General features: G+C 37.5%; 8 protein-coding genes across 19 annotated transcripts in view; 3 read left to right on the top strand and 5 right to left on the bottom strand.

The window, feature by feature from the left end:
* Positions 1-74,971, top strand: part of LOC106053057 (tripartite motif-containing protein 45-like) — an 81,971-nt gene extending 7,000 nt beyond the window's left edge. The window contains exons 1-9 of one of the 8 annotated variants that reach the window (XR_008774014.1): positions 16,887-17,125; positions 18,755-18,918; positions 53,677-53,855; positions 57,085-57,176; positions 57,539-57,796; positions 61,853-61,993; positions 63,467-63,607; positions 64,882-67,108; positions 72,209-74,971. Coding sequence is in view for 2 of the 8 variants with exons in the window: in XM_056005923.1 (XP_055861898.1) it covers positions 53,677-53,855; positions 57,085-57,176; positions 57,539-57,796; positions 61,853-61,993; positions 63,467-63,607; positions 64,882-65,777; positions 72,209-72,296 (1,795 nt within the window). In the remaining 6 variants the exon portion in view is untranslated. Of the gene's footprint in view, positions 1-16,886; positions 17,126-18,651; positions 18,919-39,874; positions 39,960-41,806; positions 41,936-46,125; positions 46,399-53,676; positions 53,856-57,084; positions 57,177-57,538; positions 57,797-61,852; positions 61,994-63,466; positions 63,608-64,881; positions 67,109-68,446; positions 68,506-72,208 lie in introns of those variants that run through there. The other 7 variants (XR_008774013.1, XM_056005924.1, XR_008774017.1 and 4 more) reach the window with 7 other exon arrangements.
* Positions 74,972-78,157: 3,186 nt separating this feature from the next.
* LOC106070356 (uncharacterized) lies at positions 78,158-101,306 on the top strand. The gene is made up of 10 exons (XM_056007202.1): positions 78,158-78,655; positions 87,684-87,822; positions 90,421-90,563; positions 93,662-93,761; positions 94,677-94,801; positions 94,920-95,010; positions 95,560-95,711; positions 96,430-96,532; positions 97,633-97,784; positions 98,802-101,306. Exons 1-10 carry the CDS (start codon positions 78,598-78,600, stop codon positions 98,864-98,866), a joined length of 1,128 nt encoding a protein of 375 aa, XP_055863177.1. The 5' UTR covers positions 78,158-78,597; the 3' UTR covers positions 98,867-101,306.
* A 582-nt stretch (positions 101,307-101,888) lies between these two features.
* LOC106070359 (uncharacterized) lies at positions 101,889-109,164 on the bottom strand. Of its 2 annotated transcripts, none has more exons than XM_056006956.1 (4): positions 109,030-109,164; positions 106,075-106,292; positions 105,195-105,298; positions 101,889-103,623 (listed from the first exon to the last, which is right to left on the bottom strand). In XM_056006956.1, exons 1-4 carry the CDS (start codon positions 109,065-109,067, stop codon positions 103,267-103,269), a joined length of 717 nt encoding a protein of 238 aa, XP_055862931.1. In that variant the 5' UTR covers positions 109,068-109,164; the 3' UTR covers positions 101,889-103,266. The 2 variants fall into 2 exon arrangements, with proteins under 2 accessions (XP_055862931.1, XP_013085699.2); XM_013230245.2 differs by lacking the exon at positions 109,030-109,164 and adding an exon at positions 107,209-107,649.
* Positions 109,165-112,476: 3,312 nt separating this feature from the next.
* Positions 112,477-133,725, bottom strand: LOC106077820 (uncharacterized). The gene is made up of 13 exons (XM_056007287.1): positions 133,639-133,725; positions 130,481-130,641; positions 126,309-126,447; positions 125,607-125,716; positions 123,915-123,980; positions 122,781-122,846; positions 122,303-122,386; positions 120,600-120,700; positions 119,950-120,085; positions 118,883-119,028; positions 116,710-116,816; positions 113,454-113,613; positions 112,477-112,684 (listed from the first exon to the last, which is right to left on the bottom strand). Exons 2-13 carry the CDS (start codon positions 130,613-130,615, stop codon positions 112,636-112,638), a joined length of 1,299 nt encoding a protein of 432 aa, XP_055863262.1. The 5' UTR covers positions 130,616-130,641; positions 133,639-133,725; the 3' UTR covers positions 112,477-112,635.
* A 9,351-nt stretch (positions 133,726-143,076) lies between these two features.
* Positions 143,077-262,433, top strand: LOC106076948 (protein retinal degeneration B-like). Of its 4 annotated transcripts, none has more exons than XM_056005590.1 (22): positions 143,077-143,450; positions 186,277-187,203; positions 220,882-221,014; positions 221,722-221,925; positions 225,789-226,037; positions 227,513-227,989; positions 238,012-238,077; positions 238,952-239,080; positions 241,219-241,356; positions 241,504-241,678; positions 242,739-242,952; positions 243,953-244,487; positions 244,945-245,109; positions 246,207-246,374; positions 247,230-247,378; positions 247,979-248,104; positions 248,734-248,850; positions 249,415-249,563; positions 251,289-251,438; positions 253,462-253,645; positions 255,024-255,152; positions 255,960-262,433. In XM_056005590.1, exons 2-22 carry the CDS (start codon positions 187,126-187,128, stop codon positions 256,278-256,280), a joined length of 4,056 nt encoding a protein of 1,351 aa, XP_055861565.1. In that variant the 5' UTR covers positions 143,077-143,450; positions 186,277-187,125; the 3' UTR covers positions 256,281-262,433. The 4 variants fall into 4 exon arrangements, with proteins under 4 accessions (XP_055861565.1, XP_055861562.1, XP_055861564.1 ...); XM_056005587.1 differs by having other exon boundaries at positions 238,949-239,080; XM_056005589.1 differs by lacking the exon at positions 143,077-143,450 and adding an exon at positions 179,793-180,002 and having other exon boundaries at positions 238,949-239,080.
* Positions 168,420-169,601, bottom strand: LOC129922114 (EF-hand calcium-binding domain-containing protein 5-like). Its single transcript, XM_056006721.1, has one exon. It carries the CDS (start codon positions 169,599-169,601, stop codon positions 168,420-168,422), a length of 1,182 nt encoding a protein of 393 aa, XP_055862696.1.
* Positions 262,434-264,101: 1,668 nt separating the features above from the next.
* Positions 264,102-279,934, bottom strand: LOC106077225 (uncharacterized). Its single transcript, XM_013237994.2, has 5 exons — positions 279,159-279,934; positions 271,922-272,180; positions 267,488-267,609; positions 266,365-266,491; positions 264,102-264,305 (listed from the first exon to the last, which is right to left on the bottom strand). The coding sequence occupies exons 1-5, from the start codon at positions 279,205-279,207 to the stop codon at positions 264,164-264,166; spliced, it is 699 nt and encodes a 232-aa protein (XP_013093448.2). The 5' UTR covers positions 279,208-279,934; the 3' UTR covers positions 264,102-264,163.
* Positions 279,935-280,321: 387 nt separating this feature from the next.
* On the bottom strand, positions 280,322-284,178 carry LOC106065047 (uncharacterized). The gene is made up of 2 exons (XM_056005215.1): positions 284,156-284,178; positions 280,322-283,040 (listed from the first exon to the last, which is right to left on the bottom strand). Exon 2 carries the CDS (start codon positions 283,029-283,031, stop codon positions 281,634-281,636), a length of 1,398 nt encoding a protein of 465 aa, XP_055861190.1. The 5' UTR covers positions 283,032-283,040; positions 284,156-284,178; the 3' UTR covers positions 280,322-281,633.
* Positions 284,179-288,358: the final 4,180 nt, after the last annotated feature.

Raw genomic sequence — 288,358 nt, 5'->3', positions numbered from 1 at the left:
ATGTCCGATGTAGATACAGTTTGTCGAGCTAAATTACCATATATCTTTCATTAAATCTTTCAAGTATATGAAGTTTTATGTATTATTTTTTTATGATAAATTCTACCATAATTTTTTTTTTCTTTTTGTAGCCTGGGCCAGGAGCATGACCTATATCAAAATACACTAACACTTAACATCACGTTTATTCATAACAAACGAATATTCACATTTGACTAGAGTAACACCTTTAGTAAAATCACTAAATTTAGAAAGCCTTCAGGACAGAAGACTCAAAAGTAAAGTAGGAATTATGCACTGAACCATAATCTTCAAATACAAAAACAAAATTTAATAAAATACTCTGAAAGACCCAAAGATAGAGACACATTCCTCGTCCCATATGCTAGGACAAATTTGTACAAAAGCTCCTTCTTCCCTAGTGCTATTAGAGCATGGAATGGGTTGCCTGAGCTAGCCAGGAAAACCAGTGACTTAGCAGAATTGAAGTCATTGGTTAATATGCATGACTGAATGCATGACGCGTAGGACGTAATCATCTTCTTTTTCGAAGTAACGTCTGTATCATAATAAGATAAGATAAGACGTAAAATGGAGAAATTATTTCGTGTTTGGTTTGAATTGACTTTTAAAGGCCCACAACTCCAGTCTTCTCAATCAGCAGACGTTTGTCAAGTGTGAATCTATAATATATTTACATAGACAAGACTGACTGATTCATTCATTCCCCACTTATCACTAATTCTCTTATTTGGGGATGGACGAAAAAGAAAAAAAATATATATTAAGCCTGTTATGACTGACCTTGTGCCTAAAACAACTAAAGCATCTTTCACAATCGTAACGATAGCGGTTAGTTTGCCCCAAAACGTAATTTTTTTTTTGGCACTTTTGGTCTAGAAAACAGAGTTTTCTTATTCATTTGTTTCGCAAATTTTCAACCTCTTAAACAAAAGATTGGAGCTTGAAAGAGTGCATTTTTTTACTTTATTTTCAGTTCAAGATCAGGGGCGGACCCAGTGTTAAAACCGGCCCTGGCATTACCATATAATCTGGCCCTCAAATTGCGTGCCTTGTGTTAAAAGGCCTTCAATCGTACCTGTCCTTCTAATCTGTAAATTTTATGTATTGAAAAGTAAAACTGAGCCCATGCACGTGTGAACTTAGATAACTCGCAGACTAGCAAACTATATGTTATCTCAGTGCGTACTGGCCGAACTTTAATTAGCTTGAATTATTATTTAATGAACCGAATATATTATTAACTTAAATTGATAAGTCTCTAAGAACTGAGAAGGCCTCACGTTGTTAGTTAATCGCGTAGTAGATTCCAAGTATGTTGAAGCTCGTCCGCAAGCAAGGTTTCTGATAAAATCTCTTAAATTATTACGGTGAGCACGGTATTCTGATATAGACTTTAAAATTATTACGGTGAGCACGGTATTCTGATATAGACTTTAAAATTATTACGGTGAGCACGGTATTCTGATATAGACATTAAAATTATTACGGTGAGCACGGTATAGTGATATAGACTTTAAAATTATTACGGTGAGCACGGTATTCTGATATAGACATTAAAATTATTACGGTGAGCACGGTATTCTGATATAGACTTTAAAATTATTACGGTGAGCACGGTATTCTGATATTGACTTTAAAATTATTACGGTGAGCACGGTATTCTGATATAGACTTTAAAATTATTACGGTGAGCACGGTATTCTGATATAGACTTTAAAATTATTACGGTGAGCACGGTATAGTGATATAGACTTTAAAATTATTACGGTGAGCACGGTATTCTGATATAGACATTAAAATTATTACGTGAGCACGGTATTCTGATATAGACTTTAAAATTATTACGGTGAGCACGGTATTCTGATATTGACTTTAAAATTATTACGGTGAGCACGGTATTCTGATATAGACTTTAAAATGTAGTCGGGGGAGGGGGAGTAAAAATTTCCCCCTCCCCCAAAAAAATTCTGGCTACGCCCATGATGTTGCATGTATTCCATATATAAGACTTATATATTTATTAGGTACAGTATCTCATGTCATGATGTCGAATGTCAAAATGCAGGGGCCTCTAATGAAACCAAGGCCTCCCGGGGTCCACAACTCCCTTGCTGTTCTCATGAAATCTATCATCATGGTGTTAAAGTTCCTTTTCTATAAAAATACTTAGATTCGCGATAACCACTCTAAGCATGTCATTAGCAGACGCATTCATATGTTTGAGTACGATTAGGCAAACACTCGTCATTCAATACCCTCTCCAAGGTGAGCACCCAACACATAAACAAAGGGTAGGAGTGTGCTACTTAGTTTTTTATTTGACCTTCGTTTCCCCCCCCCTTCCTCCCCCCCCCCCTCACCTAGCACACACAGTAGCACAATCTGCTTCTTTCACCCTCTGGCTCACACTGTTGCTTTTCCAGGTCTTTCCAGGTAGGGCAGCACTGACCTATATATCTCGTTGAATGTCAGGAAGTAGGTGCGTTACCGTCATTCATCTCATGCAGACCATATGCCTAGAAATATATAGGTATGTGATGCAGACAAACTGAAATGCATTGTGGGTATACACAAATAAATGGAAAGGAGTGGTTCTGCTGACCGAACCACAAAACAAACAACCTTTGGAAACTTTATTTTTGTGTGGCTTGGGACCTTTTTTTTCGACATCTACTCGACAATATATTTGCAAGAAGCAATCTAATTTTTTTTAAAAAATATTGCTCTATTTCCAACTTATATATATATAGTTCGTTCATCGTGGTCCGAAGGATGACCACTTTTGACATACGGGGAGCTATGGGCTTTGCACTGGGGTTCCATCTTATATAATTAACTAAACATTCTACTTTTTTTTTTTTTTTTTTGCTGATTGAAAAAAAGAAAAGTGGTCAGTATGGAGACTGAACCTATGACATTCGTCTAATTAGCACAATGCTCTAACAACTTAGCAAACCAGCTATGCATACAAACATATATAGATGTATATATAAATAACATAACATCTAAATAAATCAAAAATAAAAAAGGCTTCAATTAAAAAATCTTTCCACATAAGGTAAAAAAAATATTTTTTAATCAATTCAGTAATTAATGGAGTTATTGTTTCTGAACTGTTTAATAAAATGTGATGTCTGACAGCAAGAGTTTATGTGAACAATTTCAGCCCGATAAGAGAATAAAAACATGTCCAAAAAAGTCATTGAAAAATTTTCATTATTGTCATGTTCACATTCCTGGTCAGCAGCTGTTCTTAGCAGGATATCAACAGAGTGGCTGGTCCATTCTTTTACAAGGTTTAGTCAATTTAGTATTGGACGACTCATTCTTGGCGCACCTCCCACAGTACCTTGAATGATGACTCTTGAGAGTGAGTCATACGTGACACAAAAACTATAAATAGATAGCTTTTTGGTGCATCCGTTGTAAAAAATAAAGAACTGAAAATGCCATAGACACCAAAAAATGAGACTAGCTTACAAACCATTGATCGAATTTTCAATAAATTCACCGAAAATTTAATAATTTATTTAAAAAAATTGCATTAAAAAAATATGTGGACCTGCAGTAAACTCCCAGGGTAGTGCTCTTTAGCTGTGTGTGCGGATTATTGGAGCGAATGGGAGAGGAGTGCAATATCCTGATCCATGGGCACAAAGCCAGAAAATACATTAGAAGCCCACAGAGAAACAAAAATTGTATAGGTTAGATTAAATGACGTAGATAGTCACGTGACGTTATGAAGGCATTTTTTTTTCTCCTTTTTATTTCGTTTCGTTTTTAAGGCTACCGGTAGTTTAACTTTTACTAAACTTTGGTACTACATCAGATGAAGCAGAAGTCGACGGCAAGGTGACATTCACGTGGAAGACGTCTGCTGGCATCGAACCTGTAGCTTCATCGAATGTGCAAGCTCAGGGCTACTTACAGAATCGCACTTCTGCACCGCCCCCCCCCCCTCTAACAAACGTGATAGAAGCTTGTGCCCAGACATCGAGATGACATCACTTTTAAAACAAGTGATGCACAACTTACTAGAGTTTTTTTTTATTTTATTTTTAAAATTTGCTATTATATGGCGCAAGAGTTATGGTTATAGCATGCTCAACGCGATTTAGTCCAATCTCTTTTATGTACCAGCGTGTTAAGGGGGCTTCTGTTCTGGCGATAGGCACTCAGCAAAACCAATTTTGCTAGAGCTGGGGTTCGAACTCGATTCCCTTTGTTAAAGGTCCAAGCTGTGATAGCCAAGCGATATTTTTTAGGGGCGCGACACATTTAATGTGGCCTGTAACGTTATGTTATCTGACATAATGGTACGGTAGCTTAGAAACATTTAGCAGTCAAGCCTTTATTATATTAGCGTCTTCAAAAAGGTTTAGTATTTTGTGCATAAGATAACGTAACTTAAGTATTTTTTTGCAAAGCTTATATCTAATTAGTCTTTCTGTCTGTCTGGGTGGATTTTTTTACACGTTTTTTTCTCACACTTCCCTTATCATGTTTAGCTTTTTTTTTGCAACTATTCATTAACAAAAACAACACAGGAAACTATCAAATAATTAACCAATAAGTTGTAACTATTAAATTTATTTAAAAAAAAAAAAAAAAAAGAAAAGAGATTTAGACACCATGAAGTATTTACATTTACAATTTGCATAATTATTCATTGTCGAAGACAGCACATCTACTAATGAAGATAATGAACCAGTTAGTGTCAAGAAAGAAATTAATTTGTATTTATAAAAGGGGAGATAAACCTTGCAATAGTGAAAAATAGGGCAGCGGTTGGACGGTCCTCTCCCTTTACTCAATTTAAGCTTTTAAAAATATTTTGCTCGTTCCCAGGTCAGCTTCCAGCGCTACATGTTCACTTTACTCATTAAAGGAGCAAAACCTAATTAAAGGCCTTATTAAGCTAGAACAAAAGTTCGACTGATAAAAGATAAATATATATATATAGAACAACAAACTAAATCAATGTTGTAAACACATTGTCACAACGTGACAAGAACATAAATAAGTATCAACGAGATCCATACAGGTACAGGGGTTCTCAACCTGTGGGTCGCGACCCCCTTGGAGGTCGATTGACGATTTGCCAGGGGTCGCCTACGACCATCGAAAATATGGATTGTTTTGTCTATTTTTCTATTGCCGTATATGTGTGTGTGTGGGGGGGGGGGTCGCGGCAGAGTGGGGAATCGTAAAAAGGGGTCGCCGAGCATAAAAGGTTGAGAACCGCTGATACAGGAGGTCATCCCCCGCCTACACGCATCTATTTGAATATAACCGTCTACCCCAAGCCTCTGCCTGGGAACGAAATATATCAATCTTGTATTGTTGTTATCAAACTCAGAATTAAGCAACCATAACTCTTCTCCACCAAATCTTAAGTTGTAATAAAATATTTTAAAGGTATTTTCCCTTTGTTCTATTCCAGAAAAAATATTTAAGTTAAAAGTCTCAACGAGTATTTTTTCTTTTTAAAACAGGCTGTACATGATAAGATAATGTTCAAAGCATAAAGCTCATCTTGCGTGTTCTCAGTGGCGTACCTAGGGTTCTTGTTGCCTAAGGCGGCAATCTCAAAACATCGATAATTTTTTTTACAAAGCAACGTATATTTCTGACTTCAGTGTTTCTCAAATCTTTACTAGTGACATTTGAAAACAATATAAGTTCGCATCCATCCGTGCCTCCAATCAACCAGCTCAGAGACGGCTTTTGGGGTGGCAAACGCCATAGGCCTGATGGGGCCCCCCAAGCCTGATGGGACCCCCGCTATAAAGAAAATCTTTTGTCACTGTCAGCCTAGCGTACAAAAATCGGGGCCCTTTATGACACTCGCTCAGGGCGTCGCTCACTGCTAAGGCCGCCTCTGACCAGCTGGTAGGTCCGGAGATACGCCTGCTCCGACGCCTAGACATTTCCAGCATTTTGAGTTACAGTCATGCTTTATTCTTGAGTCTACATCACACAATTCACCATTGAAACGGATTTCAATGGCCGGTCTGTGAAGAACATTAGAAGCACATGTAGATAATGTTTGCTATGTCAAAGGCTTTAACTATGTACAATCTTTCCTTGCTAAACATACAATAGATTTTTTTTGTATTCTCAACCAGTTCTTGTTCATTAAACAAAATAACTCAGCCGTAATACTCGTTCATCGCCAATAGTTATTGATCAAATTTAGAATGGTGAAATGTCGCGCATATTTAACACATTTAGAATGGGATTGAGGGGTAAAGCGCCTGACTTCTGAGCCGTGGTAACTGGTTCGAATCTAAGTGAAGAATATGATTTTTAATTTCGGGATTTCTAGGGCCCGGTTTTAATGGGTACCTGACTTAAGTTGGGAATAGTAATTGCGGTAGGTCGTTGTGCTGGCAACATGACACTCTCGCTAACCATTGGCCATGGGGACAGATGACCTTTACATCATCTGCACTATCGCAAGGTCTGAAAAGGGAACTTTACTTTTTTTTTTCAACACATTTACCGAGAGGATAAAAAATGGCAGTTATGAATCATGTGACCTATATTTTCTGATTAAAATCAAGAGCTCCTATAGTCCTGACTTTTGAAGAGCAAAGGCTTCAGAAGAAACTGTGACAACACAATGCAGGAGAAACTAAATCCGGGAATTCTATGGTTGCGAAGGCAATATATATATATCATGGGCGTAGCCAGGATTTTTTTTCGGGGAGGGTTTTGGGGGGGGGGTCCCCCCGCGAAAAAAAAAATATATATGTGTGTGTGTGTGTACATAATTAATCTTTATTACATTCTGACCCTTTCGGAAGACGCTTATTGTTTATTGTAGACTCCCCGCCATTGCTAGCAAGGGGGTCTGGGGGAGTTCGCAGTGCATTATCTTGCTATTAAAAAGTTTTATTTCAAAAACCTAATGTGCTATTCTTACTGACTTACCTAATGTGCTATTCTTACTGACTTAGACACCCTCGTGCCGTTCGGCGCATTTTCCGGCAAGCTGTTTCCGCAACTCTTATTTTGCGTAATTCATTTTGTCGGAAAACATGTCCCGCAAAACCTCATGCGACGCTCTGTCACAACCTTACTAAGGATTCGACTCCCAGTTCGGCATATGATTTCTTTGATTAGACCCAATCTCTATGACTGACTCCTAAAATCTGTCTTAGCCATCTTTGTTGAGACACATTTAATGATTTTCAATTTCGGCAGAAGACTATTCACATTTAATTAATGGAGCCCAAGCCACTGGTAGAAATTTGTAACCTTTCTTGACTAAGCTCTTGGAATTACATGCCTGTATTTCGATTTAGATTTTATATGGAAAAGGAACGTTTTTTCGTCAAATCATCTGTTGAGGGGTTTTAAACTAAAAAATCTCTGGGGTTTTTTTTGTTTTGTTTTTAATTCAAAACCCCATTTAGCTACGATCATAGAATTTGGTGACTGTAGTTTGCTTTAAAATAATATCAAAGAGAGAGGTTTTCAACTCTAAACGCTCTGTAGGGGAATTTTAAACTCAAAACCATCTGGAGGGGTTTTAAACGTTAAAGAAAAATCATCTGGAGGAGGGGGATTTAAACTCAAAACCCCTTTGGCTACGCTCATAGATTTTATAGTGTGTAATTTACTTTTTTTTTTTTATTGAAAACTCAAAGGCCCCTGGTAGAGGGATTTGTATCTCAAAACCCCCTGATAGGGGATTTAAAATCTCAAAGCCCCCTGGTAGGGGGATTTAAACTCAAAACCCCCTGGTAGAGGGTTTTTAACTCAAAACTGCCTCGGCTGTGCTGTGGTAAGTGATGATTTAGTATTAAAATCTCACCTAAAATAAACAAAATGAAAGCAAAAATCAGTCACTTAATTCCGTGGGGGGGGGGGGAATTTCATTTCGGGGGGGGTTTGAACCCCAAGAACCCCCCCCTGGCTACGCCCATGATATATATATATATATATAATAAGAATAATAATCTTTTTTATCCGTAAGGCAATTTGTCTTACAATTTGTGCATTACACCAAACAAAAAAAACAGTATAATTCACACCAGACTCACTCATAATTTGCACGTGAAGAGTTGGTTTTTTTTTAATGATTTGATTGCCAGGGGAACAAAAGAGTGTTTGTGTCTGTTTGTCTTTGCTGTTGGTGTCTTGTATCTCTTTTGTGATGGTAAAATCACAAAATCCTGACCCAAAGGTTGATTTTTTATTTCTAAAATCTTTTTATATTTCTAGAATATATCTTTACCCTCCCAAATCAAGAAGTTACTCAAATCGGGTGATTATTTCTTGTACTATCCGGCCCAAGGAAATATACCATCTCATCCTTAGTTCTTTTTATGTGTGTCGGTACAGAACCTCCATCATATTTGTCATGTATCTTTCTCTTGTGGCAAATAATTCTTTACTCGTCTCCACCTCTGAGCCTTTCGCAAAACTAAATACATATTTTAGCGACGTCTCCCCCTTCCAGGGACTAGACTTTGCAAAGTCTTGAATGCCGTCATTTGAATTGCGAAGTCCTGAAGTGACAATCTTTGTTTTTGTATGCCAGCTTGCACGACGTTTATTTAGTAGCAATATTTTCACCAGCTCTAAGAAATTGATTTTATTTTGTTATTCCCCAATTCTTTTTTATTTTTTCCACTCCTTTGAGATGCCCACACGTGAAGGGGCGTCACTTGTAAGTTGCTCGAGAGTTTAACGTAGTATTGACGGGTCATGGTCTTTTTACAAAGGGATCGCGGCTCACAAAATTAATTCATTCTGGGGGTGGGGGGAATGTTGAGGCCCCTCACCACCTGATGCCCAGTGCAGCTCGCAACACCCGCCCATTACGCCTACGCCTCTGTACGTTCTTACTGATCTACATTTTTTTCGTGACAAGCAATTAGTTACAATATTATTAAAATGTAATCCATTGATAGACACTTAGTTTGTATTTCCAATCATACAGAGACACACTATTATAGACGCATTTTCAACGTGACCAGTGACGCTTGGGATTAGTTGGGCTGGAGCAGCGGTTCTCAACCTTTTAAGCTCGGCGACCCCTTTTTACAATCCCCCACTCTGCCGCGACCCCCCCCCCCCATACACAAATACAGAATTGTAGGGTAGACAATAACAATTCATATTTTCGATGGTCTTAGGCGACCCCTGGCAAATGGTCAATCGACCCCCAAAGGGGTCGCCACCCACAGGTTGATAACCCCTGGGCTGGAGGCTTCTTAGAGACAGAAAATCAGTTGGTGATAGGATTCTATAGGGTTAGGACGTATTTTATAGACAGAGACATCGACTGTGGCCTTTTGTCGATTTAACACTATTCAAACTGTTCAACGGAGTTTCAGACTCGTCTCGTAACTGTTAAAACCGGTGGTGCTTGTTTTGCTTGTGTGTAAATTGCACTGGAATACACCCGAACAAGAAACTCATACACTTGCAGAGTAATCTGTCGTAATCTGACAGTCCTCAACAATTGACTACAAGACAGACAGGCATCCATCACACCATACAAATATCTTTCATTATTAATGCTGCTACAATGCGTCAATGTTCAATAGTAGACCCCGATTGGTTAATATGTTTAGAGGTAAAGGGTTTATTTCATTTTGTTATTAGATAAATTGCTAAACTCAATGGGAACCAAGGGATGGAAATGATCAGGATCATATCTGTCTGTCTGTCTGTCTGTCTATCTATCTATCTGTCTTACAATATTTCTATAAAAAAATCCTGACAAACCACCGTATCGCTAGTATGTACTGCTCGTGTTCTAATTTACTTTACACATTTGGAATTAAATCAAAGATTTTTTTTTTTACTTTAACAGAACTTTTTACTTTCGTTGAGATACAAAAATATATAGGTCACATCAACGATTTTTTTCCCATGGATAAACACTACTCTAGCGCTTCTACTACTTCTGTAACCACCTGTTCTCGATAACAGCTCTCATTTTGTTCGCGGTCAAGGTAGTATAAATGTTTATCTTAGCAACGTCCATGATATCCAAGACTTTAAGGAGTAACGAGATATTTTTTTTTCTGTAAGGGAACTAACCTCTATATCTTAACCTTCTAGTAGTAGAGTAGTCCGTGTTATCGCCCGTGCTCATAGTGAAGTAGATTTAACATGGCCATGTCAGAGGTCAGAAGGCGTGGTAAAGAGAAACATATATTATTTGTACAAAGCGTACATAAACTCACTCTGTCTGTCTGGTACAGATCTTGCACACGTTATTTCTCCCATTTTCCGGCCTCGGATCAAGGTGCACAATTTTTCTCTGTCGGTGACAACATGTGATTCAATTTTAAAAAATACCAATGAGTTAGTTAATTAGTGGTAATTAATTACTTTTTTTTATAAAGAAAAGGAAATAACTCTGGCAGTATTTAGAAATATGACAATAACTGTGCGGTTCTTTCCCTTGTATACGTTTTTTTTTTTAAATTATTTTTTATTTTGCTTATTAAAAAAAAAAAACTTTCAGAAGTAAGCGGCGAAAAAAAAAATTTAAAAAAATGGGTTGGAGTGGAAAGTTGGGGTGTAAAGTAGGACGTTACGATTGGTAAGAGACACTAGAATTCACGGGCCTAAAGTATGTTAGGGAAGAGTCAAAATGTTGGACCGTTTCAATGGAAGTGAAATGAAAACGAAAAAAAAAACGGGAGGGGATACAGATCAAAATATATAACTTGGGAAGAAATCGACGAGCGTAGCTGGTGTTTAACTCTTTCTCTCCTAATTAACGATACCATCGTTGATTTGACCATACTAAATTAAATTAATTTCTGGTTTTAGAGACTATAATTTGTGTTCTATAAAAGAACATGTACTCTCCTAAAATTCTCTACCAAAAGTAACGTTTCCAAATTACAAACAAAAATGTTATTGAGGTTTAATCATGACAGGGTAGAATGTACAAATGTGAGAAATGAACAATTCTGTCAGAACGTGGACAAAATAATGAAGAAGATAAAAGAGTTCATGCCGGTACAATATAAATGGATTTAAAATAAACATTTGGCCTCTTTGAGTTGCTCGTTTGATTGCGAATCGTCGAGATAGCAGGATTTGCAGACGACGAGAATACAATTTTAAAGCAGCGTTTCTCAAACTGAGAGGCTCTACCTCCTATAGGGGGCGCGACATCCTGAACAAAGTGTGTGTGTGAGTGTGTGTGTGTGTGTGTAAGTGAGTGTGTGTGTGTGTGTAAGTGAGTGTGTGAGAGAGAGAGAGTGTGTGTGTGTGTGTGAGTAAGAGTGTGTGTGTGTGAGTGAGTGAGAGTGTGTGAGTGAGTGTGTGTGTATGAGTGAGTGTGTGTGTGTGTGTGTGTTGGGTAAGGAAGCCGGTAAAATAAAATTGTATTGTAGTTATCATTCTATTTTTAACTATTAGTCAAATAAAATAATACTATTCACAATGTTTCCAAAATTTCAATAGTAATTCAATAGACGCCTTTTTTTAAAAAAAAAAAGCTTTTTATCAATCCCATTTGTCGTCTGGTAAAAAGTTGGAACACATTATTTATTCAACACACATTTTCGGTCAAGTATCAAGTTGAAACTTTGCATAATAATTAACTGGCACAGACAAGACACGAATCAATAAAAAAAAATTAACCAGTTAGTCAATTAATTATTGGTAATTAATTATTTTGTTTGATATCAAATAAGGGAAATAACTTAAACATAACTTATGCAGTATTAAGAGATATAGTTGTAAGTGTGGAGTTTTCCTCTTAGATAAGCTTTGATTATACCTTTCAAAATGTCTACCGTTTTTGTGAGAGGCGTCAGCAACAGAATCAATTTTTTGAAGAAGACATTTTAAAACGTCTCCGCTTATGTAATTCGACTTATGTCGAAATGATCGAAATTCTCCCGCCTCTCGTATATAGCTATGTAGGAAAAAGGTAGCGGAAGGATGTCTTACATAACAGGAAGTTGATCTTACAATGATCAGACGTAGCTGAAGTATTTCCCTCGCTAAATAGTATAGAGCAGCGGTTCTCAACTTTTTAAACTCTTCAATCCATATTTTCGATGGTCTTAGGCGACCCCTGGCAAATGGTCAATCGAACCACAAGAGGGTCGCGATCCACAGGTTGAGAACTCCTGGTATAGAGTATAGAGAAAGTATAGTATAGACAAAGCTTGCAAGGTGTCCCAACGGTCCAGCAGACCAAGGGATAGGTAAAAGGTAAAGTTAATTGTATATGCCAGTTCTGTTTCCTTCTTTAGTAAACTTCATTTGATCTGCGACTTTTTTTTTTTTACTAGAATGAATAGTGCGTTCTAAATAAAATAAATTATAGCTTTTATATAGCGCTATTTTCATGCTTATAGCATGCTAAGAGCGTTATGGTCTAATCTCATTTGTGGACCAGTTTGGGGGAGGGGGTATCTGGGAGAAGGTTTTCCGTGCTGCCCTTAGGCGCTCAGTAAACACAACTCTGCCCGAGTCGGGTGTCGAACCTCGTGTCCCCTTCATAGGTAGCCAAGCCAAGCCAAGTTCAAGCGCACTAAGCCTCTCGACCACGCATCCCGCATAGACGCCAGGAGAATGCATTTCTCAGCCTTGATTGCAAGAAAACACTTTAAGATCGGCTCTTTCCCCTTTTTACACATACAATTTTTTTTTGACATGCGCATTTCTTACTACAAGCATAAGGCGTTGTAGACGCCAGTAGAAAGAATTTCTGCAGCTCAGAACGCAGGAAAATACTTGGGGCAGGGACTTTACCAGACCTTTTAGCTGGATGAAGACTAACCCCCCTGTCTCTGCAATACTATCTCCAGAAGGAACCTTTTTGAGTATATAAAACACAATTTACAAATTATCTATAATACACTATTTCGGAAAAAAATGCTAAAGATTAAACCTACTAGTATAAATGAAGGTTCATGACATTTATTTAGATTCCAAATATATTGTAAATATATATGCAAAATAAACAGACAGAGTTAAAATAAAAGTTTTAAAATAAAAACAAAAGAAACTCAATATTTACAGCAATATCTCTCAATATTGTACGATTTCTTTAATTAACAATTTTTTTTTTCATCATTGATTCATGTTGTCATCGTCAGTGAAAATTTTCAACTTGATCCGAGACTATGAAGAGGGAAAAATTTGTACCAGACAGACATACAGACAGAGTGAATTGATAAAAGAGTTGTAAAAAAAAAATTCGGAAAATTTTCTTATAATAATATCTTTTCATCGCGTTCCTAAAAATCTTTCAAGACCTCATCGCGGGAGGCTATAGGGCTTCCCTAGGCCCCCTAGCTTGCTAACGGGAGCGCTAACGACATTTTATTTCGCCACCAATAAATGTTTGAGAAACACTGCTTTAAAATAAACCTCCGGCAGACGATAACTGCATGCGAGTTCAATGTCACAAAAGATGTAGGTCAAAGGTCACCAAAGCTCCTGCTATCGTTTCTTTCAAAGAGAAAGCTTTACATATTCCTTACAAGTATCATTAACCGAAGCCCTATTCGAGTGACAGAAGTGGTGTCTTTTTTGTCAGTCCACTCTGCATATCCAGTCTATTGAAGAATCAGAGACATAATGCCAAATGGAGAACCCTTGACAGAAAAAAAAAGGGTGATAACTGCCAACTAAATTCCATTCAACTTTTTGGCCAGACGTCAACGTGGGAGTGACGCTTGTAAATATTTCACAGGTAATGGTAAATATTTCTAATTGAAACATGTGCAAGTCTTAGTCACACAGATAATGTCTTGCAAGACAAAGTGAAGACATTCTCGGTTGTTTCTTTTTAAAGATGTCGTCATCAACAAGATCAACAACCAACCAGTCACGTGATGTGGTGAGACTGATTAGCGCTGGATTTAAAGAATCTGAAGCCTTATGCAATCTGGAAGAATAAAAATAACTTAAACTGAGACGTGTGCAGGGCTATAGCTTAGGGCCCCCACTTGCTTGGGGCCCCCAAAAATGGTTTCAGGAATATTTTCAATCATTTTGAAGAAAGAGCAAGCCAAAAATTTCCTAATGTTGATTATATGGGGTCCCATATCACAGACAGCATAGGACTTTATCGAATCGTATCTTTAAAATTTTATTTATAGCCTAGAAGAGTTTTAACACGCAGTTAAACAGCTTTCTTTTTCAGGGTGTTCTGAATCTTTTTTTGATTTGTTTGTTTGGCATATTTCGGAAGTTCTTTGAGGATCGATTATTACAGTCTAGCCCAAACCTCACTAGGGATGGAACGGGATAGAATTGGAAAGAGACACAGAGTTCAAACCCAGAACCATCTAGACGACAGTCCAAAGCGCATACCACGTGCGTGGCAAGGGAGCCATACTTTACTAAACAGGGTTAATCAAAGTGTGGCCAACTTGATCTAGTTGGTGGCTTCGATTGAAGATGTAATAGTGACATGAAAATCCTGTTCTTCTGCTGTAAAAAAAAAATGTTACTTCTAAAATGGAAGCACTAAATTTTTCATGGTACAAAATGGTACATTAAATACAGCGAAACAATGGTCAAGACTGACCAGGGCACCAACCAACTTAGTATGTGCGCGAATTTGCATATCCACTTTTTTTCTTCTATTTTTAACATTAAAGCATTGTTTAGATACTAATTTTAGGTCAATGTCAAAAAAAAGTTATTTTGAAAAGGAAAACATGCAACCTAAACTTATAAGGTTCTGGTTTAAACTGCCGACCAGCTGCCAATTGTTAGAATCCTTCCAGTCCTATGGTATAGTTAGTATAAAGGTCTATTGTACTAGTTGTAGTCAGGACATGATTTGGACTAGATGAGGCCCTACTCCCATTGTATTATGAAGTGTCTGTATGTGTGTGTTTGTATGTTTCCTAGATTATGAAGAAAGGGAGTATTTATTGTTAGTTGTTGAGAGGGAACATTCATTTAAGGTCAGTCCTATAGAATGATGCAAGTTAAGTGGCACTGTGGTAAGCTGCGATCAGTACGCCAGACGACCCAACGCTGTCAGAGTGTAAAGACGTGTTTTTAGAGTTAGATTTTGCTCAAAATACAATTTTACATTACTACTAAAGTCTACCTCATTTATTTCATCTATCTCAACTTCATTTTGTCTATATTGTAATAAAAGTTATATAGTACTACGTACGCAAAGAAGTTATTTAAGTGATTTAAAGTTTTAAAAGTTAAAATCTAATTCGCTTATAGCGGTCGGTTTAGTTGTCTACAAGCAGTATGGTGCTATAAACCAACGGCCCTCTACAACATTTAACAAGACCATTTTTTTTTGCCTTTGCTCTTGTCCCAAAATTGTTGAAATATCATTGGAACCATTTTTTCTGGAGGGGGGGGGGTCCACTAAACTAGTGCTTATTTCCTCTATAGGTAAATCCTTGTTGATGTCCAAGAGCTGAGCCGAAGGCTCTTCGAGTTCTAAGTTTGAAAAAAACCCTGTTTGGACGCCAAACAGTAAAAAAAAAAAAAAAACCTGTGAGAACGTAGTTCTGTTTGAGAGAGACCCGAGTCAATGCCTATGTAAAACATTGCTGTTTCCAATGCCTTTGGCCCCCGACGCATGCTTGGCTGCACATGGCCGAAGGCCGAGGGCACCGGGAGCCTCCGCCATTTTCCTTCGTTGTACCAAGCTAGCTGTGCGGGACCCGCCATTTATGTAACGGTCCCTTTGAGGAACAGCGCCTGGATGTGGGACGTGTTCGTGGGGACTTTTTTACAACCCCGCCCGTGCAATGGGTGGACTCTCGTCTACCCGTGGGCATCCCCACGGGAGTCTTGTGTTGCTACCCATTTTGCCTAGCCACTTCCTCTATTGGCCGTTTTCACGCGAGGGCCACGATGAGGCAGGGCAACGTGCTCGCGATAGGTAAATCCAACTCTGGCTGTCCGTCAAAATATCATTACACCCGTTTAGATCTAAATGAGGGAGGTAATACTGAAGGGTAAATGATTGTTGGTGTGTTTGATTGTGAGTAGGTGATAATTAAAATATAAAATAATTTGAAAAAAAAGGCTTATAACTTATAAAAGGCTGACTGCAGAGCTAGAGAGGAGGATCCTAGCAATGGAATTGAGTTGCTACAGAAGGGTCGTTGGTATCACGTTCAAACACCGCATCACAAACCAAGAGATTAGAGACAGGGTTACTGCAGCGATCGGACCCGATGATGACCTGCTAACTATAGCGAAAAAACGCAAGCTCAAAATCTATGGCCATATTACAAGATCTTCGGGGCTCGCAAAGACCTTCCTTTAGGGAATAGTACCAGGAAAAAGAAGAAGAGGCAGACAGAAAAAGCGATGGGAAGACAACATAAAAAAATGGACGGGCCTGCCATTGAAAGAGATTCTAAACAGGGCAAAGGAAAGGGAGGAATGGAGAAAGACGGTCGACGAGTCTTGCTTGTTGCCCCAACGGTCCAACAGACTAAGGGATAGGTAAAGGTAATATATATATTTTCTGCCAATAATTTTGATTAAGTACACTGATGATGTGTGCTGTTGAAAAATGTAACTATATTATAATTTTTTGATTATCCAATTGGTTGTCTGATGGTCTGCTAGCTAGAGTGTCATCTCTTCAAAACTTTTGGGTTTAAAAAAAAAAAAACACACACCTACGTTTATATCTAGTCTTAGGCCTACTGGCACCAACAAGGGGGGTGGGAGTTAATCAAGCGTCTCTACTGATAGCACCTGAATCACAGACAGCCCCACCCATTACCCCCCCCCACACACACACACATTTTTTTTTACTTCTTCCGACTGGAAGCCTTCGCTCAGCGCGTTTACCGCACTAACGGCGAATTTATTATTCGCTTCTCTCCCCTTATATATTTTTTTCTTGACTTCTCTCCCTTGTCTAACCTCGACACGTCTGCTCACTCATTCACTACTCCGAAGGGAGAGGAAGGCTAAGAGAGGGAGTGGGACGCCAGAAAGACCCGGAAGGGATAAAACGGACCGCGTTGTGTTTGCGATTCTTATGTTTTCTGTGTCCGTTGGTTTCGAAGATCCTCCGTAGTTTTGGACAAAGCCTTGTTCACGTGGATTATGTTCAGTTCTGACACAGTTTTCACGGTGGGAGCAGATTCATCAGGTATTGACCTTCAAATACACGTGCTGACTGGCCGGCAGTCTCGTTTAAAACATTTATTTCAGTCTTAAACTAGTTTTTGTTTCGTTCATGTATGCCTAGTACACATTTTCATTCATTAGAATAATTATAATTACTCAGTTGGATGAAACTTTTCGATAAAGTTATTTGCATAGCCAACTTAAGAATGATGACGTATTGATTATAACTTAATTAACTATAAAACAGTAAGCAGCTCTTTCAGACCAACATCTATGTGTCTATTGGTACCGATCAATACTTTTCATTCGTAAGGCGTTCTTACAATATAGATTTACGTTTGTCGTTTGGTAATATAAATTTAAATTATAAATGATTCTTATAATCTGACAATGTCGTGTAGGTAGGCCCATGTGGTCACTTAAATAATTAATTGTACTTATGTAAAAAATAATATAGGTCTGCATTAGAACCTAAGAAACCACCATCTTTTTAAAATCATAACTTCTAGTTATTTACTTATACTTTTTTTCATTATCGGTTCATTTCCCAGTATTCTTTAGAACTGTGATAATCCATATCACCGAAACTTCTTAGTGACTAGAAGAGATAGTAGAGATATTTCGTTTCTTGGATATCTTGATCTATATTTAGAGCTTTTAACTTCGGTGACCTCATCCGTGGCTGCCAGATCTGTTAGAATGTTTATATTTACACGACCAGGCGATGGGCGAAGGAAGGTACAGTGTACTTTGAAAACCAAAATATTTGAAGTTTTGTATTTATAGCTTACCGGTTGCACCGGAAGATACAAGGGGCATAACTCTATGGGTAGAAGTTTCAAACGACACCGGGAAACTCCGAAAGATTGCAAAAAGATATAAATTATCTTTCAACACAGATGCATACATCTAGGCAGAGAGTGTTTTTGTTTTTAAAGGCAGCTTGAGCTTTATGCAAGACATCTAGCTAAGCTTTTGGCAGCCCATATCGATCTAGATTATCAGATACCAAAGTTCATATTGAGAAATCTCACAGTCATCAGTTTTATTTTATTTTAATAATTAGCACTCCTCGGGGCTTTCAAATTTAAAAAAAATGCTTGTTTTATTTGTATTTTAGGATTTCATTTTCTAGCAGCGAAAAATGTATCGGTTATAATTAATAATTTTAACATGAGAACCCAATTAGATAAGAAAAAAGTTCCTTGTTTTTAAAATGGAATTGATTCAATTCTCTAATGGCACATAATTATTAAGGTAGTCAAAAAGCTTACTTAGTGAGTTAACTCTTTTCTCCCTAATTATGGAATTATTCGTATCGCTCATTTTGTATTTCACTTTCCAGGATTAAAATTCAATACCTTTTTTTGTTTGATATCAGAAAATGTTACACTTGGTATCGAACTATAGGGGAATGCATGCTCTTGTTACAGAACACAAATTTACGTTTAGAAATCCAAAAATCAATTTAGTTTAATGGGGTCAAATCAACGTTGGGATCGTCTATTAGGAGAGAAAGAGTTAAAAGTATTCTGTATCTGCTGACAGGGACAAGAAGATAAGAAAAGTTGTCAGCAAATAATTGGCTAGTCTAGAACTTTCGTCACAAGTGTTACACATTTTTAAAACGTTTCTTTCAAAACTTCTGAAGGTAAAGAGTTAACAATATCACGTGACACTATTAGTTTGTGAATTTGTTCCATTCAAAGACTAAAGAGAAGTGAAGAACTAAAAACAAAACAACTACGTGTAAAGATTGATTCGCCTCTCAGTTATGGATGACGCAGATCTGATCGCTAAAATTGGCAGGAAAAGGTTGGTGGAATATAGTCTTTTGTTTCGTTTCTTTTGTTTGTTTTGAAGTTGAGTTTTTAATTTTAAATTATCGTCTGCTACATATAAAAAGTCTTGGTGTTCAAAAAACGATCGTAAGGTTGGTCTTTAATTTCTGAGTGTGCGTGCAAGTTTTTGCGTTTATGAATGTATGTGTGTATGGGAGTCAAGGCATGCGTGCAAGTGTGTGTGTGTGTGTGTGTAAAAGTGTATGTGTGCATGGAAGTGTACATGTATTTGTGTTATAATATAAGCGATGATGGCGCCAAAACAGTAACAACTAGAGAACTATTCGAACTTCGAGTGAGAAGCCAGCATGTCACTTCCTGAGAGAGGTGAACAAATAATCTCCCCAACCCACATAAAAATATTCATGTCAGAAATATTTCACTTAAATAATAAGAAATTAGAACGCAACAAGCAAAATATAAAACCTAAAAACATACTTCTTTTAAAACAAAGCTTTTATAAGGGAAAGAACCGCATAATTACTGCCACATATATCAATATTGAACAAAATATATGTTTCTATTTGAAACTAAATTAATTATTTACTACTAGTTAATTAACCAATTGGTTGTTGTTGTTTGTTTTGCTGATTTAGGTGTTAATGAATTAATTGTGGAAAGTTGATCCGAGAATGGGAAGTGGGAGAAATACAGAGTACACGTTTTGTACCAGACATAGTGAGATGAATAAGCTTTATAACCAGAAAACACACGACATAGAGAAGTAGTGTCATGAAAGAAAGTCTACTCACACTTAACTAGAGCAATGCATTGGATCAATACATCAAACTTAGAGACTGGACTCTCCAGGACAGAAAGTAAAGTAATAATAATGCACAGAAGACTAAACCATAATATGAACCATAATTTACAGATACAGATCAAATAACCTAATTTTTAAAAATACAACCTTCGCAGAAACCGAAGGCCCATTTCATATGCTAGTCCTCCTCCTTCCCTAGAAGCGATTCAAGCATGGAATAGGTTGCCTGAATCAGCCATGAAAACCAATGACATGCATGACTAGATGGATTAGGGTAGGACGTTATAAAATTCTTGAAGTAACGTCTGTAATTTATAAGATAAGGTTATATTCCTCCATAAGCCTACGGATCTATATGACGGAATACGCTTTCTTAGTTGAAGAGTTTGGACCTACTAAACTAAAAATCCTGGCCAGAAGTAATGGCACACCTCTTCAGTGTTACAAGTGTGTCAGACCAGCGCATCTGTCTAGCATGCCGTGGGAACCCAACGTAGATCTCAAATTTGGAATAGAATCTACCTGTATAGCTTATGGCTGCTCCATTCTCTGGAGTGAACTTCTAAACTTACCTTTGCTGCTTTTCACTTGGTGAGTTTATTGAGCGTCTTGTTAAAGTGGAAAAACATGTTGGACGAGGAAACAACGTCAGCCGCTTTGAATTCTTAATATTCATTCAAACTCATTCCGTTTTTATCAAGCTAGGCAAGCGCGGTGGCAGAGTGGTGGTGGTGGTGGCTGAGTGATGGTGGCTAGTTATGGTTTACTTTAACAACTTATACACCTAGAATTAGCGCAGGTCCTATGAAAGTGTGGGAACACTGCGGACGCAAAGGTTGCTGTGTCCCAAGGCATAGGCATAGGTTGCTGTGGCCCAAGGCATAGGCATAGGTTGCTGTGGCCCAAGGCATAGGCATAGGCTGCTGTGGCCCAAGGCATAGGCATAGGTTGCTGTGGCCCAAGGCATAGGCATAGGCTGCTGTGGCCCAAGGCATAGGCATAGGTTGCTGTGGCCCAAGGCCGGCGTATGCTACTCCGCCGGTCGACTAGTATATTGAAATACACGCTACTGATTCAGCCTCCATTCTATAAGAAAAACAATTTATGATCATATTTCATGAATAAATCTGAAATCACACTACTATGATGACACTTCCCTAATGCCAGATAACAATACCTTGCGTTCATTTAGAAATGTGGGAAGTAAAAAGTAATTAGTGTAAAAATTAATGGATAAAGGTAGTAGGCGTTACTGTAGCCAAATAAGATCCATTCGTGGTAACATATTTTTTTTTTTTAATATTTGAAAACATCTTTATCTTTTTCTCAAGTTCAACATCAAGATTGATGGCTCTTCCATTTAGAAGAGCGTAGGCCTAAAACAATGGTTCTCAAACTTTTAATAATGGATTTTCCTCTAAGCCCCAAAATAAAGATTTTTAAAAATTGACGCCTGTCCCCCTCCCCCCCCCCCCCTTATCCAGCTAGTTTATATAATACTCCTCTCTTTTTGTGTGTGTGGATCGGGGGGAGGCGATACAATAAATGGAGGATGATGACGTTATTCTAATACTCAACGTAGTTTTCTGTCTCTGAAACTTTGTAGAAACTGAATAGGCTAAATATGAATGAATAGATCGGTTTATATACAAAATAAATGGGTGAATATGACATTAACTAATTAATTCTACTAGTCTCCTTAGTGTTCTGTCACTAAACCATTGTAGAAACAGAATAAATCTGAAATATAGATCTGTTTATATAAAAAAGAAAACACTCAAGATCGCTGGATATTCGAATTCATGTCTATTATCTCAAACGGAAGACGCATCCCTGCTGCACTGACCATTACAAAAACAAACCTGAAGTTGGAGCTCACTTTCGTAAAAAGATACTTTTAAGTGGACGGGAGTAATCAGTGTTTAAAAACAGCTTCTGGTGGTTGCGTGTTTCATACATTGTTTAATCGGATCTTTCAAACAATGGTTACTAAGTGGTGGGGTAGAATATGCAAAAACAACAAAACAAAACTGTCTTTACCTTTTAAGTATTGAATTAAATTTTAAAAAGGGTACTTAATTTTACCCATAATGTACAGAAGTTATCAGTCTCTGTAGCGTTAGTTTTGTTTGTTTTTTCAGTCTGTAAGGTATTAGGTCTATTATGTCTATAAATACTGTAATGTATGTGTAATATACTAAGTCAATTCATAACCTTAGAAACAAGGCTTTATTTCAATAAAACACGACTGATACACACAATAACACAGTACAGACTGGTCACGATTCACAGACTACGATAATGCGAACACGATTACAAATACTAGCACGATTACAAGCACGGGTAACACACAAGTTCATTTAACGATCACTCCAGTATGCGAATTAGGTCCTGATTTACCAGGAGCTCCTGGAAATTTCCTGAAATTGCAAAATAGACGAAAAAGTCCTGGAAATATCCGGAAATTATTATAATCTTTTTGAAAACTCATACAAATATCCTGAAATATATAGACAAAAACTGTCATTTTGGGGTGTCATTCAATATGGACAACGCCTATCCGCGATTAAAAAAAACGGCATTACGCAATACCCGTATTTGTGGAATCTAGCGGAAGAAGCTTCTCGTGCCTCAAACTAATGAAGAATTACTTGAGGTCAACAATTCTCAAAGAGAGATTGAAACATTTGGTAATTCTTGCTATTGATCTATGTAGGAAACAGAATTCTTATGATATGCTGTATGACTTTGCTACACGCAAGGCTCGTAAAGTAATTCTGTAGGTAGTAAAGAATGAATAAAATGCAAAGCTGAATATATTTTCTAATACAAACTCTTAATTTTCACTTATTATCCGTATCCCTACCCAAACTCGGCCCCGCGAAATCAGCTTCGCAATGGGCCCCACAACGGTTAAGTGCGGCCTTGCTATTTAGTGACGGGTGAATTCAGAGCAGATTACTTGCTTTCTTTCCATGACTTCTTGGTCACAATGGTTAAGTCCGGCCCTGCTATTTAGTGACTGGTGAATACTACTTGTTCTCTCCCCCCCCCCTCTTTGTTTTTCGCCTCTAAAATTACGTGGTCCGTCCGACTTGCAGAAATAAAAGAGTGATCTTTCCTTTACTTCTTGTCCAAACTCTTGAGCCATGAAGAGAATTATATATATAGATAGATATAAAGAAATGACCATTTTTTTAAAAAAATCAATCTCATTTTAATACAATTATTCAATTTTGTTAATGTCCTGACCTTAATGTATGGTGTACTTGCATATTATTGGCCTAACAACGAGTCGAAATATTGGCTGAAAACTGGATAAAAAAAACCCTGATGCATACATCGAGTTTTTTTTTCTAATTATAAAAACCAAAAGAATTACAATGATATATAAGCGTATATTCAAAGTCAATCAAATCTTTTCAGTTTTATGCTAAATCTTTCGATAGCAATGGCGAATCTTACATTTGTATCACAAACAGATGTAAGTGCAAACATTTTAAAAACTCAAGAAGTATTTAAGAGTCTTCAATTGATCTGTAGTTACGAGCATTTTCATTATTTGTATCCAGAATGAACTATTTTGAAACTCAGGCCAGAAGACTGAAAAAAAAAGCTTATCTAAGGGAAAGAACTCCGCACTTACAACTATAACTCTCAATAATATAGAAGTCATTTCCCTTATTCGATAATTTAAAAAAAAATATCTAGATCTCACATCATCTAGAATTCTAGATCAACGCTTTAAAGTATTTTTAACTTCGCATGAATAGCAAGATTATGGCAGTGGCGTAATATTTTATCTTTAATTTTAAAAAAGTTAGGGCATTCATTTGGGACCCCCGTAATGTGGGGGCCCGGGCTGACTCTCGAATTTGTACCCCCTACCGCCACCCTAGCAACTGCAATGTATCCATTGATAGTTGTGCTTGATTGAAGCTAACCAACGTGAGAGCACAGAAGGACTATTTTACTCTAAACATTTAGACTGAAATATAGATCTAACATTAAAAAGCAATGGTAACATTAAACTTATTAGTTGTCACCTTTCCTGGCCATATGACACCCTTGGTAACCGTCAGCCAGCCCTATCGAAAAGTCTCTAAGGAGAATTTTAAATTTACAAAAGAAAAAAAAAAATAATAATAAGTCTTGTCTTCGAGTCCGAAGGTTAATGAGGAATACAGTATTTCCCGTGGCCGCACAGTCCCAGCTGTGACCTACATATTTTGCCACTCCCAGGGCAAGAATAACCGTTGTCCGCAGGTGGTCGATTTAGATTTTCTTTTCGTCGTCTACGTTTGTCCTCGGCAGCAGATTTTCTTTTGGTCTCAAATGTGTATACCCTCGACCTTCGTGAGTGACCTCCAGCTGTCTCGTTCCGACGCCGCATGCAGCCAGGTGCTTTCTATGTCAGTCAAAGAAAGTTGACGCCTAAGCGTAGGCCAAATATCAGGAATATGTGAATTTTATATTAAAGATCACAGGTTGTTTTTTTTTTTTTTGGGGGGGGGGGGGGAGGGGTGAGAATCAGTTCATATACGCTAACTGACTGCGCGGTGGCTGAGTGGTTAAGCGCTTGGCTTTCGAACCTGGTGTCCTGGGTTCGAATCTTTGGTGAAGACTTGGATTTTGAACTTTGGTATTTTTAGAGTGCCCCTGAGTTCACCCATTTAATGGGTACCTGACTTTAGTTGGAGAAAGTAAAGGAGGTTGTTAGTTGTGCTGGCCACATGACACCCTGCTCGTAAACCGTTGGCCAAAGAAACAGATGACCTTAACATCTTCTGCCCTATAGACCGCATGGTCTGAAAGGGGGGACTTTACTTTTTATTTAACGAACTAGTTTTTTCCATATAATAATAATAATATTTGTGCATTACACCAAACAAAAAACATTGTAACTATAAGATTGTATAATAAAATGAGCGAATGAAATTCATCTCGGTCTTTCTAAATGTTTCTGATCTAGATCTAGTCTTTGTTTAGAGCATCTAGTAAAATTTCTCAAATCAAATTCTTATGTAATTTACATATGTATATGTCTGTGTCTGCCGAGGACAGAGCAGACGGCAAAAAAGAAAATCTAAAAAGACCACCGGTGGACAATGGTTATTCTCGCTGTATTTGTGGCAAAATATGTAGGTCACAGCTGGGGCTGCGTAGCCACTGGAAATACTGCATTCCTCATTATTCTGTGGACTCGAAAACAAGCCTTATTGTGTCTGTACGTAACAAATCCTAAACCTTTTTCTAGTTGTGATTGAGAAGATGCTGATATCGATGTGCCTGGCACATGTGGCAGCCGAAAGGTCATCGATAGACCTAAAGGTCCTGAAGATGTCTTTTAAAGCATCTACTCAAGAAGGCGACGCCTTCATTCGCACGTGCGGTTCTCGCTCTCTGACGTGCCGGAAGTCACGTGATTTACTCGTTATCAAGTTTTGAGAACCCATGTTTGGGCCACCTCCCCCCCCCCCCCAAAAAAAAAATAGATCCAGGGATATTCTCAATCATTTTGAAGAAAAAAGAAAGGAAAAATGCCTTATGTTGGTTACAAGGAGCCCCAATATCTCAAAAAGCTTAGGGCCTTATCAAGTCTAAGTCCGGCACTGGGCCTAAGTCTTGCGTTGGTACCATTATTGAGCTGAGTGAACAGCTGACGTAACAACTTATAGAGTAGAAATATCAAGTGTAATTTGTTTCCTTTTTTGTGTTGATAGAACATATAGAGTTGACATATTGTAATTCGGTTCCTTTGTTTTGTTTTGTTGATAGAACACATAGAGCTGACATATTATAATTTGGATCCATTGTTTTGTTTTGTTGATACAACATATAGAGCTGACATATTGTAATTTGGTTCCTTTGTTTTGTTTTGTTGATACAACATATAGAGCTGACATATTATAATTTGGTTCCTTTGTTTTGTTTTGTTGATACAACATATAGAGCTGACATATTATAATTTGGTTCCTTTGTTTTGTTTTGTTGATACAACATATAGAGCTGACATATTATAATTTGGTTCCTTTGTTTTGTTGATACAACATATAGAGCTGACATATTGTAATTTGGTTCCTTTGTTTTGTTGATACAACATATAGAGCTGACATATTTAAATTTGGTTCCTTTGTTTTGTTTTGTTGATACAACATATAGAGCTGACATATTATAATTTGGTTCCTTTGTTGTTGTTTTTTTTGTTGATACAACATATAGAGCTGACATATTGTAATTTGGTTCCTTTGTTTTGTTTTGTTGATACAACATATAGAGCTGACATATTGTAATTTGGTTCCTTTGTTTTGTTGATACAACATATAGAGCTGACATATTATAATTTGGTTCCTTTGTTTTGTTGATACAACATATAGAGCTGACATATTATAATTTGGTTCCTTTGTTTTGTTGATACAACATATAGAGCTGACATATTTAAATTTGGTTCCTTTGTTTTGTTTTGTTGATACAACATATAGAGCTGACATATTGTAATTTGGTTCCTTTGTTTTGTTTTGTTGATACAACATATAGAGCTGACATATTATAATTTGGTTCCTTTGTTGTTGTTTTTTTTGTTGATACAACATATAGAGCTGACATATTGTAATTTGGTTCCTTTGTTTTGTTTTGTTGATACAACATATAGAGCTGACATATTGTAATTTGGTTCCTTTGTTTTGTTGATACAACATATAGAGCTGACATATTATAATTTGGTTCCTTTGTTTTGTTGATACAACATATAGAGCTGACATATTATAATTTGGTTCCTTTGTTTTGTTGATACAACATATAGAGCTGACATATTATAATTTGGTTCCTTTGTTTTGTTTTGTTGATACAACATATAGAGCTGACATATTGTAATTTGGTTCCTTTGTTTTGTTTTGTTGATACAACATATAGAGCTGACATATTGTAATTTGGTTCCTTTGTTTTGTTTTGTTGATACAACATATAGAGCTGACATATTATAATTTGGTTCCTTTGTTTTGTTGATACAACATATAGAGCTGACATATTATAATTTAGTTCCTTTTGTTTTGTTGATACAACATATAGAGCTGACATATTATAATTTGGTTCCTTTGTTTTGTTGATACAACATATAGAGCTGACATATTATAATTTTGGTTCCTTTGTTTTGTTGATACAACATATAGAGCTGACATATTGTAATTTGGTTCCTTTGTTTTGTTTTGTTGATACAACATATAGAGCTGACATATTGTAATTTGGTTCCTTTTTTGTGTTTTGTTGATACAACATATAGAGCTGACATATTATAATTTGGTTCCTTTGTTTTGTTGATACAACATATAGAGCTGACATATTATAATTTAGTTCCTTTTGTTTTGTTGATACAACATATAGAGCTGACATATTATAATTTGGTTCCTTTGTTTTGTTGATACAACATATAGAGCTGACATATTATAATTTGGTTCCTTTGTTTTGTTGATACAACATATAGAGCTGACATATTATAATTTGGTTCCTTTGTTTTGTTGATACAACATATAGAGCTGACATATTATAATTTGGTTCCTTTGTTTTGTTTTGTTGATACAACATATAGAGCTGACATATTATAATTTGGTTCCTTTGTTTTGTTTTGTTGATACAACATATAGAGCTGACATATTATAATTTGGTTCCCATGTTTTGTTTTGTTGATACAACATATAGAGCTGACATATTATAATTTGGTTCCTTTGTTTTGTTGATACAACATATAGAGCTGACATATTATAATTTAGTTCCTTTTGTTTTGTTGATACAACATATAGAGCTGACATATTATAATTTTGGTTCCTTTGTTTTGTTGATACAACATATAAAGCTGTCATATTGTAATTTGGTTATCGCATGGACTGCAAATACGACACATGTACCTATCGCCTGCCTAGGTGGACCACTTCGGGGGCCGATTTTGAGCTTGTCTTTCCACACAATTTGTCTTTGTAACCTTCTTTAAAATTGATTCATGTCTTGTCTATGTCAACGAAAACTTGTACAAAGTTTCAACTTGATCCGAGAATGGGAAGTGGGAGCAGTATCGTGTACATACGTTGTACCAGACAGACAGACAGACAGACAGAGTGACTTGATATAAGCTTTGTGCTAAAACATCAACAACTAAACAAAGAAAATAGAAACTACTCGATGCGACAACCCTAGTGTCAGAAGACAGGACATGGACTAGATGTATCAGACTGAACGCGTCGGAGGTCATGTGACAGACAGAGGCACACTCGCAGACAAGTTCAAAGCTGCTACTGACGTCACAGACCTGCACTGATTACTCACCGCATACCTTTAGAGAATTATAACAGAAAAGGCGGGAATGGTTCAAAATGTAGGTCACGTGATAGTTTCCTTTCAACCCCCCCCCCCCCCCCGCTTTTGCCGTCTGCTTACATCAGTTGGCGCTCATTTCCTCCTTATCGCCAAGGGGAGGGGGAGGAGGAAGGGGAGGGGGTAAATGAGACTTATGTTGTAAGTTAATAATGGTGAGCTTGTGGGGGGGGGGGGGGCAAGGAATCAGGAGAGTGGGGTGGGGGGGAGCAGTGGGAGTGCTTAAGTCTGCACACAATGGCTGCAAATTTTGTAATCTACGGCCTGATCTTTTGAAACAAGGTGTAGCTTTGTTATAGGGCGCAGGGCGCGAGAGGGCGAATGTTATTTTACAAAGCCTTGAAGTAGGTTAAAGTTATATTTGATGAAGCCCTAGAGTCAGGGGGGGCAGGTTGAAATGTCAGGCTATGCCTTCCAGTTGAGATTCAAGATTGTGTTCCCAGGTAGATTCTGGACTAGCAGCACAGGCCTACTTTATGAGCCCCAATTATGAAGAAAAACATTCTCATATATATCAGGGATGCCCATGGTAAGGCCTGCGGGCCGTATTCGGTCCTAAACGCGTTGCTATCCAGCTCTTCGCAATTCTGCCAACAGTGGAGGCAACACTCTTTTTTTTTATATAGGTTGAAAATTTATGTGGCCTCGTTGTCGAAAAGGGATGGACATCACTGCTCTATATCAACAGAAACGCTTTATATAACTGACCTATATGCATGTTATTCAAAGAAAAACACTCCATTAAGCTTTTGACCACGTCATAATGGTTCCATTACTGTCTGCAGCTCGTCTTGACGCTAAACATAACTTGTCTGATAGAAGAGTGATACATCACACATGCGCACACACCCATGCTTCTGGAGCTGACCTTTTCCTTATGTTGGCTGGAGTCCTAATTTGAAATTTAGGAAATTTTTCTTCTTCGTTTTGTGGTTGCATTAAACACAGACCGATGTTCATACACCCTAAGAACAGAATGCACTATGAGGATTTGAACAAAGTAGCGTTTGATAAAGTAGATGTCACAATTTATAATTCTTCAACGCTTCCATTCAGTAAAGACCAAGCCTTTTACTTCATTCTAGAATCATTCTTGAAACTTAAAGGGAGAGTCGGTTTGATGAGAGCTTGGTTTTTTAAGCAGTACAAGACAAGATTTAGACTTGAAAAGGCCCTAAGCTATTTTGAGATATGGGTCTCTTTATAATTTCAGATACTATATGATTTCGTATAGCTAGAGGATTAAAATGGGATATGATTTGGTAGTAGATAGATACTGGAATAATAACATCTCGAACTTATAACCATGATTATTCATTAATGATAACAAACTCGGACAGTTTTTATGCCCCCCCCCCCCCAGATTGGGGGCACCCTAAACTATAGTTTATAAATCAGTCTTGCACTGATGTATGTCCAACTATTCAGTAATAACAAAATGTTTTACTAAGGCCTATAAACGATGCGGTGAGAGCTGGATAAATTAAAAGTCGCTAGTTGATAGTTTAACCTCGTAGCTGTCCTCTACTTAACAGAAACAGATTTCCGCCTAATTTCAACTCTCAGATAAATCTAGAAACATAAAAATAATTTTTTATATATAAATAAAGGTAAACAAAATCCAACATTGCACCTTCTACCCGTGACGTAGTTCCATAATCTCCAGTGCACCGACCTATATTTAAAAAAAAAGATTGCATTGTATGTAGGTTATCTTGTAACACGTGCATCTCAAAGAGGGGAGTGAAGCTCTTCAGAAAAAGAAACAGAAAATCTTTTATCTTCTCACCGTTTCTAAATGAATTCATTCAAACTACAATATTTGTCTCGCTTCTTAACATTTCTGAAAGTGAAGGATTGCAATTATTTTTTTTTTTTTACAAATTTATCTTTAAGCCAAGGCGTATCCATAAGTTAATCTAGTCATGCACGCTAATTAGAGACTTTGAAGTCCTATTCAGGCAACTCATTCCATGTTCTAATGGTTCTTGTAAAGTAGGAACACTTATACGAATTTGTCCTAGCATATGGAATAAGAAATGTGCCTTTTTCTTTGTGTTTTATTTTTGTTTTTAATTGGGTTGTGCTTTGTAGGTGTAAGTTATGGTTCAGTTTTTTATGCAGGGTCGGATTTCGGGGAGGGCACAAGGGAGCTACTGCCTCGGGATCTGTGGTAATTGTTACGTTTCATTTTCAAACATTATTTTTTTCCGATTTGACAGACAGTACTTTAAATTTTACAGTTGGCAACAGTTGGTTAAGAAGTATTCGCTTATGTGCGTCACTATTGTGCAGCATGAAAGACATACTCCAATTTGTTTCCAATTGATGTAAATCTAATTCGCTTTGTAAAATTTCAATATCTTGTGTTATTTAAAATTTGTCGTATATATTATACAATCATCTGCACATAATCCGACTTTAGTTCCTGAACTAATACACTTTGGTAGGTTATTTACTACAAAGCTTAGATCAACTCACTCTGTCTGTCTGTCTGTCTGGTAAAAAGTTTGAACATGTTTTTTCTCCCATTTCGCATTCTCGGATCAAGTTAAAACTTCGCATTGAACCTGACAAGACATGAAACAATAAAACAATTAACCGATTAGTTAATTAATTGTACTTGATTAATTATTTTGTTTGATATTGAAATAATGGTAATAAATACTACTTAATGAGAGATGTGGATGTATATATGGATTTAATCCCATAATTACGTTTTAAAACGTTTTTCTCAGATTTCCCATTCTCGGATCAGGTTGAAATTTTGCATAATCATTCATAGTAGATGTCAATATTCGAATCGATACAAATTTAACCAAATAGTTTATCATTTAGGACTAATTATTTAATTTTGTTTTATATATAGCAGAAAAGGAGTTAAAACATGTAATTTTCATATAAATGGCAGTAATTAGCGGTTCTTTCCCTTAGATAGCTTTTGTTTTAAAATGTATTCTTTTTTCTATTGTTTATGTAGTTTAGAAACAGTAGAGTGCCCAAGATTGTTCCTTGAGGTCAACCTGAGTTCACATGTATAGGTGTTGATTTGGAGCCATTTATTATTATAGTTTGACTCTAACCAATCAGAAACTCCTGAATCCATTGGTGTAATGACTCTATATTTTAAAATATTTTAATTTATGGGCAAGCTATGATGTTGAACTATGTCCAATGTCAGAGAAGTCTAATGAAATGCCATCTTATTTCTCAAAAGTTTTTTATTTAATGCAGAAATTCCTAACCTAAATTAGTTTATATACGCATATTATTTAAATATACTATTCTTTTGCTTACTAATTGCAAGAAATCAAAATATATATAATGAAATATACCCGTAGTTCTAATACATGTAACATGCCATATTATATGAATACCTTTCCGATCGTCTGATTGATGGGCCACTAAGGGAGAAAGAAATGATTGAAAGATGCTGACACATGGGTTGCCCTGGGTTAGCCCTTGCACAGGTAACATGAACATGAAATTTGAAAAAAAAAAAAAGTATAACATGAACATTTTTTTTTGGCCTGTCTTTTTTATGATGTAATTTCTATTTCCGGTTGTGCTCTACAAAGGCCGAAACAATTCTATTTTTAACTTAAAGGCAAATGACTGCAGAATTTTTTTTTCACTGGTTCACTAGCAGAGCCTGGGAGGGGGGTTGGAGGTACATTTGCATAGAAGTATGCTAAGAAATAAATAGTTATTTACATTACATCATACTTCCTACTGACGAGTATTTTAAAATATTCTTTTGTTGTCTCCCCCCTCCGCAATATTTTTTTTCATAATCTAAGTAAATAAATAAAAACATGCATTTAAAAAGACTGGCCCTAAATAAGTGTGTGTGGTTAAATGAGCGCGACTAAGTGTGTGTGGGTAAATGAGCGTGACTAAGTGTATGCGGGGGGGGGGGGTGAATGTATGTGAGTGTATGGTGTGTGCAGGAATGAGTGTACTGCTCACTTGGCTTCGATCCCTGACAGATTGGTCCTGAAGTGGCTCCTGTCCTACTTTTAAAAGTTCTTAAATTACCCGCATACCTTCAATAGTGCACCAGTTACTCATGCTGAAATGGCTGCCACGACCTTTAACCTCCGTTTCTTAACACCCCCCCCCTAATGTTTATCATTGAAGAAAAAAAAATGTTTATCTGCCTATATTTATCTACAAATCTTTTTTTTTTGTCTCTGCTATTATAAAAAATCAGTACAGGGTCACATCAGATGGAGTTGTTACTGTTTACTTTTATCTCACTAGCCTAACCTCGAGTTTGTATTATTATATTATATTATATTATAATATTTTATTCCTTTTTATTTTGAATTCAAGTTTTGAATGCACATACAGGCTAGTTATGCATTTAGGGTTAGAGAGTCCGTAAAGTGCACTAGATTACGTCATCAATGACCCCAACACACTTCCGGTTCATTTGTTTGAAAGGAAAGTTTAGGTACATGGAACAATTTTCTTTGTTTAGTTTTGTGTAGCCATTAGACACCATATAGTCTGAAAGAAAAAAAAATATGAAAACCAGTTTGAACTGGACTAGATTCGTTCCTCCCACTTTGATCTATTCGACGTCTGCCAGATTAAATTTGTCACAATATACAATTTAAAAGGTATAGTACTGACGTCATCACGTCAAAGAAATTTAATAAATATGTTTCTGAAACTGTTCGTTTGCAACATGGGAATGAAACAAATAAAAAAACATGCACTGTGGAAATGAAATAAAAAACAGACACCTGCCAATTGAAACTGTAAGCAGAACTCTCCCTGCTAGTTCACATTTTTGTTCTCCCTAAATCAGCGGTGCCGAACCTACGACCCGCGGGTCATATCTTACCCCTTGAAGCGTCTGCCGGCAATACATAATGGAGGCGCAGGGGAAGAGTAATTTTAGTTCGATGATCTTTTGCAGACATACGGCATGTGACCTTCGTGTTAGGAAGCTCATTAACTTTCTTATAATAAGTCAAAAAGGTTGTGCACCATTGTCATATATCGGAAATACAGTTTAATATGTGCAGATTACTTATTAAATTAGACCGCGATACATAAAGTTGCGCATGTTAATTTTACATATAGTACAACATATTTAGTAACACTAATTTTTATTTTGATTTTCAAAAAATATATTTTCATTATATTATCTGGATGGTAGTATGCGTCCATTGTATAGGGCCAGTATTGGCCTACTTTTAATATTTTAAAGTCTATGTCGAGGTTTGAAATGGTAGATAACCGCGATAAATACATTGTATCAAAGATTAATTTTATTATCTCCCTTTTAAATTTTTTTCCCTGGCAAGGGAATGAGCAAGGATACACTGTTATTAGTGTTAAAACTTTAAGAAATGTTTCACTTTCTGTTCGCCACCCAAGTTAAGATGTAGGCCTCTTTTTTTAGTTCAGTGAAAGGACAATATTATTATAAACTTTTTTAAATACCAAAATACAAAGAATTGAAACCATCCAAAATTATAGATAATTAAGAAATAATTAGTCTTAATCGTAACGTAGTAACATAATCATTAGACTGGCAGGCCATACTGATCTTAATTTGTATCATCTAACGATTTTGTTCATACAACCACATACACAGTTGAGTTACATTCACATGTATACACATTGTTACATAGAGAATAAATCATTTGGAATTTTTTTTTAAAGTGTTTTTCTGCTCAATAAAAAGGAATATATTGTTTATTTTTGTATATCAATCTAAGTACAGATTTTATTTGATTCCGAAAATTAAAGATGAGTGCTGTTTTTCACAAACCCAGTTGTGACCTGCATATTTGCCACATCTGACGTAGTCCTCCGGGGGTCTATTTAAGTTTTCTTTTTGTCTTATGAGCTTGTCTTCGGGAAGGGCTTTTTTTTTTGGGGGGGGGGGGGGGCAGGGGGGGATCTCCAATCTGCGTCCAGCGGCCTTCGTGACAGTATTGACATTATTAGAGCTTTATTTTGACATCTTGATTAAGTTTTAGAATGCAAATCTATCTTATTATAGACAGATAGACATAATGCATTTATGCTAAGAATAGATAGCCATAATGCAGTTATGTCTAGAATAGAAAGATATAATGCAGTTATGTCTAGGATAGAAAGATATAATGCAGGTATGTCTAGAATAGAAAGATATGCAGGACATACCTAGAATAGAAAGATATAATGCAGTTATGTCTAGAATAGAAAGATATACAGTTATGTCTAGAATAGAAAGATATAATGCAGTTATGTCTAGAATAGAAAGATATACAGTTATGTCTAGAATAGAAAGATATACAGTTATGTCTAGAATAGAAAGACATAATGCAGTTATGTCTAGGATAGATAGTTATAATTAGTAAAGGTTGCAACAGACATTGATCCGTTTTAACGCTTAGAACAGTCGAGATGAAGTTATACTTAAAGGACAACCCCGCGACAACCTTCAAATGCTTTCACGTGCGTCATCCCATGGGTGTGTCATTGGGCCTGGTTCCAACCCTAACAACGGATCTATCAAGGCCCATAATAACCTGCAGCTACCTGTAGCTTGTCTGTTGCCAGAGTCAACTGTTTACCTGGTGGTATCCCCGCCACAAGTGTTTCTACAGGGGATGTAAATTTGTTACACAAACTTCAAGCTTGTGACTTAAGTAAAAAAAATATTCAAGGAATTCAATATTCAGGGACAATATTCACATATTCACATATATTCACATATTCACATATATTCACACATTCACATATATTCACAAATTCACACATTCACATATATTCACATATTCACATATATTCACATATTCACATATATTCACATATATTCACATATATTCACATATATTCACATATATTCACATATATTCACATATATTCATATATGTTGAGTTTGACCGTTGTATTGATCGCGAGAACAACAACAAAAACTTTTTAAAGTATATGTGTATCATAAGTAGACTTATATACAGCTGTGGTGGCCCCAGTAACATTGTGAAATAACCGTAAATATGCACGTAACAGCACGTTTAATGTGACCAAAATTTGTATTGGGACATCTGACTGATCTTCTTCCAGTGCTAAGCCTGCCATCTAACACCTCCACACCTAAACACCTGTCGTAATAGACCGGAAGTTCTTCCATGATGAGCGCCTTCATTAGGCTAAGAGAAGAGTAGAGGATGGAGGTAGGAGTGTTGACGTCTGTCTAAAAATAGATGACTGTTAGGGTGTTAAAGCAATCTCATGCCGCCCGGCAGAAGTGGCCGCCTCGGTCTGGAACATGACGGTTTGCCAGAGATGTTCTACTGGCTGTATAGGACAAGAAAACCAAAGTGTCACCGAGAATCTCAACAAGTTTGAAGCTCTCAAACTTTCAATGTTTCAGTAGAAAACAGTTCGATTCAGAATCAATTAAAAAGCTTAAATTATTGAATTATTGCATTTATATTGAATCAACTTCACCTTAGTATGTTGGACCATTGGGGCATCACATAAGATCTGTTGACCGTCCTTCTCCATCATCTCTGTCTTTTGCTTTTCAAAGAATCTCTTTCAATGACAGGCTCGTCCATTCTTTTATGTCACTTTCTGTCTGCCTCTTCTTCTTTTTCCTGGTACTGTTCCTTGAAGGATGGTCTATGCGAGCCCTGAAGACCTTGTGATATGGTAATACAGTTTTAGTTTGCGTATTATGACAGTGGTCCAATCGCTGTAGTATCCCTGTCTCTAATCTCTTCGTTTGTGATGTACATCTCAATTCCATAGCTAGGATCTTTCTGAAACATCTCAATTCCATGGCTAGGATCTTTCTGAAACATCTCAATTCCATAGCTAGGATCTTTCTGAAACATCTCAATTCCATGGCTAGGATCTTTCTGAAACATCTCAATTCCATAGCTAGGATCTTTCTGAAACATCTCAATTCCTTGGCTAGAATCTTTCTGAAACATCTCAATTCCATGGCTAGGATCTTTCTGAAACATCTCAATTCCATGGCTAGGATCTTTCTGAAACATCTCCATTCCATGGCTAGGATCTTTCTGAAACATCTCCATTCCATGGCTAGGATCTTTCTGAAACATCTCCATTCCATGGCTAGGATCTTTCTGAAACATCTCCATTCCATGGCTAGGATCTTTCTGAAGCATCTCAATTCCATGGCTAGGATTTTTCTGAAACATCTCAATTCCAATGCTAGGATCTTTCTGAAACATCTCAATTCCATAGCTAGGATCTTTCTGAAACATCTCAATTCCATGGCTAGAATCTTTCTGAAACATCTCAATTCCATGGCTGGGATCTTTCTGAAACATCTCAATTCCATGGCTAGGATCTTTCTGAAACATCTCCATTCCATGGCTAGGATCTTTCTGAAACATCTCCATTCCATGGCTAGGATCTTTCTGAAACATCTCCATTCCATGGCTAGGATCTTTCTGAAACATCTCCATTCCATGGCTAGGATCTTTCTGAAGCATCTCAATTCCATGGCTAGGATTTTTCTGAAACATCTCAATTCCAATGCTAGGATCTTTCTGAAACATCTCAATTCCATAGCTAGGATCTTTCTGAAGCATCTCAATTCCATGGCTAGGATCTTTCTGAAACATCTCAATTTCATGGCTAAGATCTTTCTGAAACATCTCCATTCCATGGCTAGGATCTTTCTGAAACATCTCCATTCCATGGCTAGGATCTTTCTGAAACATCTCCATTCCATGGCTAGGATCTTTCTGAAACATCTCCATTCCACGGCTAGGATCTTTCTGAAACATCTCCATTCCATGGCTAGGATCTTTCTGAAACATCTCCATTCCATGGCTAGGATCTTTCTGAAACATCTCAATTCCATGGCTAGGATCTTTCTGAAACATCTCCATTCCATGGCTAGGATCTTTCTGAAGCATCTCAATTCCATGGCTAGGATTTTTCTGAAACATCTCAATTCCAATGCTAGGATCTTTCTGAAACATCTTAATTCCATAGCTAGGATCTTTCTGAAGCATCTCAATTCCATGGCTAGGATCTTTCTGAAACATCTCAATTTCATGGCTAAGATCTTTCTGAAACATCTCCATTCCATGGCTAGGATCTTTCTGAAACATCTCCATTCCATGGCTAGGATCTTTCTGAAACATCTCCATTCCATGGCTAGGATCTTTCTGAAACATCTCCATTCCATGGCTAGGATCTTTCTGAAACATCTCAATTTCATGGCTAAGATCTTTTTGAAACATCTCCATTCCATGGCTAGGATCTTTCTGAAACATCTCCATTCCATAGCGAGGATCCTCCTATCTAGTTGTGTTGTAAGCGTTTTATATTCGCCAGCTTGTAAGAATGTGGCCATGACCAAGGTGCTCATCAGTCTGATTAGAGTGTCGATGGCTATGCCTTTGTCTTTCATGATTGTTTTGAGTTTTGCATGTGCTCTTGTGGACTGTGCAATTTAGGCCAGTAGTTCAGGTTTGGTTACTTCGTCTGAGACAATGGTCCGAGGTGCTTGGAACTACTGACACCAGTCAGCGCTTCTAACATCCAATATGATGTGTCTTTTAAAACCCTGTTGGCTATTGGTCATAATTTGTGTTTTATTAGCGGCCCCCGAAAGGGGAAAAGACGCTATTAGTTTTGTGCGAAATTTCTGTCCGTCTGTCTATCTGTCCGTCCGTCCCGTTTAGATCTCGTAAACTAGAAAAGATATTGAAAATCCGACATCACAATATTTTAGACCATTCAAAGTTCTGATGCAACGGCTACTTTTTTTTTTCTGAAAGCGAAAAATCTAATTTTTAAAATCAGTTATGCAAGCAGTTTTTTAAAGAGAAAAAGCTAATTAGTATGCATTATAAGTTAGACCTAAATTAAAAAGAATAGTAATCTTGTAAATGTCATTTTCGTTAACTTTTTTTTTTTATTGCGAATAATTTTTTTTTTTTTTTGAGCATTCGAATAAGAGATTGAGCCTTTTCAAAAAATTACATCAATTATAAGACTTCAGTTAGGCCAGGAGAGGCGCGGTAGCTGAGCGGTAAAGCGCTTGACTTCCGAACCGGGGGCCCCGGGTTCGAATCCTGGTGAAGACTGGGATTTTCTACTTCGGAATCCTTAGGCGCCTCTGAGTCCACCCAGCTCCAATGGGTACCTGATATTAGTTAGGGAAAAGTAAAGGCGGTTGGTTGTTGTGCTGGCTACATGACACCCTCGTTAACAGTAGGCCACAAAAAAAGATGAACTTTACATCATCTGCCCTATAGACCACAAGGACTAAAAGGGGAACTAGTTAGGCCAGGTTCACATCTAACTTTGCATTCACTTGCACCTATCCTTTGATCAGCTGTACCGTTGGGGCACTACACAAGATCTATCAACCTTCTTTCTCCATTCTTATCTCTCATTTGTCTTTGATATAATTTCATTTGGATGTTCTTTCTGAAAATATTGAAGCCTGCCTGGGTGGACCACTTCGGGGGCCGATTTTGAGTTTGTGTTTCCACACAAACTGTCTTTGTAATCTTGTTTTCGGTATTGTTTTGCTCGCCATATGCTGTGGAAGTCTTGTCTGTGCGCATCACCAAGTCAGCTAGCTCTTCTTTTGCCCCTGCCAAACCACCTATGTCGTATTATGTTGAATACCAACGTTTTAGTGTATTAACAGTAAAGTTACACTTGACACTAATACACTAATCACAACATTAGAAAGATTGATAGAGATTGATTTACTTTCAAAAATTGGCTCAAATGATTTTCCTAGAAATTGAACAGTTGATATATATCGCTGAGAAAAGAATTACTAGCGCGTTGGCCACACGGGGAAAACTCTAGTTTCATAGTTATAATTTTTCAAAGTAAAAAATAAATAACTGTAAATTTAGCTAGAAACTATGTCTAGGTCTAGAGCCAACATGGCATAGTCAGCCGTATTAGCGTAATTATGCGATAACAGTAAATTTAAATTTGCATCAATTTTAATTAAGTCTATAAGCGTTGCTTATACTTTTACCTATATCTAATATAGATGACATCTACATTCTAGATCTAGAAGTTCTAAATCAGAAATTTAGTTCTATTGTTAGACCTAGATGTCAATGTAATATATATACCTAAATAATTGCATAACTATATATCTAGTGATTACCGATTCAGAAAATGGGTTCGTTCAACTTTATGGCAATCATTCAGCCTAAGGCACCACGGGCTCGATACTCGAATTTTTAAAATTATTTTTTAAATTATTATATTATATTTGTGATTTAATGATGGAGGAGTAGTCTTTAAAAAAATATATTTTAAAATGTTTTTAACATGTTTCCTCCTATTCTGAAGATAATTCTATCCTAGCTTTAACCTCCCGTGGCCCTTTTTTTTAACGCTGCATACATAAAGGAATGCCATCGCCAGGTTTGAAGTAGGGGAAGCAACTAAACAAAAATAAACAAACCCTCTACTTGCGTGTTGACTTTTCCTTGTTATCTCCCTTGTTTTATGCCGTAAAAGACTAAGTAATGGATTGAAGTCATCTGGAGGAATGTCTTTTGTCTCATGCGATCTGTACCTTACGGTAGCATTCTGAGTAACCGCTTGCACAATTCGAGGCTTCAGACAGAGATGTCAAGGTCAGCAGAGTGACGTCATTATCTTCCCGATGGACACAAGACTTCTTTCAGCGATGGTGGAATGTTTGTCTTAATATTTACAGGCCATGGTTTAGCCTGCAAGCTATCTGCTGTTTAACTTTTAGTCTGGCCTTAGACTTTTTTTTTTTAAAAAAAGGGGGGGGGAGTAAAATTAGTTTGGAGACGAGAGTACACAGTAAACACATTTTGTGTGTGCAGTATAGCCAGAGTTAAACTGCTTTATAATGTGTTATGATTCAGCCAACCAGAACTAAGGTATTCACCATTTATCTATGTATTATTTTCTTAAAATATAAATTGATAGATAGTCAAATTGATTTCTTGTTGAAAATACAAATAGATTTAAAAAGAATAGATATAATGTAAAGAGTTATGCCTAGTTGTTAAAATATTCTTTTTATGTTGTGTATCTTATCTCGCTTATCTTATCTCATAATTTAAAAAAAAGAAATTAATTGCTTGTCAAGAAGATAGGATCTTTCTAGAACTATGTTATTATCAATTTATTCATCTGATACATCTTATTTTGTTTTTGAAATTGACATAAGACATACTTTGTGCGAGTTTTGTTTTTCTTGCTTGATTTCTCCGCTACCCTGTAGATAAAATGAGACTGCTAATTTTGTAATTTGAATTATGAATACGATAGCCCGGAGTTCAAATCACCTTTGCTTTCATCCTTAATTTTTTAGTTCTTATATTTATTTAGCTCTATTTTCTTTAACTCTTTCTCTCCGTAATTATTTACCACATTCTGGTGGAATCAACGCTGGTATCGTCAGTTAGGAGAGAAAGAGTTAATGTACAACACGTCTGTACTTCGAATATCCATTTCAGTTTTATGTTCTTTAATTTAAGTGTTTACCTACTTCTTATAATGCTAGAGTTTAAAGTTCTTTACTGTTATGCTTTTTGTTCTTACTTTTATTGATGTAGATCTTTAGACAATCTTTTTTTTTTACAAAGCTCATATCAACTCACTCTCTCTGTCAGTCAGTCTGTCCGTCTGTCTGTTAAAAGTGTGTGCACGCTATTTCTCCCACACCCATTCTCGGATCAAGTTGAAACCTCGCACAATTATTCCTTGGCATAGACAAAAGTAACCAATTGGTCAATTAATTATTTTGTTTGATACAAACAAGGGAAACCAATTATTCAGTATTCACAGATGTGGCTATATTTGTTGGGTTTAGTCCCCTTAAATAATTGTTAACGCTATTCCTCCCTCGCGCATTCTCCGATCAAGTTGATACTTTTAATAACTAGTCTACCTAACAAAACATGAATCACTAAAAAAAATCTAATTTGTAAATATTAATTATTGGCATTAATCATTTTGTTTGATATCGAATAAGAGAAATAACGTATACGTTATTGGTAGATATAGTTTTAAGGGCTTAATTCTTCCCCTTTGGATAAGCTTTTTTTGTGTGTTTTTTAAAGGATTCTGTTCTATTTTGCGTGTTAATTTTTTTATTCTAACATCTACTTTCGTTTTTACTTTACCTTAGTGTTCCCAAGATTTTAGTTCTTATATCGTCTTAATATTTTTTTTAGTTCTTATATTGTCTTAATATTTCTTTAGTTCTTATATTGTCTTAATAATTTTTTTAGTTCTTATATTGTCTTAGTATTTCTTTAGTTCTTATGTCGTCTTAAGTGTTTAGTTTTTACAATCTACTTAGGTGTTCAGTCCACAAATCTAGTAAACTCTCGGCGCAGCTCACTATATAAGGTCGAATGTCTAAAGTGTAGGCTAAGGCTTATTAAGAATTAATTAAATAGATCTATTTTGTTAAGCTTATTTACAGCGCCCCAATTAGAAGATTCCTTTAATCTTTATGATAGAGGCGCCCTTTAGAAAGATAAAGGACGAGTAGGGATTCTGTGCCGATCTCTCTCACCTACAGCAATCTTTCTTACGGCACGGACTTCATGAAGTCACAAAGGTCAAAAGTGCACACATAGTCACACTTGGCTCTAGGACGAACACACACACGCACATACCTATACCCACAAAACTGCAGTGTGTATGTGTGTATACCATCCAGCAGTGTTCTGCTCTGTGTTCATGTGTCGAAGTGAATGTGTGTTAACAAAAAGACTGTTTCTGAGCATGTGTATGAGTGTGTGTGTGTGTAAGTACTACGTAGATGCGCGCAGGTGAGCACACTCATACATTGTGTATTCAGCATTGTGAGTAACTAGAGATGTTGGACTTACTCACGTTGGTATGTAGCTAAAGATAACAATGCAGTCATAAGTCATATGCTTATATCACGCCCGTGTATCTATCCAATGCAGTCATAATCATAGTTTTATATCACGCCCGTGTATCTATCCAATGCAGTCATAGTCATAGTTTTAGATCACGTCCGTGTATCTATCCAATGCAGTCATAGTCATAGTTTTATATCACGTCCGTGTATCTATCCAATGCAGTCATAGTCATAGTTTTAGATCACGTCCGTGTATCTATCCAATGCAGTCATAGTCATAGTTTTATATCACGTCCGTGTATCTATCCAATGCAGTCATAGTCATAGTTTTAGATCACGTCCGTGTATCTATCCAATGCAGTCATAGTCATAGTTTTAGATCACGTCCGTGTATCTATCCAATGCAGTCATAGTCATAGTTTTAGATCACGTCCGTGTATCTATCCAATGCAGTCATAGTCATAGTTTTAGATCACGTCCGTGTATCTATCCAATGCAGTCATAGTCATAGTTTTAGATCACGTCCGTGTATCTATCCAATGCAGTCATAGTCATAGTTTTAGATCACGTCCGTGTATCTATCCAATGCAGTCATAGTCATAGTTTTATATCACGTTCGAGTACTTATTCAATGCAGTCATAAGTCAAATGCTAATATCACGTCCGGGTATCTACAGTCATAAATCATATGCTTATATCACGTCCGTTTATCTATTCTATTCAGTCATAAGTCATATGCTTATATCACGTCCGTGTATCTATTCTATTCAGTCATAAGTCATATGCTTATATCACGTCCGTGTATCTATTCTATTCAGTCATAAATCATATGCTTATATCACGTCCGTGTATCTATTCTATTCAGTCATAAGTCATATGCTTATATCACGTCCGTGTATCTATTCTATTCAGTCATAAGTCATATGCTTATATCACGTCCGTGTATCTATTCTATTCTGTCATAAGTCATATGCTTATATCACGTCCGTGTATCTATTCTATTCAGTCATAAGTCATATGCCTATATCACGTCCGGGTATCTATTCTATTCAGTCATAAGTCATATGCTTATATCACGTCCGTGTATCTATTCTATTCAGTCATAAGTCATGGATTTTTATAACGTCTTTATATAACGTCTATTACATTTGTCATTCTGTATCTCATGTTATTTGAAGAGAGGACACTAAAGTCTGTTATTACACAGAAGACTGTAGCAGTGTCCAGATTGGGAAGTCTGTGTCATTTGTATTAAATCTAAAAACATTACCACATGATTCTGGCGCTCATAAGGATTGGTTCAACAGAACTTTCATGGAATTCTTTTCTGTTTTTTACGTTCTATTTTCGATTACTTTCTCCCTCTCTCTCTCTTTCTCTTAACTTTTTTTCTCTTAAATATTTTCTCTCATATTTTTATTTTGTTGACATGTACACTTTTTAAAGAAAGACAAAGTTAGTCACTCAAATGCAAGATTACGGACACTGGAGCAGTGATTAGTGAGCAGTAGTGATGTTACTAATATTTGTGAATCACAACCACGGTTATAATACAATATATCATGCCTTATTGTTGTACATTTTAAATAAGGAAATCGAGTGCAATAAATACATATACTTCCCTACGTTGGATCGAGATTACTTAATAGAAATTTAAACTCGTGTGCTATTTTTTCGGTGTTGTTTAAAAAAAAATGAGTTTAAAAATCATATTTTTTATGAATCAGATTTATGAGCTGAAATTTATGCGCTTTGACGAAGTCAAATCCCCAAAAATATTTGTGTAAATAATCTCCCCTACTATTTAAGTACCGATTAGATATTTTTATATTTTGTAAAAATAATTGGATGTTTAATATCAAGTGATTGGTTTTATTTCGCTTGTAAGGAAAAGTTCTTTTAAAATAATAATAATAAATACGATTAAAAGTGTACGCTTCAAGCAATGGACTAGCTCTCTTCCCGTACAAATGCGACACGGAAGCAACTTAAACATAGAGAAACATGTCCTGAAACTCAATTTGCAACATCACCAGAAAATTTCTCAGTGGACACTTAAAAGGTCAAGATCTACATGAATTATGTTTCTCTCTAGCGAAGCTCGACCATAGCAGTGCCAGAGGATGAATATTAGTTCCTTTCAAACATATTAATAATAATGAGACTAATTAAAATATGGGAACCTAAGCTTGGATGTTAAGCGGTTACGGAACTTATCTAAAATAACAATCTACCCCGTTGGAATAACGACAACTGACCTCACAGACACCTTGGAGGCCATTAACATCCCTAAGAAGATGCTCGTTGTCTGTCAGAGGACGGAATTCTTGCAGACCTACATCATCACCACCTAATTCCTCAGTGAACGCTGCTCAAGGGTCTACAATAGATTTTGTTTCTAACGAAGCTCAATCATGGGCAATGCCGGAATATTAGTTCGTTAATTAACATAATTACACTAATAATAAAACTCATCTCTCTCTCTCTCTAACGTTCTCTCTGTATATTTAGCACCCTCTCTCGCGCTCTCTCTCTCTCTCTCACACACACACACACACACAAACACATACACAGCTTTTATATTCTTAATACATCGGGTTGCGATCGTTTTGGTTTTAATAACCGGCTGGTCCGATTAAACGGATTTGCAAGTATTTGTTTCTCATTGAACTCACCTCTCTATCATCTCTATAAATAGTTTTTTTTCCAAAGTCTTATTCATTGACATCGTCTGAGCTAAAAATTGTAGGTGTCAACGTTCTCTGGGCTTTGTTTAAACTGATTATTGACTGATTATTGCCTGATTATTGACTGATTATTGACTGATTATTGACTGATTACTGACTTGTTATTGACTGGTTATTGCCTGATTATTGACTGATTATTGACTGATTACTGACTTGTTATTGACTGGTTATTGACTGATTATTGACTGATTATTGACTGATTATTGACTGATTACTGACTGGTTATTGACTGATTATTGACTGATTATTGACTGATTGTTGACTGATTACTGACTATCAGGTACTGATTATAAAAGCTCCACTCCTGCAGTAGATCTATATATATATGTTTAGTCAGTGGCGTAGCATCCATGGTGTGAAAGGGGTTCAATGAACCGGGGCCCATGATGAATAGGGGGCCCACACAGTTACTTCAAAAAAACTGAAAACAAAAGTTATTGACTGTAAGAATTCAAATGTATCAATGCTTATTTAATTTACTCAGTGTTATTATAGATCTAACAGAGATACAGCAACAACAACAACTAAACAACAACGATATAACAAATGAATGTAAACGCGATGATTACCACTGAGATCGATTTCTGCTTGAGATTGATTTCTGCATCGAACGGCGCGGGAGGGCCTAAGTTTAAGTTTAAGTCTAAGAAGTGCATTGAATTACTTCTAGAAAGTAGTACCGACAAAAGAATGTTTTGTTTTGCTTTTATATGTACTGGTGCTTACTTGATGTCTAGATTTGTTGTTATTTTACTCAGTATAGGAGAGGGTGGCCCACAATCATATTCTTAAACCCGGGCCCACAGGTACCTTGCCTCGCCACTGTGTTTAGTCTGTGGTAGTGTTCAAATGGATCAGAGCATCACCACCACCAAAAACAACAACAACAACAATACAGTCGCGTTAGAACTTCTCCCCTGCTCACCTTAATCACTGAAACAGACAGCAGACGTCGTGAGTCAGAACGAGGCTATCCCAATTCAGAGCTTACTTTTACCTGCAACAAAAACAAAACACACACACACACCGTTAGACTACACGCTTACACACATTCAAGCACACAAAACAACAACATAATACAGAAAAAAATAGCAACAACAAAAAATGTTAAAGGGAGAGAACTTGTACATTATAAATAAAGCAGAAGTGAGTACGTCTTAGGCGCAGATAGGTTTTTGTCAAGTTTTTCTTCTTCAAATTTTCTTGGTTTTCCCTAAAAAAACAACAAAAAAACATAAGAATGGGAAGCTATTCTTGTTTGTAGCAGTTGTAGATTGCAAAATGTAAAGAGTCTTTGTACTTGGGATAACTTCCCCTTTCTTTCACGCACTTAACCCTTTCTTTTTTTCCTATTACTCTCTCTCTCTCTCTCTCTCTCTCTCTCTCTCTCTCTCTCTCTCTCTCTCTCTCTCGGTCCTGAATTTCCGAAAATATATATCTCGTCTTGCTCTTTTTTTTTTTTTTTTTTTGGCATGTACAACTTCTGAAGGGGAGACAACGTTTCGATCTCATAGAAGCAGGACGTCCTGCCACTCTAAAGAGTGGATAGTGGATTCTGTTGGTGGAGGGATTAAGAGAACAATCCACCAGTGAATTTAGAACGGAATTGTTACTTTGTTTACGCCAGGTTGTGGTTTTTTTCTTTTTCTTCTAGAGGCCAGCCACAAATTGGCTGGCTTCAGTAGCTCTAGGCAATATGGCGGAATTAACAGAGTCGATGGCGGAAATGTAAGTTATATCATATACATATTTGTGTGTGTGTGTATAGAGATTTCTACTATCACTATAAGATTTACGTATACGCTACAGAAAGCTATAGTTTGGGGCATCCACTTTCTAGTGCCCCACACCGAAAAAATATTCCAAGTTTGCTTCAATGACAATGAAGTTTAAGAGGTTTTATTTCACTTTCTATACACTTCTAAATTGTTTATCAGTTAAGCACTGAAGATTAATACCTGGACTTAAAAAGGGCTTAATATCTTAAATAGCTTAACTTATAGGGCCTTATATAAAGTCTCAATCCGCCCCCACTGTTCACTATATTTAAGTTTTTTTTTCCAAATGAGTTCAACTATATTATCTAATATTGGCAGTAAGTTGTATTAGACAATTAAATATTTGACATACATTTGCGTCAAATTCTTTTGAGAATTTTTGTGTGTGATTTGTTATTGTGTCCATTTACATTCTGATGTACGGATTTGACATTATGATTTGGTCTTGAAAACGTCTGTCAATTTATTTTTTAAATAAATATTTTCTTTTCAAGAACTAAAAAAAGAGTGGTTTTGTTACTGCTGTCCCTAAGAAGGTAAAATCTTGTCTCCTCACCTGGTTGTCTAGAGTTCGATTCTGAAATTTTTCTTTCGCTACAATATTGCCGAAAATTAATTGGTGTACAAAATAAAGTACCCTTTTCAGACCTTGCGATTTATAAGGCAGATGACAGAAAGGTAAACTGTTTCTGTGACCCACGGTGTCATGTGGCCAGCACAACGACCAACCGCCTTTACTTTTCCCCCAACTAATGTCAGGTACCCAATAGAGCTAGGTGGACTCAAATGCACCTCAAAGATCCCGAATTCAAAATCACAGTCTTTACAAGGCTCGAACCCGGGACCCCCCGGTTAGGTGTATGCTTAGCTTGAAAGTAATGACATTTGAATTTTTAAACAAGCAAGAGAATTAGACAATAATACAAACAGTGTAATACCCATAGCATAAAATTCATGTGTCTATGATCTACTTTGAGATGCTAGAAGAATATTAGGTATCACCTACAAAGACCGCATTGCAAATGAACAGATTTGAAACAGGATCACAACGGCTATGGGGTCCCACGATGACCTGTTAACTACTTCCGAAAAACGCAATCTAAAACGTTAAGGCCTTATCACAAATTCCTCAAGGCTCGAAAATACTTTCCCTTCATGGAACAGTACCAGGAAAAAGAAGGAGAGGCAGTCAGAAAAAGCGATGGGAAGACAACATACAAGAATGGACGGGCCTGTCATTGAAAAAGATTCTATCAAAGGCAAAAGACAGAGAGCAATGGAGAAAGACGGTCGACAGATCATGGGTGGTGCCCCAACGGCTCAACAGACTAACGTATTAGTGAAGGGAATGGTCTACTTTAGATATTTTATCGATTTAATGAACTTTTGTCTGCTTATGTTAGTGAGCCAGTTTCGGTAGATAGACTAATCTTTGATCTTCTGGAATCAGTTCTTTGTTTCGGTAGATAGACTAATCTTTGATCTTCTTGGAATCGTCTATTCTCATGGCATACGCGCTGCAAACATCCTTACTTTTAGAAAGAAAACCTACAAATGCCCCAAATGATCTAATTGTTTTCTCTGACCGTTTGACGTTGGATCACTTAATATTGGCGGAGCACTTAAAATAGTTTTAGGTGATCAAGCGCTATTTTTAACTCTGGTATTTTGACCTGGGTGCTGATCATTTTTTTTTTTTTTGTTATTGGAAGAAGATGTGTACTTACAGATTACCTGGAGCCTTCTAAATATTAGAAGAGAGATATATCCACAGATTACCTGGACTCTTTCTAAATATCAGACGCAGTATCACCTTGTTTCGGTTGCCTCTGTCCAAGAGTGTGTTTGTCTTTGTGTTTGTTGGTTAATTGTTGTGTTGTGTTGGCTAGTCTAATTGCAGACATCTGTAGCTCAACGCGTATTGTTTAGTATTTTGTTAAGCGTAGTACTTAGAGGAGGTCTGTCTCTCGTTCTGTTATTCATCTATTTAACTATCAGTTTTCAAAAAAACAAAATTGTTTCTCAGTTGGATATGATATCGGTTGTGGGAGATTTATTTAACTAGCTGTGTTATCGGTTTAAATAATCCATCAAGTTAGTTACTGCTGGTACCAGCTTAAATAGATTCACCACATTTAATTGGGATTAAGCATAATCATCTTATTAGTTAGCTCTTATCCGTTTAAATAGATTCATCTACAATCATTAAATCGTATTTACGAATTCATTTAACAACCAAGGATGTCTGTCTGGTCATGTGGCATGCGCTCTGGACTGCCGTTTCGATAATCCGGGGTTCGAACCCTGTCCGCTGCCATCTCCGCCGTCTTGCGGAAGGCCTGTGCTAGTATGTAATCTTCAATTCCGAGCAAACATTCTTCTGCCTGGTCTCAGTAACTGAAAGAATATTGTGCCACTCTGGAGGTCAATGCGCCAAACAGCTGAGTTTGTCTACTCAAGCCTAATTACAATTTTAAAGTATTCTGCGCACCGGAAAAGCAATATTTAATTTCCATTAAAATACCGTCTTTGCCTCTACTAGCCTCCCTTTTCATTCTCCACTCTTTTTCTTAGTTAAAGTGAATGCTTAAAAAAATTGCATGTTGGGATTTTATTTTTAAAAACAATGCCTTTCTTTATTTTTATCTTGCATTGTACAACTGACATTTACCTGGCTATTTGTAAAATTTCATCTGCTTGTGATATTCGTGTATAACACTCGATGGACAGGCAAACACACACACACACACACAAAATGTTGTTTTTTTTATTTTTGTGTGCATTTATTTATTTATAGTGTTTGAAACAGTAATATGTGCAGTATTTTTAGCCGTCCCCCGAAAGTGAAAAGGTACTATTAGTTATGTGTGGTCTGTCCGTCCGTCCGTCTGTCACGTTTAGATCTCAAAAAGATTTTAAAAAATTGAAAAGAAAGCATATTTAAAAAGAAACTAGATATCTACTTACACAAACAAAAAACAGTAGAGGCTATATTGCATAAGGGATGGGCCTTTTCTGTATTTTTAAACATGTGTGCAAACGGTCCGATAAAATGAAAACTGAACATCTCATCCTATAAGTCTATGAAGTTCTTTAAGAAATAAATCATTTCATTCTAGCGTCCTAGACTTACCCATGTGTTAAACGCTTTGATCTCAAGAGATTTAGTTTTAATTTTTATGCTCAGTTCAGTTCAAGCCTCAAACTCATTTTTTTTTTCTAAACCGATGTTCTTTTAAAGACAACTTTTTATTATATGAATGGAACAAAAATGCAATGAAGTATTTAGACGTTTAAGATTCTTACGTATCTACTCACCGGTTAATTGCGTTTCCGTGTATTTGCAGAGTGGGCCAGGTGTTTCCTATGGCAGACATGTATGACGTGAATTTAAAGGGGATGTAATTCTGAGGGCAAGAGCCTCGCGAAGGAGTTATGCTCTCCCTTATGAGATAATGGCAAAGGTGTTTTTTTTTTGGCGTGTATAATTTAGCTGCTTGGAGGAGGAGGGAGGTGGACAAGGGAGTAGCCTCTCGAGCAGGCCTCCAAGCTTCACCAAACCAGACTAATTATCTTCTAGTTCCCAGGTCTTAAGTTCTTCTTTATTGCAGGCGAGTGGTATTTATTTCTAACATGTGCAGCAGCGAAGTGGCAGTAGTCCATGGTAATTATAGAAATCACGTGATCCAATAGTCAACCACCGAGCCCTAGACTGCACACTGTGTCTACGTAACGCGCATTTTTTCACTCCATATTCAGGACTATGAATGCACAATGAAAGGCATTCTTCAGGGGGTCAACACAAGAGATTTAAAGATACTCCCAAGAGGTCCCTTAACGAATCGACACCCATGACTGGAAAACAAAACTAGCTCATGATGATGCCGTGATCACTCCACATGGCATGGAGCTAAAGTTTCAAGTTGGTACAAGTTTGGGTGTGGGAGAAATAACGTGTGTAATTATGTAAGGGACAAACCGCACATATTTAGCCATATCTCTTTCCCATTATGGTACAAAACAATTATGACCAGTTATTAATAGACTAACTGGCTCATTCTTTTAATTGATTTATATTTTGTTAGTTTCAATAAAAAAATTGTGTAAAGTTTAACTTGATCCGAGAGTGGGTGTCAAAATTTGTGCCAGACGGAGTGAGTTGATATAAGCTTTTTAATAAAAACAGATCGGCCCAAAACACTTAAAAGGAAAAGCAGAAAATAGTACAATAGACCCAGCAAACTCATGCCTTGTGTTCGGTGATTCAAAGTGAAGATTGAACTTTATAGTCAACTTAAAGTTCATATGAAATAAGATTGTGCTTATCTTTGAGTTTAAAGGAAATGAGATTGTGCTTATCTTTGAGCTTAAAGGAAATGATATTGTGCTTATCTTTGAGCTTAAAGGAAATGATACTGTGCTTATCTTTGAGCTTAAAGGAAATGAGATTGTGCTTATCTTTGAGCTTAAAGGAAATGAGATTGTGCTTATCTTTGAGATTAAAGGAAATGAGATTGTGCTTAATTTGAGTTTAAAGGAAATAAGTTTCTGCTTATCTTTGAGTTTAAAGGAAATAAGATTGTGCTTGTCTTCGACCACGAAGCAGGTGCTTCTATCGTTACCTGTATATCGTGTGTGTGGGGCTGATGAAAGTATGACCTCCTCATTGTTTGCACGTGGTTTCAGTACAAAAAGTGGAATCCCCATTAAAGTCTAAATATAAATCTTGTCATGGACAATTGGTTTTGTTTCTGAGTTGGTCTGTTTTCTTGGTAGAAAACTAAAATGGAAACACTTTGACAAGTTCCATGTTCAACTCAGTCATACGGTTATAGATCATCTCAGAGCTGTCATGAAATGAGCTATTTCAACCTGTCCTGTTGTTTCCTGTGTCTGGGAGTGGAGTTGAGCTAAACTTGCTACGTTCTGTTCTAAGTGGGGTTAGAGAACGTTAGGCTTACATACAAGAGGCTTCATCATTGTACGTTAGGCTTACATACAAGAGTCTTCATTATTGTACGTTAGGCTTACATACAAGAGGCTTCATTATTGTACGTTAGGCTGACATACAAGAGTCTTCATTATTGTACGTTAGGCTTACATACAAGAGGCTTCATCATTGTACGTTAGGCTGACATACAAGAGGCTTCATCATTGTATTCGGCTGACATACAAGAGGCTTCATCATTGTACGTTAGGCTGACATACAAGAGTCTTCATTATTGTACGTTAGGCTGACATACAAGAGGCTTCATCATTGTACGTTAGGCTTACATACAAGAGGCTTCATCATTGTACGTTAGGCTTACATACAAGAGGCTTCATCATTGTACGTTAGGCTGACATACAAGAGGCTTCATTATTGTACGTTAGGCTGACATACAAGAGTCTTCATCATTGTACGTTAGGCTGACATACAAGAGGCTTCATTATTGTACGTTAGGCTGACATACAAGAGGCTTCATCATTGTACGTTAGGCTGACATACAAGAGGCTTCATCATTGTACGTTAGGCTTACATACAAGAGGCTTCATCATTGTACGTTAGGCTTACATACAAGAGGCTTCATCATTGTACGTTAGGCTGACATACAAGAGGCTTCATTATTGTACGTTAGGCTGACATACAAGAGTCTTCATCATTGTACGTTAGGCTGACATACAAGAGGCTTCATTATTGTACGTTAGGCTGACATACAAGAGGCTTCATCATTGTACGTTAGGCTGACATACAAGAGGCTTCATCATTGTACGTTAGGCTGACATACAAGAGGCTTTATCATTGTACGTTAGGCTGACATACAAGAGGCTTCATCATTGTACGTTAGGCTGACATACAAGAGGCTTCATCATTGTACGTTAGGCTGACATACAAGAGGCTTCATCATTGTACGTTAGGCTGACATACAAGAGGCTTCATCATTGTACGTTAGGCTGACATACAAGAGGCTTCATCATTGTACGTTAGGCTGACATACAAGAGGCTTCATCATTGTACGTTAAGCTGACATACAAGAGGCTTCATCATTGTGTCTGTTTCTGTCTTTATGTGCGCTACCAAAAAAAGAGAGAGAAAAAGAAAGAGATCGAGGGAGAAAGAGAGAGAGAGAGAGAGACTGAGAGAGAGACCGAGAAAGAAAGAAAGAGAGCTACCGAGAGAGAGAGAGAGCGATCAAGAGAGAGACCGAGAGAAAAAGAAAGAGAGATACCGAGAGAGAGAGACTGAGAGAGAGACCGAGAAAGAAAGAAAGAGAGCTACCGAGAGAGAGAGAGACTGAGTGAGAGACCGAGAAAAAAAGAAAGAGAGCTACCGAAAGAGAGAGAGAGCGATCAAGAGAGAGACCGAGAGAAAAAGAAAGAGAGATACCGAGAGAGAGATCAAGAGAGAGACCGAGAGAGAAAGAAAGAGAGATACCGAGAGAGAGAGAGAGAAAGAGAGAGAAAGAGAGCTACCTAGAGAGAGAGAGAGAGAGATCAAGAGAGAGACCGAGAGAAAAAGAAAGAGAGATACCGAGAGAGAGAGAGAGAAAGAGAGAGAAAGAGAGCTACCTAGAGAGAGAGAGAGAGATCAAGAGAGAGACCGAGAGAAAAAGAAAGAGAGATTCCGAGAGAGAGAGAGACCGAGAGAGAAAGAAAGAGAGCTACCGAGAGAGAGAGAGATCAAGAGAGAGAGACCCAGAGAAAAAGAAAGAGACGTACCGAGAGAGAGAGACCGAGAGAGAGAAAGAAAGATACCGATAGAGAGAGATCTAGAGAGATACATGGAAAAGAGAGAGAGAGAGAGAGAGAGAGAGAGAGAGAGAAGGATATACATGAAAATGAGAAACAGAACAAAGTATATATAGTTTAAAATAGATCAAGTTCTGTAACTCTCTGAAACAAGAAACATCAAAGGAATACAGGATTGCGATTTCAAATGCCATGAAGTTGTTTTCCTTTTTCACCTAATTTAGTTTTCTTAATTGCTATATTCGTTCTCATTTTAGAATTCACTTTATTATTTTTTAAAACATTTTCCTTTTAATTTCTTTACTTTTCACTCTATATCTGTCAGCTTATGACATGACTACAAATTATTATTTTGTCAAACATAAATTTTTCCAAGAGCAGACCACCAATCAATGACCAAGCAATATCGTTCTGATTTGAATTCTCTCCCCCTTGCATAAATGGAATAAAGATCTTCTACTAATAAAAACAATTTATGAATGTATTCCTTTCATTTCAGGTACCGCCGTCGCCTGGAAAGAGATCGCTACTTTACGCAAGCCATTGACCCGTCCAGTCTTTCGTCCCCAAGCCCTCCCCCAACCAGTGTGTGCAGTAACATGTCCACCACAGCAGCAGGCAACAAACTCGCCCAGGAGATTCACGACGAGTTTCTGACCTGTAAAATCTGTCTGGAAGGTAAGTCTCTCTAATACAACGCCTTCCTCTGTCCTACGTGCCTTACGACATCAGTTGCTTTTGAGTCAGTTTTATATAGGTCTGTGTATTTTAAGACATCAGTTGCTTTTGAGTCAGTTTTATATAGGTCTGTGTATTTTAAGACATCAGTTGCTTTTGAGTCAGTTTTATATAGGTCTGTGTATTTTAAGACATCAGTTGCTTTTGAGTCAGTTTTATATAGGTCTGTGTATTTTAAGACATCAGTTGCGTTTGAGTCGGTTTTATATAGGTCTGTGTATTTTAAGACATCAGTTGCGTTTGAGTCGGTTTTATATAGGTCTGTGTATTTTAAGACATCAGTTGCTTTTGAGTCAGTTTTATATAGGTCTGTGTATTTTAAGACATCAGTTGCGTTTGAGTCGGTTTTATATAGGTCTGTGTATTTTAAGACATCAGTTGCGTTTGAGTCGGTTTTATATAGGTCTGTGTATTTTAAGACATCAGTTGCGTTTGAGTCGGTTTTATATAGGTCTGTGTATTTTAAGACATCAGTTGCTTTTGAGTCAGTTTTATATAGGTCTGTGTATTTTAAGACATCAGTTGCTTTTGAGTCAGTTTTATATAGGTCTGTGTATTTTAAGACATCAGTTGCTTTTGAGTCAGTTTTATATAGGTCTGTGTATTTTAAGACATCAGTTGCTTTTGAGTCAGTTTTATATAGGTCTGTGTATTTTAAGACATCAGTTGCGTTTGAGTCGGTTTTATATAGGTCTGTGTATTTTAAGACATCAGTTGCGTTTGAGTCGGTTTTATATAGGTCTGTGTATTTTAAGACATCAGTTGCTTTTGAGTCAGTTTTATATAGGTCTGTGTATTTTAAGACATCAGTTGCGTTTGAGTCGGTTTTATATAGGTCTGTGTATTTTAAGACATCAGTTGCTTTTGAGTCAGTTTTATATAGGTCTGTGTATTTTACGATATCAGATGCGTTTGAGTCAGTTTTGTTTATGTGACAGTACATGTTATGACATCAGTTGCTTTTGAGTCAGTTTTGCTTATGTGACAGTGCATGTTGCGACATCAGTTGATTTTGAGTCAGTTTTGCTTATGTGACAGTGCATGTTGCGACATCAGTTGATTTTGAGTCAGTTTTGCTTATGTGACAGTGCATGTTACGACATCAGTTGATTTTGAGTCAGTTTTATATAGGTCTGTGTATTTTACGATATCAGTTGCGTTTGAGTCACTTTTATGTGTCAGTGTTTGATATCTTTTTTTAGTCAGTACCAAAGAATTATACAAAGCTTATATTAACTCCCTTTCTCTGTCTGGTAAAAAGTTTGTACACGTTATTTCTCCCACACCCAATTTCGGATTAAGCTGAAATTTTGCACAATTTTTGATAATAATAATTGTGGAAACACAAACTCAAAATCGGCCCCCGAGGCCCATCTGCCTTGAAGTTAGTGATGCCGTCTGACTTCGACAGATTACTCTGGAGATGTCTGGGTTTCTTGTGCGGGTGTATTAAATGCGACTAACAACTAGGACGGAAAAAGACTCACACAAAGTTTACAAGTGAAGAAGCCAAGTCCAAAACTGTTAAACAATTCAGATGATGGTTTTAATACAGCAAAAATAAACCATAAGAAATTAAAAGAGGACTTTCTTGGCAAATATAGGCAAAGAGTTAATAAAATCCTCAACACCAAACTGTCTGGCAGTAATCTCTGCAATAAACAGCTGGGCCGTCCCAGTGCTCCTTTACACGTTCGGTGTGATCAAATGGACTGACACCAAACTACATGACACTGACAGACTCACTAGAAAATTACTAACCAAGTTTCGATGCCTACACCCCAAGTCCTCCACCATAAGGTTATACCTGCCCAGGAAGGATGGGGGTCGTGGATTGCAGAACATCTTCAAATTGTGTAAGATGCAAGTTTTAAAAATACGATCAAAACTGCTCGCCTCCAGCAACAAATTAGTTTCCTTCCTACGTAAATACGACTCCGATGCAACCCCTCTGAACCTACACAATGCTGATGTCAATGTCGGTTTGGACGACGTAGGGCATGAGATTCGCCAATGGGAAGAAAAAACACTCCACGGAAAATTTCCGGCTTCATTACATGGGGACAACATCGACAAGGCTGCTTCCTTAACATGGCTCAAAGCAGGTCATCTCTACCCTGAAACAGAAGGCTTTGTTACAGCAATACAGGACAGAGTAATCAGGACAAAAAATTACGAGAAGCATATCCTGAAACTCAATGTTGTCGACAAATGCCGAAAATGTGGAAATGTGGGCGAGTCTATTGAACACATTATGGCAGGATGTCCAGCCCTATCGGAATCAGCCTACCTAGGTCGCCATAACCAAGTTGCAAAGTTAATACACCAACACCTGGCTTTGACGTACAAATTGATCGGTAAGGACACTCCCCCTTATTATAAATACTCTCCGCAAGAGGTTCTCGAGTCTACTGAACATCTGCTGTACTGGGATAGGCCTATTCTGACCGACAAAACGGTAGATTTCAATCGCCCGGATCTGCTGTTCATCGATAAAAAAGAAAAAACCGCTACCATTATCGATATCGCCGTACCACTGTCTCATAATTTAAGAAAAACTGAGATAGAAAAACAAAGAAAATATGGGAACCTAGGCTTGGAGATTAAGCGTCTATGGAAATTGTCCAAAATAACAATATACCCCATTGTTATATCAACCGAGGGGATAATAACAACTGACCTCACAGACACCTTCAAGGCACCTTGACATTCCTAGGAACATCTTTGTTGCCTGTCAGAGGGCGGTACTGCTGCAGACCTGCCACATCACCAGAAAATTCCTCAGTGGAAACTGTTAAAGAAACTACGATGAATTTTGTTTCTCTTTAGCGAAACTCGACCCTGGCACCGCCAGAGAATGACTACTCGTTCATTTCTAACATAATAATAATAATAATATAAACAATCCGTACAAAGGCATTGTGTTCTGTTATTACAGAGGAATAGATTAATCTAGACTAATTAACACAATAACGAATTGTCATAAGCTTCATCTTTAGTAAGAGTAGACATTAAAAGTTATCATTTTATGACGTCAAATCCTGACTAGTAGTTTGCACAAAACAGCAAGAAATAATGACGTAATATTAACATCTTAGCACACATTGTCTATGATATAAAAACTGTTGATGCACATGTGCTAAACTAACACTTTTATCTGAATGTCCAGGGTTCAAGTCTCCCAAATGCCTGGATTGTTTGCACACTTTCTGTGAGCAATGTATTGACAACCATGTCCTCAATGAGTGCTCCTACAAAAAGGTAAGAAGTCTGCATGGACAGTTTGAATAGTTCTACGCGAGAAAAAATATTCCCACACCATTAGTTAACCTTAATTAAAATAACTGACTATAGCAATAACTGATCTTATTACAATAGATAGTCTCAAAATAATAGGATATGCATGTAACAAAAATAAGTATAAACCAATAAAAATGGTAATCTAATAAATATTTCTAAAAAATATTATTTTTGTTAAAAATCATTTTTGGTCTGTAATTCATAGCAATATTTATGTGTCTGTTGCCTAATTTAAACATATTCAAACATATTTTATTCTTATCATAAATTAAAATTTCAATACGATTTTTTTATAAACTATGACTATCTTGACCATTGTCCAGTACTCGGACTACAGAGAGTTCACGTGTCCACTCTGCCGCAAGAGAACTCAGCTCCCCATCGGAGGCGTGAAAAAGCTGCCGGACAACTTCCTGGTGTCCAGTTTGGGCGAGGTGGTGGCCCGACAGAAGCCCAGCAAGTTTCCCTTCTGTGACATCTGCAAGCTTGTCAACCGGAAGCACCGCGAGGCGACCAGTAAATGTCTGGATTGTAACAAGTTGCTGTGTAAGCAGTGCGTAGACATGCACAAGGAAACCAAGGTATACACACCTGTCGCTTTAGTACTTAGTTAGATACACACCTGCCACAGTAATACTAAGTTATATTACACACCTGTCCCTATGTTATAAAAGTCATGCACACACCTGTCCCTGTGTTACAAAGTCATACACACACCTGCCATTACTAAGTTACACATACACCTGTTACTGTGTTACTGTTATATCCACACTTGTCCAGGGTTGGCCATAGCAATTGCGGGGCCCTACGGGAAACGGATTTCGCGGGGCCCAGTCCGGGTAGGGATAAAGATAATAAGTGAAAATTTTTATATTAGAAAATTAATTCGTCTTTGCATTTTATTCATTTTTTACTAAGTGCTGTATCACGATCTAGTTAACTTTACGAGCCTTGCCTTTAGCGAAGTCATACAGTATATCATCAAATTTCTGTTTCCTACATAGATCAAACTCAATAGCAATAGCAATTATTGCCAAATTATTCAATCTTTCTTCGAGAATTGTTGACCTCAAGTAATTGAATGACACCCCAATATGACATCTTTGTCTATCTTTCAGATTTTTTTGATTTCAGGAGATTTCCATGAGCCCGTGGAAAATCAGGAGGCCGCGGGAACCCTTTAATATAAGTTATAATGGTCGTTTACACACCTGTCACTGTGTCCACATGCTGGACATGTGTGCATGTTATGAAATGTGTGTGTGTGTGTCAAATGATGTAAGACTAGACCTCATTCACCAATCATAAACAAACAACATTTAACCATGTGATAATATTGATAAAACAATGGGAAAAACTGTCACATGACAGCCTGTGTGTAATACGTAATTTGTATAGAAGAGATAGAGAATCACGTGGCTAAATGGTGTTTGTCTACGTTTGGTGATTGAGGTCTATTCCAATGACACGGATGGTATTTCTAGAAGGATGGACTCCAGCTCAAGAAAGATGAGAGGCGAGAGCAAAGCAGGTCTGAATGAGTTGACAGAGAATTCAAATTCCTTTAACATCCTGTGATTAATTTGTAGTTTGTATATTTTCACCTTCGCTTGTCTTAGTCTGTTGGGTCGTTGGGGCACAACACATGATCAGTCGGCCCTCTCTCTCTCCATTCCTGTCTTTTGCCAGGATTACAGTCTTATCTTATCTTATATAATACAGACGTTACTTCAAAAAAGAAGATGATTACGTCCTACGCGTCTCTTTCATGTACACGCCCTTCCATTCATTCAGGTTGTCTCCCCTCTGTCTTTCTTGTCTGTCTGTCACTGTGCTAATCTAGAAAGCCTGGAGATATTTGAAACTAAAATTGAGTTTATTTGTTAATAAAAGAGGATTTCAATTAAGGTGTTTGTTAATATATGGCTTGGGTCTAGATTCTAGAGCTATATCTTAACATCTCATTCGTCCACAAGACATTGCTTAATGATTTCTTTTATCAACAAACTTTGCTATAGCAGGCATTAAAATATCACTTTTATTAGACCTGTACATGTTTACAGACCCTGGCTTTTGTTGTGATATCCTATCAGAGAAACAGGGAGGATGTATCACGTGACTCATTGCATAGCCTGCGTCATGGCGTTACTCTTTCTGGTACTTCTCTTTACTACAAAAAAAAACTATCTTTTGTCTCTCTCTCTCTCTCTCTCTCTCTCTCTCTCTCTCTCTAATTAATGCCTATAGGTAAATATCCATGAATGTTTCTAAAACCTTAATGAGGCAGGTCGCCAGATTTACCTATATGCGACGTTTGCTACGAAGAATCAGACATACAACTAGTGGAAAGGAACAAACTTGTTTACACATTGTCTCAAAGATTGTAGAATTGCAAAAGATTCCAAAAGGTCACGTTATGATGGTTTAGTTCTAACAATGTCACTCTGTAATACCTGGTGGCTGGAGGAGAGCCTCCCACGTTCTCTTGGGAGTACTGTCAGATACGGAGTAGGATTTTGTTTTCTTCACATCCTCCCTTTCTCACTTCTCCCACATTCTCCACACTTTCTCACTTCTCCCACATTCTCCACACTTTAACACTTCAATCTCCCACATTCTCCACACTTTCTCACTTCTCCCACATTCTCCACACTTTCTCACTTCTCCCACATTCTCCACACTTTCTCACTTCAATCTCCCACATTCTCCACACTTTCTCACTTCAACCTCCCACATTCTCCACACTTTCTCACTTCAATCTCCCACATTCTCCACACTTTCTCACTTCAATCTCCCACATTCTCCACACTTTCTCACTTCAATCTCCCACATTCTCCACACTTTCTCACTTCAATCTCCCACATTCTCCACACTTTCTCACTTCAATCTCCCACATTCTCCACACTTTCTCACTTCAATCTCCCACATTCTCCACACTTTCTCACTTCAATCTCCCACATTCTCCACACTTTCTCACTTCAATCTCCCACATTCTCCACACTTTTTCACTTCTCCCACATTCTCCACACTTTCTCACTTCTCCCACATTCTCCACACTCTCACTTCTCCCACATTCTCCACACTTTCTCACTTCTCCCACATTCTCCACGCTTTCTAACTTCTTCCACATTCTCCACACTTTCTCACTTCTCCCACATTCTCCACACTTTCTAACTTCTTCCACATTCTCCACACTTTCTCACTTCAATCTCCCACATTCTCCACACTTTCTCACTTCAATCTCCCACATTCTCCACACTTTCTCACTTCAATCTCCCACATTCTCCACACTTTTTCACTTCTCCCACATTCTCCACACTTTCTCACTTCTCCCACATTCTCCACACTCTCACTTCTCCCACATTCTCCACACTTTCTCACTTCTCCCACATTCTCCACACTTTCTAACTTCTTCCACATTCTCCACACTTTCTCACTTCTATCTCCCACATTCTCCATTTTCTACCTTCTACTTCCCACACTCTCCCTCACGTTTTCAGTTCCTCCTCCCTTACTTTCCACACTTCCTCTTTGCTAACGCACTTCCACCTCCCACACTATTACACACTCACAATGTCCCCTCCTTCACTCTCCTCCATTGACCTCTCACACGCTCCCATTTTATTTCTCAACACAAACTTGTGCTGTACCTGGCCTTTAATTGAAGCCATTGCTCTGATTGTCTGACACGCCAGACCAAATCATATTCCAATAGAGATCTATTTAATCTCTCTACTGGCTGCCTAATATCTAGTCGATAAAACAATACAGGTGAGGGAGATCTGGTTTCCAGGTGGGAAAGGGGTGGTGGAGGTGTATGTTTACATGGATTTCTTTTTATTTTTTTATAGATTAAATTAATTTCATTTCCTCCCATTCCCATCTCTCTTTCTCTCCCTCTTTCTCTTTTTCTCTCTTTCTCTTTTTCTCTTTTTCTTTTTCTCTCTTTCTCTTTTTCTCTCTAACTCTTTCTCTTTCGTTTTCTCTCTTTCTCTCCTCTTTCTCTTTTTCTCTTTCTTTCTCTCCCTCTTTCTCTTTTTCTCTCTAGCTCTTTCTCTTTCGTTTTCTCTCTTTCTCCTCTTTTTCTTTTTCTCAATTTCTCTCTCTTTCTCTTTTCTCTCTCCCTCTTTCTCTTTTTGTCTTTCTTTCTCTCCCTCTTTCTCGTTTTTTCTCTTTCTGTTTTTCTATCTTTCTCTCTCTCTTTCTCTTTTTCTCTCTTTCTCTCTCTTTCTCTTTTTCTCTTTTTCTCTCTTTCTCTCCTCTTGCTCTTTTTCTCTCTGTCTCTTTTTCGCTCTTTCTCTCTTTCTCTTTTCTCTCCCTCTTTCTCTTTTTCTCTCTTTCTCTTTTTCTCTCTTTCTCTTTTTCTCTCTTTCTCTTTCTCTAACAATACGTCATCTATTACGTTTGGTATTGTGTAGCTGGGCAGATAGTTAGTGAATGGATAGATCTAGACCAGTAATTCCCAAAATTGTCTATGTAGACCCCAGGGGCCTATAACGACTTCCAAGAGGTCTACGAGACAAAAACATTTAGGAACCACTGATCTAGACCTTCTTTATGCTAGCATGACTTCCGAGTTGGAAGACATTGTTTTTGGTTGATTGTTCTCTTATACAAGTGTCTTGTCTTCTCCCCAGGTCACCCAGAACCACAGTTTGTTTGACGTGGAGATTGAGAAGGACATTGAATGCAAGGAACACCAGGACGAGGTGGTCAGGTTCTACTGTGAGCCGTGCCAGACCTGTATATGTGTACTGTGTACATTCAACGAGCACAAGGTTAGCACGCCTAAAGTGTAGCTCAAGATGTAGCTCTAATGTTGTAGGCATATTAAAACACGGCACTCTATAACAGGGGTTCTCAACCTGTGGGTCGCGACCCCTTTGGGGGTCGATTGACGATTTGCCAGGGGTCGCCTTAGACCATCGAAAATATGGATTGTTATTGTCTATTCTACTATTGATGTGTGAGTGGGGGTCGCGGCAGAGTGGGGGATTATAATAAGGGGTCGCCGAGCAAAAAAAGGTTGAGAACCGCTGCTCTATAAAGTCATATCTATTTAGTTTGGCTTTAATACATTCATCGAGTTAACACACACAAAAACACAACACACTAACATGTGGTGAACACATTGTCATCACGTGTTACAAGTGTGCGTAAACGCAAGGACAGCAATGGATACAAAATCGCATTCATCTCAATTCTCAAGTAATACGGGACAGTGCAAGTCCGAGATAGTTCTAATAGAAGGTAGGAACAGGAACAAGAAAAATAGAGAGAAAAAAACTTAAAAAAAGAATAACGCTTATCTAAGGGGAAAAAATGCACAATCACTGCAATATTTCTCAATCCTGCAAGTTTTCACTCTCTCTTTCAATATAAAACTAAATTAATTGATTACCACTAATTGATTAACTAATTGTTTAATTTATATTGATTCATGTATTGTCGTCGACTAATTGGACACAATTTCTTCTGGGGCCGATAATAGAAAAGTGAAAAAAAAAAAAGGGTGTAATCGAATCCTCCCAAACATTCAGAGGGACAGAATGAGTACATATAAGCTTTGTAGGATAATATCTAAACTTGCAATAATGTAAGATAGACCTATACTAAAGTAACATAAGCTATGGCAGCATTTGGTAGTATCTAGTTAAGATACCAATATGGTAGAGAACACTAATCTATTTTAGTTTAGTTAGAGTTGTACATTTTGTAGACCTATGTCAAGCTGTACTAGTGTAAAGTAGTACTGACAGGATGATAATGGTTAAAGAAAATATCAGTAACGCTTGGCTACCTAGCACGGTACTATAGCATCAAAGTAACGATAGACCTCAAGTGTTTGATTTTTATATCGAAGACACAAAGTAACGATTGGCTACCTAGCACCAAACTAAAGATAGCATTTAATCATTTGATTCTCATATCAAAGAAACACAAGTAGCACTTGGCTACCTAGCACCAAACTAATGATCGCCTTTTATTATTTGATTTTAATATCGAAAACACAACAGTAGCACTTGGCTACCTAGCACCAAACTAATGATTGCCTTTTATTATTTGATTCTCATATCGAAGACACACCTCACACCAGTGGCACTTGGCTACCTAGCACCAAGCTAAAAACAGAATTTCCTTTATCTATCATCTTTGACACACAAAGCCTAACGCAACACCCAATCTATCGCGGTGTTCATTCTTTTATTGTTATGTATATTACAATGTGGCATATTGCTCCTGTGTCCCAGGACCATGAGATTTCCCAGTTCAATGACGCGGTCAACAAATACAAAGAAAACATTCAGGACCTGCTGGGCAGCTGCAAGAGCAAGATTGACATATATGACAGGCAGTTGGCATTGTTGAATAAATGTGAAGGTGTCATCAAGGTAGACTATCTATTTTGCTACTACATTGGAAACATTAATTACTTATATCTGTTCTTTCTTGTATGTTTTTTTTTATGTACATAAAATAACTGTCTACTACGGAAAGACAGGAGGAGTTATCTAGATTTTCTAGATCTTCATAGAAGTCACTTAAAAATTCTAATATTTTTTTAATGAAAGGAAACATTTTTCTATCAGCAATTATGAAGCAGAAGTTAAAAATAGAATCTAGAAAGAATGTTAATTAACAAAGGAAATACCAGGCTTTATTCAGGCGAGCAAGGGAGGGAAGCGATGACTATTAACTTAGAAAAGGGAGATGACTGTTGCATGAGAAAATAAAATGGAGAAATCAGCGAAGCTTAAACTTTCAATAAAGATTTCACTTGAAGATTATATTGTATTTAAACATCTAATGTAATCCTACATCTTCCTGACATTTTAACGAGGTACCATGTTACTTAATTACTTTGACGTTTAAAACTATTTGCTTTAATAGTATATCTGGACATCGCGGCTCCATCTATTCCTGGGTCGTCCCCAGTAGTTCTAAAATATGTGATTCCGGTATGCATAATATGACTTGTTGTTCATAACCATAGCAACACTGTTTGTCAGAATATCGAACGCACGTGATCTGTTTAGTTCAGTAAATTTATTGGAAAACATTTCTTTTTAAAAACGTGCAAGGAACTGTTTAGCAAATATTATCTTATCTTATTATACAGACGTTGCTTCAAAAAAGAAGATTATTACGTCCTACGCGTCATGCATCTAGACATGAATTTTAACCAATGTTTTAAATTCTGCCAATTCAAAGGTTTTCCTAGCTGGCCCAGGCAACCCATTTCATTCTCTAATACCACTAGGGAAGAAGGTGCATTTGTCCTATGGAATAAGGAATATGCTTTTTATCTTTGTATCTTTCCAAGTATTTTATTAGTTTTTTTCTTTGTATTTGAGGATTATAGTTCAGTGCTTTATGTATAATTGCTAGTTTACTTTACAATGTTCTGTTCTGAAGGCTTTCTAAATTTAGTCATTATACTAAAGGTGTTACTCTAGCTAAGTATTGGAAAACATTTCTTGTGACTTAAGTATTCATGTACTGCAACAACAAGTCATCCCTAAAAAATTCAAGGAACTGTTTAGCTAAGTATTAGAAAATATTTTTTCTGATAAAAGCATTTCTATACTAGATACTGCCAACATATCTCTCCCCTCAACAAGGGAACTCTGTTTCAGAAAAAAATTGTTTTTTTTTTCTCTTGCAGTCAGCAGAGCAGAAGATCCATGATGCTGCCATTCAGTTCATCGCTGAGATCAGGAACAAAGAGAAAGCACTCATCGATGAGCTGCACGACTTCTATGGAGCCGAGCTCATGACCTACGTGACCCGGAAGAACGAGATGCAGAACAACCTCGACGGCCTGAAGAGCACATGCAGCCTGACGGAGCTGGTGCTGAAGGGCAAGGACATCGAGCTGCTGCTTCTGAAGAAGCAGGTCCAGGAGAAACTCTCGGCCATGGCGAATGTGGAGCTGAAAGACTTGCCTCGCACTGTGGGCAAGCAGGTCTGCTTCGTGTCTGGAAGCTTGGATCTGGGCAGGCTGGAAGACCCTGATGCCCCGATCGACAAGAAGAAAGAGTTGCAGAGGGAGAGAGACGCCCTGGAAGACAGTCACCGCTTAACGCTGCCTAATATGCTGTTTGGGCAAAAAGGCATTGAGAGGGACATTATCAAAGAAGTCATAAAGTCGACACCAAAGAGGACCACTGACACCCAGACCGACCCAATGCAAGATAAAGCTTCAACAAAGAGCCTGGTCAACAGATGCATACAGACAGAGTACCCGGAGAGATACGACAGAGAAGACTCCTCTGCCAGCAGCAGCAACCGAGGGTCCTTGGAGACTCGCGGGACAGGAACTGACGTCATATTCACTAACGAGAAAGCCGTCAACACCCCGACCAGAAGTCTTCACTCCATGTCCACTCAGATTCAGGGCGCAGGGGCGTCCAAGGAGATCTCCCCTTCCACCTTCGCGGACGGGAGCACCGACACGGACTCTGCCGTACTCCGGAGGCAGCGTCGTCGCCGAGAGAGGAAAGCAGTGGAGGTTTCGGTGCGGCCGACGACGTCTTACCGCTCGACGGCCCCAGCTGAAGGGTACGCTCTTCCTGTTTTGACCTATAGCAGTAGCATCGACGACAATACCGACACCAAGGGGGGCGACGCGGTGACCGAAGTGGTGGCGAACATTTCCTTGCCAGTGGTGGCGCCTAGCGTCACCATAAACAGCGATGCTGTGGTGACCACTTCGCTCATCAGTCGAGAGCCGATGACGTTTGAGGCTTTTGTGACCCAAAGACAAAGACAGCATCAGGCTAATGTTTAACACACCTTGGTTCAACAATAAATGTTAAACTGACAAACTAACGACATTTTTAATGACATTTCGGTTTCGTCTTTCGACACTATATGAAGTAAATAATGAGTTATATACATGCTTACCATGACTTTTGAGATAAAAGAAATGAGGTCATAATATTCACGTAACTGTTTGATGGTGTCGATGGGTAGTGCGTTAATTTTTTATTTTAATCATCAACATTTGCATATAAATTCCAGAGTTTTTTTTTTAAATCTTAAATAGCCAGTTTTGACAGTATGACAGTGTCAAGACTGTAATAACAGTAATATTATATTGACTATTAACCGAAATAAATACAAGTATTTTACCATAAGGACCATATGACATTTCAATGTTACATTTACTGAGATATTGATTTATTTCCATTATCAAATACATAAACAAACACACTAATATACGAAACAAATGCCAACTGCAATATTTATGAATTTTGCACAAAATAAGTCCGAGTCCAGTTATATCCTAATGTAATGCCAATATCTTATCTTATATATCAACATTGACTTCTATAAATTAATAAATATTAACAAACTTTGCCAGTTGATTGATTTCCATTTTAATTCAAAACCAGCAAAGACCACAGCAAGATATTTTTAAATACTCGAATGATATATTTCAAACTGGTATATTTAAAAGTTGAATTCACAAAGAAATGTAATGATTTAGGCTTTTTTTTTTTTTGATGATTAGGCCTCTGGTTATTTTTCATTCGAATTAGTCTTACAGTTGGCATTAGCCTTTCAGTATCTCTAGGAAATTAATAAATAGAAATAATATGCCTAAAGTATGCTCAGTTGAATTAGGCAATCATTACGACGCTGAAAATATTCTAATCACCTGAAACAGAAGTAAGAATATATAGACCAATTTATTTGTGATAGTTCATGATAGAACTGTCCATAGAATTTTAAATATCACATGTTTTAACATCATTGTTTAAAAATATTTGTTTCATTGTTGTATTTTCCCATTCATATTCTGATTTCCTCACTGTGTCTTCGGAGATTTCCGAAATTTTCAGATTAACCCTGCGTCCTAATTAAATTTTATCCAATCCGATAAAGTCGTAAGTGATTTTTAAATCTTTTCTAAACAAAGTCTTAACTTGTGTATGCCTTTTTCAGTACGTTTAGTCACGTGGTCATGTCACATGGTAGTTCTATTTATAACCATGCACGCGAAGTAGGTTCATAATTTTGTTTCTTCTCTATGAAACGTTTTGTGTTCTTGATTAGTGGTTCTAATTGTCACCAACTGTCACATTTGAGTCAGTCTGTGTTGTTTCTTTTTTTTTTTTTTAGTGTAATTGTCACCACGTCACCTTAACTTTGTGTTTTCACTATGACGTCATGCTAACCATCTCACCTGTCACAATGACGTCATTGGTGAACAAAGCCACACTAACGTAGAGAGGCAGTAGGTTGAGGAGTTACCTCCGACAGCGACAAAACGACTTTGTAGAATTACTAGCGACAAGAACTGCACCATTGGTTGCGACAAAGGCTTTTTTACAGTTACTAGCGACAGAAGTAATCTGTGGAATTATTAGCGACAGATGTAGAATGGCTAGCGACAAAGGTTTTCTGTAGAATCACTAGCAGCATAAGTTGTGTGTAGAATTACTAGAGACATATATAATCTGTTGAATTACTAGCGACATAACTTAAATGTAGAATTACTAGCAACATAAGTTAACTGTAGAATTACTAGCGACATAAATTGTCTGTAGAATTACTAGCGACATAAATTGTCTGTAGAATTACTAGCAACATAAGTTAACTGTAGAATTACTAGCGACATAAATTGTCTTTAAAATTATAAACGACAAATTTGGTTGAAAATTTTAGTGAAAGTTGAAAAAAAAGAAAAGATTTCTGCAAGACAAGTTATGTACCTTGTTCTTTGTTAAGACTCTGAAAACACCAGACAAAATGTTTTACTTAGCCTAAAAGCAGTTTCCTTGACAGATTTGAAACATAACCTTGTTTATTATCTCGGGATATAGAAAAAAAAGTAAACTGTAAAGGGTTAACAATCATTTTGATATGACCACACTTCGGTTATGGTTAGGCTTAAGATCATACCATCTACTACTAACAGCTAACTTTGTGCACCGGAAGCAAAAGTCCAAATGTGTGTTTCAGACGTCAACATTAACCCTTTGACCTTCACCTTTCTCGTTTCCATAACAAAAAAAAAACATTGTCCTCTTTCTATAATTTAACCCTTGAACGCCTATTAAATTTTTAAACGAAATATCTACGACGTATCAAACATGTATACTAGTAGCCAAAGAGTTAATATAAAGCTGCATTAATGTATATCAACAAAGCTAAAAAATGATCAAAGGTTGATCAAAGTCTAATGTTAAAGATTTGACTCTATGTTCCTTCTCCCTCTACAGTGCAATGTCTACCTTCAAATACTAAAGAGTTCACCCACTACATGTGAAAATTGTAAACGGTAAAAAAAAATGATTTCCAAACGAAACAAAAATGCGAAAGTTTTAGTTTGCAAGAGAATTATTTCGGCTGTGAACGCTAGACTCATTTCAGACAGCAACTGATATTACATGTCAATGATACAAAACATTTTGTTGTAATTATTATATAAAAAGTGCATTGAGCGTCTTGTGTATACTTACATGTATACATGTATAGAAATATAAATTCTGTTCCACAGTAGGTTTTTTTTATTAAGGGAGGTAATAGAAGAAAAGGTTAAGTTAGATAAGGGAGGTAAGTTATTCTTAAATTAAAACATATAGCGATATACTTTTATATTTGCATATATTTCCCTGAAACAAAAATGTTTAAATATCATTGTAAGGCAATGTAATATCAATTGTCTGTTTTATAACACAGGCCTTGCGCTACTCTATTTCTTTTTTAAAACTTATTTATCTTTTTTTTTCCTGTTTATTTTTCTGTTGGTTGCCATCTTGCGATACGCTGTTTCATTTTGTGCACCTCATTTGATTCTAATGTTCACATTTCGCTCGCTCTGGTAAAGGTCGACTCACGTCACTTTCTCGATATCGCCGATTGAATATGATGTAGACTCATTGTAGACTAAAGCAAGATATGGGTGGTCAAGTGGCAGCGAGGAAGATGCTTGCTCAAAAAAATATTTTTAAAAGGTCTAGGAAATAGAAATACCCCAAACTAAACTTAGTAAAGAAAGTGAGGGTGGTGAGTACCTGAGTCACCACTTAATACCCTAGTTAATCTCGGCATCTTCTGCTAGATCTCTAGTCCATCTTCTGCTAAATCTCTAGTTCATCTTCTGCCAGATCTCTAGTACATCTTCTGAAAGATCTCTAGTCCATCTTCTGCTATATCTCTAGTTCATCTTCTGCCAGATCTCTAGTACATCTTCTGCCAGATCTCTAGTTTAGTTTCTGCCAGATCTCTAGTTTAGTTTCTGCCAGATCTCTAGTTTATCTTCTGCCAGATATCTAGTCCATCTTCTGCCAGATCTCTAGTACATCTTCTGCCAGATCTCTAGTTTAGTTTCTGCCAGATCTCTAGTTTAGTTTCTGCCAGATCTCTAGTTCATCTTCTGCCAGATATCTAGTCCATCTTCTGCCAGATCTCTAGTCCATCTTCTGCTATATCTCTAGTCCATCTTCTGCCAGATCTCTAGTCCATCTTCTGCAAGATCTCTAGTCCATTTTCTGCTATATCTCTAATCCATCTTCTGCCAGATCTCTAGTCCATCTTCTGCTATATCTCTAGTCCATCTTCTGCCAGATCTCTAGTCCATCTTCTGCCAGATCTCTAGTCCATTTTCTGCTATATCTCTAGTTCATCTTCTGCCAGATCTCTAGTTCATCTTCTGCCGCATCTCTAGTTCATCTTCTGCCGGATCTCTAGTTCACAGTTAAAGTCTTTACACTACTATGGGTACGATTAGGCATACTTCCTTTAAGTAATACGACAGAATATTAATAAACTTTAAACCGGTTTATATTTATTTAATTTAAGCGGACTTATGTAAACAGGTATAGAGCTATTTTAAAATAACACTTGTGACCGATCAGAGTTGACTTTTACCCAAAATTACACGTCATATATATAATCAATGCTCTTTATAACGATATCTCTGTGTGTGTGTGCAGGATAACTTGTTTGGTACCAACTGTTGTGGTCTCGCAAGTGTATAACTTTAATTCATAAGCAATTCTTTGCATGAGGTGTGCACTATTAAACTAACAATGTTCTGTTGTGCATTAAAGCCAAGATATAAATGTTCGTAAAATGTTCTACATGTTTCGGATGTTCCGTCAGCGCTGAAAATAATCTACTTCCTAGTCCAACCCTCCAACAGGACGACCAGGGATCGCAGGGCATGAACCCTGGACCATCAAGATGACCGATCTACAGTCCAGCGGGCTTAGTGTACGACCAGGAAGTTATTTCGTTACACTGTGTACTCCATTCTAATGTCATCATTATCGAAGTTATGCTTTAACTCTTTCTCTCCGTAATTATTTACCACATTCTGATGGAATCAACGTTTGTATCGTCGGTTAGGAGAGAAAGAGTTAAGTAAACAATTTAATCAGTTATTCCCCTTTACTAATTAGATGTTGGTTTATATTTTGTTTTTCTCGACAACTGGTAAAAAAAAAAAATAATACGAGCATTAAATGAAATTAATTAGAAATGAACCACATACAAACGAAAATTTTAGAATATGGTTTATAGCAGGAGTTGTCGCTCTTTATTTCTTGAGTCACATCGTGATCAATCACAATATAAACAGAATAATAAGTCCATAATTAACATATTTCGATCCAAGTTCAATCAGTGACTTATATAGCTCAATATAAGGGTTTCTATGGCCCATTGTTAACGAGGGTGCCATGCACAATTACAATGACTTGGCCCCAACAAATGTCAGGTACCCATTAGGGCTGGACTCAGAGGTGCGCAAGGATTTTGAAATAAAAAAAATCATAGTCTTCAGCTGAATTTGAACCCGGGACCCCCGGTTGAGAAGCAAGGCTCTTTGTCCTTCAGTCACCGCGCCTCCGTAGTTCAATTTATGTCTCCGTAAAATTGGCCCTGTTTAGCAAAGCAGGAAAAAAAAAGAAGGCTTCAAAGTAAGAGCGTTTGGTCATTGTGCTACCATCCTAATGTCCTCGTTGAGCTTCGCTCATCGCTTTGTGCATATAATCAAGCACTGTTAACGCGAGTATGTTTAGTATCTTTTCTATATTTATAGCCCTCATCAAACTGTTTGATGATTGTCCTTTATACTAAAATTTTAGTAAGTAAATTAGGTAGAACAAAAATCCATCTAAAGTATTTGTATCTATCAAATTTTTGTTATGCTTGTGCATGATTGAACGAGTTTGCATGACATATTCAATCCTCAAACCTTCACTGTCCGCTCAATGTTTCAATAGTTCTCTGTTGGACTCGTCCTTGTCTATATAGACTGAATATTTAAGCTTACCTGATACTGAGTATGCATTGTTCGATTATTTTTTACTGCAACGTGACGCTTTCTGTAGACAACAGCATTCACGTATGTGAAATTCGTCAGCTAATTGTATAATCTAAAAATAGCAACACGTACTCTCTGCTCGCATACTTCCTTTCAAATAACTACTTAGAATTAATTGCATATACTCTCTACGCTGGTTGCACTTTCTAATTAAGGTTGCACATACTCTCTAGACTAGCTACATATTATCTCTCAGCTGGATGCATATCATATTTGACCAAAACGTTCCATTTTTAGCTATTTTTTGTATCTTTGTTTTCATTAGGCATAAATTGTACTCAAAATACATAGATTTTATCCTTTTAATGTTCTAAAATAAGCATATGAATATTTATTTTAATTATTTTTTTTAACAATCATTAAAATACCTTAAACTTTAAAAAAAAAAACATATATTATTTTAAAGATAATTTATTTCAAGATTTACCTCCCCATTGACCTTAACAGGCACTTATTGAAATAATATTAATAGCTGTATATCACACCTATATCACAATTATATCAATCAGTAATCAAATGCAGAAATAAAATCAATAATATAGTTGAATTAGAGAATCAATATTATGATATATTTTGTTCCGTTGAAATAATACCAAAGTAATTTTTATATTAAAAGGTTTATAAACTTTTTGTATTTTTTTCTCTCCTTCAGGTTAGAGGATATGGAATCATTCCTAAATAACCTCAACGCCAGAAAACCGTTTTTGACCAATGGCTATCACAGGAGGTCATCTCCATAGCAACCGCTAGGCTTTAGAGATATATATTCTGTATTTAGCGTTGACGAGAATTAGAAACAGACTTGTGTACATTTATTGTTTGAATAGCGTGTGATACAAGACACACACCTAGAGATGTGTAGCATGTCAGAGCACAACCACATCATCCATTTAGTGATCTGAGAGCCTGTAAACACAAAAAGTCAAAGCTTTGTATGCAAGGTTTAGATTTAATACCCAACCCAGAAGCCAGTAATGGATCTACCAAGACACATACAGCTATAAATATAGCTAATTATGCCCACTTACACACACACACAAAAGTTGTTTCCTTGGGACGCTTCACTGTATTGTTCTATTTTCACACTAAACGTCAATCCCAGTAATCTGCTATCTGCTTACACTTATATTTTTTGATGGTCCCATTCACGCAATGAATACAGTAAAAGAGATAAAGAAAGAGACCGATATGAAGAAATGTGGTGACGATATAATGAAAGCTAAAGTGAAAAAATTAGAAAATAGAAAGAGGAAGCTAGAGATTTGAAATAAATTTACAAAATAAGCAACGCCAAATTAAAATAATCAATGCTGCCAACTAAAACATAAAAACTATTTGGTGCTAGAAACAAAAGAGCTAGAAATTTGATTCTGCATTGCTAAAAAAGTGCTTAAAAAAATGTGTATGTAGCTTATTTCATTACTTCCCTTACCACTGAATTCTGTACACGGATACACCATTAAGTTTGGTAGGCTTAGGCCTACATATATCTTGGTAGATCGGCGATGGTGCTTGAGAACATATTTGTGTGTGTGTTATATATAAATATATATATATATATCATTTGTCCCTGATGTCACGTCATTTTGATACATATGTGTATGCCGCTACTTCCGTTCATTTCTAACGACAGTGCTAACATGTGCTAATTATAGTTTCCTCCGAGTCACGTGATCTGTATAGCATGCTGGTTCCGCCATGTTTAAATCATCGTTTGCTTGTGAAAGACCACCAACAAATTGATGCCATGTTCAGCTAATGTGTTCAGTTCTATGATTGGCAGGAATCGTGAATTGAAAAAATGCCGTGTTCTGTAATTCTGTATTAAGGGAGGTCACTGTAAGACATTTGAAGCTGAGTTGTTGATAGAGCATTGTGTTTGTAAATTTATATCGCAGATGTCTTTCTTTAAGGTTATTTTTTTTTAAGGCTATGGATACAGTGAACTGTATCATGGCTTGTGAAGACAGCGAAATCACACACATTCTGAGGGCTTAACTCCCACATTGTGAGGGCTAAACTCTCACATTGTGAGGACTGAACTCCCACATTGTGAGGGCTAAACTCCCACATTGTGAGGGCTAAACTCTCGCATTGTGAGGACTGAACTCCCACATTGTGAGGACTGAGCTCCCACATTGTGAGAACTGAACTCTCACATTGTGTGTGCTGCAAGAGTAAAATCATAATTTTAATGCCTCCGAAGGTTCCTAAGATAAGGAAATGATAAGTCAAAATCCAGAAAGTCATGTTCTGTACAATGTCCTCTCCCGAGTCATACCTCATTATTTGTACTGTTCTCTTACATTGCCAAAACAACGCAAATAAAAAAATCGCCATTCTCTTATTGTGAAATTATAAACCATATTATTATATGATAAGATAATATCTCTTATTTCAAAATAGATGTATCATCTATTTTTTTTTTTGGTATATATAATTTGGTGTCATTTTGCATCATTCTTCATCCAACTTGACATTCATATTGTGTTCATTGAATGACATTTCCTGTTGTATTTAGCGCAATGATAAGTTTGTCCGCCAGCAGCAGTAATTAGCTTTTGTGTTTTTTTGTTTTATTTTATAATGAACTACACAGGATCCGATAAACGCACATGTTAAATATAAAGAAAAAAAAGTGCGAAATAAGATTAATGTTATAAGAATTCTATTTATTTCGTCTCAAATAGGACACATTTTTACATATATCAAGATGATTATTAAATGCATTTATATATTAAAGCTTGAAAATGGGAAAGAGCCTCTGCACAAATTCTGCCCATGGCCTCCACTTACTAAACTCCGGCACTGATACTACAAACTTGTTTTCAATGCTTTGAGGTAGTCTCAGAATCCTATCATCTGACTAATTATTCTTTACAATGTTGTCATTGATTCTATAATTATTTTTTTTTTAAATTTAAGTCTATAGCCTTTGGTTGAAGTTTTTTTATTTGATGAGCTCATATTGCCCTTATAGCGTAAAAAAATACTTTCGTTTTTGCAGTTTTGAGGTAGCATGGTCAAGTTTTACTTGACTGGGAAGTAGAAAGTCCAGCAAACTTTGGACAATGTCGATTGTGGATATGAAAATGTTTGGATACATTTGGGGCCCTATAACCAGCGCCGTTTCCATTATCAAAACAAATAGGAAAGCAATATAGAAACACATATAGAGATACATATATATATACTCGCGTATAGTGTTGTCTATTTATTACAATCGCATTATGGCTGTGTCTTGAATTATTATTGTTTCTTTTTTTTTTAAATACCATATGTACTATTGTCTTTATAGTTTTATATTGTTGAGTTGGACATGTATTTTTGTTAGACTTTAGTTCAAAGCTCTGTTAATCATTGCAAACAAAGTGTACAATACAATAAGACAGAATAAAATAGTTGGAAAACAAAAGTTGTTTATTCTGTTTTAGCTTTTCATTTGCCAATCCAGAAGCACCCAACCCCCGGGGGGGGGGCGTCTCGTCGTATGCATTAGATAGATAGATGGATGGATGGATGGGGATGGATGGATAGATAGATAGATAGATAGATAGATAGATAGATAGATAGATAGATAGATAGATAGATAGATAGATAGATAAGATAAGATAAGATAAGATAAGATAAGATAGATATTTTTATTGATCCAATCAAATGGGAATTCAGTTTGACAACAATTGACAACCTCGGCATAGCTACTGTAACAATAATAATTTAGAACAACATTCACACACAAAACACATACACACTTACAACCAGCAATTTATGAATTAGACTTCTATGAACTTCTCGATGACGACAGATGACCTTGTAACACTGTGACCGACAGTGGGATAAATAAGTTTTTAAATCTTTCTGTTTTAGTCCTAATGGAAAGGAGACGACCACTGGTGTAACGTATCAAAGAGAGAACAGTCGTGCTTAAAGAATATTTAAAGTCAACTGTGTACAACCAGTGTACGGCCGATTTGACCGATTGTCCAAACTGGACCGGCCGCCTTGCCTGGCAGGGACCCCGCTATTAACCTATCACTATCAGTCATGGCTCTTGTCACAGGCTTTTAAAGATGTATGTCTTAAAGGGTTTACAGACTTAGTGTACTGACTTAACTTTTAATTAACCCACAGGCGCCTATTGCATTTGAGACATTTCCTATGCATGTTTTTGTAATTAATGTTGATATAATTATCTAATTAATAGTAACAGTTGTTGTAAAATAAAATTTAGAAGAAGGGCCTCGCAACCATCAATTAAATTGGGCTCAGGATTTCGTAAGGCCGGCCCTGCGTACACGTATTTAATTTGTACGTATTTCTAACTCCCGAGATAGCCCAAGACTGGACAGCATGGAGACAGACTGTACGTGCTGGTAAGAACTTCGCCGAGTTCAAAAGAAACGAAGCTGCATCAGCCAAAAGAAAGCAGAAAAAAGCTTCCCTGTCAACTAGCCCTAGCACAGATGCATACACATGCACCAACTGTGGCAAACTCTGCCGCTCCAGAATTGGCTTGATCAGTCACTCCAGATTCTGCCCCGTCTCAAGACGAAACCAAAGCCATTGACTCATCTGGGCGCATCCATTGTATTTCCAGACAGAAAGAGCCATATTTTTCAACTAAAGTGATTTTAAGAGTGAGAGGGTAATTTAAAGCTACATGTGTAGTTATAAATTTATGATTGAGAATCAAATTAAAACGAAACTAAATAACATTTAATATGCATTACATAAAATCATGAAAAATAAAACAAAACAAAAAAAATTACTAAGAGAGTTTGTGTTTTCACACAAACTCAAAGGTGCCCCACATCAAATTCACCAATGGACCAGAAATATATTCAAGCCAGAGTCTTGTTTTGATCGTTTAAAGTTTAAAGTAATTTTAAAAATCATTCGGCGTTATTTGTCACATAAAAGCAAACAGTGCAACACGTCGTAATCTATAGAATCAAGGAGATTATCTTATCTTATGAAAATACAGACGTAACTTAAAAAACATAGGCTAGTCTTACTTAGACTTAGGTCCTCCCGCGCCGTTCGGCGCATTGGGCGGCAAGCTGTCTCCATAAAGATCTGTCACTGGCAATGTCTGAAGCCTCCTCCCACCTGTTGTCCACTGTTCTGAGGTCCTCCATGAAGGTGTGTCGCCAAGTAATACGAGGACGTCCCTGTTTGCGCTTTCCTCGTATTGGCTTCCATGTTATCGCAACTCTTGGTGTGCGTAATTCATTTTGACGTAGAACATGTCCCGCAAACCTCATGCGACGCTCAGTCACAACCTCATTAAGTGTTCGACTCCCAGTTCGGCTAGCGGTTTCCTTGTTTGAGACCCGATCTGTGTAACTGACTCCCAAAATCCGTCTCAGCCATCTCTGTTGAGCCACATTTAGTCTTTTCTCAATTTTGACAGATGACTTCCATGTCATGTGAGACATGGATAGGCTAGTCAGACATGTTAATCAATGACTTAAACTCAGCCATGTCGTTGGTTTACCTGGCTGACTTTGAGCATCGTGAAGCTTCTCCAAGAGAGCAGTCTTCCTGGTGAAATGATAAGATTTCCAAGAACCATTCCAACCAGAAACCTCTCTTTCTTTTACTCTCTCTCTCTCTCTCTCTCCTTCTTCTTCTTCTCTTTGAACCACTCATCTTTTTTTTTTCACCTTGCACATCGTAATGCTTTCCTAAATATATTTTTGTCTTGAATTGAAATGTCCATTTTATAAGTCCAATGCACCAATCATACAATCATGTATATATATATATATATACAGTGTTGTTTTTTTGTACAAAAAATAGGTGCCGGTACTCAGAAATGGATAGCCTAACTTTTAAATTGTTTATAAATTGATAATAAACGTTAAAATACAAGAAAATTAATATTTTTTTCCCACATTGAAAAAGGTGCGTACCGTCACAAAAAAGCCCTGTATATAGACATAAACTGTAAAAAAAAAATATTTTTAAATTCCTATCAGAAAGCACGCTTTAAATTTTTTAGTATATACTAGAGTTGTCTCTACTGAATGTGAGTTTTAACCCTTGTTTTTCTGCCACAATTCAGAAAGTTGAAACGCCCCCCCCCCCCCCCCAAGCCGCCCTCTTTACATATAGAAACAATATTTTATGCGAGAATTTCCACAACACCGTCTTTGACGAAGCATCCAGAAAGACAACAACCAGCAAGTCTTAATCCTTCGAGTCAAACTCAACAGTTTCCGGTATGTCTAAACTGTCCAGTGATGACCCATCGATATGCCCCCCCCCTTTCTCCTCCCGCCCCCCCCCCTTCTCTCTCTCCTCACACCTGCCTACATCTTTTCACTCTTGCTTTAAAAGGGGGAAAAACGTGCTATAACGTCACAGCGAGGTATTGCAAGGGAGACCACCAGCTACTGGTGGTGCTACTGCCCTTTTGTTTACCGTGTGCGGTAAGCTCCCCCTTTCAAGGCTTACCAATAATCCTGTCGTCTGCTAAGAAAGACTGCCTCTCTCTCTAAATTGAACTTCGCATTTTTCGTCAATGATCTATCCTCCTTTCGCATTTTAACTCCATCTCCTTTTTTAAAAAAAAGGTGAAGAATAGGTAGTTGTGACGTAGACCGCATGAAAAAAAAAAGGGGGGAGGCTGAAACGAAACAAATTGTCTCAGATGAAAAAACGTGTCTCTCACTAGGGGACAGGTCAGTCACATTACAGGGACAAAGATTTCACTCCAAAGTTTGTTCCTTTGAGACGAAAATAATTCATCTTTTTTATATGCTCCTGCATTGTCATATCAACAAAGCAATATTGGGGACGACATTTGCTCTACAATCAACTGAACATTTTCGTTGAATAGCTATTGTGTTGTGTTCAGAATAGTTGTGTGAATAGACAGTTCAACAAGTGTTGTGGATATTGTGTAAGATGGTAGTCTCCTTACCTACTCAAGTAGTAGTTGGGGAGTTGATGGACACCTTTGTTTAGAAAGGGGAGAGAGCTTGATGTGTTCAATTCCTAACACACACACACATTTGACAGTGCCTTCCATTTGCTATGGAGTACTTACGGCGATCGCTAAGTCTTACTGTCGTAGTACTGATAGTGTTGTTAGGTAAGTCTTGTTGTCACTTAAAATTGTTAACAAATAAATCTTTAAAAAGTTGCTATAAATGTCATGTATTTGGCGTTATAATTATTTTTGGTGTTGGGGGCCACGGGGCGATTAGGGGATTATGCCCTACGTTGCTCTAGACTTATGCGATTCTAAGCGAGCATCTTCTAGAAAACATTTCAGTTTCATTTTTGGTAGCGCTTAAAGTCTATGGTGGTTTAAAAAAATCGACTACAATTATCTTGAATAGTTTCATCGTAGCATAATAACAGGTAATATTCACATGTAAGATTTATCTGTAAGATATACACATATATATATATGTGTGTGTGTGTATCTAGTTCGTCCATCTTGACATGATGATGACCAACTCTGTCACCCAGCAGGCTCAGGGCTTTGCACTGGGTTTTTTTTTTGTGCGTCCTCGTGTTGCTGGTGAGACCTACGTGAGCTCGGAATGTTCGACTGCCCACTGGGCAGGTTATTCCAGCTGGAGCTAGTGTTGTTGGCCTTGCTTTTTTTTCAATGACGCTTTTCTTCTGCCAGCGTTGTTCTCTGGTCCTCTGCAATTTGTGCGTCAGTTTTCACAGCGCGACGCCATGATGCTTCTGTCTTTCACGTGACAGGGTCAAGGCTGTAGGCTTTCAGAGAACCTTTAGGGTGTCCTAGAAATATTATCTTTGTCCAACTTGCGGGCGCTTTTCTTTCATGAATTGACCATAAAGGGGTCGTTTGATAATATGAAGCTAACCAAAGAAATCCCCATTTTGTTGGTTTAGTTGTTTGACTTGTTTCGGATGTTTCGAAGACCAAGCGCAACCCTTCCGAAAGACGACGGGTGATGGCAGCGGGCAGGGTTTGACAATCGAGACCACTGATCCACAGTCCAGAGCGCATGCCACAAAACCAAAAAGCCATTAATTTTAAAATTTACATTGTCATATTAAACAAAGTAAAGTGATATCAGCGGATCTTGTGATACGATTCGCCACAATGTAGCTACCCCTATCAATAAAGTATTTTTTAAAAAGCCTAGGTTTTACTCCTTCGGATAGACCAGCGGTCCTCAAACGACGCGATGTACTTTTCAATTACGTAACGACGAGCGCACATTTTCCCAATTGAAAATATATCTATGATCCCGCATCAGTGTTCTCATACTGATTACGTTGTCTGCAACATAATAATAATAATAATAATAATAAGCGTTTATGGAAATTATCTAAAATAACAATATACCCCTTTGTTATATCAACCGAGGGAATAATAACAACTGACCTCACAGATACCTTCAAGGCCCTTGGCATTCCTAGGAACATTCTCGTTGCCTGTCAGAGGGCGGTACTTCTGCAGACCTGCCACATCACCAGAAAATTCCTCGGTGGAAACTGTGAAAGGGACTACGATGAATTTTGTTTCCCTTTAACGAAACTCGACCCTGGCTTCGCCAGATAATGAATACTCGCTCTTTTATAATAATAATCTTTATTGTCCGTAAGGAATTTTGTCTTACAATCATCTTATGGAAATTATAATACGAAATTGTAACTACCAATAAAAAAAAAATGTGTACTTTGTCAAGCTATACATCTAAACTTCTGAGGATGAGTTGAAAACAAAAACTAAACAAAAACTAGTGAACTACCAATGGAAAAACTTTTTACTTTGTCATGGTTTACACGTGACCTAGACTGCTGACCATGAGTGGACAGAAAAAAAACATCAACAATAAACTTCCTATGGCATTAGGCAACCCCTGACTAATCATCCTTCGACCACCACCAACGGTGTCGCGACCTACAAACAGGGCCGGCCTTAGGCCACCGCAGCCTATGTGGCCGCAGCAGGCCCCGCACTTTCAGTGGCCCCGCGTTAATTCCAGATATTAAATTGAACCGTTTTAATTTTAACAGGTTTCTCGGGGCCTCCCGATTTTCCAGTAACACCTAGAAATCTCCTGGAATAATTGAAAATCTCATGAAAACGCATAAAAACCTCCTAAAAAATAGACAAAATTGCCATCTTTTAGGCAATTTTTACCTAATACCTCCAAAACCCCGGTAGAAAGTTTAACTTATCTGTCAACTAATGAAAAATACACATTTGATATTGCAATTAGTATATTCATTATGGCTTTAGTACGAAACACCAAGTGACGCAAATCTCTACGTTATAGGGTAAAACAGGCACTTTGTGACAAAGTAAAATGGCGCATTTTTTCTTAAAAAACTTAAATCATTGCATTAGTTTTCTAAGAAACGTTTCCGAGGGGCACCTCTATTACGCTGACCACGTTGCTCTTTGGCATACGGGATACGTGCCCTGCCCAGCATGACTGCCGGACCATAAGAAGCATAGACCCGCTTTTGTGATCCATCCATCCCATTGGCGCTACAGCCCATGGAGAGATCTGGCCTGCTTCAACACATCCTTCCATTGAGATGTCTCCTGGGCCTTTCGTCTCCACGCCCTAACCCCAAGCTTTTTACCGAGGCTTACAGTTAAATCAAAAGAGGCTTCAGCGTACGCAAACTTATTTGACCGCGAGCTAGATATCATGTTCAGTGTGTGTAAGTAAGGTGTGGAGAAGCTGTGTTATGACCATTTCCTGTGTTTTGGTACGGGACTAGACTTCGAAGCTTCAGCACATGGTAATAATTCACCAGCAAAATAACAACAAATAAAAGCTACCTACATGTCTCTACTCTATTAAGTGTAAACAATTTATAAAGCACTTAAAACACAAGAACTAATCATACATCGGCAAATTTAATTTCATTACTTCTCTTCCATAGTTCCATAATAAATCAATCTACAGTAAGATGGTGCGCAAATGTTTAATTAGGCCAACTGATTCATTAATAAAAGTTGTTCTTGTTTGCAAAGAAATGTCCTAGTGTACTGCTGTAAACCTAGTGACGTAAGCGTTTTTTTCCCCGTTTGACGTCATGGAAAATTTTCATTCATAAAACATTCTAGCCAAAATTAATTTTTCGATATTGAAACATTTTCAAACTGATATAACGGTCGACCTCGAGTTTTCCCGACGTGGCCAATGAGTTGAGAATTTTTTTCTCATTTATATACATATACCTTGAAATTTTGAAGAAAATCGTTACAGCCGTTTTCAAAATAAAATTTATATAATATATATACAAGAATTGCTCGGATAGAAGATACTGTCTACTAAAAACAAACACACACGTAAACTTCTTTGTTTCCCTGGCAATCAAATCATTGAATAGAATTGATCTATCTGATGTACACATTTCGCATGTAATGGTGAAGTAAAACCAGTGTGAAGATATAGTTTATTAGTATAGTTTTTAATGTATTTTTAATGCACAATTTGTCAGACAAATTTCCTCATGAATATTATTATCACCATTATAATTATAATAAAGTCCACTCATAAGTAAACATAGACAATATGACTTAAGGTTCCAGGTCTTGTTCCTGTAATAACAGAGTTGACTACTGGTCATTCATTTCCAACTGGCTGTTAATGGGTCAACGTGTTTTCATCGCTGTGGTCTGTATTGACCATTTGTCTGGCTACGCCCAACCTGCCCCTGTCTGTCCTGTCTGATTCAGTTGTAGAATTGTACACCTCGTAGTTTAATGTGACACTTCTGTTTCACATTGGAATTTTTTAAAAAGAAGATAAACCACTTAGCAGTAGGGCTACAGCAAGCTTTAGGCAATTCTTTGCCAAACAAAATTTTCTTTGAGAACACTAATTGACAGACTTAGCATATGGATAGAACGTAGGACGTAGTCATTTAAACAAGAAAAAAAATAAAAAAATACTCTTTTTAAAAAGATAATACCTTAATACAACTTATAGAGCGATTGCTTTCACTTAATAACTAATGAATGTTAGAGTTAAAAAAAACAATGGGATATTTTTCAAGAAAACTAGTCCTTTCCTTGGATCTAGATCTAGACCTAGTTCTCTAGCCAAATGTTATTTCTTTTTTTTTTACTATGAAAAATTGTAACGGTCAAACTAGACTTTTTACCCGTGTAGCCAACGAGCTAGTAATTCTTTATATACACCAACTGTTAAATTTCTAGGAAAATCGTTAGAGCCTTTTTGAGATCAGTGTCCAGGTTTTTCCAACCACTACGAAACACAAACACACGCGCTCGTTGTGGGCAGTTGACATCACTCAAGATAACAAGTTGTTGATTAGATAAGCAAAACTAATTGTTGATTAGATAAACAGCAGTTTCTAGTCTTGAGTATGTCGTTAAATTGAATACAAAAAAAAAAAAAAGTAGCAGTCTTTGCATGGGTTTCCTATCTCAAGAGTTCTGCAGATTTGGTTAAACGAAGACATTTGCATCACATGTCTCAGTTCATGCGTCATCACTCATGTTAGAGTCACCTCATAGTGTGATTTGTTATGACATCACATATTTGTGACGTCATCGCAATGTGTTTCGTCATCACACATGCCACGTTATCGCAATCTGTTACGGCACCACAATGCTACGTCACCGAACACGCCTACGTCATCACACCTATCGCGCCATTACACATGCTTGTAACGTCATCACACTTATTACGTCATCACACATATAACGTCATCACACATGTTGTGTCATCAAATAAATTACGTCATCACACATGTTGCGTCATCACATATATTACGTCATCGCACGTGTTGCGTCATCACACATGTTACGTCATCGCACATGGCTACGTCATCACGTATCATCCCTTTGTACGCTTACGTCACAGTAAAATCGTCGTAGCTCGAGAAGGCCCAACACTGACGTCACAGGTCTGTACGACGTGGCAACAAGCTGTTGGTCTAAACTGCCCACAGGCTGTGACGTTGCAGGTCAGTGTTCAGGCCTTCTCTAACGATAGGTCTTGCGCCACTTGCGACTCGCCCAACGCCTACGACCCCCATTATCTTCTCTCTCCAAACACGCCAACGTACAAACACGCAAAGGCATAAAGTTTATAGATTTAAGTTTACATTGGAAAAGGGGAGGGGGGATATCACACTTGGTCCTCTCCCCCAGAGGTTCTCAAACATGTCGTGTTTGTTTGTGGCTGAGAAGGGACTCGCTTCACACGGCGTAGCGGCCCGTCATTAATCCCTTTGGCCCTCCCACTCACATCGTTTGAGATGTTTCGACAGACAGCAAGGTGACACTATTGCGATCTGGGGGCAAACATTAGCTTTTATCATGGGATTAATTCTGAGACGCTCACAGTTCTCATGGCTATGCTGACATCGAGTGATTATAGAAGTACTAGTTGCTAGCCCGTCAAAAAAAACGGGAATTAAAAAGTAACAGAAATACTAGCTACATAACCCGTCCTAACTCGAATATGAAATTATAGAAATACTAGCTACATAACCCGTCAAAACTCGAATATGAAATTATAGAAATACTAGCTACATAACCCGTCAAAACTCGAATATGAAATTATAGAAATACTAGCTACATAACCCGTCAAAACTCGAATATGAAATTATAGAAATACTAGCTACATAACCCGTCAAAACTCGAATATGAAATTATAGAAATACTAGCTACATAACCCGTCAAAACTCGAATATGAAATTATAGAAATACTAATTACATAGTTTGTCAAAACAGAGCTGTTTTACGATGAAAATACTAAATACGTAACAGCTCAAAGCACGATTAAAAATGAAGAAATACACTGTCACAAGAAGCTTTGTTCAACTCTTATTACATCAACAAACAGAAAAACTAGAAAGGTAAAAAAAAACATAAAAAAAGCAAAATATAAAAAATCCTTTTAAAAAAACGTATGTAAAGGGGGAGAATCCCCTTCTTAAAACGTTATCTATAAAACTATATTTGATGTACAAGTTATTTCTCTTTTTCGATGTCAAACAAAATAATTAATTACCAATCCTATAAACTAGCATTACTTAACTGCCATGCCCGTTGATTGGATCTAACACTAAATATTTTATTATTTTTTGTTTGCTTTTTTGGTCGGAACGTTTCCACCTTTTGAATGCGTTAGATGTGGAAAAATGTGCAGGTCGCAACAGGATTTGCGTGGTCATGGCACATGATGCACACATTCCTGATCTTCGGAATCTTATCTTATAATCGAAGACATTGAGTGTTATCACATATATGAGTGATTTATATTGAGTGATATATATATATATAAATTTTAATGATTTATAGTAAACCATATAATCAGAACTAAAACTAATTATGTCACAGACACAATAAGCTCAATGGGTCTGACGTATTATAAAATAAATAATAATTATGACATCATGATTTCATGAGCCCTGGAATAAAATCTTATGATAAAACAATTTTTTTTCTGTTGTAGCGGCTAAAGGATTAAAACAGGTGAGGCAGCCGAGACAGTTTGTAGGCTATATATCAAATCTTCTTTTTAAATTCTATGTTGTTGTTGTGTTTTTTTACACTCCTTAATATTAGCTTGGTTAGGCCAACAATAGAATAGTGCTATTAGAGCATAGAATGGGTTGCGTGAGTCAGTCAGGAAACCCAAAAAACTTGGCAGAATTTAAGTCATTGGTTAAGATGCATGACAAGATTGACCTAGGAACACGCGTAGGACGTAATCATCTGCTTTTTTTGAAGTAAGGACATTATTTTATAAGATAAGATAAGATTTGCAAACTCTTCATGGGTTTAGGAAGCAGAGTGGGCTACAGGCACCTCTCCATCATAACTACGTCAGGTCGTCGACTTCTGTCAACCAAGACATGAACAGAGCGGTAACAAAAGCCCGTTCGTTCCTTATTCGGTCAGACTATATCAACGCCACTCGTTGATCAGGAAACATGAAAAGGACCAAGATGTCTGTGTGTAGTCTCTGAATGAGCTCTATATATTGTGCCTGTTCTAGTTATGTGTATGTTTCTGTTGTGTTGTCTTTATATGAGAAAAGAGTCCTTGTAATCACAACAAATTTCCCTAAGGATCAATAAATCAGTATTAGTCTTGGTATCTAGAAAACATTTCTAACAATTTTCCTAACAATTCGAGAGTTTGTGCGTATCTTTGGGGTAAAAAATCTACAACTACCTAAATAGAATCTACTTAAAATTAAATTTGGCTTACGTCTTTTGAGCATGGCTTCCCCGGGCACGCTACCCTGCCTCATAGTGGCGCCCGGGTGGAAACGATCGTAGGAGGAAACGATTAGGCTAAAGGGTAGCAAAACAAGACTCCCGTGTGGGTGCCTAAGGGGGTGTGAGAGCATCCTCATTGCACTGCGCGGAGTTGTAAACAAGTTCCCACAACCTTGTCACAATCCAGGCGCTGTTACTCAAGGGGCCGTTACATAAAACGGTCAGCCTGGTATAGAAAAGGAAAATGGCGCTGGTCTTAGTGTACGCGGCCTCTTGCCGCGAGTCTGACCCACCCGTCAGGCCAGTGAGAGGGAGCTCTTGTTCACTTGAGCTGACTTCCATAAGCTGAAGGCTCAACTCTACCCGACAGTTTAAGAAGAAGAAGAAGAGAATGGTTTCAGCGGGAAATCCCGCACTCTACTCAAATATTTCTTTGCATTCATAATAGAATGGACTAATTAATATTGGCACGTCGTCTTGTTCTGACTAGAGTGACTTTTTGGAAAAAAACGAAATTGACCTCTCTGAATAACAAATGATAGACCACAACAGTTTCATGTTGGACGAAATGTTTTTTTTTTTAGTTTTAAGTTCTTTGTTTAAGTTTCTTAATATTAGCTTGCAAACTCTTCATCTGGGGAGACTGGTTGAGTGGACCGGGATTTTCCTAAAAATTCGAGAAAACAAAATTACCAACTGAATGGCCAGACAGTGAAAAAGCTCTGGTTCGGCTATTATAATTTTTAAAAAAATATAATCATTTTACATTTCAATGTACAAAGCTTATATCAACTCACTCGTCTGTATGGTCAAATGTTTGTACACGTTATTTCTCCCACACCCAATCTCGGATCAAGCTGAAATTTAACACAATTATTCATTGTACCTAGCAACGCAAGAATCATTTTTAAAAAACCAATTAGTTAATTAACTATTGCTAATTAAATAGTTTGTTTGGTATCTCGATCAAGGGAAAGAAATTATACTTGACTGAAGTGGTGGTATAAGCTGAATTAGTCTCCTTTATAGTAGCACATGAAAAATAGGACGAGACAATAGAAACAATAGAGAACTTAGACAATCTTCCTTGTTCATAGGCTCTCCACTAGCAGAGTGGTAACCGTGTTGTCTTGAGTAACCTTAAAAGGCTTGAGCCTTGAGTTCGAATTCAGGTCGTTTTCCCTTTTTTTTTTTAATTTTATAAATTCTTTTTTTATTTATTGTTAGTCTAGATATAAAAGAAATTTCATTACATAAAAGATCCAAATTAATTGATACAAGTACGCTTAATGTAAGCTTTGTTTAGAAAAAAAAATGCTTCCTATGCTATCTCAACGTATTATAACACAGCATTAGAGGAAATAAATGCACTAAAATCTTGTTTTGTATTAGGTAAAGAGGTGAATAAATAAATAGACGTACATGAACTTTTATTGTCTTATGTAGAAAGTATTAGCTGGACTGTTGAAAACTAAATTGTGCCAAGTTCACTGGCATTGCATGGAACAAAGACATAGAATAAGACCACCATCAGCTTCATACGGGACGTGGTGGCTTAGTTGTTAAGCCCTTGGCTTCCAAACCCGGGTTCGAATCTCAGTGAAGACTGGGATTTTTAATTCCAGAATTTTTAGTACGTCCCTGAGTCTGTCCAGCACTAATGGGTACCTCATTTTAGTATTGGAAAGTCAAGGCTGTTGGTCATTGCGCTGGCCAATAACACTCTCGTTAATCGTTGGCCATAGAAACAGTTGAGTTTTCACCATCGGAGGGTGAATGGGGTACTTTGGGGTACTTTACTTTATCAGCACATAAAGGAGGAATTGATTTAAAATTAAATTGATTTCTTTTTAAATTCTGTGTCCAAGCTGTAGTCCTCATATGTACTCATCATATATCTTATAAAACAGTCCCCAGTGTGACGCCACAGAGCAAGTGTGACCGGAAGAAGGCGGAGCTATGCGTGGCCCAGATGGAGGACGTCATCACAGGTGTTCTGGAGACGACCACTGGTGTATCGAGGACAGAAAAACTTCAACAACTGTGTCTGTAAGTTGATAGCACCTAGATCTAAGTTGTTTTTTTCTCTCTATAAGCTAGTGGTTTTGTGTGGTCTGTCTGTCCGCTCTTCATGTTTCGATCGCTAAACCTGGAAAAGATATATTTAATTCCGTATCATGATATCTTAGATGTTGTTCTTGCAGTGGCTAGTTTTTATCTTCTGAAAGTTAACAGTTTTGTTTTTAAAATTAATCATTCAAACATTTAGTCATAGAGTACTCCACTTTTTTTTTATCAAAAACTTCAGGGGATGTAAGTCATTATATGTAGGTCAAAGACGTCATGCCGATACACTCTAGCTTCGTTGATGGATACGCGCATTTCATTATAAAAAGCATTCAAGGTCAGAATCGAAGAAGAATTAACGTCTAATTTTTTTTAAAAATTATTCTTTAAAAGGGGCTTACACTTTTCTCTCCCAACCCCAGCTTTTGATTTAAATACATATCTGATGTTAATCTAATTGGAACCCAGCTCTAGATTTAATTTACAAATTCGAAACCCATACATGAAATATTAAACAATGAACATTTAATAATCGTAAGCCAGTATTGATCGTGTTAGAGTTACAATTTGGTTTTATTATTCAATCAGTCATATCTAGATTTAGATATGACCTCTCTCTCTGCTGAGTACTGCCATGTTTCGAAACCAATCCGGCTATTCTTAGACCTATGTTTATTTTATTCTACCTGCTTTGGAAAATTAGACTATATACTGAAAACATAGGGGACAATGTTAGTCCAAGGAAGTCTCTGATACTTTTTTCTAGGATTTAAATTTATTGTTTTACTTCATAAATAATTTTTATAGGCCTTTATTTTATTTTGCTTTAAGTACGCAAAACGATTTCTACTCCTTTTTTTTATATTATTAAATTGTTAGTGCCCTTGATCCTTATGTCTTCCCATATGTAGAGTCACTTGTTCTCATTTATTTTATTTTTTTCAACAATTATCTCCCTTTCATAATACACTCCTCAAACCTATAGTTTCCCCTTGACTTGCCATATAGAGAAGACTTAAAAATAAATTCACAACACTTTGCCTGGTTGGCCATCTCGTTGAAAAGTGCTTAAGCTGTACAAATGTTACATTGGGTCATAGTGGCTGTAATTACAACTACCTGACATTCACTTGTCAATCTGGTACTAGGCCGGTTGTCAGGGTAAACAAATACACACTCTTCTAAGTGTGGAAAACAAGAAGTCTGGTTAGAAAAAAGTCGTTTACAATACTTGAGAATAAGTCGAATGTTTTCACGTCTTAGGATTCAGTGGCGTTCTGAGGGTAACAGACTTCCGAAGCACCACCAAAATGTGTAGGTAAATCAATATTCGTGGTGCGCGGAGTGGTTGGGCGCTTGGCTTCCGAACCTGGGTCCTGGGTTTGAATCTCTGTGAAGAGATTTTGAATTTCGGGATTTTTAGGGTGCCCCTGAGTCCACCAAGTTCTAATGGGTAACTGACTTTAGTTGGGGAAAGTAAGGGCGGTTGGTGGTTGTGCTGGCCACATGACACCCTGCTCGTTAACCGTGGGCCACAGAAACAGATGACATTAATATCGTCGTATATATAAACAAGATTATACGACTTGAGTTCCAACCCGAGGGTTCAAACCTCCTCGAGCCTATAGGTTTCATGGCTATCTATTGTTAGTTTCAAACTTTTAAGCGACGACCTAATTCTCTACACAAAGTACAAACGGGAATAATTCAACTTATATATCACATCTGTCAAGTACATTTTGTTCCCTTATTCGATACCAATAATTAATTAAGTAATTGGTTAATTTTGTTAAAATTGATTCTTTTTTGTTTTGGCCAGGTACAAGTAATAATTGTGCAAAATTTCAACTTGATTTGAGATTGGGTGTGGGAGAAATGGCGCGTGTACCAGACAGACAGCGTGAGTTGATATGGGCTCTGTAATAAATGAATTTCTTACACAGGAATCGGGTAGTTCATGGATCTTGGTTGGCGTTCTCAGAGGTCATATTATTTTTTGTATTAAGGGAGGATATATATGCTATGGTATAGTACTGTTGCGTCTCTCCTACTCTCCAAAGTAACAGTAACAGTTTAATTTCAAATACATCACAATTGGCAACAGCATTACAATCATTGTCCAAAGGCCTAGCCTTTCTCCGGACTTCACACACCATGCTGTTTCTGACTTCTCCTCGTGCTGGTCACATTGCGGGGTAATGTGGGGTGTCTTGATTCAAACACACTTGCTCTTATGGAGGGTCTCTACTGGCCTTCCAGAACCGGATGGAGCGTCGCATGACCACTCGGGTTGATTACAATCGCCGTGACTTGCGTGCGTAATATTTACGCACAGGTTGTTGCCGAACTGGCGTGTACTGTCATTGGTCACGGTTGGCCGCTCGTCTAGCGCTGGACTGGGGTGATTGGCGTAGTCTAAAACACACACAGCACTACCCTCACTTATGTTCATGGCTATGTAATACAATCTATCCTGGAGAGAAAGTTCTCTGTATTAAATAAAACAGTTTATAGTTTCTTGTTTGGTTGTTGCTTTTAAGCATAAAAAATAACTTGTTTATAATTACCTGATCTTTTCAGGAATGTTATCAAGGGAAATAACCTGACCCAATGTTTCATTGAAGCCACTGCAGGATGCTCAGAGCCTGCCCAAGTTGCTCCAACAGATGTTGTGCAGAGATGGGAGAAAGTGATGCAAGATCTGTACGGGCTCTGTGATGGAGGTGTGTAGTCAAGCCTGAGTTCTAACGTGTGCAAAAATATTAGAATATCGTCACCAGGAATTTTAAGCAGTTGCGTCACTAGGGGAAGGGGTGCGGGGGTGCGGTCACTGACCCTAGTGATGCCGCTGATTTTAAGAACGCTAAATGAAATACAATTTTATAAATGAATGTTCGAATTAGTGACGAATGTTACAAAACGCTTCTATTCCTGCTGCTTTAAGGTGGTTGTACAGGCTAGGAGTCTGTTCGCTGGCAGGTCAACTTACAAACCCCAGCCAGACCAGTCACTTAACGACAAGAGGATATCTTGTTAGGTACCTGGCTATCACACTCTTCGCATGCCTGCATTGAGCCCCGATGTTGTATTTTAACTAATCATATCTAGAATATGTACAAGAATACGAAGTCCAATGACATCAATAAGAGGGACAATTAGTCACACATTCATCAGCTAGAAACCAGAGGCGTTCCTTTCTCTCTAATCAAACCTCTCCCTCCTCTACTCTAAAAGGTTATTTGCGCCCCCCCCCCCCCCCACGCTCTCTACACGATAACCCATGGACCACAATTTCACCACTATCTCAGAGACCAATCGTCATTGAGGGTCCAAACACTGACCTACTTCTCCCACACTTAATTCTAGGTCCAGGTTGTGACGAGATGTTAATTAGTTAATATTTGGCGCGTTTATTTGAGTCTAGGGGAAATTTTATTAATTTTATCCCGCTCACATATAAGATTTTGTACAGGCACACCGCAACTAACAGTAAGAACTGACCAATATTATAAGTTTATAAATAAATATAATTTAATAAATGAAAGTTTACAAAAGAAAGATGATCAAATAAAATTATAATTAAGAAGTGAAGTAAAGGTGCTAATATCTATCATAACTGTTCATCATGGATTGCTAATTATTGAGTGATTGGAGGAGAAGAATGTTCCTATGTCTGCTACTTATTTTTCTTAGCTGCTAGCTCCTGGGTCGTCTTCTGGCGGTCGTAGGACTGGCACTCAGAAGGATGAGTCATCCGGCTCTGTCTTAGGACGTCGGCTCGGGATATTCTCTATGCTGTAGGCAAGCTGGCTCTAGGGTGAGGCCGTTGCCTGTTTAGCAATAGAGGTGGTTGGTGCTGCAGACTAAGTTGTAGTGGGACGATCTCTCAGCTGTGATCTCTAGCTCGTAGAGAGCCGTGCTAACTCAACACCAGTTTATCTTCTGCTGCGAAGGTTGCTCTAATCTGTCGGCATTAGGCAATAACTATTGGGCAGTGGACAGTTTGGGCCGGGTACTGGGCAGATGATACTGGGCAGTATAGTGCACTGTGGACACTGGGCAATATGTTAGGGCCAAGGACAGTAGGCAATGCCTTCTTGCTAACAGGTATGTAATTGGGGGGGGGGTGTATCTGGTGTGGTCTGCCTCGGTTACAGCTTTCTATGGAGATCTGGTAGTTGTAGCAATCGTGTGTAGTAACCAGGGGTAGCAATCAGGGGTAGCAATCAGGGGTAGCAATCAGGGGTAGCAACCAGGGGTAGCAACCAGGCTGGGGATAAGAAAGACAATTAGGATCCTCCTAAAAGCATTGAGCAGGGATTCCCATATGCCTTGCAATCAATCAGATGTAGGCATTGGTATCAATCCCAATAGGCATTTAAGATAATCATGTATAAAATCTTAAAGCATGCGTATAACTCAATAGCAAACAAGATACAGGTAAGATAACTACAGTAAATGTGTCATCATATAATGTAGGATGATACTAGCTAAGATTCATCCATTAAATGAGATTACGGCGATAAGTAATCAGTTACAGTAAAATGGGAAATGAGCATATTATATACTAAAAGATAAGATGAAAATAAAATACTAGGGATCGAGATACAGTATAAGGGTTTGATATAGTTAATCGAAATTACATTCATCCAAGGAACTATAAGTTCACAAGGGTGGGAGACATAATAACATGTATGAGAAGTATACAACAGAAATGTGAAATAAATAATTTAACATGGGCTCTGTAAGTTTAGAGCACTGCGATCTAAGTTCTTAGACATTACTTAGATTCACTAAGGGGTATTGTTTACATCAATCACTAAAATACAGGAATGGATGAAACATAACAAATTAAATGTAATAACTATAGTTTCAAATGTAGACAACCATAGCGGCATTAATACTACTATATGAAGATATAGCATTATGAAGATATAGCACTGACATAAAATAGTGCAATATACATACATAATAAAGTTATAATGTAATGACGGGGAACGTGGTTGTGTACTAATGTGTACTCACACATTCCTATAAGATAAAATGAGTATAGTAAAATGTTTACACTTACCCGTTTGTCCCTAATGAATCCTCACAACTAAACTTCCTAACAGAGGAGACTGTATGAATCCTAGCGGGCCTAACTTGGAATGCTTTGGTCTCTCTCTATATATAGTTGGGACTTTCATTTAACGGGTGGGGAAGATATCTAGCTCATTTTCTCACATGTATCGATGTACTGGGCATGTCAGGCGTCATGTCCGATTTATGGCCTGTACCGTGAGAGTAGGGACTAAGGTGAATATGCATTTGTCCAGCCCGATTGCAACGCTATTCTTAGAGCGATGCGTATTCTGCGGGGGGGGGGGGGGGGGAGAAATAGGTGTGAAAAGTTATTAGTCCGCAGCGCGTAGCGCAGGTGAAGCGAATATTGTGTGTGCGGATCAGCTGTCCAGCGGTCAAAATTAAAAGTTAGCCCTAGAGAAGCTAGTTAATGTTTTACGTCGAGATTCGTCTCGTGAGAAACCGTGTGAGGGGAGATAAATCCTACAAGAAATTAGTTATGGGTGGACAAGAAAATAATTGTTTTAAGTTAAAAATAAAGTTTCCCACGATTTGTTGGGGAAAACTCAAATGAACTTATGTATGCAAGTTTCGTATCGTCACACAGGTGACATAGTGACATAGGTCATCATGGTCATGGCATCTGTTTCCACAAGTAAATGTATAGTGCCCTCACCATGATCTTCGGATTGACAATAGAACGCCCACCAGATACGTGGTGTAATGGCTATTAAATCAATATCCTTGATTTTTACAGCCTGTCCCAACTTCCTGGAGAAGACGGTGAATATAACTCAATGTACAGGAATCATTCGCTTCGATGCTCTGTACGATTCTTCCTACACAGTCTTTTGCAAGTAAGTATTATTATTATTATTATTATAGCTTTTATATAGCGCTACTTTCATGCTTATTGCATGCTCAGAGCGCTTTTGGTCCAATCTCATTTGTGGACCAGTTGGGGGGGGGGTTATCTAGGAGGTGGATTTCCGTGCTGCCTTTAGGCGCTCAGTAAACACAACTCTGCCCGAGTCGGGTGTCGAACCTCGAGCCCCCTTCTAGGAAGCCAAGCCAAGTTCAAGCGCACTTGGCCTCTCGACCCAAAGTAGGTCAAGTTTTTTTTTTTTGTACTTCCTGTTTCCTTGTTTCATAGAGTCCAATTTGGATTTGGTGTGCTCACACCTAGAGAGAAAAGGTTCGGATCTGGAAGTTGCTTGTACGTTTTGGGGATGGTACCTTAGAATTGTATATGCATAGAATCCATGCACTTCAAAAGGAATGGGATAGTTTACCATTGAAGCATACTAAATTCAGAAAACCTTTAGAAGACTCAAAAGTAAAGTAGCTATTATAAATAGAAATTGAACCTTCAACTTCAAATATAAAATTATAATCTGAATAACATTCTCAGAAAGACACAAAGATAAAGGCACATTCCTTGTTCCATATGCTTGGTCAAATGTTCACAAATACTCCTTCTTTCCTAGTGCTATTAGAGCATGGAATGGGTTGCCAGAGTCAGGAAAACCAATGACTTGGCAAAATTTAAGTCTTAGCGGAACACTTCGCTGATTCTGACTAATTAGCGGAACATTTTGCTTATTTTTTATTAGTGACACTAATACACGTGATGGCCATTTAGTTTTTTTTTTTTATCTCAGTAGTTCGTGGAACACTTATGCAGTGTTTAGTGTTCCGCGGAACACATTTTGGGAAACACTGTAGTAGATGATTTGATGACACCGTTTAAAGGGATTTTTCTTTGCATTCAGTTCCTTGAACCAAAGTCTCCAATGTGTCAGTGAGACGTCAGAGAAATGTCCGCAGTTCAGCCACTTGTTTTACGATTTGTTACCAGAGGGCATGGATCAGACAGCGTCCACCATTTGCACGGGAGGTAACTAGAACATCGCCAAATAGTTTCATCCAATTATGCCCCTTGTATAGTGTGTTTAACCAAAAGTTTGGTTCTGAATGAAAACTTAATCCAATCCAATGTTTTAATTGTGCCCCAGGTTGTGACAACTTCGACCAGGCGCTAGAGATGTTGGAAACATGTAAGAAATACGTCCTTGACCTTCCAAACGATCTCAAGGAAGCCTGTGTGTGAGTATATATCTTTTGGTCTTCTCTCCAGGAGAAGTGACTGCATGGAGCAAATACGAAATATACTATTTATAAAAACCAGTGTCCATAAAATATGTAAAGTGGATTCCATAGGTGCACTAGTAATTACTTATTACATTACCATCTTTATTAACGGCATCTTTTCTTATTTAATATCATCATGTCTTCATTCAACAACATCATCTTTTCATTAAAGAGCATCATCTCTGCATTCAACAACATTATCTTTGCATTCAACATCTCCATAAAATTATTGTTCATAAATGTGATGACATCGTTATTAAATAAACATATTCATGAAAGCTTATTTAACTCAAGCTTCTACTTATATATGAATGCTTATTTAAATCAAGATCATGCTAAGACCCGTAAGGCATATGTAACTTAAGCTCCTACTTGTATATGAATGCTTATTTAAATCAAGATCCTGCATACCCACTGAAGCTAATTTAACTCAAGCTCCTACTTATATATGAATGCTTATTTAACTCAAAGTCCTACCTATTTGTGAATGTTAATTAACTTCAGGTCCTACGAGAACTTCAAGACATGCATTCGACTGTCCGAGGCTCCAGTGGCGTGTCCGATGTTTGGATCGCTCATGGAGGTGCTCTACCCCCAACATATATTTGGTCTGTACGAGCAGAACTGCAATCGAAGTCTGGACGACAGTTCCGTTGGTAATTTTTACAAAGCTTATATCAGATTTCAGATATCAGATTTCATATATCAGATTTCAGATATCAGATTTCATATATCAGATTTCAGATATCACATATCAGATATCAGATTTCAGATTTCATATTTCAGATATCACATTTCAGATATCACATTTCAGATATCAGATTTCAGATTTAAGATATCAGATTTAAGATATCAGATTTCAGATATCAGATTTGAGAATTATCAGATTCAGTCAAAATTTTTTTTAATTGGCTCGGTGGGAGGGGGTACTTAAAAGTCAATGACTTCAACACTTAAAAAAGGCTCCAAACGTTTCTCTTATGCACACATCACGAGAACTTTCCAGAGAACTAGGAACTTTATTATTATGAAATATTTCAGACAGGCTTGTACTCCTAGTGAACTGACGTCCAGTTCCACCACAAAATAACAAACTGAATAACTAAGCTCTCTCTTTCTCTTTATCATTCGTACCTGAGGATATAAAGAAAGGGATATAACTCTTTCGTACCCTAGTAACAAGAAGGAAGTAACATATTCACTCTCACCATAGCTGCCCCTGACACTAGTTAGGTATCTAGAACGGGTTTTCGTAGATTGCATAAAATTTAAACTTTGTATCCTTTAATGAGTAGACATCATTTTACATAGAAATATGTTTACTTTGCTCTCTCTACCAGTCTCTAATTGTTTTATTTTTTCTTTGGTTTTCAGATAAATGTGGTGCCATCGGCATAGCCCGTGTCGATCACTGTTTGAGAATCTTTGCATTGGCCTGGCCACCAAAGCCGAAAACTCCAACAGAGCAGCAATGCAGGTCAGTTTTATTTGTCAGCTGTTGTAGAGTAGCAGCCCTTGTTCATCCACTGTATCGTCTTAATAACTTACTATACTTGCAGCACAATATATGCACCTATAAATAGCATTTCTTATTCCATATGCCAAGACTAATAAGTATAAGTCATTCTACAACCCTAGAGCTATTAGAGCATGAAATGAGTTGCCCGAATAAGTCAGAAATCCACATATTGATGAAACTATAAAAAAAAAAAATCAAACAAAGCATTAGGGTTTATCAGAAGAAATTTCTATAAATCAAATAAGAACATAAAACTAAAATGTTATTTAACCTTGGTTAGGCCAATAATAGAATATTCATTCTCTGTTTGGGACCCCTCAACACAAGAAAATATTAAGAAACTAGAACAGACACAAAATAGAGCAGTGAGATTCATAACAAACGAATATTCACATTTGACTAGAGTAACACCTTTAGTAAAAACAATAAATTTTGAAAGCCTTCAAGATGGAAGACTTTAAAGTAAACTAGCAATTATACATAAAACACTGAACCATAATCTTCAAATACAAATACAAAATTTAATAAAATACTCACAAAGACACAAAGATAAAGGCATATGCCTCGTCCCATATGCTAGGACAAACTTGTACAAATGCTCCTTCTTCCCTAGTGCTATTAGAGCATGGAATGGGTTGCCTGAGCTAGCCAGGAAAACCAGTGACTTGGTGGAGTTTAGGTCATTGGTTAACCCTTTAAGTGCTGAGCTGTTTTACAATGAGTACATACAAAATGGAAATACAATTCTGATGTTTAGAAGCTAAACCACCACACGCGTTTTAAGGGTTAATATGCATGACTAAATGCATGACGCTTAGGACGTAATCATCTTCTTTTTTGAAGTAACGTCTGTATCATATAAGATAAGATAAGATAAGAAAAACCTATGAATTACCAGAGTTTAAGTAACTAATTAAGATGAACAACTAAATTAACACATGGATATAGGAACGTCTGCCATTTATTCTCTATCCACACAATGATTCGGCTGTTCTGCCACTCTAGACACTGACCTACGTATGTTTCTCTTACTTAGCCATGGTAAAACTTTGTTTCAGAGATTACGCATCTGCGACCAAATGTCTGGAGCGAGCAGGTTTTGGAGAGTGCGCTTCATTGCGACAATATTTTAACGGGAAAACAGAAGGCAAACAGGCAATCAAACAAATGATGAGAGAAAAGTGTCCAGGACTAGAGTCTTCCGGCAGACGTAAGGAGCCATTTTGTTTTCAGGATATTTTGGCTTTCAGAGTTTAGCTCAGTATCAAATTAACACGAACTTCACTTTTACCTGTCAGTCTGATGGACCGTTGGGGCCCCACACATGATCTGTCGTACGTCCATAGCCATTTCTTATTGTCAGGCCCGTCCATTCTGTTTAGTTTTTCTTCACAATGTTTCTTGTGTTTGCCTCTCCTTCCTTTCCCTGGTTCTGTTCCCTGCAGGATCTCATTATATGGTCGCACAGTCTTTTGTTTTTTTAAACACTGGTCAGAAGGCCCTAAAGGGGTCCAATCGCCATTGTGATCTTTTTTTCGGATTTCCACTTTTTAAAATATATTTGTATGTGAACCTAGAATCCTTCTGTAGCATCACAATTTCATGGTTAGAACCTTCATTTCTAGTTCCGCATACAGTTTCAAACCTTATTGACCTGACTGATAAGTTAATTTTATAGTTTGTTTTTGTTATGTATTTGAATCTTTAAACGCTAAAATCCTGTCTAGCTGTAGGATCCAGGTGAGCCGCTTAATAACCAGATCTGCTTGATGCTTTGTTTCTATAAGCGGTGTTTGTACATTGTGTTTGTCATTAGTGTTTGTACATAGTGTTTGTGAGTAGTGTTTGTATGCAGTGTTTGTAAGAAGTGTTTGTAAGTATTATTTATATGTTGTGTTTGTAAGTAGTGCTTGTATTAGTGTTTGTATGAAGTGTTTGTACATAATGGTTGTATGTAGTGTTTGTACATAGTGTTTGAGAATAGTGTTTGGGAGTAGTGTTTGTGTAGGTAGTGTTTTTGTCTGTTTTCTCTGCTTGGATGTTCTTTCAGAAGTAAAGAATATTACACCCTAGCCTAAACCTCCCAAAGAGTTCAGGGTTCGAATTCATGTACAGTGTTTGTATGTAGTGTTTGTATGTAGTGTTTGTATATACCATTATGAATTAAGTTTGTGTAATGATCACTTTCACCTTTCTAACAATGAGATATTTTTAACTTTATTTTCAGCTTTGACCGCCTGGGTTTTGGGCACTCTCATATCTTTACTGATGTCTACGCTCCTGAGTTTATGAACCAGCAAATTTCATCGTACAATACAGTGGCTTAGCTAGGAATTCGCCATTATTTGGGGGCCCGGAGGCTTGACTTCTTTGGGAGCCCCTGCCTTTTGCGTAATATTTAATATTTAACGTCAAAAACACTGCCCCCCCCCCCAAATAAGCGGGAACCGGGGAAATTTTAAAATTCTCCACCTCCCCCCCCACCCTAGCTACGCCACTGGTACAATATTAAGTTATATGTGTGAGTTGTCATCAATGTCATCTTGGAATGTCATTGAGCTAGTGTTTGAAAGAATGTTGTCATTAACCCAATCCAAGGCTTTCGATGTCATGGCGTTTATCAAATGTGAGAGAGTTAACTTTCCTTGGTGAGTGTGACTGAACGCGATTGATGTGTATGTGTGTGTGTGTGTGTGTTTATATGAGGGCCGGTCAAAAGGGAAAAAAAGTCTGTTTGTATATATCAAATGCAGCAACATTTTTCTGTATTTTTTAAAATTCACATATTATGTTTGTGTACAGTTATTTGAACAAGTGTCCATAATTTTGTGTTTGCTTTGCGATCTGAAAATAACAAACAACGCAACAATACCTTGGTTATGGCAAGAGGTCTGGCTTTATTGACAGATGTACAGATTTAGCTTGGGGGCTCTTAGCTTTTAAATCGCTGTGACTTCTCATATGATATATATATGTATTTTTAATAGGTACTTAATTGACACGGCCGTAGCTAGGAATTTTCCTTCATTTGGGTTACGCGTAGTTACGCCACTGTTGAATTGAAAATATCTTTTATCAATGAATTATATTTTTAAACAAAGAGATCTTTTAGATAGAACCATGGGAAGTTTTTTTAGTATATGTACTAATGGAAAGTAAATGTGACTGATCAGACATAATTAATTTTAATTATTTCCTTTAATCTCCACATCGAAAATAATTTTACTTTTAATAACAACAAGCTTATTATTGATAGTTCAACCGATACTTTTTACGAGGGTGTCTTGAACGTGAAGTCAAAAGGTATGGAATGAACTAAGATGGGAAACGAACCGAAACCGAACTTTAAATAGATTCCCATCTCCAGCATATAGACGTTTGATGAACTTTAGACTTTTTTTTGTTCTATTTCATTTTATTGTATTCAATGCTATTCTGGATATAAAAGGATGACTTATTCCTGTTTAAAGATTTTTTTTTTTGTTTTTAAAATGGTTTTCAAGCTTTCACATATTTTGCTGCGCTAAAATAATTTGCTTGGCTCTCCGGAATGAACAAATTTTCTTCTAAAATACTTTTTATTAGATGAAAAAATGACGTGTCTCAAAAGCGACGGCTGAGAAGGATCCTAGAAATAATTTACCGAGATCATGTCACCAATAGAAGTTGTTTTTTTTTTTCCACACGGGTACTTGTCTCCTGATTAAGTGGTGACCTTAAGTCGTAAGAGATTTGCGGGACGTAACCTTTGACAAAACGAAACACGTTGACCCGGAGTCAGCCATAACATGGGGGCCGAAAGGGGTAAAGACAAAACAAGGCCGTCCACGTGTAACATGGTTGCGTAACTCCTTAGATAATGTAAAGTCAGTGGGCACCAACTGGGAAGAGGCTGTGGAAGGCGCCTTAGGATCGCGCTTAATAGAGGGAGCTTACCGCCCTAAACGTTGAACTGTGTGGGAGGATCTAATTAAGTCAATCGGAACAACCAATTTGTACTGTCTGAAAATCCCCTTTTATTTTCTTTTTTTTTCCCAACTTTATTATTATTTTTTTATTACATGTAATTTTTAAAATGATTTACTTGTCATGTAAGAGTTTTCTTAGTGTAATGACATGAAATAGAAAGAACCTTTTTTTTTTCTGTTTCAAAAAAAATTTTTAAATATTTTTTTTCTTTGCATCTCTAAAAGAATGCACTTCAAAACAAATAGTTACAATCGTATATATATATTGTCTATGGTTACAATGTATTTCAAACAAGTGTATGTGTAAATATAAACGTGGATTTCACAAAGACATAACATTTGTTTTGATGTTCGTTGTGTGAATAAATGAGGTCTATGTAATTTAACAGAACCAAAAAAAAAATTAATAATGTTTATATATCTATTACATTTTAACAGATAAAGGGAATTGACCAGGGTCACTGCATCATAAATATCCCCTAATCGCCTTATAATACATTCATAGTATAGTCAGTTTGTTCTATAATGTAACTTTAACCAATTACGCTGCTATGTCAGCCTAGGAAATGAATGTAATGTATCCATGAAGACCATACATGTATCTAGGCCACCAGTCTTTTTGAATCTAAAGTGGTCATTGATTGGTAGATATATCTATATTCTAATGCATGGATGTTGTGACTGTGTTAGTAACCGACAAGTTGTTTTAACATAAGTTATTGGTTATGTAATATTCCTTCATAATAAATCATTTAAAACCTACACTCCAAGTTGTTAGTTGCTGCTTCTTATTGATAATATCAAATGACATTATAATAATAATTTTATAATTCTATTTATAAAGCACTGTTAACAAACAAGGCGCTGTAATAACATTACAAACACCAACACGACAGCTAAAATGACAATTAATGTAAAAAAAAGTTTTGAACAGATAGGTCTTAATGTTCTCCTTAAAAGTGGTGTAGCATGTTGTCTGTCTGAGATCAATAGGGAGTGAGTTCCAAACCTTTGGTCCCGCAGACCGTAGCTTTTGAGGGAGAAACGTGGCACCACTAAGAGCGTTGAGTCCATTGAGCGCAGGGCTCTCTGTGGGACATATGGAGTGATCAGTTCGCTAAGGTACAAGGGCATCTCATTGTTATATATACACTGATGACAAAGTGTGGCGACCTTGTAATCGATTCTAGCTTTCACGGGAAGCCAATGGAGCGTGCGCAAGACAATTAGGGTATAAATTCTTGGGTATAAAATGTAAGCAGCTGTTATACACACGCACACACACACACATACATACATAGCTTAAATATCTTTTGACAAAAAATAAGAACAATATAGAACACAGCCATGTTTAAAATTTTTTTTAATAAACTATTTTTTTTAAAAGTCTGAGCCGAGATACCTAATAGTAGATAGACTAGTGGAACGTATTTTTTTTTAAATAGACATATACAAATATGCTTATAACATACAAATTCCGCGCTAGATGACACGTCATTAATGTCAAATCAAACAATGTATTGGCGTAGAACTTACAACTGTAAAAATAAAGAAAAAAGTATTGTGGCCTTAATTGTTACAGTAACGAAAACATTCTCATAACGTTTTTTTTTCCCCCTCAGACCTCATCAGGGGACGTTACTCTGGTACAATGTAACGACATCACCAAGAAGCAGAAGTCAGCACTGTGCACATACACAACCAAGTTCAACTTTAAACACTTCATCCACTTTTCAGCTTGTTTTTCTATTTTTCTCGACCTGCCTTTAAATCTTTATTGTCAAGTAATTTCGATCAATTATTAGAGGTTTTCCTATCTGTCGAATAACTATAAATAACTAAATTTATTAGTTGTATCCGGTGTAAAGAAGTATTGCTCAACACATCAAATTTATAATCTCAAAAACAATTTTTTAAATTCATTTGGCAAGAATATGGCGTCCTTGACATTGTCTAGTTTGTCTATTTCGAAAACTCTCCCAAATGTTCCACTTTTTATTTTCCTATGTTCTCTTTAGACTCCATTATATCGCCCCGGTATCTCCATTATATCGCCGCCGCAAGACTCCATATCGAATCGCCTTCTTTTTATATGGGACTGTATTTATGACCTAAAACCGGAACTTACTAATCAAAATGCAAAAGAAGTAGGGATTACTGTGTTTGAAATTTATGGTTAAAATCTTTAATAAGAGAACATAAAACTCACTCCTATATTTAAGACCTTATACAAAGCTTATATCGACTCATTCTTCCTGTCTGGTAGAATTTGTATACTAGTTATTTCTTTTACACCCACTCTCGGATCAAGTTGCGACTTAAAACACAATTATATGTTGCACCTAGCAAAACATTAATCAATCAAGAAATTAACCAATTACATATTTAACTATTGGTAATTAATTAATTTTTTTTTTGGTATCGAAAAGAAAAATAAAAGTTGCTTATTGAGAGGTGTAGCTGTATATGTGGAGTTATTCCCCTAATAACGTTTTGTACACGTTATTTCTCCCACTTCTTATTCTTGGATCAAGTTGAAATTTTGCAGAATTATATATAGTCGATGACAATACGTGAATCACGTTTAAAAAAAATCCACTAATTAGTTAAAATAAAAATGGAGCCTATTCCTGCAGTATTTAGATCTATGACAGTGATTTTGCGGTTCTTTCCCTTATACAAACTTTTGTTATACTCTCGATCCACGTTGGAAAATAATTGTTCTTAGTATTTCAGTGTCTGCTTCTTGTTCCAGACTTTAAACAGATCATAACATTGAGACAATGAGACTTTCAAGTATTCCAGTCTTGACGATAATCGATTCACTAGATCGCGCACAAAACTATCATGAGATTCGACCTGGATTTTGACCGCAGGTTTTAGAGCAGAAGATCTAATTCTTCTGCTAAGTGCGTGTGGAGCCTTGTTTTTCTCTTCAGCGTCGTCGCCATCATTGTTTTCGGGATCGTCTTGCGTATCTCCATGGTGATGTCTGCTTGGCGTTTCAGTTTCTCTGCCGCTTCTATCGTCTGGATGATGACCATGACCTTGTGTCCGGGTATTGCCAACTTTCTCTATCAACTAAAATAAAAAATGTCATTATAGTGTAATGTACTAGTTTAGAGAGTAGGTTAGTTATGTTTGACAAATATATTGTGTTTAGTTTTAGCGACAATGTAATGTACTAGTTTAGAGAGTAGGTTAGTTTTGTTAGACAAATATATTGTGTATAGTTTTAGCGACGGTAAAAGTAGTGACGTAGAAAGACAGACTAATGACGTAGTAGACTTGGGCGAACAAGAGACCAACATGGCGTTATGTTAGAAGTAGGCTGTGTTTTGAATAGTAGTTGAATAGTCGTTAGATATAGCGACGTTTTAGGAAGACTGGACGGATTTCCCAGTGGTTAATAAAGTATCATTTTATAGAACTGAATGTTGTTATCAAGTATATTTAATTAATAATGTTCTGTGGCTAATGTTAAGTAATAAATGATACATAGTCGAAGTCAGATTAGATTAGCCCATAACAATAGGTTTGTGGATTTCAGGGGAAATGTAATCCAGACTCATAAGAAGCATAAAGTTAAGTACCTTTTAAACATTGCAATCTATAGGGCCAATGATGTTAAGGTTATCTGTTTCTGTGGACCACGGTTAACGCGGATGCCATTTGTCCAGCACAACGCCTGACCGCTTTACTTTCCCCAACTAAATGCCATGTACTCATTAGAGTTGAGTGTACTCACGGACGTCCTAAAAATCCCCCAAAAAATTGTAATCCCAGTCTTCATTGGGATTCAAACTAAAGTTCTTTAGTTCGAAAGACAAGAGCCCTACCACTCAGCTGCTACAACCCCTGCCTGGACTCCTAGTACATTAAAACATCTCCTTGTTGTTGCAATGGTAATTGTTAGTAAAAAAAAAAGACTTTTATCTACTGTAATTTATTTCTTTATAGTCCTGTAGCTAAGGTCGTGCAACGAATCTATAGTGCCCTGAAGAGTGGGTCTCGGGAGAAATCCCCGACTGGCCACACATGAGGAACAGTCCTGACTGGCCACACATGAGGAGCAGCCCTGACTGGTCACACCCGAGGAGCAGCCCCGACTGGCCACACATGAGGAGCAGCCCTGACTGACCACACATGAGGAGCAGCCCAGACTGGCCACACATGAGGAGCAGCCCTGACTGACCACACATGAGGAGCAGCCCAGACTGGGCACACATGAGGAGCAGCCCTGAGCATTGTAAGACATTGTTAGGTCTTTTGATTGAATAAGTACTCATTTTAAGTACCCACCTCTTCATGTACCCACCTCTTCAAGTATCCACATCTTCAAGTACCCATCTCTTCAAGTACCCATCTCTTCAAGTGCCCACGTCTTCAAGTATCCACCTCTTCAAGTATCCACCTCTTCAAGTATCCATCTCTTCAAGTACCCACCTCTTCAAGTGCCCACGTCTTAAAATACAGACTTCTTCAATTACCCACTTCTTCAAGTACACCTCTTCAAGGATACGTGTCTTCAAGTATCCACCAATTTATGTACCTACTTCTTCAAGTAACCGACTCTTCAAGTAACCACTTTTTCAATTACCCACCTCTTTAGGTACCCAACACTTCAAGTACCCACCTAATCAAGTACCCACCTCTTCTTCACAAAGCTCAATTTGTTCCTGCAGCGTGTTGATGTTTCCCATCAGAGCGTCGAACACAATGTCGTCTGGAAGGCCAAGAACGTCATCCCCAGACTCTGAGATTGGGAAACATTTTACATTCAATTTTCTTTTTGTGTTTTTAGCTAATAGTCTACTAAACAAGAAAATAATTTTTAAAAAATATTATATTAAGGTTATCAATTAGTTTGTATCAGTCATGTAATTAAATTTGTAAAAGAGACTAATTTAGCTTATACCACCACTTCAGACAAGTACAATTTTTTTCCCTTGTTTGAGATACCAAACATAATAATTTAATACCTATAGTTAATTAACTGATCGGTTAATTATTTTGAACTAATTCTTGAGTTGTCAGGTAAAAGAACTAATTGTGCAAAATTTCAGCTTGATCCAAGAGTGGCTGTCAGAGAAATAACGTGTACACACTTTTGGTCAGACAGACACAGAGATTGATTTTGGCTTAGTTTTAACAGCGGTTCTCAACCTTTTAAGCTCATCGACCCCTTTTTACAATTCCCCACTCTGCCGCGACTCCCCTCCCACACACAGATACAGCAATAGAAGAATAGACAATAACAATTCATAGTTTCAATGGTCTTAGACGACCCCTGGCAAATCGTCAATCGACCCCCAAGGGGGTCGCGACCCACAGGTTGAGAACCCCTGGCTTAGTAAATATCAGACCACCTTTTATGACAACAATTCGAAATTACTAGATCAGATGCCAATCAAGTATGTCCTGTGATCTAGTCAAGGCCTCTGGGTTCTTATGTCATGAAAATGATCTCAGGTACTATAAACAAGGACTAGATCCGATGTCTTTCAGGGAGTCACGTGACCAGGTACTTACTTGTTGGCCCCTTGTCTACCATGGAACTGATGATCCTGGACAACGCTGCACCCAAGGGTGTTGTCCTTGGGTGGGCATCTTCAACACTTGTAGAAAACTGCTGTGGTTCTGGAGGTTTTGTCTTTTGTGACACGCTCGTAGGTGACCCGCTGACCGCACAAAGAACGACAATTAAGAGTAATACCGTCGCCATTTTCAGAGACAATTTCTTTACCTTTCTAAAACATAGGGGTAAATAATCAAGATGTTAGCAAATCTCTGTAAAAAAATGTCACGAGGGTCAAGTATAGAAAGGTCAGGAGGTCATTCAAAAGGTCTTGGTGTCCAGTATCGAATAGGTCATGTTGAGAAGGATAAAATAAGATCACATGGTCAAGCATCGAAAAGGTCATGTTGAGAAGGATAAAATAAGGTCACATGGTCAAGCATTGAAAAGGTCATGTTGAGAAGGATAAAATAAGGTCACATGGTCAAGCATCGAAAAGGTCATGTTGAGAAGGATAAAATAAGGTCACATGGTCAAGCATCGAAAAAGGTCATGTTGAGAAGGATAAAATAAGGTCACATGGTCAAGCATCGAAAAAGGTCATGTTGAGAAGGATAAAATAAGGTCACATGGTCAAGCATTGAAAAGGTCATGTTGAGAAGGATAAAATAAGGTCACATGGTCAAGTATCGAAAAGGTCATGTTGAGAAGGATAAAATAAGGTCACATGGTCAAGCATCGAAAAGGTCATGTTGAGAAGGATAAAATAAGGTCACATGGTCAAGCATCGAAAAGGTCATGTTGAGAAGGATAAAATAAGGTCACATGGTCAAGCATCGAAAAAGGTCATGTTGAGAAGGATAAAATAAGGTCACATGGTCAAGCATCGAAAAAGGGTGGCGACGTCCAGTATCGAAAAGGCGAAAAGGCCATGAGGTCAAGTATTAAATAGGTCATGAGGTCAAAAATCTTAAATGCCAAAAAGCCACGTATTTTCTAAAAAGGTCAGGTGGTGAAGTATTACAAAGGATGTTATTAAGCACGGACTCTATTAATTTTATAAAAATGAAATTGATTTGTAAGGAAGTAATTAGGATAACTTGGTCCCACAAGGAAGTAGTCATTAGTTTAAGCGTCATATTACTTACAAACTGCTTCCTCTGTCAACCAGTCTAACTTCTGGACTTAACGGGGTGGCTCTGACATTGAATTCGACGTAACTGTTTTCACTAGCAGAAGGGGCGAAGGCGAGTAACTGGCGCCTTAACCAGTAAGCACTAGGAGCTCGTTAGTCTTGGCTGGGTACCTATCCAGTTGACTGGTAGAGGCTTGTTAGTCTTGGCTGGGTACCTATCCAGTTGACTGGTAGAGGCTTGTTAGTCTTGGCTGGGTACCTATCCAGTTGACTGGTAGAGGCTTGTTAGTCTTGGCTGGGTACCTATCCAGTAGACTGGTAGAGGCTTGTTAGTCTTGGCTGGGTACCTATCCAGTAGACTGGTAGAGGCTCGTTAGTCTTGGCTGGGTACCTATCCAGTAGACTGGTAGAGGCTTTTTAAACTACTTTAACACCATGGTGATTATGTCTTAAACTGACTTAAACTCATCCTCATTAGGGCACTAAGGGACGCAATTTGAATTTCAGATTTAAAAGGTATATTATTGGATAATAAAAAGATACATTTAAGTTTAAAGTTATTGCGAGGTTTTACAAAGTATATAAATAAATATAAATATTTTAATAAAATTTAATAATTCAAGTGTAGAATCTCAGGAAACAAAAGTGTTTTAAACTTAACAATGATTATTTAATTGTAAATAAAGAAGTTGTGTATGCCATCTTATATTTTGTATAAATATACAGGTACATTATATTTTTTAATATCTGCTTGATTAGCTGAGCCTGAAGCGTGCACAATGCACCTGTTCGATTAAAGCTTATATCAACTCATACATCAACTGACACATTTGTAGCAAAATCGTTAGAGCCGTTTTCGAGAACCGTGTTCCGCCAGGACGTTCGGTTTGGCGCTGGACTGTCGTTCGGATTTACCGATGATCCCGGGATCAAACCCTGCCCGCTCCCCTCCCCCGTCGTCTTGCGGGAGGTTTGGACCAGAAAGTAAATTATATTTCAACTCTGAAGGAACATCCGAAACATGTAAAACAGTTTACAAAACCAACACATCTGATATAGTCATAAAAAAAATATTTTTACATTTTCTTAGAGAAAAGCAAATACTTTTATTTCAAAGATATGCATGTACATGTTCTACCCTAGCATTGTTGTCTCCAGTGTTACTTTTATATTAATAGTAAATAGTTGTAAAAATTGTGTATTTTTTATGACAAAAACTGCTTGCGAATTTATATCGAAAATTAAATAAATGATTCGCTTTCAGAAAATAAAAAGTAGCCGTTACATCCGAACTTGGAAAGGTTTAAATATCATGATGTCAGATCTTCAATATGTTTTTCAGTTTATGTGATCTAAACGGGACGGACAGACAGACAGACAGACCACATAAAACTAATAGCGGCTATTCACCTTTCCGGGGCCACTAAAAAAAATTAAAATAAACCTTAGTAAATTATTACTATCCGCGACGGATGGAAATCCCCAATAGAAGAACTCTTCGTAGTGGAGTTTTAAAAGAATTTTTTTGGTAAAAAGAATAATGGAATGTCGTTCTTATAAACAGGAAGTTAATGCACCAGATATACACACTCATCTTTCTCTTTATCCTTCTCTGTATGTCTCTCTCTCGCCCCCCCCCCTAATTTTTTCCTTTCTTTCTCTTTCTCTCTCTTTTTCTCTATTCTGTTTTTTTTTTCTCTTTCGCTGCCATTTTCTCTGTCTGTCTCTATGTCTGTCTGTCTGTCTCTTCACTTTCTTTGAATAGAATTCTTATTTAAATCAACAAATGCTCTTTAAAAATCTAACTTAATGCAAAAGAAAAAGAAAAAATTACCTGTCATCTAGGCTTCTGAACAAGAATCTCATGACCATAATGAAAACCACGAGCTTATGAAACCAAAACTAAACTAAATACTTAATCCCTATTGGTCGATAGCTTTGCACCATTCAGGAATTATCGTAACATTCCAGTAATTCAAGTTGTTGTTTTATTTGTCAACAAACGAGCGAATCTTTGAGTTTCTTTTGCCAAGATGTTAGCAGAAGTGAGAGCGGGAGTGGCATGTTGTTTCCTTCATGTTTCCAACTGTCATAATGTCATGGTGCCATAATGTCAGTGTTTTAGTGTCAGTGTTATGATGTCATGGTCAAATAATGTCATGGTGTCATAGTCGTAGCGTCATAATACCATGCTTTTCCCTAAAAAAAAGTATACGTTTTGCTTTTTATCAAGCCACAACTTGATGGATGAATCTAGTTTCGATTTTCATTTTTTTTTTGTCGTTTTTCAGGTTTAACTCTTTTTCTCCGTAATTATTAACCACATTCTGGTGGAATCAACGTTGGTATCGTCAGTTAGGAGAGAAAGAGTTAAGTTTTCCTTATGTTGTGGGATAGTGGTAAGGCTAGGTCAATGATGGTTGCGTTTTTGTTTTATAAACAGTAAATCTGGGCGATTGAAATCCATCTTCTTGTCAATCAAACTAGGTCCCAGTATAATTGGTTGGCTAATTGTTTCGTTATTTGTCAACAACATCCACTTTTACGCCATTCTTTTCATCACTTTTAGTCCTAATAACTCGGTCCTGTATTGCTGTGGCAAAGCCTGTAAACAAAACTCAAGATTTAGGCCTTTCTTCTTTCCTTACAGACTTTCAATAGTTTTTTTTGTAAATACTAAGGTTGATTGTATGGATTTCCAGGGTTTTTAATAGTCAGTCATGCGGAACTGAGTTGAATGCTTTTTTGTGGTTGAAGTAGCCAAGGCGGACTCCATGTTAGAATCGCCCTAGGCATTTTTATACAGTATATTTCGTAAATTGTATATCATATGATGGGTCTCCAATTATATGCCTGTCTGTTCTCAAAATCATTATGTTTTTTTTATGACGTATTGATAACTGTATGTATGCTCTATAATACTGTATATCTTTAAAAGAAATATAAGACTTATGTTGCTTTTGAATCGCTATGTTTGTTGGCCCTAAAGGATGAAGCCTACTAATAGCACTGTCTACGGATGTAGGCTATTACATTCTTTTTCAAAACGTGTTAGATTAAATTAGTAGCCTATTACACTGTAGTCTGTAAAAGATGTATTTAACTTGAAGCTCATATAGCCCCTTATATATGAGAATATTATAAAACCTTCAACAATTTTATGCGTGCCATAGTGGCATTCATTAGGCCCTTTAGGCCCATTTGAGTACCGACCCACCGGGCATTTGCCCAAATGCCCATATAGCCAGTCTGCCCATGGATGTAGCCCTTGTGTAAGTTTCTTTTTCTACTATTAGCTTGGTGCAATTATTATTATTATTATTATTATTATTATAAAAGAGCGAATATTCATTCTCTGGCGAAGCCAGGGTCGAATTTCGTTAAAGGGAAACAAAATTCATCGTAGTCCCTTTATCAGTTTCCACTGAGGAATTTTCTGGTGATGTGGCAGGTCTGCAGCAGTACCGCCCTCTGACAGGCAACGAGGATGTTCCTTGGAATGTTAAGGGCTTTGAAGGTGTCTGTAAGGTCAGTTGTTATTATCCCCGCGGATGATATAACAATGGGGTATGTTGTTATTTTGGACAATTTCCATAGACGCTTAATCTTCAAGCCTAGGTTCCCATATTTTCTTTGTTTTTCTATCTCAGTTTTTCTTAAGTTATGAGACAGTGGTATGCCGATAATGGTAGCGTTTTTTTCTTTTTATCAACGAACAGATATTATTTTTATATTATTATTATTATTATGTTAGAAATGAACGAGTAGTCATTCTCTGGCGCTGCCAGGGTCGAGTTTCATGAAAGAGAAACAAAATTCATTGTAGTCTCCCTTTAACAGTTTCCACTGAGGAATTTTCTGGTGATGTGGCAGGTCTGCAGCAGTACCGCCCTCTGACAGGCAACGAGAATCTTCTTAGGAATATTAAGGGCTTATTATTATTATGTAAAATTAAGAACCTAATTCGTACTAAAAAGATATTCTGTAGTTTGTCATGGCCAGTCAAGTGTTCTCTTCTAACCTTACTTCCAGTAAGCTGACCTCAAGTGTCTATCTAGTCGAGTGGGAGTGGACTCCAGCCGTACAGTCCCCTGTGTGACCGGAAGTCGAGATTAGTACAAGAGGAAGTTATCAGAGGTCAGATGACTTCTTTTAGAAATCACTTTATTTGGAAGTAGTAGCTTAACAAATTGACGGAATGTACTGGAAGCACCGTGGCTAACTGGACAATCTCCTGAAGTTTTGTATCAAATACCCAAGGATTGGTATAGACACAGGTATATTTGCTAAGTATTCATTTACATTCAATGATGTCATACAGTCAGATTGTACTCTGATGTAGGCCTATAACAATTCTCTCTGCTGTGAATTAACAGTTGCATGATTTCCCATGAAAAAGACGCGTCTGGCAACCAAAAAGACAGTGAATATGTCGCAAGGGGGAGCACCTAGAATACTAGATGGTAGAGAGCTTAAAATAGGGCACCCACTCTAAATAACAATAAGTCACAGGTCATCATCATCATCACTCCTTTGAGTTCCTCATGGAACATAGGGCCTCGACAAAGAACACGCCACTCTCCACGGTCTCTTGCTAGTTTTTTTATGGTTTCCCAGCTCTTCCCGGTCCTCTCTGCTTCTTCAGGTACACTGCGTCGCCATGTTCTTTTTGGTCTTCCTCTGCGTCTTGTTCCCTGGGGGTTCCACTCTAATGCCTGCCTAGCTCTGTTGCTGGTATCTTTTCTAAGGGTGTGACCAATCCATCTCCACTTCCTCTCTAAGATCTGCACTTCTATATTTTTCTGTCCACTCATCTCCCACAGTTTGGTGTTTTCTACTTTGTCATACCAGTGTATTTTTAGGATATTTCTCAGGTCACCGAGGTTTTAATTGACAGCCATAAAAAAAAAGTTAGAACTATGGCATAAATTAATTAATCCATCTGTTTATATTTTGTTTCAATTCTCAAAGACTTTGACCTGGAAAATGGCATATATAAGTACCAGAAAACTGCACTGTAAGGTGGGAATTCTATAGTATATACAATCTGATTATAACGGCTGTCGTTCCGTTTTTATTTTAAAACGAAATAACTTTGGGTACACAGTGCTGTTTATGTTATTCCCTTTCAGATACTGGTAATAAGGATAAACAGAAAATAGTTGACATAATGAACAAGTGCTAGTCATTGACGCTTTTAAAAAACAACAACTTATTTTGTAGAAAACAGGAAACAATTATCTCAGTTCAATTATAAAAAAAAATTAAATCAAATCTCATGAAGAATACACTTTACATGTATTTTTTTTTTAAAAGTTAAGAGACCAAACTTGAACTTTTTTTGTAACACAGTCTGCATTTCCTATGCCAGGTAGTAACTCGGAGAGGACAACCGCAACAATTGTGACCCCAGGTCAATCGCAACAATTGTGACCCTCTGTCAATCACACGGTAGATCATAACACGGAACACAATGGGGATCAGCAGGGCTGCAACAACAACAAAAATTTGAAAAATTAGCAACCAATGAAAAGCAACAACATTATCATCAGATTAGCATGATCTTGAATATTTGGTCAAACTGTAGACAAGGGCATCCACTCTAAACCGTGAAAGTTGCAGACAAGAGAGGTATCAACTCTAAAACGCAAATTTTGAAAGCCTTAAAAAGCTGCTAAAGCATGTCAGAAAAACGCTTCTCCTTAGTATTAAATTAATCAATCAATAAATAAATAAAAATATGTAACCAATTAATTCATTAATTAATTTTAATATTTTTTTGTTTAATATCTAAATAATGGGAATAAATGCTACTTAATGAGAGATGTCAATATATACGGATTTAATCCCCTTATTATCTTTTGGCACGTTCTACCTCACATTTTCGATTTTCGAATTAATCAAAAAATTAAGCAATTAGTTAATCATTTCAACTTTGTTTTATAGCGCATAAAAGGAGCTAAACCCCGTAATTTTTAAGATAAATGGCAGTACTTAGCGGTTCTTTCCCCTTGATAAAGTTTGTGTTTAAAAAGTATTATTTTTTCTATTGCTTGTTTTACGGTTTTTCTTTGAGTTACGTTATATCACTCCCACATTTCACCACATTGCTTTCTCTTCTTTTTTCTGTTACTATTGCTATTCCCCTGCATTGTGTTGAATCTAACAAAATCTCTTTCTTTAAAAGTGTTTCTTGGGGGTTTTTAATATAGTTTTAGCATTCAGCATATTCCTGCATACACTTACAATGTTTCTTACCAGTTGAAACGTTTACGTAAGGCCTCTAACTCCATGTGGACTGATTTGATTTCTGCCTCTTTCCAGCTCAGTTTCTTTTGAATATGCTCTGCGTCTGCCTCGAGGAGCGCCAAGTGGTTGCTAAGGAAACGGTAGTCCACTACTTCCGGTTTGGGTTTACCTGTACCGAATACTTCTATGAGCTCTCCTAGCAATAATTAGATCTATTAGCACATCACCTGGTTACACATATGCTAGGAACACATCCCCTGGTAACACATTATACCTTGTTACACATTTATTAGGAACACATCCCCTGGTAACACATCAACTAGTTACACATCTATTAGGGACACATCCCCTGGTAACACATCACCTTGTTACAAATATGTTAGGAACACATCCCCTGGTAAAACATCACCTTGTTACAAATATGTCAGGAACACATCCCCTGGTAACACATCACATTGTTACAAATATGTCAGGAACACATCCCCTGGTAACACATCACCTTGTTACAAATCTATCAGGAACACATCCCCTGGTAACACATCAACTAGTTACACATCTATTAGGAACACATCTTCTGGTAACACATCACCTTGTTACAAATCTATCAGGAACACATCCCCTGATAACACATCGCCTTGTTACAAATCTATTAGGACACATCCCCTGGTAACACATCAACTAGTTACACATTTATTAGGGACACATCCCCTGGTAACACATCTATTAGGAACACATCCACTGGTAACACATCACCTAGTTACACATCTATTAGGACACATCCCCTGGTAACACATCACCTTGGTACAAATCTATCAGGAACACATCCCCTAGTAACACATCACCTTGGTACACATCTATTAGGAACACATCTTCTGGTAACACATCACCTTGTTACAAATCTATCAGGAACACATCCCCTGGTAACACATCGCCTTGTTACAAATCTATTAGGACACATCCCCTGGTAACACATCAACTAGTTACACATTTATTAGGGACACATCCCCTGGTAACACATCTATTAGGAACACATCCACTGGTAACACATCACCTAGTTACACATCTATTAGGACACATCCCCTGGTAACACATCACCTTGGTACAAATCTATCAGGAACACATCCCCTGGTAACACATCACCTTGGTACACATCTATTAGGGACATATCCCCTGGTAACACATCACCTTGTTACACATCTATTAGGACACATCCCCTGGTAACACATCGCCTTGTTACAAATCTATTAGGACACATCCCCTGGTAACACATCAACTAGTTACACATTTATTAGGGACACATCCCCTGGTAACACATCTATTAGGAACACATCCACTGGTAACACATCACCTAGTTACACATCTATTAGGACACATCCCCTGGTAACACATCACCTTGGTACAAATCTATCAGGAACACATCCCCTGGTAACACATCACCTTGGTACAAATCTATCAGGAACACATCCCCTGGTAACACATCACCTTGTTACACATCTATTAGGAACACATCCCCTGGTAACACATCACCTTGTTACACATCTATTAGGACACATCCCCTGGTAACACATCGCCTTGTTACAAATCTATTAGGACACATCCCCTGGTAACACATCAACTAGTTACACATTTATTAGGGACACATCCCCTGGTAACACATCTATTAGGAACACATCCACTGGTAACACATCACCTAGTTACACATCTATTAGGACACATCCCCTGGTAACACATCACCTTGGTACAAATCTATCAGGAACACATCCCCTGGTAACACATCACCTTGGTACACATCTATTAGGGACATATCCCCTGGTAACACATCGCCTTGTTACACATCTATTAGGGACACATCCCCTGGTAACAGATCAACTAGTTACACATCTATTAGGGACACATCCCCTAGTAACACATCTATTAGGGACACATCCACTGGTAACACATCAACTAGTTACACATCAAATGTAACACATTACTTAATAATGATAATAATCTTTATTATCCATAGGGCAATTTGTCTTACAATTACAGTAAACAAAACATGATAACTAAAGAAAACAAAATATACATTCACACCAGACTCACTCATAATTTAGATATGAAATGTTTATATCAAATTTTTGAATTATATTAAATAAATTTATTGCCAGGGAAACAAAAGAGTGTTTGTGTCTATTTGTCGTTGCTACTGGTGCCTTGTATCTCTTATTTGATGGTAAAATCACAAAATCCTGACCCAAAGAGTGATTTATTTTATTACCAGAAACTTTTTACCTAGTTTATGGATGTTTGTCTCAAACAGCTGCCCAAATGGGATTTTTTTTTTTTTTTTTTGTTTTTTTTTTTTTGTCAATTACTTTACCAGCAGCTTTTAGGATTTTATGGAGTTTATTTTTATTTCTTTCTGTTCAGATTGCCATACCAGGCAGTCATATTGAAACTTAAAATATTGCAGATGTGAGCATGATAAAACATAGCCAAGGCCTTTTCACTAACATTAAATGAGGGCATTTTTTAAAGTAATAGTAATCTTTGCTGCCCTTTTTTTGCTGATATTTGCAGTAAAGTCTAAATGATTTCAACTATATATTAATTATTAACCTGTAGCCTTACATGAGTGTAGCTGAAATTGAATGTAGCCTTATTGAAAGTAGCTTTATCTTTTGATTGTATTCTTTGATTATTGTGGCTGAAATAAGTGTTATCTTTTGAATGTATCCTTTGTTTAGTGTAACTGAAATAAATATAGCCTAAAAATGACACAACCATAACCCTAACCCTAAGGACCGCTTCTAATTGAAAAGTACTGGGAAGAAAAGAATTTCTAACTCTTTTTTTTTTTAAAGATTATTCTAACCGAAAATGTCTATATTTGATATTTCTAACTCACCTGTGACGGCTGATATTTCTAACTCATCTGTGACGGCTGATATTTCTAACTCCCCTGTGACAGCAAATATTTCTAGCTCACCATGGATGGCTGATATTTCTAAATCACATGTGACAGCCGATATTCCTGACTCCCCTATGACGGCAAATATTTCTAACTCATCTGTGACGGCTGATATTTCTAACTCATCTGTGACGGCTGATATTTCTAGCTCCCCTGTAACTGCTGATATTTCTAACTCACATCTGACCTCTTATATTTCTTAAACACATGTGAGAGCTGATATTTCTAACTCACCTGTGACAGCTGATATTTCTAACTCACCTGTGACAGCTGATATTTCTAACTCACCTGTGACGGCTGATATTTCTAACTCACCTGTGACGGCTGACAGACGTAGGGCGTGCGGCCCTAACGTTGGACTCTTGTTGTTAATGTCCCTCATCTTCCGGGACAAACGGTCAATATCTTTAAGTAACAAGTACCTAGTTGGAGTGGACAAGAGGTCAATGTCTTTAAGTAACGAGTACCTAGTTGGAGTGGACAAGAGGTCAATGTCTTTAAGTAACGAGTACCTAGTTGGAGTGGACAAGAGGTCAATATCTGTAAGTAACAAGTACCTAGTTGGAGTGGACAAGAGGTCAATGTCTTTAAGTAACAAGTACCTAGTTGGAGTGGACAAGAGGTCAATGTCTTTAAGTAACAAGTACCTAGTTGGAGTGGACAAGAGGTCAATATCTTTAAGTAACAAGTACCTAGTTGGAGTGGACAAGAGGTCAGCATAACATTTCTCAGGACAGTTTCCATAAAGGAGGAGCGTGGATGATCGTACATGGTTAATTAGTGTAGGGAAAGGAATTACATTAATTGACATTTCTAGAGTTAATTTGATGATAGAAATATTCTTTTGTTAATACTAAACATTTATTCCAAATACCTATCTAACCTGTTAGTGGGACATTTAGCTTTGAGAAACTCAAAGGAAGACAAAAAAATGATAATATTTTACGACAGTGATTTATAAATTTTCACATTTTACGACAATAACTTATTCAGGGTAAACCAGTTACACACACTAGAAACTAAAGATACCTAGGTGTTTTAATAAAAGAAAAGTCACTATCAAATTCCATATTACAAAATTATTTTAAAATTAAACAAAGCATTTTATTATCAAGCCACGTAAGGTGACGTGGAAACACTAACTCAGACCCACTAAGATGCAGACTTTAATGGCTAAAGATGCTTTTCCAAAACACTCACGGTTCTTAAAGATAACCTGCACCCATTAAACCACTATTACATCAGATCTGAACTGGTCGTCTCCTTTCCATTAGGACTAAAACTGAAAGATTTAAAAACTCCTTTATCCCACTGTCGGTCAGAGTGTTACAAGATCAGCTGTCGTCATCGAGAAGTACAGATAAGTCTAATTCATAAAGCGCTGGTTGTGAGTGTGTATGTGTTTCGTGTGTGAATGTTGTTCGAATTTGCATCTATAGTGTTATTGTTACACTAGTTACGCTGAGGTTGTCAATTAGAGTCAAAATGAATTTCCATTTGATTGGATCAATAAAAATTATCTTATCTTATCTTATCTAAATTACTGGATACACATTTGCGGATTTTTTGCGTCTTTCACTTCCCAATGCCTTTTAAGAATGACATTTTTCTACATTCGGTCACGAAATAGTCTTGTTTCGTCTCGATTTTGTCTTGACTTGTGGTAAGCACTCTGGACTGATGTTCAGTGGTCACGAAAGTCCTATGTTCGAACCCTGCGTGCTGCCATCCCTCGTCGTCCTGCGGTCTGGGCTACGATGTAATTGTCTTCAGAATCTGAAGGAACATCCGAAGCATGTAAACAAGAACATAAAATATAAAGAATAGCATCGTGACACAAGAACCATTACAGTGCTTCATATTGAGGGCATTTGATAAAGAAGTTCTACAATGAAGATAAAGTTCACGCATCTAAATAAGCTTTCATGTTGCTTCCGTTTCAAGTTTTGTTTTGTTTTACAAGTTTTGAATGTTCTTTCAGAAATGAAGGCTATTTATATCTTAGCCCAAACCTTCTACTGCGAGGGGGTGGGGTGGCGATGGGTACGGTTCGAACTTGGGACCATCGAGATGACACTCCAGAGTGCTAACCACGCCAACAGGCAGCCATCAAGTGTTATTCTTTACTCTTTTAGCTATATCAAAATAATGTAACGACTAATTACGATTGTAATTGTGCTATTGATTTTTTTTTAAAATAAATTGAGAGCTCCTATGGACTCCAAGTCTATTTACACATTTACACAATGTGTTATGTAACCCAGGTTTTCAAGCATGCGTTTGGTTTTAGTTGCATTATCAAACTCTAATTATTATGAGAGCAGATAACAATAAATACACGAGCATATCATATGGCAAAAAAAAAGTTCAGGGCCCGATATTATGGTAATGCCAGGGCTGACGCTGACTGCCAGTCCGCCCCTGTGTTTTTAACCGAGGAAGAATTCGCAAGCTGATAAGAGATATTGTGAAACAGCCTTGTACCCACCTGCATCTTTGCTCTTGCAGAATGAATCTTTGGACACCTTGGACAAGCGAGCACCCGGTAATCTTCTTGTCTTGAAACAGTATGGCCAGAGCGTCGTTCCTGTCTTTCTCCATCTGGGATATCTTACTCTCCATTTCAAAAAGCATCTACAATCAATCAATCATACAATCAATCATACAATCACGCTTGGAGCCAGGACGATGGAGTGTTTGGGTGGGGAAGTCAGAAGCATCACCCGAAAATAAAAATAAAAATTCTAAGGTGACAGGTGATACGTTTGTCCAGCAGACGTGCAAGTAAGGGAGATAACAATAAATGTTATGGAAATAAGGGAAATAATCGTGAAATCTTTTCAACTGTGAAACCTTGTCATCTAATTAGAGTTGATTAGAGATAACAGCAAAGGCTGTAAGAGAAATAATTAAATAAGTGCTCCCCATCTATCTGAGAGAAAGGGGAGAGGGCGGATGATGGAGAGCTCATCTTTTTCTATGACCGAAGGTCAACGATGGTGTCCTGTAGCCAGCACAACGACCAACTGTCTTTACTGCCAGGTACCAGTTACAGTTATTTAGACTGCTGGGCAACCTAAAATCTGGAAATTAAAAACCCAGGTCTTCAATGGGATTTGAACCCATTACACCTGTTTTAAAGCCATTCGCTTACCACTCAGGCACCCACAACCCATAGTGGTAATAATTATGATTTGCGATTTTAATGACATCTTTCATGAAGATGGAGGCGCGGTGGCCTAGGGGTTACGCGCTTGGCTTCCGAACCGGAGGTCCTGGGTTCGAATCCTGGTGAAGACTAGGATTTATAATTGCGGGATCATTAGGGCGACCAATGACCTGACATTAGTTTGGGAAAAGTAAAAGGAGGTTGGTCGTTGTGCTAATCACATGACACCCTCCTTAACCGTAGGCCACAGAAACAGATGACCTTTACATCATCTGCCCTATAGACCACAAGGTCTGAGAGGGGAACTTTACTTTTTCTTTTTACTTCATGAATATGGATGCAAAAAGTAAGTTACATCAAAAGAGTCAGGGGAACAAACTCCATACCTCTTGTACTTTGCCAGCCTTAGCTTCGATAGTCGACAAGCCAGTGTTCTCCTCGTCAGAAGAAGTGCTGGACTCTCCAAGTATACCAGATAGCTTGTGACTAATAACTCTCAGGGCAGCATCGAAATAACGAAATCTGGGAAGAGTCGATAAAATGTGAGACATCTACTAGAGTCAAGAGAAATTGTGACATCTACTAGAGTCAAGAGAAAGTGAGACATTTACTAGAGTCAAGAGAAATTGAGACATCTACTAGAGTCAAGAGAAATGTGAGACATTTACTAGAGTCAAGAGAAATTGAGACATCTACTAGAGTCAAGAGAAATTGAGACATCTACTAGAGTCAAGAGAAATTGAGACATCTACTAGAGTCAAGAGAAATTGAGACTTCTACTAGAGTCAACAGAAATTGAGACATCTACTAGAGTCAAGAGAAATTGAGACATCTACTAGAGTCAAAACTGCCTTAATTTAACTTTTATTTTACAAATATTCATATGAAGTCTCTCTAATCTTTTGTCTATAAAATGTCACTTATATTGAAAGGATATATGAATGATAGCAGTGGTGGTGCGTAGTTAAAAACAACAGAGTTAGCCCAAACATGAAAGCTAATCAAAGATTGTAAAGACTACCTTGCCCTGCCCTACCTTCCAGACTTGGGCTGCATGTTACTGTTCTCGTTGACCGCGCTTGACAGCATTCCAGCGTACGGGGAGTTGACCTGGTGTTTCTTGGTGAAGGTCATGATCTGAATTCAGAACGCAGTTCAAAGTTCACCTTAAACCACGGGACAACTGTCAACTTTAACACAATCAGATATAAGGCAAACATTTCCGTTCGAGGCCCTTCGTCAAAGTGGGCCACAACCAATGACCTACTACGTCACGACCTCTGGGCAGTTTCGACCTGAGTTATCAGAAGCCCCAGACAGACTGACAGACAGACAGAGTTGATATAAACTTTGTAAAAATTAAAATGACGTCTGGATGTATAACTATGACTGTGACAATTATTTCATAAATTGGAAGGTTCTAAGTAAAATTTGTTTCGTGTGTCGCTGTTCTGTCGCTTGTTGTTTTTTTTTGTATGTAGTTGTAGATTTTGTATTATTTCCTTCGTCTAGAAAATTCATTTTACAGATATCTGTAGATGTCGCCGACACTATGAACTGTGTTTGTGTGGAATGTAGGAACAAGCAGGACGGCGAAGGACTGCGACATACAGGATTCAAGCTCAGTGCCTTCCAGACGACACGAACAAGCAGCTATCATGAGCTATAAATGAAAGGAGGTGGGCTAATGAAGTGGGTAATTAGCTCTTTAATAGTTAACTAGTTAATCCATTACCATGAGGCCCAAAACTGGTCCCTCTAAAATAAACTCAGAATAAAAGATTTAAAATGATAATAAAATAGAAAATTTGATGAATTTTTTTTTCAAAGTGAGTTTTCAATCAGACACTACATGATTGAGTCTTACTTATTGGGTGGCTTGTTAGTAATTCTTAAGATACAAAAGGCGACGTAGAATGTGGAACTTGTTTACTGACCCAGAGAGCTGAACAACGTGAACGTTCCATGGCCTAGAGTGCTGAACAATGTGAATGTTCCATGACCTAGAGAGCTGAACAATACGAATATTCCCTGGCCTAGAGTGCTGAACAATGTGAATGTTCCATGACCTAGAGAGCTGAACAATACGAATATTCCCTGGCCTAGAGTGCTGAACAATGTGGATGTTCCATGACCTAGAGAGCTGAACAATACCAATATTCCCTGGCCTAGAGTGCTGAACAATGTGGATGTTCCCTGGCCTAGAGTGCTGAACTATGTGGATGTTCTCTGACCCAGAGAGATGAACAAAGTGAATGTACTCTGACCTGAACAATGTGAACAAGGCGACGTAGAATGTGGAACTTGTTCACTGACCCAGAGAGCTGAACCATGTGAATGTTCCCTGGCCTAGAAAGCTGAACAATGTGAATGTTCCCTGACCTAGAGAGTTAAACAATGTGGATGTTCCCTGGCCTACAAAGCTGAACAATGTGAATGTTCCCTGACCTAGAAAGCTGAACAATGTGGATGTTCCCTGACCTAGAGAGCTGAACAATGTGGATGTTCCCTGACCTAGAGAGCTGAACAATGTGGATGTTCCCTGACCTAGAGAGCTGAACAATGTGAATGTTCCCTGACCTAGAGAGTTAAACAATGTGAATATTCCCTGACCTAGAGAGTTAAACAATGTGGGTCTAACATAGTTCGTAAATGAGAAACGTATAATTTGTTGTGTACTAATCTTTATATAGTTGATAAGTTTGACATGATGTCCACTCTTAGAAGTACATGTCTGACCTCTTGGTTCAGGATATTGATGTCTAGTGACAGTGACCGGATGATGTCGTTCTTGACATTGAGTTCAGCGGTCAGATGTTTCACCTGAGTTAACAGAAGATGCTTTCGATATGATTGACAGAAGTAGATAGCCGTAAAAACAAAACCTGAGAGAGAGAGAAAGAGAGAGAGAAAGAGAGAGAGATAGAGAGAAAGAGATAGAGAGAAAGAAAATAGATGCATCTTTTTCCTCTTTCTCTCTCTTTTGTCTCTCGTTATCTTTCGCTAGAGAGAAAGAAAATAGATGCATCTTTTTCCTCTTTCTCTCTCTTTTGTCTCTCGTTATCTTTCGCTCTCTCTCTCTCTCTCTCTCTCTCACACCATATATGTCCTTCTCTCTCTCTCTCTACACATATATATAAGGGGTAAGTGTAAAAGATAGGGAGAAATAGAGAGACAAAGATAACGGATAAAAAGAGAAAGTGGAAATAAAGCCCACCTTTTGATCCACCTCTGCGGCCTGAGACATTATAGCTCTCTCTGATCTATAGTCTTCAGATCTTTGCTGAAAAAAAAAGGTGTCGATGAAATTTAAAAACAAGAAAATGTAGAAAGATAAAATAAAAAAGAGAAAAAAAATCTTATATTAAGCGTAGTTGTGTCAACGAGTTTTGATCAATTACATTGCAATTACATCTGCAATAGATCTAGACTAAAAAATAATAAATCTGCGCGATTAAATAATATTTTTACCAATTGTTTTTGTTTAGTGCTATTTCATGCTTTTAGCTTTCTCAATACGCTGTGATCCTATCACTTGTCTGGACCTGTCAGTTGGGAAAGCGGTGGGGGGTGGGGGAGAGAAAGAACGGGGTATCTGTGTGAATATTACCGTAATCACTTTTTAAATGCATTTATCAAAAAAAAAAAAAAAAGAAAAAAAAAAGTTTAACTACCTCGAGATTCCAAGTCACTAACCACTGTACCATAGCAGTGCTTAGAAAAATAAAAGTTTTTAGATATATTTATTGTTAGTTTCAAACTTTAAAGCAACGTATAAAGGGAACTAATACCACCAAATTAGTCAAGTACAGTTTCTTGCCCTTGTTCGATATACCAAACAAAATAATTAATAATAATAGTAATAATAGCTCTTATATAGCGCTACTTTCATGCTTATAGCATGCTCAGAACGCTATGGTCCAATCTCATTTGTGGACCAGTTGGGGGAGAGTGAGTATCTGGGAGAAGGTTTTCCGTGCTGCCTTTTGGCGCTCAGTAAACACAACTCTGCTCGAGTCGGGTGTCGAACCTTGAGCCCCCTTCTAGGTAGCCAAGCCAGGCCAAGTTCAAGCTTACTTAGCCTCTCGACCACGCTTCCCACAAATAGTTAATTAGATAATATGTTAATTTTTTCGGGTCAGGTAAAGTTATGTCGTTCTTTGTATCTTAAGAATTAATAACACGTCACTTCAATATGCATCTACCGGTAATAGATCGATACTCTGTATCGATAGTCTATATTTACAGCCAGATGATAAAAAATCAATATGTATCTACCTGTAATAGATCGATACTCTGTATCAATAGTCTATATTTACAGCCAGATGATAAAAAATCAATATGTATCTACCTGTAATAGATCGATACGTGCTTGTGAGTCTTTCCTCCAATCACTTCTTAAGTTCCTGCACCTGATCTATATACAAAAGGGACACTTATAATTAGATTTCTATTCCATTTATTTATAATTTCATTAACTCTAACCATCAAGTCTTCTATTGGGAATTTTTTAAAAAAATTCGATTCTAAGCAATGTCAAGGACGTTATATGAAAAAAAAAAACCTACTGCAAATATTTTGTGCTACAAGCACTAGAGTTTAGAAATTTGATTTCAGAGTGCTAAAAGGGTATACCCATAGACATAAATAAATATAGACTGGAAAAAGGAAGTAACTTCATGTAACTTGAAAACATGTATATCTATTGTATTCGGATTTCCGAATTATGAAAAGTTGCATGATCTTCATTCTTAGAGATTAAACAAAACTATACTGCCTCCTTATTTACAATATATATAGGTGTGTATAGATATGAATACTTAACTTTTATACTGCTCATAAATGCTTTATAATAAAGTACACAAAATTGCAGGTCACAAATTTTCGTTTCATAAAACTCTTTAATCGGCCAGTCTATATTTATTTATGTCTATGGGTATACCATTCATTGTACACTTTGTAAATTTCATAGCTAATCAAGACTTCCTGTTTTATGTACATCAGATACACTATATAGTTATTTATAGTTATCCGCCATTGTAACACTATTGTTTGGTGAGAATCATGAGAAGATATGACTCCATGTGAAATAGGGGTTTTCACATTGGCAATCACGGGGAACCATTTTTTGTTGGTCACATGATGATGAAGAGAAACCACGTGGGCGGTTAGTTCTCGCCATGGTGTATTAGGAGATAGAAGTGTTTGTATCTAAAAAAGTTTGTGTCAGGACTTTGTGATTTTACCATCACAAAAGAGATACAAGACACCGATAGCAAAGACAAACAGACACAAACACTCTTTTGTTCCCCTGGCAATCAAATCATTAAATAAGAACAATCTGGTATAAACTTTGTCACATGTAAATTATGAGTGAGTCTGGTGTGAATGTACACTTTGGTTTCTTATAGTTATAATGTTTTTTGTTTTTTTTGTAATGCACAAATTGTAAGACAAATTTCCTTACGGATAATAAAGATTATTATTATTATTATTCTACAATATTTTATGAAGGCTGAGATTGCCAATATATTGTTAATATCTTTTGTGTAATAAAAACCAAGTCTGCTACTCTTCTGATTTATTTTTGATTCTAAATCTACATGTTATGTTGTGATCGCATTACTCAGTAATCATAGTAAAAATACGCGACAAAAAAAATTGAGGAAAATAAAGATATTTAATTAATAATAAGAAGAACTTTACATCAATACCAGAAGAGGTATATACAGCACACTAAGCCAGTAACACCAATAGAATTTTGGGTTTTACAGCCATAGATGTAAATCCACAAGAAAATCACTGTGATGTACATTATACGTAAATCTTGAGTAATTTAATTTTATTACGCTTAAAGGTAAAGCTACTCCCACCTCCCCCCTAAAAAAAATTAATTCCAGACTCTAGCAAATATATTGCCATAATTCTAGACATAGCAATAATATTTTAAATTCCTTCAAGAGACTCTTCGGTGTGTTTAGCTTGTGTGTTTTTGTTCTGTTTATGTATGTGTTTTGACTTCTTGGGTGTATGTGTGACTTACTCTAGCGTCAAGAGTCAGCACTAACTGTTTGATCTCTTCAGGAGTCAGGGAAAGCTTCAGTGAAGGCACAGACAGAATGTCATTCTCATCAACAAGAGAACCTGTAGCCTCTAGCGGTGCAAAATATGAACACTAAGATTAGGTTAAAACACCTAGACGAAGTCAACCAGATAAAACACCAAGTTTAGGTCTAAACATCAAGATGAAATAAACAAGATCAAATATCAAGATAAAACACTAAGTTTAAGGTTAAACATCAAGACGAAACCCGCTACGCAAAATTACTTTATACCATCCCAGAATTCTTCTAACCAAAAAACAAGAAAAGAATAAAAACTACTATAAAAAAGCAGCTTATTTTGAGTGCCATTTATCAATCTTATACCGAAGTTAAACCACCACATATAGCAAGAACGATTTCTTTCCCTTGTTCGATATATCTGAATGTTACAGTGCCAATGAGCTTTAGAAATGTGATTTTACTTCCGATATTCAGTACACAGGATACACCAAGCTATTTATAGACATCAGCCATAGATGTGAACCCTCAATACTTGAACTATTAGATCAAATGTATGGAATTATTGGAATAGACTATTTGAGAGATGAATATACAAAAAAGAATAGAGTGAATGAGATCATTTCAGGGGTGAATGTAATTAAAAGACACACAAAGGTCAAGGTTCAATATGTTGTTCCAACCTTCTTCGTACAAGAGGTCAGCAATAAACACCTGCCCACATTTCAGCATGGCTTCACGGAACTTCCGGTAGGACATGTTTCCTCTTAGTTTCATGGACTTCAACAGAATTTCATTCTTCTCACGTCTGCTGTTACCTTTCTAGAATAGGACAGGGGAAAAGATTCTTTATGGTGCAGTAAAAACATTAACATAAACGAAATCAGAGCTAGTTGAAATATTTCCTGCAATTTCTTTAGTGAAAGCTAGAGCCAGTCTGATTCACGCCCCAAAAGGAGTTAGGCTTTAAACGCAATGATTAAATATCATGTTGTGACTATCTCGTGAACAGAAAACAAACAAGAAAATTGAAGAGCTATCATCTTCTTATCTTATATAATACAGACGTTACTTAAAAAAAGAAGATGATTACGTCCTACGCGTCATGCATATTAACCAATGACTTAAATTCTGCCAAGCCACTGGTTTTCTTGGCCAGCTCAGGCAACCCATTCCATGCTCTAATAGCACTAGGGAAGAAGGAGTATTTGTACAAATTTTTCCTAGAATATGGAATGGAATTGATGTAGTTATCTTTGTGTCTTTCAGAGTATTTTATTAAATTGTGTTTTTGTATTTGAAGATTATGGTTCAGTGTTTTATGAATAATTTCTACTTTACATTTAAGTCTTCTATCCTGAAGGCTTTCCAAATTTAGTGAGTTTACTAAAGGTGTTACTCTAGTCAAATGTGAATATTCGTTTGTTATGAATCTCGCTGCTCTATTTTGTGTCTGTTCCAGTTTCTTAATGTTTTCTTGAGTTGTTCAAAGTTGTCTCCTGGCGTAGCTATAATCGTCAGCAGTTATCTCCTGACGCAGCTATAATCGTCTGCAGTTTTCTCCTGACGCAGCTATAATCGTCTGCAGTTATCTCCTGACGCAGCTATAATCGTCTGCAGTTTTCTCCTGACGCAGCTATAATCGTCTGCAGTTGTCTCCTGACGCAGCAATAATCGTCTGCAGTTTTCTCCTGACGCAGCTATCATAATAATCAGTCCCATCTAACGCTATGTATTTGAAAGTCTTACTAAATGCTCTCTGTATAATTATGGAACGCCGTGCCTAATCACTTTCTCTGGTTTGATTATTGGACACGTTTATTTTTCCACTTCCAATTCTCGGATCAAATTAAAATTCTGCACATTTATTCATTGTCAATTATACAACTTGAATCAATAAAAAACTATTAACCAATTAGTTAATCAATTAGGGGTAATTAATTAGTGTTGCTTTATATAAGGGGAGACAAAACATGTAATATTGTCAGATATAGCAGGAATTGCACAGTTGTCTCCCTTCATTCAATAGAGCTATGTTTTTTTTAAAAATCTTTTTCTTGTTTCCAGTAAAATTAAATAAGATGCATCAAGGCTTGTGTCAATTTAAAATTTGTCTCCGAATTATTTTTGTTAAAGTTTAGTTAAAACAAGGATGTGAAATAGTGTATCAACTTGTTGCTATCTCTCTCTCTCTGTCCGTATCTTTTATCTGTCTCTTTCTCTTCATCTCTGTAAATCTATCTCTTTTCTCTTTGTCCCTTTCTCTCTTTTCTCTGTCCCTCTCTCTCTTTTCTTTGTCCCTCTCTCTCTTTTCTCTGTCCCTCTCTCTCTTTTCTCTGTCTCTCTCTCTCTCTTTTCTCTGTCCATCTCTCTCTTTTCTCTCTGTCCCTCTCTCTCTTTTCTCTGTCCCTCTCTCTCTTTTCTCTCTGTCCCTCTCTCTCTTTTCTCTGTCCCTCTCTCTCTTTTCTCTCTGTCCCTCTCTCTCTTTTCTCTGTCCCTCTCTCTTTTCTCTGTCCCTCTCTCTCTTTTCTCTTTGTCCCTCTCTCTCTTTTCTCTGTCCCTCCCTCTCTTTTCTCTCTGTCCCTCTCTCTCTTTATCTCTGTCCCTCTCTCTCTTTTCTCGCTGTCCCTCTCTCTCTTTTCTCTGTTCCTCTCTCTCTCTTTTCTCTGTCCCTCTCTCTCTTTTCTCTCTGTCCCTCTCTCTCTTTTCTCTCTGTCCCTCTCTCTCTTTTCTCTGTCCCTCTCTCTCTGTTCTCTCTGTCCATCTCTCTCTTTTCTCTGTCTCTCTCTCTCTTTTCTCTCTGTCCCTCTCTCTCTTTTCTCTCTGTCCCTCTCTCTCTTTGCTCTGTCTTTATTGTTGATCAAAAGGCAAGTCTAATGTGTCTTGCACCTTGTACAATATTCCGCGCTACACTCCTTGTGGGCAATATCTTCTCTGACCACCGCCGCCCACACAAAACCGCTGGTCAGCTTAGAAAGGATTAGAGGCGAGGCTTGGCCAGGGGTCACTGCGTTCTTAACTCTCATACTGACCAAGTGCTTATACTCTGATACACATCTATTACCTAGGCGGTAGTGTAGCCAAGTGGCTAACACTTTAGAATTACTTTAGATCTAGCTTTCACGTGACTTATCTAGGTCACTAGTTTCAGGGCATGTTTTACGGGGACTTGGGGACTTACATGATGTATGGGACCGTGACCTCCGTGACCCTCTATGTCGAAGGTGCCGATGGGACCTGGGAAAGCTATAAGATGTGCGGGGTATGGGAGAGAACATCATATACGGGGACTGAGAGAGCTACGTGATGTGCGGGGTCTATGGGAGCTACCTGATCTGCGGGGTCTGGGGGAGCTGCGTGATCTGCGGGGTCTGGGGGAGCTACGTGATGTGCGGGACTGGGGGAGCTACGTGATCTGCGGGGACTGGGGGAGCTACGTGATGTGCGGGGACTGGAAAAGATACGTGATGTGCGAGGACCGTGGGAGATACGTGATGTGCGGGGACTGGGGAATCTATGTAATGTGCGGGGATTGTGGGAGCTACGTGATCTGTGGGGACTGGGGAGCTACGTGATGTGCGAGGACTGGGAAAGCTACGTAATGTGCGGGGACTGGGAAACTACGTGATGTGCGAGGACTGGGAAACTACGTGATGTGCGGGGACCGGGAAAGCCACGAGATGTGCGGGGACTGGGAAAGCTACGTGATGTGCGGGGACTGGGAAAGCTACGAGATGTGCTGGGACTGGGAAAGCTACGAGATGTGCGGGGACTGGGAAAGCTACGTGATGTGCGGAAACTGGGAAAGCTACTCGATGTGCGGGGACTGAGAAAGCTACGTGATGTGCGGGGACTGAGAAAGCTACGTGATGTGCGGGGACTGGGGAAAGCTACGAGATGTGCGGGGACTGGGAAAGCTACTTGATGTGCGGGGACTGGGAAAGCTACGAGATGTGCTGGGACTTGGAAAGCTACGAGATGTGTTGGGACTGGGAAAGCTACGGGATGTGCGGGGACTGGGAAAGCTACGAGATATGCGGGGACTGGGAAAGCTACGAGATGTGCGGGGACTGGGAAAGCTACGGGATGTGCGTGGACTGGGAGAATTACATAATTTTTAAGGTCTGGAAGATTTACACGACGTCCGTGGTGCGTGATCTGTCGTCAGATGTTCTAGGTTATTTAAAGTACAGTGACATGCTTCTATGTTTGACTGACAGACTGACTGACAGACTGACTATTTATCTATATATTTCTTATCGAGGCGTGGATATAACCCTCCAATCTTTCTTCATAATCAACACAGACACAGCCCGTTGTCAACTGTCTCAGTTCTGGTCACTTCTTCTTAGGCTGTTACATTGTTTGAGTAACAATAGTGGCTCGAAAATGATAAGTTTAAAACCAGAAAGACGAAAATACGTAATGGTAAAGAAACGAAAAAAACTAATAATAATAAATAAACAGCGCTGACATGAAAATACACAAGAAAGTAGAAAATTACTTTTTTTTTTAAAGTGTAGGGTGTAAATTCCACTTCAACTCAAACTAAACACTTCCAACGCTTTGATTTTTTTTCTATTTTATTTTTTACAGTTTAGTAGGCCTATGTTTTAATATAAGCGCTGTTTGTTTTAAAAATTCTTTACAATTTATTATAAGCGTTAGAAAACAAAATGTTATTTTTATTAGATATGGATGTTTTTAAAATGTTCAGAGGGATGTTTTTAAATGTTCAGTTAATGTTCAATTAATATTAAACGTTCAATCAATGCCCAAACAATTCAATAGTCGACTTTAGTTGTCGTATGAAAACGACTCGTGTATCTACTAGAACTAAAAAAATCCAACTCACTTTTATGTCCTCTATCATCGCAGACGGCAGGACCTTGTCCTCTACGAGGACATTGATGAGGGACGGGGTGGGGTTGATATAACGCACCAGAGCGTTGCGATGTCTGCCCAGAATTTCCTTCAGCGTTTCGTCCATAGCTGGACTCTAGAACAGTGAGCTTACTGTGAAACAAAGACAACATGCTTTAAACAATATTGCAGCTCTCTCACTTTCTTTAGCTCTCTTTCTCTCTAGTTTGCATTGTCAAGCTGCCACACTCTCTCGTTCTATCGCTCTCTCCCTCTCTAGTTCTCTCGGAAACTCTTTTATCTCTCTATAGCACTATCTTTCTTTCTGTCTTTTTCTGTGTTTTTCTATTCTATTTTTTTGCATTTAAATTGTATTGACTTTATCTATTAATAGCTATTATCACATGACTTTCACGTGTCATCACATTCACGTGATATCTCAATATCTACTCTCTTGTCTTTGTGGCTCTAATCAACCCTGAGATCGTACCATAAAAATACCATAACAATACCTGAGAATTCTGGGTATTAGAGGTAAGGAAGAGATTGAACAGCGTGTAAGAAAGGCAGCATTGACTTTCTCTAGAGTTGGAACTTAGAACACAAGTTTGGGAAAACCAAAACCCTGAGATCATACCATAACAATACCATAACAATACCGGAGAATTCTGGGTATTAAAGGTAAGGAAGAGATTGAACAGCGTGTAGGGAAGGCAGCATTGACTTTCTCTAGAGTTGGAACACAAGTTTGGGAAAAACGAAAGTTCACTTCAAAGACCAAAATGGTGGTCGATAAGGCGTGCATCTTGAGCAGTGTAATCTACAGCAACGATTGATATACTACAGACGCAAAGCAAGACTGAAAATTTAATTAATTTTACTTGTGCTGCCTCAGAGGGTTGCTTAAAGTCACATGGCAAGAAAGAATGTGTAACACTGAGAGACTCGCTCTTCCCAGCGTCTTGGCCACCCTTAGGCAATGATGCCTGCGTTGGCCTGGTCATGTCCAAGAAAGAGTGTGTAACACTGAGAGACTCGCTCTTCCCGGCATCTTGGCCACCCTTAGACAATGCTGCCTGCGTTGGCCTGGTCATGTCCGCCAATGGAGAGTGAACGTGTAACGAAAGTCCACTTCCTCATCCTCTATGGACGACTCGCGATTGGCGCAAGAAAAAGGTATCACCGCCATCCTACGATATGTGGATGTGACGTCGAAGGAGTGGGCAGAACGTCAAAGCAATGGACCCATCGTCAAAGCAATAGATAAGACGTCAAAGCAGTAGACATGACGTCAAAGCAGTAGAAAGGACGTCAAAGCAATGGACATGGCGTCAAAGCAGTGGACAAGACGTCAAAGTTATGAACATTGCGTCAAAGCAGTGGACATGACGTCAAAGCTATGAACATGGCGTCAAAGTAGTGGACATGACGTCAAATCAATGGACAGTATTACAAGGCTATGGATAACGAAAATAGCATTGGCCTGGAGAAAAGCGAGCCAAAGAAAAAGATGGCTGATACCTCTACCACCAAAGCAAATGCCATCTTTACCTTTCTTGTGTGTGGACTGGAATTAATCTCCAGACTAGCGCTTTTTAGTCAAAATGAAAAGGTCACTTTGCGATGAAGTTGTTGAACTACTGAAGTATTCAGGGGAAGTAATGAGGTAATCAATAAAATAAAAAACAATATGTTGGTTGCCTCCCTTACATAAGAAAATAGAGTCCTGTGTGCATCTATGTGTCAATCAATATGCATGTTAAGAGACTCGAATAATCTAGTTCATTGCTTTTTTTTTTTGGCAAATCAATAAAGCTGATAGCTTCATGCCAAGGGTAGGAATACACAGTCATTATACTTTGACTATGTATGTGGAATTGCATTTGGTTATTACAAATTATGGTTCAGAGTTATGTTTGTTTGTTGATTCAGATGTCCTTAAGGTCCGAGAACGTCCCGTTCCCTATTATGGACCTCTTGACCAAGGAAAGGATTATGAGGCATCGGCACTTCACCAATCCCTCTGTCCGAAGTCTCGCCTTATCCGAAGTGATCATGTATACACACCCGGTGTGTCGCTAGTCACGACCCCCTTGAGCCTCGCACGCGCGTGTGGGCCCTTCTTATGTCTATAATGTCCCACCGAACCCGTGCGAGGGTCCATCACAGCGCGTATGGCCCCCGTTAGGGAACGAATCGATGGGGGGTTGGACGGGTTAGCGAGCCTTTGTTACATCCCTACCACGTGCAGTGTACAGTCTCTCGACCATAAGTGTGGTAGCCCACTGAGAGCTATGTGTGCTACCGTACTTAGCCTATTCGACTCCCTTGGCGGACCACAGGAGGGCCACTCTGAGGCGACGGAAGCATCCCTCCTGCATTTGTTTGTTGAGTTGTTATGTATTATTTCTACTATACTTTGTAGTTTTTTGTCCTAAACTGTCTTTTACTTAAGTTGTTACTCTGGTCGAATGTTAAAATTTGTTTGTAATAAATCTCACTGTTCTATTTTGCGTCTATTCCGATTTCTTTAAGTTTTATTTCGGTGAGGGGGTCTCAGATAGTCTAATATTGGTATAAAAACCGTTGAATAACACCTAAAGATACATCTGTATTCCACATACATGATATATAATTTGCCATTTTCTTTATAGAAGACATTTCTCCTCTTTGTAAAACATTTATAGATCTATAATTTTTTTCTTTTTTTTTTTAAAACCCGTTAAATAATGGATCTTTAACCAATACTTCCCTAGTTCTATTAGAGCATGGAATGGGTTGCCTAAGCCAGCCAAGAAAACCAATAACTTGGCAGAATTTAAGTCATTGATTAATATGCATGACTAGATTGGCATAGGCCTAGGGACACGCGTAGGACGTCTTCATCTTCTATATTTTGAAGTAATGTCAGTATTTTATAAGATAAGATAAGATCATCTTTTTTAAAAGTAACGTCTGTATCTTATAAGATAAGAGTACACAAACACAACCAATATTGAAAAATGAAGCGTACAGTTTTATTGCAAAAAAAAAAATTTCTACCAAAGACAGATCGATCTTGGCAGATTGACACATAGTTATGCGTAGGATTTATATATCTTATTATCTTCTCTTTTCAAGTAACGTCTGTAATTTATAAGATCTACTTACTTGTGGTTAGTAAGACTAGAACTACTAAGTCCATTGTGTGTGTGTGTGTGTCTGTGTACACATAAAACGTCATTCACACGTGCGTACATTAAAAACAACAATCTTGTAAATCATTCATCTTGGAAGCAAGGAACTAATCTTTGAGATGGTCTATCCTAGCAAATGGAATTGAGATGCTAAAAGAAGGATCTTAGGCTTCACCTACAAAGATCGCACACAGGATTAGAAAGGCTAATGGGCCCAACGATGATCTGCTAACTACTGTCGAAATACGCAAACTAAAACTTTACGGCCATCTCACAAAGTCCTCAATGCTCGCGAAGACTTTCCTTCAGGGAACAGTACCAGGAAAAAGAAGAAGAGGCAGAGAAAATGGGAAGATAACCTAAAATAATGGAAGGGCCTGTCCTTGAAAGATATCACGTCCTAGACAAAAGACAGAGAGGACTTGAGAAAGACGGCCGATTAAGGGAGAGGCAAAGCTGAAGAAGACACTGCACTAGTGCTCCACTGCCTTAGTGATTATAAAAACTAATAATAATGATGAGAATAAATTGTCTCTGAGTCGGGTTTAAGGGTGAGTGCAGTGTTTGACTACGTAGACCCATTAGCGATCCACTTAGTTTGCCACATTATGCTGATAAAGCTGTTGTCGGTCTATTAAAGTTCTTTTCTCCGCCTGCGCCTGTATTCATCATCATCTTACCTTTGCGTTCCTCATGGAACATGTGGAACATATTATGTGGGTAGCGTGGTCGAGAGGCTAAGTGCGCATGAACTTGGCTTGTCTTGGCTACCTAGAAGGGGGCTCGAGGTTCGACACCCGACTCGGCCAGAGTTGCGTTAACTGAGCGCCTAAAGGCAGCACGGAAAACCAACTCCAAGATACCCCCCCCCCCAACTGGTCCTCAAATGAGATTGGACCAAAGCGCTCTGAGCATGCTATAAGCATGAAAGTAGCGCTATATAAAAGCTATAATAATAAACATAGGGCCTTAGTAAAAACACGCCACTCTCCATGGACTCTTGCTAGTTTCTATTCTGGTTTCCCAGCTCGTTCCTGTCCTCTCGGCTTCATCTCGTCGTCACCGTGTTCTTTTTGGTCGCTCGCCTTTCCCTGCACAGCTTCATAAGTCTCCTTTGTGGAGCTCTCGCCTCGTGTTTGTGTTTTTTGCTCTGGTTTCTGTAATAGTATTTTTTCCCATGCCCATTAGCCTATCGCACAACCTCTCTATCCCGAGGAGGATGATGTTTGGTTTCTTTCCTTACAGACCTGTCCGGCTTGGTAGTACCTGCAAGGATTCCCTAGAGCTATTAGAGCATGGAATGGATTGCCTAAGCTAGCCAGGAAAACCAGTGACTTGGCAGAATTTAAGTCATTGGTTAATATGCATGACTAAATGCATGACGCGTAGGACGTAATCGTCTTCTTTTTTTGAAGTAACGTCTGTATTATATAAGATAAGATAAGATTAGGATTGATGTGCTCCTGCCGGTATAGCTTTGAGGGTCATTGAGGCACGCTAGCTGTCACACTAAAGCAAGATATGTGCTTCAGGTGACAGCCTGGGTCTGCATTACGCAAGAGCTTATCTTTGGTTCTCAAATGTGTTCCCCACGATGATCGTCAGGGTTCTACACCTGTATCTTTCAGAAGCCATTTACTGCCAGCTGTTTTCCACTATATAAGTGAGCAAACTGAATTGATCTCCATAGAGCTTCCAGTGGTCACCTTACATTATCGACAGCCACCTTACGAGATAGGTGTCCGATCTAGATCAGCTTGAGAACTGTAACAAGTGTTTCTACATTGTTCACACTGGCTTCCAGTGGGCACCTTACATTATCGACAGCCACCTTACGAGATAGGTGTCCTATCTAGATCAGCTTCAGAACAGTATGAACTGTTTCTACATTGTTCACACTGGCTTCCAGTAGAGAATGATTATTGGAGAGGTAGTCGTGTCAGTGATTGCCCATTATGTAGAGCTGGCACATCTATCTATCTATCTATCTATCTATCTATCTATCTATCTATCTATCTATCTATCTATCTATCTATCTATCTATCTATCTATCTATCTATCTATCTATCTATCTATCTACTTATCTATCTATGTATCTATCTATGTATATATGTATCTATCTATGTATCTATCTATCTACTTATCTATCTATCCGTCTATCTATCTATCTATGTACATATCTACTTATCTATCTATTTATTTATTTATTTTATGTTTGTCTGTCAGTATGTCTGTCAGTATCCATAAGTTAGCTATAGCTAGGGACGGACTGGGCGTCAATATCGGCCCAGGCATTTCTATACAATGCGGCCCATAAATTGTAAGCCATATGATGAGCATCCAATCTTATCTGTCCTCAAAAACATTATGTAAAGTTTTATAATGTATCGAAAGTATTTTGCTGTATGAATAATAAATTAGAGGATTTTTAAACAATCTAATAAGAGCTATTACTAAATGAACAAAGTATAACACTTGGAATGGTGGGTCTCTTATTATGAAAAAAAAAAGCTACCATATACATTAACATATACTTGTAAATTGACATTCAAATTCAATGCAATCACAGCTGGTTCAGTCATATGGTTTGACACCAGTTGCTGTTAAAGGTACAAAAGTAATAACATTACAAAGAAAAGCTAGATGATAGACTCAAACAACAAACCTGTCCTTGTTTTGATTGAGGATAGCTTCTAATTGGGAAGAGTGAAGAAATTTCGTTACTCGTACAGCCCTCATGCTACTCCGCCTGCGCTGGCTCAGACATGTTCGCCAGATGAAGGACAATCACACGTTTACTAGAAGCACTATATACGGATGTAGGGTATTTACGACGATGCTTTAGATTAGTACCTATTAGAATTTGAAGTGTACACGTTTTTTTTTAAAACCACGACGCTCAAAGTGCTGCATTGAAAGCGAATATTTTAAAATCTTTTAAAAATTTTACTGGTATTCATGCGGCCCTTTCAGTGATCCTACTGGCCCAAATGGGTACAAGGCCCACCGGGCATTTACCCGAATGCCCACATAGCCAGTCCACCCTTGAGCTGCACATATTCATAAGTAAGGTGTAGCTAGTTAAAAATAACTCTTCATGGGTTAGAGTTGGTAATGGTTGCACCTGCTGCAAAACCGGATGTGACGACAACGGATGGTGTGAAACCGACATCTCGAGACACCTGGTCTCTGCATCAAAAGAATGCACTCGATGGCAGAGCTTCTTAAGAGTCGCTCTTATTTACGATTATTAACATCTCATTCTGTTCGAAGTTCCTTCGTTATGGGGAGTGGGTGAAGAGTGGTGCTGTCTAATAATTTAATAAACATTGTCTAATGGTCTTGGTTCAGGTCAAAGGTCAGCTTGGTTTGAAATTCTAGAGTACTACTTCCGAAGATTAAATGAGACTTGCAGGGTCTCTAGCTCAAAGTCACATTGTTAAGACTAGCCAGTTTACTTACATCCTTAAGTGGTTTGACATTGTTAAGACTAGCCAGCTTACTTACATCCTCAGTAGTTTGACATTGTTAAGACTAGCCAGCTTACTTACATCCTCAGTGGTTTGACATATATATTAATTAGATTACTATTATTATTATTATCAGCATCAATAAATTCGCCACATTATGAAGGGCCATCATTGTCTCTGTCACACAGGGAGCGTCCATTAATTCCTCCGTCACATCATGAAGGGTAATCACTGTCTTTGTAACACCATGAAGGACCATCACTGTCTCTGTAACATCATGAAGGACCATCACTGTCTCTGTAACAACATGAAGGACCATCACTGTCTCTGTAACATTATGGAGGAACATCACTGTCTCTGTAACATTATGAAGGACCATCACTGTCTTTGTAACATCATGAAGGACCATCACTGTCTCTGTAACATTATGAAGGACCATCACTGTCTCTGTAACATTATGAAGGATCATCACTGTCTCTGTAACATTATGGAGGACCATCACTGTCACTGTAACATCATGAAGGACCATCACTGTCTTTGTAACATTATGAAGGACCATCACTGTCTCTGTAACATTATGGAGGACCATCACTGGCACTGTAACATTATGAAGGACCATCACTGTCTCTGTAACATCATGAAGGACCATCACTGTCTCTGTAACATTATGAAGGACCATCACTGTCTCTGTAACATTATGGAGGACCATCACTGTCTTTGTAACATCATGAAGGACCATCACTGTCTCTATAACATCATGAAGGACCATCACTGTCTTTGTAACATCATGAAGGACCATCACTGTCTCTATAACATTATGAAGAACCATCACTGTCTCTGTAACATTATGAAGGACCATCACTGTCTCTGTAACATTATGAAGGACCATCACTGTCTCTGTAACATCATGAAGGACCATCACTGTCACTGTAACACCATGAAGGACCATCACTGTCTCTGTAACATCATGAAGGACCATCACTGTCTCTGTAACAACATGAAGGACCATCACTGTCTCTGTAACATTATGGAGGAACATCACTGTCACTGTAACATTATGAAGGACCATCACTGTCACTGTAACATCATAAAGGACCATCACTGTCATATCTCCGTCACATCATGAAGGACCATCACTGTCTCTGTCACATTATGAATGACCATCACTGTCTCTGTAACATTGTGAAGGACCATCACTGTCTCTGTAACATTATGAAGGACCATCACTGTCTCTGTAACATCATGAAGGACCATCACTGTCTCTGTAACATAATGAAGAACAATCACTGTCTTTGTAACATTATGAAGAACAATCACTGTCTCTATAACATTATGAAGAACCATCACTGTCTCTGTAACATTATGAAGGACCATCACTGTCTCTGTAACATCATGAAGGACCATCACTGTCTCTGTAACATCATGAACGACCATCACTGTCTCTATAACATTATGAAGGACCATCACTGTCTCTGTAACATCATGAAGGACCATCACTGTCTCTGTAACATTATGAAGAACAATCACTGTCTTTGTAACATTATGAAGAACAATCACTGTCTCTGTAACCCCATGAAGGACCATCACTGTCTCTGTAACATTATGAAGGACCATCACTGTCTCTGTAACATCATGAAGGACCATCACTGTCACTGTAACATCATGAAGGACCATCACTGTCTCTGTAACATTATGAAGGACCATCACTGTCATTGTAACATTATGAAGGACCATCACTGTCACTGTAACATCATGAAGGACCATCACTGTCATATCTCCGTCACATCATGAAGGACCATCACTGTCTCTGTCACATTATGAATGACCATCACTGTCTCTGTAACATTATGAAGGACCATCACTGTCTCTGTAACATTATGAAGGACCACCACTGCCTTCGTTACATCATGAAGGTCCATCATTTTCCTCGTCACCAAATCATTGGACCTTAGCGCTCTTGGGGCAAGCTTTACTTATGAAAGTGGCACTAACCAAAAACAAAAATCTAGAACCATCTAGAATCGATGTATTAAAATTATTTTCATCGTTGATTAAAAAAAATTGATGTCGCATTACCAACACGTGATTCCTAATAAATCGTCCGTTGAACTGATAAAACTAGAAAATTATTCTTGAAAATGTTATTTCATAAACATTAAAACAAAGAGAGATAATCAATATTATGATAATTAATTAATTAACTTTTAAAATCCCTTTAAAAAAGCGTAATCCATTGATATAACTGATCTAATTTTCAAAAAGTGATCATGCTGCTCCTACCAGTTAGCTCCCTTGTACGTCCGCTCTTCAATACTAGACCCGTGTTACAAACATTGTTTAGGTTTCCCGTTCGTCGAGGAAACAAAAGGGCGAGAACAAATGGCGCGAAAACCATCAGCCACCAAAAATCGCGTGGAGTATCACAAAGAGAGCCAGGTCAAGGACAAAGCCGTCAAGTCGTTCCACGTGAAAAAGAAATCAGCCAATCGAAACAGCTCGAACCTCTGCAACGTTAGCCTCGAGTCCAACATGCCTTCGCAGTCACGTGAGCCAGCCATCACCGACATCGTGACCATTCTGAGGGAAATGCACAGCTCCCAGGGCATGAATGTGAAGGAAATCCGTCACCAGCTCATTCAGAGGAAGCTCATCCCAAGAAAGACGACAATGGAAGAGGTGAGGCGGAGCATCGAGCGTGGAATCCGCAAAAGACGCATTTCGAAGATCGTGGAACAGTCAGCCTCGGACTGGGTTGTTCCAGCGAAGCACCGGTCCAGATCGCCCAAGAAGAAAGAGCATCGACACCGCCACCACCGCTGCGACTGTTCATCTTGCACGAAAAAAAGTGATTCTTGCCCCGACCAGGAGGACGAAGACGACACCTCGTCAGAAAAAAGCAACCAGTCAAGTCAATGTCGAGGCCTTCACCGCCGTCGCCGGCATAAGTAGAAACTAAAAAATAACCAAAAGAAGCAATTTAATTCTTGAATGAATCATTTATTTTTTTACGGTCCTTTTTAGGGCCTCCAATAGTCCAGATTCTATAAAGGTTTTATTGCTAATCTACACTTTGTTTCAATGTTGACTTTTTAGATCGCGTTCACGTTACTTAGTTATTACTATTCAATACGATACAAATTATACACAAAGAGATATGGAGAATAGAGGGCGATGTAATGGAACCTGAAGACTAGATGCATAATGCGTAGGACGAAATCATCTTTTTTTAAAGTAACGTCTGTATTTTATAAGCTAAGATAAGAAAAACATGGAAAAAAAAACGAAAAGAGGATCGGATAAGATTTAGAAATAAATTAAAAAAAAAAAGACAATGTCACAGAGTTTACGTCTTATTTCATTCTCTAGTGCTGAAAAGTACACACGAAAATATTACTATTTACAAAAAATCTAATGATATACTCAGAAAGACACAAAGATAGAGGCACATTTCTTATTCTATACGCTACTATTTACACAAAATCTAATGATATACTCAGAAAGACACAAAGATAGAGGCACATTTCTTATTCTATACGCTACTATTTACACAAAATCTAATGATATACTCAGAAAGACACAAAGATAGAGGCACATTTCTTATTCTATACGCTACTATTTACACAAAATCTAATGATATACTCAGAAAGACTCAAAGATAGAGGCACATTTCTTATTCCATAAGCTACAGAACAAATTCGTACAAGTGCTCCTTCTCCACTAGTGCCATTAGAGAATGGAGTTGGTTGCCTGAAATAAGCCAGCAAAGCCAACGACTTAGCACCTCAAGAAATGAATTTGTGAAAGGGGAAAAGTTTGTTGTCAGCGTAGTGTAATAACTGAAGGGAGGCAACTCAACGAGGTATAGATGTTTATTTACATGGAGACATCACACACACATAAAACAACATCTCCTAGAACACAGCATCTTCATCAATTCTAGACTTGGGCGGAAGTTGTTCTCTCTTTAACAATGTCAACTTCCTTTTCTGTCTAGATTCTGGCCGTGCGCATCGTCTGCTCTACTGCCTACTGAAATATCCTCTTCAAGTTTTTGTATATTGTTGCAGATACATCTTAAACATTGTATACATTTTTATAGGTCTTTATACTGTTATGACTTTGCCATGCGCACCACCATCCAGGCTAGTGCAGAGATGCGCACTTCTAGTAACCAAACTAGAACAGGATGTTGACATGAACAGACTAACGATTTCCGCCCAAGTAGAGAGCCAATATGGATACGCTATGCTCAAGGCAGATGCCTCTTTGTGTTTTTTTCATGTATCTATGTAAATAAACGTCTATGTCTTCGTTGAGTTGCCTCACTTAAGTTATTACAATACTTTTATAACTCTGCCATGCGCTCCACCATCCAGACTAGTGCAGAAGTTGCACACTTCTAGGAACCAGACTAGGAAGGATGTTTACATTAGGAAGAGAGAACAATTTCCGCCCAAGTCTAGAGCCGAAGTGAAGAAACTGTGCTAAGACTAAGACTAAAACTAAGACTAAGACTGCTGTATTGATCCTTACGAAAATTTGTTGTGATTACAAGGACTCTTTTCTCATATAAAGACTACACAACAGAAAAATACACATAAATACAACAGACAACATAAAGAGTTCATTCAGCGACTACACACAGGTATCTTGGTGCATTTCATGTTCCCTGATCAATGAGTGGCGGTGATAGAGTCTGACCGAGTGAGGTAGGAACGAGTTTTTGTACCGCGCCGTTCTTGTTTTGATTGACAGCAGTCGCCCACTTCGCGACGACCTGGCGTAGTTCTGATGGAGCGGGTGGCCGTTATCTTCCAAGATTTTTTCGATTTTTCTTAGGCACTTTTGTTCAAAACGTTCCTTTAAATGTGGTAATGTTGTGAGTGTAATTTTTGATGCTTTTTAAAATGATGTTGTTATAATGTATTTGTGATGTCCTGTGAATAAACATCCTTGTCTTGTTGAGTCGTCTCATTTAAGTTATTACAATACTTACAAGATGAAACGATATGGCTCTTACTTTTTAATAATGTAATTTTAGTTGATTAATGCAGTTGAAAATATTTATTTTACTTGATTAACTTGAAATAGGCTATAAACTGACCAGATCCCACGGGACTTATTTAACTCACCACTTTTTGTTGAAACGTCGTGCCCTTCTAGGGGAGAGTGACCCGCAGTTTGACTGAGAATTGCTGGGATAAAATTGATTTTTTTGTTTTTGACTATGACAAAATTGAATAGGCCTATGTAGAAATAAATATAGAAGTTTCAGATTCTTGGGCCTATAAAGCAGGGTTTAAACTCTGGATCATTAAATTCGACAGTTGAAGAATATATAGAAATAAATATATAAGTTTCAGATTCTAGGGCCTATAGGCATATAAAGCAGGGTTCAAACTCTGGATCATTAAATTCGACAGTCCAAATCGGAAATACATACCTGACAACCATGAGTTCTATATAGATTTATATCTAGATTTGGTTCTAATTTTTTTGCTAAATATATTTTGGAAAGGAGTAGGCCTATAGATTGTCACACTGATACTAAATTTAGATCTAGGTACATTTCTTACTGAAAAGATTACAATCATAGTGATGGGTAAAGTCTTATCTTTTTTATTCAAGACATCTAGACCTAGGCTAATTAGAGGCCCCTGCATTTTGACACGAGATAATGACGTAATATTTAATGCAAACAAAAATTTCGAACACGCATTTGGGGCCCCCCTCAAGTGGGGGCCCGAGGGAATTTTCAAATTCGCCCCCCCCCCCCATCCTCCCATCATAGTTACGCCACTGGAGATGACCATTCTGAGAAATCCTCAAGTGGAACCGCTTTACTTTGAGAATCACTGTTGGCCTATGCTAAGCTAACTCTTGCGAAATCTGAATCGAACCAATCGCTGTTAAGCTCGCCAGCAGAAAATAACCGAGAAAAAAAAGTACCGTCCTCATTATGATGCATGTAAACATGATGATGGCTAACTATCCAGTATCATCTCTAGGCAGAATGCTACTGCTAGATCTAGACTGTCTAGATTGCTAGATTCACTATACGATGAATAATATTGAATCATATTCTGCCCTATAGCCTAGCTAGGTGTAGAGGTCATTTGGATATGTAATTTAGATCACCTAGACGTTTTTAGGAATCATAATGTAACATCTTGATTGTCTTGAATTTGATCTAATCTACTATCGAGCGAGCAAGCTCAGACTCAGAATTAGTCAGAAGCTGCACAATCACAATTGCAACTTGAACTTACTTACAATCGACAAGGCCACAAGGTTTACAAGTCAAAAAAGTTACAAAGTAAGTTTTAATATTTTAATTTAGACTCTACTTACTAGACATCTAGATCTAGATATCTACTTAGTCGGTCTTAGTCTTAGTCACTTAGACTTAGACTTAGAATACTCGATTTAGACTAGACTACAAATCTACAGTTACTATTATTCAGTTACAGTTACTGTCAATACTACTCAATACTGAGCCTGACTTACACTTAACTTATAACATAACTTATAGAGTCTAGAATCTATAGATCTAGACCTAGATCTACCTACTATCTAGAATAATCTACATCTAGATCTAGAATATCTTGATTACATCTAGATATTATTTACATGAATAATAACGTAATATAATAACTCGTACTAGATAGATCTATAGTCTCTAATCTAAATCTAAAGTCTAGACTCCTGTAGTGTAAGTTCTTACACTCTAAATTTATGTAGATCTAGAGTTAGAGTAAAGTGCCAAGTTCGATTGCATTAAGTTGATTAAGCCTGCAGGCAGCAATTTTCACGTTTGGATTTTTATAGCACCATAGTGGTCTGACCTAAGAAAAAAACTGATGGTATCTCTGAATTCCTCGTTCTTTTTCTATTAAAATAGATCGGATTTAATGTATCACTAGGCTTGGTTAAAATTAAATATGAGGTCAAAGAGATGTAGGGTAGGTATCGCCAAGCGTACTTTTCCTCAATCAGATTTTTCCCCAGTTAGTAAGCTCCATCGGGTTGATGGAAGGTTCGAGCAGATCAAAGAAAATAGATCTAAAAACATGTTTTAATATTTAATTTTCACTATGAAGTCATTCTCTTTTTACTCCAGTGCGAGAACGAAATTTTATCTAAATAGAATTCTGGTATCATTACTCAAGTAGTAGATTTATAACATCGATTATCCAAATATATATATATATTCAGTTTTTCTCTATTTACTCTGTCTATGAAGTGTTGATGAATACCAAAGCCATAAGTGTTTAATATTAACTTACTTGGACACTTGGTCTTCCTGCACCATTCAACACATATGACCAAAAACTCTCTCCATGGTGATTTCTACATCTTCTTCCGAGCTGGAACCCACAGATTTTACTTGATATTTGTCCTAGACTAGTGTTTTCCAAACTGTGTTCTGCGGATCACTAGTATTCCATGAGGCTTGAATAGGTGTTCCACAAACTAATGGGATAATTAACTAGTAGTCCAACACATGAATTAATCTCCCTAAAAAAAAAATCAGTGATCCGCTAAGTGCTCAGAATTTGCAAAGTATTTCGTTAAAAAAAAAGTTTGGGAAACATTGTTCATATGTTGTTGTTTTTACAAATTATATCAAATCACTCTGTCTGTCTGGTAAAAAGTTTGTACACATTATTTCTTCCACACACAATTTCAGATCAAGTTGAAATTTTGCACAATTATTTCTTGTATCTTACAAAGCAAGATTCAATAAAAATAAATTCACTAATAAGGTCTATAGAAGCTTGTCTCCATCTGCCTGTCTAAATAAACTTTTGTCTGGGAAAAATCGAAGCAGTCGTAAGTTATTGCATCCCTATTACCAATGGCTTGTATCCCAAGATGCTCAGATTTGAAGCAAGGACAAAGGCCAACTACACTTGGGAAATTCCTCCATATTCCCTCTTTGTATCACATTAGCCGTGCAGGTTGTCACACCATTGTTTGGTAGTATGTCACACCCTTGTTTGGTAGACTGTGACATAATTTGCCAAACAATGGTGCGACACAGGTGTGTGCCTTAAAAAAAACAGTCCCTTGAGGAAGGGATAGTGGATATTAACATGTTTGTTTAGACACCCCCAACAGGGGTTATTTTTTTGCTTCCCTATTGGCCTAATCGTCACCACCAATGACTGTTTCCACCCAAGCGCCACTGTGATGCTGAGTAGCATTGCCCGGGATAAGAAATGTCTAAATAAATGAAAATGTGCTTTTAAAACTGAAAACCACGACTAAAAAAATGTTCATTCATATATCTTATCATTGTTAGCTAACTAAAATGTTCATTCATATATCTTATCATTGTTGGCTCATTAAAATGTTCATTCAAATATCTTAACATTGTTAGCTAATTAAAATGTTCATTCATATATCTTATCATTGTTAGCTCATTGAAATGTTCATTCATATATCTTATCATTGTTAGCTCATTGAAATTTTCATTCATATATCTTATCATTGTTAGCTCATTGAAATTTTCATTCATATATCTTATCATTGTTAGCTCATTGAAATGTTCATTCATAAATCTTATCATTGTTAGCTCATTGAAATTTTCATTCATATATCTTATCATTGTTAGCTAATTAAAATGTTCATTCATATATCTTATCATTGTTAGCTCATTGAAATGTTCATTCATATATCTTATCATTGTTAGCTCATTGAAATGTTCATTCATATATCTTATCATTGTTAGCTCATTGAAATGAATGCTCTTAAATAAATACTTTTTTCTGCATTTCTTGCTGGCAGTAGGCAGTGGTGTACTTGTTATTGGAAGCATTCTTTTTTTTATATTGGAAAACAAATAGGAGACGACTCAAACTCAGTAAAAGGTCAAGAAAATACTTTGATATTTCCTGTGTCTTACAATGACACAAGCAGGGAGGGAGGGGGGGGGGGAAAGGAGTGCTCTATGTTATATCATCATTTCATAATTTCAAAATTTTGTGTGAAAGATTTAAAGTCAAATATTGAATTAATGTTTTGTGGTAGGTAGGGATGGTATGGAATATAAGATTTGGGAAGTTGCTCTATTAAAAGGCTGGTGTTAAGGCTGTAAAGTTTATTTCTGTGTTTGCCATTTTCTTTCCATAGACCTGTTAATATTCAATGGTTGGTTTCTATCTCCAACTAGTTAGTAATGGGATTACATTTTTAATGTAGAACTTGAAGTAAACATGAACAAGCTTTTTGGACAAGAAAACTGAATAGAACTTTTAGTAATAAATTGACACAGATTCAGCTTGAAATTATATGTATATATAGAAAGACTTTAATAAATTATTTAAACAAGATAAAACTCCATAAAAATACAAGTCTTTTTTGTCTCCTCTTTTTCTGTCTTGTCTCTATCTTTTCAGTCTCATATCTGTTGTCTTTTTTTCTCGTCTTTTCTGTCTCGCCTTTTCTGTGTAAGGTCTGTTGTTTGTACTGCTCTCTCTTCAACTTTTATACCAGTATTTATTGACTTGAATTATGTCAGACCACCTGGTGATTTCATCAGAATCCATTCAGTCTACACAACAGTCATGCACTCACTTTTTCTCAGGGCTACAACAGAAACTCACACCCCATAACATCAGCTCTTACAACATAACTTATAGTGTCTGAGATCTTGCAATAGGATATCTGCTGAAACATAATATTGTCTGAAGCCTTGTAACATAATATTGTCTGAAGCCTTGCAACATAATATTGTCTGAAGCCTTGCAACATAATATTGTCTGAAGCCTTGCAACATAATATTGTCTGAAGCCTTACAACATAATATTGTCTGAAGCCTTGTAACATATTGTCTGAAGCCTTGCAACATAATATTGTCTGAAGCCTTGCAACATAATATTGTCTGAAGCCTTGCAACATAATATTGTCTGAAGCCTTGTAACATAATATTGTCTGAAGCCTTGCAACATAATATTGTCTGAAGCCTTGCAACATAATATTGTCTGAAGCCTTGCAACATAATATTGTCTGAAGCCTTGCAACATAATATTGTCTGAAGCCTTGCAACATAATATTGTCTGAAGCCTTACAACATAATATTGTCTGAAGCCTTGCAACATAATATTGTCTGAAGCCTTACAACATAATATTGTCTGAAGCCTTGCAACATAATATTGTCTGAAGCCTTGCAACATAATATTGTCTGAAGCCTTACAACATAATATTGTCTGAAGCCTTGCAACATAATATTGTCTGAAGCCTTGCAACATAATATTGTCTGAAGCCTTGCAACATAATATTGTCTGAAGCCTTGCAACATAATATTGTCTGAAGCCTTACAACATAATAGTGTCTGAAGCCTTGCAACATAATATTGTCTGAAGCCTTGCAACATAATATTGTCTGAAGCCTTACAACATAATATTGTCTGAAGCCTTGCAACATAATATTGTCTGAAGCCTTACAACATAATATTGTCTGAAGCCTTGCAACATAATATTGTCTGAAGCCTTGCAACATAATATTGTCTGAAGCCTTGCAACATAATATTGTCTGAAGCCTTGCAACATAATATTGTCTGAAGCCTTGCAACATAATATTGTCTGAAGCCTTGCAACATAATATTGTCTGAAGATTTGCAACATAATATTGTCTGAAGCCTTGCAACATAATATTGTCTGAAGATTTGCAACATAATATTGTCTGAAGCCTTGCAACATAATATTGTCTGAAGATTTGCAACATAATATTGTCTGAAGCCTTGCAACATAATATTGTCTGAAGATTTGCAACATAATATTGTCTGAAGCCTAGCAACATAATATTGTCTGAAGCCTTGCAACATAATATTGTCTGAAGCCTTGCAACATAATATTGTCTGAAGCCTTGCAACATAATATTGTCTGAAGCCTTGCAACATAATATTGTCTGAAGATTTGCAACATAATATTGTCTGAAGCCTTGCAACATAATATTGTCTGAAGATTTGCAACATAATATTGTCTGAAGCCTTGCAACATAATATTGTCTGAAGATTTGCAACATAATATTGTCTGAAGCCTAGCAACATAATATTGTCTGAAGCCTTGCAACATAATATTGTCTGAAGCCTTGCAACATAATATTGTCTGAAGCCTTGCAACATAATATTGTCTGAAGATTTGCAACATAATATTGTCTGAAGCCTTGCAACATAATATTGTCTGAAGATTTGCAACATAATATTGTCTGAAGCCTTGCAACATAATATTGTCTGAAGCCTTGCAACATAATATTGTCTGAAGCCTTGCAACATAATAGTGTCTGAAGCCTTGCAACATAATATTGTCTGAAGCCTTGCAACATAATATTGTCTGAAGCCTTGCAACATAATATTGTCTGAAGCCTTGCAACATAATATTGTCTGAAGCCTTGCAACATAATATTGTCTGAAGCCTTGCAACATAATATTGTCTGAAGCCTTGCAACATAATATTGTCTGAAGCCTTGCAACATAATATTGTCTGAAGCCTTGCAACATAATATTGTCTGAAGCCTTGTAACATAATATTGTCTGAAGCCTTGCAACATAATTTTCTCTGAAGCCTTGCAACATAATTTTCTCTGAAGCCTTGCAACATAATATAGTCCGAGTCCTTACAACATAATATTGTCTGAAACTTGCAATGTAACATGCAGTGTTTATTTCTTTGTAACATAACATGCAGTGTGTGAAAACTTGCAATATATTATACAGTGGGACAGCATCTAGAGAATTTATTTATCTAGGTTTTTTTATTTTATTTTAAAACTATCTTTTTGCAATCTTACAAACAGCAATAAAATATCTGTATTATATATAAACATCTTTTAGCAGTGATTTCCAATGAGATGTTTCTGCTTTGACAAACCGTGGTTTTATTATGAAATACAACACTCTGACCTACTGCCTTTTTCTCGATTTTTTAACTCCTTTTTCAAGCATCCAAATCCGCCATCTGATCTCTAGAAGTGTTTTCCTTTCTTTTGGTATATAGGCTAAATTTCCATTCCTTTACTTGAATATGGATTGTATATGGATTGCTCACCTTCTGGAAAACTTTCTGGTTTGAGACTTAGTGTAAATAAAATAATATACAAATAATTTACATACAAAGTTTAATAATCATTAGTTGTCATTAAAACTCGGTTACACTTTCAGCAATTCCAACTCAATGGATGTCACAACTAGTCGGATCGGAACTGTGGAACTGATTGAAAATTTGCGCAATTTTCCTGATGTTGTCCAAAAGTGTAGTTTGTCGAACTACTTTCTGTCTGTAGTAACGAGGTAGTTTGACTTAATTCGTTGCTTGACACTGCTGTAGTCGACTATATTTGGTTGTATGTCTGGATGAATATTTTACACCCCCACACTTCCTGTTCAAGTTTTTTTTTCTTTCCCTGTGAGACTTACCTGTAGTCAGCTCTTAGGTAGAATTATCAGCCTAATTATAGTACCATACTTTTTTTGAGTGTAACGCCCCCCCCCTCTTTCTTTTTAGTTCAGCACACACATACACTTATTACACCCTCCTCACTTTAATTCTGTGAAGAGTTCGTTTTCTTTGAATGCTTTTTTTTCCCAGCACCAAATTAACCGGAAGCACTACATAAGAACTTTTTTTTTTATTACTAGACGAGAAAAGTGTAGTATTTTGACTGGCTGAATGTGGGTCTAGTTCTAGGCTAAAATTGTTCACCCAGTTGTTGTTTTTTTTTGTGTGTGTGATGCATGCACGAGTGTTTTATTACAAGAGGTGAGAACTCGTCAGAGTATATAGCTAGTCGAAATAAAAAATAGTTGTATTTTTATTGGGGTATAACAATTGCTCGAGTTACGCAGGAAATTGCAGGTTTTTAGCCTGAGAGATTGACAGTGAAAAATGTATTGGGTAGGCGAAAGATATTTTCCATTTAGATTCAACATTGTTATTGAAGAGCACCTTGTGAAGTCTGTCCCTTATAAACAAGGAAGTAAAAATCCCCTTTCAGACCTTTCGATCTATGGGGCAGATGATGTCAAGGTCATCTGTTTCTGTGGCCCACGGTTAACGGGTGTGTCATATGGCCAGCACAACGACCAGCCGCCTTTACTTTTCCCCAACTAATGTCAGGTACCCATTAGACCTGGGTGGACAGAGAGGCGCCCAAAGATACTGAAATTAAAATTCCCAGGATTCGAACCCAAGAACTTTACCGCTCAGCCACTGCGCCTCCCCTTACCCTGTTAGTGATCCAATCTCTTTTGAGGTCTCGCAGCATTCTGAGCGAGGAAATACCGAGACCAATCGAGTCCTGGACACTGCTGGCCTGTTACGTGGCAACGGTATATTGGTCTAAACTGCTGCCCACAGGTTGCGACGTCGTAGGTCAGTATCCAGGCCTTCTGTAACGGTTGGTCTCGCTCGTATTGACGGAAACTTGAACTCGAAATTTTAATTCCGCCACGTGACAAACTTTGCCGTAATTGACTCAAGTCATCAATGGGAGGCAAGTTTGGACAGAGTTTACTTTTACTCACGTTCTATCTGCCACGCCCAATCTCGGGGTCAAGCTGATATTGTGCACATGCATTTCTTTTACCTGACATCACAAGAATTTTTTTTTTTAATTAAACAATTACTTAATTAACTATTGGTAATTAATTATTTTGTTAGATATCTCGAACAAGGGAAAGAAATTGTACTTGACTGAGATAGTGGTATAAGCTGAATTAGTCCCCTTTATATGTCGCAGCTCTGAATTGAGACAGCAATATCTTCTTTAGTCATAAGTACCTCACGTCGGCCCGAGGAGGCATGGGTCACGCGTTCGAATTCAGCTCGTCCCCCCTCCATTTTTTTAATATTTTTTTTTTGTAAATGCTTTTGAAAGCCAGTTACGGTCAAATCCAGCCAGATCTCCCTTTCTCTCCCTCCCTCCTCCTTTTCCAATTTCCCCAACTGGTCCAGATTAGTGACAGGGTCATAGCGTATTGAGAAATTAAAAAAAATAATGAAATAGCGCTAAAACAAAACAGTTGGTAAGGTAAAAAAAATATTGCTAAACGCATACCGGTAACTTATATAATTTATGTGCGGATTAGCATTAGTATGCCATATTTAGCGCATTAAAGTTTCTTTCGCATTTTGATAATCATTGAATTCATGCGCTGGTAACTTATTTGCCTTCTGGTAGTTCCGATACTTTTGCAAGCTCTACTTGACGTGTTAACTATGAGTGTGTCTGCTGTCCTTGACTTCCTACTTGTTTCTATTTTTGGCACTTGTTTGTATTTATCAAAGCCTTCTATTTTTTTTGTGCTGTAACAGATTAATGTATTGGGGGCTGAAACTGATTTAGCATAGGAGAATATTTTAAGAAAATACGTGAAGGAAGGGGAATCACTCCTGCTGCAGCAGACGTCATTCTCCTAGGGGAGTCGATTTTTTTTTTTCTTTCTTGGTTGGCGCCTTTCTTCGACACTTGTTGTCTTTCGCACCTATAACCAAAGACGCCAAATGGTTGCCCACTTTTGTAGTAGTTATACCAAAAGTGTCGACCCTGGGAAGGTAGTCTGCTTTGTCCGGGAGGTGGGGGGTTGTCTACGAAGATTTGATTTGTGAAATTGTGAATATAATAATATTTACAAAAGATTTTTACTAAATTATTAAATTTTTACTAACTTTACTATTTTAACTGTGAATAGACCTTGCTTTTAATGATTTAACTGTATGGAATTTAGCTCTGGTGATATGAAGGGAGAGCAATCCTTGAAGGATTACGGGCACGATATGGCCTAAATTGTTCCGATGTGCCAAATACTCAAAACTCAAACTCATTTAGGCATAATATAAAGCATCAAATATATTACCATGTGGCAAAATTACATATAGTTCAAACAATATGAGACACCAGCAAAATTAACGTGAAGTTTTAATTCGAGTTTCTACGTCAAATACTTTGTATGTAACAGAAACTACTTTCTATGCACATTGATTGAAACTAGATTTACATCACTAAAATATAGGTGCAACTGTAATTACAAAGTGGTTATAAAGTACCAATATAATCCCTACATACAGCAGGGTTGAACTAGTATTGTATATAGATCTATTTAGGCTGAAGGTGTGTTAGTGTGTTCTGGGAGGGGGGTAGGTAAATAAGGTAGGACTAACCTGGTGCCTCACAGGCATACACCGAGAGATGCATGTCTCGTGACAGACAGAATTTGACAGACAACCATCACTATAAGTTGTCACAACAATCACTATAAGTTGTCACAAGTATCACCATAGGTTGCCACAAGTATCAACATTTGAAGCAACACTACTTAGTCTAGATCTCAAAGCGGACTTGGTTTTTAACTAACACGAATGCATCGCGCCTTTGATAACTATAAGACTCATAAGCAAATTAATAGCATTCAGAATGAAGCATCAAAGTCGGAGCATGTAAGGAACAAGAACATCTTGTGTGCTTATAAATAAACAAAACCTTTTCTACATAGCACCAACTCAAACGTAATGTTTATAGCTCTACTTCACTGTCCAGATTATATTAATCTGGTGAGGATTTAATATACGTGTATTGTCACTCAATATCGGACTTGAATACACGCTTGAGAAGTCGAATACACATTTAAGAAGTCGAGTACACATTGAACTACCGGTATTCAAATATACATTTAAAAACCATTCTATGTTTACACTGGTCACAAATACTTACAAATTACAGAGAAATTTTTGTTTAAAAATTTAATAAAAAAAAAACTCAATACGGTTTTGTAAATATATCAGCAATTTAATTAAGAAAAGTGAAAAAGGGGGGGGGGGCGTGAAACAGAAGACTGAACACACCAATAGAATGAGGCGTGACAATTGACTGACAGGTTTTGTCGATGGTACAGATCAGTTCACGTCAAAACCACAGACGGGGTCACATCGATAGCGCGGGTCAGGATAGAGGAACGCCAAGGCACTTCCCTGGAAGTCAGCACTGCAAGGGGAGCCGACGACAACTGAGAATGATAATAGCAAGGAAGTGGATCAAACCTGAGTGCTCAGGTCAAAGACGAGCTGCGCTGACGTCTGCGCCCGTTGAGGAGTGGCACGAAATCAGATAACAAAGGAAAGAGAATATCCCCAAAAGTAAAAGATGCACACGGCACTAGGCTGGCATCAGACGATGAATTCACACAAAGGTGAGACCACACATTCTGCTTTCCACTTTCAAAGAGTTCCTGTGTTTATCAACAAGCCGATGCTGTAAACATGTATTGTGTCTTGAGATCACTAGGGATGCATAGTCAGGTGATAGGTGGAGCTAAAGCGTAGGCCTAAATGCTAACTTTTAGGTACCATTTCTAGTCTAAATTCCGTTTCATTTAAATGGCGACTCAATGACAAAATATTGGTCGAGTTTACCCTGCATATAAAAAAAAAAAACACACACACTTTTCAAGAAGAACTAATAGATGTAGTTAATTTATATTCAATACTTGTAGAACAATAAAGGGGGAGAAAAGTAGCACACGAGTTCTTGGAGAGGCAATAAGAAAGTAAAGAAGAGAAAAAAGACAAGAAGCAAAGGAAAGAAAACTTGAACTACGATGAATGGAAGTAGAAATGAAGGTGGTCATTCACTATCTGTTCTGACCCATAGAGTTTTACAAAAGTATCTTTCTCTTGCATCTCTTGACTCTGAGACTCTCTTACATCTCTTGACTCTGAGACTTATCTCGTGACTCTGAATTAGAGGATATCTTAAACACAGCTCACCACAACTCACTGTAGATACCGGTACTATAGGTTTCTCCCAGTAGTCTTCTTTGTTAACATGTGGATTTCTTTTGAAACTTGATTCGACAGTGCTAAGAAAATATAGTTTTAAATTATTCTATGATTTTGTAAAATGTATAGTTTATTAAAACGTCCATATACTCCGGTCACACCAAAAAGCTGTTATGTATTTGCCTCCAGTAAATAAAATTCTCCAAATGAGAAAAAAAAATGTGGAGACAATTTCGCAATGCTACTATTGAATTGCTGCTACTGTAAGCATCCCCCCCTCCCCTTCTGCCTGGTTCTAGATCTACATTCATAACTCAGCTTTCTCTCCATCGATTGGGCTCATTGCACTGTCAACCTTTCAGAGGTCTAAGGCACACGAGTTGCCTCTCTTGACTTTATGTATGTCTGTACCCATGGTGTATGTACACTGCATGTGTAATAGGCTGATCAATTTACTATACGGTAATGAACTGGGTCGCTGATTTGGTTTCAGTGTATCTACATAACTTTATATTTAGTTTTAGTGGTCCTTTTTTTTTTTTTTTTTTTTTTTTTTTTTTTTAGCGGTCACCGAAAAGTATAAAATCGCTATTAATTTTGTGTGGTCTGTCTGTCCGTCCGTCACGTTTAGATCTCAAAAACTAGAAGAGATATTGACAATCCGATTCGCTGATATTTATTGGTATTTAGCAGCTCGCATAGTGCTACTTTTGATGTTCTTAAAATGAAACGTTTTGTTTGTCAAATTAAATACGTAAAGCATTATTCCATGAAACTTACACCGTTTTAAAAACTATTTTGTAGTAATGACGCTTGGCTTTCGACCCGGAGGCTCCCGGTTTCAAATCACGGAGAGTACTGGTATTTTTAATTTGAAATCTTTAGGGCGTCTCTTAGTCCACGCAGCTCTAATGGGTATCCAGCATTAGTTGGGGAAAGTAAAGGTGGTTGGTCGTTGTGCTGGCCACATGACACCCTCGTTAACCATAGGCCACAGAAACGGATGACCTTTAATATCATCTGCCTTATAGACCGCATAGTTTCAGAAAGGGTGGGGGTTATTGATAATCGTAACGATCAGTTTATTGAATACATAAGAATATTACCAATGTAAAATAATAACAATATTACCTTGCGGTATCGCGTTGACAGCCGGTCTAACAATACAATGCACCCACTCTTGTTTGGACGGAGGTACGTTTGTGGTTGTTGATAGTTTGTAGTTCCTAGCTTCTGATATTCGTGGTGAAAATATTGAAACCTGACTTTTTACTTGACTCGGTAGACCCACTACGTCGGCCCCCTTCTGAGTTTGTATTTCCACACAAACTCTCCATGTATCCTGTTTTATCTTAACATTGTCAGTAATGAAATTATATCAAAGCAAAGATAGAATCATTTAAATAGCGTCAACATAACATTTAAAGGGAAACTCCGATGGTTTTTCAAATTTGAGTTATTGACATATTTAAATTCTGCGTAAAAAGTTGTAATACTAAACATTTTACCATTTTTTTTAATTTAAATGCTTAGAAACATTTATATTTAATAAATTAGTCAGTAAATTCTTGACATCTCAAAAAAAAAAAACGGGGTTCTATGAGATTTTGTTTTAAGCTAGTTCATACGTCACTTCCATCAACAATACTGAAAGAGAAACTAGATTTGACCAATCGTATCGCTTCATTCTTACAGTAACTGTTAGGCTTAGTGACGGCCTAGTCCAGAGCTATGATACAGTTATATATATATATATATATATATATATATATATATATATATATATATATATATATATATATATACATGTATAGATAGATCTAAAAGCATTAGGATAATCAACTCGAGAAATAGAGTAACATTTTTCATCTAAGCCTTTCTCTGTCCCAAGAAGTAAATAGATCGTGTGTCTGACTGATTCGAACAAACTGGTCAGTGTAAGGCTAGTCTAGACTACGTGTAGTCCGTCATGACAAGACAACCAAGCGATAGTGTTTGTTGTGTGTTGAGTGGTCTGGCGAGACAATACAGACTGCCGTGGTTAGTCAAGCATGTAAATCTACTTTTAATACGCATTTTTTTCTTTGCTTACAAGATCTAGATCTAACCGCATAGACCAAGATATATTTCTTTTACGAGAATGTAAACTTTGCTGTGTGGTCTCCCGCTATACAATAAGTCAATAGATTAAAACACCTTTGTGACGTCACATAGAAACCCGGTAAAAGTCTGACTGTTTTGGATGCGCAGGAAAATTACGAAATACTAAGTTATTATTGCAAAAAAAAAGAAAAAAAAAGAATAATATATTCATTATCTGTAAATCACAACACATATTATATCAAAAATTGTCAAAACCATCGGAGTTTCCCTTTAACCTTGTGTTTTCATAAGGAAACAAATATCTAACTACTTAACCCAAGGGAGGGGGAGAGATTATAGCCGAATGTAGAGGCAAATGATTGAAGAGCTCTTATGGGAAGCACTTTGAAAAGAGTTGGTTTGTTAATCATCTCAGTATTGCCTTGTTAAACATCTCAGTATTGCCTTGTTAAACATCTCAGTATTGCCTTGTTGAACATCTCAGAACACAGCATGTCAGTATCGGTTTGTTAAACATCTCAGAACACAGCATGTCAGTATCGGCTTGTTAAACATCTCAGAACACAGCATGTCAGTATTGCCTTGTTAAACATCTCAGTATTGCTTTGTTAAACATCTCAGAACACAGCATGTCAGTATTGCCTTGTTAAACATCTCAGTATTGCCTTGTTAAACATCTCAGAACACAGCGTGTCAGTATTGCCTTGTTAAACATCTCAGTATTGCTTTGTTAAACATCTCAGAACACAGCATGTCAGTATTGCCTTGTTAAACATCTCAGTATTGCCTTGTTAAACATCTCAGAACACAGCGTGTCAGTATTGCCTTGATCAACATCTCAGAACACAGCGTGTCATTATTTCCATTGTTAAACATCTCAGAACACAACATGTCAGTATTGCCTTGTTAAACATCTCAGTATTGCCTTGTTAAACATCTCAGAACACAGCATGTCAGTATCGGCTTGTTAAACATCTCAGAACACAGCGTGTCAGTATTGCCTTGATCAACATCTCAGAACACAGCGTGTCATTATTTCCATTGTTAAACATCTCATAACACAACATGTCAGTATTGCCTTGTTAAACATCTCAGAACACAACATGTCAGTATTGCCGAATCCATTAAAGGCACATACAGAGAGTCCACTTAGTGCGGAATTCTGTCCACATTCGAGGTATTATTATTGCCCTGGGTCTGTAGACAGACGAAGCAGATAGAGGCGGAAAGGTCCATGCTTTAACAGGTCTTGTACCAACTCACTCTGTAGCACTGTCTGTAGCACTGTCTGTAGCACTGTCTGTAGCACTGTCTGTAGCACTCTGTCTGTCTGGTACACTTTTTTGAGTTCGCTATTTCTCCCACTTCCCATTATCGGGTCCAACGTTGAAACTTAACACAAAAATTCAAAAACATGAAGCAGTTAAAACAAACAACAATCCGTTCATTAAATATCGGTAATTAAGTAGTTTTTGTTTGTTAATAAGGGAAGGGAAATAAATCTCATAATATTTAGATAAATAGCTGTAAAAGGTGAAGTTCTTACCCTATTTCTGGTTTGTCTTCCGGAGGGGGTGGGGTGGCTGGCTGAGGGGTAAAGCGCTTGGCTTTTGAACCGAGTGGATCCAGGCTTGAATCTCAGCCAAAATGTTTAATTTCGCGAATTTTAGTATTGCCCTTTTAAACATCTGAGTACACAACATCTGTGTATTGCCTTGGGTCCTGACAATAGTTGGGGTAAGTACAGCGCACATGACACCCTCATTACCTGTGTCTATGGCTCAAAGTAAAATTCCCATTTCAAACCTTGCGATCTATCATCTGCCATATAGATGGCAAGGTCTGAAATGAGAATTTTCTCATTTTTGTTTTTGTTATCAAATAAAACAATCGCCAGAGTTAGGAGAAAAAAAATCACATTTTCTTCGTTTCAATCTCTTAGAAATGAGCATCTGTTTCAACTCGACCTGAAGAATTGATTTCTGATAAGCGAATTGCGCCCCCCCCCTTTTTTTTTTCTTTCCCCCGCGTTCTGAGTGTTCTAAATTTAATCCCCTCAACGACTTAATACACTATAAACCTCCTGGCACCCACCAGTGATTAGATCGCGCTTTCTCTTCTGGCGAGAATATCGCTCGATCCATAGCTCCACACTAACGCGATTGGCTTGACGCTAACCTGATTATTACATGTCAAAATCATTATTATATCCGCCCGTAGGCAGACCAATTTTCTCTTGTATTGCCACTTATATTGTACTCATGAGGTATTGTATTTGCAGTCTAGTTTGAGAGTACTGCTCTCTTGTATTTCGTTGCAGTGAATATGTCACCTTCACCTATCTCTTAGTCCAGTGGTTCCCACACTTTTTCCTTAACGGAACACGCTGAGTATTTAGCGGGACAATTGGCTTATTTTTTTTAGAGAGATTATTTCATCTGGTGGCTTATGAGTCAATCATTTCAGTAGTTCGTGGAACACATATTCAGGCCTCGCGGAACTCTAGGGTTCCGCGGAACACAGTTTGGGAAACACTGTCTTAGTCTGTTGAACCGTTGTAGCATTACAGATCATTTGTCGACTGTCTTTCTCTAGTCCTCTCTGGTTTGTTTTTAGCTTGGATAGAATCTCTTTCAATGACAGGCCCGTCCATTCTTTGTCATCTCATCGCTTTCTCTGTCTGCCTCATCTTCTTATCCTGGCACTGTTCCTTTAAGGAAAGTCTTTGCGAGCGAGTTCGAATTTATAATTATCTGTTGTTGTTTTTATTTTTAAAAATGTTAAATTTTTGTATTTTGAAATGTGTTCAGTGAAACTTAAGAGTGTTAATTTTGAAGGTGGCTAAATTCTTGTACAACTTGTGATGTCCAAACAACTGCCCGTGGGGGCAAACTGACCAGTTCCGCGGTGCCGTCCGACCGTCTAAACTTCTACCCACAGTGCTATTGGACGACGTAGAGGATCGGTTCCATTGGACGACTGTGTGTGTGCTGATGCGGCCCGAATCACATAGGTTGGCCACTACAGTTTCTGACCATTTGACGGATTCAACGTAGTCAATGTTTTTCATTTTTATTTTATTTGCCAGTTTTTACACGTTGTGGCCTACGTAGCCATGCCTAAGTACACAGGCCGACGTAGCCAGGCGTATCTTAATGCGAGAAGTATTTTGAAAATCACCAACTGTTCGACGCACTGACATATGGCGGAGTGTTAACATTAAAAACTTATTGAAAACCTGTTTCCGTTGGCATCATTCGCTATTGGGTGCCAGATATTTCAATACTGCAGGAATAGGTTCCCTTTGTCAATGAAAACAATAATTAATTACCACTAATTTCAACTTGATCCGAGAACGGGAAGTGGGAGAAAAAAACATATTTATTGCCATATCTCTCAATGTATATAATTTCTTTTCCTTTTTTCTATACCAATAAATAAATAAATAGTTACAATAATTAATTAAATAATTGGTTAATTTTTCTGATTGATTCATGTTTTGTTAGGTAAAAAAAATAATTGCTTAAAGTTTCAACTTGATCCGAGAAATAGGTGTGGGAGAAATAACATGTACAAAATTTGCCCCAGACAGACAGGGTAGTGCCCCAGACAGACAGGGTAGTGCCCCAAACAGACAGGGTAGTGCCCCAGACAGACAGGGTAGTGCCTCAGACAGACAGGGTAGTGCCCCAGACAGACAGGGTAGATATATCTTTCTATTCAAGATGTACTCGTAAACTTGTTTCAAATGTATTATGATAATCTACGACACTTGGTAGCTTTAATATTTTCAGTCCACGCCGACATAAAAAGTCCCCACGTCACCAAAGAAAAGGGTCTCTTTTGTGAGGCCTTGAATGAGTGTCCCTTTAAAAAGACTGTCGATTTATTGATCATTCAATAACATCCGTTAGGTCAAGTTCGCAATGAATCATTACTTTTTCGCTATCAGTTCATTGAATATCTATGAATATTTACAATGTAATAATAGTAATACACTAAGTCACATTTCTATATGCAAGTTATACTCAGGTGACTAAGTTACACCTCTATATACAAGTTATACTCAGGTGACTAAGTTACACCTCTATATACAAGTTATACTCAGGTGACTAAGTTACACCTCTATATACAAGTTATACTCAGGTGATTAAGTTACATCTTTATATACAAGTTATACTCAGGTGACTAAGTTACATCTCTATATACAAGTTATACTCAGGTGACTAAGTTACACCTCTATATACAAGTTATACTCAGGTGATTAAGTTACATCTTTATATACAAGTTATACTCAGGTGACTAAGTTACATCTCTATTTACAAGTTATACTCAGGTGACTAAGTTACATCTCTATATACAAGTTATACTCAGGTGACTAAGTTACATCTCTATTTACAAGTTATACTCAGGTGACTAAGTTACATCTCTATATACAAGTTATACTCAGGTGACTAAGTTACATCTCTATTTACAAGTTATACTCAGGTCACTAAGTTACATCTCTATATACAAGTTATACTCAGGTCACTAAGTTACATCTCTATATACAAGTTATACTCAGGTGACTAAGTTACATCTCTATATAAAGTTATACTCAGGTGACTAAGTTACATCTCTATATACAAGTTATACTCAGGTGACTAAGTTACATCTCTATATACAAGTTATACTCAGGTGACTAAGTTACATCTCTATTTACAAGTTATACTCAGGTGACTAAGTTACATCTCTATATACAAGTTATACTCAGGTGACTAAGTTACATCTCTATTTACAAGTTATACTCAGGTGACTAAGTTACATCTCTATATACAAGTTATACTCAGGTGACTAAGTTACACCTCTATATACAAGTTATACTCAGGTCACTAAGTTACATTTCTATATGCAAGTTATACTCAGGTCACTAAGCTACATCTCTATATACAAGTTATACTCAGGTGACTAAGTTACATCTCTATTTACAAGTTATACTCAGGTCACTAAGTTACATCTCTATATACAAGTTATACTCAGGACACTAAGTTACATCTCTATATACAAGTTATACTCAGGTGACTAAGTTACATCTCTATATACAAGTTATACTCAGGTGACTAAGTTACACCTCTATATACAAGTTATACTCAGGTCACTAAGTTAGATTTCTATATGCAAGTTATACTCAGGTCACAAAGCTACATCTCTATATACAAGTTATACTCAGGTGACTAAGTTACATCTCTTTACACAAGTTATACTCAGGTGACTAAGTTACATCTCTATTTACAAGTTATACTCAGGTGACTAAGTTACATCTCCTTATAAAGTTATACTCAGGTGACTAAGTTACATCTCTATTTACAAGTTATACTCAGGTGACTAAGTTACATCTCTATATACAAGTTATACTCAGGTGACTAAGTTACATCTCTATATACAAGTTATACTCAGGTGACTAAGTTACATCTCTATTTACAAGTTATACTCAGGTGACTAAGTTACATCTCTATATACAAGTTATACTCACGTGACTAAGTTACATCTCTATATACAAGTTATACTCAGGTCACTAAGTTAGATTTCTATATACAAGTTATACTCAGGTCACTAAGTTACATTTCTATATGCAAGTTATACTCAGGTCACTAAGCTACATCTCTATATACAAGTTATACTCAGGTGACTAAGTTACATCTCTATATACAAGTTATACTCAGGTCACTAAGTTACATCTCTATATACAAGTTATACTCAGGTCACTAAGTTACATCTCTATATACAAGTTATACTCAGGTCACTAAGTTACATCTCTATATACAAGTTATACTCAGATGACTTAATTACATTACGTCTAGACATCCAAGCACCACAAGTAGGATTAATCACATTAAGCCGCAGGCTCCACTCCTGGTGGTGCCCTTCCGTCGATTCCTTTAAATTTCATCTTTGCAACCATACTTCCCCCCGGAACCCAAAACCTTTGGTTTCCTGGAGGCCGCCCGCAGAGTCATCGAAGCAACTCCTGCGGACGGCCAGGTAACATAGTTTATGGTCAGAACTACAGGTCCTACTCAGGTGACTTTAGTTACATCTCTATATACAAGTTATACTCAGGTGACTAAGTTACATCTCTATATACAAGTTATACTCAGGTCACTAAGTTACATCTCTATATACAAGTTATACTCACGTGACTAAGTTACATCTCTATATACAAGTTATACTCAGGTCACTAAGTTAGATTTCTATATACAAGTTATACTCAGGTCACTAAGTTACATTTCTATATGCAAGTTATACTCAGGTCACTAAGCTACATCTCTATATACAAGTTATACTCAGGTGACTAAGTTACATCTCTATATACAAGTTACACTCAGGTCACTAAGTTACATCTCTATATACAAGTTATACTCAGGTCACTAAGTTACATCTCTATATACAAGTTATACTCAGATGACTAAGTTACATCTCTATATCGAAGCAACTCCTGCGGACGGCCAGGTAACATAGTTTATGGTCAGAACTACAGGTCCTACTCAGGTGACTTTAGTTACATCTCTATACACAAGTTATACTCAGGTGACTTTATTACAATACGCCTAGACCTCCAAGCACCACCAGTGGACTTAATCACATTACGTCTTTATATGCACGCATCACGTGACTTAATGACCTCTTGGCTGGTTCCTTAAGCCTACGTGAAGTGTTGCTCTAATCAGATACGAAGTGTATGTGAATGCCGACCACGTGATGAGGCCATTATTTGTTTTCTAATCTACTCCAGATAAAAAAACCTCTGAATCTTAATTAACCAGAGAGAAAATCTGTTTTAGGTTTTTTTTTCTCCCTTGTCAAGCTTGAAGAAAAACCTGAGTATTATTTTATAAGGATTAAACTTTGTAAAGTGAACAAAAAACATGCCATGTTAAATGTATCTTTTATACCCAGATAAACCCAGATAGCTTTTTTCCATTCTAAATTAAACTTATAATATAATACATGTCAAATTACTACAGGAATTTATTTATTCGTAAATTAGCGTGTACTTGTTGTGCTGTGCTACCCACACAGAGGCGGCGACATTTTGTTTTAATTGGACAGTGTATGCTTTTAAAAAACATTTCCTTCAAAAAGACACAGTTACTAAGTGACTGTGACGTATCGGCTGTTGTTACAGACTCCGGAAGCAATTCATATCGCTATCACATGCTCCATGTACACTTAAAATTTTAATCACCTTCACCCTTCACCGTCAACTATACCTTAGTCTGGGGGGCCGTTGGGGCATCACACAAGATCTGTTGGCCGTCTTTCTCCATTTCTCTCTGTTTTTTTGCCTTTGATAGAATCTCTTTCAATGATGACAAACCTGTCCATATTTTTATGTTGTCTTCCCATCGCTTTCACTGCCTGCCTCTTCTTCTTTTTTTCTGGTACTGTTCCCTGGAGGAAGGTTTTCGCCAACCCCCTGAGGATGTTGTGGTATGGCCATAAGAGTTTTAGTTTTGCGTTTTTTTTTTACATTAGTTAGCTTACCATCATGGGGTCCGAGCGCTGAACTAAACCTGTCTCTGACCTCTTCGTTTGTGATTTAATTAAGTATAATAAAACTGTAGCATTGCCGAAGTAAAGTACGTTTTGACGGTACAGGTAGATAGTAAACACACCACACACAGCAATAACAGTCTCAATTGTCTTGTTTGTGTGTGTGTGTGTGCAATTGTTGTCATTTTCTGGCGCTGTGTCTAAATGTCATGTGTCGAGCCATAGTTAAGAAATGAGCGACATGTAATTGGAGGGGTGGGGGTGATCATTGCGTTATAATGTTGGGAGTCACATGACTAGAGATATGCATGAACAGGTAATCCATATTACACCAGATATGTTTAAGAGTCATTCACCACGGGTTGATTAAAAGTTGTATATAAGTGGCCAGTTAATGTTACTGGTCGTTGACTTGTAGCACCAAACTGCTGGTAGACAGCTAAACCGTTTGCATTGGTGCTGTTGAAATTTAAATCTCGTAAGAGCGCAATTGTAGGGTTGATTTTAATGAGGTGATTAGTCAGATTAGAGAAATATATCCTGTCTCTAATTCTCTCCTTTGTTATCATGACGTAATAACTTGGGGGGCGGCTAGAGTAGTCTGACGACACGTAGCAACCTCACTTTTTTAAAAGACAGTTCTTATTAGCTTGAAAACTATTCATGGGTGGAACCTAAACCCTAACACCTCACACAGTTTAATGTTTGTATCTATTTGAAAACAAAAACGACAAGCTCATTGGCCACACAGGGAAGACTCAGGTTTGATCGTTATAATTTTTCAAAATAGAACCATCTTCAAATTACATTTGGTTTGGAGATCTGTTATAAACAAGGCATTAACACACGTCAGTGGGAATTCCCGCATGCATTCAAAGTAAAGAGTTAATATAACAGACTGTTAGGAACAATTCGGGCACCATTGCATGGTACCATTTTAGTATGTAAAGGTGTATATTGGTATCTTTATCTTTCTTATTTAAATAGAATTCTATGAAACTGCACTCATTTTATTATTAAAAAAATAGTTTTTTTCTTTTACCTTCTTTTCATCAACATTTTGGACCTCTAAAAGTACAATTTCATCAACATCTGCGGACGTGTGCATCACGTGGGGCGAATGCCGGTGTCGACGTAACTTTGACCTTTGGTACGTGAGACTATTCACAGCCCAACAGATTTTGGTTGCACTGTTTGTACCAGTGGTAAACAGGGCGCACGGTTGCTTCACGTCGTTTACACTCTCTGGAGTCTGTGCTCTCTTTTGTGGAAAGGGGGCAATAGACGTGCCCATCGCCACGTTTGTCTTTTGTGGGGCTTGAGAAATAGAGAGAAGACTCAAAAGTAAAGTAGCAATTATACATAAAACACTGAACCATAATCTTCAAATAGAAAAACAAGATATGCATCCTCCGTTTGGGACCCCTCAACTCAAGATAACATTAAGAAACTGGAACAGACACAAAATAGAGCAGTGAGATTCATAACAAACGAATATTCACACTTAACCTTTAATAAAATCACTAAATTTAAAAAGTCTTCAGGACAGAAGACTCAAAAGTAAAGTAGCAATTACACATAAAACACTGAACCATAATCTTCACATACAAAGACAAAATTTAATAAAATACTCAGAAAGACACAAAGATAAAGGCACATTCCTCGTCCCATATGCTAGGACAAATTTGTACAAGTGCTCCTTCTTCCCTAGTGCTATTAGAGCATGGAATGGGTTGCCTGAGCTAGCCAGGAAAACCAGTGACTTGGCAGAATTTAAGTCATTGGTTAACATGCAGGATGCGTAGGACGTAATCATCTTCTTTTTTGAAGTCACGTCTGTATTATATAAGATAAGAGAAAAAACTCTTATTGGTATTTTTTTTTAAACGATAAACAAAAACAATGTCAAGGACGCTCAAGTGACCTCCAGTGTTGCCAACCACAAACGGAAGAGCATGACAAATGTGTTTCTTCGGTGCTAAAAATTGCGAAACAATTATTATATAACTTTAAAAAAGCAGAGTAGCTTATCAACACTTAATGTATTCTATACACCGGATACGCCAAAAAGATCCAGCTATTTATAGTTGTTTTTTTTTTCAATCCATAAAGTTCCGTCGAGACTCAGTTCTGGCCAGACTTGGTTCTGTCTATTCACCGCTCCAACTTTGGCATTCATGTGTAATACTGACGTCGAACAGACGTACCTGAAGATGAAGTTCATTTCTGGTGTGTGTGTGTGCGTGCGTGAGTTGAGCGTTGTTAATCATACTTCTTGGGTGAACACATTTACGCAAACGCGCGTTGTTTTGTCCTTTGCTCCTGACAGTATTTTTAATTGAATTTTTTTTATTTTTATTTAAATTTATTCAGCAGCGTGAATCAATGAAAACTTGACTCCCTAGACAGTGGCACTCCGAGGGTAGCTTATTGATTGGAACGCAGTTTGTAATTATTATTATTTTTGTCATTGATCTGATGCTGTCATGACAAATCTTTTGTAAAAATAAATTCAGTCTGATAAGTGACGATTAATGACTTTGCAGTGAATAAAAGGCATTCACATGTGTAACGTTAGTTTTAGGACCCCTGCGTGGCAGAGTCACGTGATACAAATCTTGATCTAGAAGTTCACTGTTTTATATACCGGTAGTAGTGCTACGTTTTAGTCTTTCGGTCCTGATGTGTCTCTAAATGTAGTGATTTTACTGATGTCCTGGTGTGTCTCTAGATTTAGTGATTTTACTGATGTCATGATGTGTCTCTAAATGTAGTGATTTTACTGATGTCCTGGTGTGTCTCTAGATTTAGTGATTTTACTGATGTCATGATGTGTCTCTAAATGTAGTGATTTTACTGATGTCCTGGTGTGTCTCTAGATTTAATGATTTTACTGATGTCATGATGTGTCTCTAAATGTAGTGATTTTACTGATGTCCTGGTGTGTCTCTAGATTTAATGATTTTACTGATGTCATGATGTGTCTCTCAATTTAGTGATTTTACTGATGTCCTGATGTGTCTTTAGATTTAATGATTTTACTGATGTACTGATGTGTTTCTTAATTTAGTGATTTTACTGATGTCCTGATGTGTCTTTAGATTTAATGATTTTACTGATGTACTGATGTGTTTCTTAATTTAGTGATTTTACTGATGTCCTGATGTGTCTCTAAATTTAGTGATTTTACTGATGTACTGATTTGTTTCTTAATTTAGTGATTTTACTGATGTCCTGATGTGTCTCTAAATTTAGTGATTTTACTGATGTACTGATTTGTTTCTTAATTTAGTGATTTTACTGATGTCCTGATGTCTCTAAATTTAGTCATTTTACTAAAAGTTTTACACTGATGAAATATTAATACTTTCCCCATTTCAAGTCAGGTACCCATTTGAGTTGGGTGGACACAAGGGCGCCCTGAAAATTCCGAAATTTAGTCACCGAAATTCGAACCCGAGGCGCCTCGGTTTGGAAGCCTAGCGCCTTACCCTTTACCTCCACGCTACACCACTTACCTCCACGCTTCACAAGTTATAATGAATGACATAGGTTCGAAAGTATAAGGAATGGTGGATGCTGTGACTGTAACCCCTTTTGTTTAAAAAGAAATCCTATGCACGTTCTGGGAAGTAGTGCGTTCTGCTTCAAAGAGAGATTCTAAAGCTTAAGTGATGAAAAAAGTTCCCCTTGCAGACCTTAAGGTCTAAAGGGCAGATGATGTAAAGGTCGTCTGTTTCTGTGGCCTACGGTTGACGTGGGTGTTATGTGGCCAGTGAATATAGTTTAAGTTTAGGTGTATTCTTCCGCCAGTCTAACAATGTTGGACTCCTTGGTTCAAGCTAGTTCCACCCGCTTTGTCTTGTCAGTCCTGTCTAGATGACCTAATTGCTGGGCGAGTTTTAAACTCAATCTATTGCCTTTCTTTAGTTCTGTCCATCTGCCTGTCACACCTTTTTTTGTTCTTTCTTTCTCTCTCCGCGTCTCTTCAGTCTACCTACAATTGAAAGGTTTCTGTAAAGTAACGAGAATTGAAAAGCCTAATTCAATGGACATTTTCTCTTGTCTTCTTGCCATGGCTGCTGGTTCCCTCATCCAGTTCTTTGATTAGTTAGACTGCCTTGTGCGGCCTCGTGTTTGGTTGTGAGTCACTTAGAGTTACTGTCTCTTCAACATTCCTCTATAGACTCGTTTGTAAGATTCTCCACATACAGAATCTCATTTCTTTTCCCTCCTTATTCACTGTTCGTCTGTCTATCTTATCTTATCTTATAAATTACAGACGTTCCATACAAACAATTTGTACGGAAATCAGATTCAAATCAAATCTCCCCGCCCCCCCCCCCCCCCTCCCTCTATCGTGGTGGCCGCCTTCCTAAAGTTTTTTTTTTAGTATAACAGTACAGTATTAATGTACCATCATGATCCTTGACTCATGAAAACCTCCTCAGTAACTCTTTCAGCAAATATTCTTCTAACAACCCGAACACCCCTAGGTCCACTTCAACAGCAACTTACAAACTCTCTAACACAGACACAACAACGAATGAACGAGTTTTTCTTTGACAACACAATCCAAATGTTAAAGACTTGGCCTGTTCATTTTTCAGCGTTCATGGGATCAAAATCTGTTCCTTCCTGTTGGCATACCAGTGTGTACAAAAAGACCTGATTGTGTACGCTGGCATATGTTACCACTTGGCTCTAAGTTATTGTCTTATAATTTCGAAACAAGTGGATCTGTTTACATTCCCAGGCTCAGTATTGGACGCGAGAGTAGAGAAGAGCTCTGGTTCCTATTAGCCGACATTAGAGTTGATTGCTTTCTTTCCAGGTGCTACTGAGGGGGTAGATCTACACCTCTTTTACAGATCCTACTGATGGGGTAGATCTTTACCTTTTTTTCCAGATTCTACTGATGTAGATCTATACTTTCCAGATTCTACTGATGTAGATCTATACTTTCCAGATTCTACTGATGTAGATCTATACTTTCCAGATTCTACTGATGTAGATCTGTACTTTCCAGATTCTACTGATGTAGATCTATACTTTACAGATTCTACTGATGTAGATCTATACTTTCCAGATTCTACTGATGTAGATCTATACTTTCCAGATTCTACTGATGCACATCTATACTTTCCAGATTCTACTGATGTAGATCTATACTTTCCAGATTCTACTGATCTAGATCTGTACTTTCCAGATTCTACTGATGTAGATCTGTACTTTCCAGATTCTACTGATGTAGATCTATACTTTCCAGATTCTACTGATGTACATCTATACTTTCCAGATTCTACTGATGTAGATCTATACTTTCCAGATTCTACTGATGTAGATCTGTACTTTCCAGATTCTACTGATGTAGATCTGTACTTTCCAGATTCTACTGATGTAGATCTGTACTTTCCAGATTCTACTGATGTAGATCTATACTTTCCAGATTCTACTGATGTAGATCTATACTTTCCAGATTCTACTGATGTAGATCTGTACTTTCCAGATTCTACTGATGTAGATCTGTACTTTCCAGGTTCTACTGATGTAGATCTGTACTTTCCAGGTTCTACTGATGTAGATCTATACTTTCCAGATTCTACTGATGCACATCTATACTTTCCAGATTCTACTGATGTAGATCTGTACTTTCCAGATTCTACTGATGTAGATCTGTACTTTCCAGGTTCTACTGATGTAGATCTGTACTTTCCAGGTTCTACTGATGTAGATCTATACTTTCCAGATTCTACTGATGCACATCTATACTTTCCAGATTCTACTGATGTAGATCTGTACTTTCCAGATTCTACTGATGTAGATCTGTACTTTCCAGGTTCTACTGATGTAGATCTGTACTTTCCAGGTTCTACTGATGTAGATCTGTACTTTCCAGATTCTACTAATGTAGATCTGTACTTTCCAGATTCTACTAATGTAGATCTGTACTTTCCAGATTCTACTAATGTAGATCTATACTTTTTTCCAGTGTGTTTGTGTGTATGGTGTGTGTGTAAGAGTTCCCTACCTGGCGACTCTCTGTGTCCACTCATATTTTCAGTCCAATAACTGACATTGTTATTATTTATCTTATTTAGTCAGCTTTAAGTTGACTTGCCCTCTGTTCAAGACCACCTCCTTATATTTTCATTGTGTGAACATAGCAATTAGTTGAATAGCAGCGTTCCAATACATGTCTGTGTGGTGGACTCCATTTACAATAGAATGAAAACTGCGTTTGTATTTATCTACAGATGAACTAGCTTCCGATTTCTTTGTGCCACAGAGGCCTGATAGTCTGTTTTTGTTTTTAAGAAGGCGATGTTTCAAGACATTTGGCTTTGTAGTGACTAAAAAAATATCTCCACCTGGAAAAACCGGTTTATTTTTTTTTTGTTGAATCCACAGTCTGGCCATTCATGCGTGACTTGTATGTATGTACTTATTCTTCCCATCTCCAATGTGCACCCCTGTCTTGGAGTCGTTTTTATTATTTATTTATTATTATTTTTTTTTTTTACCATTTTGATTTAATACGTTTGTGATATTTTAGGCCAGTTATTATTTTTCGACATTCTTTAAAAAATCTGGCCTTAATGCAGAAGTAGTGCAGAAACATTACTAAATATAGACTGGAAAAAGGAAATAACTTCATGTAACTTGAAAACATGTATATCTATTGTTATCGGATTTCCGAATTCTGAAAAGTTGTATGATCTTCAGTCTTAGAAATTAAACAAAACTATACTGCTCATAAATGCTGTATAAAAAGTACACAAAGTTGCAAGTCACAAATTTTCGTTTCATAAAACTCTTTTATCGGCCAGTCTGTATTTATATATGTCTATGTTCAGAAATCAGTCCATATTGAATAGTTTTGGTATCGCGCATTTCTTTTTGTTCTGTTCATAGTTGCTTCCCCTTTTTCCTGTGTAGCTGTTGACCAATGTGTCTACGTTTGATTGTAAGATTAGCTGTGTAGCTGAATGTCCACCACTGACCACTGAAATAGGTTTAAGCATGGCTGTGCGTTTGCAGTGGAGCTGAGTACCGCTACTGACAACTGAGATATAAGTATGGCTGTTAATTTCGCAGTGTGTGTAGCTGAATGACCACTACTGACCACTGAAATAGGTTTAAGCATGGCTGTGCGTTCGCAGTGGAGCTGTGTACCGCTACTGACAACTGAGATATAAGTATGGCTGTTAATTTCGCAGTGTGTGTAGCGGAATGACCACTACTGACCACTGAAATATGTTTGAAGTATGATTATAATTTTTGGAGTGTAGATGATTGACCACTTCTGACCACTGTCTAGTCAGTGGTTGTAGACAAAAGGTTAAACCGCTTGCATGACATTTGGCATCTTGGAATCCGTTGAAATATAAAACAAAGTGTATATCAACGCACTCTGTGTTTCTTTCTTTATTTCTGTCTGTCTGTCTGTCTGGTAAAAAGTGAGTACACGTTATTTCTCCAACACCCATTCTCGGATCAAGTTGAAGCTTATTGTCATAGGCACGACAGCAATCAATAATATTAAAAGTAACCAAGTTGACAATTAATTAATGATAATTATTTTGTCTAATATCAATAAGGAAAACTAATACTTCAGTATTCACAGATGTGGCTAAATTTGTCGGGTTTAGTTCCCTTAAATAATTGTTACCACTGTTTTCCCCTCGCGCATTCTCCGATCAAGTTAATAATTTAAACAATTATTTATTGTAACTAACAGAGCATGAATCAATAAACACACATATTCAAGTAGTCCATTAATTATCGGTAATTAATTACTTTGCTTTAAATCGAATAAGGGAAATAACTTGTACATTATTGGTATATATAGTTTTAATGACGGAGTTCTTCCCCTTAAGATAAGTTTTTTTTTTTGTGTTTTTTTTTAAAAAAAGGATTTTTTTTTATATATTTGACTTGTTTTTTTTCTTTTAATCTCTATTCATAATTTTCACGTCTGCCGTTCAGCTTCCAGGTTCCGGAAAGCATTTTGATTTACATTTCACTGCAGTTCGACCTGACATTTGTTTTCAGTTAACGCACAAATTGTTTATAAACAACTGTCTCTAGTTCACACCGGGGGAGGGTGAGTCTACGGCATGGGCTCAGCTGCATTTCGTTTCAACATTTAATGCTCATCAGATTGATCGATCGCTTAGATTCAAACTACTGAACTTTCAATGCGTTCCAAAATGCGTTATTAATCTTTTTTAATTCCGTTGCATGGCAGTTGTCTTACAAATTGTTATACGCCAGGAAAAGATAAATGAGATTTGGCATTGCATGTGGTAAGCAGAGAATTGAAGAACGAATGAAACATCAGACAGACGCAATGGGTTTTCTCCCTTTAGGTTAGGGTAAGTCTGTTATCGTCTGCTGTGTCGACGTTTCCATAACATTAACTGAACTCTCATACAAAATAGACTCTATGTTAGGTCAAACATTAACTTAACTCTCATACAAACACAGCCTCTATGTTGGGTCAAACATTAACTTAACTCTCATACAAACATAGATTCTACGTTGGGCCAAACATTAACTTAACTCTCATACAAACATAGATTCTACATTGGGCCAAACATTAACTTAACTCTCATACAAACATAGACTCTACGTTGGGCCAAACATTAACTTAACTCTCATACAAACATAGATTCTATGTTGGGTCAAACATTAACTTAACTCTCATACAAAAATAGACTCTATGTTGGGTCAAACATTAACTTAACTCTCATACAAACATAGACTCTACGTTGGGTCAAACATTAACTTAACTCTCATACAAACATAGATTCTATGTTGGGCCAAACATTAACTTAACTCTCATACAAACATAGACTCTACGTTGGGCCAAACATTAACTTAACTCTCATACAAACATATATTCTATGTTGGGTCAAACATTAACTTAACTCTCATACAAACATAGACTCTACGTTAGGCCAAACATTAACTTAACTCTCATACAAATATAGGCTCTATGTTAGGCCAAACATTAACTTAACTCTCATAGAAACATAGATTCTATGTTGGGCCAAACATTAACTTAACTCTCATACAAACATAGACTCTATGTTGGGTCAAACATTAACTTAACTCTCATACAAACATAGATTCTATGTTGGGCCAAACATTAACTTAACTCTCATACAAACATAGACTCTACGTTGGGCCAAACATTAACTTAACTCTCATACAAACATATATTCTATGTTGGGTCAAACATTAACTTAACTCTCATACAAACATAGACTCTACGTTAGGCCAAACATTAACTTAACTCTCATACAAATATAGGCTCTATGTTAGGCCAAACATTAACTTAACTCTCATAGAAACATAGACTCTATGTTGGGCCAAACATTAACTTAACTCTCATACAAACATAGACTCTATGTTGGGTCAAACATTAACTTAACTCTCATACAAACATAGATTCTATGTTAACTTAACTCTCATACAAACATAGACTCTATATTGGGTCAAACATTAACTTAACTCTCATACAAACATAGATTCTATGTTGGGCCAAACATTAATTTAACTCTCATACAAACATAGACTCTATATTGGGTCAAACATTAACTTAACTCTCATACAAACATAGATTCTACATTGGGCCAAACATTAACTTAACTCTCATACAAACATAGACTCTACGTTGGGCCAAACATTAACTTAACTCTCATACAAACATAGATTCTATGTTAGGCCAAACATTAACTTAACTCTCATACAAACATAGACTCTATGTTGGGTCAAACATTAACTTAACTCTCATACAAACATAGACTCTATGTTGGGTCAAACATTAACTTAACTCTCATACAAACATAGACTCTATGTTGGGCCAAACATTAACTTAACTCTCATACAAACATAGATTCTATGTTGGGCCAAACATTAACTTAACTCTCATACAAACATAGACTCTATGTTGGGCCAAACATTAACTTAACTCTCATACAAACATAGATTCTACATTGGGCCAAACATTAACTTAACTCTCATACAAACATAGACTCTACGTTGGGCCAAACATTAACTTAACTCTCATACAAACATAGATTCTATGTTAGGCCAAACATTAACTTAACTCTCATACAAACATAGACTCTATGTTGGGTCAAACATTAACTTAACTCTCATACAAACATAGACTCTATGTTGGGTCAAACATTAACTTAACTCTCATACAAACATAGACTCTATGTTGGGCCAAACATTAACTTAACTCTCATACAAACATAGACTCTATGTTGGGCCAAACATTAACTTAACTCTCATACAAACATAGACTCTATGTTGGGCCAAACATTAACTTAACTCTCATACAAACATAGACTCTATGTTGGGCCAAACATTAACTTAACTCTCATACAAACATAGACTCTATGTTGGGCCAAACATTAACTTAACTCTCATACAAACATAGACTCTATGTTGGGCCAAACATTAACTTAACTCTCATACAAACATAGACTCTATGTTGGGCCAAACATTAACTTAACTCTCATACAAACATAGACTCTATGTTGGGTCAAACATTAACTTAACTCTCATACAAACATAGACTCTATGTTGGGCCAAACATTAACTTAACTCTCATACAAACATAGACTCTATGTTGGGCCAAACATTAACTTAACTCTCATACAAACATAGACTCTATGTTGGGCCAAACATTAACTTAACTCTCATACAAACATAGACTCTATGTTGGGCCAAACATTAACTTAACTCTCATACAAACATAGACTCTATGTTGGGCCAAACATTAACTTAACTCTCATACAAACATAGACTCTATGTTGGGCCAAACATTAACTTAACTCTCATACAAACATAGACTCTATGTTGGGCCAAACATTAACTTAACTCTCATACAAACATAGACTCTATGTTGGGCCAAACATTAACTTAACTCTCATACAAACATAGACTCTATGTTGGGCCAAACATTAACTTAACTCTCATACAAACATAGACTCTATGTTGGGCCAAACATTAACTTAACTCTCATACAAACATAGATTCTATGTTGGGCCAAACATTAACTTAACTCTCATACAAACATAGACTCTATGTTGGGCCAAACATTAACTTAACTCTCATACAAACATAGACTCTATGTTGGGCCAAACATTAACTTAACTCTCATACAAACATAGACTCTATGTTGGGTCAAACATTAACTTAACTCTCATACAAACATAGACTCTATGTTGGGCCTAGTATTAACTAGCCTCATACAAGCGTAGGCTCAATCTGTGTAGGGCGTAACATTAGCACGTATCAAACATAGACTGTCTGTGTAGGGCGTAACATTAGCACGTATCAAACATAGACTGTCTGTGTAGGGCGTAACATTAGCACGTATCAAACATAGACTGTCTGTGTAGGGCGTAACATTAGCACGTATCAAACATAGACTGTCTGTGTAGGGCGTAACATTAGCACGTATCAAACATAGACTGTCTGTGTAGGGCGTAACATTAGCACGTATCAAACATAGACTGTCTGTGTAGGGCGTAACATTAGCACGTATCAAACATAGACTGTCTGTGTAGGGCGTAACATTAGCACGTATCAAACATAGACTGTCTGTGTAGGGTGTAACATTAGCACGTATCAAACATAGACTGTCTGTGTAGGGTGTAACATTAGCACGTATCAAACATAGACTGTCTGTGTAGGGTGTAACATTAGCACGTATCAAACATAGACTGTCTGTGTAGGGTGTAACATTAGCACGTATCAAACATAGACTGTCTGTGTAGGGTGTAACATTAGCACGTATCAAACATAGACTGTCTGTGTAGGGTGTAACATTAGCACGTATCAAACATAGACTGTCTGTGTAGGGCGTAACATTAGCACGTATCAAACATAGACTGTCTGTGTAGGGTGTAACATTAGCACGTATCAAACATAGACTGTCTGTGTAGGGTGTAACATTAGCACGTATCAAACATAGACTGTCTGTGTAGGGCGTAACATTAGCACGTATCAAACATAGACTGTCTGTATAGGGCCTAACATTGGATTGGATATTGTGATATCTATGTTTTTATTCAATGAGGTGTAAACTATAGATCTGTTATAGTAGCAAAGTGTACATCTGCCTTGTTAGCAGAGTCTATATCTGTCTTCATAACAAAAACTAGAACGGTCATACTAGCAAGGTCTACATGTCTTACTAGCAAGGTCTACATCTGTCTTACTAGCAAAATCTACATCTGTCTTACTAGCAAGGTCTAGAACGGTCATACTGACAAAGTCTAGATCTGTCCTAGTGGCGAAATCTAATTCTCTCACCTACTGGCGAGGTCTACTGGAGGGGGAATGTCATTCCGAGCCTGTAGTTGGATCCTCCAGTCGTCGTCTAACGTACTAGAGGGTAACTAAAAGAATTAGTCTGCTCTCACTGAGAACTCTCGCTATACGAATGTCTTCAATCTGTTCATTAAGAAGTCTTCCTGGCAGTCAGCCAGTCCCTCCCCCCCCCCCTTGAATATTAATACACTGAATTGATTGACGGATGGGCAAACTGGTGTGCACTATCTCTGGGGAACTGAAATGAGCTTCAGATTTAGTCATTGAACCGCCAGACTTTAGGGCTGAGCTCATTTTTCAGTTTCTCCCGAAATTGAGATTGTTTTTTTTTATTGCATTTTTTTGTTGTTGTTGCTATTCCCTGTTTTCCTTTTTTAAATTTATTTGTTGGTTTGTTTGTTTGCTAGTATTATTTTTTTTTTTAAATTTTTGATGTTCGTTTATTTGTTTTTCTGTATATGCACGTTTTTTTTTTGTCAGAATGTTTCTTTTTTTTTTTTTTTTTGTCAGAATGTTTCTTTTTTTTTTTTTTTGTCAGAATGTTTCTTTTTTTTTTTTTTTTTGTCAGAATGTTTCTTTTTTTTTTTTTTTGTCAGAATGTTTCTTTTTTTTTGTCAGAATGTTTCTTTTTTTTTGTCAGAATGTTTCTTTTTTTTTGTCAGAATGTTTCTTTTTTTTTTTTGTCAGAATGTTTCTTTTTTTTGTCAGAATGTTTCTTTTTTTTTGTCAGAATGTTTCTTTTTTTTTTTTTTTTTTTGTCAGAATGTTTCTTTTTTTTTGTCAGAATGTTTCTTTTTTTTTTTGTTGTCAGAATGTTTCTTTTTTTTTTTTGTCAGAATGTTTCTTTTTTTTTGTCAGAATGTTTCTTTTTTTTTTTTTTGTCAGAATGTTTCTTTTTTTTTGTCAGAATGTTTCTTTTTTTTTTTTTGTCAGAATGTTTCTTTTTTTTTGTCAGAATGTTTCTTTTTTTTTTTGTTGTCAGAATGTTTCTTTTTTTTTTTGTCAGAATGTTTCCTATTTTGTTATTTTATTTATTTTTTTTTTTTTTGTCATCTGCTATGTTAGTTGTTTTTTTTCCTTGAGTTACTTTCTCTTAAACGTCTATGCACTGACAAGATTTATTTATTTTTTTTATGTTTGTTTTTGTTGTTTTATTTTTGGTTGTGCTTATTGTTTTGTTTTTGTCTGTGTATTTGTTCAAGTCATAAATATTCGATTTTATTGTTCAACTGCTCTACGTGTCATTGGGAGAGCATCCGATAGCAAATACATTTTGTAATGGTGCACACTAAAAAGTCAGATGAATGTTAAAATGAAGATATTTCAATGTCCCATCCACTTTCTGTCATTGTTTCCCTCAGTGTCCGTGTTTGGTCTTTGTTTCTTTCTAATGAATAGGAAAGAACAAAGTTCGATAACTCGCCAATACTTTTGTGGCATAGAGTAATGGGAGGAAAGAACCTGCGACGCCTCTGACACCTAGCTGTATCGGCACTGCCGTTCCTTTGGATACATCAGCTGCGTGCAGAGAGGGGGGGGGGACTGATGTGTGGGCGACATCGTTCCGACCACAGCTGGTGCCCAGGCATTCATCCCCTATCCATGAGATGATCCATGGTCGGTTTGCGACTGAAGGAGGCCATATATATATAATATATATATGAGAAAAAAAAAGCATATAACTAACAAAACTAATGTTAAATCTAATGAATTTGTTTAAATATTAAATAAACAATCGGCATAAGCGTACGCAAATCTTTATTTTTTTCTAATATTTGTGAATTTGTGAACATGCACTATTTACATTAGATTTTTACCAAATATTTAAATTTTTACTACCTTTACTATTTTAACTGTGAATAGACCTTGATTTTAATTATATGACTGTATAGAATCTGGCCCTCGTTGTTTAGAGAGAGAATAGTCCTTAAGGGACTGCAGGCACGACATGGCCTAAATTGTGCCGATGTGCCTCAAATCAACAAATCAAATCAAATCAAATCTAATATTGCAAATTACATAGGCTTCTTAGTATGTAATATCATTCCTTCCATGATGTGTATATAGTTCAGTGCGTTGAGAGTATTTGATCCGTAAGAAAAGCTTCCCCTAGGGGCTCAAGGCTAACCTTGCTGTAGTAAAGATTGAAGGATGTTATGAAACAAAAATATGAGCATAAACTTTCTACTTGGGAGAATGGTTCACCATAGATCCTGTTTTTTTTTTAATTTTGTAGTTCGCTGGGACCAAGGTCTGTCTCTCTGTGTATCTGATTTCTTCTCTCTCTCCATTTTTTTTTTCATCCTCGACATTTCTAATGACCTTAAAATCCACTTCGCTTTAAGGACAGCTTAAACTCCCCCTATGGGTCAAAACTATGGGATTTTTTTTTTATAACTGAATATTATACAGCATTCATTTCTAAACAATTTGGTGTATTCAACATGTTCAAATTCATAGTGGAAGTATTTTTAATATTTTTTTTTATATTTTGTAATTATATTTTGTAATTATATTTTGTAATTATATTTTGTAATTATATATAGATATTGTTTTTCGACGTTGTCTCCTGTTAGCCATTTTTCATATTTTTTTTGTTCAGAGATGGCGTGACAAACATTTATATATGAATATTTTGCCTTGAAATTAGGGCACAAATAATGTTGTATATACAAGTATGAAAGTGAAGCAGAATAAATACAAAAGCTTGAAAACGTTTTGAGTAATTTTATTTTTCTATGCCTACCTCCCTATAAAAACTTGAAATGATGGGCAGCGACCATGTTTAGAGCTGTAACTTCACAATCTTCTACTTGTATTGAATACTGAATAATCAACAGCTGAAGTTTTATTTAACTAGATTCAGTAGTTTTCAAGAAATCTTGACATGAAAATTTACAATTTTTTCATCATTTTAGCTAAAAATAGCCCCCCAATTTTTTTTTCTCTAAAAAAAGTTGATAAGATATAAAGAACAAATTATTTATTTTCCTCTTATTTTCATGCCTACACATAATAAAAAAGAAAAAAAAAAAATTTAAATCATGTAATTTCTATTTGGGGATTTAAGCTGTCCTTAAAACATCTCGCGATTCCATAAAGTTTTGTGTAGATATTACGGGAATAGCGTGTTAAACTTTCTTACAGGGCCGACGACAGTTCATGCCCACAATGGACGTTGGCATCGGCACTGTCTTGTGGGTAACTCTCACACATAGGCCGACGTTTAATTCATTCTCCATGTTGTGATTAGATTAACAGTGACCACAGAGCATTAGAGATTGTGTTGTTGTTTTTTATTTCGCCATCTGTTGACCAACAAAAATGTTCCCAACATTCACAGAGTGAAGCACTGAATTAGTTACATGCTCATTTACAATTCATGATTACGGCCTTTGATGTTATTGAGATTTTAATCAGTATTCGAGAAATCGGTTTGTAGGACAAGTCTGCTAGATGGTGGTATGAAGGATTAGTCTGCTGAATAGTGGTATGTAGGAGAAGTCTGCTAGATGGTGGTATGTAGAAGTCTGCTAGATGGTGGTATGAAGGATTAGTCTGCTGAATAGTGGTACGTAGGTGACGACTGCTAGATGGTGGTATGTAAAAGTCTGCTGGATGATGGTATGTAAGGAAAGTCTTCTGGATGGCGGTATTAAGAAGATGTATATATAAACGCCTGCCAGTCTGTCTTTTAATCTATGTATCTATCTCTATCAACATTCATCTATTTATTCAATTAGTATTATCAATCAATCACTGAAAAACACATTGCTGGACCAGTAGATCGTGACCCTTGGGTGGCGGCGGCGATATGCCGTTGGGTCAGGTGGATCGATAAGCGAACGGGGAGGTAGGGCGCACAGGTGGCGGGACAGCGGCCTGGGTATAAGTCGCCACTCAGAAGACGCGTCAGCCTAACGTTGGCTGATTGTTTGGCAGAAACAAGAGGCTGGCTATGACTTACTTTGTGCTTTCTTTTCACCAGCGAGCGTGCCAATGTTTGCACTTAAGTATTCATAAGTAGACATTAAGTTAATCGTTTGACTGGGATTTAGCGTAGGGGTGTGCACACTGTGTGACGCGCTTTATGAGGTCTGGTAAGTACATTATGTGGATTTAAAAACTTACATTGCAAAAGATGGTAACCGAACCTGTGTATATATGAGCTAAATGTTTTTTGTTTTTTTTATCTCACCTGTTCTTAGTTGAATCAAATCTTTATGTTTTCCGAGCGCGTTCCTTATCTCTTTTGGGACATATTAGAAAGAAATGAAAATAAGATATAAAGAGTAGCATTTGTTCTGGGTTCGAATCTCGGTGAAGACTGTGATTTTGAATTTCGGAATTTTTAGGACGCCCCTAAGTCCACCCAACTCTGGGTACCTGACTTGAGTTGGGGAAAATTAAGGTGGTTGGTCGTTGTGCTGGCCACATGACACCCTGCTCGTCAACTGTTGGCCAAAGTAACAGATGACCTTAACATCATCTGCCCCATGGATATCAAGGTCTGAAAGGGGGAACTTTACTTTATTTTTTTTTTACTTCATATAAATTCGCAATAGGGATATAATTTTTAGCGGCCCCCGAAAGGGGATAATACTCTATTAGTTTTTTGTGGCCTGTCTGTCCGTCCGTCCCGTTTAGATCTCAGAAACTAGAAGAGAAAATGATCATTCAAAGTTCTGATGCAACGGCTACTTTTTTCTTTTCTGAAAGCGAAAAATCAAATTTTTTAAATCAATTATGCAAGCATTTTTTTCATAAAAATACACCATTTTTACAACTATTAAATATTTACAAACACAGGAAACTTTTTAGTATGGGAGATGACGATGAACTATTTTTAGACACATTTATGCAAATGGTTTTAGATGTTTGGTCAAAAAATATTTTTTTTTACAATTGCTAAGTTAAGTACGTTCTGTCATACTAAATACTACATTTACAAAAAATGTTAACTTTTTTTTTTAAAGAGAAAAAATCTATTTACTATGCAAATAAGTTGGACATAATTTAAAACAATTAAAAAGTAGTTTTTCATATTATCGCGTGAACTGCAGGACTTCCGCATGGAACAGCATGGAACACAAAACTAAAGGAATTTTTTTTTTTTACGGAAATGTTTTTTTCTTGAGGCTTTGAAAAAGAGACTGACCCTTAACAAAACAATTAGATCAATTAGATACTCATTATAGGCCAGGTTTACATCTAACTTCACATTCACTTTCACCTATCTCTTGGTCTGCTGGATCTTTGAAACCTGCCTTTTTTGCCTGCCTGGGTGGGCCACTTCGGGGGCCGATTTTGAGTTTGTGTTTCCACACAAACTGTCTTTGTAACGTTGTTTAAAATTACTTTTGTACTGTATAGCTCATTTTTTATGCTCAGTGCAGTCTGATCCAATCTCTGTAGTGGCCGAGTGAGAAGAGGGGGTATCGAGTCAACTAGAGTCGACTAAAGTAAAAGTAAAGTTCCCCCTTCAGACCTTGAGGTCTATAGGGCAGATGATTTAAAGGTCATCTGTTTCTGTGGCCTACTGTTAACAAGGGTGCCATGTGGCCAGCACAACGACCAACCGCCTTTCCTTTTCCCCAACTAATGTCAGGTACCCATTAGAGCTGGGTGGACTCAGAGGCGCCCGAAGATCCCGAAATTAAAAATCCCATTCATCACCAGGATTCGAACCCCGGTCCCCGGTTCGGAAGCCAAGCGCTTTACCGCTCAGCCACCGCGCCTCTAGAGTCGACTAGATAGCCATTAAATGGCTTGTCTGTAGAAGATCTCTCTTTTGTCACTTGCCCATGGCTTGACTGAAGATCGGTCTTGTATCACTTGCCCATGGCAATACCGAAGATCTGTCTTGTATCACTTGTCCATGGCTTGACTGAAGATCTGTCTTGTATCACTTGTCAATGGCTTGACTGAAGATCTGTCTTCTATCACTTGCCCATGGCTTGACTGAAGATCTGTCTTGTATCACTTGTTCATGGCTTGACTGAAGATCTGTCTTGTATCACTTGTCCATGGCTTGACTGAAGATCTGTCTTGTATCACTTACCCATGGCTTGACTGAGGAAGATCTGTCTTGTATCACTTGCCCATGGCTTGACTAAAGATCTGTCTTGTATCACTTGCCCATGGCTTGACTGAAGATCTGTCTTGTATCACTTGCTCATGGCTTGACTGAAGATCTGTCTTGTATCACTTGCCCATGGCTTGACTGAAGATCTGTCTTGTATCACTTGCCCATGGCTTGACTGAAGATCTGTCTTGTATCACTTGCCCATGGCTTGACTGAAGATCTGTCTTGTATCACTTACCCATGGCTTGACTGAAGATCGGTCTTGTATCACTTGCCCATGGCTTGACTGAAGATCTGTCTTGTATCACTTGCCCATGGCTTGAATATTCACCTAGTGGAATGACCATTACGCAGCTTTGCTTTTTTCCCCTTCCTTTGCAATCATTTAGTTCAAAGACTGCTTTGGGGTGAGCCACATCAGTTAAGCGTAAAGATTTGGTTTGTAAACATTTCCCACACTGCTTTGCGTCTGCTGAGAACTATAGTGCGTCGTATCCAATCAAATCTATTTCCCACACTGCTTTGCGTCTGCTGAGAACTATAGTGCATCGTATCCAATCAAATCTATTTCCCACACTGCTTTGCGTCTGCTGAGAACTATAGTGCATCGTATCCAATCAAATCTATTTCCCACACTGCTTTGCGTCTGCTGAGAACTATAGTGCGTCGTATCCAATCAAAGCTATTTCCCACACTGCTTTGCGTCTGCTGAGAACTATAGTGCATCGTATCCAATCAAAACTATTTCCCACACTGCTTTGCGTCTGCTGAGAACTATAGTGCATCGTATCCAATCAAAGCTATTTCCCACACTGCTTTGCGTCTGCTGAGAACTATTTCCCATAGTGCGTCGTATCCAATCAAAACTATTTCCCACACTGCTTTGCGTCTGCTGAGAACTATAGTGCATCGTATCCAATCAAAGCTATTTCCCACACTGCTTTGCGTCTGCTGAGAACTATAGTGCATCGTATCCAATCAAAACTATTTCCCACACTGCTTTGCGTCTGCTGAGAACTATAGTGCGTCGTATCCAATCAAATCTATTTCCCACACTGCTTTGCGTCTGCTGAGAACTATAGTGCATCGTACCCAATCAAAATTATTTCCCACACTGCTTTGCGTCTGCTGAGAAGTATAGTGCATCGTACCCAATCAAAACTATTTCCCACACTGCTTTGCGTCTGCTGAGAACTATAGTGCATCGTATCCAATCAAAGCTATTTCCCACACTGCTTTGCGTCTGCTGAGAACTATAGTGCAATCGTATCCAGTCAAAACTATTTCCCACACTGCTTTGCGTCTGCTGAGAACTATAGTGCATCGTATCCAATCAAAACTATTTCCCACACTGCTTTGCGTCTGCTGAGAACTATAGTGCAATCGTATCCAATCAAAACTATTTCCCACACTGCTTTGCGTCTGCTGAGAACTATAGTGCAATCGTATCCAATCAAAACTATTTCCCACACTGCTTTGCGTCTGCTGAGAACTATAGTGCAATCGTATCCAGTCAAAACTATTTCCCACACTGCTTTGCGTCTGCTGAGAACTATAGTGCAATCGTATCCAGTCAAAACTATTTCCCACACTGCTTTGCGTCTGCTGAGAACTATAGTGCAATCGTATCCAGTCAAAACTATTTCCCACACTGCTTTGCGTCTGCTGAGAACTATAGTGCAATCGTATCCAGTCAAAACTATTTCCCACACTGCTTTGCGTCTTCTGAGAACTATAGTGCAATTGTATCCAGTCAAAACTATTTCCCACACTGCTTTGCGTCTGCTGAGAACTATAGTGCAATCGTATCCAGTCAAAACTATTTCCCACACTGCTTTGCGTCTGCTGAGAACTATAGTGCAATCGTATCCAGTCAAAACTATTTCCCACACTGCTTTGCGTCTGCTGAGAACTATAGTGCATCGTATCCAATCAAAACTATTTCCCACACTGCTTTGCGTCTGCTGAGAACTATAGTGCAATCGTATCCAATCAAAACTATTTCCCACACTGCTTTGCGTCCTGTCTGAACTATTTCCCAAAACTGGCCTGCATCCCATCATTGTTGTACTTTTGTTTTTATTGAATGAAGTTCATTCAATTATCATCTTTTTTTTTTCCAATGGGAGCGCCTGGTACAGAAATCGATACTTCCGCTTGGAGCACACTGACCTATATCTTAGTGAAGTTATTTTTATTTTGTTCTGAATTGAAACAAGAGAAAAAACAAACATGATTGCTGTCTCTGGTCAGCGCCCGGGTTCTAAATTTAATATTCTTTGCTTTAAAGCCTGACATTTTAAATGTGTCCCTGGGAGAAACATTAGAAGGAAAAGAATTGTTTGGGTTGGAGGGCTTGGTGTCTTGAACACTTAGATCTAGAGGTGGAGCTTTGCATGTTGTCATGAAAAACAAAGGGTTTCAAAAGACATTAGTGTAAAGCTGGCCTGTTTCTATGACAACTATGTTACGACTTGTTCGTTTTATGACAACTCTGTTACGAGAGTGCTATGTGATCAGCACAGTGACCTGTGACCTATGGTCTTTACTTTCCATAGCCAATGTCGCATGTACATTAGAGCTGGCTAGAATCGAAGATTTTAAAATACCCAAAAAGAGTTTACAGCTCAGCAGCAAAAAGCTGGCTAGAAGAAGAAAGAGAATAACTAACCTAAAAAACCTTTATCTGGACATATCCTCGGCAATAATAATAATAATTATCTTTATTATCCGTTAAGAAATTTGTCTTACAATTTGTGCATTACACTAAACAAAACATTATAGCTATAACAAGGTTACAAAGACAGTTTGTGTCTCCACACAAACTCAAAATCGGCCCCCGAAGTGGCCCACCCAGGCAGGTAAAAAGGCAGGTAACAATATTTTCAGAAAAAACATCAGAATGAGATTCTATCAAAGACAAATGACAGAAAAGAATGGAGAAAGAAGGTTGACGGATCTTGTGTGGTGCCCCAGCGGTCCACAGACCAAAGGATTGGTGAAAGTGAATGTGAAATTAGATGTGAACCTGGCCTAACTAATGACTAATGTCTTATAATGAATATATAATTGCTCTAATTATTTTGTAAAGGGACAATCTCGTATTCCTCAAGAAAAAAAATTTCCATAAAAAAATAATTAAAAATTCCTTTTGTTCTATCTGTACAGTGTTGGGCTGCAGTTTACTCGATGATATGAAAAACTACTTATTAATTGTTGTTTTAAATTATGTGTAACTTATATGCATACTAAATAGATTTTTTCTCTTTAAAAAAAAAGTAAATATTTTTGTGTGTAAATGTAGTAGTTAGTATAACAGATCTTAATTAACTTAGCAACGCAAATGTAAAAAAAAAAAAATAATTTTGTTTGTCAAAAAATCTAAACCATTTGCATAAATGTGTTGGAAATATGGTAAATCGGTAGCTCCCCTACCAAGGAACATACAGCGTTTATTACTAATAACAGTGAATAGTTGTATAAGTGGTGTATTTTTATGAAAAAACTGCTTGCATAAGTGATTTAAAAAACTAGATTTTTCGCTTTCAGAAAAGAAAAAGTAGCCGTTGCATCAGAACTTTGAATGGTCTAAAATATTATGATGTCGGATTTTCACAATCTTTTCTAGTTTCTAAACGTGACGGACAGACATTTCACACAAAACTAATAGCGTCTTTTCCCCTTTTGGGGGCGCTAAAAAACAAAATGTATACTCACACCAGACCCACTCATAATTTACCCGCGAAAAGTTTATATCAGAAAGTTTCTATTTAATGTTATGATTTTCAGGGAAACAAAAGAGTTTTTGTGTCTGTTTGTCTTTGCTATCGGTGTCTTGTATCTCTTTTGTGATAGTAAAATAACAAAATCCTGAATTTAGAATCTTTTTAGCTTTTTTTTATGAATGTTTTGTCTCAAACAGCTGCCCAAATGGGGTTTGTATTTTGCCAATAACTTTACCAGCAGCATTTAGGATTCTATGAAGTTTATTTTTATTTTTAAAATTCAGATTGCTATGCCAGGCAAAATAATTGACAATATGACCATATAAGTCAATTTTATTAAACTGATAGAAATAACTCCATTACACTGAATGAAATAACTCCTTTACACTGAATGAAATAACTCACTTTACACTGAATGAATTAACTCCTTTACACTGAATTAATTAACTCCTTTACACTGAATGAAATAACTCCTTTACACTTAATACATATTATGAAGTTTATTATTATTATTAATTTTTATTTGTGAATGGCTAATGATATGATTTTCTTATATTTTCACAGGTGAACTGTCTTCAAGAGGCTTTCTTCTCCTGACATCCTTTCGCTAGCAGGTCATTGTATGTTTTCACCAACTCAAGAACTCTGTCGATGTCTGATGTGTTTCTGAAGCCTTATTCGCAAGGAGCTGTCAGGAACATCGGTATTAGTTAGCTCTCCAGAAATGAACATCACATACCTGATACTGGACCACAGCACTCGGCTGGCTGAAAGGACCAAACCATTAGTCCGAGTGTCTAAGATCAGGACCTTGTCCACGGCTCTCTTTTTACCCAGTTTTTGTAGTCTGACATCATTGAGGATAAATGAATCTACAGCGCGGTGCTGTATCCTTGAAGATAAGTGAATCTACAGTGCGATATTGTATCATTGAAGATAAGTGAATCTACAGTGTGGTGTTGTATCATTTGGGAGAAGTGAATCTACAGTGCTTTATCATTGGAGGATAAGTGAATCTACAGTTCTGTGCTGTATCATTGAGGATACGGAAATCTACAGTTCTGTGCTGTATCATTGGGGATAAGTGAATCTGTGGTGCTGTTCTGAATCTTTGAGGATTAGCAAATCTACAGTTATGTGCTGTACCAATGAGGATAAATGAATCTTAAGTGCGTTGCTGTATCATTGAGAATAATTTGAGTCTCCAATGTGGTTCTGTATCATCAGGGATAAGTGAATCTACAGTGTTTGGATACCTTTGTTTCTAAAGGTAATATTTAGTTCATGGTATAATTGGAGGCATGGTGTCCCCATGATTCTGGTGCGGGCATCTTGTAGTCTACGGCATTTATCTTCATTTTATATTCTATACATATTTCACATACTTGAGTTGGTGATTTGGATTACACGAAAATGCTGATCAAGGAGTACAGGATCTCACTCCCTATGAGTGTGGAGGAGTATAGGATAGCTCAGCTGTACATGATACAGGTAATAATACACTTTCTTACATTCTTATCTACTCAGTACACCACTGGCATGATGTTGATACTGCTGCATTGTGGGTTGTTGTGGATTAAAGTTGTTACAGTAATAATTCTGAGCTGAACATAGAGGGATATTAACTTTGTGGCTGACCTGCATTGCCATTGATTGAGATCAAACTAAATGGCCATTGCTTTTACAGGATATTGAATTGATGGATGTTTGCAGGATGTTTAGGTCTCCGGAGTTCGACTCCCGGGGAAGCTTGGGATTTTGAACGTCGGGATATCTAGGAAGGGGTCGCGAAGGCTGAGTGGTTAAGCGCTTGGCTTCCGAACCTGGGGTTGTGGGTTTTAATCGCGGTGAAGACTGGGATTTTGAATTTTGGGATATCTAGGGTGTCCCTGAGTCAACCCAACTCTAATGGGTACCTGACTTAAGTTGGGGAAAGTAAAGGCGGTTGACACCTTGAGTCCACCCGACTGTAATGGGTACATAACATTAGTTGGGGTAAAGTGAAGGCGGTTGGTCGTTGTTCTGAGCACATGACACCCTCGTTAACCGTTCGTCAAAGAAACAATTGATCTTTACATCATCTGCCCTATAGATCGCAAGGTCTGAAAGGGGAACTAATTTTACTTAAGGCTCTTAGCAAACACATCTCAGCTGGAGTTAAAACTCATAACCTACACATCTCTAGAGTAAATAATAGAATGTTTCGCTTGTAAAGGGAATAAACAAGCCCACCTTTCTGACGAGATCTCTTAGAGGTGATAGCAGCTAAATAAAGCTAGAAGATCTGGCAGATACCCGCATTATCGTGATGTTTCCAATGTTTTAGACGCACAGAAACCTACTGTACATAGACAACATCAACATGCTTAGATCTACATGCCATATTCTCAGATAAGACAAGTTTAAAATAGAAACCTTCCTGATACATCTAACATTTTTTTTTCTCCCCTAAAGATAGCGCGGCTTAATTTTTGTGTTAAGATCATGTCATGTAGGTCTTCAACGCATGTTACGTTGATCTTTAACGCAGTTTTTTTTTTTTAAACAAAAGCCTTTTACGTCTTGGAATTACTTTTTAAATGGTCTAATACTTTTTTTGTTATGCCTTGTAAGCGTTGTAGCCAAGAATAATGTAATAACAATGAATACATGAAGAATTTTGCTCGATATTAATGTCGTAAAATGTCTGCTAGATTCTAATGTAAAAATACGCCTTGCTAGTACTGTTGGATTAGCTGATACTTTTTTTTTGGCTTATATTTTGAAAGCCCTGTTGGCATGAGTATTGTAACGAAAGGGAATATATGAACATATATATTAATGTCGTAAAATGTCCACTAGATTCTAATGTAAAAATACGCCTTGCTAGTACTGTTGGATTAGCTGATACTTTTTTTTTGGCTTATATTTTGAAAGCCCTGTTGGCATGAGTATTGTAACGAAAGGGAATATATGAACATATATATTAATGTCGTAAAATGTCCACTAGATTCTAATGTAAAAATACGCCTTGCTAGTACTGTTGGATTAGCTGATACTTTTTTTTTGGCTTATATTTTGAAAGCCCTGTTGGCATGAGTATTGTAACGAAAGGGAATATATGAACAAACATGTTAATGTCGTAAAATGCTATACAGATTTTACTATTTGAAAAAAGTTAGCATTAGCTTAATATTTTGAGTGCTAGATGTTGTCTGTTGGTGTATCAAATAGTGCACTGCACTCTTCAACTTACTGTTCATGTCTTGACAGTGACTCCCAAGTAGTGTGTATTCTATTGACACAAGATATCTAGATCTAGTATTTGAAAGGTGTCGTTTGAGAGTGATCTACTGTAAGGACGTCATAACGATTTGGATTACATTTTTAAAGACACCTTTAAAAAAACAAACTCTAAAAATGTTTCTTAACTTTGTGGAACACACACTTTGAAATACGCATAGTTAGTGCACAGATATTTATCTGATAACTTAGATTATATAAATTATATTTCTCCTCATGTCAAATCCAGGACTGTTCCCGACCCCCCCCCCCCCCCCAAACCCGAAAAAAAAAATCTCACTGTTTTTTTTAGTTCAGTCAACGTCCATTAAGACTCTTGATGTTGTTTTATCTTTGACCAATTCATTGATCGCTGTATGTCCCCCCCCGTGGTGTGGTAGGGCTTGTAGGTCTGTTATCTTCCTGAGCCAAGTCACGTGACTGACACACTTTTATCTCCACTTGTGGCTTGTCTTACCTGTGCAAGGGAGATGAATGTCTGCACTTCTGCCAGCCGGAGGGTGAGCACACAGGACCTGAGGTCGCACCACGCAGGTTGTAGTAAACGCCAAGGCACGTGAGCATTCATGTTGAATGAATTGATGCTACGACCTCAAGATTTGTTTTTCCAATTTGTATGTTGTGATTGATGGCGGGTTTATCAGCGCAATGTAGGTCGTGCAGTTGGCGCTGTATTAGTCAGATTTTTAAAGATCAAGACCATGGAATTCATCGGCGCAATATATGTCGTGTAGTTGGCGCTGAATTAGACTAGAAGTTTTACAAAGATCAAGTCCATGGAATTCATCGGCGCAATATATGTCGTGTAGTTGGCGCTGAATTAGACTAGAAGTTTTACAAAGTCAAGTCCATGGAATTAATCGGCGCCAAATATGTTGGATAGTTTGTGCTGTATTAGTCAGACCAGCAGTTTTAGAAAGAGCCAATCGACGGAATAAATCGGCGCTTCCTAGAGTCGTAAACAAAGTTAGAAAATAGTCGAAATACCTAGATATCTGCTTACCCAAAATAGCCTAGGTCTTGTCAAGGTATTTCGAGTCTAAATTGACTATTTCGGTGTTTGTTAGAAACTCGTGATTACATTATGCCTATATTAAAAAGTTGAAAAAAATTAACTGGTAAATGGCTGGAAGAGGGTGTCGAAAACGGCTCTAATAATTTTTCCAGAAATTTGACAGTTTATGTTACATATCTTTGGAGTAAAAAATAACCATCATATTGGCTGTTATAGAATGTAGGCCTAAAACCTAAATTTAAAACAGGTTCATTACAGAATAATGGTATCAGTTTTGAAATAAGAGTGTACTACATGCTAATTAGCCATTTAATTGTGCATTAGGATTTAGTATTTGGGTATATTTGATACGGAAGTATGAATATATTCGTACTTGGCAATATATATATATCCTCCTTCGTGATCGAAAATGAGCACATTTCTCATGTCCAAAGTCCAATCCTCGCTTTAAAAAGCCGGCCGCATACGTGGCACGGGTAGGTCTGGTCAGTTGCAGATAGGCTTGCTTCTTCTCTCAGCTGTTTGTTGGCTTGGCGCTCTGTCACTCTGGCCACTCTCCTTACTTCCTATGTCGTGACTCACGCCATGAGGTATATATATATATACGTACATATACCTCTCTATATATACCTCTATAAATAACTTCCTTTTAGGTGTCATTGGAGATGGCAAACTAAAGAAAAATGTTGACAAGGTGTTCTTTGAAAAGGTTTAGGATAAAATTAAGTTGCACTTTTTAGCACTTTTAAAATCACATTTATTGAGCTCCTTCGTTTGTGGCACAAAACACTTTGACTTTTAACTCTCTATGACTTTAAAGTGATTTCATAACAAATGGGAAACAACTGTTACAATTAAAGCTCAATTCTTTATCTTTTTTTTCTTTTTTTTTTTTTTGTAGTTGGTAATGGACCTCATTCACCAATCGTAAACAAACAACATTTAGCCACGTGATTCTATATATCTTCTATACAAATTATGTAATCCATAGTGGCTGTCACGTGATATGTATTTTTCATTGTTTTATCAATATTATGACGTGGCTGAATGTGTTTATTTACGATTGGTGAATGAGGTCCATGGTGAAGTTTTATATAGCGTCCCTGACATTGGTGGGTCTATCGTGAACATCTCCAGGAGAAGCTCTATCTGTAGAGACTGTCGTGTGTAGATTTAATTGAAGTATCGTCCATAAAATGCCATTTCTAGGTCTTAATACTTTAAAGAACAAAACTTGCAAAAACAAACACTAGACCATTGATTCCCAAAGTGGTCTATATAGACCCCCAGGTGTCTACGAGGACTTCCAAGGGGTTCTACGAAAGTGAAAAAAAAAAAGAATTGGGGGTCTATGACATGCAAATGGGGGTCCACGAGAGTGGATCTCATTTAAGAAGGTCTTGAGTTTAATATCAATCTTACATGTTTGACAAGATGTTTTTTTTTTTGACACTGTCGGAGTTATTGAATGCCGAAGATCTAAATTTGAAACGAAATTTAAGACGAAAATCAGACATTGTCTATTTTAAACACTTGTTTCATACATTCACTGAGGTTAACTTACATACAGTTGTCATGACTTTTTCGGTCTTCACTAGGGTTAGAAATTAGCAAAAAAAAAACACATTAGAAGTTCATAAATCAGCAAAATTGCATTCGTGCTATATTAGCTAAGCAGGGGGGCTACCAAATACAGGAAAAAATGTCAAGGGGTCTACGACCCTAAAAAGTTTGGGAACCACTGCACTAGACGATTCAAAAAGATAATTGAAATGTTTGAAATATTGAATGGAAATCTTACAAAATAAACGTGCCAATGCCTGGGATTTAAGTCATTGATTAACATGCATGCCTAGATTGACATAGGAACACACGTAGGACGTAATCATCTTTTCTAATGTAACGTCTGTATTTTATAAGATAAGACACATCCTAACATTGCCATTCGTCAAGACAGGAACTACTTGTAATCCCATCATGCTCTTGGCAGACTATGTCTTTGTAAAAACTAGAAACCTCTTCGTTCTTTACGAAACAGAAACTCATTTCTCTAGACAAAAAAAAAAAACGCTCTACATGAAAATGATATAAGAAAGGTTTCTTCTTTACCAGATATTTCGCAACTCTTTGAGACATTTTTTTTTATTATCAAATTTAATTTACACGCTGAATATAAAAAAATAACATTATGAAAGCTTATTTGGTGCGTTTTTCTGTCTGACTGTTCGGCTGATTAAAAAAAAAACCTGGTCTTTCAGGGTGGGGGCTAATCTGATTGGCCAGGCGATTTGATTGATTTTCTTCCCCCCCCCCCCCCTGCTCAGTCGGTGATGAAATTGGGATTAATTGTGTGTCTGCCTGTCTGCGTCAGTGTGATTTGTTTTTCTCAGCTTACACTTTCGATAAAAACACTCATACAGACATGATAAAACACATGCTCGCAAGCACTCATTGACATGGAAAGTATTTTAGGTAGGAAGTAGATAGCGGCCATAACAGAAACTAGATGTCTTGTCATGCTAGAGGGTCCACTAGACTAGACGTCTATGTCTTGTGAGAAGGTCCACCAGATTAGACGTCTATCTCTTGTGACATTGTCTACCAAATGAGAAACCTGATTCGTGTTTTGTAAAAGGCTACAAAATTAGACGTCTAATTGTTGTGAAAAGTCTACCAAATTAGAAGCCTGATTCACGCAAAAAAGTCTGCTAAATTAGAAGCCTGATTCGCCCGAAAAAGGCTACCAAATTAGAAGCCTGATTCGCCCAAAAAAGGCTACCAAATTAGACGCCTGATTCACCAGAAAAAGGCTACCAAATTAGACGCCTGATTCGCCCGAAAAAGGCTACCAAATTAGACGCCTGATTCGCCCGAAAAAGGCTACCAAATTAGACGCCTGATTCGCCCGAAAAAGGCTACCAAATTAGACGCCTGATTCGCCCGAAAAAGGCTACCAAATTAGACGCCTGATTCGCCCGAAAAAGGCTACCAAATTAGACGCCTGATTCGCCCGAAAAAGGCTACCAAATTAGACGCCTGATTCGCCCGAAAAAGGCTACCAAATTAGACGCCTGATTCGCCCGAAAAAGGCTACCAAATTAGACGCCTGATTCGCCCGAAAAAGGCTACCAAATTAGACGCCTGATTCGTGTGAAAAAGTACCAAATAAGATACTGTTATTGACGGTCGTTGACTTGTAGCACCAAACTGCTATTAGACAACTAAACCGATGTATTATATCTGAACTAATAAAACTTAAATAACTTCAGTAACTTTTGTATGAACAAGACTAAATATAACTTTTATTATAATATAGACAAAATCAAGTTGATATGAGATAAAATAAATCTATTAGGCTTTAGCAATAATATTTTTAACAAAATCTAACTCACTACAGTAACACAACCTTTAAGTCTCACGTTCTCGAGTCGTCTGCCCAAACTAAAACCAATGACGACAACGCCATCATTCACAACCAATCGCTAACCTCTTCCCACCATAGAAACACACACACATTCTGTACCAAATATGATGCCTGGTTCATGTGAAAAAGTACCAAATATGATGCCTGATTCATGTGAAAATTACCAAAAAAATGCCTGATTCATGTGAAAAAGTACCAAATAAGATGCCTGATTCTTGTGAAAGAGTCCCAAATAAGATGCCTGATTCATGTGAAAAAGTATCAAAATAAGATGCCTGATTTATGTTTAAAAGTCCCAAATAAGATGCCTGATTCATGTGAAAAAGTATCAAAATAAGATGCCTGATTTATGTTTAAAAGTCCCAAATAAGATGCCTGGTTCATGTGAAAGATGCCTGATTCATGTGAAAGATGCCTGATTCATGTGAAAAAGTCTACCAAACATGTAAATCATATGTATGTTGATCGTTGTGCTATTATGTTGACTCGTAAAAACATTCACCAAGTAATTCACTTTCCTGACCACAGCTTCATTCCGAGATCCCTTTGTTGTAAATCCGTGTCATGAACAGCGTGACTGCTAAAGTGCTAGATAAATGTAACACGTTGCTAGACATCCTGTCATGGTGCTGTGAATGTGACTGTAATGGTGCTATACATTTGCCTGAGATGTTGCTAAATAGATGTGACCGCGATGGTGCTATATAAATGTAACTGCGATGGTGCTAGATAGATGTGATGGTGTCAGATAGATATGATGGTGCCAGATAGATGTGATGGTGCCAGATAGATGTGATGGTACTAGATAAATGTAAATACGATAGTGCTATATAGATGTGATGGTGCTAGATAGATGTGATGGTGCTAGATAAATGTAAATACGATAGTGCTATATAGATGTGATGGTGCCAGATAGATGTGATGGTGCTAGATAAGTGTAACTACGATGGTACTATATAGATGTGATGGTGCTAGATAGATGTGATGGTGCCAGATAGATGTGATGGTGCTAGATAAATGTAAATACGATAGTGCTATATAGATGTGATGGTGCTAGATAAGTGTAACTACGATGGTGCTAGATAGATGTGATGGTGCTAGATAAATTTAAATACGATGGTACTAGATAGATGTGATGGTGCTAGATAGATGTGATGGTGCTAGATAGATGTGATGGTGCCAGATAAGTGTAACTACGATGGTACTAGATAGATGTGATGGGGCTAGATAGATGTAACTGCGATGGTACTAGATAGATGTGATGGTGCTAGATAAGTGTAACTACGATGGTACTAGATAGATGTGATGGGGCTAGATAGATGTAACTGCGATGGTGCTAGATAGATGTGATGGTGCTAGATAAATGTAACTACGATGGTACTAAATAGATGTGATGGTGCTAGATAGATGTGATGGTGCTAGATAGATGTGATGATGCTAGATAGATGTGATGGTACTAGATAAATGTGATGGTGCTAGATAGATGTGATGGTGCTAGATAGATGTGATGATGCTAGATAGATGTAACTGTAACGGATGCTAGATAGATGTGATGGTGCTAGATAGATGCGATGATGCTAGATAGATGTAAATACGATAGTGCTATATAGATGTGATGGTGCTAGATAAGTGTAACTACGATGGTACTAGATAGATGTGATGGTGCCAGATAAGTGTAACTACGATGGTACTAGATAGATGTGATGGTGCTAGATAAGTGTAACTGCGATGGTACTAGATAGATGTGATGGGGCTAGATAGATGTAACTGCGATGGTGCTAGATAGATGTGATGGTGCTAGATAAATGTAACTACGATGGTACTAAATAGATGTGATGGTGCTAGATAGATGTGATGGTGCTAGATAGATGTGATGATGCTAGATAGATGTGATGGTACTAGATAGATGTGATTGTGCTAGATAGATGTGATGGTGCTAGATAGATGTGATGATGCTAGATAGATGTAACTGTAACGGATGCTAGATAGATGTGATGGTGCTAGATAGATGCGATGATGCTAGATAGATGTGATGGTGCTAGATAGATGTAAATACGATAGTGCTATATAGATGTGATGGTGCTAGATAAGTGTAACTACGATGGTACTAGATAGATGTGATGGTGCTAGATAGATGTGATGGTGCCAGATAAGTGTAACTACGATGGTACTAGATAGATGTGATGGTGCTAGATAAGTGTAACTACGATGGTACTAGATAGATGTGATGGGGCTAGATAGATGTAACTGCGATGGTGCTAGATAGATGTGATGGTGCTAGATAAATGTAACTACGATGGTACTAGATAGATGTGATGTTGCTAGATAGATGCGATGATGCTAGATAGATGTGATGGTGCTAGATAGATGTGATGGTGCTAGATAAATGTAAATACGATAGTGCTATATAGATGTGATGGTGCTAGATAAGTGTAACTACGATGGTACTAGATAGATGTGATGGTGCTAGATAGATGTGATGGTGCCAGATAAGTGTAACTACGATGGTACTAGATAGATGTGATGGTGCTAGATAAGTGTAACTACGATGGTACTAGATAGATGTGATGGGGCTAGATAGATGTAACTGCGATGGTGCTAGATAGATGTGATGGTGCTAGATAAATGTAACTACGATGGTACTTGATAGATGCGATGGCGCTAGATAGATGTAACTGCAATGGTGCTAGATAGATGTAATGGTGCTAGATAGATGTAACTGCGATGGTGCTAGATAGATGTAACTGCGATGGCGCTAGATAGATGTAATGGTGCTAGATAGATGTAACTGCGATGGTGTTTGATAGATGTAATGGTGCTAGATAAGTATAACTACGATGGTACTAGATAGATGTGATGGTGCTAGATAGATGCGATGATGCTAGATAGATGTGATGGTGCTAGATAGATGTGATGGTGCTAGATAGATGCGATGGTGCTAGATAGATGTGATGGTGCTAGATAGATGTGATGGTGCTAGATAGATGTGATGGTGCTAGATAGATGCGATGGTGCTAGATAGATGTGATGGTGCTAGATAGATGTAATGGATGCTAGATAGATGTGATGGTGCTAGATAGATGAGATGGTGCTAGATAGATGCGATGGTGCTAGATAGATGTGATGGTGCTAGATAGATGTGATGGTGCTAGATAGATGTGATGGTGCTAGATAGATGCGATGGTGCTAGATAGATGTGATGGCGCTAGATCTCCTGCGATGGTGCTCGAGTGCTAGCTTTAGAACGTATGCCAGACCTCTGAAAGTGAGACTCTCTCCAACTATTATCTACAGTCTACGTCAACATCAAACAGCCATTGAAACCACTGTCCTGTTACAAACACGCCATCCCACTCGGTGTTTATATGTCTGTAATGTCAGTGTCTCCACTCGTATGTTTCCCTATCGATCTTGTGTCACGTCCCGCCAGCGCACGTCAAGCAATGCCTAGACCCCTGTATAAGTAATTCAACAAGAGAGTGATCCACTAGATCATGTATGACATTTCAGATAGACAACAGACCGGAATTAACGTTGTTCCGTAGGTCGTAGTTCTAGCGCTCTGAATGGCGCGTTTATGCTTTAATAGGAAACGAAATAGCAGCGGTTCTCAACCTTTTTAGTTACGCGGCCCCCTTATTGCATTTCCCACTAGGCGGTCACCCCCAACCACAATTTTGTTTTCGTTTACAGATAAATAAATTAGTGCTCATAATTAAATTAAAAAAAAAAAAGTTTATTATTCTGACTCTAGTTTTCTATTGCGTATTCACAATATACATGTTGCATACTTAAGTGACAATTAGACAAATATGTCGAAGTATGGAGAACAGTCTTCGATACAGTTAACTACATTAATACAGAAATAGTCTTTCGACAGTATATACAAACAGGCCGATGGTAGTGCGAAGGTTGAGCTTGTTTCCGTTCCACCAGATCAGGACATTCAGTAGTACAACGAATGTCATCATCTGCATCAAGTCTGATTCTGAATTTGGACTTCATAACAAGCTGGAGAACTTTGTCTCGCAAAGATTTGTTCTTGGAAACGGAAGAAGAAGGTGCAACACAATCTCAAACAGAACGGGATAGGAACTAGTTTGAATACCAAGTTAGGTTCAGATCTGCTTGGTACAGCACGTTAGAATGGACACAACCTCCCCCCCCCCTCCCCAAAAAAAAAAAAAAAAAAAAACTTTCAATGATGGAAAAAAAAAAATCAAAATTTCCAGGGATCCTAGGCGAACCACTGAAATCGATGAATACATTTAACTTTACCCCAATAACTTGTGAAATAGTTTGAAGCAGATAGGTCATTATACTTTAACCAGAAAGCCTAACGAATATACTTCAACCTTGCGATTGAACTTAACCCAGAAACTTGGTGATTACGTTTTAATCACATAGGAATGTTATTTTATGTAAACTAGATAAGCCAGGTGATTATTAACTAGAAAGTCAAGTGATTATACTTTAATTAGAAAGCCAGTCGATTATACCTGCGATTATACCTTAGCTAGAAAGCCAGTCGATTATACCTTAGCTAGAAAGCCGTGCAGTTATACTTTAACTAGAAAGCAAGACTGTTAGCAATAATCTCCATCCAACTAGTCTCGTGACATTGCTCTGTATTGTATGCGATCAGTTTCTCCATTTCTTGCCTGGAGGTTGGCGAAGAGAAACCTCACGTGGCAATAAAGACTTGCTTACGCTTGGTGAACTTTTTTCAGCCGCGGGATTCCAGTTGAACACGGCCAACTGGAGGCAATTGTGTTTCTGTGGCACGGCTTGCTGTCACCGGCGATGTCCGGTACTTGCCGAGGGCCCAGGCTGCTCACTGGAATGGAATCCATTAGCCAACAGAAATAGAAGACGTGGTTAGCAGGGAATAGTTGGATCTGAGATTTGTTAAGACGTAGTCCTAGTGAGTTCTAATAACTCTTGCCTTGCCTTCAAGTTTAGACATTGCCAAAGTACACCACAACTGAACCACGAATCAATGAGTCAAGTGGTAAACTAGTGAAAGGTTGATGTAGTTTATAGTTTCGTTTATGACTGTTAAATTTACTAGTCTTTATTATTCTACCGATGAGAGGTGTACACTGTTTTCATTCTTGTGTGACTAAAAAGGCCAATCCTTGATACACAGCTGCGGTCACAGGCTGGGCATATGTAATCACCAGGCACCGTTGCATTTTCACCCTTCTTTCTGCTGCTGTTGTGTCTTGGAGGTATCGAGGAGGTGTCGTGGACAGATAGAGCAGATGGTCGAATGCTAGATAAAGGGTTTAAGTCATTCCCATCAAAATTCATCAATCAATTTTTTCTCCCCCCCCCCCAAGTATCTTGTTTCTTTTAAAGATCTGGCAGTCTTTTGTGTGTGTGTGTTTTTGTTTGTTTGTTTGGTGTTGCTGTTTTGTAATTCTCACATTCTCTCTGAGGTCCTCCATGAAAGTTTGACGCCAAGTTATACTAGGAAGTTCCTGTTTGCGCTTTCTTTGTATTGGCCTCCATGTCATCGTAATGTGTATGCGTAATGGACCTCATTCACCAATCGTAAACAAACAACATTTAGCCACGTGATTCTCTATCTCTTCTATACAAATTACGATCTAATTTTTAATACACAATGGCTATCACGTGACAGTTTTTTTCCCGTTGTTTTTTTTTTTCAATATTATCACGTGACTAAATGGTGTTTGTTTACGATTGGTTAATGAGGTCCATTCATTTGGTCGGAGAACATGTCCCACAAACCTTCTGCTACGCTCTTTCATATTCTCACTATGTGGTCGGCTGCCCGTTCGGCATAGGATTTCTTTGTTTGAGACCCTATCTCTATAACTGACCTTCCAAATTCCGTCTTAGCCATTTTTGTTGACATCAGTGGACACCGAGTGACATTTTCAGTGCCAGATCTTTGTAGAGACAGCTCGCCGGGAGGATCAAAGTCTAAGTAAGTAAGTCGTGCCTACTTGCATTGAACAGTTTCATCTTGACCAATAGTTCAATCATTCATGTACAAATTTGTCCTAGCATATGGGATGAGGAATGTGCCTTTATCTTTGTGTCTTTCAGAGTATTTTATTAAATTTTGTTTTAGTGTTTGAAGATTATGGTTCAGTGTTTTATGTATAATTGCTACTTTACTTTTGAGTCTTCTGCCCTGAAGGCTTTCTAAATTTAGTGATTTTACTAAAGGTGTTACTCTAGTCAAATGTGAATATTCGTTTGTTATGAATTTTACTGCTCTATTTTGTGTCTGTTCCAGTTTCTTAATGTTTTCTTAAGTTGAGGGGTCCCAAACAGAGGGTGCATATTCTATTATTGGCCTAACCAAGGTTAAATAACATTGTAGTTTTATGTTCTTATTTGATTTATACAAATTTCTTAAAAAAAAAAAACAACTATGCTTTATTTGATTTTATGATAGTTTCGTTAACATGGGAATTCCATGACAGTTTTTCCTTTACTATAACACCTAGGTATTTAGAGTTTTTAGTCTGTGTTACTGTCATCACAAGATGACTGACTTTAATGACATGGTAACTATTACTTAGTGCTAACTATGTGCTAATATGTTCATATTACGTCATTGTTTGTTGTGAATGTTTTGGGGAAAAGGAATAGACAGGAAGTGAGGTAATAAAAAAGTCTTCCATGTCTACTTGTATGAACACAAAACGAAATACTTGATACGACTTGGGGACGGTTCAGCGATGTTAACTTATATAACGGGGTGGTTGTCATGTCTCTCAATCCGTCGATATTAAATTAACAGTCAATTCACAATATTTCCTGCTTCAAGACCGAAACTATTCTCTTTAGTGTACACCTATTTTGAAACATCCTTTGTCTGGCCACGTCACTAAATACAATACGTTTATTTATATACCATATCACTGAGAGGTAAACTAGACCACTGCGCTCTGTGTGAATTTGAAGGTGTGTGTGTGTGTGGGGGTGCCAACAACTTACGAAAGATCCACCAGTAGTGCTTTTAAGCAAACACGCTCGTTCGAGTTCGGTCATTTCCGGCCTTGACAGGTTGACCAGTTTCGTTTTCAGAACATCCCTTCACGTCGCAATGAAACAAACACATAACAGATGTTCTAGGAACAACATTGTGCTCTCTCTGGCAACTTTTTTGTCTAGGCTTGCTTCCAAGTGTATCGCCTGTTCGAAACTGCGCACCTCTGGATCTAATTATTAAATGATGGAATTAATTGAAAAGACAGCTCTAAATGTCTTATGCATAGACTTAAATATATTCTATCTAGACTGGACATGGAGATTTTTTTTAACACTACGAAAAATGTCGTGAAAGTTTGAATCAAGGCGTTGTTTTGTAAAGTAGTTATAAGAAGTAAAGTGTGTTTGTTTTTTTCAACCCTAACCTAAATAACATATAATTTAATTTTTAGATCTAGATCTAGTAATTGAACATCAAAAATAAGAGTATTCTCGTCTCATAATTATTATTTTGCAATCCGAGAAATGATTTTGCATTATTTCTAAACTTTGAAAACTAAAGATCATTACTTTTCTAATATAAAAAAGATTGATTGGGGCGACTTCCCATACAGCTTGAAAAAGAGTTACGTACATGAAAATCTATATATGTATAGGTCTGTGAATCGATCACTCGCGGATAAGAATGTGTTTCCGATTTCTAGTCTAGATATAATATATTTAAGTCTATGGTCTTATGTAATATACCTGACAACCATTTTTAATCGTCAACAATTTATCGTTATAGTTTATTCAATTCTCGTGTGATGTCTCGAGAACTGAAGTCTTGACATTGTGTGTCTTTACTTGTCTTATTGGAGATCAACTAAATAATGTCAAGGGCACTATAATGAAAGGTGTAAGTGTGCAGATGTAAGCTTAGTAAAAAAAAAGGATATGGCGGTTACAGTGTTGCAGTGTGCGATACATGTCATTGGTCTGCCAGCACCTTGTTGTGGGATCATTTCCTTAAAGGTGAAAGGTCAGAAGTTTACAATTTTAAAAAAAAGTTTAAACACCGTTTTTAGATACCGAATGTTTAATATAAGAACCTGTGAGCACATTTATTTTGTAAAGGTAAAACTAACCGGAAAGTTTTTGGGAGAGACAATAATGAGAATATATCTTTTAAAAACATTTCGTGTGTCAATGTCAATCCCGCTACATTATTGCTAGTGGCGGCCCCCAGCCTATATGGGGCTCTAGGAGTTGGTCAACACAGCCGGTGGAAGCAATCAGATTCACATCAATCATTTCTTCTTGATATCTTCCCCTAATCTCTCTCTCCCTCCATCTCGTCTCCCCCCGTCCGTCTCTCTCTCTCTCCGGACCCATATGAATATTATGACGCATTGCTGGTAGCAAGATAATACCTGTGCGTGGCCCGATGCAGTATAACTTTTGTATAACTTTTTAAATAGGCGCCAGCAAAGAAAAAAGCACCACTAGTCCACTGTACATATAGATTGACTTCAAATAAAACAATAACAACGCAGATTTACGTCAAATCAAAGGTACGCCAACATTAAAAAAAAAAAATGGGACACAATCAATGTAATTCTGTCCCGGTTCAAACTGCTCATTGTGCTTTGTAGGTGTTTTGAGGGCCGGAAGGCACCGTGTTACGGGTCGGATTTAGCCCTGAACACTGGTTTAATGAATTGATCTTTACTGAAATGTGTATGTTGCATCTCGCTTAGGCAGATACATGCAGTCGACTTTTTTTATTAATGAACTATTACTTTGATGGTAACGCTCGTGAGGCTGAGAGAAAGAGTTGTATAGTATGAGATGTCCTTGCTGTGCTGTCCATCTTGACCGCCTAGTTGGTAGAGAGGAGCCCGATGTTTCTCCCTCCCCCCCCCCACACACACACGTAATCTCGCCCTGAGACGTAACCAATAGAAGATGTTCATCTCCTGAGTGTTTGAGTTACCGGCCCTCTAATGTTTCCTGTTTCCAAGCAACTGGTTGAGATAATAGGACAGTCATCGGAAATGAAAACATAAAGCACAAACAATTCTCTCCGCTGCCATTTTGTTTTTCTTTTTTAACTTTGATATATAGAAAGAGAAGGTTTTGTTTTTTCTACAGTTGGTGAAATGTGACGTCAGAGCTCGGCACGACAATGTCGTAAATCTGTGTGTGTGTGTGTGTGTGTGTGTGTGTGTGTATTAAGTATTAATTCACTCCGTCTGTCTGCCTGGGTGGAAATTTTTTTTTTTTTTTTACACTTTTTGTTTTCTAGTACTTCTCATTCTTTGATCAAGTTGAAACTGTTGCACAATTATGTCGGTGACAACACGTGACTCAGAAATGTGTTTTGATTTCCAGGCCGAGATAAAGTGAAGCACAACTACGTAGAGCTGTTTTCATCCTGGAGTCCGTTAGAAGTGTCCTCTGGGTGCTTGGCGTCTTTTTTTTTTTTTTTTTGGGGGGGGGGGGGGATAGTTTCTCGGGCAGGAAGAAAAAATATATAAACATATGAATGTCCACATGTTATGGAGTGTGTGTGTGTGTGTTTCTATGGTTACGGTGGGAAGATTAGCGACTGGTTGTGAATGATGCAAGATGAACGGCGTTGTCGTCAGCGGTCTTAGGTACGATTGCCGGAGTGAAAAGACGTGTTTTTGTAGAGTGTGTTCAATATACCATTTTGTATTAGTACAAAAGTCTACTGCATTTATTTAATTTGAACTCAAGTTAAATGTATCTCTATTGTAATAAAAGTTTTATATTTAAAAAAACAAGACTAACTCAATTTCCACTGTTGATTCTATTTTCACTATGTTGACTCTATTTTCACTATATTCTCAATATGTTAACTCTATTTTCTATGTTAACTCTATTTTCACTATGTTAACTCTATTTTAACTATGTTAACTCTTTTTTCAATGTGAATTAATACAATTTTCACTATGACTTTAAACTAAATTTTCACTATGACTGTAAACTAAATTTTCACTATGACTTTAAACTAAATTTTCACTATGACTTTGAGTGTGTACTGTGTCCAGTGACCAAGGGCTAGCATCCTTTAGAAGCGGATTCAGTTTCTCCTATCATTAAGTTTTGATCTTTGCCCGGAAGGTTGTCTGTCGTCTGCTTAGTCCGAGATGAAAAGTAATACAGAGTTATCTGTTGAATCTGACTGTCGCTCTAAGTTGAATGTTTGAAACACAAGAGCTTAGCTTAGTGTAGATAACATCTGAGTTGAAGTCTAGGATACTTGGAACTTTTAGTTTATGGTATATCTTTATTGTAGATTATGGTCTATTTAAATGTTTGCTTTGTAGATCAAAGTCCGTGTTTGAAGTAGATCTAAGTCTTCGATTATTGCTTTGTAAGCCCTTAGTTAATGGGACATCAAAATTTTAGCGTATCAAAGTCGTTATGAAAGGATCTATTGTGAACATTAGCATTCAAATCTGAGCGTTCCTTAGTTTTAAAACATGAAATTCCAAACATTGACATTCACATTCAGAAAAGTTTTTAGGTGCCTTCGCCCCACAATGGGCTGATAACAATATTCTGCTAGAGGCTGCTGTGAACAGTATAGAAGCACTAACTTACCATTCGACAGCTGCGCTGGGTCGGACACCTATCCCTAGCGGAGGGATAACCGCATGCCAAGGACGATTTTTTTTTTGGCGATCTAAAAGGAGGACGGCGTAACGAGGGTGCTACCCAGAAGCGCTCTAAAGATCAACTCAGGCGCCATTCTGCCGACACTGGCGTAGAGGAAAGCAGATGGCCTCTGAAAGGCACGGTAGGAAAGGTCACGTGACACACACATTTGAGACCAAAAGTAACGTCATTGACAGGTGTATCTGAAATAGACCCCCCCCCCCCCGGACATCGGCCTTGTCTGTATCACATGTGACAAAATATGCAGGTCGCCACTGTGTGCGTGGTTAGCTGAAAGACTGCACTCCTCCTTTATTTTGGGGAAGCTAAGACATTGTGCCTTGTTGCTACCAACGTTAGTCTCCTCATTTCTTGTATGTATACCTTCGGCCATAGAAACAGATAACCTTTACAGCATGTGCCCCATTGATCGCTAAGTCTGATAGATGTACTTTTAGTTGACTTGAAGGAGGAACAGCATTGGAACAAACGATTGATTTCATATTTTTTTTTATCGTCACCTACGTTGGCACTAGATCTACTTATAAACTAGCCAAGTAAAAAAAAATATCGTTATAAAAATAAAGCTTAATTCTTATTCGATATACACCAAAATAATGAACCAACTGCTTCATTGCTTCATTTTTTAATTGTTTCATGTTTTGTTAGGTACAATTAATAATTGTGGGAAGTTACAACTTAATCCAAGAATGGGTGTGGGGAAAAAATTACATTTACAATTCTATAAGGGGGACTCGGCCCTACCTATTTAGCCATATCTGTGAATACTGAAGGATTTAATTTTCCTTGTTGGTATGAAACAAAATAATTATTTTCCTGTAATTAATTGACTATTTTTTTTTTATTGATTCATGTTTTGAATACGCCAATGAATAATTGTGTAAAGATTTTATGTTTGATTGTAAAATGTTTTGCATGTTTCGGATGTTCCTTCAGAGTTGAAGATAATTACTTCCTAGTCCAAACCTCCCGCAGGACGAAGGGGGATGGGAGCGGGCAGGGTTTGTACGCTGGACCATCGATAAATCTGAACGACAGTCCAGCGCGCAAACCGCACGACCAGGCAGCCATCCAATTGGATCCGAGAATGGGTGCGGTAGAAATAAGCTGTACAAACGTTTTACCAGACAGACTGACAGAGTAAGTTTTGTAAAAAAAATTAAAAATTCTCGTTCTTCCAATCATTTCAACCTTTATACTTTAAGAAAATGTCAATATCCTATTTCAAAAGTGTATCGATAACAAGTTGTTGTCTCCTGGTGAACAGTAACGAGGCTTATAAAGTTTACACATCATAATTACGTGTGGTCACCTTCTGGCGTTGAAACGAGGCCCACACTGAGAAAAACTTTAAGCCTTGTTAGATAAACCACGTGATGTTGTATTGGCCTGGTTATCGCGTTTTGATTAGAGCCCCCCCCCCCCCCAACGTATGGACTGAGTATCGATCTACCATCTTCATCATCATTGGTTAACTCGGGTGTCAGGTCTTCAACTTTCAATGTCATCATTTTGTCATGGCTGTACCGGAAGTGCGGGTCAAAGGGCAAAATCTGTCGTTGTTTTTTTTTTCTTTCTAGAACTTGAGTGACTTTTTCAGATACAAGACGCTCACGAAAGAGATTTTCTCCCAGGCTGCTGATAAAACTGTGTTAATTCGACCCTTTTTTTCCGTCAATCAATGCCGTCCTCTTTTTATTTTATCGTCTGCAGCAGACGACCGCACTAGAGTTACGTACCCCTGGGGCCAGTGCGCCAATCATAGTGTTTATTTCTTTTGGTAATTAGAACACATCCGTTCCAGCCATTATTACCTCGTTTTTTTGGTTTTGTTTTATCCCTGCCATGTCGTCATTCGGTGTTATTGTTGTATCAGCTCGGCTGACCTAAAAGGTTCTCGTTAAAGCTGCCTTTCATGGGAGCAGCGCTTCTCAAACTGAATCCGCAGGGAACAGCTTGACACATTTTCCTTCACCTAATTCCCCCCTTCCCGGTGCTGATGTGGTTGCCTTTTCATTTTGAGGTGCTGATATTTCGTGGTTTTAGAACAAAGTACGTATAAATAATAGGCGAATTAGCGTCTGGGAAGGCTTGGTCCCCGGACCAACACTTTTGAGATTCGCTGCATTGGTGCTCTTTGACTAGCCACTGTAATTATCGCCCCTTTTTCCCTCACCCAGCGTTAGCTCTGGTGTCCATTAGCTCCTTGCTTAACGCCCCATCACGTTATGGGTGTCTAATGAATGGCACACGCTTCGGTGGGGGTTGTCTGGCGATCAAAGTGATGTTTGTTTCATTGCTTGCCCACTCCCCCCCCCCCGCCCCCGTTTTTTTTTTTCGCTTTGTTCTGAGACATTCTTTAAGCTTCTTACTTCTGTCTCTGCTGCATGTGTTACATTGAGTGACAGGATTGCGTGTGGGGAATACAGTGCCTAGCTTTGGCCAGGTCGGTATTTTTAAGATGCTTAGAAATGATGGACAATGCAAGCTAATTTTTATTCTCATTGTCAACAAGACAATGATGTCTTCCTGATGTCTGCCAGAGGGGGTTTAATCATTCTGATGGACCGAGTCTCTATCAGCCTGGCTCAGTTGTTGAAAGACAAAGTAATACAGAAATAGACCGAGTCTCTATCAGCCTGGCTCAGTTGTTGAAAGACAAAAGTAATACAGAAATAGACCGAGTCTCTATCAACCTGGCTCAGTTGTTGAAAGACAAAAGTAATAAATAGACCGAGTCTCTATCAGCCTGGCTCAGTTGTTGAAAGACAGAGTAATACAGAAATAGACCGAGTCTCTATCAACCTGGCTCAGTTGTTGAAAGACAAAAGTAATAAATAGACTTAGTCTCTATCAACCTGGCTCAGTTGTTGAAAGACAAAAGTAATAAATAAATAGACCGAGTCTCTATCAACCTGGCTCAGTTGTTGAAAGACAAAAGTAATAAATAAATAGACCGAGTCTCTATCAACCTGGCTCAGTTGTTGAAAGACAAAAGTAATAAATAAATAGACCGAGTCTCTATCAACCTGGCTCAGTTGTTGAAAGACAAAAGTAATAAATAAATAGACCGAGTCTCTATCAACCTGGCTCAGTTGTTGAAAGACAAAAGTAATAAATAAATAGACCGAGTCTCTATCAACCTGGCTCAGTTGTTGAAAGACAGAGTAATAAATAGACCGAGTCTCTATCAGCCTGGCTCAGTTGTTGAAAGACAGAGTAATAAATAAATAGACCGAGTCTCTATCAACCTGGCTCAGTTGTTGAAAGACAAAAGTAATAAATAGACCGAGTCTCTATCAACCTGGCTCAGTTTTTGAAAGACAAAGTAATAAATAGACCGAGTCTCTATCAACGTGGCTCAGTTGTTGAAAGACAAAAGTAATAAATAAATAGACCGAGTCTCTATCAACCTGGCTCAGTTGTTGAAAGACAGAGTAATAAATAAACTGAGTCTCTATCAACCTGGCTCAGTTGTTAAAAGATAAAGTAATACAGAAATAGATGTGCTAATTGAAACCGAGAGACCTGGTAACACTTTCACATTTAATCAAGTGCAACAGAGCTCTCTTGTATGGAGAGTTTTGGGAGGAAAACATATTATTGAAACAGGAGCACAGAAATAAGGATTCAGGATTTTCTTATTGACAGCAAGGATTATAGCCGTCGCATCTTTTTAAAAATCTAATCAGTTTATTTCAGCCAATCAGATGTTAGATACAGAAAATGGGTATACAAAGAAAACTGAGATGATTGGATGATTGGGCAGCAGACGTGACAAGGATAACAAGTGATTGGGAGAGTTGGAGGATCTGCATTCCTCCTTTTTTTATTTCCATCCATCCATCCCAGTGGCGCTACAGCCCATGGAGGGCTCTGGCCTGCTTCAACACATCCTTCCATTCAGATCTCTCCTGGGCCTTTCATCTCCACGCCCTAACCCCAAGCTGCTTCAGATCTGCTTCCACATCGCATTCGGGGTCTGCCTTTGGGTCGCCTGCCTTTTGGTTTTGGCCTGTATACGATTTTCTCTTGACATTCTTTCAAGGTGACCTGCCCAACGTAGTCTGTTCTTTTTTCATTTCGTTCACTATTGGTGAGTCTTCATACAATTGATATATCTCATGGTTAGTGCGTGTCCTCCACCCTGTTTCATCCTGTATAGCACCATAGGTTTTCCTAAGAATTTTTCGTTCTCAAGTATTTAGTAAATTTTCAGATGTCTTAGTCAGTGTCCAGGTCTCACTTCCATACATTGCTGCTGGTCTTATTATGGTTTTGTATATTATTTTCTTGGTTTTCCTTAAATTGTTTTGCTCTTAAGTAAATGATGGGTGCTATAAAATGCCCTGTTGCCTCCTGCTTTTCTTTCCATTATTTCTGTTAGTTGGTCATTTTATTTTATTTTTTTTACAAAGTTTATATCAACTTACTCCGTCTGTCTATCCGTCTGTCTGTCTGGTAAACAAGTTGAGCATGTTTATTCTCCCACTTTCTATTCTCTGGTCAAATAGAAACTTTGCACAATTATTCATTGTACCTGACAAAAGACGAATCAATAACATAAAATAACCATTTAATTACTCAATTAGTTGTAATTAATTAAGTTTGTTGTATATAGCATCAAGGAAGCTAGACACTGCCACCTTTATAGAAGTGGCAGTAATTAGCGGTTCTTTCACCTTGATAAGCTTTGTTTTGTTTTAAGTAGGCCTATTCTTTTTTTCTCTTTGACTTGCTTAAAACCCTTGTTTATTGGACGTCAGAGCAGGCGGGCTGTCGTGAGGCAGGTTGAAGTGTTAAATCTTTCCTCGTGTAATTCTTTCCCTCACACCAATATCTATTATAGAGTATTTGTATTACCTTCCTCTTGCTGGAGGATCCCTGGTCTCTGCTGTCTGGGATGATGGATTGGTTGATCAAAACGTTTTTTTTTTGTTTGTTACTGAGATGATATAAATAAATGAATTGCTAGAGCGTCCATCAACGTTCATGTAGTATCATTTGTTGTTGTTGTTGTTTTTTTTCCTCAATAAAACAATATTTACTTATTACACAACACATTCTGAATCTATGAACTCTGCAGAGGCGTAGTAAGGGGAGGGCAAGGGGGGTACGATGCCTTGGACGCAACCCCCAGGGGGCGCCACTCATGGTAAATGGGGGGGAAGGGGGCGCCAATAAAGTACCTTGCCCCAGGCGCACGTTTTGCTCACTACGCCTTTTGAACTGTATTCTGTATGCTGTTAGTTTTCAACACAAATGTGCATTGAAAGTAACTAAAGTAACCCGTTAAGACCTTACGACCAATAGTGCCGAGAGGGTGTTTCTGTAACCCACGGTTAACAACTCTGTAGGCCCCGTGATAATCTAGTGGCTTGTTGACCAATCTAAATAGAAAGGAAGAGTACAGTGTTTGACATAGATACGCGCACCCAGATGTGACTTACATATTTTGCCATGCTCAACGCAGACAAAACCATTGTCTGCCGTGGGACTCTTTCTCTCTCTCTCTCTCTCTGTATATGTGCATACATATCCTATACTCTTAAGCGAGCAATTCTTGTATGTATGTATGTATGTATGTATATATATATTTATATTTATATATATATATATAAATTTTATTTCGAAAACGGCTCTAACGTTTTTCTTTAAAATTTCATGGTATGTGCATAATAGTGAGAAAAAAATTCTCAACTCATTGGCCACATCGGGAAAACTCGAGATCGACCGTTATATCGGTTTGAAAATGGCTCATTATCGAAAAATTAATTTTGGCTAGAATGTTTTATGAATGAAAATTTTCCATGACGTAAACGGGAAAAACGCTGCTTACGTCACTAAGCTTACAGCAGTACACTAAAATATTTCTTTGCAAACAAGAACGAGTTCTAAAGAACCATTAGACCTAATTAAACATTTGCGCACCATCTTACTGTAGATTGATTTATTATAGAACTATGAAAGAAAAGTAATGAAATTAAATGTGCCGATATATGATTAGTTATTGTGTTTTAAGTGCTTAATAAGTTGTTTACACTTTAATTGTGTAGAGCGGTGTAGATACATTTTACTTTGTTGTTTATTTTGCTGGTGACCTCCAGCTGTCTCGTTCTGAGGTTGCATGCAACCATATGCTCTCTTCTATGTCAGCTAAGTCAAGTTTGCGCCATAAGCTGGTCTTTTAAGCGTTTCGGTGTTACGTCTACCACTTTTTAGCTCACCAAAAAAGACTGCCTTTGGTATGCGTTCGTCTGAGATTCGTCTCCCATACAGGATACTGCTCTGTCCAGCGTAACTGTCGGACTTAAAGAATTCGGATACACATTTGAGACCAAAAGAAAATTTGCTGCCGAGGACAAGAAAAGAAAAAGAAAAGAAAATCTTAATCGAGCACCGCGGACAACGGTTATGCTTGCCTTGGATGTGTCAAGATATGTAGGTCACAGCTGCAATCCTCATTAATTTTCGGACTCTAAGACAAGCCTTATTATTATTATTATTTTGCTGGTGAATTATTACCATGTGTTCATGCTTCGGTGTCTACTGTCCTGTACCAAAACAAAGGAAAGGGTCATAACACAGCTTCTCTACGCCTTACTTGCTCACACTAAACATGATATCCATCTAGCGGTCAACGAGTTTGCGTACGCTGCAGTCTCTTTTGATTTAACTATAAACCTCGGTAAAAAGCTTGGAGTTAGGGCGTGTTGACGGAAGGCCCAGGAGAGATCTGAATGGAGGGATGTGTAAAAGCAGGCCATAGCACCACTGGGATGGATGGATGGCAAAAGCCGGTATGAACTTCTTATAGTCAGGCTGGGCAGGGCACGTATCCCGTATGGGTAACGAGCATATTGTTTGGCGTAACAGAGGTGCCCCACGGAAACGTTTCTTTAGAAAACTAATGCGATGATTTAAGTCTAATAAGAAAAAATGCGCCATTTTACTTTGTCACTAAGTGCATGTTTTACCTATAACGTTTTGAGAATTTACACTGCAAAGACTTTCTTTCAAGCCATTAATAGTAAGCCTACAATTGTTTTACGCAAAAGATGGATTGTAAAACTATAAGACGGACGTGAGCTGTAGTTTGTCTAGGCTGTAGGAGGACTTAAAAGACTTTAAATTTAATCGACATGTACAATTAGGCCTACAATTAGAACTAACAGAACACTAAAACAACTCTTCAGATTAGTAGTCTTTATCCGATCGTTCATTTTCGTAATTACAAGAATATTCCCAAAATGACTTCGGGTATATAACCTTCCGAAATTATTTAACAGAGCGAGGCTCGGCCACCTGGTACAAAAAAATTCTCAAAATGACTTCGGGTATATATCCTTCCTTAACAAATTATTCATCCGAGCGAGGCTCGGTCACCTGATATTCTAATATATAAAGCAAAATGTAAGGCGTATTTATGGATGTATATATATATATATATATATATATATATATATATATATATATATTACAAAGACACCTTTAAGAGCTCCCTAAATGAGTGTGAGATTGACATTTACTGCCGGGGAACACTAGCTCTCGATCACTCCTCATGGCGGGAATGAGTTTCAAGATAGGAGGTGTGAAGAATAGCAACTAACCCACAGCCTAGTCGTGTCAGGTAAACCCACGCTGCTGATGTAAAGCAAATTGCTTATAAAAGTCTGTTGTGACCAGATTTCCTGCTCTTAAGGAGGCCCTGTGATTTCACGTCATAGAAAAGGACTTTAACTTTAACGACACTTATCAACTAACTCCGTCTGTCCGTCTATCTGTCTGTCACAAATTTTGTACACTTTATTTCTCTCACTTCCCATTCATGAATCAAGATGAAAGTTTGAAAAATTATTCATTGTCCCGAGCCAAACATGATACAGTAAAAAAAAAACAAACATTAGCCAATTAATAATTAGTTAGTGGTAATACATTATTTTTGTTTCATATTGAAAAGGGAAATACATCTTACAGTATTGAAATATTTGGCTGTAAATAGCCGTTCCTTCCTTTAAATAAGCCCCTTTTTTACAATTATTTTTTTTAATTATATTTTGCTTGTTTAATTAATGTAAACCATCACCTGAGTGCGTGGTTAGTGGTCAGACCTGGGCTCTTCGGGACTAGCTTCGGACAAAAGGTTTGTCTAACCCGCACTTCCCCCCCCCCCTTTTTCCAAACTGTCCCCTTTTGTGTTTGCAACGTCTGGGCGAGTGATCTGCCAATCAAAACAAGATGCCGGGCCTATATCTGATAGGAGGCTCTTGAAACAGTTATATAGACTTATAAACTGTGTGATGGTTGGCGACAATATTAGTACATTGTAATCGATAAATTGAAAACTGTTTACTCGTTGTGGACAATATAAGGACACTGTAACCCATAAACCGAAATCTGTTGACTAGTCGCGGACAATATAAGTGCATTGCAATTTATACATATAATGTATCAATCTCTTGTGGCCAGCACTAGAAATCTATAAACTGATAACTGTTTATCAATCTGTTAAGGCGACGGTGACAACGGCTTGCTCTGTTTGGCTGTGACAAAATATATATGTCATAGCTAGCTCCGCGAAACTACTTAAACCACTGCCCTATGTATCTTTTGACTAAACAAGTCTTAATACAAACACATACATAGTTGAATAGATAGAGGAAAGGTCACAGAAATAGCAAGTGTGAGTCTGCTACTGGATGTAACGGTTGACAGGACTAGAGTCTGGTAGAGAAAGCATTGATCACAGAATCTATTTCTGTCTGTCTCCGTGTCTGTCCGTCTCCTCTGTTGGTTTAGTCATGTCTATTTTTATACTTCCTGTTGCAGCCTCTAAATGTATTCTTCACTTCTCCATAGACATACGTTGTTTTTTGTTTTGTTTTTTGTATTTCCCCCCCCCCCCCCCCGTAGTTTGTGTGTCTGTCTCGCTCACACTTACTCTATATAGTACTCTAGTTTAGCTTTTCCTCATCTATTATCTCTCTCTCTCTCTCTCCTAGTCTCTCTCCATTCTCTTTTCCTCTCTCTATTTCGTGAGAGGAAAAGTCTCCTTTCGTATGTATTGACTTGAAGCCAGTTTAAATACACATCTCTGAAACCTCTCTCTCTCCTGCTTACCTCCCCGTCTGTTTCTTTCTTTTCTTTTTTCCTCCCATCATCTCTCTCCTGTTTTCTCTTCCCCCCCCCCCACCCCCTTTTTTTTTTCCAATTTCTATTTCTTCCAGAAAACAAAAACTCCAAAAAACATGGAATCTGAAATGTGAGCATTGCGCAATGCAGGGCTCGAGTTATTGATAAATCAATCGGGCTCTTGGTCTGACGTCACGGCCCTTGCTGGAACTCTTGGGCGACTGTGCAAACGGGGTGCTTTCCCATTTCCTCCCGACTATTTATTGCTTTGTTTTTTTTTTAATGGGTTTAATTTGGTTGTTTATGACGAATCTAGAGCCTTTATTTTTGTTTTAAAAGTAAATATATTGAGAACGAAATCATGTGTTCCCGAGGTGTATGTTGCTTTTATGCATGTGTGTGTGTTGTTTTTTGTCATTGATATATTTTTTTAATTCTCAACTAGTTGTAAACATTCATTATCTACATTATTATTATATTTATACATTCCTATCATCTTTATCAACATTGACCTATCATCGTCACTTTTCCTGATGTAACAGCTTTATCTTTATCACCATCGTCATCATCCAAACATTAGAATCATCATCGTCATATTACATTATGGAACACAGCTCCACAACTCTGATTTTCTCACTATCTTTTTACTGCCTCACTAGTGTCTCACTATCTTTTCACTGCCCCACTATTATCTCACTATCTTTTCACTGCCCCACTATTATCTCACTATCTTTTCACTGTCCCACTATTATCTCACTATCTTTTCACTGCCTCACTATCTTCTCACTATCTTTTCACTGCCCCACTATCTTCTCACTATCTTTTCACTGCCTCACTATCTTCTCACTATCTTTTCACTGCCCCACTATCTTCTCACTATCTTTTCACTGCCTCACTATCTTCTCACTATCTTTTCACTGCCCCACTATCTTCTCACTATCTTTTCACTGCCCCACTATCTTCTCACTATCTTTTCACTGCCTCACTATCTTCTCACTATCTTTTCACTGCTTCACTATCTTCTCACTATCTTTTCACAGCCCCACTATCTTTTCACTGCCCCACTATTATCTCACCATCTTTTCACTGCCCCACTATTATCTCACTATCTTTTCTCTGCCCCACTATCTTCTCACTATATTTTCACTGCCCCACTATTATCTCACTATCTTCTCACTATCTTCTCACTGCCTCACTATTATCTCACTATCTTTTCACTGCCCCACTATCTTCTCACTATATTTTCACTGCCCCACTATTATCTCACTATCTTTTCACTGCCCCACTATCTTTTCACTGCCCCACTATTATCTATCTTTTCACTGCCCCACTATTATCTCACTATCTTTTCACTGCCCCACTATTATCTCACTATCTTTTCACTGCCCCACTTTCTTCTCACTATCGTTTCACTGACCCACTATTAACTCACTATCTTTTCACTGCCCCACTATTATCTCACTATATTTTAACTGCCCCACTATCTTCTCACTATATTTTCACTACCCCACTATTATCTCACTATCTTTTCACTGCCCCACTATCTTCTCACTATATTTTCACTGCCCCACTATTATCTCACTATCTTTTCACTGCCCCACTATCCTCTCACTATCTTTTCACCGCCCCACTATTATCTCATTATCTTTTCACTGCCCCACTATTATCTCACTATATTTTCACTGACCCACTATCTTTTCACTGCCCCACTATTATCTCACTATCATTTCACTGCCCCACTATTATCTCACTATCTTTTCACTGCCCCACTATTATCTCACTATCTTCTCACTGCCTCACTATCATTTCACTGCCCCACTATTATCTCACTATCTTCTCACTGCCTCACTATCATTTCACTGCCCCACTATTATCTCACTATCTTCTCACTGCCTCACTATCATTTCACTGCCCCACTATTATCTCACTATTTTTTCACTTTTGTTTCTCTTATGCCTCTTTTATTCTCTGTATATGTAATACTGCCCTAGCTGCTACAGTTCTGCAGACATGTGTCTTCCATGTTTGAGATCCAAGGCAACGCATCTATTTATCCACTATTGTCATGAGTGGAGGCGCATTTGGTTCCAGAAATGTCAGAAGTGTACTGGGGGGGAAACAACTGTTGTGTATCACGTGACCTATGAGGTCATACAATATGTCAGAAGCATTATGTGCAGATCATATTATGAATGCATGAAGGAGATTGTCCTCGCCTGGGTAAAGGTTAGGGGTCTACCGAAAAGTCCAAGGTGAAGGAGAGCAAGATTTTTTGAACCAACATAATGCGACAAAAAGTAAACACAAGTTCAAAGGTCGTAGTGTCTTTTTATTCAATAAGCGCTGGTCTCAAATGTCAGAGCGTCTTTATACGGCAGACCGATTCAGATTTAGTTCAGACTTTGTGTTGACAGTGGTAGGGCTTGAAGACAGTGCGGTGCGATACGATTACAAAGTGGCGCGATACGGTTACAAAGTGGTGCGATACGGTTACAAAGTGGCGCGATACGGTTACAAAGTGGCGCGATATGGTTACAAAGTGGCGCGATACGGTTACAAAGCGGTGCGATACGGTTACAAAGTGGCTCGATACGGTTACAAAGTGGTGCGATACGGTTACAAAGTGGCGCGATACGGTTACAAAGTGGTGCGATACGGTTACAAAATGGCGCGATACGGTTACAAAGTGGCGCGATACGGTTACAAAGTGGCGCGATACGGTTACAAAGTGGTGCGATACGGTTACAAAGCGGTGCGAATGTAAACGAGACCCATCGGTATAGGAGGCCTGACAGCTGTGAAAGAAGAGTCAGTGAGTCGCTGATTGGTTTAAATCTCAATGTGTGCATTAACACGAGTGTCCATCTCTGGGATGCAATTCAAGTCTTCATAATTTGAAACAATGGATCATGTGTTGAAAGAATCCTTGGAGATAGTTAACTCAAGCTGCTGTTGATTCTAAGTAGTTTAATCTAAGCCCTCCCCCCCCCCCCCCCGCTTTTGTAGAGCTTATATCAACTCACTTTGTCTGTCTGGGTGGAATCTTGTACATGCCATACTTCCCATTGTGGGATCAAGATGAAACTTTGCACACAATTATTCATTGCCCCCTAACTAAACAGGAATCAATCAAATGGATTGACCAATTATTTAATCAATTAGTCGTTATTCATTTTTTTTTTAAAATATATTTTGAATATATAGAAACAAAATCTCATCAGGCATGAGAATGAGATTTCTTTGGGTAGAGAGTTAGACGGGAATTGAAAGATAGCTAGAGTAAAATAGAATATTTTAATGTTAGTGTAACGATTATATCTAAGACTTAGACTTAGGTCCTCCCGCGCCGTTCGGCGCATTGGGCGGCAAGCTGTCTCCATAATGATCTGTCACTGGCAATGTCTGAAGCCTCCTCCCACCTGGTGTCCACTGTTCTGAGACTGTATGTTAATTGTAAAAGGCTGTATGTATATTCATCAATGTTAAAGAACACTTCGTCTAGGAGCTGTGAAGTAGTGATCACAAACTGTTACAAACTGATTTCCTTTCACTAAAACTACATTGAGTAACTGTACACATCGCCTCACAGCTCACATTGTACTTACAAAAGTTGTTGTTGCTTTTCTTGCTTATGTTCTCCTTTGGTCTCCACTTGAGGAGGTGGTCGTGCAGTATGTCACATGGTTCTCTAATGCATTGACGTCCAAACTTTCTCGGCCTTGGGGCCTTTTAAAACTTTCCCACGCATGTCACTGGCCTCATCACACACACACGCACACCATCAGCTGAGTCCAAACGAGCTGATCATTTACCGCTGTGGGAAAAAGTTTCGAAACAAAAAAAGGGGGAGGGGCGGGGGCGTCACGGTCTGGATGTGGCCCACGGGTTTTAGTTCGGGCATGTCTCCTAGTGAGTTTGTAATAATAGACATGGGGGATATCTCTCCCACATTCATGTCCCCCCGTGTTGTTGTATTGGGGTTATTGCCCTCCATGGTGAACGGACTAGGTCCACTCTGCTGGATGTTTCACTGACAGTTGGACACAATTTGTCCACTCTGATGGACGATTTACTGACAGTTGGACAAAATTTGTCCACTCTGCTGGACGATTTACTGACAGTTGGACTAAATTTGTCCACTCTGATGGACGATTCACTGACAGTTGGACAAAATTTGTCCACTCTGATGGACGATTTACTGACAGTTGGACAAAATGTGTCCACTCTTATGGACGTTTCACTGACAGTTGGACAAAATTTGTCCACTCTGATGGACGTTTCAATATCAGGCGGACAGAATATGTCCACTCAGCTGGATGTTTCACTGACAGTTGGACAGAATATGTCCACTCAGCTGGATGTTTCACTGACAGTTGGACAGAATATGTCCACTCTGATGGACGTTTCACTGACAGTTGGACAGAATATGTCCACTCTGCTGGACGTTTCACTGACAGGCGGACAGAATATGTCCACTCTGATGGACGTTTCACTGACAGTTGGACAGAATATGTCCACTCTGATGGACGTTTCACTGACAGTTGGACAGAATATGTCCACTCTGATGGACGTTTCACTGACAGTTGGACAGAATATGTCCACTCTGCTGGACGTTTCACTGACAGGCGGACAGAATATGTCCACTCTGCTGGACGTTTCACTGACAGTTGGACAGAATATGTCCACTCTGCTGGACGTTTCAATATCAGGCGGACAGAATATGTCCACTCAGCTGGATGTTTCACTGACAGGCGGACAGAATATGTCCACTCTGCTGGACGTTTCACTGACAGTTGGACAGAATATGTCCACTCTGCTGGACGTTTCACTGACAGTTGGGACATCTGTCCTACGACAGAGACACAGTGTGTGGGTGCCGCGCTCTCTTTGAAGTGAAGATCAAAGCTGTTGCCTTTTTCTAAATTTAGCTTCGGCTTGGGTCACGCTGACCTGTGCAATGTGTTCATCTCAACAATTGCGGGCTACTCAACGATTGTCTCCCTTTCCAGATTGTCAAAGATAAATAATAATCCCCCCCCCCCCCCAAAGAAAATAATATTTAGTTATACTTTGTTCTTTATAGTGGGTGCGGTGGCTGATTGGTAATGCCAAAGCGCTTAGCTTCCGGAGAAGTCTCGGCTTCGAATCCCGTTAAAAACTTGGATTTTGAAGATCGAGATTTATATGTCGCTCCTGAGTCCACCCAACCTAACATTAGTTTGGGAAAATATTAAAGGCGGTTGGTCGTTGTGCTGGCCACACGACTCCCTCGTTAGCCCGTGGGCCACAGATGGCCTTTATTTCAACTGTCCCATTGATCGCAATGTCTGAAAGTGAAACTTTGTGCTGTACCGCAAATAGGTCTTGATCAGACGGAGAGAGCGATGTATTTATTTATTTAGAAAGTCAGTTTCTCACCTTGTCAGCTTGGCATAGCTGAAATGATTTATACAACGCTGTGTTAGAGCCCACTCAACACAGCGGCGTATGTTTTATTGGATGTCGCTGTTGTGAATGTAAATTTGATGCCAATTTTTACTTAACGTTATGTTGTAGTACCAATGGGCCCATATGGGCCGCCTACAACTTTGTGCGAACGTGAACACAAACTCCCTATGTTGTCTTTGTGAACTAGCCAAGACTTTGGAATGATACTGCGCGGGCACGTTGCCCTGCCTCATCGTGGCGCCCGCGTGGAAACGGCCATTAGAGGAATTGGCTAGGCTAAATGGGTAGCAACACAGGACTCCCGTGGGGATGCCCACGGGTAGACGAGAGTCCACCCATTGCACGGGCGGAGTTGTAATAAAGTCTCCACAAACACGTCACCAATCCATGCGCTGTTCCTCAAAGGGACCGTTACATAAATGGCGGACCCCGCACAGTTAGCTTGGTACATTGAAGGAAAATGGCAGAAGTCCCCGGTGCATTCTCGGCCTTCGGCCGTGTCTCTAGCCCACGTATCGGGGGCCGAACGCATCGGTCAACAGCAATGCCTTACATAGGCATTGTCTAGGGTCTCTCCCAAACAGAACTGTGTGTTCACACAGGTTTTTTTTTTTTTACTGTTTGGCGTCCAAACAGGTTTTTTTTCAAACTTAGAGCTCGAAGAGCTTTCGGCTCAGCTCTTAGACATCAACAAGGAATGATACTTGACTTTATTCAGCTTTCTCTAGTGCTCTTCTGGCCTCTTCACTCTATTTTAATTGTTCCTTGTTTCTCTATTTTCAATGTTCCTTGTTTCTGTATTTTAAATGTTCCTTGTTTCTGTATTTTAAATGTTCCTTGTTTCTCTATTTTCAATGTTCCTTGTTTCTGTATTTTAAATGTTCCTTGTTTCTCTATTTTCAATGTTCCTTGTTTCTGTATTTTAAATGTTCCTTGTTTCTCTATTTTCAATGTTCCTTGTTTCTGTATTTTAAATGTTCCTTGTTTCTCTATTTTCAATGTTCCTTGTTTCTGTATTTTAAATGTTCCTTGTTTCTGTATTTTAAATGTTCCTTGTTTCTCTATTTTCAATGTTCCTTGTTTCTGTATTTTAAATGTTCCTTGTTTCTCTATTTTCAATGTTCCTTGTTTCTGTATTTTAAATGTTCCTTGTTTCTCTATTTTCAATGTTCCTTGTTTCTGTATTTTAAATGTTCCTTGTTTCTCTATTTTCAATGTTCCTTGTTTCTGTATTTTAAATGTTCCTTGTTTCTCTCTTAAGATGGCCGTGCAGGTTTGATAGGCGAAAACAAAAAGTTATTTTATTACTTTTCTATACATTCGATGGATTTAAACAAAATCGGCATTCCAGCGCACAAATGCACTGCTATTGATGGTACTTGAGTGAATTCTTGTATGTGGGGCTACTTTGGCTGTGGTTGTGGAGTTCAGGCTCCTTTATCGTCATGAAACCTTACATATGCTCCTGCTTTAGCGTTGTCCATTGTTTTCAGTAGATCAACAAGCAAAATACAAATAAATACTTGAAAAAAAAAAAAGCTTTTGTTAAGTCTAGTTGTATCAATTAAGTTGGATCAGTCATGTATTTAAATTTACTAGTCGACCGGCGTCGTAGCATACACCGCTATTTTTGAATTGCCCTTATTGTCCGCTTCCCTACTCAAACGTGGCCCCCGCGAAATCCGTTTCGAATAGGGCCCCACAATGCTTTAAGTCCGGCCCTGCTATTTAGTGTTTGTCAAATGTTTGTTTGCAAAAATGTTTGACATGTTTCGGATGTTCCTTCAGAGTTGAAGATAGTTTACTTTTTAGTCCAAGCCTCCCGTAAGACGAAGGGGGATGGGAGCGGGCAGGGTTTGACAGTCCAGCACGCAGCCATCTGTAGCGACGTGTGAATACCCACGTCTTCTCCCCCCCCCCCCCCTTTCTTGTTTTTTTCGTGGACTATCAGCAGAAATAAGAGAGTGATCTTTCCTTTACTTCTTGTTTAAACTGTTGAGGGAAGAAGAGAATTATATAGATAGATAGATAGATTATAGATCTAGGCTAACAATAATATATCTGTGCGATTAGAAATATTGTTTTACCAATTGTTTTTGTTCAGCGCACTTTCGTGGTTTTAGCGTTCTCACTACGCTATGATCCCATCACTTGTCAGGAACCAGTTGGAACTGTTCCTTTGATCCCCAATGTTGATTCTGTTCCACAGAAAAAAAGTCGAGATGAGAGCCATGGCACAGACAGTGGTGTGGAGATCATTGAGAACAAGCCCTACACCAACGGCCCCGGGGGCAACGGGCAGTACACTTATAAAATATATCACATCGGCAGCCACCTACCAGGTAAGCTCCAGTGCACTCACTAACAGCAGGTTACGGTTTGAAGTATCTGAAATGTAGAGTACTCAAAGTGACTTAAGCGTCAGAATTGGTCAAAATTCCAAAGTAACTTTAGAACTTGGATCTAGACGAAGACATATTGAACTTTTTGGTGAATGACGGTAGAGTTGCTGAGAGCAGCTGAGGTGTAACTGCAGGGCAGTTATATGGACACATGCACATACATGCTGGGCAGTCTCATGTACACTCATAACACATAATAATATTATAGCTTTTATATAGCGCTATTTTCATGCTTATAGCATGCTCAGAGCGCTTTGGTCCAATCTCATTTGTGGACCAGTGGGGGGGGGGGGGGAGGGGGTATCTAGGAGTTGGTTTTCCCGTGCTGCCTTTACGCTCTCAGTAAACACAACTCTGCCCGAGTCGGGTGTCGAACCTCGAGCCCCCTTCTAGGTAGCCAAGACAAGCCAAGTTCATGCGCACTTAGCCTCTCGACCACGCTTCCCACATATCTATTTTGTAGGGGATGGATATTAATTGCTAATATGTACATGACTTTCATACACACCCAAAAGCATATGATGTAGAAATGGTGGACAATCAAATGTATACACGTATATTTAATGTGTACAGGATGTACAAACATACGCACAAATGTTGATCTGATGTGTACACAACACGCCTAATGTACCTTGTCTTTGCTTCAGGCTGGTTCCGAGCCATTCTGCCCAAGTCTGCTCTCCGTGTGGAAGAGGAAGCATGGAACGCCTACCCGTACACCAAGACCAGGTACAAGTGTCCGTTCATTGAGAAGTTTTTGCTGGAAGTGGAGACCAAGTACCACAATGACTCTGGAGAGGATGACAGTGTCTTCAGTTTGTCTAAAAGTGACAAGGCTCTGCGAACTGTTGGTAAGTTTGGCACGTTACTTTGTCATGGCTAGGATGTTGTCCGCTCTTTGACTTTTCTTTATTTGAAACTGTTTGATGCTAGAATGTTGCTCATTGTAAGAACTTTCCACCTTATGAATGTCTTTTCCCCTTTATTGTCTGCCTTCTCCCATCTATTGTCTGCCTTCTCCCATCTATTGTCTGCCTTCTCATCTACTGTCTGCTTTCTCATATATTTTCTTTCTGCCTTTCTGTCTGGCACTTTAACCTTGTCTCTTTGACTGCGAAGTCTTTCTGACAGTGTATTTTGGTAAGACTACGGAACCACTCGATAGTTTCTCGTGTGTTAGTAGGACTGCGTAGGCCACCGCAAGATTATGCTGGATGAGGCAATAAAATAGATTTGAACCCGACACAAACGTAAATTAATGCTGTGAGCTGCTCGATCTTTCAAGGCATGGACTGACACTGCACAGACGGGGGACTAAAGTCTTTGTTAATGTCAGATAGACTTTATGCTTACAATTGTTTTTCTGTTTATACTTTTAAAAAAAAAAAAGACCATTAACCTAATTAAAAGTTACAATTTTGGTACCGGTATCCTAATCGCAATATTTATAAATTAACCAGATCTTCTTGATTTGAAAGAGGATACAAGGTTTGACAAGATGCTTTCATTGTTGACCCCAAGTAACAGAATGTGTTAGTGATGTCTGTTAGACAACAGAAGAGAAAGAAACTCTCGACCTCCCCTGTATGACATTTAGAAGACATCTCGAGATTGATGAAATGTAAAACTTGTCTTATAAAAAAGTTGAACTAATTGAGTCTTGTGTTTAGCGTAAGGAAGAAACGAAACAAAAGAACAACATTTCATTAAAAATGTTTAAATATTTTTTTATCTGTATTATTTCCATTTTTTTTTTTTACTTTCAATTTAGTGTCTATTGTCTATTAGACAGGACAGCGGTTCTTAAATTGTAGCAGATGTAACCGTCTTTGTTAAATCAGACCAGTGATGGGAGACGATTGTTAATCCCACTCGCGATTGCATGTCAATTCTGTCTAGTTATGTTTTACTCTAGACTCATTTGTTTTGTCTATTAGACAGGACAGCGGTTCTTAAATTGTAGCAAATTTAACCGCCTTTGTTAAATCAGACCAGTGATGGGAGACGAATGTTAATCCCACTCGCGATTGCATGTCAATTCTGTCTAGTTATGTTTTACTCTAGACTCATTTGTTTTGTCTATTAGACAGGACAGCGGTTCTTAAATTGTAGCAAATGTAACCGCCTTTGTTAAATCAGACCAGTGATGGGAGACGAATGTTAATCCCACTCGCGATTGCATGTCAATTCTGTCTAGTTATGTTTTACTCTAGACTCATTTGTTTTGTCTATTAGACAGGACAGCGGTTCTTAAATTGTAGCAAATGTAACCGCCTTTGTTAAATCAGGCCAGTGATGGGAGACGAATGTTAATCCCACTCGCGATTGCATGTCAATTCTGTCTACTTATGGGTTACTCTAGACTCATTTGTTTTGTAAGTGTGACTAACATTTGGTGTCCAATTCTGTCTAGTTATGGATTACTCTAGACTCATTTGTTTTGTAAGTGTGACTAACATTTGGTGTCCAATTCTGTCTAGTTATGGATTACTCTAGACTCATTTGTTTTGTATGTGTGACTAACATTTGGTGTCCAATTCTGTCTAGTTATGGATTACTCTAGACTCATTTGTTTTGTATGTGTGACTAACATTTGGTGTCCAATTCTGTCTAGTTATGGATTACTCTAGACTCATTTGTTTTGTATGTGTGACTAACATTTGGTGTCCAATTCTGTCTAGTTATGGATTACTCTAGACTCATTTGTTTTGTAAGTGTGACTAACATTTGGTGTCCAATGACGTGAATGACTCAAACTTTCATTAGTGTAACATTCAACACGATGTTTCCAGTGTACCGGTACTTTCTTTGGTACTTTCTTTGGTACTTTCTTGAAATAAAAGATTGCTACAATTGGTCTACCAGTGTACCGGTACTTTCTTTGGTACTTTCTTGAAATAAAAAAGTGCTACAATTGGTCTACCAGTGTACCGGTACTTTCTTTGGTACTTTCTTGAAATAAAAGATTGCTACAATTGGTCTACTAGTGTACCGGTACTTTCTTTGGTACTTTCTTGAAATAAAAGATTGCTACAATTGGTCTACTAGTGTACCGGTACTTTCTTTGGTACTTCCTTTGGTACTTTCTTGAAATAAAAGAGTGCTACAATTGGTCTACTAGTGTACCGGTACTTTCTTTGGTACTTCCTTTGGTACTTTCTTGAAATAAAAGAGTGCCACAATTGGTCTATCAGTGTACCGGTACTTTATTAGGTACTTCCTTTGGTACTTTCTTGAAATAAAAGAGTGCCACAATTGGTCTATCAGTGTACCGGTACTTTATTAGGTACTTCCTTTGGTACTTTCTTGAAATAAAAGAGTGCCACAATTGGTCTATCAGTGTACCGGTACTTTATTAGGTACTTCCTTTGGTACTTTCTTGAAATAAAAGAGTGCCACAATTGGTCTATCAGTGTACCGGTACTTTATTAGGTACTTCCTTTGGTACTTTCTTGAAATAAAAGAGTGCCACAATTGGTCTATCTATTATGTGGATCATGAATGTTGAGTGCAGTGGAGCTTTGGTTTGCACGCCCACGAGTTCACGCAAGCTTTAGGAACTTAGTACTTAGTACTTCGTGTTCTATATATATATAGCTCCTCCTTCGTGGTTGAAAATGAGCACATTTCTCATTTACTGTGGACTCGAAGATGGCTGTAAAGTCCAATCCTCGCTTTAAAAAGCCGGCCGTATATGTGGCATGGATGGGTTAGGTCAGTTGCAGATAGGCCTGCTTCTTCTCTCAGCTGTTTGTTGGTTCGGCCCTCTTTCGCCCTGGCCACTCTTCTTGCTTGAAATCTCGAGACTCCGAGACTCACAGCTTCGTGTTCTACAGATGTATTGAACAGTCTTAAGACGAGTTTTGTTTGTTTTGTTTAAACCTGATATTGAAGTAAATGAAGTTAATTCTCTTATTGGGTGAACTCTTTGTCCTCAAGGATTTAATTCCTCTATTAGCTTACACTCGTCAGCATCATCATCAAACTTTGAGTGAGGGCTTGAGAGGTTCAACCTCTGGGACGTGCGGTCAGATTCCGCGAGCTCTTGGGGGCTTGTCCCATCACTAACCACTTTTCTTTTTTTTTTATTCTTGCAAGAGCGTGATGGAAACTCCACAGCCTTCTTAGTAGGGCGTGTTAGCTCTCCCTGGTGGTCCAAGGAGTCTGCAAAAGAAGGTGGGTGGGTAGAATTCTGGAAATTCCCGAAACTGGTAGCGAAGTGTCGCACTAATGACGCGAATAAAGTAGGAATTGATTTTAGAAAATGTATATCACTTTGTGTGTGTGTGTACATTTATGATTCTGAAGCTCTCCTGTAATTGAATAGTTCTTCTTCCTGTAATTGAATAGTTCTTTTTCCAGTAATTGAATAGTTCTTCTTCCTGTAATTGAATAGTTCTTCTTCCAGTAATTGAATAGTTCTTCTTCCTGTAATTGAATAGTTCTTCTTCCAGTAATTGAATAGTTCTTCTTCCTGTAATTGAATAGTTCTTCTTCCAGTAATTGAATAGTTCTTCTAAGGTTCTGGTGTACTTTCTCGAAGAAAGAAAAAAAATGCCAACTACAAATTCGATGCCATGTAACACAAAGACTGGTCTTGACATTTCAATGCTCAATGTTTAGGTCTTTTTAACTATTTGAAGAGTGGTCAGTGTTTTGTGTCAATTTGTTGTGTGCAAGTTGTCTACAAATAATGTCGTTTTTTTTTGTCTAGATTACATAGACATAGTCAAGGACAGTTTGACGGGAGGCGACTACAAGAAAGAAGAGGACCCTAAGCTGTACAAGTCTTCCAAAACGGGTCGGGGTCCCCTGTCAGACGACTGGCGCCTGCAGTACGCAGAGGCACTTAAGGAGGGCCAGCGGGACGGGATGGAAATGATGACCGCCTACAAACTGTGCAGGGTGGAGTTCAAGTACTGGGGCATGCAGAACAAGATTGAGAGGTTCATCCATGACGTAGGTAAGTCAAAGTTTAGATTAAGAGGTTCATCCATGACGTAGGTGAGTCAAAGTTTAGATTGAGAGGTTCATCCATGACGTAGGTGAGTCAAAGTTTAGATTGAGAGGTTCATCCATGACGTAGGTGAGTCAAAGTTTAGATTGAGAGGTTCATCCATGAAGTAGGTCAGTCAAACAGTATCTAACAAAATGAATGTAATATAACATTATAATGTCATAAGTCAAGTCTCTTTTCAACTGGCGAAATCATCTGCTTCGTTATGTCTGGCCGGAAGTTTCATTGGACTATGAAATAAGCTTGAAAGTAGCCCATGACTCGTGGATAATTAAGAGTTTTAATTGATGCGTTACAGAAGATTACATAAGTTATGGAGTACTAACAAATCTCGATCTTTCCTGTTGTAGTGTAGTGACTGCTGATTGCATAGATTATAAATACTATGAGTTTAGGTCTACTTCAAATTTTTTTTTAAAATGCTCTAACGAAAAAAAATTGGTTCTAATTTTGGCGTCATCATTAAAGAAGTTTTTTTTTTTTTTTTTTAATTCCTTTTGTTTTGTTTATGTGCTCAGTGCTGGAATTATGTACTTAAGATCCAAAACGTTAGTGTCGGCATTATCATCTTGAAACTAATGTAATTTAAATACACTGAATCAAATGAATGAATAGCTTTCAAAGTCTGGCCAGATATTTCTGAAGAAAGAATTGAGGGTGGTTGAAAATGTAATCTTCGTTTGTTTTTCTACTTTCTATTTAGTCTGTGCAAAATATTTTTCAAACATTACTACTTTCGAGTTTGTGGAGGATCCATAGAAGGGCGGTGCCCTTGGTGGGTTTTTTGTTATGGAGTGTGTGTGTGTGTGTGTTTCTATGGTGACGGGGGGAAGAAGTTAGCTTTGAAGCGTGAATGATGCAAGATAAACGGCATTGTTGTCAGCGGTCTTAGGTAGGACAGACGACTCCAGATTGCCAGAGTGAAAAGACGTGTTTTTGTAGTGAGTTCGGTGTGGTTCGAAATACAATATTATATTATGACTTAAAGTCTACTATATTTATTTCATTTTATATCAAGTTAAATTTTGTTTATACTGTAATGAAAGTTATATTTATTATTCTTCACAAAGTTATTCAAGTTATTTTAAGTTTTATTAGTGCAGATATAAAACGCCCTCACGGTTTAGTTGTCTACCAGCAGTTTGGTGCTACAAGTCAACAACCGTCAATAACGACAGTTGTCTAGTCTGCACTGCAATAAATCCGCCTGTGTTTATGCTGTTTCCCTTGTATAGAGGTCTAGTTCTAGACTGTATACTTTTCACCTCTTGCCTTCTGATATCTGCAGCTCTCAGGAAGACCATTATGCTGTTTCCCCTTGTCCTTCTAGTTTTGACTTCTAATGCTACACCTTGTTTTATTGTATAGAGGTCTAGTTCTAGACTATATACTATTCAACTCTTACCTTCTATTGTTTCCAGCTCTCAGGAAGACCATGCTTAGAGCTCACAGACAAGCTTGGTGTTGGCAGGATGAATACTACGGACTCACACTTGAGGACATCCGGGCGCTGGAGCGGGAGACGCAGCTGGCGTTGGCCGAGAAGATGGCCGCCGCCAACCAGGCCCACGGCGCGGGGAGCCCGGAGGCCAACGACTCCCCCACCCGACGCAGCAGCTCCGCCAGCAGCGCCTCGTCGGAGAGGCGCCTGTCTCACCCGCACCATCACCATCATCGGGTGGCAGAGAAGAGCAAGTCTGGGGTTCACTTCTCTGAGACACTTTTAAAAGACTCGCCCTCCCTGGAGGCGGCCTCGGACTTTAGCAGGAGCGTCTCCCAGGAGAGCAATGCCAGCACTGTGATTAACGGCGCCGTGGTGGCGTCGTCGTCGTCCCCGTCTGTTCTCTCCAGCCAATCAAGACATTCCCATAGCTCCCAAAGGCACAGTTCCTCAGAAGGTGAGTGCGTTCAATCTTTACAGTAATTCGAATGATTTTTTCTTGAGTCTAGACATAGATGTGTACCTCATTGTAAAGGCTGTGGGGCTGTAGGCCGTGATGCGCTCATATTGGACGTTAATAAGGACTATCAATACTAGCATCAAGTTGTAACATTGTAGTCAGGGCCGGTCTTACAAATTGCGGGGCCCAATTCAAATGAAGGCATGCGAGACCCCCTCTTCTAATGTTCAATTTTTTTTTACACCAATTATTACTATTAATTAGATGCAACTGAAACGTAATAGCACCAGTGGGATAATTAAAGTTACTTCAGTCGTACAATACACTGAATATGTTAACCTTTTAACTACTACATCTGTTAAAAAAAAAAAAAAACTGACAAGAGCCATGACAGCGATATGATAAATTTGGAGCCATCGGTCAAATCGACCCAAGGCCGGCCTTAATAGTATTGGTTTTTAAAAGTTTATTTTTTTTCTTTTAAGTATATATGTGTATAGATTATATGGGAGGTAATTCTAATGGTACATTGAAAATATATTCTTTATTTCTATTTAGTGTTTCGGAGTTACCGTACTTGTAGGTTTGCTTTTTTTTTTTTTTTTATCATACTGATAAAAGTTGTTTTTTTCCTTCAGATATAGATCTAATTTATGACTCCAAATAGATACATTTCTTATTTAGCTATCAAACACGTTAAGACGGCTGTCTAGTCGCGTGGTATGCGCTCTGGACTGTTGTCTCGATGGTTCTGAAGAAACATTAAAAAAACAAACAGAAAGGATGTAGCAGTTGTTTACTCCCAGCCAGTGGCGTAGCAAGGTACCCTTGGGCCCGGGTTCAGGAATGCAAAGTTGGGCCCCCTCCTATAAGCTGAGTGTGACTGAACCCAAATTGGGCTCCTCTGTATCTAAGGAGAGAGTAGCCGAGATGTCAATAAAGACAATCTTCTACGCCAGACAGTACACAAGGTGCACCTGATCCTCACGGGGTAAAAGAGAACAATGTCCTCAAGCTTTGGATCTGTCCTGTCTTGGATTGTGTGTGTTGTCTGCTACTACTTCACTTATTCTAATGCGAGTCCGAACACATCCAAGGGACACAACAAATATCTATAACATATTCAACTGCTGTTTATTTACAGATGGAATCATCCGTCGTTTCAATGAGCTGTCTATTCACTATCCATCTTTCTACAAGCCCTAGCCATGTTCTTCTCCAATCATGTACCCGTGTTCTGTCTACGTCATTCGCCTGTCTGACTACGTCACTACTTTTACCGTCGCTAAATAGTAAAAACAATGCACAATATATTTATTTATAAAACTAACATAATCTCTATAAACTAAACTAGACCACCACAGGTCATTGGAAGGGTCAAAGGCATTGGTCAACCATGCCACATTTCGGGACTCGAGTCACATGCTGATTCTTCAGATATTCTGAATGTGTATCGGTCGTCTCAGGTATGGGAATGCAGTGACTTCCCACATCGCAATAGTTCTGTTTTAAATCAGCTTCGGCTAGTTAGCAAACGATGGTTTTTAAAGCAACTTTGTCAAGAAATCAATGTTCAACCGAGTGAGTAGAAAGTCCATTGTGGTTTCACGCTCGGTTTCCATGCACAGACGTTTGCTACTTGAAAGAATTGGAAGACTTATTGACTATATATTTAAATACATAGGTCATAGGTGATTCGTGTATTATTATATTTAGATCAGATTTAATAGTTATTGTAATTGATGTACTTTGAAATGACTATTCAAGGAAATTAAAGTAACAAACAAGTCACATTTACTGTTTACTAATACAATAAATTCAAGTATTTCAACTGGTCAATATACATTGTAATATTAAAGAAATGAATAACACTTGAACTAAAATAACGGAAAATATAATTCATCATATAGTACACCTTCACAAAGAGTAGGCCTACACGGTTACTGTTATTATTATTATTTAAAAAAAAAAACAACAAACTAACGCGTTAGATTTTAATGAAAAGCTGTACTGACAATCCAAGAGTTACCTTCCTTTAATAGATTACTATGTTATTTTGCTCGGACACCACAAATAAAATTGAAGAAAAATAAACATGATTTAATTAAAATAATGCAATAATGTGATGCATTTAAACTCTTATAGTCTACATATTCCCTTACATAACCCCGTTTGGGTCCCTGTACTATGTTCTTATGTGTACAAGTGTTTAATCCTGTACACTGTTCTTATTTGTGTACAGGTGTTTAATCCTGTACTATGTTCTTATTGTGTACAGGTGTTTAATCCTGTACAATGTTCTTATTGTGTACAGGTGTTTAATCCTGTACTATGTTCTTATTGTGTACAGGTGTTTAATCCTGTACTATGTTCTTATTGTGTACAGGTGTTTAATCCTGTACAATGTTCTTAATGTGTACAGGTGTTTAATCCAGTACTATATTCTTATTGTGTACAGGTGTTTCATCCAGTACAATGTTCTTATTGTGTACAGGTGTTTAATCCTGTACTATGTTCTTAATGTGTACAGGTGTTTAATCCAGTACTATATTCTTATTGTGTACAGGTGTTTAATCCAGTACTATATTCTTATTGTGTACAGGTGTTTAATCCAGTACTATATTCTTATTGTGTACAGGTGTTTCATCCAGTACAATGTTCTTATTGTGTACAGGTGTTTAATCCTGTACAATGTTCTTAATGTGTACAGGTGTTTAATCCTGTACTATGTTCTTAATGTGTACAGGAGTTTCATCCAGTACAATGTTCTTAATGTGTACAGGTGTTTCATCCAGTACTATGTTCTTATGTGTACACAAGTGTTTTACTTCTGTCTTATTATGGTGTTCACATATATGTGTATTTCGGTTTTGAATGTTCATTCAGAAATGTGTTTGCGCTATGACGAATAGCGTAGAAGCTGTTTATGGCTTTGTCCTAGAAACTCTGGGGATTGTAGATCTGTTCAAATCCTTCTTTCAGTTTTGTTATTCTCCAGCCTCTATTCAAATGTGTTTGTTCAGTCCTGACAGTGACCCACTGGTAGAAACAGTGAATGGTATTGACTGTGCTTGTCCTCACGTTCATAGGTCTGTATTACTAGTTGGTCACCACGCAGTAGATCTGAACCAAGTCTGTATTGGAAACTATGGTTTGGTTTAACGTTCATTTCCCTTGGCCATGTAAGTACCACACATACCACTCATACCACATACCATCATGTGTTCATAACGCGTACCGGTATGTCTTTGTTACATACCACAGACCATCATGTGTTCATAACGCGTACCGGTATGTCTTTGTTACATACCACAGACCATCATGTGTTCATAACGCGTACCGGTATGTATTAGTTACATACCACAGACCATCATGTGTTCATAACGCGTACCGGTATGTCTTTGTTACATACCACATACCATCATGTGTTCATAACGCGTACCGGTATGTCTTTGTTACATACCACATACCATCATGTGTTCATAACGCGTACCGGTATGTCTTTGTTACATACCACAGACCATCATGTTTTCATAACGCGTACCGGTATGTATTAGTTACATACAACAGACCAGCATGTGTTCATAACGCGTACCGGTATGTCTTTGTTACATACCACCATGTGTTCATAACGCGTACCGGTATGTCTTTTTTTTACATACCACAGACCAGCATGTGTTCATAACGCGTACCGGTATGTCTTTGTTACATACCACATACCATCATGTGTTCATAACGCGTACCGGTATGTCTTTGTTACATACTACATACCATCATGTGTCCATAACGCGTACCGGTATGTCTTTGTTACATACCACATACCATCATGTGTTCATAACGCGTACCGGTATGTCTTTGTGTTGATAGTGTACATCAAATGCGTTCAAAATGGTGTACTGTGTACACTAAATACCGGTACGTATATTCGTGCTCTGGCCGTGTTCATATGGTCTGATTATCTGATTGTTTAGTCTGACAACTATACTGTTTGTAGTTTTCTAGAACATTCTCTTGACCAACGAGCCTATCCAACAAAGATGGTGGCATTTCTTTATCGTTATGTGAACGTGGCTGTGAGATTTAATTCTTCTTCAAAGCTTTTCAAAGGGCATCCATTTATTAGCAGACTATTTCACGAACCACTGTTTTTTTTTTGTTGTCTTTTTTTGTTTAATTGCTATGCAACACTCCGGCAGCCTCTAGGAAATTGCGTATCCATTAGTAGTCTTATCACATCACATTGTATTGCCATCTACATGCACAGCTATGAGGCGCGGCGGCAGAGTGATAAAACGCTTGACTTCCGAGCGGAGGTTCCTGGTTCGAATCCTGGCGAAGACTGGGATTTTGAATTTCGGGATCTTTAGGGCGACTCTGAGTCCACCCAGCTCTAATGGGTACCTGACATTAGCTGGAGAAAAGTTGGTCGTTGTGCTGGCCACATGACACCATCGTCAACCGTGGGCCACAGAAACAGATGACCTTTACATCATCTGTTTGTTTTTTTTATTTGCCTATTTTTATATTTTTTTTTGTAACTGTATATTATCATCACTTACCGTGGTATAGTGATGCAAACATATATCGACCAATCGATCTTTTCTAAGCCAGGTATGATTAACAACTTCAAGGTTTATTCAATCCCACTATAATTCAGCGGTTCTCAACCTTTTCAGCTTGGCGACCCCTTTTTACACTCCCCCAATCTGCCGCGACCCCCCCCCCCGACACACACATACAGCAATAGAAGAGTAGGCAATAACAATCCATAGTTTCGATTGTCTTAAGCGACCCCTGGCAAATGGTCAAACGACCCCCAAGGGGGTCGCGACCAACAGGTTGAGAACCCCTGCACTATATAGTTAAAGATCGCAAGTGGGGAAATAAAAAGATGAATTGGATGAAAGAATGGAGTTTGCCCTATCTACTAATAATGCGGATGTCTTCAGACCGAGAGAAGCCTTGGCTCAGTGAATCTTGTTAGTTCCTTTACTTGCATATAGGACGAGATAAGATAAGTTTTAACCAAAGGATCGGACGGGCAAGATGACAAGGTCATTTTAGAATGGCTTCATTTGCTGACTACCTTGACCTTAATGTTGTCCACTAGATTGGGTCGCTCTTGATAACACATCTGCTTCTTCGGCGTGTGTCAGTTTCTCTTTGGGTGGGATTTTGTACTTACATTTCTGTGATAACCATCAACCTATGGTTATAGATACTGCACATTCACACCTCTACACACTGAAGATCTAGGCCAGGATGGTAGACCTGACGATCTTTTTGAATCGACAAAATAGTGCAAGTTATTTTAAAACATTAAATATATATTTAAAAAATGCGCTTGCCAAAATCACCAAATAGCAATAGATTTTTAAATGATTGATGGTTGGCTGGTCGTACGGTAAGCGCTTCGGGCATCGTCGCGATAGATCTGTGTTTGAACCTCACTTTCCACCATCCCGGTTTGCGTTAAGACTTATTCATTAATGTTTTTTTTTCTTAAAGAACATTACAAACATGTAAACTTGAAAACTGTAAACGTGTAAAACTCAGGATGGCAGGAGTGCCAATTGTACTTTGGGTTAGATATTTGTGTGAAAATATTTATATGACATGCATACAAAAAATTTCAAGTCAAATGTCGACCAATCAGGCAACGATGCAGAATATTTGGTGGATTCCTAGCGTGCGGCCTTTACTGCAAATGACACAAGTGACCTGTTCAATGATACTATACATATAACCAAAGGTTCTCAAACCTTTACAATAACTTTACTTCACCACTACCCTTATTAGATGTTAAGAATACAATCTTGACGTTCGCGCTTCTCCCCCACCCCTTTTAGTTGGCGGAGATGAGTCTCCACGTAGAGCATCTTTTCTGGTCTTCAGAGATTCATTCGACTGGCGTCTACAACGTATTATTATGTCTCCTACTATAAAGACAATCGCAATTCAAGGGTTAGATTTGAATGTTACTGAAGTGAAAGAGACACTCGAGACAGAATGCACGTGTGTAATTGTTGTGATCGTCGTTAGAAGATGCTGTGTCCAACATGACGTCTGCTAGTGGGGGGCCTACATGAAATAGACGTTAAACAGAAAGTTGCCACATTGCACTGGAGGAGCTTCTGACCTAAGAAAGACGGGTAGAATCTAGATTCGCATTGGCGTAGACGTATTAAAATGTCCTCTTCTTAAGAACGTTTTGAATCTATTTAGTTGCGATCGCCTCTACTCGATAGAACAGTATGAAAGGTCTTACTTTAGAAGATGTAATGGTATCACTTCGTTTCATAGTTTCATTTCTGAAACATTGGTATTTATCTCGTTTTTTGCTTGGATAATGCTCAAATATTAATTTAAAGCTAGAAATACAACCAAATTATTTTTATGATAAAAAAGCCGCCTTTATGCCTTCGTCCTTGTCAGCAATCGTACCCCTGTATTCTAAGTGCACCTCACAGTTTGAGAAACGCTGCTCTAAGCATTGATATTGACCTCACTAAAGTAGACATTGCGCCCGAAGGTCACACCAGTGCCGGTGTCCTTTTGTTGCATGTCATGTCATACTGACGCAGAAGTAATCGGCTCTGACAAATGCCAGCTGTCGTGGACCTTGTGTTGTCGTTGCTAGTGTCGTGACGTGACATGCGTACCTCTCATCAGTGCACGCGTACCTTTTTATCTGTGGCAGACGTTCCTAAGTGTCGATGATGACTTACTGACTCTTGTAGTTGGCTATCTTACTGACTCTTGTGTATAGAAGACCGGATGTGTTTATTTCCAACAGCGGCTGTTTTCTGGAATCATCGAATCATCGGATAGTTTGGTGTGTTTGTGGCTGTCTAGAGAGAAAGTATTTTGTTGGATCTCTTGCTGTCTTTATGTTTATTTACATATTTATTTATTTCTATTGTATCATATTGGAGTTTTTCATTCAGAAGTGGATTCAGAGTTATCTACTCTCTGCATTTCGATGTGTCATTTGATTGTACAGGGCTAAACCCAAAAAAAACAAAAAAGTACAGAACAATTGTCAGGCTTATTTGATTCTAAAAATGTTAAAGGTTAACGAGACTTTCGTAATCTGTACCCCGGATACACCAAAAGGCTTGCTGTTTATAGATTCGCCTTCCTTGTCATGAAAATCCCCCAATATGGACAGTTTGAGAGCTAGATCTGAAATGCACAAGAATAAAAAGTTTCCCCAAGAAATTGTTGCTCTTGTGACTGGTCGCCAGCTGGGATCAGATCTTCAGTAATGCCTTTAAGAGAGGGTTGAGTTTAATAACTGGCTTAAGTTAAAAATATATACTCTCTCTCTCACGATATATAGATATATACATAGAGATAGATAGAGATATACGAAGCAGGACGTTTTGGCGCCGCCGTTTTGGCCCCGCCGTTTTGGCGCGAAGGTCGTTTTGGCGCGAGCCGTTTTGGCGACGGGACGTTTTGGCGCGAAATACATTATGTACGTTTATTGTATTATTTCTTTTAAAAGAATTATTAATATCTATGTTTTGCATGAGTGTTTGTGTTAAGACATATTTTTTCACGTACTAAATGTAAATGTGTGTTTGTTTTTCACATCATTTTCTTTAATAAACATTTTGGCTTGTGTATGTGTGTTTATTAAGAGGCACACTTTCATTTTGAAAAAAGTTTTTAAAGATATTAATTTAAAATTAAAAACAAAATGAAAGGATGATAGACTAAAAATTGATGCAATTATTTGTTTACATTAACATTGGTTTATTTAATGACTGTATGGTATCTCCAGCTATACATACCAAACACTTGCTAATAATAAGTAAAAATATAATACATGTACCATGTTTCTCAAAATACTTTAAGTTAAGTATACATTGACATCATGGTTATTTGCCTAAGTCGCTGGAATTCAAGGGTTCATTAAAAAAAAGCTACGTGCTTATTAAATTATCGTCAAATGATATCTCGCGCCAAAACGGCTCGCGCCAAAACGTCCCATCGCCAAAACGGCGGCGCCAAAAGGTCACGTACCGAGAGATATATATGGAGAGAGAGAAAGATTCGGTAAAGTATTCGTTTTATAGAAATGTTCATAGCCTACATGGCGGAAATAGCAAGTTTTTTTTTTGGGTGCATCCGATGTGCAAAATAAAGATGTTGGCTTCGAAGATGAACTGCGTCGCATTAATAGTGTTAAGAACAACTAAAGCGTAATTCTATTTTATTTAGTTTGGTCTATGCCAGTAAAGCCCCTTGCGTTGGCTGCACCCTTTACCAAGATGGGGTGACAGTATATTGAAGGCATAGACATAAATGAATATAGACTGGCCGATTAAAGAGTTTTATGAAACGAAAAATGTGTGACTTGCAATTTTGTGTACTTTATTATACAGCATTTATGAGCAGTATAAAAGTTAAGTATTCATCTCTATTTCAGCCACACACCTATATATATTGTAAATAAGGAGACAGTGTAGTTTTGTTTAATCTCTAAGAATGAAGATCATGCAATTTTTCATAATTCGGAAATCCGGATACAATAGATATACATGTTTTCAAGTTACATGAAGTTACTTCCTTTGGCCAGTCTATATTTATTTATGTCTAAGATTGAAGGTTACAACACAAACAAAATGCTTGTAGCTGGTTATATCAGTTTCGATTGAATCAACAGTATTGTACTCACTTGCTGTTTTCTAATAATAAAATGACACATCATAGTACTGTGTAGAGACAGTGTCGTCAATCAACTACTCTTTTGATAACTGATAAAAATAAAGTAAACCTTTTTTTTTTCTTTATCCCAAGAAAATAAATCTCTTCGTGTGTGTGTGAAAAGATTTCATTTGTTGGTGAATTTTGTTTCTCGCTTAGCGGCTGAGTAAAAACTGTGATAAGAGTGCTGGGAACAATGATGACCTAATGATGAGCTTCAAGACGCCATTTTTTGTAATTTCCCCCTTGAATGACGCTCATCTACTCTCGTTTACGCTGAGTTTAGTTTTGCTGTGTCACATGTTTGATGACGCGATTTAAAAAGAAACAAAACAAAACTGAAACAGGAAGTTGTTCTCGTCAATGTCAAGGAAATGATTGCCGTAATGTTTCCTGATCAGCAGAAGCTGAAATTCAAAAGTTGAAAGGTTAATGGCTACTTGACAGCACTTGGTTACTCAACCAAGACAAGTACGTGTCAGAACCGATAGCTCCCCCTCCTTTGTAATTTTGTTCAGTTCAGAAATATCAAAGCGCCATAACCTACTTAACTAGTGATGTCAGGGTTTGAAAAGCATTAAAATGCATGACACACTTGTCTCCCTTTCTTTTTCCAATAAAAGGTGGTTGCGGTGGTTTGTTTCCATAGTAACATAGTAGAATTTCATCAACTGCATGGTGTGGTTGTTATTGTTTTAAGATGAATTCAGTTTATTACCAAAAGTTTCTTTTTTTTTCCATACGTTTCAATGTAACATGAAAAGCAGTGATTTGCTGGATTGGGATTACAACCCAATAGCTTGGTTGTTTTATAAAAAACAAGAATTGTACTTTACATATCGACCAAGATTTGTGTGGATTTATTTTGTACTGGTATGCCTGCTTGTATTAGTACTGGTATATCTACTTATATGTCTACTGGTATTTGTACTGGTATGTCTGCTGGTATTTGTACTGGTAGGCCTATGTCTACAGGTACTTGCACCAGTGTGTCTTCTGGTATGTCTACTGGTATTTATTCTGGTGTATCTATTAGTATGTCTACTGGTGTGTGTACCTCAGAGGTATTTGTGTTTTCAAATTATGTTCCAATGGACATAGAGATTTATGTCCATAATTTGTCAGATTGTCTTGCTGATGCCTCTAGCTAGTGAGCACAGCATGTTGATCTGAATGAATGGTTGTCTCTTAGTAACCACAGCAAAGTATTTTGTGACAACTCCACCCAAACTTTTGTCTTTGTCAAAGGTCACACTAACAAACTAAAAAGACTGACTTTTGCTATTGTTTCATCTGTTATTCAGGTCATTGGAGTAGCCTGGAGCAGCTCCAGGAGCCCAGTTCTGATGAAGAGTTTTTTGATGCTCAAGGTAAAACTTCCATCACACTACCAGTATGTGTAGATGGTGTGTGTGTGTGTGTGTGTGTGCAGTATGACTGATGTGTGTGCAGTATGACTGAGTGATGTGTGTGCAGTATGACTGAGTGATGTGTGAGCAGTATGACTGAGGGAATGTGTGTGCAGTATGACTGAGTGATGTGTGTGCAGTATGACTGAGGGATGTGTGTGCAGTATGACTGAGTGATGTGTGTGCAGTATGACTGAGGGAATGTGTGTGCAGTATGACTGAGTGATGTGTGAGCAGTATGACTGAGTGATGTGTGAGCAGTATGACTGAGTGATGTGTGTGCAGTATGACTGAGTGATGTGTGTGCAGTATGACTGAGTGATGTGTGTGCAGTATGAATGAGTGATGTGTGTGCAGTATGACTGAGTGATGTGTGTGCAGTATGACTGAGTGATGTGTGTGCAGTATGACTGAGTGATGTGTGAGCAGTATGACTGAGTGATGTGTGTGCAGTATGACTGAGTGATGCCTGTGCAGTATGAGTGCTGGATGTGTACTCAGCTTGAGAGTGTTGGTAGAGACAGTCTTATTGCCTACAGTTTTGATAACATAGTGAGAGAAGAAAGCCTTTATATATACAATACCAACAAAAAAATATGAGAATATTTTTAAAATCAAAATTTGTAAACAACTATAATAGTATAACATAAGGCAGAATGTATGTTTCTTGGCTTACAGCAGAACTGACCTATGTAAAGATCTTTTCTTTATTATTTGTTTCAGTATCTGAATAGCTCCAAATTTTAAGAGTTAAAATTTTGGAATATATTGTTTTTTGTTCCATCTGATTCTCCTGATTATGATTTTTAATTGGCTTTTATTTACCTCCCAGAAGATGTCCACTACCAGATGAGTTTTGATGGAGAGGCACCAAATTTGATCCGGCATTCATCCATGGAGCTTGTCCATACAGCAGACGACAGCTCTGACACTCACAGCTTTATGTCCTGCGTCACCGGTGATGGTAAATATACAATGAACGGTAGAACTCTCATTTCTTGTTGACTGTCTCCTGTGTTCTAGACAACTTCTAAATGCATAGGCTACAAAAACATAACAGACCATAATCTATTCTGTTCTATGACTGTAGAAAGGTTATAATATAAAGAAGAGATAAACAACATAAACGTACTGTGTAATACTTTTGTTATTTTATAACGGCTAAAATTTTATAGTAAAAACACAGTACTTGAGATAAGTATAATAAGTGTTGTTGTTTTTTTTAAAGACGATTCCCTTTTTAAGAGTCTGATGACTTTTGGTAAGAGCAATTCTTTTGTGTTTAAAACTAATGAATGCTAAATTTTTTTTTAAAATTTATCAGCCCCAATTCCCCCTCGCCATGAAAAAAACATCTTGGTTAAGTGAATTTTTAAATCCCTTCAGATTATATACAATTCTAATGATAGGTCTGTGGATCCAGATTTACAAGACATTGTTCAGATGTTCCTAAATGTTTGTTAATTTATTTATTTAACTCAGATGACAACTCTGTTCAAGATAATTGTCAAGACCAAATTTTAATGTTTGAAGATAAATATTTCAAAAAATTATTATGATCCAACTAGAGTTTTCCCATAGTTGCCAATTAGCTAGTCATCTTTTTCCCAAAAATGTACATCAACTGTCGAATTTCTAGGAAAATTGCTAGAGCTGTTTTCAAGAACCATGTCTCCCACCCCCCCTTTTCCCTTCAAGTTAGTACTGGTATATTACATTCCCCCCCCCCTTTTTCCCTTTTCAATTTTTTTTTTTTTCAATTTTAGGACTGGTATGTTACACACCCCTCCCTCTGGTATATTATAGAAAGATGTGAAAAAAATTAAGCGCAGAATGTGTTAGCATTATCTAAATGAAATAAAAAAAGATAAAAATAATACGAGAGGCTTATATATGACTCCGATTCTGAGAATTGTTATGGCTCTCCAATTCTGAGAATTTTTATGACCCTTTCCCTGTGTGACTTAAAAAACTTATTTCAAAAGAAATGGGCAACTAACTAGCAGTAATAAAAGGGAATTGATACAAAGAACACTGGCACGCATTTAGATATTGTTTGAATTTGAGTTAAGTTCAAGTTTTTGATTTAGTTGGCAACTGCAAAGGTCAATTGAATGTCCTTGACATTGTTTAGTTTATTGTCCAAATAGGTGAACTTCCTTGTTCTTTTCTTGTTAGTGAAATCAAGAACTAAGCAGTGAATGTACATCATTAGTTCTGAACAAAGGTTGAGGTTTTTTTTTATAATAAAAACAAATTGAAAATGATTTTAAAAGGCATGAGAAACAAGGTTTACATTTCAAAGTAAAAACAAAATTTCTCATTTTATTTACTACAGATTTTCTTTTGCATTGACTAGACACATTCTTGATAGTTTATTTATCACCAAAGTTTGTTCCCTATTCAAAGCTATCACCAACTTCTGTGAACATCTTTGGCCTTTTAGTTATTACCTTTTACCTATCCCTTCGTCTGTTGGACAGTTGGGGCACCATGCAAGATTCGTCAACCGTCTTTCTCCATTCCTCTCTTTTTTTTATAAAGACTAAAAAAAAACAAAGATTTACTGCTGCAGGGGTAAACGGCTGTGTAGAAAATACAAAAAACATGCCGGACCAAGTTAAACAAAGGACGTTTGGGCCACGAGGCCTTCATCAGCTACAAAACAAACAGAAAAAGACAAACAATAAACACAAAATAGTCTTAATTTAACTTATCAGTCTTAAGTGAACTTATCTGTCCGATGTTGTTCTCTATCGAGGCAGAAAAGAAAAAAAAATTACTTATAAAGCCTCTAATTTCATGATCCAGTAAGTAATGATAATAGAAAACAAATATAGTGTTGCATTGTGTTTTATTGTCAGTGGTCAATTAAAGGAAGAAAAAGGGGCACGACATGGCCTAAATTGTGCAGATGTGCCTAAACTCAAAACTCAAACTCGAAAGAAAAAGACTTGATTTTGATATTTACTTGATAATAAGATCAAAACTTTAGCTGATTTTTTTGTTGTTGTTGTTGTTATCCCTCAGTCTCTTCATTAGCTCAATACTTGGCTATACTATACTATACTTAACTAATGGATAACTAATTATGTTCCCCAGAGCCCCAGTTTGACAAGAGAGTGGAACAGTTCCGTCAGATGTACAGCCTGGATGGGTCTCAGGGAACCACAGATTTATCCCCACCGCAGTCTGCATCATCTTGTCCCACCCAGATCTTGTTTCTTGTCTTACATGGAGGTAAGGTGACCTGCACCTTGACCCAGCCCCCACCTGACCTGACCTACATTTGTCATCTTTCTCATCTCACTTTTTTGTTCATGTTTTTTCTTCTCTCTCTCTATGAGCGCAAGATTTATGGCTTCTAAATGTTGTTTATTTTCCCAGGCAATATTCTTGACTCTAGCCAGGAAGGTATTTCCAAGAGACGTGACCTAACCAATCTCAGAGCCACATTTGACAATGTCATCCTGGCCCACTACCAGACAGCTTATCAGAGAATAAAGTTTCGTTTGGTTCCCTGTCCATCTCTGTGTAAAGAAACCCTAGCGCTGTTGTCCAGGTTAGATGACCCCGAGTGATTTTGGGTTTAGATGACCCAAGTGGTTATGTTTAGAATAAAGCAACATAAAACATATATTTGATATTATCACTTCATCTTTAAAACATTTCTGTTGGTAAAAAAAAATGATTGTGTAAACTTTATGAAATTAGATTATTCATTCATACATGGGGCAAGGTGGCTGAGTGGTTAAGCGCTTGGGTTCTGAACCTGAGGTCCTGGGTTCGAATCTCAGTGAAGACTGGGATTTAAATTTTGGGATTTTTAGAGCGCTCTTGAGTCCACCCAACTCTAATGGGTACCTCACTTTAATTGGGGAAAGTAAATTCAGTTGGCTTTGTGCTGGTCACATGACACCCTGCTTGTTAACCATCAGCCATAGAATCTGCCCCCTAGATCCCAAGGTCTGAAAGGGGAAACTTAACTATTCATTCTGGTATCATTTTTTTGTGACCATGTTCCATAATAAACTTAATAAAGTACGGTGTAATATATCTTGTTGTGATCTCTGGATTGTTGATCATCCGAACATTGCAGGCGTCTGAATGTCCGGATGTATTACTAATTATGCCGAGCTCAACATATTTCAACAATTGAATAAGATATACACAAGAACTAGATGAACGTAAAATGAAGAACTCAACTTCTTATGAAGAATTGTAATATTTTAATGCAGAATGGGCACAGTTTAGTCTCCGTCACTAACAAAGATGTTTGTTTACACTATCAAAGCCTATCTCTCTTCTTCCAACTATATTTTAGTCTCGATTTCGATTAATGACATTTTTATCATAATCAGTTGTCTAAAGTTTTGTGATGAAGATTTACATAGATATACAAGTCTTAAGAAACATCATAATTCCACAATGATTAACGGCCTATTAAATTACTGTGTTATTATGCTTTGTAAGTTTAACTAGAAACAGGTGTAGCTTTGATGGCATACAAAATTAAGTTTTTATTACATAGAGTGAAAACAGTAATCCAAAAACTGAATCTATTTTATTATTTTACTTACAAACTTTTTAGCTAATTTTCTTTTTTAAACCTTGATTTCTAGTTTATCTCCCTTTAACGTTGATCGCGTCAACACTGCTGGAAGTATGGAGTCCAACTTGGCCAGAAATCAGAATCTGGTGCCCCTAGGTGCCATCCCGGTGCTAGCCACAGCCAGTGCTGAGTACCAGGACCAGGTGAATGCTATGGTGACCTCAGCTAACAAAGTGTACCATGACTTCCTCAAGTCTGAGGATGGGATTGGGTTTAGTGGTCAGGTGAGTTCACTGGACATCAGCTGGACATCTTGTGTTGAACTTGTGTGCTCACTACTGACATGTGGCTCAATTGTTAACAGAAGTAAACCTTGAGACTTGTCAAATGTTTTACATATTTCTGATGTTCCTTCAGAGTTGAAGATAATTTACTTCCAAGTCCAAACCCTCCGCAGGACAACTAGGGATGGTAGGGGGCATAGAATGAACCTTGAACCATCGAGAAGTCCCAACGATAGTTCAGCGCATACCGCATGACCAGGCGACTTATTTGACTGTGGTCTTTGTGAACACATATACTAATATGTCTAGAATTTTGAAGTCAAATTCTATAACTTATATATTTTATTTGTCAGTGGCAAAGCATTTCAAACATGTATATCCAGTTATATTTTAATTTGCGACTGGAGATCAAAATTATTTTTTTGTTTGGTCTCCAATTGTAATTTCTCTTCATGTCACTAAAACTTTGTTCTCCAAGTGTAGATGTGTAGTGTTTTAGTTTTAGTATTGTTTGTAGTGATTAGTTGTAGTCTTCTATGAGTCAGAATGCCAGTTGCAAGGCAGCATAGACACAAGTCCAGGGTTTATAACCAGAGCTTCTTAGAGTCTCAATTCTCTTGCTCAATAAGACACAAGTCCAGGGTTTATAACCAGAGCTTCTTAGAGTCTCAATTCTCTTGCTCAATAAGACACAAGTCCAGGGTTTATAACCAGAGCTTCTTAGAGTCTCAATTCTCTTGCTCAATAAGACACAAGTCCAGGGTTTATAACCAGAGCTTCTTAGAGTCTCAATTCTCTTGCTCAATAAGACACAAGTCCAGGGTTTATAACCAGAGCTTCTTAGAGTCTCAATTCTCTTGCTCAAATAGTTTCATGATGATGATGATGCATAATAGACATTTATATATTCTAAATAGTAAAATGTTTTAAAATTTGTTATATGAACTGTTTTGGGTAGATATATATTTGCATTAAGTGGTAAAAATATTTACATTTTCAGATTTGTTTTCTTGCTGATGCTACAGGATCTCTCTTAGCCTACGATGCTTTGACATCTTGCTCAACCCTCATGAGAGGTGGCTCACGATATGGCAGCCATGAGAGTGTGGAGAGCAGTGCCATCGGCACAGAGACTTCCCACCGCTCTGCCAGCATGAACAGCCATAAAAGAGAATTAAGCCTAAGTGATCCAGCCCTTAACCAGAACCAGGCCACTGGATCCTTGCCAGCCCCCAAAAAAGCGGAGCGGAGCAAAAGTGAAATCGTCCCCCCTGACACGTCAGAAATCTACTCCACTTGTAAGGAAGAGCCTCCTCCAGTAGCGATGAGACACGACTCAAAAAAATATTCCTTCAGACACAACTCAGTCCATCTGTGCACCTCCGGAGAGGTGTCTCGCAGAACTAGCAGTGGCAGCCATAATGAAGGTGGACTCGCCAAGTTTGATTTTGACGTCTCTGATTTCTTCATGTGCGGGGCACCTTTGGGTATCGTTCTGGCTTACAGAAAGATTCGTCGATCAGACGACATGACAAGTATGTTGAGATCTTATTTACTTAGAAATTTAATTTATATTAAAGACTGTGCTCAATGGACTCAACGCTTTTAGTAATGCCACGTTTCTCCCTCAAAAGCTACGGTCTGCGGGCTTTTTCAGTTCATGGACCAAAGGCTTGGAACTCACTCCCCATTGATCTCAGACAGACAACATGCTACACCACTTTTAAGAAGAACATTAAGACCTATCTGTTTAAAACTTTTTTAGATTAACTGTCATTTTAGCTGTCGTGTTTTTAATGTTATTACAGCGCCTTGACCCTACATTTTGTTTGTTAACAGCGCTTTATAAATAAAAGTATTAATTAATTCATTCATTGCTCTTGTCCTCTTTATTCTACAACCACACAATATGTCTCAATAGAATAACATTTGTGTGTAATATCCACACAATATGTCTTAATAGAATAACATTTGTGTGTTATATCATTTCAGTGTTGCGACCTTCTTGCCACCAAGTTTACAATCTGTTCCATTCGAGTGATCCTACAGCTCTGAGGATCGAACCCCTGCTGCATGAAGGTTTTGCTTCAGTTCCACCACAGAATGTGTGTCGCTACTCAAAGTTCCCTCTGGGTGATGGGGAACCAGTGCATGTTGGTATGTCAGTCTACTTGAAACTATGAATGGAAAAGGAGGGGGGGGGGTCCATATTATTTGTATTCTCTCCATAGTTCAAGAAAGTTTTTTAGTTTTACTTAAACCACTTGACATGAACCATTCTCTTGACTTCAGTGTCAATACAATTAAGCTAAGGCTAATGATAGGTTTTATAATTTAGAAAAACAAAAAGTGAAATTATTTTTTTGCAAAAAGTCAAATTAGCATGCACGAAAAATTGGGTAAAATTCAAATTTTGTGAATGGTAAAATGAATTAATTTTTCAGATTTAGTTTATTGTTCTGTTGCAAAGCTATTTATTATTTCAACCAACAAGTTTAATGAATGACCTAATTAAGTTTTCTCTATTACTTGTGAATTGTTTTAACTGATGCAACTCTATTATTAATTACTTATTACTGTGAGTATATCCTGTCTATCTAGTCAGTATTACTGTGAGTATATCCTGTCTATCTAGTCCTTATTACTTTGAGTATATCTTGTCTATCTGGTCAGTATTAATTTGAGTATATCCTGTCTATCTAGTCCTTATAACTTTGAGTATATCCAGTCTATCTGGTCAGTATTACTGTGAGTATATCCTGTCTATCTAGTCCTTATTACTTTAAGTATATCCTGTCTATCTGGACAGTATTACTGTGAGTTTATCCTGTCTATCTGGTCAGTATTACTGTGAGTATATCCCGTCTATCTAGTCCTTATAACTTTGAGTATATCGTGTCTATCTGGTCAGTATTACTGTGAGTATATCCTGTCTATCTGGTCAGTATTACTGTGAGTATATCCCGTCTATCTAGTCCTTATAATTTTGAGTATATCCTGTCTATCTGGTCAGTATTAATGTGAGTATATCCTATCTATCTGGTCAGTATTACTGTGTGTATATCCTGTCTTATCTATTCAGTTTTACTGAGTATATCCTGTATATCTAGTCCTTATTACTTTGAGTATATCCTGTCTAGCTAGTCAGTGTTACTGTGAGTATATCCTGTCTATCTGGAGAGTATTACTTTCAGTATATCCTGTCTATCTAGTCCTAGCTTTAAACTGAATTTTTCTCTTTAAAACCTTTCTAGTCGAAACAATTCAGAAGCACTTGAAGGTGTTTGCCACAGAAGGTCGAGAGCACAGAACCTCCACCTCTGAGGGCCCCCCTCGTATGTTGCAAAGACAGAACAGCTTGTCCAGTGTGAACAGTACGTCCAGTGGTCTTGGAGAGAACACAGTGTCCAGTATAACTAGTGGTGAGTTGGTGCCTATAGAGCTTATCACTTCAGACTTAGTTTTGTGTGTTAGTCAGTCTATAGTTCAGGTGATTCTAGATCTAATTTCATCATTTGTTTACATCTGATATTTTCTGATCAATTACTTAATTCTACTAAGTAAATTTGAAAACATTATCCATAAAGTTAATGAAACATTTGACTGAGATCATTTGGAGCAAAACTTGGTCCACTTGGCCTTGGGTTTTAAAAGTTTCTGTTATAAAAGCAAAAATCAAAAAGCCATCAGGAAATACAAAGTCAGGCAGTAAGACTCGAAGCAATATAAAATCAAGACAATGGAAGCTATAACTAGCCTCACCCTACTTAACTCTTTCTCTCCGTAATTATTTTTCCACGATTTGGAAGGAATTCTTCATTTTGCTCATTACTATTTCACCGCCCGTTATGACATGGCTTCAATAGCTTTGTTGTTTATCAGAAAATGTTGTATTTGGTATAGAATTAAAGGGAAACGCATGCTCTATTTATATAATTCTAAGTCAAGTTTAAAAAATTAAACAATAATTTAATTTAATAAGGTCAAATCAATGATGGTATCGTAGATTAGGAGAGAAAGAGTTAAATTGACTTTTCTAATTAAAGATTTGAATCGGCTCTTCCATTTCTGATCAAAATGAGATTCTACTTTAATCTGCACATGTGAAGGGAAAATTTCATAAAATTCAAACTTTTGTCAAGTGTTTTTTTTTTATTATTTCTTTATTTACAAGTTATGAGATTTAAAAATTCATATTGCCTTACTGTTCTATTGATGTCTTTATTTTATTTACCACCATCATGATGCTATTCTGATGTTTCTGTTGTGTTCCCTAGTCACTAACAGCTGGTGGGGAGTGAAGAGAATCGACTATGTTCTGTATTGTCCAGATGCTTTACATTCATTCCCAACTAATGCACTGCCTCATCTGTTTCACTCAAGTTTTTGGGAATCAACAGATCTGGTGGCCTTTATTCTCAGACAGGTCAGTTGTGGTCATCTAATAGATACATAGATGATCTTTATTCTCAGGTCACTTGTGGGTCATCTAATGTATCCATTGATTGTATGGTCCTGTTTCTAGGCTTTTTTTTTTTTCAATGTGCCATGAGATTGTTGCTGTATGTTTGTAAACAGTAATTTGAAAGTTGGAGGCGCGGTGGCTGAGCGGTAAAGCACTTGGCTACCGAACCAGGGTTCGAATCCTGGTGAAGACTGGGATTTTTAACTTCAGGATCTTCGGGCGCCTCTGAGTCCACCCAACTCTAATGGGTACCTAACGTTAGTTGGGGAAAAGTAAAGACGGTTGGTCGTTGTGCTGGCACATGACACCCTCGTAAATCGTAGGCCACAGAAACAGATGACCTTTACATCATCTGCCCTATAGACCACAAGGTCTGAAAGGGGAACTTTACTTTTTTTTTTAATATCAAAGTTAGAATGGCATTACTACTATAATTAGAAAAACTCTGTTAATATCTGTTAATATTGACTCATACTAATCAACTTTGATCTGATTTCAACTCTGAACTCGTGTTGTCGTCTGATTGTTTCTGAACTCTTGTTGTTTGCTTGTTTCTCCCAGGTCCTAAGACAGAATGAGGTGTTGGTTGATGCAGGCCATGGTGTAGCAAGAGGCTCAATGGCCAGTTTTAAGATTAAATCTCCCAGGGAGAAATGGATCAAGCGAAGGACTACAATCAAAGTCAGGGTGAGTCTTGGGTCTGTCAGTGGGGAATTATTTCACAAAACTTTCAGTTGTTTCATATTAACGAAACAACTTACTTAGCAATGTGTATTGTGGAAGTCAGTTCCTTAGACCTGCCACATTGTTGATGGATATAGTTTGGTGTTTAGTTCATGTGTCAGAATTACCATTGTGAACCTAATCTGCTGTTTTAGTATTGAATTACAAGTGTAAAACTTCAGAAAGAAAAAGCAAGTAAATAGATTTTTTTTTTGAGCCTTTGTTGCTTATTTGTTATTCATGAGGGAATTTTTAAACATTTTTTTGTTAACTGCCAAAAACTCTGGGTCAACTGCTAAAGACTGGGTCAACTGCCAAAGACTCTGGGTCAACTGGCAAAGACTCTGGGTCAACTGCCAAAGACTCTGGGTCTTATGAGCAGATGCCTTGTAGCTTCTAAACCTTATTTCTTTTTGTGAGCTTACACTTGTTCACTGTCACACTGACCTTAAATTAAGTATTTTTTTTTTAACATTTATTTTTTTAACATATTTGTAAAAGATTAAACCAGTTTACCCAACTGGAACAAAAGGCTTGGCTTGAAATAGCCATAAATTTGACATCATTTCACATTGATTCCATTTCTTGAACAGAACCTCCAACCAAACCACAGAGCTAATGATGTGATTGTTCTAGAAGACATGCCCCAGGTCCTGTCTGCCAAGTTTATGTATGGCTCACTGGACATCACATCTCTATCTGGGGAGAAGGTAAAACATCGGGTTTAGGTTTTAGCTCAACAAATGCTATACAGAAATAAATAAAAAGTTGTTTTTTTTAATTTGAATATGTTTATTCCATTGATTCATATAGATTTTCCTCTCTTACTTACTCTACACAAGGCAAAGGGGAATCATAACATACATACACACAAGTATTCTCTTTACTATGAACTTTAAATGTAGCCAACTAAAATTACCTCTGTTAACACCTGAGTTGTTGGACTTGTTACGACGGATGACTTTGTTATTGTGTGTGTCTAGGAAAATAATTACTTGGCTGCTTTTTTTATTTCCCCAACAAATGTTCAATAACTAAATAGTTTTATGCACTTAGAGATGATAACTGTGGAACTTTAGTTTGAGAGTTAATCAAACTTTTTTTTAAATTAAATTTCTTAACATGAATATTAAACACAATTCTTCAATCAAGTGAGAAACCAAGTTTTAATTCTTTTGAATAAAATAATTTTTTTTCCCCACTCCATTGTATTAATATTCACTCAGTGTTTGATTTGTTATTGTTATTGAATCAATTATTGATCTGTTGATCAGGTGGATGTGAACATAATGAAACAGCCCCCTTCAGGTGACTGGACATTGTTAGGCACTGAAGTGACAGACAGTCATGGCAGGTTTACTTATACCATCCCCAAGGAACATAGAATAAGTCAAGGACTGTACCCAGTCAAACTTGTGGTCAGGTAGGTGTTTCCCTTTCTTTTATAGGCCTTTGTTACTTCTTCTTCTAGACAGCTTTATTGCTGCTGAGCTGTTTTGCAGACTGTGTTACATTTATGTGTATTTATATGTATGTATATAGCAGACTGTGCCAAGGAAAAATAGTGTGCTGTTTTCTTCAGTTGTTCAGCACTGCCATACAGGGTGTTAGTTATGTTGGGCTGTAGTGGTAGTAGGGTCTGTCTAAGGTGAATAAGAAAGGGGCATTAAAAGAGGATATGGTTTGTTACTTAACTCTTTCTCTCCGTAATTATTTACCACATTCTGGTGGAATCAATGTTGGTATCGTCAGTTAGGAGAGAAAGAGTTAATAATCTAGACTGTAGGGAGTTGTGAGGCATAGTCCCTGCTGTAATGGAAAGGATGATCAAATGAAATCTTTATAACAATGTCCCATTGACTTATGACCATAACCACATATACACAAGTGTTTCCCAGTGACATCATGTCTGCACTCTTACATCATACTGTTCTGGCTGTGGGGGAGTGGAGAGAGTTGGGTTTGTTTTTTTACCACCCCAGTCAGAATGCTTACAAAGTCATCTTTAAAATTAACTGCTTTTAGACCTTGGAATGAATGTTTCAAAAACAGTCAATACAGAAAGGAATAATACTCAAAATAATATTTATATAATACTAAACGTACTTTGTCCAGCAGTCTATTGAATCACTAGGCCATCTTAAGAGATCTATCATACAACTAAAATGCTATTTAACTTTAGTTAGGCCAACATTAGAATATACTTCCTCTGTTTGGGATCCCTCAACTCAAGAAAACATAAGGGAACTAGAACTAGTTTAAATGAAAACATTCTCCATAATGTTTATGAAGCTTATACATTTGCCTGGGAAAATTTTTAGCAAGACTTGTCCACTTAGAGCAGTGAGATTTATAACAAACGAATATTAAATTAGATTAGAGTAAAACCATTAATAATAATAATAATAATAATCTTTATTGTCCGTATGGAAATTTGTCTTACAATTTGTGCATTACACCAAACAAAAAACATTATAACTATAAGAAACCAAAATGTACATTCACACCAGACTCACTCATAATTTACATGTGACAAAGTTTATACCAGATTGTTCTTATTTAATGATTTGATTGCCAGGGGAACAAAAGGGTGTTTGTCCTGACACAAAGGGTGATTCTTTATTTCGAGGATCTTGTTAGCTTTTTTATAGATGTTTGTCTCAAACAACTGCCCAAATGGGGTTTCTTTTTTGCCAATGATTTTACCTGCCATAAAATCACTAAACTTAGAGACACTTCAGGACAGAAAAATAAAAAGTAAAGTAGCTATATTGCATAAAACACTAAACCCAAATTTATAAATAGAACAAAACCCAATAAATTACTCAGAAATACACAAAGATAGAGGCTCATTTCTTTTTCCATACGCTAGAACAAATTGGTGCTAGTGTTCCTTCTTCCCTAGTGCCATTAGAGAGTGGAATAGGTTGCCTGAATCAGCCAGGAAAACCAACTTGGCAGAATTTAAGTCATTGGTTAACATGACTAGATTGACACATGAAATGCGTAGGACGTAAAGATCTTCTTTTTTTTGAAGTTATATCTGTAATATATTAAGATAAGATAAACTCGGTGGACAGTTATCTGATTAGATAAACACATTGGCCCATTCCACACTATCTCTTGACTGTTTTGTTTGTTGTTTCAGGGGAGACCACACATCTGTAGACTTTTACATGGCTGTGCTTCCACCAAAGACAGAAACTGTGGTCTTCAGTATTGATGGCTCATTCACTGCCAGTGTCAGTATCATGGGGAAGGACCCTAAAGTCAGGGCAGGTGCAGTGGATGTTGTCAGGTCAGTCCGAAGTAGCTCATTTCACCTTGACCTTAGCCTGTGTTGCAGTGTTGTCTCTTTTATCAAGCATTCCATTAAAATCAAATTAGTTAAAAAATAGTCATTCATAACTTGAGCAGGTTCATCATTCATAACTTGAGCAGGTTCATCATTCATAACTTGAGCAGGTTCATCATTCATAACTTGAGCAGGTTCATCATTCATAACTTGAGCAGGTTCATCATTCATAACTTGAGCAGGTTCATCATTCATAACTTGAGCAGGTTCATCATTCATAACTTGAGCAGGTTCATCATTAATAACTTGAGCAGGTTCATCATTAATAACTTGAGCAGGTTCATCATTAATAACTTGAGCATGTTCATCATTCATAACTTGAGCATGTTCATCATTCAACTTGTTCTTAGACATTTGGGAATGTGACATTATTGAACTGCATTCAGAAGGATTTCATTTGAAAAAGTCTACCGGTATTATGATTAGTCAAATTTCACTTTGATAGGAAACAAAGGTCACAGCAAGACAAGCTGACCACGCACAAGCACGTGGTCAACTGCAGTCAATGTATTTCTCCTCCTCATGTGAATGATAATATTGTTGTGTAACAACTTACAATTTAACCTTCACTTCAGGCTCCTGTTGAGTTGGATGTGTGTAGAGTTGTGGCTTGTTGTTCCCAGTGGTTAACTTGTAGCACCAAACTGCTGGTAGACAACTAAACTGCTGTAGGCGTAATATATCTTAACTTATAAAACTTCAACTAACTTGAATAACTTCCTTGTGAACAATACTAAATATAATGTTATTTATAATATAGACAAAATCAAGTTGTGATAAAATGAATCTAATCTGTCCTAACTTAGACCAAATGACGACAAAGTCACCTTTGTTGCATCACCCACAAGCAGTCGCTAACCTCTTCCCACTTTCTAATCCAACCTAACCCTGTAGGTTCATTTCATTTTGAATGAAAGCTTGGGCTCCTCTTTTATTAACAAAAGCAATGTTCACCATCAGTGTGCAGATCCAATGTGAACAGATGGTCTATGGATCTCTTAATTCTCTTTCATCTCATTCTGGTTTGACTTCTCAATCTCTCCTTTCAGCGCCTTTCTTCTTTTATACCATGTACATAGCAGTATGTCACGCTTGACAGCACACACAAACAGCTGACCAGTAGTACATGAACTATCCATATTATTAGGTCTCAATTCATGAGGGTCGAGGACATGAACTATCCATATTATTAGGTTGCAATTCATGAGGGTAAAGGACATGAACTATCCATATTATTAGGTTGCAATTCATGAGGGTAAAGGACATGAACTATCCATATTATTAGGTCGCAATTCATGAGGGTAAAGGACATGAACTATCCATATTATTAGGTCTTAATTCATGAGGGTAAAGGACATGAACTATCCATATTATTAGGTTGCAATTCATGAGGGCAAGATCCTTCTTGATAACCTTGATTTTAATAAACTAAGATCTAGGGTCAAGGTGAAATGTCTGGAAGCTTGTAGAATTTTCTATCAGCGACATTGTCATTGGTAATTGATTATTGTTCACAATCACTAGTCACTATAGCAAGTGGATTGTTTAGTGTGTTTATTCATTGTTGGATCATTACTGATGGCCTGTATTTTCACAGTGTATTGGTTTAACTCTAGTATTTCATGTCAGTTATCTGTACAAATGATTTAAATTGTATTGTTCATATCTCACTAAATTATTTATTTGATTGGACTGAGTTTAAAAGTCAAGAAAAATACATCCAGCTTGGTATTTCTTCAGTGTATTCCGTGTATGTCATAAGATTGGGTTAGGGTTACATGATCGTGTCACAGTATATCAGTCAATGAACACTCCCTCCGTAACAAACCCACATTTACTTCTATGTATAAAGCTCAAACTCTTAATAGATAAGAAAAAGGAAACCAGAAATATATTTTGTTTTGTTGTTTCCTTTCAACTGTAATGAATCCATGTTTTTTATCAACAGTTGTGATTTCTATTTCAGGCAGTGGCAAGATTTGGGTTACCTAATACTCTATGTGTCAGCCCGACCTGACCTTCAACATAGGAAAGTTGTGGCCTGGCTGGCACAGCACAACTTCCCTCATGGGATGGTGGCCTTCATGGACGGCCTGTCTAAGGACCCTTTGAAACAAAAGTTTAATTACATCAGATCATTACAAACTGAGGTAATAGACTTTGAACATCTGGTTCATTCATGCAACTATACAATTTACAAAGCATTGGTTTTCAATTAAATGCTGAATAAAATAGATTAATAAGAATAGAAAGAAAATGAATAGAATTTTAAAACAGATTAAATTCCAAAACAATAGTCTATGCAGTAGGATGATAACCAGTCTTGTGTACATGTTTCAAATATTAACTATAGAGTTCAACGTTAAGTCGCTAGTTGGATCACTTATGTTTGTTGAAACCTTAAGTCACTAATTAGAACACTTGTGTTTGTTGACAGGTTAAGTCACTAATTAGAGAACTCTTGTGTTTGTTGAAACCTTAAGTCACTAATTAGAACACTTGTGTTTGTTGACAGGTTAAGTCACTAATTAGAGAACTCTTGTGTTTGTTGAAACCTTAAGTCACTAATTAGAACACTTGTGTTTGTTGACAGGTTAAGTCACTAATTAGAGAACTCTTGTGTTTGTTGAAACCTTAAGTCACTAATTAGAACACTTGTGTTTGTTGACAGGTTAAGTCACTAATTAGAGAACTCTTGTGTTTGTTGAAACCTTAAGTCACTAATTAGAACACTTGTGTTTGTTGACAGGTTAAGTCACTAATTAGAGAACTCTTGTGTTTGTTGAAACCTTAAGTCACTAATTAGAACACTTGTGTTTGTTGACAGGTTAAGTCACTAATTAGAGAACTCTTGTGTTTGTTGAAACCTTAAGTCACTAATTAGAACACTTGTGTTTGTTGACAGGTTAAGTCACTAATTAGAGAACTCTTGTGTTTGTTGAAACCTTAAGTCACTAATTAGAACACTTGTGTTTGTTGACAGGTTAAGTCACTAATTAGAGAACTCTTGTCTTTGTTGAAACCTTAAGTCACTAATTAGAACACTTGTGTTTGTTGACAGGTTAAGTCACTAATTAGAGAACTCTTGTCTTTGTTGAAACCTTAAGTCACTAATTAGAACACTTGTGTTTGTTGACAGGTTAAGTCACTAATTAGAGAACTTTGTGTTTGTTGAAACCTTAAGTCACTAATTAGAACACTTATGTTTGTTGACAGGTTAAGTCACTAATTAGAGAACTCTTGTGTTTGTTGAAACCTTAAGTCACTAATTAGAACACTTGTGTTTGTTGACAGGTTAAGTCACTAATTAGAGAACTCTTGTGTTTGTTGAAACCTTAAGTCACTAATTAGAACACTTGTGTTTGTTGACAGGTTAAGTCACTAATTAGAGAACTCTTGTGTTTGTTGAAACGTTAAGTCACTAATTAGAACACTTGTGTTTGTTGACAGGTTAAGTCACTAATTAGAGAACTCTTGTCTTTGTTGAAACGTTAAGTCACTAATTAGAACACTTATGTTTGTTGACAGGCTCAGATTGAACTGAAGGCAGCGTATGGCTCAAGTAAAGACATCAGCATCTACAAGGATCTGGGCCTCTTGCCCCATCAGATATTTATTGTAGGGAAGGCTTCCAAGAAACAGCATGGCCAAGCCCAGGTGGGAAATAAACTAGAACAGACCTAGCTAGGGTTTTGTTTTCATTGATTGATATGTTCCACCTGTTCCTTCAGAAAGGAAGATTATTATGTCAACCCAGACCTGCAGGATGGTTGTGAACTCAGGACCGTTATGAGGACAGCCTGGAGCGCATACCACTGGATTAGGCAGCCATCCATTCTCCTGGTCTATACACTAATATAGTTTTCTGTTTTTGTTCAGTTTTAACTAATCTAATTTGAACATTTAGAGTTGTTTCTAACTCTTAAGAAATGTGGATGTTAGAAATATAAAAAAAACATGGCTTTTATATAGCGCTACTTTCATGCTTAATAATGCTCAGAGCGCTTTGGTCCAATCTCAGTTGTGGACCAGTGGGGGGAGGGGGTATCTAGGAGAAGGTTTTTCTGTGCTGCCTCATTAAACTCAGTAAACACAACTCTGCCAGAGTCAGGTGTCGAACCTCGAGCCCCCTTCATAGGTAGCCAAGCCAAACTAAGTTCAAGCCCACTTAGCCTCTCGACCACGCTTCCCAATGTCAGTCCTTTATACTTAGTATACTGAAGTCATTTTTAATCAAATAAACATAGAAAATGACAGTAAAAGAATCTTATTAAAACCTTACCAGCTACTTACTTGTCAAGGAGTTATTTAAACCTTTTATGAAATAAAAATATTTTGTCATTTAGCTCTTTGTCTGCTTATTATGTTAAAAGTTAAATTTATAAAGTCAGTGCAAGTAAATAGTTAAACAAATTTCTATTCATTTTTCTGTATTAGCAACTAATGTCTGAGTTTGTCCAACAGGTTCTGACTGACGGCTACTCTGCTCATCTTAACCAACTTATGACCCCAGGTTTTACCCGTCCAGCTGTGGGAAACGCTCGCATGTTCCTACGCAAGTCCAACTTCCGCTTGTCCATGCACGAGCCGCACAGCAGAGAAAGCAAGAAGGCGGTCAAGCACACGTCCAGCCACAGCAACGCAGGGGACTTCCTGTCTGGCAGCGGAGATATTTTGGGCACAAAGATTGTTGTCCAAGACTTTTCTAGCAGTGCAGAGGGACGGTCCCGCGACTCGTCCCCTAGACTGCAGCTGGTGGCTCATGGGAAAAGTACTGATGTTTGATAGACGTAGAATTGTTTTGAAGATGATACTTCCTACTTGATGTAGTGTTTTCCAGTACAATATGTACCACAAGCCTGTTCAAACACAATAATCTGTAGTGAGTTTGTTCTAGGCTCTCTTGTAGAGAGCTTAGTCCCTCATAGGTTGCTACCCCACATAGACCTTTAGTAACATTCAGGGTTGAATGTATGTCTTGAAGGCCTGCAGGTTTGACCTGTTGGATTCAGGTTGCTACCCCACATAGACCTTTAGTAACATTCAGGGTTGAATGTACGTCTTGAAGGCCTGCAGGCTTGACCTGTTGGATTCACCGTGACCTAGGTCTCCCCCTTTGACCAGGGTAATGTTCGGCCCTTGAGGCTGTAACAAATTTGGCATTCCCACTGATTGTAAGATAGCTTTATTTATTTCTACCTAAATGTCTTCATCCGCCATTTTAATTTGCTCAACAAAATGTCTTGATTGTCTGTCACTCAGAACTTATCAACAGTCAAATGACTTTTGAGGCTGTTGTTAGAACAAATCTTCTGATGTATATATTGCACCTTATATTGTACAGTCTAATGAATGACATTCATTCTAGCTCCAGGTTTTCTAACCAATGAGTTTCTAGTTGATAGAGGAATGTGGTATTGTTGTGGCACGATTAGTTATTTGTTTCATAGAAAGGGAAAGTTTTGACGCGACCATTAAAAACACGACTGGGATTTGAGGAAGAATAGCGAAATGTCAACAGACTACTTTTGACGGCTTTAGAGAGACGCAGGTTTTTATGAACATAGAGATTTTGTTTGACGACATTTGACAGTTCCCTTCATTATTATTAAACGTCTTGTTCAACATTCACTAATAGCGTCGACTAACTTGTATTGTTGGCCTTTAGCCTGTGTTATTAGGTTTCGTAATTTGAGTGTTACCTCTGTTTGACTTATCTGCATCAGACACAGCACAGAAGCACCTAACAGTATACTCTTATTAAGCTAAGGCTCCATCTTTAGGACAGATTTGTCTGAAATGTTTTGACCACTCTCCTTCAGATTAATTCCATGGAAACTAAGTAGTCTTCTTTTTCTTTTTAAATTAATTTATCTGTAAATGACATGAATTAATAATAATATTCATAAATTTGATGTATCAAACATCACTTAACATCTTTTTTTTCCATATATTTATTTAACTAGGGTTTTGAAGGTGTTTTAAAAAAAAAATATATAAATTCTTTGCAGTATCGTAAAATATTACTTAGACTGGACTTGAAAAAACGAAGTTTGATAAAAAAGTGTTTGGTTTAACAAAGTTCAATATAAAAAAAGAGTTTTTAATTTTTTTTGCTAATTAAAAGTATCCGGAAGACTTATAACCAGGACTACAACACTGACCAGTAGATAGAAAATGTTCTATTACTTTGGGCAAATTGGCTTGATTAGCGGCTCAATGCTGTCTTTTCTAGTATTTTATTTTTACCACAAGCTTTTCAAAGACTAAAATGTCTAATCTATTTCTGTACATTGTAAGTGATCACTACTTGCAGATGTACAGTGGAAAAATCTTCAGTCAGTGAGGCTGGACTTGAAAATATATTTTAGGTTTAAATCTGAATCCTGTGCAGGTGTTTGCACTTTTGAATCTGGCCTAAAAGGCAAAGGTATTATAGATTCTCTTAATGAGCTAACCCTTTTAAGTATCTGTGTCTGGATCTAGTGTTGTATTTTATCATTTGAAACTATTTCTCTGTGATGCTCTGAAAGCTACCAATGTGATAGAGGTTCTCAAGCAGTGACCAACTTGTACATTTCTCATTTCTTTGTTGTTGTTTTTTTTAAAACAATTCTTAAGCACAGCTGCTGTTATGTTGTCAGTTTTATGTTGTGTTTTATTGTCACTGACATCCTACACTTGGCATACTGTCATGTTGTCAGTTTAATGTTGTGTTTAAATGTCACTGACGTTACACATTTGACACACTGATGTAAATCATTAGCACATTTTTATGTTTAAAATTGGCCATTGATTGTGTTGCTGTATTCATTTCTACAACCTGAACCTTAACTAGTGCTAAGGTGCTATGATCTATGAGTTAAACGTAACCTATAGAGAGGGAGCTTTACTGTTGACCTTAAAAACTTTGTTCCAAATGATTATTTATATGGGTAACTACAACATATCAAACGTTGAACTAAAATAGACTTACAGTATTAGATACCATGACATTTCTTCAATGTTTGGGCTGCGAGGATCTGTCTCTGGAACAATCAAATCTCTAGTTTTAGAGAAGCTTTCTTTATGTTGAACATACTAAAGCAGGGGTTCTCAACCTGTGGGTCGCTTGCCAGGGGTCGCCAAAGACCATTGAAAAAATGGATTGTTTTTGTCTACTCTCCTATTGCTGTGTGTGTATGCGGGGGGGGTAGGGGGTCGCGGCAGACCGGAGGATTGTAAAAAGGGGGCGCCGAGAACAAAAGGTTGAGAACCGCTGTACTAAAGCTTTCAGTTTGTTCAGAGCTAGAAAAGTGGTTTCACATTTCCATTCATTTTTGTCAAAACCTTGTATTAGTTTGACATGTTCTGGTGTTGACATCAGGCAGTGAAGCTTGGAGTGTGTGTGGAGCCTTTTATAACTAAGTTTTCATATAGAGTTCTGGTTCTCATCTATCATTGTTCATTCCATTTTGTTTTTTCTTGTAAGGGATATAATCTTGGATCTCAGCAAATATTTTGATTTGTATTATTTCACTAATTAAGTTATGTGTTTGTTTTGTTGATTTAGTATATCTGATAATTTCTTGGTAGTCACATTATAGTGATATACATTTCTATTGACAAATCTGGAATTTTGTTGTCAAAACTATGTCCATCAGATCTTATATAATAGTAATGGATTTCTTTCTATACTGTATTTAGTAGATACATATATACACACACTATCATTCAAAATAACTATTATTTCCAGTCAACAGGCATTGAAAGTTCTCCCTTATTTAAAGTACTCAAGATTCCCATCTGTTAAAGCATGCGTACATTTATCGATACATTATCAAACTTAACATAATGATTGTGAGGACAGGTAGACCTAGAACTGGATGCCCATCATATGATATAGAATTTGTGGGCAGCATAGTATAGAAATACCTGGGCTGATTTTGAAATCCAGTCCGCCCCTGACATGAAACCAATCACACAACACAGAAATCTGGTCACATGAAACGTTGTCAAAAGCTGGAGTTTAAACAGTTGAACTTTACACCACAGACCTGAATTCTTGAAGTGAACATTTGATTTGACAAAGTCAATCTTGAGCATGATAAATGGTGATAGTAATTCAAGTTACAAATACATTTCCAGAATAAATGAGATTTTTTTTGTTTTTTGTTCCTTCTACTCTACTTCCAGTCCAGCGTATATCTGATGTCCAGATCAAGTTATTTCAATGGCAACTCTGTATGTAGAGTGACTGTATGAGACACACACCACTAGCCACCAACACTGTAGAAGTAGTTCAGGACATTAGACATTGTCTGTAAGCTTTGTACTTGCAATGATGTCCTTACCAAAAAAATCTTGAGCTAAATTGATTGTGAACAGACAGACATCCATGACAATCCCACCAATGTACTGTACACACCTACCTCTTTGTCCCTAGCCTGTTGATGACTTTGTTGATAACATTATTTACACTTCATGGATCTTTTTTTTTTCTCTGTTTAGTTACATTTGTCATTATAAAATATTTTCAAAACTGCCATCAAGATCACTACCAATGACATGCCAACCAAAGTTTCTATACATAGGTACAAGTGGCAGCTTACTGAAAAAACTATGTATAGATTAGCAATAGGCAGATAAAAGTTAGTAATGTACCAAATAGTTGTTTAAACATGGAAACAGACAGCGTTATATTTGGTACATTTAAAACTTTAAGAGCTAGGTCAAGTGTGCTATGTCACTTGCAGATTAGTGTATATTACAAGTTTATTGAAATGGCAACTTTTGCCCTTACAAGGGCATTATTAAATGTTACAAGATGGGTAGTAAATATTTTCTTTAAAAAGAAATAAAAATTCTTTTAAGAAACTTTCAATTTTTTGAACATTGAATACAAATTAGTTGAAATATTCTATATTATTAATTATTTAAACTCCAAATAGCCAATAGGCCAATTTTCCACTGTTCACATTATTTTGTGTTTATAGTTTTAAAAAAAAACATCGTCTGCTGAAGTAGCAGGTGTAAAGTGAATGTGATTGTTGATCGAATTATTTCCCCATGACATTATGTTTTATTTCAATCTGTAGTCTCAATTCTTTTCCGTTTGTATTTTTTTTTTTCCTATTTACGATTTTTGGTGTCTAAAGCAAATAGAAAAATTTTTAACTTGAAGCTTTTTATACGAGCAAGTGATGTACTATTCATTTAGAAGTGGGAAATATACTGTTAAGAGAACTGGGAGGATGTATTATAATGAAAGAGGGAACTGGGAGGATGTATCATAATGAAAGAGGGAACTGGGAGGATGTATCATCATGAAAGAGGGAACTGGGAGGATGTATCATAATGAAAGAGGGAACTGGGAGGATGTATCATAATGAAAGGGGGAACTGGGAGGATGTATCATGGAAGAGGGAACTGGGAGGATGTATCTTAATGAAAGGGAACAGGGAGGATGTATCATAATGAAAGAGGGAACTGGGAGAATGTATTGTAATGAAAGAGGGAACAGGGAGGATCTATCATAATGAAAGAGGGAACTGGGAGGATGTATTGTAATGAAAGAGGGAACTGGGAGGATGTATCGTAATGAAAGAGGGAACTGGGAGGATCTACAATTAAGATGGCGAGAAGTGTATGTGGGGGGGGGGGGGGGCTGTAGTTTGAAGAAATTAAGTAGATGGGGAACACATTGTCTTTAAAACCATTTTATTTTGTGTCTGATTAATTCTTAATATAGACATTTAGCCTGCTTCATTTGCACTGACCTATATAAATATCACAGGAAAACATTTAGACTTCATTCAAAGCTGTGCTACAAGAATGTCGAGATGTTTTTATTTACAATATTCTTTAATGTTATAAATGTCTGTATGCGCCATATATATATAATATAAAAATGTAATACATGTATATCTTGCTACAGTCAGACTATGCTCATGCATTGGCTCTTGTAGATATGTACATAGTCAAGTGATATAAATGTTATTTTCTACAAAGTTCCAGATTTATTTTCATGTTATTTTTCCTCTATGGTCAGTGTTTAGTCATATGTAAACTTTCAATGTTGTTTTTTTTTTGTTTTTTTTTAGTATTACAAATTTGTTTGCATTATTTTTATAAATATCATTTCCTTTAAATAAAGTCTATAAATGCTTGGGGTTTTTTCTTTGAAATGCTATAAAAAAAAAACGCAAGATAAAGACAGTATAAATAGTATAAATTATTCAATTTATAGGAGACTTTAGTTTTTGCCAACTTTTGAACTTTGTTCATTATTGATGGTATGTACTATAAATAGTAGTGTATACTTTGTACTGCAATGGTATCTTAAAATTATGAACTGTGACTTGTACTGAAACAAAAAACATGTTCTCACTTTTCTAGTAAAGCTATATTGTCCTTTAGGCATCATAGAACTGTAAGAATGCTTAATGAGTCCTACTCATATCAATTCCTTAAGCTTCCTGCGTAAAGCTCTTAAAGGTACGTCTTTCTATCTCCCTTTGCACTCATACTTTAATGTGACCATTGACTGTCTCGAGTTATTTCCCTTAATATTTTTAAAAAAAAATTTTCTTTTTTGAGGCTGAAGAATTATTTGAGTTGTCTATTTCTCTGTTGGTAAAAATCAAGTTGAAATTTTTTTCCCCCTAACTCTAATTAATTATTTGTGTATTTTTGTAGATTTAATATGTTTTTTGTTTGTTTTTAAATCCAACATGATGTGTACCCTTTCACTTTTGGCTCTATTTGTTCACAGAAACATATTCATTGTTGACTGCTTCAATAGGATTCAAACCCTAACTCTTCATGGTACGTCTTTCTATCTCCCTCTGCACTCATACTTTAATGTGACAATTGACTGTCTCAAATTTGATTGTGACAATTGACTGTTCACTTGTTTGTAATGAGATGATCAATGTCTTAATAAACTCATCAAAATGATTTTTTTTTTGGTTCCATTTTTTGTGTATTCATTTTGTATTACAGGTTACAAGTTTTAATATAGTTGATGCTTAAGATTTTCTTTTCGACGTCTGCGTCTGTCCTTGGCAGCGGATTGTCTTTTGGTCTCAAATGTGTATCCCGGCGGCCTTTGTCAGTGACCTCTCTTTTATGTCAGCTAAGGCAAGTTGGCGCCTAAGCTGGTCTTTGAAGCGTATCTAAATTGACCACCTGGTTATGCTTGCCTTGGATGTTGCAAAATATGTAGGTCACAGCTGGGGCTGCGCATCCACGGGAAATACTGCATTCCTCACTAATCTTCGAACTCGAAGACAAGCCTTATTACAGTTGATGCATTGACCTTTGACCTATTCTGAAAGTGATCACATGACAACCCGAGAACATTAGTTATAGAAGGCCTGAACTGTGAACTACAAGGTCAAAGGTCAATGTTAAGGCCTTCTAAAACAATTAAACCATGGGCAATTAAAAAAAAAATGAACTCCTTTCTGGACAACCAAACTGCCGACAGAGAAAACATTGATAAAGTTTGAGACCCTTTAAAAACAGCTTTGGGGTGAGAATCCTTGGCCGAGGTTAAACATTTAGATTTTCGAATCTTGAGAATACCTTGTGTAGGACCATTATCAAATGCCATGAAATTGATACTGGTTGACAGGTTTGCAGAAGTTTGATTCTGTTTCTGATGATGTGTACCACAGTTTTGTTCTAAGACTTCATAAGACATGCTGCACTGTGTAAATAGTGAAACTTGAATCTTCAAACTCGAACACATTCGCATTCTTCAAACATTTTATAATTTTATTGTTTTCGTAATAAATCATCGTCTTTAATACAAAAAAAAAATTATATATATATGACATAAAGATTGGCTTCGTGATTCTTAGGATCAATAAATCAATGGAATGATTCAACATGGCATCATTTAAATAAAGGAATGAAGTACCGAGAGTTGATTAATAAACTCGCACTTTAATTTTTTATTTTATGTTGTGATCAAATTTGGTGTGGGTTTTTTATACATATTCAAGAAACCAATAAAAGACTTTTAAAAATGCGTTCAATAAGATCACATGATCGATTCCCGTACAGCTGGAAGGAATGGCACACCACCACACACGAAAGGACAACATCGAAATTTTTAGCCCCTCCCCCCCTGATGGATAATACAGATTAGACCACAACGCACCTAGACATGCTATAAGCATGAACGATGCGGTGTATAAAAGAGATTTTAAAAAATTAAAGAAAATTAAGCAATGCAGTACCTACGCAACTTATTTTATAACAATCAACCTGTGATAGATAAATACATTTTACAATTGAATAAATATACAGCTCTATGAAAATCGTATACATGTATATATATATATATATATATATATATACAAGTATAAGGCTCTGTTATGCTTGGCATAATTATTTGTAATATGTGTGTGTGCTTTTTTAATATAGTTAATATCGATAAGGATTTAATTACCTTATGGTTTATTGATTATTATGATGTAAAATCATTTCTAGATATTTTTCACCCATGACTTAATATCCCCAATTAGGCCCACGTGAAGACCACGACCAAACATACACAATTCATATTTTACAATATATTTGTGTAAAACCTTAAAATGTTACAAGGAATAAGGGAGATAATCTCAATAACCTTTCTTTATTTGCACGAAATGTGTTGTCGTTCTTTGGACCAGCAATGCTCACGATACTTCAATATGGCTGCAGTTTGTATCGATATCACTTGCATAGTCTGTGTTTAAGACGTCTATAAACTCTACGTACTCAGGGCCACACTGAGCCAACATTTCGTCCCGATGGCATCGATGATAAAAATGTTCAAATCTGAGGATAAAATAAATAATGTTTGACTGGCTACTAGAGAAGGGGCCGTGGTGGTTACGTGGGGGAAGCGTTTGGCTTCCGAACCGAGTGGTCTATAGTTCTAATCCCATTGAAGATTATACAGACATTTTGGGGATTTAAAGAATCTCCCTGAGTCCACCCAACTCTAAATATTGAGAGTTAACCACAAATAATTCACGTGCAAGGTCCACTAAAAACTAATTGATGATTGCTCGGCTAATCACACAAACTATTGGTACCTAAGATACGTGACGACGTAATGGCGATTGGTCTTTGCACTGGCCGAATAACACCCTCGTTAACCGTGGGCCACTGAAACAGATGACCTCTACATCATCTGCCCCATAAGATCGCAAGATCTGAAAAGAGACACCTGTCCTTTACTAGTTCCAAGAAAACTGGTACACATTAAAAAAAGAAAGAGTTGGCCTGCTTTCTATTTTGCTTTCGACGCCTCTGTCAAAAACGCCCTCGGCGATTTTCATCTGTTTTTGTTAGACAGGTTTCGGACATTCTAGCTCCCGTAAGATGGTGGGAAGCAGGGTTCGAATCCAGGACCTTTGATCCAATAGTCCAGCGTACATTCCAACACGACCAGGCAGCCATCCATCGTGAATAACTATAAATAGCTAGCTTTTATGGTGTGTCGAGTGTAGATACATAATATATATAGATCAGGCTTGTCTTTGAGTCCGAAGATTAACAAGGAGTGCAGTATTTCACGTGGGTACGCGGACCCACCTGCGATCTATATTTTGCCAGACGCAGCGCAGACATACCCATTGTCCGCTGGTGGTCGATTTAGATTATTTTTTTCGCCGTCTACGTCTGGGCTCGGCCGGTCTGTTCTGTCGGAGAGGTATCCGGGCAGATAGAAACGTGTTACGTCACTATTACCAATGGTTCGAATCCTAGTTCGCTTGGATTAGAGGTTACACCGAATGCTGAGCACACCAGAGAAACTCCCTTACATTCTTGCCCTTAAGTCGTGGGGGGGGGGGGGGGGGGGTGGGGGGTGTCCGCCATACAACGGCCCCTGGATAGTGACTCTCTTTCATCCCTCGCCAGTGCTAAGGACTGGGGGGGGGGGGGATCGCATTTGCCTAATCGTCCCTCTGACGACCTTTTCCACCCCAGTTTTCCCCACGCTGAGTCAGAGAAGCGGTGCCTAGGACCTCGAAGATATAATAAAGGATGTTTCCTTTAAAAAAAAACAAAAAAACATTGGCACCGTAATCATACGGAGAAACAAACAAAATATTTTTAAAAAACTTTTTAAAAAATCAAAACGTATCCAAGGGGGATAACTCCACATTTACAGCCAGATATATCTCAATGCGCGAGATTTCTTTATTTTTTTTCATATCAAATAAATTAATTACCACTATTTAATTCATTAATTGATTAATTATTTTTTTTTAGAGATTAATGTTTCATTGAGGAAAGTTTTAACTTGACCGGAGAATGGAAAGTGGTAGAAATGACGTGTTCAAATTTTGTACCGGACAGACTTCTCATTCTTCTCATTTTAATGTCGAAGAGTTCAGATCAGTAATCCTATGTCAAAGATAAACCGCGCAGTGGTTTCCAAATCGGGGCGCTCTCCATATAGCTTTCTTTCTATTGGGGTGATTTGGGACCAGTGTCTTATACTGGCCTCTTGGTAAAGAGAGCAGTTTTGGAGGACATGGTCAGCATTCTCTGGTGACACTCCACGTGTGCAGATTTCACTGGTTCCAACTTTGAGCTTCCGGTACATATGTTGTCATATTCTGTTGTGTCCGGTCCTGAGTCAAAAGATTAGACGTTGATCTTGTCGGGATAGCTTATAATAGGCATCATCTTTCTTGTGATTGAGCTGATCTAATTCTCATTTATTCTACTCTCTACCAGACAGACAAAATAAAGGATCATCTATAAAACAGACACAGGAAATCGACCTCTCCTGGGTTGAGAGACATTTTGTTAGAGAGTATTCAGTTGACACCATTGCCAATGGTATGCACATACAGCTAAATTATAAGAATATTTCACTTACACACAAAAATAGTTTTCACCGTCTGGGAACTTTATGTTGGTCAAATCTGCCTGGATTTTCGCTTGTTCGATACACATGTCCTTGAGATGGCTGGGCGAGCAGTGGACAGCGTTCAACTTTAAGTAGGCTGGACAAAAAAAAGAAAATAAATTGCATCTGAGTGAGGAATTAGCCAGTAGATTATTTGATTACCTTCTTAAGAATTAGCCAGTAGGTTATTTGATTACCTTCTTAAGAATTATCTAGTAGATTATTTGATTACCTTCTTAAGAATTAGTAGATTAATTGATTACCTTCTTAATAATTAGCCAGTAGATTATTTGATTACCTTCTTAAGAATTAGCCAGTAGATTATTTGATTACCTTCTTAAGAATTAGCCAGTAGATTATTTGATTACCTTCTTAAGAATTAGTCAGTAGATTATTTGATTACCTTCTTAAGAATTAGTCAGTAGATTAATTGATTACCTTCTTAATAATTAGCCAGTAGATTATTTGATTACCTTCTTAAGAATTAGCCAGTAGATTATTTGATTACCTTCTTAAGAATTAGTCAGTAGATTATTTGATTACCTTCTTAAGAATTAGATATTACATACCGCCTTCATTGGATGAAAATTCAAAAATAGTCCTTTAAAATAGATTAATGAAAAGTCCTACATCCGTGTTTTAATCTGGCCGGCCTTTTTATTTTGAGACTAAACTCTACTAAATCAGTGATCTTCCATGCAACCCTTTCTTCGCAGTAATGATACTGATAATTTTACAAGTTTGTATTTAATTGGAAAAGATAATCTCTACGCCATATTTCCCCATTACCACAACAATGATGACGTAACAGTTGTCAGGAAGTGACGATATAGTTGTTAAGGTAAACAAAATGGAATACTGCCTCTAGACAAGACACAAAGACCTTCTTGAGCTAGAATAGTTCTTGTTACTTTAAAACAGTTGAAACAAAAAAGTTCTTATATGAATTTGTCCTAGCGTATGGAGCAAGAAATATTCTTTTTATCTTTTTGTCTAATTAATTAGTGAACTATGTAATCTTACTTTATAAGTTATGGCTTATGTATTTCGCCACTTTACAATCTTACTATTATAAGCACCTGTATTTCCATACCTGTCTTTCCATAGTCCTGACAGAAGTGTGTCCACTCCGTAACCAAAAGCTCATTATCAGGTGTGTCCTTGGTACACAGCATGAGTTCCTCATTAATACACAGTTCCACTTCATTGATTGCACTAGGTCACAGAAGGCAATACAAATGGTTTATAAGTTAGGTGATAGGAATCTTTTCTTGGCTTCACGTGCAAATTATTGTATAATTACTTAAACATATTAAAAGTAATTTATAATAATTTTATATCTAGTGGACAGACATTGTGCAAAACAACAGAAAACATTGTAAAACAGGCCCTTGACCGGAAGTTTGGTACCCACAGGGGAAGCGAAAGGCCAGAAGACCAACGCAAACATGGAGAGGATCGTTTGACCAAGAGACAAAGACGGTGGGATGGACATGGACCCAGCTGAGGGGAATTTGTCAGAGTCCTATGGGGAGTGCTGTTGCGGCCCTGTGCTCCTCTCAGAGTCAAAATGACTAAGTTGTGTATTGTTAATATATACAGCAAATTGTAAGAAGTATGAATGTAAGTGCTGAATAAAAATAAAAATCGTTTGACCAATCTTGATAAAACTTTGCATAAATGTTCCTTAGAAACTAATGGTAGACGTAAGATATGCAAAGTAGCCCTACCATACGCTACCACAAACTAAAACTCTATAAAAAATTTAAAAAAAAAAAAAAAAAATCTTACAATATTATTCTAAAAGTATATCAGGCAGAATCTGGATCAAATAGCTAACGTCATACTATCGCGCGCATGCGTAGTGTAATGATACAAATCATTGGTTAATATGCATGACTAGATGCATGACGCGTAGGACGTAATCATCTTCTTTTTTTTTTTATTAACGTCTGTATTATATAAGATAAGAAGATAAATCAAATGAGAATGAAGGATCACAAACAAACAAACAAATATTAAAGGTGTATTATTGATGAGCATGTTGACCCTTAATAAAACTAACCTATATAATACATTTTACTTTCAAATGTGTTTTTACTAGCACAACACATTCGCTGCAATTTCAGATTTCTTTATTTCAGATTTTATTGACTCATAAAATTAACGTCTCCAAGTGACAATACATATGTAGATCTAGTTCACCTCAACGAATGCTGTTTTTTTTTTTCAAATGTAGAATGTACATTTTTATCTTATCTTATACAGTACTGACGTTACTTCAAAAAAGAAGATAATTATGTCCTAACCATGTCAAGTGTCAATCTTATCTTGCATGTTAATCAACGACTTAAACTCTGCTAAGTCGTTGGTTTTCTAGGCTGATTCAGGCAACCAACTCCATTCTCTAATTGCACTAGGGAAGAAGGAGCACTTGTAGGAATTTGCTGTAGCGTACGGAATAAGAAATGTGCCTCTATCTTTGAGTTTTTTCTGGGTATTTCATTAGGTTTTGTTTTTTCTCCAGTCTTCAGTCATGGGCTGCAGTGGCGAATACAGTGTTATAAACCTGGTGGCGGCACAGAGAGGGGGTAGTGGTGTGTGTGTAGTCAGCCGACGCAAATCGCCCCAGGCCAGCGCTAGACGAGCGGTCAACCGTGACGAGTTACGACGGTCAGCCGAGACGAGTGTCAACACGGCGGTTCGGGATGGATCGACGGCGGTCCGGGAAGGATCGACGTCGTGAACAGAGCTCAGGAGCGTCACGAGAGTTTTAGTCATCTGACCACCTAGAAACGTCGAGCGGCGTTCTGTCCGGTTCGAGAAGGCCAGTAGGGACCCTATATAAGAGCGGAGGTGTCGCAGTCAAGACGGTTCACGGCAGGGGTTCAGAGCCCGGTTCACTACAGTCCGGTCGACTACAGCACAGTTCAGCGGTGTGGTTCTGTACGGAGCATTACGACGGTTCAGTGCGGAGTACTGTCAAGTACAGTTGAGACGACTGGCGTCTTGATCTTGGTCTGCGATCGAGTCCGACACAACGAGCCTAGTGTGTGAAGTCTGTCCTGAACTGTTGAACCCAGTGCAAGCCCGGAACGAGACGGAGAGGCCAGTGCAAGAGTTGATACTGCGGTACAGTGTTATCGGAGAGATATTTGTACAGTGTACGTGTTGCCAATTGTACAGTACTGGCTGTTATTTATTCAACTATTAAACTGTTACGTTACTTTGGAGCCCTGAGTTGTCAAGTTCTTTAAGTTGGTGGTGTATGGTGCAGTTTGCAGAGAGCCTGGATAGTGAGATTCGTAACAATATTCATTACATTCTACAACTATATACTTAACATTTTCATCTCAAATTGACGATGCCAACGTTGATTTAACCCCATTAAACAAAATCGATTTTTTGATTTATAAACTTTATTTTGTGTTGTGTAAAAAGAGCATGCATTCCCTTATCATTCGATACCAACTATAACATTTTCTGATATCTAACATACAAAGTTATTGAAGTTTAATCGTAACAGGATTGTGAAATACAAATGAGCGAAATGAATTTAAAAATCAGGTTTCTCTTATATTTTAAGAATATGCAGAAAAAAATGCAGATTACAAATATGTAATTTGATTTCCTCGGAGATAAATAGTTTTTAAAATATAAATTTTTAAGTTTTATTTCTTATTACCATATATTGTCATTGGAAATAGCCATTTTGATTTTAAGGCTTAATACTAGACTATCTCCCTTGAATTACTTGCCAACATTTTTCTTGCTGTTTTGTCTTTCTTTCTAGCAGCTATTAGATCTAATATTAAAATTCATTTAAAATGATAGCATAAGAACAAAAAACTCTGTTTAAAAAAGTTATTGAAAAAATGAAGAAACAACTTCATCAATTTATTATTAACATTTTTTTTAGACCTTCATTTCAGTAAATACACTTAAAAATGCATAAGTTGACAGCATAAGAACAAAAATCTCTTTTAAAAAAGTTAAATATAGATAAGGGATATAAATATGCTTAAAAACAACATGGTGGTCAGTAAATGTCTCTGGGCAATTTTAATATTTAAAAATTGCAATTTCTTTACAACTACAGTCCAATCATGGTCTAACTCTATGGTCTAATCACTGGCACATTTCGCCATCTTTTCATTCGCAAGGGCTGGATCATAGACATAAATAAATACAGACTGGCCAATTCAAGAGTTTTATGAAACGAAAATTTGTGACTTGCAATTTTGTGTACTTTATTATACAGCATTTATGAGCAGTATAAAAGTTAAGTATTCATATCTATTTCAGCCACACACCTATATATATATTGTAAATATAAAGGAGGCAGTGTAGTTTTGTTTAATCTCTAAGAATGAAGATCATGCAATTTTTCATAATTCGGAAATCCTAATACAATAGATATACATGTTTTCAAGTTACATGAAGTTACTTCCTTCGGCCAGTCTATATTTATTTATGTCTACGGGCTAGATCTAATTTTAACTTCTAATCCTTGCAAAGATTTTTTTTTTGTTTAGGCCTACTTTTACACGTACAAAAAAGTGTCTGCTCATTTGATTCTTTACTAAAACTAACCTTCAAAATTTCTGTTTCAATTATTAATTTTTACAACTATACGCTCGCTATAACTGTTATTTGAATTTGACACGATCGAAAGGGTCACTTGAGGCACTGTCTGGGGGCTTTTGAATATGTAGTAACAAACAAATCCTTAATAAGCTTATGATACACTTCCATTGAAGCTTAAAGCAATATATCAACGGTTTTAGACTTTATTTAAACTAACTTAAACAAATGAATCTAATTTAAATCTACGTCTTTTTTTTTTCGCAGAAATTTAAATCTATGTCTACTACTATACAGGGCCTCTCAATTCTTTATTTTGGATTTTGTTGACCTCTCAGTTTACAGCTCGATGTGGGTCAACACGAGTTCAATAGTTCAATGGGCACATGACCTTTTCCCCTAGATGGCTTCCCGGTGTTCAGGAAAAACGTGGACACTGGCCATTTCGTTGACAAATCTCGTTACCAGATCTACTTCTTCGCCACTACGAATAATTGATTGGCATTCTTGTTTGCCCGTTTCAAACCTGTGTCATTGTATGGCTGCAGGTGTTAAGTCCTAATAAAGAACTGAAAAGGTTAAAATCGGCCTTCACTTGTCTTCAATGTATTCTTCTGTGCCAAAGCCACCACATATATTTTTTTTTCCTTTGTCACAAGAACCCAGACCAATCGTCATTTAGGGCTGAACTTTGACCTGCAACATCGCAACCTGTGGGCAAGGGAGACGAATAGCTCGTTTTTACGTCACAGGTCAATATGACGTGGCAACAAGCTATTGGCCTTCACTGCCTTTAGGTTGCGCCGTCGCAGATCAGTGTTGAGACATGCTAATACGATTGGTCTCGCAAGAACCAAGATAAAAAACTTAATTTAAAAAGTTATTAATTTATAAATTATATTCTCTTTTTAAAAAACAAAAAATTAATAAAATTAAGATCTACCTATCGTCACAAATACTGCTCCATTGCTCAAGGTTAGTACTAAAAGGTACCCCACTGGACCTGTTATTATGTATACTTGTTCTGACGTCTGCCCACTGTCGAAAGCAGTGTTTATAATCACACTCAGACATGGTACTGCTTTCTTCTAGATCTTCCTCTTTGCAGATTTGACTTCCGGTCTCTGGATCGTAGCTGCACAAGAACTGGCCATCTCTGAATTCTAAATTTTGTAGAGGGGCCTGGTCACTTCGCTGGACTACTGAAAACAAGACCAAGAAAATATTCGAATTGAAATTTTGTTGTTGTTGTTTGTTTAGTCCAGCGGTTCTCAACCTTTTAAGCTCAGCGACCCCTTTTTACAATCCCCCACTCTGCCGCGACATCCCAGCACACACACACACACACACACACACATACAGCAATAGAAGAATAGACAATAACAATCCATATTTTCGATATTCTTAGGCGACCCCTGGCAAATCGTCAATCGAGCCCCAAGGGGGTCGCGACCCATAGGTTGAGAAACCCTGGTATGTAGAGACTTTTATTCTTATATAATGCTTGGTGCGTTATAATCCAATAACGTTTGTGGACCAGTTGGGAGGGAGAGTAACTAGAAGAAATTGTTCGTACTGCTTTTTTTTTAAGTTGCTTGAGTCTAAATCAAGCCTCCCGATGGAAGCCCAAAGCGTTAGCCACTGAGCTATACAAATACTTATAAAAATAGAAGGCTTATATACTAAAATAGAATGTAGTTTAAAATTGTTAGCGAACGACCTGATTCTCTACACAAGGCTTATCTCCCCTTAGCTTATTATATTTCCATGTAAAACAAAATTAATTAATTACGACGAATTGATTTATTAATTGGTCAATGCTTTTATTGATTCATGTGTTGTCATTGACAAGGAATAACTGTTCAAAGTTTCAACTTGATCCAAGAAGGGGAAGTGGGAGAAATAACGTGTACAATTTCCACCCAGACAGACAGACAGACAGAGTGAAATGAAATAAACTTTTGTAATGACAAGAAAATATGAATATTTAGTTACATTATCTGAATATAAAGTAGGGTTCGATCTTTTAAACTGGATCAACTTTTTTTTTTCAAATTTCTTTTTTATAGCTTCTTCACAAAAATATCCCCCCTCCCCCCACCCCACTTTATTAGTTTCGGTCAAGTACTGCAAGGACGATAACCCCTGATGATCCGCCAGACCGACGTCACGTGACAGATTGTTCTATTGTGCCTGCATGTAGCATGAATCACTGCACCACATCAAATGACACCCTAAGTGGAACAAGGAAGGGGCGACTATCCTTATTTACTATTCTAAGCGTTTGGTCAATCCTGTCTGATGAAAGGAAGACGACTCTTGAGACCAACACTTCACTTTTGCACCTCGTCCGTCACAACAATTGTTTCGTTTGAAGAAAGTTTCTTGAGTTTTGTTTTTTAGTTTTCTAAACTTTTTCCTTTTGGAGGTTCAAAGAATAAAAAAAAAGCCCACATAGATATTAAGAAGACCCAAGTAAGAGCCAGAGTTCTATGTCAATGAATGGAAGATCATTAGTGTTATACTTCAAAGAAAAAGAAAAATATCATCCACTTATAATGAAAAGGTTGTATTTAGACCTTGCAGTCTATAGGGCAGATGATGTAAAGGTCATCTGTTTCTGTGGCCTACGGTTAATGAGGGTGTCATGTGGCCAGCACAACGACTAACCGATATTACTTTTCACAAACTAATGTCAGGTAGGGGCCTACCCATTAGAGCTGGGTGGACTCAGAGGCGCCCAAAGTCACAAATTCCCAGTCTTCACCAGGATTTGAACCCGGGACCACAGGTTCGGAAACCAAGTGCTTTACCGCTCAGCCACCGCGCCTTATAATGAAATATGGCTTATATTCCAACAGTATTTCAAAGTAGTTGCTGTCCTTTATCTCTAGAATTTTGAATCTGTTATGTGGGTTTTAACTAATCAAAATCTAGATATGTTCATTTGTAACAATAAGGCTGGTATACCCGGGTCTGACAGCCAATGAAATAAGAAATGCGTTCTTTAATGAAGAAAAGCTGCGATAAAACAATTGAACAATTTGATACAATGAAATAAAGTCAATGGAATGAACTGATGGAACATAGCTGTATCGTCAACATTAATTAGCACACTCGTAGTTCATTAAATGCATACAGACCCCCTGCTAACAACGGCTTTGTCTGCATCAGATGTACCAAATTATGTAGGTCGCACTTGCTTTTGCGGGATTACGAGAAATACAACACGCATTCTTAATCTTTGGACTCCGTGGAAAATAAGGATTATTATTATGATTAAATGCGTATTGGAATAGTAGCGCATTTACTTCAACGATATAGTCGAACTTTAACGACAAAGGATCTGCGCTGCGATAAGGACCAACACTGTCAAAAGGTCGACTATGCCACAATCACAGCGTGTGTTTAACAGAAATAGCTCCAGCTTTAACTCCGGAACTAGATCCTTTGCAGAGACACAAAGGTCAAGGTCCTTGTAAAAAAAAAACTGCTTTACAAAACTATAACGGCGAAACGAAATATCCAGTTGGAGAATAAATAACTACCCCAAGCCGAAACCAATGCGACCCATTACATCGTAAAGGGGAAATAAATCGTACAGAATTGAGATATGTTGCTGTAAATGTGAAGTTCTTCCATCTAGATAAGTATTTTATAAGAGTCTTTTTTCGACATTTTGTTTGTTTACGTTTGAATCTGTATAGCTTTGTAATGGTTAGTTGTGTTTGCTGTTGTTGCTTTTTGGTATTGTGAATTTATTTACATAGTTGTCATCCTAACACAAATAACCAATGCTTCATTATGCATGATTCCATATTCATCACTAGACAACTTGACAAGAATCTGCATATAATTTTTTTTTGTTGACATTAAAAAACCTAAAACTGCATTGGAACAAGACTGACACTTTTTTTCCTTCATACCTCACGCATTCGTCGCTGTCCAAATAAAAAAGTCAAAATTTCGTTTCATTGATTTAGACAACTTTCCACTGTTCCAATGTTTCCCAAACTTTTCCCTTGATGGAACACTTCGCACGTTCAGAGTATTTAGCGAAACATTTTGCTTTTTTTTAGAGAGATTAATTCACGTGGTGGCCTACTTGTTAATTATTCCAGCATTCGTGGGATACTTATTAAGGCCTCGCGGAACAGTAGCCCTCCGCGGAACAGCATATTTTAGTAAAATTTCAGAAAGATCACTTCATTAATAATTGGATCTATTAAAATGATTTAAGCCCAAATGCCATCGACGCATTGGAACTAACATTGATTTGTATTAATCTTATATAAGTAATATCCCTTTTGCATATGGCCACCCCCAAGCAAAGTTAAGACTCTTTTATTCTATTATTAACATGTATCTAAGTATATGTTGAGGAATACGTATATCACGTGATAGGATTCGTAGTTATATTTTCAAATCATTGGATAATGTATACATCACAATGATCACATAACAAATTCAAAATTAAAGGGAAATGACAACTGTTCATTTGCCCGTCTTTGTGTTAGGGCGTTAGTCATATATCTATATTAATTATAATTTTTAAATCAGTACAATACAATTTGAATATCTAGTTTACTATATTTATCTTAACTTATACAGACGTTACTTCAAAAAAAAAAAGATGATGATTACGTCCTACGCGTCATGCATTTAGTCATGCATGTTAACTAATGTTTTAAATTCTGCCAAGTCACTGGTTTCCTAGCTAGCTCAGGCAACCCATTCCATGCTCTAATAGCACTAGGGAAAAAAAGAGCGTTTGTACAAATTTGTCCTAGCATATGGGACGGGAAATGTGCCTTTATCTTTGTGTCTTTCTGAGTATTTTATTAAATTTTGTTTTTGTATTTGAAGATTATGGTTCAGTGTTTTATGTATGATTGCTACTTTACTTTTGAGCCTTCTGTCCTGAAGGCTTTCTAAATTTAGTGATTTTACTAAAGGTGTTACTCTAGTCAAATGTGAATATTCGTTTGTTATGAATTTCACTGCTCTATTTTGTGTCTGTTCCAGTGTCTTAATGTTTCTTTGAGTTGAGGGGTCCCTAACAGAGGATGCATATTCTATTAATAGCCTAACCAAGGTTAAATAACATTTAATTTTTATGTTCTTATATGATTTATACAATTTTCTTTAAAAACAAACTAATGCTTTAATTGATCTTTTAATACTTTCATCAACATGGGAATTCCATGACAGTTTTTCATTTATTATAACACCTAGGTATTTTGCGGTTTTAGTCTGTGTTACTGGTTTACCATGAATAGGAAAAAGTTGAATTTTTTTATCATATAGTAGAAATCATTTGTTTTTTGTACTATTATATTTGATGAGCATTTTGTATTAGTACTGTTCTAGGGTCAACCACCTCCCTGTATATGACGTATACCAAAGTTTATTCCAAGTGAACCTCAATCGAGCCAGTATGTTGTATACAGCAAAATGTATGCATGGCATTTGTACTAATGATCAGAAGTTTACGTAAAATAACCGCCGTCTGATTATTTCCCATTCTGTTAATGGGATGGCGAGCGTGTGACGTCACTTTACCTTGACCCTCGTAAAGAGCATACGACCGAATTCACCGATCTGTTGTTTTGTTGTGCCGGCCAATTATTCTTATATTCGTAGCTTCAAATCGTGATAATTTGTTTTAGCTGTTGAGTTTGGCTACTTATATTAAAATAAATCAGACATCTGATGCATCTCGAAATTAGCACTTAAATAAAAAAAAATTATCGACAACAATGGCGACCGACATTTATGTTATGTGTTTTTCTGTAGTCTGCTGGCTGTCGTCTGCTAACTCTCTGACGTCATCCTTTTTTTTTTTACTTCGTCGTATTTATGGCGTCATTTTTTTACCCAGCTGCACTATTGAATCATGGGATACGTACTTGAATAATTATTCATAAGGTCAAAAGAAAACTTTCATCTCAGTTGCGTTTACAAAAACCTCTTTAAATCTAGCAACAACACATAGTCTTTCAATGCTCACAGTCACACATACACTCTCTCTCTCTCTCTCTCTCTCTCTCTCTCTCTCAAACACTCACTCAAAAACATGCAAAGATTTAAACATAATGCCATAGTCCCAAACTTTGTCTTTAAAGGAACACTTCCCATTTTAAGAGAATTCAACAGAACCCTTCGGGTTTTTTTTTTTTGGGGGGGGGGGGTTTGGTTGTTTTTTTTACATGTTGGATTTAAATAAATCAAGTAAAGGGTATCTAAGGGAAACAACTTTACATCAACAACCATATAGTACAATGCTGTAAAATGTATTTCCACGTTTCAAAATCAAACAAAAATAATTGCCACAATTAAATTAACTAATTGGTTGTGTTTTTTTTTTTAATTGATTTGTGTTTTGTTAGGAACAAATAAATAATTGTGTAAAGTTTCAACTTGATCAGACAGACACAGTGAGTTATTATTATCTTTGTTTAAAAAAAAAGCTAAATCATAGTCTAAATTAAAGTAATCTTTTTTTAAGTAAAATCCATAATAAATTATGCAAACATAAAGTCATTAAGATTAATATGTAATGATTTTGATGTTGTAGTGTTAGGTATCTCGAACAAGGGAAAGAAATTATAAGAAATTAGTGGTATAAGCTGAATTAAGTCAATTTAAAGGTCGTCGTCTGAGTCCTAGTGAAAAAAAAAATTTCTCTTTCAGACCTTGCGATCTATGGGGCAGATGATGTTAATGTCATCTGTTTCTATTGACTTTAGTTGGGGGGGGGGAAAAGTAAAGGCGGTTGGTCGTTGTGCTGGCCACATAACACCCTGCTCGTGAACCATTGGCCATAGAAACAGATGACCTAGTGAACACAAACCTGAAAAATAGGACGTACGGTTTGATCGTCAATGAGCTGAGCCGAAGGCTCTTCGAGCTCTAAGTTTGAAAAAAAACTGTTTGAGCGTCAAACAGTAAAATAAGACCTGCGTGAACCACAGTTCTGTCTGGAAGAGACCCAAGTCAATGCCTATGTAAAGCATTGCTATTTGCAATGCATCTGGACCCCGGGCGCATGGGCTAGAATGGCCGAAGGCCGAGTGAACCGGGTACCTCCGCCATTTTCCTAGTGACTATAGAAACAATAGATAACTATACAATCTTTCATGTTCATAAGATCTCCTCGAGCAGAGTGGTTACCGTGTTGGCTTTAGAAGCCCGAGAAGGATTGAGCCATGAATTCTAATTCAGTTCGTCCCCCCCCCCCCCGCATTTTTATAAATATTTATAAATGCTTTTTTTTTTTAAAGTAGAGTTGCTTTTCTTGTTCATTACCGAGAAGAGCTAATAATAGACAATCCATTTTTCTATTTTTGTATTCTTAGAAAAAAAAAGTCCATGTGTAGGTCTTCTAGTTCGTTGTTCCAGTAGTTTATGGAACACCTAGTCGTCTCTACGAAACCTTAGTGTTCCGCGAAAAAACAGTTTGTGAAACACTGTTATAGTGAATAGTCGTACGCTGGTTTACTATCCAGTTCTAGACAGAATCAAATTGGACCACCAAACACAAGCAATAACATACAGGTGTTGACTATCACGTGACCTTTGTGTTTTTAGGGGGGGGGGTGAGAGAGTTATCAGGGGACAAGATGGTGGATAGAGTTGGAGTATAGACATGTTTTCGTTAAACATCTTAAAGGTAATCAAATTAATTGAAAGCTAATAAACAACAATTATTATCATTACTAAACATTTCTAAAGCATAAGATTACTTTTACAACGCGACAAAGTGGCGGGATCTGATGGTTACCTGGTATGATGGTCGACAGTGTGAACCCTGTCATCCCCTGCTGTTCTACAGGACCTTAGGTCTATGACATCATAATCTATATTTACAAAGGAACGTCTGCACAAAAAGCGTTGAACACACACCTGTGACGTGGGAACCTATGGTCAAGGAACATCAACGTGCTATTGGTTTCCTCAGACCACAGGCTACTACGTCACAGGTCTGTGTTCAGGACTACTATGACGATTGTCTCGGTTAAACAGACCAGGTCACACCATTATAATATTCCCCTAGTTGACACTGTTAAAGGGAGACAATAAAAAAATAGTTATTATTTCCCTTTACTGAACCCCAATCCTCACAGTGCCAGAGAAGGAGACTGAAAAATAAACTCCTTGTTCTAATTACAGCTACTCACCTAATACCAGTATAACAGAACATACTAGAGGACAGCGTACAACAGCCATTGTTTAAATATTGAAATAAATTGTTTCGTTTACTAAACACAACACGAAGAAAACAATCGCAGAGGAAATAGTTTTTGTTTTTGTTTTACTCCGATCACAAACAACTACTGTATAGTGTAACACAGCTGCTCACATGTCAAGTTTACTAAATACTGCAATTTCTAAGGGTCAGTGTCATTACTCGCAGCCCCCGCTTTCCTTGAATTGCGCTGTTTAGACAAGGGAGAGAAGAAAGCACGTTACTGGGGATACTTCAACTTTGACGTCACGGACGAAATACGAATGAATGAATGAATGTCTTAAAGACCAAAAGGAATGAATGAATGAATGTCTTCAAGACCAAAAGGAATGAATGAATGAATGTCTTAAAGAACAAAAGGAATGAGTGAATGTCTTCAAGACCAAAAGGAATGAATGAATGAATGTCTTCAAGACCAAAAGGAATGAATGAATGAATGTCTTAAAGAACAAAAGGAATGAATGAATGTCTTCAAGACCAAAAGGAATGAATGAATGAATGTCTTCAAGACCAAAAGGAATGAATGAATGAATGTCTTAATGACCAAAAGGAATGAATGAATGAATGTCTTAAAGAACAAAGGAATGAATGAATGAATGTCTTAAAGACCAAAAGGAATGAATGAATGAATGTCTTAAAGAACAAAGGAATGGAATCTACCTGATTAAAAAAACCAAGACAATTAAAACAAAGAAGCAATAAAAAAAAATTACAATAGAAAAAGGTTACAATAAAAAAAATTTTACAATAAAAAAAAATTTTACAATAGAAAAAAATGTTTATAATGAATAAAAGTTTTTTAAATCAAGTTTTCAATAAAAAAAAAAAGTTTACAATAACAAAAAAAGTTTACAATAAAAAAAAAATTTTAAATCAAGTTTTCAATAAAAAAAAAGTTTACAATAAAAAAAAAGTTTACAATAAAAAAAATTGTTAACAATAAAAAAAAAAAAAAAAAAATTCTATTTTATGCCGCTGGCGAACTTTTTTTTTTTTACTAGCGATTCAATAACTAAATTAGAATTCTAAAGAATGTGTTCCTTTTTATGTTTACCTCGCCCCAACCCTGTCCCCCCCCCCCACCCAAAAAAAAAACATCCTTGTTACTCCCATGTATAAATCTACTTAATGTTTTAGATTTCGTGATTTAGATCCAGACTTGGAAACATTAAAAGACAGCTGTCTAGTCTAGAATACGGATCTAGTTAGAGATTTACAATGTATCAATATGTGATATCAACAATAGAAGTATACATGCATATTGTCATAGTCAAATTCTAGCAGTCTAGCTCAGCGGCGTCACTCTTGTCAGTGTCACAATTGTTAGTTAACTCTTTTTGTTGAACCAACCCCCCTTTTTTTTTTATTGTTACTCAAATGTAAAATGAGTTTCAATTCTTTTAAAACATCCAACTCTTTATGACATCTATTCCATTGTGATTGCAAGTTTTACAACGAAACTCAATTAAAATTAGAAACAGACTTAACATCACCTGAAAAGGTTTCCGTTGTTATACTTTGAGACAGAAATGGTATAACTTTGGGCTGTGTCATTTAATCTTTAAAATACTGTCTAAATTTGTCTGTTTTATTCTTATTATCTTTTCCGATGTGTCTGCTTTTTGCCAAGAAATAATTTTTCCAACTTGAGTTTCACCCCCAAAAGGGTGTCACCCGGTGTAGACCGCACCCCTCGCACCACCCTAGTAACGCCACTGGTCCAGCTAATGATTTCTACATTAGAGCTATGCACAATGCTCCTAAACTTTTATCTATTTATTTATCTCTGCACTGAATACAAGCACTGACGCGCGTGTTCATAAGAGACCATATTTAATTTTAAGAAGATTCAAAATACAAGAACTTTTTTTTTCTTTCTTCAAGTTCCACATTTGAAGCTCAAATATGTAAAAATAATGTTATAGTCAGTAGTCGTCTGCTGGCATGTTGTTCAGTTCCGGACTGAGTTTAAAGACCTACGAAACACACTAAAAGCAACCTTCAACACCTTTGTTTTCTGGACTGTCGTTTCGGCGGTCCCGGGTTCTAACTCCGCCTAATGCCACCCCCTCCCTCGTCCTGTTTCGGTTATGATGTAACAATCTTCAAATTTGAAGGAATATCCGAACGATGTCTTGATTAATTGATTAATTGATTAATTGTTATGATTACATGGACTCCTTATCAAATATAAACATCTTTCCACAAATTTTTCACTTAAGCATTCAATATTGATATTTAATAAACAAAGAATTATTTCCCTTTAAAATTTAAAACAATAACATTTATTAGAAAATAATAAAATAGCAATAATTTATAAAATACTGATTCATAACTTTCAGAATAGTAGAATTGTATGACAACTATACAAGTTATTAAAATATTGCACACATAATCATGAAACTTGTCAAGAGAAGTAACCCGCAAGGTCATCGCGCTGTATGCGAGAGAAATAATTTGTGTTACAATAGACCCAGCGAAAACTCTCCTGGTAAAGTTTATGCAAGATAAGACTTATCGCTGATTGGTCGTAGAGGTGGCACAGACCGTACATGATTGGTCCGTCCTGCTCCCGCCAAAGTTTAAACATGTCCTTGCTCTGTCTGCACGTTCCCATAAATCTGTCGGGCGGACACATGCACTCGGCAGTGAGTGCGCATGCGGCCCAGGGCGCCAAGATGGCCCTGTCGACAAAGATCTCGTTGTGGTATATACCAAAAGTAGCTTTGGCCATCCCCAGGGCGAAATAGGCGCATGGTTCGTCGCCAAAGAAGTGGTACATGCTGCGGAAAGTTCTGAAAGCGGAAATGACGTTGCTGCCCCCAATCTGTACACCACGCTTTCTGGCGTTGCCAATGACAACCTGGATGTTCTCGGTCTGGTCAAGGAAACGCACAGAGGCGTCCATCCAGACGATGATGTTGGCCTTCTGCAGCATCGACTTGATCATGACAGGCTTCCAAGAATAACATCTCAACTCGCGGAGGAATTCCGGGAAAACCTCAAATGGAAAGTGCAGATACTGACATCTACAGTTCTTCATCATTAGCGCTTTCTCTTGAGATGTCAGCCCAATGTCGTAAAAAATGAGCGTAAAGTTTTTCAGAATTGGAAATAGGTTTGTGTGTACGGTTTGGAGTAAAGCTTGAGACTCGTTAAAATGGTTGGAAGAGGCGGCGGTTAGAAGAATAATGTCGTAAAATCCTTCGACTTTCTTCGCCATCTTCCGTAAAAGTTCGTGCTGCGTCGGGCTGAGACGAAGCTTATTCGGCCCAACGAGTTGCTGCACTCTGGCTTTCGGATCGTCCGGCAGCTGAGTCCGCAAACATCGCTTGCTGCCTTCGCAGCTGTTGGCGAGGACAGATTTATTCCTGCAAGTTGGTTTCAGTGGTTCTATATTCACATCGTAGACAGCTGCCAACTTTTGTGTTAGAATGTTTCCGAGAATCTCAATCTCATCTTTAATGGAAACGACTTCTCCAACACTTTCTGAGATGTCTTCATTGCTAGAATCATCGTCATTGTCTTCAACATCACCAATTTTATCATCATCTGATTCATCTTGCTTGTTTTTATCAAATTCACTTCCTTCAATACCATTATTGTTTCTTTCTAATCTACTGTCCTTTGCATGATAACTGTCTGTGGCTAACAAAATAGGTGGACCTGGATCACGCGCTAATGACCTTTCTGGAACATGTGGTTCTAAAATTCTCGTTTTAATCAGAGCGATCATAAAAGTAATTAAGACTACCAAAGTGATCAGCGATTTGAGAACCGTTGTAAGAGATAGACATCTTGCCATTGTAGTAACCTGAGGATAAAATCGTTCAAAGCTTTAATTGAGAAAGCTATAAACACATTCCTCGTCCCATATGCTAGGACAAATTTGTACAAATACTCCTTCTTCCCTAGTGCTATTAGAGCATGGAATGGGTTGCCTGAGCTAGCCAGGAAAACCAGTGACTTGGCAGAAGTTAAGTCATTGGTTAATATGCATGGCTAAATGAATGACGCATAGGATGTAATCATCTTCTTTTTTGAAGTAACGTCTGTATTACATAAGATAAGATAAGATAAACTTACACTAATAAGGATACGTGTTGATAGTAAGTAAACTAGCCCCTTTTCAGACTTTGCGATCTATAGGGCAGGTAATGTTAAGGTTTCTGTGGTACATGGTCAGTGAGGGTGTCATGTGTCCAGACCAACCACCTATACTTTTCCCCATCTAATGATGGGGTGGACTCAGAGGTGCCTTCACCGGGATCGAACCCAATACACCTCGGTTCGGAAGCCAAGTGTTTAACCATATAACCCCCACGACCCCGTAAAGGTGGATACAAATTCTCAGTCATGTTAGCAAACATTTGACATTAGGAAAGCTGCTTTGATTAGCGTGGCCAGCCAATACGCACTTATCTTATATAATACAAAATAGAAGATGATTACATCCAACGCGTCATGCATTTAGTCATGCATGTTAACCAATGACTTAAATTCTGCCAAGTCACTGGTTTTCCTTGCTGGCTCAGACAATCCATTCCATGCTCTAATAGCACTAGGAAAGAAGGAGTACTTGTAAAAATTTGTCCTAGCATATTGAACGAGGAATGTGCCATTATCTTTGTGTTAAGCTACTTAACTAAATCACTGATTAACTACTAAGTAAACTACAACAGCACTCAAACTTCCGAGTTATTCAAGGCTGTAGGTCATTGTGCCTCACAGACACTACAATACAGCCGCCACTGTCCCACCTCCCCCCTGATATAAAGTTGCTCCCCCTTCCTTTCCGCCACCCCCTTCCTTACACCCATTAATTCTGTCTATAGTCTATACAACTGGTTATAACCACAATTAATATTTCTATTATTAAGGTAAAACTTGCTGCCAACTTACCAACAAGAAAATTAGTTGCCAACTTACCAGAAGTCGAATTAATTGCCAACTTACTAAAACAAAAAAAAAGAAAACATTAATTGCATCTATACCACGTGATCAAATTACCTTTTTTTTTTTTTTTGCACATTGCAAGCTACATAACCATCAATTTTTTTTTTTAAATCTCATTTTTTTAAGGTAATGAATCACAAAAGCGGCGCCCTTGGGTGGGGCGCTGAACGATAAGATGGAATTATGTCTAGTAAAATAACATTCTCTTTATTAACTCTTTCTCTCCTAACTGATGATACCAGCGTTGATTCCACTAGAATGTGGTAAATAATTACGGAGAGAAAGAGTTAACAAAGACTCAACACTAATGTATTTAAAAATAAAAACAAAGACTACGCTAACATTTATTAACAAAACAAAACATCCTCTCATCAGTATATATAAACGAATTAGCAGCAACTACACAAGCTTATATAATACGAGCATATATTATAGATAGAAAGATGCATGGCCTCTTATGTTTGTTTAACGTGTTTTGGATGTTCCTTGTAAAATGTTTGTAACATGTTTCGGATGTTCCTTGTAAAATGTTTGTAACATGTTTCGGATGTTCCTTGTAAAAATGTTTGTAACATGTTTCGGATGTTCCTTGTAAAAATGTTTGTAACATGTTTCGGATGTTCCTTGTAAAATGTTTGTAGCATGTTTCGGATGTTCCTTGTAAAATGTTTGTAGCATGTTTCGGATGTACCTTGTAAAATGTTTGTAACATGTTTCGGATGTTCCTTGTAAAATGTTTGTAACATGTTTCGGATGTTCCTTGTAAAATGTTTGTAGCATGTTTCGGATGTTCCTTGTAAAATGTTTGTAACATGTTTCGGATGTTCCTTGTAAAATGTTTGTAGCATGTTTCGGATGTACCTTGTAAAATGTTTGTAACATGTTTCGGATGTTCCTTGTAAAATGTTTGTAACATGTTTCGGATGTTCCTTGTAAAATGTTTGTAACATGTTTCGGATGTTCCTTGTAAAATGTTTGTAACATGTTTCGGATGTTCCTTGTAAAATGTTTGTAACATGTTTCGGATGTTCCTTGTAAAATGTTTGTAACATGTTTCGGATGTACCTTGTAAAATGTTTGTTACATGTTTCGGATGTTCCTTGTAAAATGTTTGTAACATGTTTCGGATGTTCCTTGTAAAATGTTTGTAACATGTTTCGGATGTTCCTTGTAAAATGTTTGTAACATGTTTCGGATGTTCCTTGTAAAATGTTTGTAACATGTTTCGGATGTTCCTTGTAAAATGTTTGTAACATGTTTCGGATGTTCCTTGTAAAATGTTTGTAACATGTTTCGGATGTTCCTTGTTGACAGTCCGATGCGCATTCCGCATGACTAGGCAGCAGTTTGGTAATAAACTGTATTAATTTAAACTGTTAAGAGATGGGTTTGAGTTCCTTGTATTGTTACAGGATATTTTGAGTGGCATCACTAGAAGAGCAGAGCCTTGGAACATTGAAGATTGTGTATTTATTGAATTCAGTTTCGGTATAAGAGAAGTAGTCAAGAAGAGATAAGCCTCAAATAGGTTACACACCTCGGACCCAGAGTCCCAGACACGTCCACACCGCCTAGCAACGAGATACTGACAAAGCCAACTTGCCAAACAACCAGAAAGATAGACCGAATACATTTTCCAATAAGAAGAGCCATCTGGCCTGACATCTGTATGCCAGATTTCTCAAGTGGTAGTGATGAACTATGGGGTAAAATATTGAGGTCAAAACTGGGTCTGTGTTGCCACGTAGATAAATCCGCTCTCATTTGAAATCATGGGACTCGACGACCTTTTAATATGTAATCAATTGGGTGTAATACATTTTTTTTAAAAGAAACGTCTTTAATTGATAAGATAGGAAAAGATAAGATAAGATAAGGAAACTAAAACTTTTTGTTGTTTATTCAGTCAATTTTTTTGTACAATGTTTCCATGTCGTAATCCAATGTCGCAAATCACTTCTGCTTTTTGCTCAAGGCTCAAGGTGCCAAAAGATTAACATTGGAAAACATAGACAGAAGTTTAAAAACACAACTCGAAGAACATAGAAAACATTTGAAATCTTGAAACTAAGCCCGTTAAGATTCATTTCAATAGCACACAACATAGGGGTATCACTGATCTCCTCATCACTGTTATACAACAATAAAATGACAAAAAAAAAACCATCTGCAGATTGAAAATAAACTTATTTACATCTCAGGCCAAATTGATATTCACATGATCGACAACCACCTTTTTATTGAAAACTAGCCGAATATGACCCATGGTCTGCGACCTTCCATGTAGAGGTAACATTGCGCTAGTGTTTGTCAAATATGGCGAATGTCCCTTTCATATTTTGTAAATATTTTGCCACGAAATTAAAATTAGATTGTGAAAATGGGAGAACATTAAACACACACTACAGTCTCCGCCATGATCTAAGGAACATTTATGCTAAGTTTTATCAAGATTGGTCAAACGGTTTTGATTTCTATGCAGGACATATATACATACATAGATACTCCTTTACTTTCTATTATATATGTATAGATGAGATGAGAACAAACATTCCACCATTTTCCTAGTTATCTTGGCATGCACAGCCTCCTTCTGATTTCCCGCGCCTTTACACCAGAGCAGCTCATTTTTTTTTCAGCTTCGGACAGATACGTCGACTACAATTTCAATTGTTTGTCTTTTTTTGTTTGGTTGTTTGTATCTGGTGAAAGTCTCGTGGCCCAAACGTCCTTTGTTTTTACTTGGTCCAACAAGGATATATAGCCAATGATGTAGCCAATGATGTAGCCAATGATACAGCCAATGATGTAGCCAATGATACAGCCAATGATGTTGCCAATGATGTAGCCAATGATGTTGCCAATGATGTAGCCAATGATGCAGCCAATGATGTAGCCAATGATGTAGCCAATGATACAGCCAATGATGTAGCCAATGATGTAGCCAATGATGTAGCCAATGATTTAGCCAGTGATGTAGCCAATGATGCAGCCAATGATGCAGCCAATGATGCAGCCAATGATGCAGCCAATGATGTAGCCAATGATGTAGCCAATGATGTAGCCAATGATGCAGCCAATGATGTAGCCAACGATGTAGCCAATGATGCAGCCAATGATGCAGCCAATGAAGTAGCCAATGATGTAGCCAATGATGTAGCCAATGATGTAGCCAATGATGTAGCCAATGATGTAGCCAATGATGTAGCCAATGATGTAGCCAATGATGCAGCCAATGTTTATTGCTTTTTGTAATGGAAGCTGTTGGATGATTTTATAATTAATTCTATTAATTCTACTCCAACGCTGGGGGAGCTTAAAAGGGAAAAAAAAACTATGAATGTAACCCATCTCAGAAAAAATATACGTGCCCGCCACTGGCTGAGACGTTTCGCATCTAAACCCACATGTCAAGATAACAATTATTCATTTCTCATTCAATATTCATGTCAGCTTAACGAGCTTCTAATCAATAAAGCGTACAATACAAATGACATAAATGAAGTGACGGTTAGGTTTTTTCGTTGACAGATTACTTGTATAAAAACTGAGACATGTTTGAGTTTTTTTTTTAAATTCTATTTTTAAACTGCTCCACAAAGGGGGATCAGCATAGCTGTTTAAAATTGGTAATGGAAATACATTATAAAGGAGCTACCTCCCTTGGCTCCACTTTTATTGAGATAAAAGAGGTAGGGAAGCAACTGATCCCCGTGGAAATTCCTTACGAAGATAAAGTTAAGAGTTGGATTTATTATTTATTTGAAGTAGTATGTGGGCTCTGTCATTTTGTTCTTGATACATTTTAATAAATGCATTAAAAATAGTTTTGCAATAATAGCAGTTACACTAGACCATAGGCCTACTTCTCTCAGTGGTTCTCAAAGAAAGTGCTAGTTAGGAGCGGCTGCTACTCGAGAGTATATGCTACCTGAAAGTAGGTTCTAGCTTTAGAGTGAGGGCTAAAAGGATGTGTGAAGTTTATGTTACTTAGGCTAGATTCGATAAAATCCTCGCGAATTTTTTTAATAGACTTTGGGTTGTAAAAAAGGTAATGGAAAAATGTTTGATAAGTGACTTTAGTAAAACGATAATTAAAAGAAATACTAGGTAAAATATTTTAGAAAGTCTTACTGAGTTTAAAAAAAAAAGGTTTATGTAATACGATTCTTACTA

The sequence above is a fragment of the Biomphalaria glabrata genome, chromosome 12, assembly GCF_947242115.1.
Source record: "Biomphalaria glabrata chromosome 12, xgBioGlab47.1, whole genome shotgun sequence".
In the NCBI taxonomy this organism is placed as follows: Eukaryota; Metazoa; Mollusca; class Gastropoda; family Planorbidae; genus Biomphalaria; species Biomphalaria glabrata.
This window is presented reverse-complemented; position numbering and strand designations above follow the sequence as displayed.

Excerpts from the sequence above, each read along its gene's own strand:
- LOC106070356 (XM_056007202.1), top strand. The coding sequence starts at position 78,598 with ATGGAGTACTTACGGCGATCGCTAAGTCTTACTGTCGTAGTACTGATA. Across the intron at positions 87,823-90,420 it reads AAACTTCAACAACTGTGTCT|GAATGTTATCAAGGGAAATA; the intron begins GTAAGTTGATAG and ends TGATCTTTTCAG. Across the intron at positions 96,533-97,632 it reads CCAACAGAGCAGCAATGCAG|AGATTACGCATCTGCGACCA; the intron begins GTCAGTTTTATT and ends ACTTTGTTTCAG.
- LOC106070359 (XM_056006956.1), bottom strand. The coding sequence starts at position 109,067 with ATGGTCATGAGATTCTTGTTCAGAAGCCTAGATGACAG. Across the intron at positions 106,293-109,029 it reads TTCAGAAGCCTAGATGACAG|AAAGGTAAAGAAATTGTCTC; the intron begins GTAATTTTTTCT and ends CCTATGTTTTAG. Across the intron at positions 105,299-106,074 it reads GGTAGACAAGGGGCCAACAA|AGTCTGGGGATGACGTTCTT; the intron begins GTAAGTACCTGG and ends TCCCAATCTCAG.
- LOC106077820 (XM_056007287.1), bottom strand. The coding sequence starts at position 130,615 with ATGGACGAAACGCTGAAGGAAATTCTGGGCAGACATCGCAACGCTCTG. Across the intron at positions 123,981-125,606 it reads TGCTGACTCTTGACGCTAGA|ATCAGGTGCAGGAACTTAAG; the intron begins GTAAGTCACACA and ends TTTTGTATATAG. Across the intron at positions 113,614-116,709 it reads ACGTCTGTCAGCCGTCACAG|GTAAACCCAAACCGGAAGTA; the intron begins GTGAGTTAGAAA and ends TATTCGGTACAG.
- LOC129922114 (XM_056006721.1), bottom strand. The coding sequence starts at position 169,601 with ATGAGTGGACACAGAGAGTCGCCAGGTAGGGAACTCTTACACACACAC.
- LOC106076948 (XM_056005587.1), top strand. The coding sequence starts at position 187,126 with ATGCTGATCAAGGAGTACAGGATCTCACTCCCTATGAGTGTGGAGGAG. Across the intron at positions 241,357-241,503 it reads GTTTCTTGTCTTACATGGAG|GCAATATTCTTGACTCTAGC; the intron begins GTAAGGTGACCT and ends TTATTTTCCCAG. Across the intron at positions 241,679-242,738 it reads ACCCTAGCGCTGTTGTCCAG|TTTATCTCCCTTTAACGTTG; the intron begins GTTAGATGACCC and ends CTTGATTTCTAG.
- LOC106077225 (XM_013237994.2), bottom strand. The coding sequence starts at position 279,207 with ATGGCTGTTGTACGCTGTCCTCTAGTATGTTCTGTTATACTGGTATTA. Across the intron at positions 272,181-279,158 it reads TTCTGTTATACTGGTATTAG|TAGTCCAGCGAAGTGACCAG; the intron begins GTGAGTAGCTGT and ends TCTTGTTTTCAG. Across the intron at positions 264,306-266,364 it reads GGTGAAAACTATTTTTGTGT|ATTTGAACATTTTTATCATC; the intron begins GTAAGTGAAATA and ends TTTTATCCTCAG.
- LOC106065047 (XM_056005215.1), bottom strand. The coding sequence starts at position 283,031 with ATGGCAAGATGTCTATCTCTTACAACGGTTCTCAAATCGCTGATCACT.